The sequence below is a fragment of the Anabrus simplex genome, chromosome 2 (genome assembly GCF_040414725.1).
Source record: "Anabrus simplex isolate iqAnaSimp1 chromosome 2, ASM4041472v1, whole genome shotgun sequence".
In the NCBI taxonomy this organism is placed as follows: Eukaryota; Metazoa; Arthropoda; class Insecta; order Orthoptera; family Tettigoniidae; genus Anabrus; species Anabrus simplex.
The window spans coordinates 439,911,502-440,199,859 of record NC_090266.1 but is presented as its reverse complement, the minus strand read 5'-3'; the positions used below and the strand labels follow the sequence as shown (position 1 = coordinate 440,199,859).

Here is a 288,358-nt window from a genome sequence, read left to right as displayed (position 1 = left end):
AAATATTGGAGAGCAATCTCCTAGAGAGAAATTTATTTGTGAAATAAAGACGCTCCTTTTTGAATGTAATGTATTTTGGAGCTCAGTATCCTTGAGGATTTATAAAAGGGAATAATGGTGTTCTTGTAATGTTTGTAACTAGGGAGCTTCAAGAACATTTTGTTAAATCTTTGTTGTCCAGTTTTTCCAGGCTGCTCTAGAATTGTTTCTCGAGCTCACGAGCTAAATTTTATCCTATTGTTATTTGTTATTGTTTAACAAAGTTAAAATTTGAAAAGACCCAAAAGACCTAGGAAAGAAATTAAATTTCAAATTTTTTAAATTTTTAATTAAAATTTAATCTTTTCTCCAACCACACATTCATGCCCGTAGTTTCTTACACATCTGCGTTCCACATAATCCTCGGAACAACAACAACAACAACAATAATAATAATAATAATAATAATAATAATAATAATAATAATAATAATAATAATAATATAATTATTATATTATTATTATAATAATAATATTGCGCCGTTCCCGCGTCCAGGCAAGGACACAAGAGATCCAGACTAGCTCTAACTTCAATAAATCAGGTGACTGAGTTCTACGGGTGTGAGTTCCGCAACAGAAAAACGTCCAGGTCAGTCAACGGTAGTCTCTAACTAACGCAGAAAGACGTCTCTTACTCGTATTTAGTTAGGTACCATTCTCATTAATTCTTAAGGAAATCGTCGTCGATCGTTACTACTACAGTCTTACAACTAATCCTTATGCTAAGAACACAGAGAAAGAGTTTTTAGGTTTCACCATTCAAAATTTATTTAAATATTAAATCAGATATTCAAGAAATTATTTCAAAATTTTACCAATGAAGTAGCCTTTGTAATGAGTGACTCATTGTCGACCTAGCAATCCATGTCCGTCGATAACTTTGGAAAAATCACGTCTTTCGACTTCACCCTAAATGATTGAATGCCTTCTCGGCTTAAATAACTTCCTTTCTTAGTACTCGTTCATCTCCGAAATCATCAATTAATAGTGTAAATGACATGTAACATGTGGGAAGGTTCTTAAAAAGAAACTGCCCTATCCTTCTCTTTCAATTCACCTAGCGAGTTGGGTGATGAGCAAAATAAATTAAATTGAACACAGCTAATAGTATTTACAAGTGCCTTCTTGGCAAGAAAATAAAACATGAAAATTATTTACATTAAAAATGTAGGATGCATCCACAGTAAAGGAAAGAAAACTCCTATCAACTATTATTTACAGTCTTTCTAGTTGTATTCCTTTGAGAAATAAAGAATCGCATATGGAATTTCTGAGCTACTGTTCAGTCAAGAAATGGAGTTCCATTTGTTTAAGTCAACCATTCTTGGAAATCGCATTAGATTATGGTAATTAACACTTGATATTTATTCTAAAAACTGTCACATTACTTAAATTTTCACTGACTGATTGGCTGTCTGTAGTTTTAAGACTATCAATAAGGCTATTATAAACTCTTCTAGCGTTGTTCTGACAAGTACACACGTATATGTTTTACGTCTTAAATATTGATCTCTGCCTATCTAGTCGCTTCTTAGACACTCATATTTCCTTGTGTTACACATCATGAGCTAAGCTACGTCCATTGTAAGCCGTAATCATCCAATAAGTAACATCTTCGCAAGTTTTAATTCATGAATTCAAGGTAATATGACCTTATCTTATTGACATAGACTACGTGCGTACGAAGTAGCAAGAAACGTCACCACACTGGTTATACAGGGTTATAATAACACATACTACCAATGGAAAATCTACTTAATCGGATGACACTATCTCCAGCTAAAAGAAAATGATTCTCCTTCGAAAACCTAGGTCACCAGTGATCGGCCTATAGATTGAAATTTATACAGAAATGTAATTATATTCAGTGAGAGTTCTCGAGATCTTCCTAAGCGAATCAGTGAAGGCTCAAATCTATCCAGAGTAAGCATATGCTTCTTCAGGTAACTTAATATGGATAAAAGAAACATTGCACTACACGTCCCGAGATCATGTCCTGAGCTAGATAAAATGCGTAGGCTTAGAATCATTGCGTGGAATTGGCGAGAAATCAGTGACCTTCTCCATTATAACATTTGAAGTCACGAGACCTTATTTCATGCAACTATGACTCTCTCTCGAAGAAACAATAACTACAACCATCATACATCATCAACAACTCTATATCATATCCATGACGCGTTAATTATTACTCTTATTTCATATAACCACACTATCACTTCATCACGTAATTCATTACCTTGACTTGCACATCACCGTGCCGCGACATTACTAAAATGCCTACTTTATTTACTACAGTCATAGTGCCAAATTTAACGTAACTTGGAGTAGTCTACTGCCATTCCTTCATAATACAAATCCTATGCATGATCTCGAACAATTTGACGTTGCTTAAGTTTAGGACACGCAGATATAAATGCCTACTTCATTCTTTACACATCACTGATAATAATAATAATAATAATAATAATTTTAGCAATCTCTTCACGCATATCTCTGGAAAACATTACGATCGGGACATCACTTGGTGACCACGCCTACAAATGGAATTGACGTTTCATACGGATGAGTACCTACTTCCAATCAATTTAGCTAGATGTTTATTTACGCACTGTGTTCGCACAAATAAATATTACCAAGCAAATAAAGAAATAATATCTTCTTACTTACGAAAACGACTTGGACATTGGACTTAGCTTTGCTCAAGATGGTCTCGGCGTTTCCTCCTCTCCGGTCATCTGAGACTAGGAACTGGTCATCTGGTTCCTCCACAAGTGGTCGGGTACATCGTGGCTTCTCATCATCGCTCACTGGTCATCCGGGACAGCCAACATCGTCTCGCCTCGTCAGGATCCAAGCAGCATCGCCTTGCTTCCTTACAGACCCATGGTGAAGACTCGTGCGTATGGAACAGAACAATGATAAAATATTTGACTCATTGCTGACATTTTCCAAGTACTATAGCTCTTGCGTTGCTCAGATTGCATAGGTTTTTACTGGGACACAGTTAAATCAATAAATAATCCAGAATTGTCTAAGACATATGTTCGGTATATTCTGATTTGAAAATAAATTTCTTTCCGCCGTCTTTTATCAGCCTAAATGCATTCAATTACTGGTCCGTAAGTGTCTTTCAATGTTAAACGGTGTCGGGCAAATTTCATCAAGGGCTTGCGTCACTGCGTGACGTAGTTCCACAGTAGTATATCTTATCTTTTATTGTTTCTCGTATTAAATCTCCCGCGCGGCGTTTAAATCTTGATCTCCGCAAAATAGTGTGTAGTCGGGAATTAATCTTCGTTTCCAATCTCCAATATATCGCTCCGCTGGATAATTCCTTTAAAATGAGTTTTACGTCTTCTTAATACACCGAAGTCAGATAGGATAATAAAAGATGAGCATCTTTTTTCTTGAATAATGGTTTCAAATAATGTCCATCTGTCATTTTTCTCTGCGCCTTCTAAACGCGGCTATTACCGTAACCGACTGACGAAAAGACTTATAATTTGGCCCGTACTGACGTTAAATGTATTTTATTTGAGATTTTGACCGCAGAGACTCCATCTTTGTTGCTCTAGCTCTTATAAAGAATTGTGAAACGGCACAATATTATATAATATATTATATATTATGGCTGTTCTGAAAAGTATTCGGTCTTGTGCATCTTCTGCTTGTAGGACCAGTTCTTTGAAATCTTTCTTGACATTAACGTACCATGACATATTATATATATAATATATTATTATTATTATTATTATTATTATTATTATTATTATTATTATTATTATTATTATTATTATTATTATTATTATTATTATAGCCAACGTCAGGTCAAAATCTAGTCATCTGGGGTCTTCACGCAGGTCAGGACCTCTCAGCTACAGTTAGCTTTCAGTATATTGGTCAAGTCCTTTCCGTTCCAAAAGCACGCTAATCACACATCCATAATAATAATAATAATAATAATAATAATAATAATAATAATAATAATAATAACAATAATAATAATAATAATAATAATAATAATAATAATAATAATAATAATAATAATAATAATAATAATAGCAGAACAAACATGTTTGCAAATATCCTTTCAAAAGACAGAAGTAATGTTGAATATCAAAGATGATACGGCACAACTAAACACCAAATATGGAACGATAAACCGTGTTAGCAAATTTAAATACCTTGGGGTGTGGATTTAGCAAAATGGTCTTAACAAAGAGGCTATAGCAGCAAGAATCAAGAAAATGGAAGTAACTTTCCAAACAACCCGCGACATATACAACAAAAAGTGCTTTTCCCTGAACACAAAAATTCGTCACTATAAAACTGTCATCAAACCAGTATCGCTGTATGCATCTGAATGAATTATCCTGTCCGAGAAATGTTTGCTTGCGGATTTAAAGACGAAAGAAATAAAGAAAGATCCTACACACCATACTTATCCCAAACTACAAAACTGGCATCTACATTAGAAAATCCAGGCAAGAAGTATACTCTAAGATAGAGATGATCACGGGGACAATGCGTAAAGGCAGAGTTCGCTTCTACGGTCATATACAACGGATGATCGACTCTCGATGGACGAAACGTATCTTCAGTATATTTGACTCAAAACCAAAAACGGCAATGCCATGGTACGTTAATGTCAAGAAAGATTTCAAAGAACTGGTCCTACAAGCAGAAGATGCACAAGACCGAATACTTTTCAGAACAGCCATCAAGACCTTTGGGACTTTCCGGGACGAAAAACGGGCAACTGGTGCTAAATGGACAGAAGAACGTCGTGCTAAACACAGTGAGCTAATGAAGACGATGTGGATTTCGAAAGATAGTGGGTTAGAACCCCACCGTCGGCAGCCCTGTTGATGGTTCTCCGTGGTTTCCCTTTTTACACATCAGGCAAATGCTGCGGCTGTACCTTAATTAAGGCCATGGTCATTTCCTTCCTACTCCCAGCCCTTCCCTATGCCATCGTCGCTATAAAACCTATGTGTGTCGGTTTGATGTAAAGCAAAATTTAAGAAAATTAGTAAGCCAATTCAATGAATGGGGGCATGATTAGATCAGTGTATGTTCGGTCGTCAGCCCTAAGGCTGAAGCTCTGCCATCAGCTGTCATAGATTGCGTAGGCATCACTGAAGAGGCGTACTACGGAAATCAGGAGCGAGGTAGTTTCCTGTTGCTTTCTTCAACGAGCCAGATGTCTGCCTAGCCCAGATTAGATCAGTGGCTTAGCTATATGTTTTCCGGTCGGACTACCGTGGTTCGAATGCGGGTTAATCTTGGGTTGGAATTTTCACCTGAAAGATCATGTGGCGTCTGGAAAGGTATTCGACCTTAAGTCCCCGACCAAGCCTGGATGTCTTCAGTGACCCTAGGAATATCTGGGATAAGGTGAAGGAAATTACAGTCCTTTTAACTAATACCGGTTGTGAGAAACAAAGGAGGGTCTGAATTCCACACTGCTATAACTTGTCAGCAGGCTGTATCTTCAGACATTGAATCATACATTGTATTGCTCATTGACTGCCAAAGGGCTGCTGTCCAGCCAGATCACCTGCATGTGCTAGAATACCACGTGGACAGCTTAACCACAGCCTCGGTCGTACTGCTTGGCTTCTGTCACCGAGTCCACTGCCCCTCATATAAACTGCTCCTCCTTGGCCTTACGACTCTGAACGAACCCTATTCCAACGGTCGGTCCAGAATCAAAATATTTGAACTGGATGGAAGTCAAACTCTGGATCTCTGATGAGGAGGCAATCGTACTACCCGTACCCTACGGCAATTCCTCCGGCATTTAAAGAGCATTAAATGTAAACAAATTGCAGCAAGGTGGGAACCCGACTGAATCTCTTTCTTCTTCTCCTTCTACCATTTCTCCCACGCCTGTGGGGTAGCGAGTGCAAATTGTGACGCATATGTGGACATGGCCTTGATTTACGGCTGGATGCCCTTCTTGACGCCAACCCGATATAAAGAGGTGTAATCGCTATTGCGTGTTTCTGTGGTGGTTGGTAGTGTAGTGTGTTGTTTGTATATGAAGAGGAGAGTGTTGGGACAACACACATACCTGGTCCTAGAACTAGAATAATAAAACACAAGAGATTAAAATCTCCAACCCACCCGGGAGTTAAACGTGGTACCCTCTGAACCGAAGGCTTGAACCTTGACCATTCAGCCAATGAGTCGGACGGGAACCGGACTGAATGAAATCACATAAAGACGTAAACTAGCCAGTCAAAGCAAATAATTTGATTTGGATTTATATGGGGACAAATACTGCTGAGAATATATGCAATTCATAATGAAATAAAGTCAAGCTATTACACTGAGATTAAAAAGTCGTTCCTGAGAAGCTCAGCTACGTTCGAGATAACAGTCCCCATGGTCCTGCGTTAAAGTGAGCTTGTAATACATGGCTCCTAATTATTTCATTTAACGCTTAAGCTAATCAAAGTTATCAGGACACACTTTCCTTCTTTCGTTGAAGTTGTTTTGCACTTTAATCTTTGCAGTATTCGTTTTTTACTTATTTTGTATTCTTTACTTATTTTCTTGCCTCAATCAACTGTTGGTTCACTCATTTAACAAACATTCTTTCGGCAAAGAGGAGATACCGTGGGTGGGGAGGCCCTGGGAAAGGAGACAGGGAGAGAGAGCGGGTTGGAAGATGGTAGAGAGTGCCTGATTAACCCTGCAGTCAACGATCTCACCGTACCTCCCACCCTCATCTCCCATTCTCCATTCACCCCTGTCCACACCCCTCTCTTAAAACTCTCTTCTCTCTTATCGGGAATGATGGATTCTCCGCGAATTTCTCTTAACGATACGCAAAAAGGAAATTAAAGATACAACGATAAGGATTGCAAAAACGTGTGTATTACTCCCTCCTCTTTGCTTGTGCAATACAACCCTCATGGCGTGTGTGAGAAATGAGAAAGATAGGTGAAGAGTAAAAATTAATCTATTTTCTTTCTCTCTGTCCTGTTCGTCGCACTCAACGGAGACTGCAGACACACCTCTTACTGGCTACTGTAATGAATCTCAAATAGTGTATCACCATCATTTGGGCCTCTATACATTTCCAGCTCGTGAACGCCTTAGTAATGTGTTCCCATTCTTCCTGGCAGATTCTTTACAGCCCTCCCCAGTCATGGAGAAGCGAGGCCCTGCAAATGACCTCCGCATCTCTTCCATCTTAAGGGCAAACGCTACAAGCCATCAAGAGACAGTGATAGGAGCTGTACAGGTGTCCGTTTCCCCTGCAACACTCCTTTCCAAACTTGAATTGCAGTGAAGATATTACGATTCACTCCATTGGAGTTGTTTTCTCCTATCAAATATATTGGTGATATCTTGTCAGAATTGTTAGTCATTAAAAGACAAGGGAGTTCATGACTGTAACGATGAGAATCTGTAACATACTTTCATGTTTGAAGGCACACGGAGTAGAACCTTATCTCTCTGTGGACGTTTTCAACACAATCTTCGCTCAGTTTTTTAATTGACACCGAAATGCAATTAACATCAAATGACCTTTCAATCAAGTTCTAAATTTACATCAGGATTTTGTGCGCATTTAAGAGCTTGTCTCTTACAGTGAGGCTGGAGTTAGTTTACCGGTCAAGTCAGGTATTTTTATGCTGATTTGTAGGCTCGTTCGACGTCCAGTCTGCTTGCGCGAAAATAACTGAGGAATTATCTGGCGATAAGATAGCGGCCCTTTTCTAGACAGCCAAAAATAACGTCCGAGCGAATTCGTTGCACTGGTGCCTCGTAATCTGTACTTCTTCGTGCTGAGCAGTGATCTCTTGGCAAGCCAATGCTCGTCAGGGTTGTAGCATCATAAAGGGATTTTTGCATATTAGTTTCGGTCTACAGGATACCTGTAGCACCGGGGGAGTTGGCCTCGCAGCTGTGAGCTTGCATCCGGGAGATATTGGGTTTGAACCCCACTGTCGGCAGCCCTGGAAAGGATTTTTCGTTGTTTGACATTTTGACACCAGGCAATTAAGGCCATGACCGCTTCCTTCCCACTCCTAGCCCTTTCCCTTCCAATCGGCGCCATAAGACCTATCTGTGTCAGTGCGACGTAAAGCAGCTTGCAACAAAAAAATACTACGGATATTATTTTTTTTAAATTCGCCTGGAAGGAGGTGGGTTCGAATCCTCGTCAGGAAGTCGTAAAATTTAGGAAACAAAATTTCCACTTCCGGAGGTGCATATGGCCCTGAGGTTCACTCAGCCTACACCAAAAATGAGTACCAGGTTAATTCCTGGGGGAAAAGGCGGACGGGCGTAGAGCTAACCACTCTACCGCATCACGTGCCGCGGTCAACAATGGTGGAAGCCTTTACCTTCCACTCCTCCAAGGACCTCTATGGCCTGTACGGAGGTGTCTTTGTCTTTTTTGAAATTGGTATAATGCACGTCGTGTCGTGCTTTATCACATATTCTATTAACGCTATTATTGAATTGAAATTGATTCATAATCAATAGCAAACGCCAGTTTTAGAAAAAATGATCCGTTATGAGTTGTTTGTCTCATACTTATGGCCAGCACTTTAAATCCAAAGTAATTTTAACAATGTTGCCATTCGTGCTTTCACGGCCCCTACTTATAGACATGATACTGTATAGGCTTTTGGGCTTATGCCGTATCAAAAAATTGGTGAAAATTCCTTACGTTTCGCAGAGAACTGTGTTCTGTGTCATCAGAAGAAAAAGAAGCCTTGCTCGTGGACAGTCGAGATTTTCTTCTGATGACGCAGAGCACAGTTCTCTGCGAAATGTAAATAGTTTTCTCCTTATTTTCTTTTTTTTTTTTTTTTTTTTTTGCTATGGGCTTTACGTCGCACCGACACAGATAGGTCTTATGGTGACGATGGGATAGGAAAGGCCTAGGAGTTGGAAGGAAGCGGCCGTGGCCTTAATTAAGGTACAGCCCCAGCATTTGCCTGGTGTGAAAATGGGAAACCACGGAAAACCATTTTCAGGGCTGCCGATAGTGGGATTCGAACCTACTATCTCCCGGATGCAAGCTCACAGCCGCGCGCCTCTACGCGCACGGCCAACTCGCCCGGTCCCTTATTTTCTTGACACGGCATAAGCCCAAAAGCCTATACAGTATCATGTCTATAATTTTAACGATGTATTTTTCCCGAGTGACAATCCCATCGAAAAAAATAACTGTGGCGAATCTGCCTTCACGCGATGCTCGTGGTGTGCAAAATTTCTATGTTTCGAATGTTTCTACGATCGGTATCATCCATGAGAATGCACCGCATCTCCCTGAAGCATTAATATAAGAATGAACTTACAAAATACTGTAATCTCCAAAAAATACAATAACAAATGTTATGAAATCCTGTTGTAATTTTACATTCAACATAATGCCCTTGTATTCACTAACTTGATAAGAAAAAATCGTGAAGTAATTATCAATTGACATAAGTAGACAAATGAAACAAATACAAACCATCGAAATTTGAATACGGGGCGCATAATTGTGAAGCCGCTGTTAAAGCCAATGCGCCGCAGCACCGGTTGAAAATGTTACACGCTAATAGGAGTGTACAGCACGTCAGAAAATTCTACCTTCTTATTCTCGGGAAAGGTCGAGTGTCCACAGATAAGCCATAACATGTGTTTGCTGACTTCGGTCCCTCTTTCTCTGACGGAAGTTTATGGGAAATTGGGTTGTTACACTTCGCGGGTTTCCCTCGTCAACCTGCATCACAAGTGCCCGGTTAATTCCAGGATACAAAGGTGGATTCGCGTAGAACCTATCACTCTTGTCCCACTTAACGACCAGGTAACGAATAGCTGAAAACATCAATATTAATAATAATAGAAACATTTAGGTTGATGCTTGCTGGTGAATAGAAAGGATTTTTTTCTGAAGACGTGAAGCAAAGTTCTCTGCGAAACGTGAAGAATTTCACCTTGTTTCCTGACAGGACAAATGTCTAAAAGCTTATTATCTTGTCTAGAGGAAGAAGAAGAAGAAGAATCCATGGTCGCAACAATCGTGAGCACGTACTTTGATCCGACAACACTTAGGTTTCCTGCATGCTAACTTCAACGTCCTTTTCAGACTAGCAAATGATATAGAGGTGACAACAGTCCCGAAGGATCCATTGCTGAGTTTCAGTTAATTATGCATGATAAACACCGAATGTGATCTTTCATATGCCGGCATTTTGTGACATGAAGTGTCAACTACCCCTTCCAGTAACCGGAAGCCTACCATCTTCCACTGACCCACAGAGGGAGTATTTGTTATTGAAGTTTAGTATGGATAAAATCATGGAGAAGCTGGTGAAACGTGACTTGTAATGATATTAAATACTGAGCGTTTAGTTTTAAGGTTGCTTCTTGTAAGAGACGTGGCTTAAAGTGATCAAGAACCCCGTGTATTGAGCACGTTTAAAAGCACTGTTACGAGGGCTGTAATTAAAGTAGTGGCAATATTGATAGAACTAAATATTAATGAACTAACAAGAACTTCTGCACAACATTCTCTCGATGTAGTCACCTACAGCCTCTATTATCTTTTGTCGAATATGAGGAAGCCGCAAGGGACCACTGGAGAGGCATTCTCTGTTGATGACAGTGACGGAGTGCCCTACTGCCTGGAGTAAAGAAGCCTCGTGAGAAAATTGGTGGCCTTGTAGGGGTCCAATCAACTTTGGAAAAACGTTGTTGTCATGAAGACTCATGTATAATGACTACAGAGTGTGTTCCAAGACCTCCCAATGCCTTGACGCCATGATCAATCGTGCGACCGTCCTATACGGTAATGCATTCTCGCTGCAGGCTTCACCTAAACGTAGACAAAACATTGATGCATTTTTTTCCACGGGAAACCTCGATTTTAATCCACGAACGCTGATCACCTTTTTAAAAACGTGCTTTAGAGCGGTGAAATCTACACTCTTCAGTTCAATGCCACACAACTACAACAGTCCCAACTGGATGCCCGTCAAATGCACACAAAACATCGACAACAGCATCACATGACCGCTGCCATATCCTATTTACGCGTACTCCACCTCCTGCGAGTATGGGGGCTACGTAGCCACTACACATTTGCAGTCCTCGTATAACCTAATTTGATATTCAATTAGTACTGGAATCTGCTTCTTCATCCTGAATTTTTCAAAAAAATTCCCAAGTTTTATTCCCCATCCTGAAGGGGTGGGGCGGGCCACCTAGAGGGTTACGCCCTCTCTCTGGACAAGAGATGGGAGCGGGTCGAGGAGATGTGAGGGTGAATGAAGGTGGGTAGACGAAGTGAGAAATGACGGGAGATGTGTGTATGCGATGGGAGAAGATTAGAAGGGAACGCCAGGGGGAAGATGCATGAAAAGCAGGTGTAGAGTAGCGCTCATATTATTAAGAGATGTGGTGAAAAGGCGGATTATATCTAATGTTGGAAGGGGTAGGAGGAAGTTACTAGATTGAGGAGGGGGTGGAAAGTGGGGTTGAGACGGTGGAACAGGAGGAGGGCCAGGCCCGGGGCGACGATGTGTGTTGTTGTGGGGATGGCGAACTGTTGAGGGTGGGGAGCGAGAAGGCTCCACTCGGTAACGATGTCCATGGATTCGGGCGCCGGTGCTAATAAGGTGGTGGAAGTCATCTAGAGGGGGAAGATGGAATCGCACCATATATGTGGGGCCGTTGACGTTGTGAATCCGGAATGCGCGTCGAGCTGGAACGCATTCTGCTTGGAGGCGTGTATGATGTCCCGTTCTGAGTTGTCCGGTGCTATCCCTCGGAGAACACAACTTGACATAGCGTGGAAGGATGGTGGCGGCTGGTGGGGTGAAGATGGTGTGGCGGCGGCGGCGGCGGCTGGTATGTTGTCTTGTGTAAGTGACAGCGGCGGAGCGGTGGCGGTTGAAGTCGAAGTCGAAGTCGAAGTCATTAGGTGGAAGGGGGTTGACCAAGCTTGGTCTGCCACTGCTAAGCAGAGTCCTGGAGGGGCGTGCCAATCCAGCTGATGAGCCCAAATGGCACGTCTGGGCGAAACTCTGCAAAATGCACACGGCCTAACCACCCAAAAGCTGGTTCTATTCCTGTGATTGTAAAATTCGATTTTAGTTCTCAGTTTGCTTCTTTCTTATTTGGCTTCTGCACGTCAGGATAATTCCTTATCAATAAACGTTGCATAATATTATGAATTTTAGAGACAAGCCCCGTGGTGCAGAGGTAGTATGTCAATCAATTAATCACCACTGATCGGCATTTGGCGTGGTCGCCCAGGTAGTAGATTGCTATCAGATGTTTATCTAGTATTTTCTTAAATAATTTCAAATAACATGAAAATGTAGTACATATCCCTCTTGGTAAATTAGAATCCTTATCCCCTCTTTTTACAAAAAAAAAATTGCCCAGTTTGTCCTCTTGCATTTCAACTTTATTTTCGTATCGTGGTCTTTCCTACTTTTAAACACAACACTTAACCTCATTCGTCAACTGAAGTCATTCCATGCTATTTCCATACTGACAGCTCGAAACATATCGCTTATTCGAGCAGCTTGCCTCTCTACTCCCAAATCTTCCAGCCCAAAGTTTGGAACATTTTCTTAACACTACCCTTTTGTCGGAAATCAATCAGAAAAAATAGAGCTGCTTTTCTTTGGATGTTTTCCGTTTCTTGAATCAAGTAATCCTGGTTAGGGTCCCGTACACTGGAACCATACTCTAGTTGGAGTCTTATCAGAGACTTATATGCCCTCTCCTTTACATCCTTACTACAACCCCCAAAATAACCTCATAACCATGTGCAGAGATCTGAACAAAAGAGTAGCGTTACAAAAATGTTGCAAAGTTTGGGCTGGGAAGACTTGGGAGAAAGGAGACGAGCTGCTCGACTAAGTGGTATGTTCCGAGCTTTCAGTGGAGAGATGGCGTGGGAGGATATCAGTAGACGAATAAGTTTGAGCGGTGTCTTTAAAAGTAGGAAAGATCACAATATGAAGATAAAGTTGGAATTCAAGAGGACAAATTGGGGCAAATATAGTCGTTTATAGGAAGAGGAGTTAGGGATTGGAATAACTTACCAAGGGAGATGTTCAATAAATTTCCAATTTCTTTGCAATCATTTAAGAAAAGGCTAGGAAAACAACAGATAGGGAATCTGCCACCTGGACAACTGCCCTAAATGCAGATCAGTAGTGATTGATTGATTGATTGATTGATTGATTGATTGATTGATTGATTGATTGATTGATTGATTGATTGATTGATTGATTGATTGATTGATTGATTGATTGATTGATTGATTGATTGATTGATTGATTGATTGATTGATTGATTGATTGATTGATTGATTGATTGATTAAATTCCGACCCAGCTGGTTGACATTTAAGAGTGTTTAAATTTATTAGTGAGTGAAATACTGTAACCACTTTTCAGGTTGTAATCTCCACACTCCCATCTTTCTTAAAATCTTCAGGAACCAAAAGAAACGTTGGAACCCGTAGCATTCATTATTAATTTTTTTTTTAATACATCGAGTTGAGCCTCTATGGACTGCGTGGTAACAACCAACTTCATTTCAGTGTCTAGGTCTTGTTCTTGTTCCGGCTTTGACTTCCTGCCAGTATCTTCTGAGCCCAGCGACGAGTGCCTGCTTATGCTCATCAGACAAAGGTCCTTTCCGTCTTCTGGAAGTTGATGCCATTATTATTATTATTATTATTATTATTATTATTATTATTATTATTATTATTATTATTATTATTATTATTATTATTATTATTATTATTATTATCCTTCATAACTTGGTTCATACCCTTGACATTCTAGTTAGCCAAACTAGCCTTGAGTCGGATATTTATATTTTACTTTCAGGTGCTTGAAAATGAGTTTATGTGTTTGTGTAGTTCATCACTGCTAAATCTCAGTTATGAACACTTTTTGAGAATCATTGTTTTCATCACAGTATCCTCATAATTATAATTGAACTCCTACCATAGACACCATAGTAGTAAACTGTGCATTAATAAATACGATTAGCATGAGAAATTACAGCACCTACTGTGTTAACCTGTGAAATGGACCCAATTGAAAGTAAATGGATTTAATTTTTTTAACGTTATGCACCCAGCACGATTAGGCCTACACGTAATTGACTAGGTTGTGATTATTTAGTTGCGAAACTGCCGCAATAATTAAGTTACCGAATCCAAACTTTCTTTGAAGCTCTGGACATTAAGGGTTTACGAAGTCTGGTATCTGAGAAGTTGGAAGGTTATTGAGTAGAGTGGATGCTGAATTCTGTAAGTTTTTGAGCCCGGTACCGAGGGAACGTACGCCGGAATGTGGCCGGATTGACGGACAAGCCCACCGGTGTGAACACGATTTCGCTTTCTGCCCTGTCCACGTGCGCCAGTCCTCCCTACATCCATCACAGGAACGGGGTAGCGGTTTTAAAACTGTTTAAATAGTTAATGTGCGGTCTTTGTTGAGGAATAAATTGCAGCTTTAAATAACTGAAGTAATATGAACGCATTTAGCTGCCTAATTGAGGAAGCGAGCAGCCCTCCGATTTACGTTCTCTAATGCTCAGTGCAAGTTGATTAATTAGTTATTGATCAATATCGCTAATTTTCACTTCCTTTGAATTTCTTTTCATAATACTTTGGACCAGTTACGAATAACAGCTCTTATATACCCGTTCCTGACCCGGTCGAATGTCTAGAAACAGGCAGAGTTTTCTCAATATTTGCCTGGTGTGAAAAAGGATCACCGTAGAAGAATGTTAAAGAAAAGACTCCGTTCCACTACCCTCTGAATGCAAGCTTACAGTCACGCGATCCGTATCTGCTCGTACACGTTTGGGTTCTTTAAATGTGCATCGAATATTGTTCCCTGCACGGATGTTATGTTGCATAAACTCGTCGCTTGATATCAATGAAGCTACACCACAAGCTATTTGATTACGTTGTCAGTTATAAGCGTTGTTGAATTGACATCCAACGTGTTTGCATTGAAAAACTGTGCTGCGCGTTATCTCATGACGCTTCCATTTCTAATTTCTAGGAAATGCTTTTCTGCACTCTTTGTAGATACCGGAATACTTATTAATATCCTGCTCAGTGATGGACATTTTCTAATAACAGGTAGAGAGATATACTGCAACACCTTCTTAGTCTCTATTTTTTTCAGCCTTACTTACCATTTTTAAGAGTGCATATCTATTATCACATTCTTCAACAACAGCTTAAAACCTATCCCAGTATTTGTTTACACATGTATTGACCATTTTCTATGAATCATAATTACTTTTTAAACTACATCATGCCTGCCATATCATTCAAATACCGGGCGAGTTGGCCGTGCGCGTAGAGGCGCGCGGCTGTGAGCTTGCATCGGGAGATAGTAGGTTCGAATCCCACTATCGGCAGCCCTGAAAATGGTTTTCCATGGTTTCTCATTTTAACACCAGGCAAATGCTGGGGCTGTACCTTAATTAAGGCCACGGCCGCTTCCTTCCTACTCCTAGGCCTTTCCTATCCCATCGTCGCCATAAGACCTATCTGTGTCGGCGCGACGTAAAGCCCCTAGCAAAAAAAAAATCATTCAAATGGCACTGCCTACTATTCCCCTCCTTTCTATGGCATTTACTTTTTTTAACCATGACAAAAGTTCATCCGTGAATACTGTGCTGTATCGATCATGCACTACAATTCAGACAGTCAGTCAGTCATAATGATAGCTTATTGTATTAAAATTTATTAAAGATGGGCGTGTTATATTTTTAGAATGAATGTATGAGGACTACCGCATTCTTCGAGATTACTCAAAAGCTAAATACTTGTTGTAATGATACCTCGTCACCAAGCGAATACAAGCCTTAATGCATTTTTCCTATTCTAAGGGCTACCCTTCAATCTCTATTTCCCTCTCTCTCTCCCTATATATATTGTAACAGAAACGCAGTTCCAGCATTGGTTTCGAAGTATTTCAAACTTTAAAATACGCCCCACGCATCAAGCGAGCAGTCGGCTACAGCGAACATTTGGCGAGTGTCGTAGGAGCCAGCTACAACTCGCCAAGGCTAAGTAACGTCACGCATAGAATTTTCCATATATTCTACCCTTAAAAACTCGTATACTATTTACGGTGCGAATATGAAAATAACATCGCCGTATACCCCATTTTAATAATTCCAATACTATAAAATTCAATTAAAATCCACCACGGATTAAGAAAGACGTTGAGAGGAAGGGAACAGCTCAAGACTCCGCGACTTCAGTATAAAAGAGACTCGAGAACTGAACACAAAGGAGTCTTGTCCCACAGTCGAACCTGTATGGTTAACTGCTGGTGGCTGTCAGTGCTACGATACGTCGAAGTTATTGAATAGAAGTATTCGATACTCTGCAAAAATACTGGTGAGAACACATGCCGTACTTAATATTTCTCTTCTACGGACTAGCCGTGCAGTTAGCGAGTGCGATACTTTAAAAACTTTCAAGTGACGAAAATCTTGTGTATCGGTTCTTACTATTCATACGTTCACAAACTGTGAATCGATACTTGGAGTTTTCACGAATAAAACTTTGAAATACTAGTAACTTTCCTAACTTGACAGTGCTAGTCTTCGTGAGAAATAGTTTCACATTATTTGTGAACTCAGGACATCGTTGAAGGAAATCGATTTGCACTATTTAGAAATTTAAGTAGTATTATTCCACGTCTATAAACCCAACCTTGCTAGTGAACGGGACTAATTTCGCTCAATAGTTTGCATTCTAACAGTGCCGTATATAAATGTAAATGTGTGTGTGTGAACGGGACTAATTTCATCCGTTAGGCATTTTACTTCTGGCACCCAGCTGAAGTGATTGTTGTTCAACTCAGGATGAATAACATTCCTATGACATCTACCTGTGTCCATTTCAATGAACAAACTCTCCGAAGGCTGTAAATAGAAACAAAATGATCTTGAAATTGTGGAGGATCCGAAGAGAGTTTGCGTCCTCAATTCTCCAAATATTGAGAGCACTAATTATATTTGCTTTTGCGAGCTAAATTTCACTAGTGCAAGTGATATTAGGAAGTGTGCGGATTTTATTCCATAGACATCGGGCTAAACAAATCTTGTATGAGTTCTTAAATTTTTCGTCTCAAGTTAGAGACTAGTGCAGTTCACGTTAAAGGAGTGTCTCATGTCTGATTCCATTGACATTCAACACGAAATATCAGCATTCCTTTAGCCCCTTCATAGGAACATTAAATATCAATTATAAATTACAACTCCTTACTCGTCCAACCTGTAAGTCCAGAGGACTTACACATGTGCTTGCTCCGTTATTCCACGTGAGCGAACCCTCTAAGTTGAACTCCGAGACCTTCCAGAACATTCGGAAATTCAAGACCGTCCAGAACAACCCTCGAGGGATTGGTACGTGGTTCCGTGGTGCCGAGAGCTGTTCCATGGGGAGGACAGGATGAACACCGGTTCGACGCGAGATATCACCAGCTGCAGGACGAAAGCACATCTTGCCTAACTGCTCTCCAACTGCACTAAGGTAATATAATATTGACTTTGTTTAATAAATCAGCAGTTTAAAATAGACATGAAATTCATTCGAAGTAATATCCTCTCACTCCCTGTACCCGCTCAAATTTAATGTACCGTACATGTCGTGCGTTCATCTAGTGCTCTTCAAGCTATAAATTACGGGCATTTCATAGTACAGAGAGGAGAGTATAATAAAGTGACGCACAATGCGTTAGGATACAATTCACCTGGAGCAGTAATAATGAAGTGGCGACCGAGGCCTTACGAGCTCGATTCACTTTGAACAAATAGTATAAAGTGACTCAATCTACTTAGAGCAATGATATGACAATATTCAATAATCAACTGAACGTTCAGTTTAAAAAATATGTATTTTCAAGAAGTTATCAATAAGAAGAAGAACAAGAGGGGCATTATTACAGTACAATTTACCGGGTGAGTTGGCCGTGCAATTAGGATCGCGCAGCTGTGAGTAGGTTCGAACCCCTCAGTCGGCAGCCCTGAAAATGGTTTCCCGTGATTTCCCAATTTTCACACCAGGCAAATGCTGGGGCAGTACCTTAATTAAGGCCACGGCCGCTTCCTTCCCACTCCTAGGCCTTTCCTATCCCTTATTCGCCGTAAGACCTATCTGTGCCAGTGAGACGTAAAGCCAATTGTAAAAAACAGTACAATGTTGAAAGGATATTGATAAAACTCTAACTTTAAAATATTTTGCGAGAGAGGAACATAATGTTGAAACTCAATGGGAATGCTACTAAGACATATCAGTGATTCGATTTGGAATTTAATCAGTGATAGACTTATTTCTATTAGAACAGTGACTTAAGAAGTGAACTTGTAAGTGGAAATTTCAAAGTACTGCGCCCTGGTGGGAGTGTGATAAGCGTCATGCAATTGTAATTATTTATGGGGGAATATACATTGACTGACAGAGCAAATGCAACACCAAGAAGGAGTGGTCGGAACTTTATGCCAATTGCAGGGTAGACTGACGTCACTGAGGTATGCTCATGATGTGAAATGCGTCGCTGTGCTGCGCACGTAGCGAACGATAAATGGGACACGGCGTTGGCGAATGGCCCAATTCGTACCATGATTTCTCAGCCGACAGTCATTGTAGAACGTGTTGTCGTGTGCTAAGAATGCCAGGCCGCCGTCAACGGAGGCATTTCCAGCAGACAGACGACATTACGAGGGGTATGGTGATCGGGCTGAGAAGGGCAGGTTGGTCGCTTCGTCAAATCGCAGCCGATACCCATAGGGATGTGGACACGGTGCAGCGCCTGTGGCGAAGATGGTTGGCGCAGGGACATGTGGCACGTGCGAGGGGTCCAGGCGCAGCCCGAGTGACGTCAGCACGCGAGGATCGGCGCATCAGCCGCCAAGCGGTGGCAGCCCCGCACGCCACGTCAACCGCCATTCTTCAGCATGTGCAAGACACCCTGGCTGTTCCAATATCGACCAGAACAATTTCCCGTCGATTGGTTGAAGGAGGCCTGCACACCCGGCGCCGCTCAGAAGACTACCATTGACTCCACAGCATAGATGTGCACGCCTGGCATGGTGCCGGGCTAGAGCGACGTGGATGAGGGAATGGCGGAACGTCGTGTTCTCCGATGAGTCACGCTTCTGTTCTGTCAGTGATAGTCACCGCAGACGAGTGTGGCGTCGGCGTGGAGAAAGGTCAAATCCGGCAGTAACTGTGGAGCGCCCTACCGCTAGACAACGCGGCATCATGGTTTGGGGCGCTATTGCGTATGATCCCACGTCACCTCTAGTGCGTATTCAAGGCACGTTAAATGCCCACCACATGTGCTGCGGCCGGTGGCACTCCCGTACCTTCAGGGGCTGCCCAATGCTCTGTTTCAGCAGGATAATGCCCGCCCATACACTGCTCGCATCTCCCAAAAGGCTCTACGAGGTGTACAGATGCTTCCGTGGCCAGCGTACTCTCCGGATCTCTCACCAATCGAACACGTGTGGGATCTCATTGGACGCCGTTTGCAAACTCTGCCCCAGCCTCGTACGGACGACCAACTGTGGCAAATGGTTGACAGAGAATGGAGAGCCATCCCTCAGGACACCATCCGCACTCTTATTGACTCTGTACCTCGACGTGTTTCTGCGTGCATCGCCGCTCGCGGTGGTCCTACATGCTACTGAGTCGATGCCGTGCGCATTGTGTAACCTGCATATCGGTTTGAAATAAACATCAATTATTCATCCGTGCCGTCTCTGTTTTTTCGCCAAACTTCATCCCTTTCGAACCACTCCTCGTTGGTGTTGCATTGTCACTGTCAGTCAGTGTTTATTTCATTTTCAGAAGCCAGAAGATCGTACTGTACATACAATAAGAGCAGGCCAGGCCGAGATGGTATGGTGAAACATGCACAGAATATTGTCTCCACTGAGATTAACAAACACAATGAACGGCAGAATTAGAATTCTCAGAAATTGTGACGAAGGGGGAAAGAGAAAGGCACGAGTTGTTGACAAGTTGCGGAAAGTTTTCACAGCCCCGGGCAGAATAGGTAGTGGCCACAGCGCAGAGTGCCGGGTGCAGATTTCTAAGAAATGAGGCAGGGTATCTCCATGTACTAGCGGGAGTTGAACGCGGGGTTGGCACTGGAAGAAAAAATATGAGCCTTCCCGTTCACGTGGTTTAGGTGGACCAATGGAAAAATTCACTTGACCAAAGCAAGGCGACAACTTCGTATTGTAAGAAGCACTAGCGAGGCTAACTCCGCGGATTAAACTGATAGAAGGGAGTGAGTTATCAATTCAGAATAAGGTGGAATTTAGGAGCCTTACTATATTATAAAACTTATAAAAAGTTAATAATTGCGGGAGATTGCATGGTGTAATTCTGAGAATTCATGAATGCTATCCGATGATTGGCTGGAGGCAAAGGACGCCACAATAGAGCTCGAAATCCCAGGCCGGGATACGGCAGCTAAATTCGCAAATATATCCATTACCAGCGAACTATAATAGTTGAGAATTGGTATAGAGCATTTGAGAACATAATTACATCATTGGATATCATATTTAAGCCACTGGCAAAGGCGCAAATAGTCATATGAGGATATCGGGACTGCGCGTCCTAAGATAACCTCCTTTGAACTCAGAAGAGAGGGGATACGAGTATAAATATGAGGTCGTGGACAAGGACTGACAACTACTTTTGACAAAGCGGTCGGAGCTGATACCACGCTACGTTTAAAAATTGTGTGCATACATGATTACGCCAGGGGTGCCTGTGTGTACTTACTCGTGGAGTAGGGTTCGAAGTATTATATTGTTACATAGAACAGTGATTCATGACGTGAGGTAGCTCATATTAGTCTTGAGCAGTATACTAGTATGAAGTGTTTCAAATAGACAGGACTCAGTAAAGCAGAACTTACAGAATGTGAGATTCTACCAACAGATTAGGAAGTGCGTTACGTGAGAACGGTCACGAGTGTTTATGTCACCTAGTAAACAGTCGATTCTAAACTGATACCTGGTCAGCTACACGTACGTGAGACGGGAAATTCAAGTGCGCGCACGGGCCGTTGTAAAGGGGATCCCGAGGTATCCCATGTTCCTACTGTCCGGGAAAGGAATGAAGAATGTATATCTACATTAAGTGGGCTAGATACAAGGCCGAGAGTGTAAAATTTGTGAGTAGAATTTAGGGTGGAAATTATTCCAAAAACAACAGTTATTTCATTTGTTTTTATTCAAAATATGTAAAGTTGAAAAGGTTCAAGGATTAATTCTTCAAGCTGGCATGAATACCAGTAGAATGCAGGGCTAAGAATGGACGGGGCCTGTGCTTCTCGTCCGGCTTAGCAGACTAAAAAAAGAGATGAGTAACCTTTTCAAATATTTGTAGATTGCTATCGTTAGGGGGAGGAAATCATATTATTTTATCATGGTAACTTGATTGTGAAACGAGCCGTTTCTGGCTCGTATAAATTCAAAGATAGATAGACAAAGGGACAAATTAATATGTACATGATTAGATCGAGCACTCATCATAATTTTGATTATTAAATAGAGTATAGTAGGGTTGAGTTGTTCATTCAAGTGCTTGAGTTGTTTGATATGATATGGAGCACGTTTCACGTAAAGATCATGTTAATATTCATTTAGAAGTGCTTCCAAAGTGTTTTTCCGTTATCGGAACTTTTATAGATATTAAGGCATGTTGTTAAGATAATCCAAAGGTAGGGTTGCCAAGTGATTTACATTGTTGTGGGACGGAATGAAGTCCATTGATTTGTTTGTAAATATCGCGAAGTTCGCCAGTGGACAAAATAATAATAATCTGTACAAGTGTCGAAGTAGTTACATTAATATTGGGTAATGTGTAAAGGCGTGTTTAATAATAATCTTTGAGAATAAACGCACGGGCCTACTTGGATAGAATGATTGCAAATTAAAGTAATTTAAATGTGGAGATATTATGTGGCATGAATATATTACTTGGGCAGTGAATCTGATTTAACACTAATTGTTGATTTAACGTTTTTGGACTCCATAATAATCATAAATAAATTTGGTAGAAACGAGATAGGCATTTTGATAATATGGACACGCTATGTTTGAGGACCAGAGTGATTTGAGCCAAAAGTTGAGATTTGGAGTTTGTGGGACAGAAATCCGGCCCGAAATGAAAGTGAATTGTACTAATGTTGATGAAGAAATAGATGGATCTTAAGGCCCACATAGAGGTTGTATTTATATACCGGTGTATTGAGTGGCAGAATATAGTCCACACACCGAGGGTTAATTAGTGAAAATGTTTTGAAGAGTTCCGATGGATAAATGGACTTCAAAATGAAAAAAGGAAGGAATAATTTAACACTTGCAGAGATTGGAGGTATTTGCCCAACTGCGAGGTGTTATGGGATTTGAGAATTGTCTTAGGAGCATATGGTCTCCATGAATTAACGACAGTACGAAAATAAGGTTGCGGGTTCGAACACTATTATGTCCCGACCGATGTGAAATCGGATCTTGGTGATTTTTGTTTGGGAGAGAACGTATGTGACTAATTTATAAAGATGGGGCATAAACATAAAAATTCTCGAAAGAATAATAATATTCCAAGTAAATCATGTCTGGATTGATTAGTGCCAAAATAAATCGGAATTGTGAAAGGGGTTATGCGTTAAACATAATAAGAGTGGACTACCATGTAACAAGCGAAATTAATTGTTTTAAATTAATAATTATAATAATAATAATAATAAATATCTGAATAAGAAGAAGAAGAAGATTTAAAAATATTTATGAACACAATAGTGATGTTGGGAGTTGAAAAGAAAAATTTGAGATTTTTAACTAATAATAATAATAATAATAATGAGAATATTTGAAGTAGGATAAGAAGAATAAAAAATGAAGCTACATTTTTATTTTTAGTTTTTGATGAGAATAATAAGAGCGAGAAGTTGAAGTATTATAGCGAGGATGATTACGGGTTACGGTAATCACGATCTCCACTATTAATAATAATGTTGATAATAATAATAATAATAATAATAATAATTTTTATTTTTTTATTTTATTTTATTATTTCGGATGCTGATGATGAATGATACTAGGGAAGTCAGCTGGCGAATTAACGTAATAATGTCAAGTGTTGTGAATAATAAGTTAAGTTAATAGTTGTAAAATGAAGGCAAATCCCTACATCTGGACCATTAGGTTAGAGTCCCTTTTGTCGTTTCCTTCAACTAACGATTAGCATATCTTGCTTAGGAACCCGGGGAGAGTTTGTAGTCTGCCGGGTTTGTCTCATCTCAATCAAAGTGGAGGCGATAACATAGTTCATGTGATCGCGCCTACTTAGCCAACAGGTAATTGGTCCATGACCAAATATGGTCATGGTGTTAACGAAGGTAAATCTGATACCTTCAGATATCAACGGTTCCACCACCCAAATGGAAGGGTGGTCAAAAGTAATAAATATTATGTAATCATTTTTCAGGAATAATTTGCCAAATTACCGGCAAATCAAGGGTCAACAGATTTTGTTGTGTGTAAAAATTAATTTGTTTACTTAAATAAAATGCTCCTTTAGCATTTACAAGGAAACAGTTCCAGGTTCTTGTTCTTGTAGAATAGTAAACCCTTGGTGACCGTTTAAATATCCGTCCCCATTCCTAAGACGGAGCCTTCATAATTTCCCTTTCATCTGAATATATATATATTATTTGTGTGTTTATGATGGGCCTTGAAGTTAAAGATTAGAGTGTCCCCTTCAACCCTGTAGTACTGATTGGATGGCGCCCTTACCTTTAGTTTGAGATCTTATATCTGAATATAATTTTTTTATTGTTTATGAGTTGCGATAGATTCGGACCGTAACACTCCCTGAGATAAATGCTGGTTGGGACTCCGGCTTTGAGCGGGTACATCATGGCGCCCAACGTGAAAGGGCTGATTTCATCATGCTTGAGCAACGTGTGACTTTAATTTTTTTAAAACGAAACTTTGTTGCATTAGCGACGACATCATGTCACACAACTAAGGGACGGATTGCATGATAGTTAGACCCAATCATGGGACTGAAACATTTAGGCTGATTTCATCATGATTAAACCCAATCGGGGTAATTGATTTAATTATAGACCGCATCACGGTTATGCGTTTTTGGGAAGCATTATTCAGATCTAGGAAGGTAAATCTAAATAATGATGGCATCATCTAGTGTACGAGATGACCCCATTATTATAATACTTTGTTTATTAAATTTGATGTTTACATTTCATTTGTTTTTCATTTATTTTTTCTGTCTTTGTGTTCAGAAATTTATTAACATAGCATAGGCTAGTAGTAATTTCCGAACGGGGCTCATCTGATAGGATAATAGAAGTAGGTTGTTGAGCTCATCAGTTAGTAAATAATTTTTTTTTTGTAAATTTTCTGATGCGATTTGATATCTGAGAATGTGGAGGCTCCACACTTTGGTCACAAAGGGCAGTAGGGAAATATTGTAGGAATAAGGAGAAAATGGTAAAATTTATACTGAGTACCAAACTCCAAGTTAATACAGGAATGAGAACTGGAACTGTGTCGACGAGAATTTATTAATTTCAGATTTAAAGCTACGAGACGGCTGTGTTATGTCAAAATTTCTAGGTGGTGTTTGACATTACAGTTTCAAAATTATTTTCTATATGTGTCTAACACGCATTTATTCTTGATGGAACCAAGCAAGATTTGTTGTCCTTATGATGCTCGTTGTTGATACGAGTGATTGAATATAAATTGTGGTAAGAAAATAGAAATTTAATTCGAGTATTGAACCGTTAGATGATAGGACCTTGACCAACTGTTAAACGTAGTGCTGTAGGGCGAGGAGCCGTTTGGCCCTAATATTTTATTATGTAAATTCATAATGTCTGATGTAGAGGGGGAGATATTCCAGGATGGACAGGTAAGAGAGGATGAATCGCTTACGATGGCGGATATGATGAGGGCTATGGCTCTTCAATTTAAGTCGTTAGAAAATTCTAATGAACAGTCCAGTAATTCTTTAAAACAATGTATCGAACAAACTAATAGGTCGATAGAACAGAGTAGTGATTCCTTAAAACAGTCTATCGAACAAACTAATAGGTCTATGGAGAAGAAATTTGAAGAAATGCGGATTACTTGTGATAATAGTAAGATGGAGTTAGTGGAGCAAATAAGTGAAGTGCGGACCGCGTGTCAAAATTACGAACAGGAATTTACTCGAGGGCTAGACCAGGTACGCGAGGCGTGTCATAAGACGAAAGAGGAAATGAAAGAACATTTCGATTCAAGTCTTATCCGAGTGACCGAGAGGGTAGAGCGAGTTAGGTCCGAAGCATTGGAGGATAGAAACGAAATCAGGGAAAGGCTAGTGGCAGGACTCAATGAAATCACGACCCAGATGTCAGCTGATCGTGATGAGTCAAAGGCAATGAATGACAACATGCGAGATGAATGTCGGCAAAGACGCGAGGAGATTGGGTCTCAGATCCAAGGCCATATCATTCAAGCCGCACGGAAAACTGACGAGATAGTGAAAAACGTGGACACGCTACGTACTGACCACCAACGTACGGAAGCGAAGGTTTCGGTTCTGGAGTCAGAAGTTGAATCCCTGAAAAAATAATCGTGAGATTTCAACCAAATTAGAGGATGCAGGAGTCCGGATCGAAAGTTTAGATCACAGGTTGGAGGCTTGTGAAGATATAAATGATAAGCTGATCAAAGCGACCGACGCACTCGAAATACGGGAGCAGGAAACCGAAGAGTTGGAACGAAAATTAGGTAGTAAACTGGAAGAGTGCGTGGAGAGACAGTTTAAGACTAAGTTCATTGCGGATGTCAACGCGGATAAAATAGATGAACTAAGGAACGAAGTTGAAATTTTAAAGACGCACGAGGACAGGTCCGGTACTCGAGATTTTAACCTAGAGTATAGGGAGTTCGAGACCCCAGAGAACAGAGGGTTGAACGGGATGAAGGAGGAAAACTTGGCAGCTGATACGACAGGCTCGAAACTCCACATGGGAGACGGATCATCGTCGGCCTCTGAGAACCTTGCGACGTCTCCTATAGTTCATTTTATTAGGATGTCAGATGACAAATCTCCCAAATTCGATTCTCGAGGGCAAATCACGCCAAAATGGTTCATCAGGGAGAGTACAAATTACATCCAAGAGCACAGGATACCTGCCGGAAAACAACTGCGGACAGTGGAAAAATTTCTGGACGGAGCGCCAGCGGTTTGGTTCAGGGCGTTTCTTTACACCGTTGCTGACTTCATGGGGTTCCGCCAAGCCTTTTTACAGAAGTATTGGAGTATGGAATCGCAGCAGAATCTCAGGTTAGAATTATACTCGAGACGATACTCTACTTCTGCGCCAGCGAAGTACTCCGAGTACTTCACCGCACAATTTCATAAAATTCGCGAGTTGGACGATCCGGTCTGTGAGACCGAGCTCATAAGTGCTATGGCGATGCAGTTGCCGTTCGAAATTCAGCGAATGCTGATTGCTTCTAATGTACGCACTGCAGTACAGGCGGAAAGTCTGTTAAGGCAACTTGACCAGACGACCCATCACGGAAATGGTAGGCACCAAAGATCGTCAGAGCTGCAAGTCAATAATATTGAAATGGGGACAAGCCCGAAAACAGAGTCCACTAGAGACCAGAGCACGAACACCAGTCGTGAACTAACAACTTCTAACGGGAGAACGTATGAGCAAAATTGGCAACATAGACCATGGAACAACCGAGGGACATTTCAGGAGAAAGGAAGATCGCAGTACCGGGGTAACTTCCAGAGAGATAGGGGATACCGAGGATATGAGGGAAGGAGGAATGACAGCCGGCCTTACCCGTACCAAGGACGGAACCCAGCCCAGCATACAGCTCGTCAAAAGACCAATAACGAATTGGAGGATCGACATCAGGAGACCAGACGATATCTAGATGAACTAAATAAACGGAAATGGAAAGATGCGATCCAGAATAGAAATCCAGATGAACAGGTTTCCGGAGCTGAGGGCATACAGCTACAGCAAGTCAGGTCGGAGCGCCAATTGAATCCGAACGCAAGCCAATTTGACCCTGAACAAAGGTTCGGGGCTACAAAGAAAACGCCAAATTTTAGAGGGGAATGGACGATCGCGAATATCGATTCATGGATCGCGACCCCGGAGGAATTGATCGACGACCCTCAGCCTCTGATCGCCAAGGGCATCAGACAGTTACCCATTATCTTTACTAGGATTGGGAACTTAAAGATTCGCTCACTTATTGATACAGGCGCTAGCATCTCCGTAGTTTCACAAAATTTAATGGATGAATTAAAATCAAAATTTAATATCCCTATTATTCCAGTTTCAAGTATCAAAATTCGAGGGATAGTTCCGGACAAAAATATCGTTTGTAAGCAGCAGGCTTTATTGGAAGTCGAAATTGGACAGTCGACCTTTCCACACGCGTTCGTGGTGATGGCTAAGATTAACTACAACCTTATCATTGGGGCCGATTTCATGACTGAGTATCACGCTTTGATTGACATGGGAGACAATACAATCAAGTTCAAATATGAAGACATTATAGAGGACGCATCAATGGACCCTCAGGAAGCGACAATAAATAACGAAGAAACTGTCTGGAACATGGAGGTTCAAGTTTGGAACAACGAACTAGTAGACGCAGCCGGCGTTGAAACAGAAGAAATTGTTGGGACTATGGGAGAAGATGATGGGAATTGTGAGAAGAACATTGAGGGAAAAATTAATGAAGCAAACATCGATCCACAGGGAAAGGCAAAATTAGCGGACATTTTGAGAAAACATTGGGACACATTTGGCGCGAAACCGGGGAAGATCCAAAATTTTGAATATGAATTAAATGTTAACGACTGGTCCCCGTATAAGAGAAAGGTATACCCAGTCGCGGAGAAATTCTATCCGCAAGTCAGGGAGGCTATTAGGGACATGGAGAAGGAAGGTCTTATATCTAAGTCCCCGACTCCATTCTTGAACCCGTTAGTGGTGGTCAGAAAACCCGCTGGTTCCGTGCGCATCTGCCTGGACGCACGGGCCATAAATGAGAGACTGGTACCAGAATATGAACAAGCGCCAGCCATTAAAGAAATTTTAAAGAAATCTAAGGACATGAGGTTCTTTTCGACGTTTGATCTCACCTCGTCTTTTCATCACATAGTATTAGAAGAGAAATCAAAATTTTTAACTGGATTTTTGTTTGACCAGCAAACATATGTTTTTAACAGGCTTCCATTTGGTATTAAGAACGCTGGATCGGTCCTTATCCGCGCTCTTGATCGAAACCTCAGCCCTAAAGTCAGTCACAACCATTCGGTATGTGGATGATATTTTGATAGCCATAAAACTCTAGAGGAGCAGTTAGGAATCATCGATGAGGTCCTCACAGATTTGGGGAAGAATAACATCAAAGTAAATCTACCCAAGTCCCATCTGTGTCAAGAAGAAGTTCTGTTTTTGGGTCACTTAGTTGACGGAGAAGGAGTACGACCAAATCCTTTGAAAATAGAGGCAATCAGGTTAATCCCAAAACCTACCAAAATTAAATATATCAGGCAGTTTCTCGGTATGTGTCAGTTGTTCGCGGATCATTGTCAGGAGTATACATCGGTCGTGGCACCATTGCAAGACCTCCTCCGAAAGAACAACCGCTGGAAGTGGGATTCGGCATGCGAAGAGGCTTTCAATCAAACCAAGCAAAGGCTAATGCAGAGCGTAAAACTGGGATATCCAGACTAAGAAGCAAAATTTATCATTCAGACGGACGCTTCCACCATAGGGATCGGAGCGGTCGTATTACAAGAAGAACCAGAAAACTCTAGCAAGAAAACAACATTGCGTTCATGAGCCGAAAATTGCGGAAACATGAGACGAAATACACCATCACCGAGTTAGAGATGTTGGGCATCGTCAATGCCTTGCAATATTGGAGGAAGATAATCTATGGTTTCCCGATTATCATTCGCACAGATCACAAGGCATTAACGTTCATAATGAAGACAAATATGTCAAGTGAGAGGGTCAGCCGTTGGGCTTTGTTTGTTCAACAGTTTGATCTTACCGTTGAACACTGCCCAGGGAAATTGAATATCTTGGCGGATACACTAAGCCGTAACCCGAACCCAGATGATTTCGCGATACACCGTTTGGAATTGGTCGATGAGAATCGTGTGGTACTAGAAAAGTTGAGGGAAATCGGAACGCTGCAGAAGAGAGACTATTTTACCAATTTCATGATTGATTTCTTTACACAGAAACTTCAACCTGGCAGTCCAGAATTTGTTAGAGCAGGAAAAATGGCTCCAAATTACCATTACTACAATGGGACCCTGCACAAGTTCGTGGACGAGAACCATACGAAGCTGAGGATAGTCGTGCCTTCGGAGATCCAAATGGCACTTGTAAATCACGTTCACCGAGTCATAGGCCAAGGTGGAATCGGGAAGGTGTTATCCACGATACAAGAAACTTTCGTATGGAATAGAAGGAACAAAATTGTCAGAGATGTGTTGAGAACATATGACATTTGTCAGCGAATTAAGCCGAATCCATTCTTGCTCAAACAATCACCGCGTCCATTGTTACCAACTGAGCCAAAAGAGATGTTCGCAATGGACCTATACGGCCTTTTGCCAAAGGCCCGCAGGGGAAACAAATTTATTTTAGTAAGTTTAGACGTGTTTTCCAAATTCGTGGCTCTATATCCCATGCAGAAAGCAAATTCTAAACTGGTATTGAGGGGGATAAACTCTCACATAATCCCAACCATGGGAAAGCCGAAATTCATCTTGACTGACCATGGAAGTCAATTCACGTCTTTGGCATTTGCAAACGAACTACGCAGGCTAGACATCAAACATGGACTGAGCTCGATACGGCATCCTGAAGCCAACCCGTCAGAACGAATCATGAGGGAGATCGCCAAATTCTGTAGGATTTACTGCTCAGAAGCACACTGGCGATGGATTGATGTGGTATCCATAATCACGGAATGTATCAATAAAACTATGCACGAAGCTACGGGACGGGTACCTGCGGTGGTTCACCATAACCAATTTCCAGTCAGACCATGGTATGAAGTCGTCGATTGCCCGACGGATCCGCGAGAGTCAAAAGAAATGTGCGTGAATGAGACACGTGAACACCTGCAAGCGCAAGCTGATAGAAGGTTGAGGAGGCTGAGGAACAAGCGGTTTCATCGCCCATTTAGGGTAGGCGAGCTTGTATTAGTAAAGAAGCCGACGCCATCGAATCCAGAGCAAAAGGTATACCACAAATTTACTCGAATTTATGTGGGACCATCCAAAATTATTCATATTTACGAGAATAATTCCTACGAAGTCCAGAGCATGGATGGCACAACAGAAAGTTTGTACAACGCAGCAAACCTTAAATTGTACCACACGCCAGCCGAGGGTATGGAAGAAGGCGGAGAAGACGAAGAAGATGAGGCAGAAGAAGAGGGGGAAGGAGATGAAGCAGATGCCATAGGAGAAGAACAAGCCATGGAAGTAGATGTCCAAATGATCCGGCCTACATCAATAACCAGACCATGTTCAGAATGTGGAAACCCAGACAGCGACGTCTTGGAGTTCATAGAAATAATTCGTCAATTAGAGCAAGAGAACGAGGCACTTCAAAAGGAGAATCATCAACGACGAAACGAGATTGTTGAAGCCAAGGAATTGATTGAGCTTAGAAGGATATCAGAAACCAATTGATGACGCTATAGATACCGAAGTTATTATAAATTTCATGTATGCACAAAATTTTTAAACGTAGCGTGGGAAATAATGCCCCTGGTGGGGGTGTGATAAGCGTCATGCAATTGTAATTATTTATGGAGGAATATATATTTCATTTTCAGAAGCGAGAAGATCGTACTGTACATACAGTAAGAGCAGGCCAGGCCGAGATGGTATGGTGAAACATGCACAGAATATTGTCTCCACTGAGATTAACAAACACAATGAACGGCAGAATTAGAATTCTCAGAAATTGTGACGAAGGGGGAAAGAGAAAGGAACGAGTTGTTGACAAGTTGCAGAAAGTTTTCATAGCCCCGGGCAGAATAGGTAGTGGCCACAGCGCAGAGTGCCAGGTGCAGATTTCTAAGAAATGAGGCAGGGTATCTCCATGTACTAGCGGGAGTTGAACGCGGGGTTGGCACTGGAAGAAAAAATATGAGCCTTCCCGGTCACGTGGTTTAGGTGGACCAATGGAAAAATTCACTTGACCAAAGCAAGGCGACAGCTTCGTATTGTAAGAAGCACTAGCGAGGCTAACTCCGCGGATTAAACTGATAGAAGGGAGTGAGTTATCAATTCAGAATAAGGTGGAATTTAGGAGCCTTACTATATTATAAAACTTATAAAAAGTTAATAATTGCGGGAGATTGCATGGTGTAATTCTGAGAATTCATGAATGCTATCCGATGATTGGCTGGAGGCAAAGGACGCCACAATAGAGCTCGAAATCCCAGGCCGGGATACGGCAGCTAAATTCGCAAATATATCCATTACCAGCAAACTATAATAGTTGAGAATTGGTATAGAGCATTTGAGAACATAATTACATCATTGGATATCTTATTTAAGCCACTGGCAAAGGTGCAAATAGTCATATGAGGATACCGGGACTGCGCGTCCTAAGATAACCTCTCTTGAACTCAGAAGAGAGGGGATACGAGTATAAATATGAGGTCGTGGACAAGGACTGACAACTACTTTTGACAAAGCGGTCGGAGCTGATACCACACTACGTTTAAAAATTGTGTGCATACATGATTACGCCAGGGGTGCGTGTGTGTACTTACTCGTGGAGTAGGGTTCGAAGTATTATATTGTTACATAGAACAGTGATTCATGACGTGAGGTAGCTCATATTAGTCTTGAGCAGTATACTAGTATGAAGTGTTTCAAATAGACAGGACTCAGTAAAGCAGAACTTACAGAGTGTGAGATTCTACCAACAGATTAGGAAGTGCGTTACGTGAGAACGGTCACGAGTGTTTATGTCACCTAGTAAACAGTCGATTCTAAACTGATACCTGGTCAGCTACACGAACGTGAGACGGGAAATTCAAGTGCGCGCACGGGCCGTTGTAAAGGGGATCCCGAGGTATCCCATGTTCCTAGTGTCCGGGAAAGGAATGAAGAATGTATATCTACATTAAGTGGGCTAGATACAAGGCCGAGAGTGTAAAATTTGTGAGTAGAATTTAGGGTGGAAATTATTCCAAAGTGCAACAGTTCTATTATTTGTTTTTATTCAAAATATGTAAAGTTGAAAAGGGTCAAGGATTAATTCTTCAAGCTGGCATGAATACCAGTGGAATGCACGGCTAAGACTGGACTTGGCCTGTGCTTCTCGTCCGGCTTAGCAGACTACAAAAAAGAGATGAGTAACCTTTTCAAATATTTGTAGATTGCTATCGTTAGGGGGAGGAACTCATATTATTTTATCATGGTAACTTGATTGTGAAACGAGCCGTTTCCGGCTCGTAAAAATTCAAAGATAGATAGACAAAGGGGCAAATTAATATGTACATGATTAGACCGAGCACTCATCATAATTTTGATTATGAAATAGAGTATAGTAGGGTTGAGTTGTTCATTCAAGTGCTTGAGTTGTTTGATATGATATGGAGCACGTTTCACGTAAAGATCATGTTAATATCCATTTAGAAGTGCTTCCAAAGTGTTTTTCCGTTATCGGAACTTTTATAGATATTAAGGCATGTTGTTAAGATAATCCAGAGGTAGGGTTGCCAAGTGATTTAAATTGTTATGGGACGGAATGAAGTCCATTGATTTGTTTGTAAATATCGCGAAGTTCGCCAGTGGACAAAATAATAATAATCTGTACAAGTGTCGAAGTAGTTACATTAATATTGGGTAATGTGTAAAGGCGTGTTTAATAATAATCTTTGAGAATAAACGCACGGGCCTACTTGGATAGAATGATTGCAAATTAAAGTAATTTAAATGTGGAGATATTATGTGGCATGAATATCTTATTTGGACAGTGAATCCGATTTTAACACTAATTGTTGATTTAACGTTTTTGGACTCCATAATAATCGTAAGTAAATTTGGTAGAAACGAGATAGGCATTTTGATAATATGGACACGCTATGTTTGAGGCCCAGAGTGATTTGAGCCAAAAGTTGAGATTTGGAGTTTGTGGGACAGAAATCCGGCCCGAAATGAAAGTGAATTGTACTAATGTTGATGAAGAAATAGATGGATCTTAAAGCCCACATAGAGGTTGTATTTATATACCGGTGTATTGAGTGGCAGAATAGAGTCCACACACCGAGGGTTAATTAGTGAAAATGTTTTGAAGAGTTCCGATGGATAAATGGACTTCAAAATGTAAAAGGAAGGAATAATTTAACACTTGCAGAGATTGGAGGTATTTGCCCAACTGCGAGGTGTTATGGGATTTGAGAATTGTCTTAGGAGCATATGGTCTCCATGAATTAACGACAGTACGAAAATAAGGTTGCGGGTTCGAACACTATTATGTCCCGACCGATGTGAATTCGGATCTTCGTGATTTCTGTTTGGGAGAGAACGTATGTGACTAAATTATAAATATATGGCATAAACATAAAAATTCTCGAAAGAATAATAATATTCCAAGTAAATCATGTCTGGATTGATTAGTGCCAAAATAAATCGGAATTGTAAAAGGGGTTATGCGTTAAACATAATAAGAGTGGACTACCGTGTAACAAGCGAAATTAATTTTTAAAATAATAATAATAATAATAATAATAATAATAATAATAATAATAAATAGATGAAGGAGAGGAGAAGAAGATTATTTTTTAAAAAAATTATTTATGAACACAATAATGATGTTGGGAGTTGAAAGGAAAAATTTGAGATTTTTAACTAATAATAATGAGAATATTTGAAGTAGAAGAAGAAGAATAAAAAAGGAAGCTACTTTTTTATGAGAATAATAAGAGCGAGAAGTTGAAGTATTATAGCGAGGATGATTACGGGTTACGATAATCACGATCTCCACTATTAATAATAATGTTGATAATACTGATAATAATAATAATATTTTTTTAATTATTATTATTTCGGATGCTGATGATGAATGATACTAGGGAAGTCAGCTGGCGAATTAACGTAATAATGTCAAGTGTTGTGAATAATAAGTTAAGTTAATAGTTGTAAAATGTAGGCAAATCCCTACATCTGGACCATTAGGTTAGAGTCCCTTTTGTCGTTTCCTTCAACTAACGATTAGCATATCTTGCTTAGGAACCCGGGGAGAGTTTGTAGTCTCCCGGGTTTGTCTCATCTCAATCAAAGTGGAGGCGATAACATAGTTCATGTGATCGCTCCTACTTAACAGGTAATTGGTCCATGACCAAATATGGTCATGGTGTTAACGAAGGTAAATCTGATACTTTCAGATATCAACGGTTCCACCACCCAAATGGGAGGGTGGTCAAAAGTAATAAATATTATGTAATCATTTTTCAGGAATAATTTGCCAAATTACCGGCAAATCAAGGGTCAACAGATTTTGTTGTGTGTAAAAATTAATTTGTTTACTTAAATAAAATGCTCCTTTAGCATTTACAAGGAAACAGTTCCAGGTTCTTGTTCTTGTAGAATAGTAAACCCTTGGTGGCCCTTTAAATATCCGTCCCCATTCCTAGGACGGAGCCTTCATAATTTCCCTTTCATCTGAATATATATATAATTTGTGTGTTTTATGATGAGCCTTGAAGTTAAATATCAGAGTGTCCCCTTCAACCCTGTAGTACTGATTGGATGGCACCCTTACATTTAGTTTGAGGTATTATGTCTCAATATAATTTTTTTATTGTTTATGAGTTGCGATAGATTCGGACCGTAGCACTCCCTGTGATAAATGCTGGTTGGGACTCAGGCTTTGAGCGGGTACAGTACAGTATGTGCAAGTAGACATTCATGTGAGGCACAATGCTAGGATAGAAATTCAAAGAAAATATTGAACTTTGATTTTTTCTAGTGTAAACAATTGGTAGGGTAAAGGGTGTATTCATATTTTGAGTGAATATCTCTAGTTGAACATTGAGCCATTGGACATTAATCGTAAAATTGAGATATTTTACAAGTGAATGACAGCATTTTCTGCTCTTAGCCATATTCTGTCATTCAAATATTATACCAGCAGTAATAGAAAATATATTCGTCACTATTGAAGCCTTAAAGGTTAGTTTGAACGAAAGGATCACCGAATCCAACACCAGTTTAGGATGGGGAACAAGTAAATGTATTGCTGGCATGGATAAGCTCAGTGCTAATTTACTGTAGAAAGTCGCATTGCTCAACTTAATGAAACTAATGCTGCAACCAATGCTAATTTGGGGGGTCGCGTTGCTTAGCTTAATGAAACTAATTCTGATTTAGGAAATGGCATCACCCATGTCAGGTAATCGAATGCTGCAACCAATGACAATACAGAAGGTCGCATTACTCAACTCCAAAAGTGGATTTACACTAAGTTAGCAGAAGTTAATGTTAATCTAGAACGTAGGCTTACACAAGCTGGTACCGAAATGGGAAAAAGATTTACCAAGTTCAACTCAGAAATGGATTCTAAGTTCACGAAAATCACTGTATGGCGTACATGTGACTTAGAATTCATGAGTGATAATATTAACATCCAAGTAGTAGAGGATTTGAAAGCTGTCTTTCCGACATCTCAACGGATTATTAACGAAGTAGAAAACTTAAAGGCAGACCTTAAGGAGTCTCATGGAAATTTGTCACTAGCTCAAGCTAAGACAGCGTCAATTCAAGAGAATATCTATGATTCCTTCAAAATCAATTTCAATAAGTAAGGAAGACTACCTGTTGAAAACTCAGTAGAAGAAGATGATAAACACTGAAAGTCCCAGTTTATAGCGTCCACACTGAAATTACGCTTATAGGTCGCGTTGTAACAGAGGTGAAACAGGACAATTAAAAGAAGTGAAAAAAGCAGTTGACAATTCAATACGAGGGGAAGTCACGACTATAACAATTGAACTACAACGAAAAAGAGAAACAATTAACAACAAATTAGCTCAGGTAGAAAACGACATATTATCATTTAATTACCAAGGGGCTTGTGGAGAAACACCTAACATTTCTTCCGTGATGAGGATATCAGAAGATAAACCAGCGCAATTTTCCGGGAAGGAGGAATATACGACAAAATAATTCCTAATTAATGTAGAAGAATACTTCCAGGAAAATCGCATAAGTCCTGATCGTCAGTTACGTATAGCGACCAGATTACTAGAAGGATGGGCGTTAACGTGGTACACTGCCTGTAAATTTAATATAAGTTCTTACGGTGAGTTTAAAGGGGCACTAATCAAACGATTTTGGAATTCGGAACCTCAACATTTAATTAAACTCGAATTATATTCTCGGAAATATAATACAGCTGTAAAATCTTCACGTTATTCCGATTTGTTGATTTCGCAATTGAAGAAGGTGCATTTCTTTGATCCTCCCTTACCGGAGCAAGAATGGATACATTGCAATTTCCATCGAATGTACACGAAATCTTGTTAGCAACCATCGTGCTAAAACTAGAAGAGCTAGATTATGTTCTCAGCAGGCTTGACACTGCCCATACGCAGAATTTACCGAAACCAAGCAAGACAAAGTATGTTACAGCTAAACCTGTAAAAGTTAAGAACCAAGTTAGACTGAAGCTCGAACCTCAAGAAGTGAGGAAATTTCAGAGGGGTATCGTTATAGCAGATTCAGGGGACGTTATCATGAAGGAAACCATACGAAAGATAGCAAACTTGGAGAAAACCTCCAGATACAACAAATAATGATAAATATTCAGAGGGCGGAACTTGATAAAACATAGAGGGAGACACGTGAATACGTTCAGAACCGAAGTAGGGATGAAGGGTCAAAAGGTGCTACTTATCTGGAATATCAGAAAAGCATTAAGAAGCGAAACGATACTTCTGAAGAAAATCCCGAATCAAAGGGTGCAATAGAAAACTCCAGTGACACAATAAAGAGATTGCCAAAAAACCTAAGAGGTGGAGAGGTATTTCGTACAACAGTTATTAACTACTGGTGTCTAGATGATACAGAATTAATGTGTTAAGACTCCATACCAGCACAACCAAAATACAGCGTAGTCTTCCTGTCATCAACATTAAAATAAGCAATATAAATCTTACTTCTTTGATAGATTCTGGAGCTCAGGCTTCCCTAATTTCTGACAAATTAATAGATAACCTTGAAGGGGAAAGATGATGTACATATAATACCTGAGCTCCGGTGATAATAAAGGGAATTTTACCTGATAACGTATCAAATGCAAATTACAGACGTCTGTGGCGTTAGAAATTGAAGGTGTCCAATTTCAACACATATTTTTCGTATTAACTCATATGAAGTTCAACGCCATATTGGGATCTGATTTTCTTGCAAAATGTGGAGGAATAATAGATTACCCTGCCAATATGGTAAGGTTGTTTGACGTCAGCTATGTGGAGTTGCAGTTGGTTAATTATGAAAATGTGAGGTGCCACGGATTTGATACCCCAGTTGAGGAAACCGAAGGCAAGATTAGCAATGCACCGCCTATGAAGATACCCAATATTGTCCCCTTCAAAAGTGGAAATAATTTATTAAGGGAGAATGATTTATTTCATCAGTGAGTTGAAACATTATTTCGATCGCCAGGAGGGTGAGATTCTACACTCCCGTGCTAGCGTGAACAAGCCGCCTGCGAACCGGTTTTCCCAACCTACCAAGAGAACGAGGAAGCAGGGTGAAATTCCTGTTAGGTGTCCTTCAGACACATGTGTGTGTGTGCCACGTGATCGGGCAGGCAGCGTGATTATAATCGATCAATAATTGCAAGGTCGTGTGACGTGAAACTAGGGCAGCCAATAAAAATGACAACCTTCACAGGAATGCAACAGATCCACCAATCAGATATAATCAAGAGGCACACCTCCGTCTTAAGACAGTGAATTTATGGTAATTCCAAAGGAAATTTTATAGAGGGTTTTTACTTTTAAACACTTGCTTTTAGCGTTACTCTGAATGCAGCTACGGTCGAGACTGGACGTCGTTTGCTTTACTGGGAGACTTTGCATTAGAGAAGGCACTGAGGACTGAATAAACTGCAATTCAGGCATTTGAAAAACTTCTCTACGATTTATTTATGACTGTCATAAGATAAGTGTCCATCTCCAAATTGTTAAACATCGCGTGTGTATCCTGGACTATTGCTAAGACTTTTATTAGTTTCAGCTTTTCTACGAGAACTCAGAAGAAGGAAGGTCGTTGGTTCGAGCTCGCTTCAAGATGGCTATCCCTTTCCGAGATGAATCCTACTGTTTCCTGTGCACCTTCATCTCCTCCATGAGTCACTAATTATGTAAGGCGTCGGACATGGGCAAGACTTTGTTCGATGGAAGGTGATGTGACCACGTACTAGGTCATCAGCCAGAATCCAGTTAACACCAGCCACATGAGTATTCTTTAAGAATTCATCTTTCTATCTTTCTGTAAAATGTCTGTAAAACGTAGCCTTACCTTATTCATTTAGATTTTCTATTAGTTTAGCAGTAGTTTGACTTTTCATTCTTCTTTCCTCGGTGGGAGGTAGTTTGTGCTCTGGAATGAATGTGTATTCGGTTCTATTAGTTAGAGATAAGAGTGAATGTCATCGACAGAGACCTCAACTGTCCTAAAAATTTAAGACGGCATGAGAAATAAAAGTAAATGACCTCCGCGTTAATCTTGAATGATTTTGAAATAGTTTGAAATTTAATTGAGACAGATTAGGACAGTGTTCTAGTGTTTTTCTAAGTGTCAAATTTCATTCTACGATTATACGACATTTCTGTGGACTTTAGTTCGTTTAGAGTCATCTGAATAATTTCGTACGATAGCTTTGCAAGTGTGATTAGGCACGGTCAATAAATATAATAATAATAATGAGTAAAATAATTAAACCTAATTACGGGATAAAATTTGAATAAGGTCATGGGTTTAATGTTGGTTTGTTCTTGGAAAGAATTATCGTGTGCTCACTTTATGTAAAGTAGGCCTGGAACATGGCATCCTCCGGACGGAGTAATGATGAATTATACGTATATTTTACTGTGCTATTACTGTAATTTGATTATGACTTGCAGATGGACATTATGTTTTGTGTGATAATTATGCATCCGTTAGAGTCATTTTTGTAAGAAATGTGTCACTGGACATGATTTCTTCGAGCTTGAATGCAGATTAATCGAGAGCCACGATATAGTAGGAGAATAAGAATAAATGCCGCAACTCATGTACCGTAAGCGCGTATTCTAATATTTTGACCTGTGCTGTAGGTATTTTACTTGCTTATTTTGAATGATTTCTGTTTAAAGGATTCCCTTGAACATCGTTGTATAATTAATTTCTGCATAAAAGTGATAATCTCAACTCTATCACGTCCTAGATCGATACCTGGAATATACATGATATTGTCATCTAGAGAATGATTTCCCTAATTTGGAATAAATCCAAAATTTAATAATAATGGGATGGTGTTCTTGTAAATAATATTGTAATATTGTCGTGTACCTATGTGTGAATGTGTGATGTGTGATTTGATTATATTCTGTGTTTTGTGAATTTTCTTGAATGGTTTTATGATGATGTTCTCCACTGCGCGCGTCAAATTTTGACCGATTTACGTTATATTCGCTTGTCCGTGATTTGATGAATTATGAATCTTTAGAAGATTTTGTTATAATTTAAGGTAGACTAGGATCTAATTCACTAAAATAAATTGAATAAGAGAAGGCAACGTCCGTGGATTGGTGTCACGAGGCTGAAATTTTAGTTATTGTACAGTCACTTATTGCATAACAACGAATAACGTTTAGGTTGATATGAGATCAAATAAGAATTAATTATGAGAAGTTCAGTCACTTAATAATTAAAAAAATGAATTGATTGATGAATGGAAAGTCTAGGGAAGACTTATTAACCACAATTTCTTGAATTAAACATTTTTCAATAATTTTAATACGGGAAAGAAAATGATCATTTTCTTGTAGAATTAAGTGAGATCCAGAAGGAATATTTTAATTTAAGCAATTTAATTATCATTATTGGAGAGAGTGATACCAGATAGTATTTTGATTTTCAATCCAGTTTATAGTAAATTAATGATCCCTATTATTATTATTATTATTACAGACAAGAACATTCGTTGAGCTTTAATTTGATCAAGATTCCTTATAGACGATAGCACGATGAGAAGAGAGTTTCAAGAATTAGTCCCAGATTTTGTAAATTTAATTGTTTATTGGAAGAGTGATAGTTTTTAATAAATGTATAAACCTATTTTAGCTTCTTTTCATTTGTCGCTAGTCCTTCATCTATTCCTGCCTTTAAAATTTTCTGCACAGCCGATAAGCGAATGGTCTACCTCTGAGACTCTCGCTCACCGGCGTGCTGAGCCCGGCATGATGGGGGCAATATGAAGGGGGTAGATCCGATGAAGTGGGACCCGTCGACGGCTAGGAATTGCCCATCATTGGTGACGATTTAACGTAGGTGCCTTATTACATGACTTTTCTCGCTAATGCGGCTGAAACGCCAGAGTTCGACTTAGACTTGGCTGATGCAACACGAGAAATCTTCAAGAGTGACCCAGACGTATTTAATTATGAAACAGGTGTTATTAACGACTTCAAATATCATCTGAATATTAATGACAATTCTCCCAATAAAAGGCGACTGTATCCAGTCCCTGAAGAATATCTGAATTAAGCTAGGATATTACTTAAACAAATGGAAAGCGACGGCATAATCTCCAAAAGTGACACTCCATTCACTAATTCCCTTGCAATTTTCAGGATACCAAACGTTAGCCTACACATATGCCTCGATGGTCGGGCATTAAAGACAGACTAGGCTTAGAATAGGACCACCATTCTTTACTTCGGAGTGTATTAAGGAAGTTTTATGGGATGAAACTCTTTTCAACCATGGATATGACTTCATCCTATTTTCATATCTTGCTGGACGAAGGCAGCCGGAAGTTCACTGGAATTATGTTTGAAAATATCACCTTTTTCCAATTTGTCTTTACATAGAACACTTCATGATAGCTGATGAACTCCACAATCGAGCTTACAATGTTAATAAGCTGGATGGTAGCGCCGAAGGAATCCACAATTCGGAGAACTTGAAGAATTACTTCAATAGGGAAAATTGAAGAAAAGGAAAATACCTATCAAATTTTCATTCGAAGTGAAATCCTCTCTCTCTCTCTGCACTCGTTCCAATGTAATGTACAGTATACGCCTTGCGTTCAACTCATGCTCTTCAATCTATAAATTACGGGCATTTCCTCGTACATTATATATATTTATCCCTCATAGAAAGTATAACAGTTACTAAGTGGCCTCTGTGCTGAGCTCTCTCCACGTCTTGCAGGAGCTATCCTGACAGCTGTCACCATTGAAAACACACGCTCTTACTCGAAAACATTTATTCATGCTGCCATCTTTAAATAAAAATACACTATATCAGCTAACTAAGGAAATTTGTCGGGAATCAACAACGAACTTACGCTCTCATTGTTTCGAAACCTAAAGTCATCTTAAAACACATGCTGCCTTCTGGTCACCGGTAGCGAACTCTAGGTGGAGACTGCTAACCACGTGATCACAGCGGAGTTCGATGCTCCGCTTCCCGCCATCTCGTCAAGAAAAACATGCATGGAATAGTCTCACGCGACTTTCGTGTTTATACATCGAATTAAGAAATGTATTCGCGTGCGCTCATTGGTACACACACTCTTGACAGCTGTCAATATTCATTATACGCCCTCCTTCTTCCAAAACATCTTAAGACACCAATCGCAATCTACCAGTTTCCAAATCGCTCCCTGAGAAACATAAATCGATCACCTTCACCAGGCGAGTTTGCCGTGCGTTTAGGGGCGCGCAGCTGTGAGCTTGCATCCTGGAGATAGTGGGTTCGAACCCCACTGTCGGCAGCCCTGATGATCATTTCTCGTGGTTTCCAATTTTTATACCAGGCAAATGCTGGGGCTATACCTTACTGAAGGCTACGGCTGTTTCCTTTCCATTCCTAGGCCTTTTCTATCCCATCGACGCCATAAGATCTATCTGTGTTGGTGCAACATAAAACTAACAGCAAAAAAGGTATATCATCATCGTTGGTGCTGCCCCTGTATTTCTGTAACGTAATATTTCTTACATATTGTCGTACACAAGCCCTCTAGTGATGTACTAATTGAATTTAACCGTATGTGCCCATATGAGCTCTCTACAAGCAGAACTCTTTCCGCCATCTGTCAATAAACAAACGAACTCAATACCGCCATCTTCGATTACTAATGCTATTTATATATCCACTTTACGACACGTGCTGCCACCTGTCAACAAATTGATGAGCTCTATTACTCACAATTTTTCCATACGGCCATCTTGGTTTAGCGGTGCCATCGATTCCCCTCCACCATACCATTTTCCCCACTCTCTACCTCACATTTCCTTACAAAAAAAACATGACTTCACTACAAGCCACTCGCCGAGGAGCAAGTTGACCGTGATAGCAGAAGTACGCACGTACTTTCCGCTTAGTAGCTCTTCTCGTAGGGCTTCCCGTACTTTTGAGTAAATCCCGAACAGGTTTCTAAAGAGCATAGTCTGAAGTAGTGTACTTTTAAGTACACATCAACACAGCACTTCTTACTGCTAATCCTGTTTCAGGCAACAATAGGGGAATATGGCAGACGATGGCAATGTGGCCACCGTGGCCGCCATGCAGAAGCACAGAGTGCACGCGGAGACCTTCATTCAGACAGTCACCACTAAGACTGAGCACGTTGACACGGCACTACCTGCCCTGATGGTGTATCACCGAGAGGGCAGGAACTGCGTTACAGTTATACGCACCTCGGAGACTTCAAGAAGTATGGCGACCAGGAACCGGAGATACTATAGGCAGCGGTTCTGTCCAGGATATTAATTGTACACCCGGAGGACCAGAGATGGTTCAAATTGTACGAGAGGTACTTGTCAACTTTGTCCAGGGACTTCGAAAACATGCGGATTTCTGGCATGGGAACCACGCCGGATTTTATCGGCAGTCAGGAGCCAGCCACCCAGACACTGCAGGATGAGAAGAAGATGATCGCCACCGCCAAGCAGACTGGTAGTAGGCAGAGGCACAAGCAGGTTGGCACGGACTCTTGCCACTCTGCTATCAAGGAGCCTACTGCTGCGAGGACCAGGCGTAACGGCGACGCTCCAGAGTGTCACGATGGCGCGACACAGGTCATGATGCCCTGCTTTTCGAAGTGGACGATGGTACCTAAGGCCACTAGCCAGGAACAACCGCCACCTGTACGGGCCACCCGAGCACTTACCAGGGCAGTGCACTGGATGGCGGATGGCAATATGGCAATGGAGTCGGGTGCCACTGGCTCTCCGAGGTTGCTACTGAGGCCTCCCGGCGTACTTAATCCTCCTCCACGATATAGTCATCCGTGTGTACCCTACTGGTCAGGGAATGCACTAAGATGCCAGCAACGACTGGAGCCGCCGCCATCCAGGAGGAAGAAGAATAAGAAAAAGTAGTCAGCACCGCTGTTCGGATACCCATGTCCTCACGGTCCCGACGCCGGCAGGAAGGTCACAGCCAGGATGAGGTGGTCACCTAAGGGTCACCTATGCCAAGAAGAGATCGCCGCCACCGAGACATCAACGCCGGTAACGTACCAGGAAGAAGAAGACCCTAGCCTTCCAGGAGGGGGCCACTTATCCGCAACCCAGAACTGCTCCCGGGAAGGCAGTCGATAGAGACCCAATCAGGAGAGGACCCCGAAGGGAAGTTGCAGTCAAGGGAGACCCAAACGTCAGCCTCTGCAGCCCTTGTCTTATGAGGTTGAATCACCCGCAGGGTAGCTGTGGGCTCCAGGTACGCTGCAATCGCTGTTCTGGTGATCACCACCACACAGACGGCCTCAGGAGGTGCCGGTGTGCGCCTACTGCGCGGCCAGTCATCCAGTTTCACATAACACCTGCTCGGAATACCGGTCCATGGCCGGGCGGAGACGAAGGAGGCCGAGCGTTATGTGCCACCAACATCCAGCGAGTCCCTGCCTTGGCGGGCATGGCCTCGTTCTTGGAATCGGAGACTACGTACCTGGAACCCACAGGGGATTATGCTGTGCAAGGGGTCCTAGGATTTCTCACGACCTGTTTTGGTAAGAGGCAAGGCACACACTAGTCACAGCAGTGCCTAGAAGGAATGATTCCCCGAACAACTGGACTGGCATTAAACGGCTAATGATTTGTGCATGATACCTGTTCCCAACTAACATTAGCCTACCTGGACTTTTCCAGACCACATCCTTTGCATGTGCTATGTATAACATACCTGATCTTACTCGTTGACATCCTTCTATTTCCGCCTATGTGGTTTTTTCCTGGCCCTTCCTACCTGATTTTACTCGTAGGCGTCCATTTATTTCTGCCTATGGGATTTTTTCCTGGTGCTTCCTACCAAGCTCTAGTACCGCGCAAGGCAATACCACATCTGCCAGGTAGAATGTTTAACATGGGGACAGGCCGATACTTCCATTGTAACCTAATATATTATATTCCCAATCCTCCAGACAGTATCATTCTCTTCTTAGAATTAACAGCTTATCGGAAGTGATGTTCATTGTGCGGATCGCCATGCGGAATAGGGGACGTAGGGGCCCCCCACACGGTAGAGCGAAGTGACCACAACATGGTGATATCGACACCATTTTTGACAGCAGGTAGTTGTCCAGGCCTGAGTTTCCTTGGGATCTATGTGCAAGACAACTTTGAATGGTGTCACATACCAAGTGCCTGAAGTGTCAGTTATAAATACTGTGCACAATTATCGTCAGTTGGCTTTCAAACTCCTCTAAAAAAGCAACATATCTGCACACCAAGAAATTGATGACCCCTTTCGAAGTTCATCCAAAATGTATTTTTCTTTGCAGTTATTTAGGTTTGACACTGTAATGATTTCTTTATTTTATTATGCGCTCTACCTTTATGTGTGTCATACCATTGCAATGGTTGCCCTCAATCTCGAATATGCCTCTTCATTACGTTTTGTAACTATGGAGCATTTGTAATAACCTGTCGACATTCAGTAAATGGACCTTAGAATGCCTGTACTGCACAGAGCACTAAATTTATTGGTTGAAATTCAATGTGTGAAAATCGTCCGGAGATTTTGAGTAGTTTGTTTATGTATTACGCAGGCTTCCTCGAAGAAGTTTCACATTTCACTAGGCGAAGGTTAAGTCATAATCATAATGTAAATTTGTAACAATATCTACATTTAATTTAGGAGCACATATCCTCCTAACCAACGAACGCTTTGTGATGTTAATATCCTTTTCATTCCAATAATAATAGTATTATTAATAATAATAATAATAATAATAATAATAATAATAATAATAATAGCAATAATAATAATGTTACTAACTCTTGTGACTGTCAGCCCTTTCGTAGCCACTCTGATAACTCGTTTCATGGATGAGTGAGTGAGTCAGAAAGATCCCAGCAGCCGACAGCCGACCTGAGGCCATCTGATTCCCTCTCTTCGAAATTGTTCTTGTCGTTTGGTGCCTCCGTGGATTTTCTGGAAGGCAAAACAAAACTTGTCTACTCTGGATGCTCCCCAAAGGTACCAGAAGTTCATCACCAGGCATATGAATAAAGCTCGCCGCGAGCAAGTCGTTGTTGTATTCATTGAGTGTACACTGGAGCATGGTTGTCGAGTTAGTGAGTGTTGGAGAGTAATGTAGGAGTAGTGAATGTCGAGAGGGTGTCTTCGTAATCAGTGCTGAGGTGTGTTATAGCAGTTGTCGTTGTTCATTGGGTGATGTTGTGTTGGTGCTGTGTTATCGTCTTGTCAAGTGATACGTTTTAAGTAGTTCAATATATGCAGCAAAATCAAGCAAACAAACACTTCACACATTGACCTCCGATACATACAATAAGAGATGTAGGGTGTCACGTGAGTTGATTGTGTAAGTTTTAGGCCTTATCTGGAGTCAAGGCAAGTGTACCGTTATCGTGCTGCGTGATAGTCAACAGAGATGTGTTCTAACCTAACTGCAGGGAACTGCTCGGGAAAGTAACCGTGGTGTGTGCAAAGCGAAGTGAAAGGGGAGGCCAGTCAATTGAGATAATATCGATCATTAACATGTCTTATTTTATTATGGCTAGTTTTAATTAATATCATCAGTCATATGTATAAGTTATGAAATATTAGTATTGTTGTAATTAGTAGTATTGAGAGTGATTGACTGTAGCTTGAGGTGTAGTAAGAGGACGGTGAGTGTTGTGGAAGCGTGTGTCAGATTGAATGTAACGTGGCTGGGGTTGTAGAATACATAAACAACAAATGTAGCATAAATTATATGACAAAGATTTATTTACCGATAATTCTTAAATACTACACAGACACACAAGTCCACCAGTTTGCATTCTCCCTACTCTCACTGATTCAGTCACACTGCTTGTTCACTACACCCCTTAAGAAGTAACACAATCACGCTAGTTACATATTTTACAATACAAAATATTCCACTATTGTTACTTATATTCTAAGGCAGTTCTAAAATTGGACTCGCTGTACACCATCAAAGCCCCCTAGTTCACTAGCCTACGCACAAACTAGTTTCGTAATTCTGTACGTCGTACACTGTCCGCTAACTCACAACAGTCTTCAGTCACTCTCCCTTGCCGATCTCTCGTCGAACTCTCTTACGCTGCGCCAGAGACACAACATTCACATCACAGTAAGCTGAACACGAGAGCTCAACTCCCAGACGTCAGACAGAACAGAACAATTAGCTCAATTCCACGGACAGAACACTAACTGAACTGCACTGCTCAACTGACCATCAACTCTGACTAAGAAGACAGTTGAGCTTGTCTGGCTCGCCTTGGATGAGGAGGCCGGCCGGTGGAATATACTTCCCGAAAGATGTCTCTAGAGTCTTTTCTATTCAGAATGATCATTGTTCATTTTTCACGTCTTTCTCCAACCGTAGGGAGGCCAACAGTGAGAAGGCAGATTGTGGCAGTGAAGGCGTGGCTTGTGCACCTGGCTCGTTCCTGATTGGTTGTCTCCGCACCAATCACGTCTATGTGGTAACGTCGTTGGTTCCCTAGGTGGATTCGACCCATTTGGCTCCTCCCCAAGATCTTACAACAAAATGGCTGATACCGCCGCATTTTCTCCTTCTTAAGGCTGTTCGTGCCGAAGTGCTCCACGATACGGAGCAAGATGGTCGATATGGCAATCATCGGCTTCCCATTGGTGTCCACTAGGTCTGGTGGTTGACGTCTTTGGTCAAGGTGATGACAGTTCATTTATCTTTGCACGGCAACCGAAGCTTCGATGACTTCCTTATGGCCCGCACCTCCATCTGCTTCTTTGGCACGCTGGTTCCTTTTGAGCAGCTGGACACGGCAGGCGGCTGCCAACACCCGTCTAGTTCTCCCACAATCGCTTCTTAGGTGTCGTCCGGTCGGAGTCTGTGGAGTACCTCCGCCGCATGTCCATGTAACCCAATGATCAGGTTCAAAGATGTCTCGAACTGTGTCTGGAACGCTATCTAGGGAGTGGTCCCGTCGTAACGTGGGGGTTAAACCTTCTCAACGATTGAGCCACCATCTCTGTTGCTGGACGCTTTTTGGATCTCCACGGCTGTCGTCCTTCAGCGTCAGGCCACCCGCTTCCTCCTGCATGTCTTGAACTCCTGACTCAATAATCTTCGGTATTGTCTCAGACAGCTTCTCGTCCGGTTCCTTATCGTCCGTCACAAGTTAACTCTTCAACTTCGCTTCCTATACTAGCATTAACTGTACCTTTCCTAAATAACTATCAAGCTTTGAGTTCTCTTAATTCCGCTTTTAGTTGGCCCTGGTTAGTTCTGAGTTCCTTCTTAGGGTCGTCTTTGATTTCACTAATGCGTTGGTTCTGACTGGATATAATATCAATTTTAAGTTCGTCCGGACTGGATTTAAGTTTGAATATGAACTTATTGAAAAGACCCTGGAAGATTCTGGGATCCATTTTGCTACTCAGTAGAGGTTTCTACGAACTAGGTCGTTACACTACCAGTCAATCTCGCATTTGGCGCCAGTTGCAATGTGGCGAGTGTTCTAAATAAAAACTACAACTGGTACAGTTTAAAATCCTATGACCGATATGTATTTTCAGATATTTGTCACACACACATATTCACAAGTACATTGGTTTGGCCTCTCTCGGCTGTCGCTATCTCAGTCATACTGGTTGTTCACTCTACCACTTACACACTAACAGAATCACGCTAGCTATACAGTAGATATTACACACTGTACCACTGCTGTCACAAATACTCCAAGGCAGTTCCACAATTATACTCGCTGCACAATATCACAGTCACTTAAATAACAGCTTCCTAAAAACCCAGTCTAACAATTATGTACGTCATAAACTGTCCGTACCCTCACGACAGTCTTCGTTAAATCTCCCCTGCCGATCCCTCGTCGAACCCTTCCATGCTGTGCAAGAGACATAACGTTCACTTCGCAGCAGCTGGATACGATATACTCAACTCTTCGACGTCAGACTGAACAGAACGATAGGCTCAGTTCTATGGACATAACACTAACTGCACTGCACTGCTCAACTGACCATCAACTATAACAGCAAGCCTGACCTCGTCTTGTAAGCCTCAAATAGGGAGACTGACCCCTCGAGATAAGAAATCTCTACAGTCCTCTCGATTGGCAATGATTTTTGTTCATTTTCCAGGTCTTTCTCGCACTTTCGGGAGGCGTTCAATAAGATGACATATTGGTGGCAGAGAGGAGCTGAACATGCACTCCTGTCTCTTTCCTGACTGGTTGGCTCCATAAGTATTAACGTTTATCTGAGTATTAACGTCGGTGTTTCCCCAGGAAGATCAGAACCATCTTGCTCGTCTCCAAGGTCTTACAACAAAATTGCGAACACCCTCACAATAGCTCGATTTCTTGGGGACAGTTGAGGACCTAGCTGTGAATGGCTTGGGATAGTTCTTTGTGAAGTGTCGGTGTGGCTAGGGATGGGAAAGTATGTAAGAATCTTAGTCGCAAGTAGCGTAACCCTCAGACTACTTATATTCTGTTGCTAGCACGCTGTGCTAGTAGGTCGTAATATATCTTGATTCCTAAAGTCAAGAAGACGTCAGGTGACAGCGGCCTTTTGTAAGATATTCTTATCGAGTCTTCGTCCTGTCTAGGATCACTACGTTTTGACTCATTCCAGAACCAGGAAGCTATATAGGCTGTTGAAAAGTGATCCATGTCCATATCTTCCGGATAATCCCGACTAAGTTATTCAACAAGATATTTAAAGAGGAGGAAACCAAGTAGCTTGTGTTTTATGAGGAAGTAATTATAAAACGTGTTGAAGACAAACAAGTTCGCTTCAGAATAACACGCGCACTAGTTGCATTTTGAAATTTCAATTCAAGATCTTCAATAACGTGATCGCCCAAAAGCGGAGCAGTAATCACAGGAACAGTGAGTCAACCTCCACTTTAGTTGTTCTGATAGAAACTCTAGATGAATTCATGTAAAACTTCAAATCTATCTCGTTATTATTATTAGGTGTTAATGGGCTATATGATTTTGTTTCCTTGTGTTTTTATAAATGAATGATTTCACATATCATTGTCTTGGGTTACATGTTTTCCAGTTTACCTATCCTTAAACTCACGTCTCTAGGTGCGAGTGAGGTAACGACTGACATTATAGTTGGATTCTCGAAACATGGGACACACCAGGGATTTTATAAGCTACGTTTCGACTTATTCCAGAACCAGAAAGCTGTACCCGATGTTGAACAGTAATCCTTTTCCTTATCACCTGGATAATCCTGGCAGTTATCCGGGCCAAAACCTGCGATATTAGGCCCCTTAAAACAACAAGCTTAAAACAACAAGCGACAGTTATCCATCAAGATATTTAAAGAGGAGGATACCAGGTAGCTTGTGACGAATTTATATCATTTGTAATAATTAGTTTTATTTGAATATCTACCTTTATGGCACAAAACGTATATTTCATGTTATGATTTGCATGGTCACAACATGAACATCATTTATCTCTCCACTGATTTTTTCAATCGTGAATTCATGTCTGGCATGAGAACTATTCAACTATTAATTCCACTCTTCAAAATTTCCTTTTTTAGGCTCTCCACCACCAGTTTTGTTTCAGCTTTTAGGATAGTCTTGATATGGGTAAGTTGCAAGATCTTGCATAAAAAACCAGTCATATATTATCGCATTTGTGTACTAGTTTCCCCTTTCTCCTAGTTTCCTTTTCGACTCACCCTTCGTGTCTTATTCAGCCGGTCACTTCATATTTTGTTCTGGTTTTTAAGAATTTGATACACATGTGATTCTCCACATTTAACAATCGAATTAATGGTTTAGCACCCACTGTATTTTCCGCATAACAAATAATACGGTCTACTTTCAATTTCAAAGACAAGTGTTGTTTTTCATTTTTATTCATTTTGCTGACAATGGATATGAGTATTATTAAAAATTCCGTACCACACCCAACACCTCTGAATTGGAGTTGTAAATTTAGAATTACAGATAAACTTAGGTACAGAATCATATCACTGGGGAAACCTATGAGCTAACTGTACAGCCTATCCCTCTCTTGTCTTACCTGTATAATTCACTTACAGCGTGAAACGTGCGCATAAATGGAATGTATGCAGGTAGTCAAAGAATGAATGAATTTGCCACTGTAATTGTAAATTTATCAGCAGAAACGTATCATTTATACAGGCAACTAGAATTGTCCGGACGTAAAAATTATTTACGTTTTCGCATTAGACCTCTTGCGTTTAACTCGATTTGTTTTAACGTACTTCCTGTGAGAAATTGAAGGGACTAAGGATTTTCCGACTTAAGCTGAATTCCGACTTTTCCAGGTACCATATTAAGCAGTTTTACTGATTTATTATTATTATTATTATTATTATTATTATTATTATTATTATTATTAACAACAAATTTGGTGGTGTTATTTCCTACTAACTATATTTGTGGTTTGGGGAGATAAGGAGTTGCCGAAATTTTCTCCTTCAGATGTACTTTCAAGTATCTGTTAATCTGCTGACACGAGGCTTGTCTATTTCAGGAAACTTAAATACCGGTACCTACAGACTGATCAAGAAACAAACCAGTAATCTTGCGCTCTACGATCTGAAACATTCAGGCCGATAATGTATTTTCAAATAACACTTCTTCACTCTAGTTCGCCAAATGAATAATCTATAAAAGAAACAAAAAACCTCCCCTAATATCACCTTAAAATTTTGCACCACACTGCAGTTTTTCTTCCTCCGATAATAAAATATACTATCTGCTACATTACACTATCGTACCGTTTCGTGAACTGGAATTTAACAGTTTCTCTATCGTACTGCTATGATGAAGTATATATTCACTTTGTGAATCTTCATTACCGATTCCATATCCTCGATGGTCATATTTTAAGTAGTGGGCCATGAGCACCGTACTATAAATCTGACTTCGTCCTCTGAAACTGCTGCATGACTTCCTCTACATCAACCCGAAATGGAGTACATCCTTCTTGAGTTCTCCCGGGTTGTGGTTCAGGGACGCGGATAATAGTACATATATTTTCATTAAGCGCTATTTACGCAAGGATAAATATGTTATTTTTACAGCCCCAGTGGCTCAGGTGGCAGCGCGCCGGCCTCTCACCACTGCGTTCCGTGGTTCAAATCCCGGACAGTCCATGTGAGAGTTGTGCTGGACAAAGCGGAGGTGGGAGAGGTTTTTCCCCGGGTACTCCAGTTTTCCCTGTCATATTTCATTCCAGAAACACTCCCCAATATCATTGCCCCAGAGGAGTGAGATGGGCTTGGGCAGCCGGCACAATTCCTATCCGTGCCGCTGGATGGGGGCTTCATGTATTCCATTTCTAACGCGGTCGAATGACTGGAAACAGGCTGTGGATTTTAATTTTCATTAAGATGGTATTTATATATCTGAACTCTCCAAACTTTTCAAAAATTTTCTAGCTAAATAAAATTCCAACTGCATTGCTGCCTTTGCAGTACTGGCCAGTGCAGGGCCAGTTTTCCTTCGTAAACAGGACCATAAGAGATTGGAACAAATCACCCACAGCAGTCTTTGATAGATTCCCTTTCGGTATCAAAACGTTTAAGAAGATCATTAGTGCTAGTGTAAAGCGAAAAGTAAAAGTTGTAAATGAAGGACACAGAATTTTTTATTTTCTGCTGGATTTAGAATGTTAATCTTGCTGTATTTCTTGTAATAATTTCTTTCCATGGAATTTCTTGTCGTGCTCTTGTTCTTGTAGTTTCTTTGGGGGTAATTATGTTTCTATCTTTACTTTAGTATCACTTGTAATGTTAAGCCAGTAGTAAGCTGCAGTGTAAAGCACTAGAAAATTTTAAATTGTGTCATAATTTGTATATGATGATGCTGGATTTAGAATGTTAAACTAGTAGTATTTCTTGTACTAAATTATTTCCAAGGAATTGCTTGTTGTACTCTTGTTATTGCAGTTGGTTTTTTTGTTTCTGTTGTTGTTGGATAATTGTGTTTACTTTATTATTTCTTGTAATGTTAAGTTAGCAGTAAGCTCAAACTACAGTAATGTAAGTTCTAGTGTTAAGCATTGGAAGAAGTTAAGTTGTGTGTGAAATTGTACATGATGCTGCTGGGTTTACAATGTTAAACTAGTAGTATTTCTCGTAATATTTTCTTCCCATGGAATTGCTTGTTGCACACTTGCTTAGGTGTTGTTGTTGTTGAGTAATTATGTATAAATTTTATTTTCACTTGTTGTAGTAGTAGTAGTAGTTGTAGTAGTAGTAGTAGTAGTAGTAGTAGTAGTAAGCTAGTAGTAAGCTCAACATACAGTATTGTAAGCCGTAAGATTAAGCACTGGAAATACTTAAGATGTGTGTGAATTTTTATTTGATGATGTTGGATTTAGAATGTTAAACTAGTAGTATTCTTTGCACTATTTTCTTTTCATTGAATTGTTCGTTGTTGTAGTTGTTGTGTTTGTTATTATGTAAGTATGTTTTAACTTTAATTTATTATCACACTACTGTACGTGACCATTGCCACCGGGATATTTTACAATTGCGAAAATAAAAAGAAGTATTTAGGCAAACAATTAAATTGTTCAGGTCTCGTTGTTTATTAAAGTATTGCGTGCACTTCTACAACACAAATAGCTTTGACCATTCCTACACCCAATCAACCACATATTCATACAAACGTAAACTGTCACACAAACATTTACACTCTAGTAGTACATGGATACCATAAATATTTTGGCACATATTCCTAAGCAGAAAAATGTACTTCGTATCATACATTATTTAGTCGGGTAGCCATACGCTTGTATACTGATGCACATCGAGTTGGCATTGAGTTCACCAGTTTCTCAAGTCATGAGACAAGAAATTTGGATCACTGTTCATTTAAAGCTTCAAAATATACCTATTTGAATGTGTAAGTTTTGATTTTAATTCGCCTTTTGAGTTCCTCCCATTGATATTTAATTGGACTTATGTCATGGCTTTTACTTGGACAATTAATAACCCTGACATTTTTCTCACAGAGACATGTTTTGGGAAGCTTTTCGTAACATTTAGGATCATTATAATGGTGATAAAACCACCCAAGAGGCATGGTTTGTTTAGCATTTATGTTGTTCAATGATCCTACCATATACAAATTGATACATAATGCCTTCAAGTTTTACCAGCGGCCCTACTCCAGTTCTAAAAAAGCAGGCTCAAGCCATTATATCGCCACCATGTTTTACTCAGGGTTTTCGGTACAGTACATCATTGCGTGTGATAACTAGATGTCTGACAATGGAATTTCCATCCCAGTGGAATATATTGAATTTACTCTCATTGCTCCGCAGAATTTTAATCCAGTCCTTGTTAGTCCTGGCACCTTATTTCTTAGTAGAGCAAATCAGGCCTTCCGATTCTTTGCTGAAATCAAGGGTTCCTTGCTTATTGTCGACCCGTCACACCTTGGTGTTTGAGGTACCGTTTGACAGTTAAGTCAAGATTGATCTTATAATTGACTTTTAAATGATTCCGTACAGCTACTACCGTCTTACTAGGATCACGAACATATTGCCTTCGAACAGAAGGGGTAACAATTCTAAGGCGACCAGATCTGGGTTTATTTGAAAGTGTTCCGCTGTTGTTGTAGATACTGTTCCAAACCTTATATATTTGTCTAGAAAGGCCGAAGTCTTTTGCAGCTTGTGCTTGAATATTGCCTCCGTTCAAATCCGCAATCACTGATTGCCTAAGATCTAATGAATGCTAATTCCCTTTCCCCATTGCAATACCTGTTTGGGTGAAAGAAAGAACTGGAATTCAGACGTAAGTAAAACATTGTTATAAGTAAAATCTCACATGTTAAAATATTTAAGGTCTCCACATGAACATTTGGTCCCACTTTACTTCTAGGTGCAAAACATAAACAGAACTGAACACTCTACTCAGACATAAGGAGGTACAGTAAGGAACCGAACTCCTGTTTGTTTTGCATCATGGGGAATGTATGGTCGAATGTATAAATGAATCCATATATCAAGTTACTGCGGATGCAAATATGAAGCTTGATCTTATATTAATTCTCATTGTTACATTTAAGGATGAGTGTACAATACACAGAATACACACTTTATGCGGGTAGTTTGTAAATTTACCAAACCAGAGCAAAATCTTTGTTTTTAAACTCGAAACACAGTGTCGTCCGTAGCTTCCTACGCTTGGACAGAGTTTGAAATGTTATCCTTCTTACATTATAATCACTTACTAATTTTAAATGATTGAGTCCCCTAGTCGCCATAGGACTTCGCTTGTTTGTCGCTGTCATAGCATCGGGCGTATGCGGGTAATTTGTGCTGCGATGGAACCTACACTACTCTCACTTGTGAAGGATACTTCACTACGATCGAAGGAGGAAACAATGATATAAAGGAACAGTTTTGCTGCAAGAGCGGGAAGAAAACTGACACATGTGGCACATCAATAACTCAGCAGACCTTTCCGACTCCATAGACATTTGGTACAATAGTATGCCGCTGTAAGACAAGAATGATTTAGGTATTCATCTTAGCGGTTTCTGAAACCACAGTGAATAGTATTGTGCAGTTTGATATGTCCATGCTCGACATAGGATCGTATGGATGTGACAGTGAAAAGATGTTTCATCAATGGATATATGAGTGCACGGCATATGTCAAGGAAGGTTCTATGTCTATAAACGTACACAGTCGAATCGCATTATTATGACTACCTGCTTACTGTAAAATCTTCAGCGCATAGCCCATTATTTATGTGCCGTGACGTGGACTGGTGAAGCAGGTACGGGGTATAAAGTGACCGACGGGATGGCTACACACAATGCACGTCCGGCTGTCGTGGGTAAGAGAAGCTACAGATTTTACCAAGTTGCAAAAAGGGATGATTGTCGGTTTTGGGCCTAGACAGATAGCATTTCGGTAACAGTGATTTTCATGAAATTTTAACGTGTCTCTATGGTAAAAGTGTCTCGTGTATGGATGAATGCCATCATTAGCAATAACCATCGTGGAACCTACGAGTTTCCACGCGTCATTGATATCCGAGGTAAACGTTGACTACGGTTTTTTTCACACCTGATTTATTTACATATAATAGGTAATAAAGCTAAGCAAAGCAAAGTCACCTCCGTACAGACCATGAAGGCCCTTGGAGGAGTGGAAGGTAAAGGCTTCCACCATTGTTAACATCGGCACTTGATGGGGTAGAGTGGTTAGCTCTACGCCCGACCGCCTTTGCCCGCAGGAATTTACCTGGTACTCATTTTTGGTGTAGGCTGAGTGAACTTCAGGGCTATATGCACCTTCGGAAGTGGAAATCACGTTTCTTAAATTTTACGACTTCCTGACGGGGATTCGAACCCACGTCCTTCCGGGCGAACCGAGCACGCCTTTACCGCCTCGGCCAGGCAGTCCCTTATAATACGTAATGCATAAAATTATGTCAAGTGTTTAACAAATGAACACACAATTAGATAAGAGAAAAACACAATAGGAACCGTCTTTACAACTTCTTATTGCCTAATGGTCATTAATTATTTGAAGTCTCAGAATATCACAATAATGCCCATCTGTACTTGACAAGAATTAACAAGTAACAAACGAATGAATCACACAAACGTATATTACATTTTTATACGCCCGCTCTGTGGTGTAGTGGTTAGCGTGATTAGCTGCCACCCCCTGAGGCCCGGGTTCGATTCCCGGCTCTGCCACGAAATTTGAAAAGTGGTACGAAGGCTGGAACGGGGTCCACTCAGCCTCGAGAGGTCAACTGAGTAGAGGTGGGTTCGATTCCCACCTCAGCCATCCTGGAAGTGGTTTTCCGTGGTTTCCCACTTCTCCAGGCGAATGCCGGGATGGTACCTAACTTAAGGCCACGGCCGCTTCCTTCCCTCTTCCTTGCCTATCCCTTCCACTCTTCCCATCCCTCCACAAGGCCCCTGTTCAGCATAGCAGGTGAGGCCGCCTGGGCGAGGTACTGGTCATACTCCCCAGTTGTATCCCCCGACCAAGAGTCTGAAGCTCCAGGACACTGCCCTTGAGGCGGTAGAGGTGGGATCCCTCGCTAAGTCCGAGGGAAAAACCGAACCTGGAGGATAAACAGATGATGATGATGATGATGATGATGACATTTTTATACAGTCCGTCTTGATTTTTTAAATTTAAATTTACCCTTGGCACTTCCAGCACTTCACACTTACAGAACACTACTTGGCTGCTCTACATATTCTCCCAACCATCGCTTCCTTTGCTGACACTGAATGCACATTAAAACATAGTCACTTATAACGGACATTCTTTCGAGTTCACTGTAAGGCTCAGAAGATTTCAGCACGCAGTCGACATAACAACCTAACAGTAACACGACAGCACTGTTCGTTTGCAGTGGTTGTAAATTAATACAGGGCGGATCACCCATTCAGGTACGATATATGTGTTCAGACGACCGATGATACACTTCAGCATCTGTTTAAATTTATTCCATGTCGGTCGAATATGCGCACAAGTTGTAAGTCGGTGTTGGATTGTATCTTTATGTTGACAGAAGATAGCACAAATCCGTCTCCATCATGTGGATGTGATGAAGTCTGCTGTTTGTCGGTATAATGTCACGGATTACTTTATACCAACTTTCTTTTACTGCGTCCGGAAGTATGCGATTTGAGATATTCCTCCATACTCGATTCCTTCCAGTTGATTATCATAGCTGGTTTTGTTATATCAGGGGCTAAATACTGTTGAGACAGTATACAGCTATAAATCTCTTTAGTTGAGGCATCTGGAGATGTGACAACGTCCTTTGGCATATAACATAACTCGACTCTCATATATCTTGCGTGAGGTGCATGTTGATGGATGTCATAATAAGTTGGTGGGTTAAAGCATTGTTGAAGACTGCACCATCTCGTGAGGAAATTCTTCGATTTATGATCCCCTGCTTCGTGAAAGAGCTTTAAGTTTCTTGTTAGAAACAAGGTTTTCGCTTTCTCTTTCATGTCGATTTATCCCAGCCCGCCCTACGATTTAGGTTATTAATGATCCTTGCCAAATGAACCGACCAACAACCGAAATTATACGCATACCAATCATCCTTGGCATGGGAAGAATTTGGCTCAGATACCATACTTTGCTTAAGCAGTACATATTCACATACATTATTCTTTGTTTCAAGAGGAGATATCTTTACCTAATCTCTTGCAATATGCCCCTAACTGAATGCAAAGCATCGATTCAGTTATTTTTGATCAAGTTGTGCACACTGTTAAAGCAGGTTATTTCCAGAATGTTAATTTCTTGACCGAGCTCGATAGCTGCAGTCGCTGAAGTGCGGCCAGTGTCCAGTAATCGGGAGTTAGTGGGTTCGAGCCCCACTGTCGGCAGCCCTGAAGATGGTTTTCCGTGGTTTCCCATTTTCATACCAGGCAAGTGCCGGGGCTGTACCTTAATTAAGGCCACGGCCGCATCCTTCCACATCCTAGGCATTTCCCATCCCATCGTCGCCATAAGACCTTTCTGTGTCGGTGCGACGTAAAGCAAGTAGCAAAAGTTAATTTCTTGTGTTAATGTTACACACATTGGAAGTGCCCATTTGACACGGCCCATTTTCCCAATCCACATCGCCTTTGTCTTCCTTGGGTTCAGCTGATCCCCGGAATATCTCACGTAATCCTCGATTACTTTGAACAAGTACTGGATATCAATGGTTTGATCGAATATTAGTGTAACGTCATCTGCGAATGCGACAATATCTAGATTACTACGGCTAAAAGTTTGCTGTAGATTGATAAGAAGGGGTTCTAGGGAGAGAACGAAGAACAACATAGACAGCGAACACCCTTGCCATACTCCTCTGTGGATGTAGATTGGCCTTGTTAAATAACCATTTATGTTAATCTTTGAAGAGCCTCCATTAAGAATTTTACCCATGAGAGTCGTGAATCGATTGTGAAAGGCAAGAACACTTACTATTTCAGTTATATATTTGTGGTTTACCCTGTCAAATGCGTGGTCAAAATCTAGTGATATTAGCAGTTTGTTTTTTATTTTGACCAATGACTCACTTATAATACCCCGAATGACACATAGATAATTTATTACACATCTTCCTGGCATCGCACCGGACTGGTGTTCGGATGTGGCTTCCTCCATAAACGCAGTTAGTCTCATTTTCGCACATTTAGTTAATAGCTTATAGTCAAAATTTAAGAGCGTTATGGGCCGAAAGTCAGATAACTTGGTTGGATTTGTCAACTTGGGAAGAAGGACCATAAGGCCTTCTTTCATCTTGTCGATGTTCCTTTCTGAATTACAGGCATCATTCATTGCTACAACAAGTTCATCTCTAATGATGGACCAATATGTCATGTAAAAGGCTCTTCCTAGACCATCGGGACCAAGAGATTTGTTCGGTGCGCTTTGTAGTAGTGCCTGCTGGAAATCTACTAAGGTGAGGTCCTGCATCAAACTTCCTTGTTCCCTATGCTGAATTCTTCCTCTTATACCATCAGAGAATGGGTGTTGGTGATTTATGGTGGTGGGCGACTCTTTGTTATACAAGGACTGGAAAAAGGTCTCCGACATTTCTTTTATTATTTCGGGGCTATTCGTTATTTGTCCATTAGTTGTTTCGTTGCTATGGATGTTCCTGCGATTTGTTATAAGGTGTTAACTGGAAGGAGAGTCGTTGCCAAGAGTTTGATGATCTTGCGCTTGAATTTTCAAACCTTCCATTTCTCTTCGCTGTGTCGTTAGTAGCTGCGCTCTTGTTTTCTATGTTCTTCGATAGGTATAAGGGTTTGTAGGATCCTCCTTATATAGCTGTCTTAAGCATTTATAATAGCATTCTGTCGTTTGGTTTAACTGCCTTCTCCTCTCGGCACTGTATGACTTCAATAGCCAGATCGTGCAAGGTTTAGCGTATAACAGCCACCAATCAAGAGTATCTCTATATCGGGGCATGTATGTTTTCCATTTTTGCCATTCAGCGAAAAATCTTTCTCTTAAGTCCATGTTATTCAAAATAGATTCATTTAATTTCCAAATTCCTCGTCCGCGTCTTGGTCCCCACTAAGGTTGTCGGATCTTACAGATAAACGCACAATGGTTTGAAAATTCACTGGGCAGACATCTGTTTCCCTCGCTTGTTCTTTCAGTCCCCCGCTGACATATATTCTATCTATTCGAGAAGCGCCACGTTGGTAATAATACGTATATCCAGCTGACATCTGTTGCTTCACTTCCCAAGTATTTTTAGACGTAGCCCTTTTATCAAATCAGATAGCGCGGGACATCTCTGGAACTATCCTGTTTTGAACTCTGGGGGATAATACTGCGTTAAAATCACCTCCAAGGATCATATTGTCTCTATTTCTGTAAATAAGTAGAAGGATGACTGTGGTATAGAACAGCCGTCGTTGCGTCCTTGCTTGTGAGCCGGACAGGGCAGAGATGTTTACAATTAGTAAGTCCCGAATACGTATGTTGATCCCTCGAGAATTTGGCAGGAGTGCTGTGTCCGAGTATGGTATATTCCCTTTAATGTACATGGCTGTACCGCGTTTGTGCTCGTTAACATTAATAATTCTATCGTATCAAGGAATGGGAGCAAGGTCTTCGGTTGCCACTTCTTGCAACATAACTATATCAGCGTCATGGTTACGAATAAGCTGTTTAAGAAGCAACTGTTCACTTGCAGTTTGAATAAAAAATATATTTAGTGTCATCAGTGTGTATGTTAACAGCATAATCGTGAAACTATGCATGTTTCTTCTCCTAATAAATTCAACGGGGATGGGGGGAGGTACTCTATCGTCTATCTCCTACTCTACTCCCTTGTAGCCCCGGGTCTCTGCTGTTGTATGGCTTCTGTGTTTCCTCCCTCGAGGGTCTGTGCGTGTTTACTTTTATTTTTATTTTCGAAATTGCAAACTTCTTGGGTTCGTGTTTCATTTGTCTTCAAGCTGTCTTGATTCCCTGACCTCGTCTCTTGTATTTCCATAAGATTCGAGGTTTCCGCTTCGATATCATCGGCCCATTTCATGCTGTTAGTCGTAGTGTCTTGAATAACGCCCTACCGGGCGAGTTGGCCGTGCGGTTAAGAGCGCGCAGCTGTGCGCACGCATCCGGGAGATAGTGGGTTCGAACCCCACTGTCGGCAACCCTGAAGATGGTTTTCCGAGCTTTCCCATTTTCACACCAGGCAAATGCCGGGGCTGTACCTTAATTAAGACCACGGCCACTTCCTTCGCATTCCTAGTCCTTTCCTGTCCCATCGTCGCCATAAGACCTATCTGTGTTGCTGCGACGTTAAGCAACTAACAAAAAAAGAATAACGCTCTTGTTTAGTGGTTGAATACTTATGTCCCTCTCTCCTGGTTTCTCTATTGTCCTAGCATTTATTGTATTCTGCGTTTCAGTGTTGACAGGTTTGTTTACAATTTCCTATTCGTGGTTGTGTATTAGAGAAAGTTCTGTTCCGACATGACCTTCATTCTTGTGTTGACTGCTATCGGATGTTTATTGTCGCTCGTGTTCGTCTTGTGGTGATAGCTGTATTTGTTGCTGTGTGGATATGTCGTTCGGTGAGGCTGCCTGGCTGACTTGTGTTGGGGATCAGGCATTGGAGTGAGTAAGTGATTCATCAAGTGCGTGTTGTTCTGCAGCCTGTGTTTGTACTGGGACAGGTTTGTCAGTGTGAGGTATGCTTGTGGGTATAGTATCCATCTCTAATACAGCGGGTGCATCTGTGTGATGTTACCTGTTCGCAACTATACTGAGAGTCAACTCAAGACCTTAGCGGTCCCTTTGATATTAGCCAGACTTCTGGTCGGTGAAAAGGCTTCCGCAGCGCCAAATAGTTCCCTAGGTTTCTTACTTGTTCCTGAAGTCAGGAGCTTCCTTCAGTTTGGTTAGATATTCTGGTGAACCAACTTCACGAATAAAATTTTTTTGCCCTGTATAAATATGGAAAATATATCACAGGTTGTATGTTATTCGGGTTCGTTACCAACTCTTATATTTCATATGTAGATGGCTATGCATAGTTATTCTTCTCAGTGGTGTATGTAGCAAAATAATAATTATTTAATATGATATTGATATCTTATTGCACTATGTACTTAGTAGGCTTTGTTCGAGTTCATTCCATTGCTGATAAGTTCGCATAATATGTGCAACGTTGAAGATGGATCCAAGAAAACTGTTGGCAATACTGGCTACAACAGCATGTTCAGTTTCATAATGGCTGCCAGCTGTGAGCAAGACGTGTGTGATGCTGTGGCGCTCGAGTCCCATGTGAAATACTTTATAGCTAACAAAAGTGGAGAAAAATTAAGTAGGAAATCTAAACCAAATTGTTTTAAACGTTTACAGTAGCCTACGAGATGAGAATCCGCTGTGGGCTGTGGAAGACGTGGTGAAAAACACCGCGCAGCTGACCGGCGTTTCTGTGTACAATGTTTACGCCACTCGCGTGGAAATTAAACTCCACGAAAAACCCAAGTCTCCAGCGAAAGGTCGATGTGTCAGCTCAGCATTCGCCGAAAATAAAATAGAAAGGGCCTTACCACGGCATGGGAATAGGATCCTTGGCATATTCGATAATAATAATAATTTGTACTTTGCTTTATATTCGTAACCACCCTCTACCTGCAGAAATGTTGTCATGAGGGGATCGTGAGTTCCTTTTTACCTTTCGAATGACGAGACTACAATATTTACAACATTCCTGGAAACATTGTATTTTGCAATCCCACTCACAGGTTTTTTTTCAGCTTTTTGAAATGTGAGAAACTGCCACTGACAGTTGTTGTACGAGAGAGGAATCGTATAATTATGTTGTAAGTCCCCATGTGCCTCACACAAATTGCATTATGAAATAAAAATAAACCTTGCTTCTCTAGCCTCGGTATTCGTCAGTAATCTGTAGGTTTTACATGGTCAGTAAAGGAATAAATAGGTATGGTACATAATCAGAGTAGAGCTATGTGAAAGGATGTGATTTCGTTTTATTCTTCACTATTTCAGAATGAAGTACTTGTCAGACAGACGCAAGGCGTTAATAAGAAGCTGGTTGTGGCGGAGATGGAGAACGGAGACGGGAAGGGGGAACAGGAGACGTGCTCACATGCGGAAGGATACTTTTCCTAAGCTCTTGAGTTGAATTTCAGTATATATCACTGAGTAATCTTGGCCCTCTTTTGTTGTCGTTCTCACGTCGCCGTATGGAGCAATCTTGTCTAAAGTGATCCGTAGCATTGCAGTGAAAGCAAGATTTAGGTTGCCCTTCATATATTACCTGCGCTTTATGTCCCTCCATGTCCAGGATGGGTGGTATGGCAGTTTTAAGTTCTATTCGCATCGCTCTGATACCACTGTACATGTTATAGATGTAAGTTGAAGACCAACATTCACATTTCTGATTTCCCTGGCTTTCCCATACGTGTTAAAAAATGACATTATTTTCTCGTTCGGCATTTCTATTGGTAGGTTAATTATTCGGACCAACTTACTATCAACATCTGCACATGTAATAACAACATCAGAGAAGGAAGCATTAAACTTTCGTAGCTGTGATTTTCCGTTTGTAGTTAGTAATATCCTCTCCATCAGTAGTTTACTGGTTAGCTTGATGTAAACAGGGGTTTCCATATTGTCGAGTTGAATGGCTTCCAGTTGATCCACTGTAAGTTTTAAGGTTTGCTGAATCTACTCATTAATTTCTGCTGGCCCCGGTTTATTTGTCTTGTCGGTAAATGCACATTTTATTGTATTTCTCCTAATGCTGTTGGTTGCCATTGTCACCTTACTGAACTTTACTGGAAAATATTAACACACCAACGTCACACGCAATGAATGCAGAGTACAACGAACCGCTCTCTGCCACAGCTCAAACCGGACTGTGGCGATACGTGAAGGCCAACCAACAGGCTATAGACAGCGGGTTCACCGTACAAATAAAACAGGTGGCCTCCAGACACGTTTTTTTACTGCAACAGTTCAGCGAGCCCTTCTGTGAATGGGAGCCAGGACTAGAGGAATACTGATACTACCATGCTGACACAGATGATCAAGGAAACCGACTGGAATTTGCTAGACAGTATGGCGGTAGGACCACTACTGATCGGCGATGGGTAGCCTTCTCCAAATAGTCACGTTTTCAGCTGCACACAATGGAGCCTGTCTGGCGAGGAATGTCGGAGAGCCAACTCACTGCAGCCATTGCTGGACGAGCACAAAGAGATGGGGGCAGTGTGAGGTGTGGGGAATTCTCTCTTGTTATTCTGTAGATCCCATCTTGCGTACGGAAGACACTCTTGATCTATTTTGCAGTGAATCTCTCCTCAGTGATCACGTCCACCCTTACAAGATGATAGTCCTTCCTCGGGAGGATGGGGTATTCCAGCACAATAATGCGCCCTGTCACACCATTAGAAGTGACCGCACATGGCTGGAGGAGCACGATCAAGATTTCAGAATTATTCCCTATCCCTTAAACAGCTCCGACCTCCGTCCACTTTTATGTCTGTGGAAGCATCTCGATCGTCGTGTTTGCTGTGTGTCTCCTCCGCCACACACTTTAACAGTGTGTGGACGAACCTCAGACTCTATGGATCAAGATATCTGAGGCGACCAATCATCATTTGAATGAGTCACTGTCACCATATCTAGCTGCTGTACGTGCTGCAAAGGGCGCTTACCCTGGATACTACCGGGTCGTCAGAATGACGTGATTCGACTCTGTATATTCCCTTCACATTTCCCTCCTGTACTAATTCACACAATATTGTTTGTCTATTAAGAGTATTTGCCTGTAGAATGTTCTGCAGTTGACACAACTGTCGCATCCCATTGCTTATATTTGAATTACATCAAATGTTAGGACTAAAGGTTTGAATAATGGTAGTAGTAATAATGTCGGTAGTTAACCTAACCAGATGATTACAGGTCTCCAACTTACCTAACCTGGATATTTAGGTGTATACTCTAGTGATTAATAAAACAAACATTTGCCTTTGTACCACACAATTATTTAATACGACAACGTAATTTCTGACATATCATTGTTCATTGATCTTACAGTTACTAAGTTAAGCAATATACAGACCAGACTTATATCACATGTTCGCAATATTAATACGCTTTCTGTAGAGTAATTAGTAGAACATTTAAACTACTAGGAAACGCAATAACTCTGACTAGTACATAATAACATACAGAACAATATAATTAATTTGTCACACACATATACATGGGCTTTAAAATTAATATAAGAATTAATACAAATTAAATATTCACCTCATTAGTTTCCTTGCCTTAACAATTTTACATTCTAAAAAATCATATACTGATTTTAGAAGCAGCATTTCATATTGAGAACTCTGTGTCCATGATGTGTTTGAATGACACTAAGGTCTGTATAGTGTAACATCGTGCAGTGACCCTTCCTAAAATCCCCTCTTTTTAACAATCCGAGCCATATTACAGAAGTTTCGTCTCATTCCGTCACTGCCTAAAAAAATATACACCATATGTATTGTTAATCCAGCATAAATACTAAAACATTCAGAGGATATTTCTGTGAACGATTCATTGGACAAAGATTTCACGCTATTTCCACACATATTCTGGACGTTAAAAATTATCACAGACATACAAATTGTAAAACACGCTAATATAGATACACATGTTGCCCTATCATGTGGACTTCATCTGATCTCGTAAAAATTATGTGTTGAGAGAAAATCTGCCATCATATATGATTGTTGATATATATATAAACATCAGATTATTAAATTATATAATAAACTACGGACTTTTGAATCTGTATTCTATTCAAGTTAAATACATTGTAGATAAGAACGTGATTACACACATTTAATTTTCACATGATTATCAGAAAGATTCCATCAAGTGAAAAACCTCCCTTGTTCGGTTAATTTTGAAAAATACATCTAAATTCGTCATGGTTTATTCTATGTATGAACAAACAAATTACTAGGATTTAGAATGATTCGCTACAAATGTAATGAATTTCACGTATACAATCACTCATGTGTTCATTGTCGCCACTCAAATACCATTAAAACAATATTTTACGTAGAAGTGAACTACATACATTCCAAACGAAATCTCTGTTTAATGTCTTGTACTTACTTTGATTATTTAAATAAATTATTGAAAGGAATTTAACTTGACAGTAAGCATAAATGCTGGGAAAAGAGTGTTCTTCAATATCGGTAAAATTAACTGAACGATTGGACCAGAGTTACTATCACTCTTAAAAGCTCAGTGTAAAGGATAAAAGTACCAGAAAGGATGTTAAATTGCCTTAACAATCAATAACGCATTTTTCATGATTCTTAGTTTGTATTCGAGATATTAATATACTTCATTCAATGGAATATAACAGTGCCTAGCTTTTTCAATCCACTACTTCAATGAACTCAAAATCCCGTCTATCTTGAACACTGAGATTTTTAGATCTGTTTAAAATTCCCCTATAAAGTACCATTCATTTCGAATTTTGTTAGGAATTTGGAAATTCGTAATACTCATTCTGATTGTTAAATTAATCTAATAAACAAACCTTTTTGAGAACTCGAAGGATTCATATTCGAATAGGAAAGGATATGATGTAAATGCATCCATTGCCAATTTTACTTACGGGAATATTATTAATACCACCCCAATGTAATCCTCCAAATAACTTGACGTTTCTTGAAGTGAATCCAAACATTTCATTATGTAAGAACTAGATTTTTGAAGGAAATTTCATGATAGTAAGGAGATAACAACATCAAAATAATTTCTGGAAATGGATGTCATTGGATACTTCCAGCTTTATGAAACCGGCACGAGCCTGCCATCTTTTATAATTACTGTCGTTTTAGACTAGCAATTTATGTATGAATTACGTTGAACAATTTGTACATCGTCTAGTATGTCAGTGTTAATCTCCTCTAGATCCCTCTTTCACTGTCCCCTTCCTATATGCAGTGGAAGCTTTACTTGACTATAATCTTCTTGCATGACTGTCGCGAAATACAAAAAGTGCTGTCACGTCTGGTAAAACTCCTCAAATATAACACCAATTTTCCTACAATATCTTAATTAATAATCAAAATATGGCAATATATTTTGCCCTGGAGGACATTTTGTAGCACTGTAATCCAGCATTCAACGTGATTTTTTTCAGAGTACATCCTTTCCAGCTAACAGTGAGTGTTCCCATTATAAGTTTAGATACATTATTTCTTTGCGATGTGTGAGCGTCTTCAGACGTTCTGGCAGTTGGTTCATGTTTATATATACTGTGAAATGGACGCACACGTTAGTTGAGAGAATAACTAGTTACAGCATAACCGAGATAAATTCGATTGTTCCTTAAATGGCAAGCTAAGAAGATTTTCTCTAGACATATATTTAATTCAAAAGACCATCCACTTTAGAAATCAGCAATCGAATATGTTGATAGATGTGAGAGACGGTAAATCATGAAATATTTCCTAAATATTTGGCAGATAAAATTTGGGACTACATTAATATACAATAAATATACGCTTCAGTGGAAATGATCCTAATGCTAATTTATGTGTGCTTGCTTTATTTACTAAATGAACTTTGGGATAAGTGCAAATTAGCATTCATTAGCAATGTGATATTTAAACAGCTTTGGCTTCGGTAGAATCTTGCTTGAAATTACACTCAAGATATTCTCAACACGATTTTATGGAAGCAATGTGTGCATCGAAAGCTTTGCATATGACTCAGTTGAAGGAGTGTGGAGGGAAAGGAAGTTTGTTAGCCATGGTCAATTTGCTGAGATGCTTCTTCTTCGAGTGTCGTACCCGGTCCGTTAGACGTTGGCAATCACCCTGGAAAAGCACCCTTTTGTTTAGGTAACTTAAAGAGTTGGTCGGTGTTGCATGTGCCATTCCAGTCTTCGATGATTTGAAGCCATGACAGGTAGTCTTCGAGCGATACGCTTGCCTTCTGTCTTGCCTTGTATTATCAAGTGTAGGAGCCTGTACTTTCAACCACGTAGCATTTGCCTAGAGATTTATATTTTGATGACAACAGTTGTTGTCAAAGAGTCATTATTTCTTGTTTATTTATGCTTAGATTGAACTCATTAATGGCTAATGGTCACCATTTGAGGATTTTTCTTACATAAGTGTCAAATCAATCCTTAGAATGGCAGTGCCTATTTGTTATTGCCATTTATATACAGAATTTGTTGAAGCCTGTACGTGAAGTGATTGTTGAACTGTTTCAAACATATTTGTTGTGGAGTATTACTTTTAAGACGAACACGGGTATTTGACGATTTCTTTACCTCTGTGATTTAAATAACTGTAAGTTATATTATTATGTACACAATCAGCCATTCCGGGATAATACCCTATATAATACTAATTTGTTTTTGCAGCTGAATTCCTATTGCTATTTAAGATTTAACATCGTTTGGGGCCCATGGTAGATGACAGTTATTCAAAATATTTATTTGGTGTCATCTTTCCGCTGCTGTCTGATGCCTTAACGAATCTAGGAGACATTTCAAATAACATTAAATAAATGTACCAGTTAATGGTTTAACCTATACCGTATTTATACATGCATGAACACATACGTGCATACATACATACATATATCTTCATTATAGGATGTTACACCTTTCAGCGTTCAGTCTGCAAGCCCCCGTGAATTCAATATACGCTGCAACAATCCTCTACTTGCAACTAGCTCTGAGGACACGTCAAGTTCCAAACCACTCATCTCTAATTTTTTAGAAACAGTCTAATCGTCGTTGTCTTGGTCTCCCTCTAATACTCTTATCAATGAATCAATCAATACTGATCTGCATTTAGGGCAGTCGCCCAGGTGGCAGATTCCCTACCTGTTGCTTTCCTAGCCTTTTCCTAAATGATTTCAAAGAAACTGGAATTTTATTGAACATCTGCCTTGGTAAGTTATTCCAAACCCTAACTCCCCTTCCTATAAATGAATATTTACCCCAGTTTGTCCTCTTGAATTCCAACTTTATCTTCATATTGTGATCTTTCCTACTTTTATAAACGCCATTCAAACTTATTCGTCTACTAATGTCATTCCACGGCATCTCTACGCTGACAGCTCGGAACATACCACTTAGTCGAGCAGCTCTTCTTCTTTCTCTCAATTCTTCCCAACCCAAACATTGCAACATTTTTGTAACGCTACTCTTTTGTCGGAAATTACCCAGAACAAATCGAGCTGCTTTTCTTTGGATTTTTTCCAGTTCTTGAATCAGGTAATCCTGGTGAGGGTCCCATACACTGGAACCATACTCTAGTTGGGGTCTTACCAGAGACTTATATGCACTCTCCTTTACATCCTTACTACAACCCCTAAACACCCTCATAACCATGTGCAGAGATATGTACCTTTTATTTACAATCCCATTTATGTGATTACCCTCCTTGACCAAGTCCATTACTCTCCTAGGTAACCTAACCTCCTCCATTCGTCTCACGTGACCCCATTTCCGAAGTCGATTTACGCATACGGTTTCGTCGATTGAGTTCATTGCGAACATAGCCTTTATCTCCTCATTTGTATCAAGAATTCTCTCTACTTTCACGTCCTTTACATCATGCTTATAAATAAGATATCCTGGGATCACCTAGCTTTCACTCCCGTTCAGCACAAAGTCGTTTAGAAAACAGACAGGTGTAAAGATAGTTTCGTCCGTGAGCTGAATTCTTTCTCACAGCATAATGTTGCTCGCAACTGCAAGCTTACTGCTTTAGATTTGCTGCACTTCGATTCAGTTTCATTCACTATACTACCATCCTGGGAGGATAAACAGCCTATATACTTTACATGATCTGCCTGTTTCAATTTTTTTCTTAGGCTTTGTCGCAACTGACATCACTGTAGTATTGGACAGGCTAAATTGAATATAATACTTACTGCACCTACATTCAAGTTAAAAGATAATAGATTGTAGGCTTTATGCACATTCAGACAATTAGACCAAGTTATCGGCATACACAAACTGCTTATCACATTTCAACTTAACTGAATGCCTCCCTCAACATTCTACCTTTCAATAGTTGATCCATGTAAACTATCAACAACAAGTGTGAAATATTACAGCCTTGTCTAAAACCTGTTAGGGCCTTGAACCAAGAAATAGTTTTACTATTAACGTTCACTGTAGCCCTATTGTCAATACAAATTCCTTTGATTGCTTTTACTAATCCACCCTTAACCCCCTAGTAAAACCAAAATCTTTTCTCTCGGCACTTTCTCATACGCACGTTCTAGATCAATGAAACGTAAACATAACTGTATATTCCTCTCGTAGCTGGAGCATACTAAAATTTCGACTCTCTGTGGTATGAAACCACAGTGGTTTTCAGCCAAATTACTCTCAACCACTGACCGCACACACTCTTCCAAAATGTCAGTGAACGCCCTGCCTGATGTACTGATCAATGAAATGCTTTGATGGTTGTTGCAATCCTTCATGTTCCCTTGCTTATAGAAAGATGCAATTTCTGCTTTCGTCCATTCGAAAGGTATTCCCACAATATTTCACCAGTTCAGATTTAATTTTATCTATTCCTGCTCCTATATAGCAATGGAGTATATTGACCATCCTTTCCACTTCCTCAAGCGTAATTTCACTAACGTAATTGTCTTCTTCACCACGAGGTCCATTGTTCGTTACGTCAACAGAAACATTTCCTTTTATTACGAAAACATTTCCAAATTATTCCTGTCACCTGTTCAGTGAATCCCAGGGATATACTATAAGTTCATAAGATTTACAAAAATCACTACGCAGTTCAATTTTCCCACTTTTTCTACGATTTCTTATTACTGTCCAGAGAGGTTTCTTTGCCTCTTGACCAAGCCTTTGAAGCTTACTACCAAAATCTTCAACAATTATTTGTTTCTCTCGTTTTCTTTCATCTACGTACAATTCCGTGTTGCTTCCGTCCATTTTTGTACCCATTTCTGGTAAGCCTCCTTTTTACATTTATAAGATTCCTTCACTTTATCATTCAACCAAGTTGTTCGCTTCTTTCCATCTTTACACCAGCAGTTCCTAGGCATTCCTTTGTTGTTTCCCTGTATGCAGCTCATTTTCTTTCTCTATCCTGAACCTGCGTACCGATTGTTTGAACATTTCACTAATCATATGGATGTAATTCTGTCTAATTTCCTCGTCCTGGAGATTTTCTGCACTTATTCGTCTGCAGGTAGATTTCACTTTCTCTATCCCGGGTGCAGAGGGCTTAGTTTATTAGAGCTCAGACAGTGGTCTGTATCATCAACAATTCCGCGGTATACCCGCTAACTCCAAATAGATTTCCTGAATTAAAATTCGGTTATGATCCAGTCTATTATGGATTTGTTGATCTAACCCTCCCATTTATAGTGGTGAAGAAGTCATTCGTAACCGCTAGACACATACTATCACAGAAGTCTAGTAAAGGCTGCCCATTCCTCTTTGATTCCATATATTTCACACATTCACCCATCACTTTCTGAGATTCCTCAGGTCGATTTCCAACTCTTGCATTGAAATCTTGCTCTTGATCCTGACTACGATGTCACTCAGCGATTCATAAAACTTGTCAACTTCCTCCTTATCTGCAACCTCACGTGGTGAATAGACCAAGACATTGCTCATCCTAATGCATTCAACTGCCGAATCTATCCTCATCATTCGCGTATTTAGATGCCTATCGGAGAGTATTTGTGAGCAAAGGTATTCTTGATGAACAGTCCAACCCCAAAATCTGCCCCCCCCCCCATATAACACCTGTTAAGACTAATTTATAATCTCATATGTCTTCCTCGTTATTTTCCCTTACCGGGATGTCGTTATTGCCTAGCACACTCAGACGCATAATCTTTGCTGGCGCAGCTAATTCTATTTCCCTAATGAGATACCTTCCATAAAAATGAAATTGAAATTCGCATTGTAAGACCGTGACAGTTATAAGTAACACCGTGATGTAGATGTCAGTATGGTCATTTTATGTCCCGTTAACAGTCTCATTCTTATATTATCTCCTATCTTACTCGTATAATTAATGGTTTTAACTAATTTCATCTTTCTTCTCCTGAGGAAATTAAAATGTTATGATTCCTCATATGTCTTACTTGCTTCACTTAGATTTCACGAATCAGGCTCTTATAATTCCTTTGCATTACCACTGTGCCTGATCTTTATCATGAATTACAGTTACGGTCAAGAGAGTCTTAAACAGATACTTTGTATATTACGTTATTGCTTTATATGAACTTCTCAAAGTGTAAAATTATTATATTCACAGTAACAGAAGTGTAATTCCCAACGTATCTTTCCTCTGATTTGAAAATCAAAGTAGTATAATACTATCGTACTTTTCGTCCACGTAATTCTTAGAACTATATGTATTTTAACTAATTTCGGACTGTATTTACATTTGAATATCAACGACAGTTTAGAATGAGATTAAAAATGACCCGGAGTATTTTACTTAATGTGCAGATTAGTAAATATTTTTCTGAAAATTTATGTGAACATGTATCTAATCGCTGAAACTGATTTTGAAGGACAGTGCAGTGTATGTTCCTTCATTCATTGAAATGCAGTTCTCCACTTGGAAGTCATACAAAAATATGCTTAGAAATAAACAGCTACTAATGCATCTTATTTAAGTAATAGTAACTTTCCCACCAAAAACTTTTTACCAAACTAATAATGGTATTGAAGTATTCAATTCATTTGCCACTTTAAATCGTGAAATTATCAGCGATTCACTCCGTTATGGCAGTGGACACGTTAGTTAGATTGCCACACCCTTCCTTGATGTTGGCGACTGTTGCTCCGTCCAGACGTCATAAGTTATATATACAAGTGGAGCTATATACTTCCCTTAGTGCACGCTCATTGCACTGTCCTACAAGGCTTGCAGTAATGTCTGAACGTCGCACCAGTCACCAGCGTCCTAGAAATGTGTGGCAATCCGACTAACGAGCTTGGTGCCACACTGGGGCGAAACGCTGGTACTTTCACTTTTGAAAGTGCCTAAAGAGTTTGATATAATATTCACAATTGTTCAAAGTGAACTATGGTTACCTTTTGGGATTATTTTATCAATGGTGATGTGTTGTAATGTTGCAATGTTATCAAAGTTGTTGTCATATTTAATTGGTTAAAATAGATAAAAGAAGATAATATATACTTGATGGCCTAATATTTTCCAAACGCACAAGTACACGCCATATCTTCAGTTGGGGTAGTAATAACCCTGCTAGTCACGGTTATTTATACACGGTGTCTTTGGATATAAATTTCTTATTAAATAATTTGCACTGAAGTCGCTTCAAGAACCTGGCAAATTTCACATACAATACATTCGTAGCTATGGAGGTAAACAATTTGAAAATACTGCCATTGACGAAAGTTGTGAAGGTTATAATTATTAATTTGGAACCGGAACTTATTTTATGGTACAATGTTTCTTGATATGTGTATACACAACATGGATTGTGGTTTCTTATATCATTTTACCTGTCTGTACCTTAAGTTTGTATCAGGCAATGATTGCAGTGTATTTCCCTGGGATTCATGGACCTCATTGCAAAAAAAAATCATTTCTATCAATGGGAATAACATCAAGAGTGCAAGTTAAAATTTAACTTTTCATTAGTGTTATCTGCTGGAAATTCGGGCCACAGCTGTCTTTCTAAAGGAAAAGTAATGTATTTTTCCACTGAAGTAGCATCATAGATTAAATATGAGGTGTAAAAAATCACATCATAAGAACTAAATTTCAGTAACAGTGATTAAATTATAATATTAATTCTCATTCCGGGTCAATTACTAACCATTCACCTATATTTAAGAAATACATTATGGAAAAGAATATAATGAAAATGTTATTAAACAAAATACAGTACAAGGAAAGTAATTACTATGGAATGAACTCTCAGACATATAGTGAGTGAACTAAATCTTGGAAGTATCGTGAGGTTTAAAAGGAAATTGCTACCAAAACTATTCCTCGTTTAATCCGTCGATGAATTCTGTCAATGTAACTTCAGACTTATTATGTTGGAAGACCTTCTTGCGAATACCAGACTTGGTATTTCCATTATATTGGTGTCTACATGGAAAATCACAGGTTTCTATCATTGCTATTCTCGTCTTTATATTTATGTTACTTTTAATTTATTTCACTTCTTTGTAATTAAACCAATATTTGAAAGCACTGTTTCATATAATTTCAGTTCTTCCTCAAGCTTGAAGTACTTGAGATATCTATTACTTACGGTACGTATGTTTATTAACACTATAATTATTTTAACGCTTCATTTCATGGAATATCTATGGTGTCATAGCTGCGTTTTGAGATATACTGTTAAGTTTCTCGTTTTATCCGGTAATACTTGATGCAACCTCTGCATGTGCAAGATAATAGTATTAATTTCAGTGATTTTGATTATATTGCATTGCTACGTCTCTTATGACATCAGAATTATGAAATAAATATTATCGAATAAAGGTTTTACCATATCAACTACACAATATCTGGAAGTAAGTTGCATTAATCCGACTTTATTTGTTTGACACGTCCTTTATCGATTGCAAAGTAAACTGAGGACAGATCAGCGTGTAAACACATATGTGAAATACAGAACCTGCTGCTCAAGAACTATTTATATATTAAATTTTCTCAGTTCCACTCTGACATCGCAATCGTATAATTTACTTTTGACTTATGATTTGAAAAGTAATTCGTGCTCAGTGGAAGGTATTGTCTATCCACTACTAGTTGTAATCTACCAGTATACGCCGTGGTGATTTTAAGGCTCATTACATATTAAAACACAGTTCAAGCCACATCACTTAACGAGAAATAAGACATCCATCAAACACGTAATAACATCTGAATAATTAAAAATCTCACATTCATATTTTAGCCCGTTACTATCCACTACACTCGCTTATTCGTTTACCATCAATGGGTATATATCATAAACTGTGACAATTCATCATACACGAAATTAATAAACTGCTTAGTAAATTACTCTCTACTTTACAGTTGTTTGCTTCTCAGATCTAAGTACTGTTACTCTTGGAGAAACTGAGGGCGGTTCTGAGCTTCTTGCGAACACGTGGTGATGTCCATTTATTAGCAATTCCCAAGAGTGGACGAAGTTCATTTGGAGAAACACCTTCATCCACGTCGTCTGCTTCTGTCTTGATTTCCATTTTCTACAAATAATAAATTATAATATTTAAATATCATTATTTATACTCTACACAAACATCATATTCATTACTATCATCGTCTTGTCACATCAGAGTAAAACTGTGTTTCATTTTTGAAACATTTTGGAAATTAATGAACAGAAAAGGGGAAACTAAGATATAATTGGACGAAATCTTCATAGGCAACATATTAAATTGCATGGGAAGATTCAGGCTAAGTAATCTTAAAGTGAAAACGAAGTCAGTTGAATTACCTATCAGCCAAATTATACATACATACATACATACATACATACATACATACATACATACATACATACATACATACATACATACATACATACATACATACATACATACATGCTGTACCAGAAACTTTATAAAACTTTATAGCTTAAGGAGCATGTTATGGGTACATAGAGTGAGAGATTTTGCTTTGAATGAAGTGCCGGCACTTGCATAAACTGTTTGTTAAAAGTCAAAAGTCAAATTCATGTCACCTCAGTACAGTAGGAGATGGGTTGAGCGTGACTTTTCTCCGACCTGCGGTTGGCGATGTATCCCTTTGCTCTGCTACTCCCCTCGTCCTCACCATGGATCAGCTCTCGGCACCATGGGACCAGGTACACTCCAACGAGGGAAGCTCTGGAAATTCCTGAAGTTCTAGAAATTCTTGTAAACCTTGAAGATCTTGAAGGTCTAGGAGTTAGGTTTGCCGAGATCACTCACTCGGAAGATAGCGTGAACGCACGCATTTAAGCCCTTGGACATACTGGACGTATTAGTATGAGGTTTAATTTCTGAACTCACTTTAATCATTCCCATGAAAGGATAAGAAAATAAATGCAAAGGTGCCGTGTCGAATGTTAATGAAATCGAAGACAAATGTTTCTTTAAGTCAAATTATCTGGTCATTTGAGAAAATAAGGATATTAACTTTCATTCCAACGAATGTCAATAGAATCGAACCCGCATTCTTCGTAACGTACGTGACAATTGGCACAAATAATGATATTGTTCACACGGAGCAAATAGTTCACTTAAGCTTTTAATTTTCGAAGAGTATAGCGCAAATATTTGTAGAGACCTACTGCTTTACTATTGGTTTGCGTGTCTTTACAAAGTTTATTCTACACTGCTACGACACTATGAATGGCAGTTATTTCACTTTCGTAGAAGAAGTTAAATGCTTTACATGTGAAATTTGTTCCGTTCGCACGCACTGTTATGTAGGCATATGGCAAGAAGTAGCACTGTTAGACTATTAATACAGGAATAAAATTAGTCCCGTTCACTCACTGTCACGTTCATGTTCTAACACGAAGAAAACACTGGTAAGACTTTATCATGATTTGATCGTGAAAATTTGTTCCGTTCACTGAGAGTCCTAGATTCATTTAAAGATACCGTGAAATTACATGTTAATTCACACGTAAAGTTTTAATCTTTCCTAACATTCCAGTTCCACTTGAGAAAATACAAATCATAATGCACTGTTCGAGATTCTAAGTTCGCTATCTACAGAAATATTTCAATCACTTTGAAATATTTAAAGTATCGCACTTCTCTATTTTACGACTAAGTCCGCAATTAATATTAAAATGTTTTAAAGTTCTTCTCACCGTAATTTGGCAGAGTTGAGACTGTAGATATCGGTTCCGTAATATCACGTCGTAGCACCAACTTCCATCAGCCAACCTTTCCGACTGTGTCGTGTCGAATTCTCGCTTCTCTTTTATATCAAAATCGCGGAGATTGAAGCTGTTTCATTTCTCTCAATATCTTCCTTAATCCGAGGTGGATTTTAATGAAACTTAGTGGTATTGGAGATGTTAAAATGGTTTGTACGGTGATATTATTATATTCGTATCCTAATTCATATACAAGTTGTTTGTGGTAGAAGGCTTGGAAGGTTCTGTGGATGACGCATCTTAGCCTTGGCGAGTTGTAGCTGGCTCCTACGCCACTCGCCACATGCCCGCTGTAGCCGGCTGCTCTGTTGGCGAGCGGCGCGTATTTTAAGTTTGGAATACTCCAACACTGATGCTTGACCAGCGTTTCTGGTACAATACATACATACATACATACATACATACATACATACATACATACATTCAAAATCAATTATTACATTCAATTAACAATATTATTCAAGTTATTACCTGTACAATCAATCGCAGCAACAGGTGTTGTGTCTCCAGTGCAGATGATATTTCCTTCAAGCGTCTCTTTTGTTTGCTAAGTTCTTCCGTTACAAAGTCTTCATTATTCTCAAATACCATTTCTAAACCTGCAAAAAGAATGAATTCTAATTTATTGAAGGTGTTGAGACTGATATGTCAAAAATAAAACTATTTTGACAGCATGTAATTTTGTGCTTCGGCATGGTTTCATATTTCACTGTCCATCAAGAAAAAGGAATTTGATTTTTAAAACTCCTAAAAAATTAAATCACGGTTTACATATAAACTACTACATGGATAATCGAGAAAATTCTCCCCGTAAGTACACTTAAACGTCCACAAATTGCTACCGTTATTTCTTCTGAATATGGAATGCACTCAAATACTAGAAAGTAAAGTGTTCTACTATCACTGTGCATGTAATGTATAAGGTTATTATGGGCAATGAAAGCGCTCTTTTATCAGTCAGTTGTGAATTCCTCACACACAGACTAAACACGAACTATCAATATGGGAGAGAAACTAGCATTAATTATTAGAAAATAGATACCTTTGGATTGTGACGGAAGTAATGCGTAGATAACATTCCATATAGTTACTCATGAATTGCCTAAGAATAATTATATGACTGGCACGCATGTAATTTCAAGCCTTAAAATTTTTGCGTCAATAAATACACTGCTCACAAAAAAGACGTATCACAACTTTGGTATGAACTAGCGTACACACATGCTGCTTCACATCCATGGTACTCTGCAGTGTTATTTCTATCCCATGGTGGCATTAATGTGGTGTAATATTGAAGCCAAGTACATAACCCTCCAGTCGTAGCAGTTATCTATGTGACCGCACCCCAAACAGGAGTGATTCGTGACGTGCGGCATGGTCCGTCAGTGCTGTGTGAGCTGTCGTATTGGTAAGCAGCACATGCAGGATAGAGCACAAGTGATTGGAAGGCATTTACCATCACAAAGGTCATGTTTGCAGTAACCTTCTTGCGGGAAGGTCGCACGCAGCGTTACGTGGCAGAGCGTCTCGGAGTGTCCCAATCGGTCATCTGCAGGTTGTGGTAGCGATATCAAGAGCTACAAAATGTCAAACGGTGACCTGATTCAGGGAGAAAACGGAACACAACGCCAGCTGAGGACCTCTTTCTTACTTTACAGGCCCTCAGAAGTCGCCGCAGTACAACCAGCAATCTATGAGGTGAGCTAATTAATTCACATTGGACTGTCACCAGTACACAGTCAGTTCGCAATAGACTAAGGAAAGGTAAGCTCAATTCCCGGAGACTGCTTAAAGTGGCCCGATTGACCCCTCTTCACCGAAGATGCCATCTGCAGTTAGCACAACAAAATGTCAACTGGCAGATCCGACACTGTACTCCAGTACTCTTTGCCGATGAATCCAGATTCCAGCTTTCTGGGTCAGATGGTCGTATTCGTGTCTGGCAATGTCAAGGAAAACGAAATTTGCCTTGCAATATGCAGGAAACAGTCACTTACAGTGGCAGATGGTTTGGGGAGGAAATTCTTTGAACCAGAAAAGTGATCTCGTAGTCATTCAAGGGCGATTGACAGCTGTGCGCTATATCGAAGGGGTTCTGGAGAACCATGCACTATCGATCGCAGACAATGTTGGGCAACATTTCACGTTATTGCATGAGGGAGCCACTGAAAATTCTGCTAGGGCCACCAGAGACTTCCTTTCAGCTGCTGGAATTCAAGTAATAGACTGGCCCACATGTAGCCCCGACCTTAATTGTACTGAGCATCTGTGGGATCAATTTGGTAGGCGTATCCAGAATCGCCCACAGCAACCCCGCACACTCCACGAGCTGACAGCACCATTATTTGAAGGTGGGGAGCCAACCCCAAGAGGCAATCCGGAAGTTTAACAGAAGCATATCACGTCGGTTTGCTGCTGTGCTACGAGCCGGAGCTGGAAACACAGAGCACTGTCAAGTATTAACTGTAAGTTTCAGTCTCTTTTTAGTTGCATTCAAGTGCAGCGACTTTCGGTTTTGTGTCACTGTGTCTGTTTGGGACAATCAATCGTAAACGTGTGTGTATTCTTTGTTCACTTTTGGTTTCTGCACAAATAAATAAACATGTTTTGGTTCTGTATAATCTACGTCTCCGAAATAAAGGAACACAAAATATTGCAGCCGACCAAAAGTTTGATATGTTTTCTTTTGTGAGCAGTATACCGGGTGGTACAGCTGCCCCTATTCACGCAGTTTTATGCAACCCGCAGATTATAGTCGAACCTAAAAGTATTGACCTTGACTACTCACTATAATGTCTGCTCTTACAACGCTTTCCATAATTCGTTTATTCGTGTCAAGCAAATCAGCATTAATGGTAAAATACCGATTGATGGTAAAGAATCGTGAAAATTATGTGTCGCAGAAACATCCTGTACAGAGAATATTATTGATGAATGACTAGAAGTAGCAGCAACACAACAGCGCTAAACAGCAACCCGTGATAGCTGAGCATGCTAAAACTTAGAGGAGAGTACCGGTGTTCGTTAGTAGGCGGTGCGAGTCCTGTGTACGACGAGTATTTTTATTGCGTTGTTGAGAGTCGTGTTGTTGACGACAAATCTAAATCATGATCAGTTCTCATATTGCAGGTACTCAGCTATGTTTGTTTTTTAAGGAGCTCTTAAAAGAGCTATTTGCAATAAGGTGAGATTGTACCGACAGCGGTGCAATGGGCTTATGCATGGCCATTCGATTAATGAAGCAAATGTTCAAAATGACCACCTGCTTCGTTAATGCACATCTGAGCACGGTGGAGGAGAGATATTCTTGCTTGCTGCAACATATGTGGTGGAATCTGCCTGCAGGCTTCCGTGATGAGCCGCCGTAAATGATTCGGGCTCTCAGGCTCCTGCTCATAGACTCTTTCCTTTAAATAACCCCAGAGGAAAAAGTCGAGTGGAGTAAGGTCAGGTGATCTAGCCGGCCATGTGACCGGACCCCCTCGTCCAATCCATCGTCCAGGATATGTCCTATGCAAGTGGTTCCGTACTGCCAACGACCAGTGTGGGGGAGCTCCATCCTGCTGGAACCACATCCGTAACCATGTCATAAAGGGCACATCCTCCAATAAGAGTGGGAGGTACTCACAAAGAAACTCTAGATAGCATCGTCCCGTGAGGTTTCCTTCGAAGAAATACGGTCCAGGTATCTTGTCACCTAGTATCCCGCACCACACGTTGACGCCCCATTGTACCTGAAATCGAGCTCCCCTGATCCAGTGAGTATTTTCAACGCTCCAGTAATGGAAGTTGTGACGATTAACAGTTCCGTTGTTGTGAAATCTGGATTCATCACTAAAGAGAATGTCCATTAATAAATTCGCATCAGCTTCAACTCTTTGTAATATCCATTGCGAAAATTCTATCCGTTTTGGAAAGTCATCTCCGTGAAGTTCCTGGTGCAGCTGTTGATGGAAAGGGTGGAATTTATGGCGGTGCAATATTCGCAGTACAGATACATGACTGATGTTCAGTTCATTTCCTATGGCCCGTGAGCTTGTGTGCGGGTTGTATGCAATTGCATTTTGAACAGCTTCGTCGTTATTTCCAGACGTCACTGGAGCATCCCGAACGGGGGGTAATGAAAGAAATGACCCCGTTGCACGCAACCGTCTTTCAACACGTCGAAATGTATCTGCAGTTGGCAGCCTTCGTCCAGGAAATCGTTCTTGATACAAGCGTCTGGCTTCCCGTGCATTTTGCCTTGCTTCTCCATAAAGTAGTACCATATTCACATAATCATCCCGTGAATACATAATGTTTGCTTTCGTGCTAACCGTACAGTACGTGCTCACACGTTGCTGCTAGGATTACGATATGCTGTTTCATGTGCCCTACGTATGAAGTGTAGACCGCTGTTAGTTGGTCTTCGAGTCGAACGTGCGCAGTTGGTTGGTTGAATGGGTGGGTCAGAATGTTGACAACACGTGCACTGCGCTTCATTCCCTGTAGTCGTTTGCCATATGGAAGTCGCATGTTATTATTCCTTTCGTATGTATGCTTTCAGTCTGCCTCTGTGGTGTAGTGGTTAGCGTGATTAGCTGCCAACCCCGGAGGTCCGGGTTCGATTCCCGGCTCTGCCACGACATTTGGTAAGTGGTACGAGGGCTGGAACGGGGTCCACTCAGCCTCGGGAGGTCAACTGAGTAGAGGTGGGTTCGATTCCCACCTCAGCCATCCTCGAATTGGTTTTCCGTGGTTTCCCACTTCACCTCCAGGCGAATGCCGGGATGGTACCTAACTTAAGGCCACGGCCGCTTCCTTCCCTCATCCTTGCCTATCCCTTCCAATCTTCCCATCCGCCTACAAGGCCCCTGTTCACCAGAGCAGGTGAGGCCGCCTGGGCGAGGTACTGGTCATACCCCCCAGTTGTATCCCCCGACCAAGAGTCTGAAGCTCCAGGACACTGCCCTTGAGGCGGTAGAGGTGGGATCCCTCGCTGAGTCCGAGGGAAAAGCCGAACCTGGAGGGTAAACAGATGATGATGATGATGATGATGTATGCTTTCTTTGTAAAGGTGGCAAATTACTTTTGAGACTTAAGAACGTTAAATATTTATTACGAATGGCCTTACAGGTATAATATAAAAATAAAATTGAAAAGCTCGTAACTAGATTTGAACTCTAAATGCCTGCTAACATATCGTATGCTCGCTGCGACTGGTGCCATGTAGCCACTGCAGGCGACAAAGAATTGGTCTCGTAGCTCTGTACTAATGGAATTACCTAGGCTATCGCTTCGATACTGATCGTTGATGTTAAAAGTTCTGATCTCGAATGTGCAAACACGACAGTGAACTAAAGAATCGCGTCTCTCTTACGCCCAGATAGTTGCAACCATTTCCTACGCGTTACTTGGTTGAATGAGTCCAGCGTTATGTTTCATGTGGTATTCACAATCGGTGCGTATGTGGCGATATTTATGATACCTGTTTATTATAACTTCCGTATAAGAATATCGGAGACTTCAGAAAGGTCTTCGTAAACGATGCCTAGGCGAATACGAAATGACATTAAAAAATGCATGACTCAAGAATGGTTGGAACCCTTCCTGCTTCAAGTAACCTATCGAGGTACGTCTTCAATACGTAATTCCGCGCAGCTATTTGCAACGTACAAGCTTCATCCTTGTAACTCTGTATTCACGAGGAGAGCGGAAGTTCCCGCTTCGACAAGTTACTGATGAGTTACAGCCTTATGGTCCCGTTTTATGCCTTTTTTGATCGCTCTAACGGTAGTAATTACATGGCGTAAGCTATCACATCTGCTGTAGAGAATTTGCGTGCCACAGATTATAAACTACAGTGCAAAACACGTTTCTATCAATTTCGATGTGATGAGACTGTACAAAATGGTGGTGCATTGACATGTCTGTAATTGGTCTTACCCTATCACGTTTTCTATGATACCACGACCGCCCTTTCTATCAAAAGAAAATGGCCTCTTGGACCAATCAGGTGCGCAATTCTCTACCGACAGCTATAGGCGTGTTTATGGTTTGTACAGTATAGTAACATTGCGTAAAAATTAGTAGAGTATTGGACACCGCTCTACATAAAATGGTACAGTGTTTTTGAGATGGACATCACTTACTGCCTCTTGTACCATTTTTCCATTGTTCGGAGAAGTCTACATCGGGTTAACTGCACATAACATTGCTGTAAGGTGTTGCGCAAGATGGGACTAAGAGGCATTTACGTCCTAGCTGGTTGCATATATTCGGGAAAAAATAGGGGTAGCTGTACCACCCGGTATACTGTACATAATAAGAGTTTTGTCTGTGTTAGGCTCAGAATTTAAAATGTGGTATTTCTATGTCGATCGCGTCCAGAGTAAGAGGGAAATGCAATTCTTAATCTTCCGTCTGTCTGTCTGTCTGTCTGTCTGTCTGTCTGTCTGTCTGTCTGTCTGTCTGTCTGCCTGTCTCTAACTACGTTCATCACGAGAGCATGAATGAACAGAATTTAATGAAAATTGGCATGAAAATTTGGGAAAATGGCACTACAGCCTAGGCCAGGGATGGCTAACTTATGCGAACACGATTTTCGTGGCACACCACGTGCACATATTAACGTTTTTATGAACGTCTTGTACTATAGACTATACACATTTCATGCATCGTATAGTTATAGTGTTTCAGGTTTAAGAAATAAATACCGAAAATCTAAATTCTAGTTGCATTTGGACATGCATTATGGCAACACTGCAACACTGATATGTCCGAAAGTCAAGTGAGATAATGTCACATGTTGCCCACGCGCCATTCGCTCACCTACATCAGTCAATTAGCGAAGTTTGGCTTGTGTGTGGTTGCCAGCGTCGCGTAATTCTTACTGTGTAACTGTTTATTGTTTCGAATTTTGTAAGACAAATAGTTGCCAAGAGATTATCCCAATTTCGAAATTTGGAGAATTTGTCGCACTTCATTTCTAAACCTCATATTGCACAAATGAGTGATATTAAGGTCCATTTTTGAGTGGTTGGATACTGACAGTTTAGAAATGGAGTTGACTGAATTTCAAGAAAGCAATACAACGGTGAACTAATTCCTACAAATTGGTGAAGAGTTGCTGAAAATCGAGTGTGCTCTTGATGGTGAATACTGTTTCCAAGAGCCGGAATACTTAATACTTGAACACTGAAACAGCCTCCTACAAAGGTTTCGGCCATGAAGAAACTTGCTACAGCGCTACATACTTTGTTTGGGTCATCGTACGCTTGCGAGCAGCTATTTTATGCAATGAACGTTGTGAAGTTAACAGTTAGAAATCATCTTGGTTCAGACCTAAGTGTTTCTTGTGTGCTATTGAAGACATCAAGATTTGAACCTAACATAAATGATATGGCTACTAAGATTCAGCAACGAATTTCTCACTAAAGTTGAGATCGACACTTCACTTAAGGTCCTTTGGCAATATTGGTATTTTTGATTTCTATATCCAATAATACTCAATGACGAGGTGTGTTACAATGGGCGCTTGTTATATTTAAACAAAAATAATTTAAGGAATTCTTAGAATTGACATGTTGGAAAATGTATTTTTGCGGTATTTACAAAATCCGACTACCGGTACGGAACATGTAATCTTCCTTTTCCCACACCTGTACGGTCGTGGGTGCGAACTGCGTCGCAGATGTGTATTTGGCGGTGTTTTACGGCCGGATGCCCTTCCTGATACCAACCCTACATGGAGGGATGTAATCACTATTGCGTGTTTCTGTAATGATTGATAGTGCAGTGTGTTGTCTGAATTTGAAGAGGAAAGTGTTGGGACAATCACAAACACCCAGTACCCAGGTCGGAAGAATTAATCAGAAGCGACTAAAATCCCCGACCTGACCGGGAATCGAAACCGGGGCCCTCTGAACCGAAGGCCAGTATGCTCTCCATTCAGCTAACGAGTCGGACGGTAAGAAACATGCAATAATATGTATTATTTTACAATATATTTGTAATAACATATTATGAAACATAACTTCGAAAAGGGGTGAAAGTCGCGGCGGGATGGGGGGGGGGGGGGTGTTGGTGGCTGGTCGTAGCCATTCCAAATGAAAATAACAAGTGGCACAGTAGACAGTTGAAAATAATAAACCGGACTTAAAATGCCACACTAGTTGGAAAAGGTTCGCCATCCCTGGCCTAGGCTATTATAATTAAATTCATACGGGGTGAAACGATAGTTTAGGGGAAGTCCTAAAATGTAATTCCCAAATATATGTGGTGTTATTGGTCCTGTCTATAAACACTACATAACAGAAGTTATAGATAATACAATTGACTATCCCTTAACCTCGTACAGTTTTACCGTACCGGCTATGATAAGCCCGGTCTAGAAAGCCAAGAATAAAGGTCGAGAGGATTCGTCGTTCTGACAACACAACAGCTCTTAAACTGCAGGCCTTCGCGCTGAGCATCGGTCGCTTGGTAGGCCAAGGCCCTGTGGAGCTGTTGCGCTATGGGTTTGGTTTAGCTTGGCTATGATACGAGAGGTATTCATATACTTAGATTTTTGTTGTTTAGTCGGTATCAACGCCGAGCCACGTGAAAATGGCTGAACAGAATATAATGAAAATCGGCAGATAAGGACGGGAAATAAGGCAACGTAGTCTAGGATATAAATAATTTTATTTAAGCCTTAAAATGTCAAATATCGATGTTATAATTGGTCCTATAAATACTAAATAAGAAGAAAATTAGAGAATACAGTTTCCCGATCGTTTATGTCTTATACGGTTTTACCTTACAACCAATGAAGCAGAGATAGTGTTAATTTAGACATTTCTTTCTTATTCCACGTCAACAACTAACATTGCTAACATGGAAATGTTGTTCCGTCGTGTTAACTGATTATGGTGATATTTTTGTCATGATTGTCGTAAGGTGAAAAATCGCGGCCCATTAGTGCATGTCGGCAAGGAAAATAGTAAAGATAACTATCGAAATGAGAAAAAGTTGTGAAGGAAAGTCATGAAAGGGGAAGTAAGATTCCTTCACATTGGATGACCTAATATCCCAGTCGGAAGAAAACTAGAAGTGAAGGTCTACAACATCGAAATCCCATAAAACTGATCAACAATAACATACGTTGACTATTGTTTGCAGTAATGTGCTTTATCTCCCCTGATGCCACTGATCTCCGATAGATGGGATGACTGTTGCGTGGCAAGTAGAACAGGGAATCAGGAAGTTTCCTTTTTTAGCATGCCATTCCACTGATTCATGCATGTTCTGTTAACTACTGGTAGATGAAATGACGCATGGCTTTTAGTGCCGAGAGTGTCCGAGGACAAGTTCGGCGCGCCAGATGCAGGTCTTTTGATTTGACACCTGTAGGCGACCTGCGCGTCGTGATGAGGATGAAAAGATAATGAAGACGACACGTACACCCAGCCCCCGTGCCAGCGAATTAAGGTTAAAATTCCCGACCGTGCCGGGAATCGAACCCGGGACCCCTGTGACCAAAGGCCAGCACGCTAACCACTTAGCCATGGAGCCGGACATTGGTAGATGACACAGCTATTCGATCTCTGGTATGAGGCTCTGATAGGAATGGTTAGTGTGCAAACATAACGGAAATGGGAAATCAAGGTTCAATGGTATCTGTGACAGGGTCATTTCTACTCTGGAACATGGTATTGTTTATCGCCAGCGTAGTAAGTACTTTTGGTGAAATGTGAGAAAATTTGCCGTTTTTCATTTGTTCGAGCATTTTATATGATAGCATTGCTTTTAAACGTGACATTCCAGTCCGGTCTGTTGATATTGTATTCTGACTATAATAATGACGTCATTGCAATCACCTATATCGAGTTCACTTTATTATTTGTCTGTGTCTGTCACAGCATCATGGGAAAAACAATGGCTGTATTGTAATGAAACCTGGTATTTCATTTTAGAGTAAGGTCGATTCTGATCTTAGCTATAAATTTTTCATAACTTTTCAGGAGGATGGGGTGCTCCAGAAGGGGCAAAGTATAAAAATCGATGTATCACTGTTACGGTCGGTTAATAAGCTAGTTTTCAGGTTCTATCCCTTTCTCCGTTACAGCAAAATGTAAATGAAATGTCAGTGGCCGTTGTGTGAAAGATTAAGTCCAAGTGCCGGTAACTAACTTTATTGACTGTAAAGAGAGTTGCTATGGAGATATTTCCGGCAACGTTTTAAAGACTTTGTAAATACAACTATCATTATATTTTTTTAATTAACCCGGTACTTGGCTTTCTTCTATTCCGACAGGAAGAGATCAAATAAAGATCATCAATAATACAAAATAGTATGAAACGAAACTGCATAGGGCACAGAGATCAAGGAAGCGAGTATGTTGCGACAAGCCGCTGATAGGAAAAGGCATGCTCACTTATGTGCCTCAGAATCTGGGGGACAACATGAGGCGTTGACAAAAATATAATCATGCATATGCTAAGTAACTGTTACGTCAACGCCGGGTACTTCAGCTAGTCCTTTACGTATTTACAAGTATTTAAAGTTAGATAATGCTAGGCATTTAATATTTATTTGAGAAGTATCAATTTTAAGAGGGACCCGCAAGTCACAAGGACGCCCAAGGAACGAACACACTTACACAGGAGCAAATCGATTGATAACAGTCTGTCGCATTTAAGAGGTCTTAAATTTTATCCAGCTGGTTCAGGATTGATTTCAGCACACTTGGCACATGATTAAATGCGTTAACCATCCAGGCATAATCGCGAAAGCCCAAGCGCACAAATAAGGTAGAATGACAGCCAGTAATCACACGCACACACGATGGAAAGGAAATTCCATAGTTTATTATGGACCCTATCGACTTCCCTGAAAGAAGGCTAGCAAATGAGTTATTTTCCCACAAAATGCTGAGAAGCTGGTCAGCCCTCAAATCCCAGAAGCAGTATTTATGCTCTTGTCATTCACATCTGAATGTATTAGTTTCCTGGGCAATTTCGGTACTCATTCGAAAAAATAAAACGATTGCACACGAAAATCATAATTTGAATAATATACTTCACCCATATGCCGAATATGTGTAGGGTGCAATACATTGTTTTGTTAATTCTTCGGTATAGGTCAACTGCTGTCATTTTTCAAGGGATTGTCAGAGAATATAATCGTCTATTTCATCATGATCATCTGTAATGAATTAAAATCATGAACTATAAACTTTCATATTTCAGAACTAATAGGTGACAGGCAATACGGATTATATTTCTGGGAACTAACTTCTACTATAAAGCGTAATTTGTATTTGTTTTCTTTCTTCGGCTTACGCAATATACTCTCCGTCTCAATCCCCACTTATCCACGAAAATACACAGCCTAGCTTCTTCAAGTTAGTTCGTGTGTTGGCCCTTGATGCCCCTAGCTGGATATGAAATAATCTAGTTCAGTGTCCCTCATCATTTATGTGTTAAAATTATTTAATAACTTGTTCCTACATATCTGTTCCATATCTTACATATGTAACAGATATAGGCCTACATACATGGATCGTCAATATAGACTGTTCTGCGTTTTAAAGTTTAGCCTGCCAGTCTCTGTGAATGTACTAAATGCCGCCACAGTCCTATATTCATAGAAAGCTCTGTGGCCTCGTTTAGTTCTATACCCCTTTTATTTAAAACATTTGAAACTGTGCCACACCATCATCGACTTACCATCCATGGCTGAGTCCATTATTCTCATAGGTAATCTATATTCTTCCATTCGCCTTGCATTAACCCATCACCGGGGCCGGTTAATGAGTTCATTAAACGAGTTCATTCAAGCCTTTATCTTCTCATTCTGAGTACCCTTCTCCAATTTTTTCACATAATTATAACACCGATAATTCTTGCAACTTTAAAATCAGTTACGTCTGACTCATGAACAGGATATTTTGAGTAGCTGACTCCTTTCTTACGGAATACTGTTGATCGCAACTGCAAGCTCACGGCATTAGTTTTACAGCACCATGACACAATCTCACTTACTATACTACCATCCTCGGAGATTAAGTATCGTAAATACTTGTCCCAGTTTTGTATTCCCAACCTGACATTCAATTGTCTTTTCATTTTTTCCTCCTGACATCACTTTACGCTTGAAAAGGCTAGTTAGCATATCATACTCAAGGCACCTACTTCCCAGCTCCAATAATTATATTGCAGGCATTCAGCACAGCCTGCCATTAAGACCAAGTCGTCGGCATAAGGCAAACTACTTACTACATTCGCGCCTAACTGAATCGCTCTCCTCCACTTTATACCTTTCAGTAGACGATCCATGTATGAACAATAAAGGTGAACAATTACAGCATTGTCTAACACCTGTAAGGAACTTCAACCAATAAATCATTCTAACATTAATTTTTATTGCAGCCCTATTTTCAACATAAGTGCCTTCGAATGCTTTCTATTATTTACCCTTAGTCCCATAATCCCCCAGTATGCTCATCAATTATCTACCGCATACTAAAGATCAGATCCTGACAGCCCGTCACTGGCCTGAAACAACACTGCTTTTCATCCAACTTACTCTCAGCCACTGATTGCATCCTCTCTTCCAAAATTCCAGTGAACACATTGCCTGATATACTGATCAATGAAATGTTTTGATGGTTGTTGTAATCCGTCTGTTCCCTTGCTAATACACAGTTGCAATTATTGCTTGCGTCCAATCAAAATTTACCTTACTAACATTCCATGCTAACATTATTACTCCCTTAAGGCATTTCATACCTACCTTCCCACTATATTTCAACAGTTCAGATTTAATTTTATCTATTCCTGCTGTTTTTAACAGTTGAGTCTCTTTACAATCCTTTCCACTTCCTAAAGCGTAATTTCACTAACGTAATTATCTTCTCCCCTACGAGTTCTATTGTTCGTCAAGTCAACAAAAATATTTCCTGTCTGAGAATAAAGTTCTAAGTATTCCTGCCACTTGTTCAGTGAATCCGCGGGATCTATTATCAGTTCAACTGATTTACCAGAAACAATACTCATTTTCATTTTCTCTGCATTTCTATGATTCATTATTACTGTCCAGAAAGGATTCTTTGCCGCTTGACTGGGCCTTTCCAGCGTATTACTGAAATCTTCCCACAACCTCTTGCATTCAGTAATTACATGTTTCGCTCTGTTTCTTTCATCTACGTAAAATTTTCTGCCTGCATCACTCCACTTTTGGATAAATTTCTTGTAAACATTCTTTTTTACATTTACAAACTGTCTTCACTTCATCATTCCACCAAGATGTTCGTTCTTCTTCCCACCTTTACGCGCAGTAGTTCCTGGACATCCCCTTGGTGTTTCTGATACAGCATCACTGTATGCAACCCATTTTATTTCTGTATCCTGAACCTGCTTACTGTCTGTTCTTTGAAACCTTTCACTAATCATATGGATGTACTTCTGCCTAATGTCCTCGTCCTGGAGATTTTGAACAATTATTCGTCCGTAGACAGATTTCACTCATTTCACTTTCTCTATCCTAGGCCTAGAGGTACATAGTTCACTAGAGATCATATAGTGGTATGTATCATCAAACAATCCTCGTAATACCCGCACATTACTAACAGATTTTCTTAATTCAAAATCTGTTATGCCATAGTATAATACAGACTCGGTTCCCATACCCTGCTAAATGTAGCGGCGAATAGCCTCATGATTGAAGAACGAATTCTCATGTGTGAATCCTATACTACCACAGAATTCCAGTAAACGGTCGCCATTATTTTTAGCTTCTACATCATCTCCACATTTATCAATCACCTTCTCGTATCCTTCAGTTCTATTTCCAGCTCTAGAACTGAAATCGCCTATTAGTACTACCTTATCCCTGCTGTTGACCCTGACTACGATGACACTCAGTGCTTCATAAAACTTGTTAAACTCATCCTCATCAGCACCCTTCACAAATTGAGTATACTGAGATAATTCTTGTCCATATTCTTTCAGTTAATCAAATATCAAGCTACCCAAATAATTCGCTCCATTACGCACCTAACATATACTTTGTGTGTGCAATAGTAGTCCTAATAATCAGTCCTACACTACGCTGTGCCATTCCCTTATTAACACGAGTTCAGGTAACTTTATAATCTCGTCATAATCTCACCTTACTCCAATATCATAACATCTTAACTCATCCAGATTCATCACCTTTGCTGAATCTATCAGTTCCACTTTCTTTCCTCCACAAGCCTCGTTAATACTGATAGATCCCATCGAATACTATTCCGTTCGCCAAGCTGTTTCCAAGTAGACCCTAACCTTTCAAATCGAAGTGAGACACCGTTACTCCCATATGTCTGAGGCTTGCTTAAAACGTTCTAAGCTCGGTAGATACTACGGAGCAGGAAGCTATCTTACACACAGTCCCAATGAGAATCTCCCCTCTAACTGGTTAGGGTCCACCGGTGGATTGTGTAGTCGTAACTGCCTGAGCACAATGAGGTCTATGACTCGGAATATGTCCGAGATGCCCACATCTATTGTATAGCAACTGGTATCTCCACGCTCATGACCACTTACTCGGCTACTAAGCCGTTGCCCGTGGTTCACAACCTAGAATTTGAAGATAGTATCTCGCATCACAAACCATTCATCTGCATAAAATTTGAAGAGATATGATTTGCTGAATCAAGAACAGAAAAGTTGTAGCGATGTTGGAGAAAGATCAATTTGGCTTCCGGATAAATGTATTAACACACGAAGCAAAACTGACTACATCTGATCTGAAGCACAATAAGGTATAATATTAGGCAGCCAGCCTCCTAATTTTGTAAGGTGATATGGAAAGGATGTAAAATATTGACGGGAAGTTGTGGGAAGGAGAAGGGGAATCACAGTTCAGGGAAAGGAAATTAAAACTGAGATTTTTCTGATGATATTGTTATTTTGTCTGAGTCTGCAGAGGACTTGAAGATCTTGTTGAATGGTTTGGACAAGGTGAAAAGAAATTTGTTATACCACGGTTATGCTATAGAGCTATGAAGTTGCATGATAGAAGGCAGAAACACGTCCGATCGTACTATTGTAAATGAGACATCTGCACGCAAAAGCTCGCCTGTGCTTTTCTATGAGTGGAAAAGATAAGGTAAGATAAGGAAAGGTCAGCTATGATTAACAGGGACTACCGTAAAGTGTAAATAACTACAGTATCTGAACTCTAGGAAAGCCTGTTAGATCAATTATAACATTGTGACCAAAATGAATCTGGGAAGGTGGAAAATACTAAGAATAAACGATAGAAAGTGGATATCAAAAATAAGAAAAATTGGGAATGACGAATAAAAGTTAGTTTAATGTATAGTGTAAAGCTGTCTGAGAGAACGCAGAAGCACGTCTGATCTTATTGCTGTAAATGAGGCAGCAGCAAGCAGAAGAACATCTCATCGCATTACTGTAAATGATACAACTGACAGTGAGCAAAGCAAATATTTCTGCATGTCTTACGCAAACTGCATCAGCGAAAGAAATAAAATTCAGGAAACTCAATCGCCAAAAGTTACCAGTGCTTCGCCCAGAGTGCGGCATGGGCTCATCAGTTGGATACCGCACCTTTTCCAAGACACTGGCCGGCTAGCACGCCGGTAGCGACACCACTGCAAGCCATACATGTGATAAGCACAATGCAGTGCCGACGTACTAGGGGAGAATTGCATCTCCGCTTGCTGTATTGCCCTCCCGGGCTAGCATGACCAAAATATGGCTTCCGATTGAGATAGCTAGAAATAAAATTCAGGAAACTCAATGCCGCACTCTGCGCGAAACACTGGTAACTTTTGACGATTGAGTTTCCTGAATTTTATTTCTAGCTATCTCAATTGGAAGCCATATTTTGGTCATGCCCAAGCGAAAGTTGTTCGTGAGTCTCTTAACATCTGCTTTCCAGTACATTGACTGTAGAGCGGTGGCAATGTGGTACCAATATCTCGAAAACGGTTTTCTTACGGCCTTAAAACGTGGTTGCCACCTCTCCCCTTGCGGCCGCCCGTGACTGGTTATTCTTGTGTGAATATTTAATTTTTCAGAAAGTGTGGTCGTATGGTTATGGCTTGAGTTAACTTGTCATGTGAAACAATTTACCCATTTGTTATGTTGAGTAATGTAACAGTCATTTCACTTAGGCAATCCATTAAGAAACCACAAGAAACGGCGCAGTTGGAGATTAATACACGAGAAAATTCTTCACTTCAATTTCTTACTCTCTAAATAAATTACCTTCTTCTGAAAATGGATTGCAGAACCATTTGCGTAAAACGGCATCAAAAAATCCGAGCTTTCCTTTGTTATCATTGGGATATTCTATCCACTCCATTTTATCCACCTTTTCTAGGAGAAATCGTGGCAACTTTCTCTCTAGTTCCGTGTGAAGGACAACCTGGAAACAGAAAGCATACAACTATGATTATATAAAATTCTCTCAAATGCAGGAGAAAGAATTTTCCTTTGTTACTTTCGTTAAGATAACAATGACTTAGGTAGGCGAATAAACATGTACTACATTTATACAAATATGGCTACCGCAAAATCAGAATTAAAAGACATTCACCCCAGTAACATGACCTGAAGAGGATACTTCCGAAAACTTTCCCTTGAATTAAAACCTGTTTTCTGGACTTAACCATATTCCTGCGGGCATCAGCGATAAGTACCCGAAGGTCTTGCTTAAATGCATATGGAGAGAATTTAAATGATAGACCTCTCCCTTAATTTCAATTATTGTCAATTTATAATCATCGTAGTTTGGATTACAACTGTTCATCTATAATTTCTGGGAAACATTCTGTCACGTAACCTAATACACTCTTGGTTTGTAACGAACGAGATGTCCTTTAATCGGAATTTAACGTAACTAGGAATTTATTCTTGTATAAATCATACAAACAAACGTACATAAATGCATACATCTTGTTTTAATTTTTAAATAATTATGCCTTTGCTATTCATTCTCCTTATATTGAGATCATTAATAAACAAGCCTAAAACACACATCCCTGATCTATCTCTTCTTCTCTTACCATCTATTGCCATGGTCTTAAAACACATGGGTACCTTACTCTGATATATTTGTCTCACACGACCCAACAAATGAAACCCGATGGTAGGTACAGTGTCGCCTATATTGTTCATACTTCACTTACCATTCACATTTTCATTAAGAACATTTTCGTTTTGTTGACAAGACCAGTTATCATTTTCTACATTTTTATGCCCTCCTAGAGAATATACATAAGAAATTTCGAGGCTACTATTCTTTAAATGCTTTACAGCAAAGTTGACCTGGAAAATAGTAATGCAAGGACACTTTGGCTCGGGAATCCAATTCCCCGTTAGAATGCACGATAGCAATGAAAACAACTGCAAGCTTACTGCGCTATCTCCACTACTTCATAATTCAATACCCTACAGTACTGAACAATACAGGTGGAACGTAGATCCTTAACACTTGCCGTTGTTCTCCTGCTTTAATTACGTACATCCAACCTGGTATTTAATTTTTTGGGCTTTTTCCAAACTGGTACCACATTCTTCAAAACATGGATATGAATACTAATGGACTGCATTTTTCAAAACCAAAATGTAATTGCACTGTCTGTCAATACCACCCAGTCATTCACAAAGTCAAAATGTTTAATGTACGCGGGTGAAGAATTACAAATTAACTGAATTCTACCTCGATCGAAGGACTCATCCTGGTATCGACCCTTTCTGTGCCTTTATTGTCATATGTGCCTTTTGCTGACTATGAGATTTTACTGAGTGGAGGTGACAGAACAATAAAAGCGAACACGTTTTACTTAAACTCACGGCGCGGCGTCAAAGTTCACGGACGAGTACGTTGACCAATCGGTCACCACTCCATTTGCCTGCGGTGTAACTCTCCAAGTGTATATGCGTTGCATTGGAATCGGGGATTCATCAAATATTTGGAAATTATTACGTTCCGGATCCACGAAATATTTAATGGACCAGATTATGCCTCACAATCAACCTAGGAATCGAGTAAAGCAATTCACGATATTCAAGATATTTTTATGATAAGAAGACGTAAGTACTTGAATTAAGAAATGTGAGCTCATTCTGTAGACAAATGAGCATGGAATTATTTAATGATAGTGAAATAAGACATTAATACCTAGTCATGATTTACGAAGAAAAGTATAAATTCGTCATAGTGTATGTCCAGAATATTGGCATGAAATGAACATAATACAGGTTCGAAGTACTAGAAACAACAATGAGGCCATACGTTGCGTCGAACCGATTTCAGCGAGATTCAGTGTATCTGTTGGGGGAAACTCAACGGTAACTAGTGTAAAAGGGTTAAGGTCAATACGGTACGGTTTCGCTTTCGAAACAAATTGAGGTAAAATATAATTCGTATGAGCGGAGTTGAACAATCAAAAATAGTGCTCTTCCTGGATAAATAAGACTGTGACGTGTTCGTGGACTTTCACATACCAATTCTAAATTAGGAGGTTGAAGTAATGTTTGTTTTGACGACAAAGTGCTCTTTCACAATTATAATGATACTTGCCATTACAAAAAGAAGTTAATTCTGAACCCATAACCTTTAATGCTGACTGAGAGAGGGCGCTAATACTGTGAGGCTGGGGAGCTCAACGGAGACACGTTGATGGCCTTGCCTTGTGTCCATTTCTCAGATCCACGCAGAACTTCGGTAGGTATTATCCTTCTCCCAATTAAAACCCATACGAAACATAAGAAGCAGGGGAATTACTAGGATTGAAGAGGATATTTTTCCAAGAGCACCAGTAACATTTCACGCCCCAAACTTGAGAGGAAGGAGGATTTGTGGAAATGCGCGCCAAGTCAATCAGGTGCATGACATCACCGTAGACAGAAAATAGTCAACCAACACCGTGCAGTTTACATGTCAAAATTAGGCATCCAAAATGCTTCAGTTATAGATTCGTGATGGCCAGATTTCTCCACGAAAGTTGCATATAATTATAATGTGAAAATTTCCAAGTGAAGAAACTCCCCTGTTGTCAATGTTACATAGACAGACAATCCTGGAGTGGGTAGTCGAACCCATAAAACTAGGGAGGCTGTGTTGATTTTCATGATAATTCCAATAGATTTCCAACGTGAAGCCATGCATCTTAGGGCAGGTTTAAAAATGGCCGGTTTTTCAGCCAGAGTCCGAGGGAGACTTGTATTTTGAACGAAGTCAACAGTAAAGGACATAGCCCAAAAAAAGTCTTAGACTTTGAAATTAAAATGTAGGACTTAAATTATTCGGAGTTACAAATGATACAAGTGTGCACTTAAGATATTAGCAGTTTCAGTTACGAACTTATCCTAAATCTTTGGTTAGTAGATTTCATTTTCCTACTCTATGAGTAGATGCATGAGACTTTGACTTTGCTACATTTAATTTCAAATTACTCAACGCATCATCTTAGATATATGTATGACTGTTGAAATATTATTCGCTGCTGGTAACAAAATATTTTCTTTCATTTAACGGCCTAACCCTTGCAGTGGGGAGTTGGCGTAAAAAATACTCTCAACAGGTGGCCATTTATGCAAGCAGAGCAGAACATACCATGTATCCTGTACGAATGCATGTAATACGCGTACGGGTCTGATCATATTTCGGTGTAACGAGTGCGTATACAAGATACTGTAGAAGGATATCTCACGCGAATCTTATTCTTTATATGCAATTAATTTCACGCTGTGAAAAGACTGACAAAATAAGAGAATACTAAAACGAAAGCATTCATGGAAGAGCGAGTATTATATGAAAGTCATGTATGTAATTATGGTGTTCTAAAATGAAGAAGATCGGCAGAGAATCATGATGCAGGGAGGAATCTCAACACTAAGTCTGTGACTTGTGATTACCGGTATGTTGTGTGTGCTTAAACTATATCATTGTTCAATTTGTGTGTGTGTGGTATATTAACCATGTTTTTAATAGTGTAAATATGTGTAATTTCTAATGTTTAAGTTGTTCACGATTTGCTTTACGTCGCACCGACATAGATAAGTGTTATGGCAACGATGGGATAGGAAAGGCCTAGGAGTGTGGAGGAAGCGGCCATGGCCTTAATTAAGGTAGAACCCCAGCATTTGCCTGGTGTGGAAATGAGAAACAACGGAAAACCATCTTCAGGGTTGCTGATAGTGAGGTTCGAACCCATTATCTCCCGGATGCAAGCTCACAGCTGCGCGCCCTGAACCGTGGCGTTTAATTTACGTGTGTGTAAACTATCGCAGGGATAGCTACACCCGAGTGTTTACAGTAGATAGTGCCAATGTGTTTGTGGAGAGAAATCGGATTGCTATGTCCATGACAATACGTTGGAGTGTTCCTTTCATTTATTTTCATAACCAAGGCACGAGTGGAAACTCTGACATCATTGTTGTGTTCCAGGGGTCTTAGTTTGATTCCCAAATTAAATTCGTGGCATTTTGATATCTTATACGTCTAGAGTCGTTTCCCATGTCAGTATTTGTAAAATTTTGTGATATTAAATGCCGCAGATAATAGGTTAAGCTGCGTCGCGTCATGTGTGTTATATTTTCGTATGTCAAAGTGTTCTGTAGATATGCGAGGAAGTGTTGATGTTTCTGTCGTCAAACCCAAAGTTAAAGGTCATTGCAATCGCGTATTTAATGGTATAGCATAATAATTTGGATTCCAGTGTCAGAAAGTTTGGTTTAATGTGGATTAGGGGGAAGTCTTGTTAGAAGTGGTGTTAGCGTGATTCGATCGTTGATATAGTCGAGAGTATGACGGATATTCCGGGGAACGTGTGTATCCCACTATAATTTGTTCTATTTCCACAAGTAGGATCTTGTGAAGGAGTCAAGTTCAATATCGTTTGTGTTGTTAGTGTTGGGAGATGTTGCAGGTTTGGTCCAACTAGCTAAGTACTGAGAGCCTCGTGGTAGTATTTTTCATTCCAAGCTGCGAGTCTTGATGTCGTGTTGTAGTGCCAATGTTGGGATCTTGTGTAGAAAGACCCGATGATGTGGTGTTTAATGATACTGGAACATTTTTCAAGTATGATTTACGCGGTTCGGATTATACGTGAAATTCTAGGATCGTTTGTCAAAGCCAAAGTCATAGTCAAGCCCCGTCTAACAGTTCGATATGAAGTGTTCTACATATCTCATTATGAGATGGTCGAAACGCTATGGCAAAAATCGTAGTTGGAATATTTCAGAAATTACAGTGTGCCCACAATGCCAGTGGGAGGAAGTTCTCATTCAGAAGGAAACAGTTTGCTCGCTTTTGTATTAAAGATAACGTTAACTGAGGAGATCAGGTAAGAACAACTGGTAGCTGATAGTGTATTTTTAGCCATTGTAGACTAGAGGTCAACTACACGGATTTTCAGTTTTGACTCTATAATAATATTTCAGGGAGACTGACTTGTAATTAATTCTAAATATTTCATTGGTGGATTGATGGGTATTTTGATAATATATTTCATTGGAGATGCTAACTCCAACTGTCCAGGGTTTGTTCCGTCGGTAGTGTTAGGGGACAAACGCAGTGAGGCTTGTTGAGTGTACGGTGTAGCTGTTGGGGAACACTCAACAGTAACTAGTGTAGAAAGGTTAAGGCCAATACGGTACGGTTGAGGTAAAATATCATTCGTAAATGAGCGGAGTTGAACAATTAAAAGTAGTGCTCTTCCTGGATAAGACTGTGACGTGTTCGATTTATTTATTTTATTAGGTTATAGTTGGAGGTGACTGCCAACTGACTATTGCACTGGACTGGTTGTTAGATAATGGCATGGATGTTGATTCATGTAGTAACCAAGTCGTGGCAGAACAGGCGAGTGATGCAGCTTGTACTCTCACCTTAGATTTGTGGAAAGTTGCCTGGCGTACGTAAAGAGCTTGCACCGAATGAAAGTATGTGGACAGAGGGTGCCTAGACTTCATTTCAAGGGAGTACCAAGACAGTCGTATGTGTGGACTTAGATTTTTCATGTTTTATTTTAGGATTGTCTTATAGCGTGTGCACAAAGTTATTTCATTGGGAGAACTTTATTCAGAGATTACCCACTACGGTACTTTATTTAATCATGTTATTATTGTTGCTCCTTAGAACTAATTCTGGAACATTCACAAGTTTGTTTCATTTTGATGACTAACTTTGCTAGCACAAGGAGTGCGAAGTTTTATTAAGTGGTCTTCAGTCATCATGCTCCAAGTTTAACGGTCATGTTGGCCACCAGCCTTAGTAACTTAGATCTGTAAAGTAATACTTGGTAGTTGTCGGTCCATGACACAGCCGTAAGTCACTCAGGCACAATTAAGAGTCCATACCGCTTAACAGATATCATGCGCTGGTATCACGTTAATATACGTCTTAGTTATAGCAGGGATCCCAAGCTCGGTTCCCAAGAACTGGACTACCAGGATTCAAGATGGTTTAACAATGCGATCTCATACGGAAGCCGAATAAGTGGCACTTCTACGGTTTTATCGTTGATCAACCTAAAGTTAAAGGTATGGTTTTGAATTTAAAACCGCCCTTCAGGTAAAAAATGATGTTACATCATGAAAGCGTATGATCTCATTTCATTCCAATGTGTTAATTTCCGGCTGAGTGGCTCAGACGGTTGAAGCGTTGGCCTTCTGAACCCAACGTGGCAGGTTCGATCATGGCTCAGTCGGGTGGTATTTGAAGGTGCTCAAATACATCAGCCTCGTGTCGGTAGATTTACTGGCACGTAAAAGAACTCCTGCGGGACTTAATTCCAATATCTCGACGTCTACAAAACCCGTACAAGTAGTTACCGGGATTTAAAGAAAATAATATTATTATTAATCTCTCAATTTTTGGAATTCATCAATTTCCTAAGATAATCAAGTTTATCAATACAAAAACGTCAATGATATCTCGTCATCATTTTTGTTTGATAAATAAATAAATAAATAAATAAATAAATAAATAAATAAATAAATAAATCAGTTAGCCGATATCAGCTTTTAATTCCAAGTAATTAGGTTATTCCTTATCACCCGTAAGTTATGCCAGCAATTGATGAAGAGCCCTTAAGGGGCCCTGTAATGAAAAATGTAATAAGAATGCCACCAACCAAGCCGAGGTAAAGTATAATGCGACATAAACTTGCACAAAGGGTTCAATATTATTATATACAGTTGCGGAATTTTCTTTGAATTATACTAAGTCCAAGGCCTGTTGTGACGTTTACTATGGAAGCAGTAAAAGCTAATATACAGAACCAAGAATATGAAGCCTTATTCTTAGCCTGTACGCGTGTGCGGTTGGTGAATTGCATAATATTATATGTACTCATAATCTGACATATATAGGACGTATAAAACTATGAATCTGTAAATATCGCTATGTGCAGTGGTTGGTTAAATTGTGAAGATAGGAAGCACAAAGGTGTAGATATAAAGTGAAAGCGTAGGAAGTAAATCGTAATGCACTTATAACTCTGTCATACGACAGTTTTACAATAGTGGTTGTGAATAAGGTGAGTACAATCAATTATGCAAGTTTGGTGTACTCAACAATGGTAGACGATATAGTTATGCGCGTTTCTAAGTTCCAGGTACTCTGCATGGATATAGAAAGCCCTACTATAAACTTGGAGAACACAACGAGTGAAGTGGTACACCACATTAAATTTTCGTCGCCAGGAGGTCGTGACCGGGCTGACAAAGTCGGTTTCGACTAGGACGAGGGGGGAGTACTAAGCTCAGTAGCACCCTTTACTTTTCGTTTCTTTCTTTTGTTTGCATGATTCCCCTCTTTCATTAATTTTCTTGTAGTAATCGTATTCAAATATAGCCTAGGCAGTGATGTTTGTACTGTATATTAAATATTAAATAACGGGACAAATAATTTGCTAAAGGTGAATTCTCTAGCGGTACGTTCATTGAGAAATATTGAGTCTTTTGAGTGCAGTAAATGTGTTAGAAATTGTATATATTCGACGTTTTCTTTACTGAGTCAGAACGCGGATTCGTACGCATGAGACCTAATATGAGAATATGTTACCTTTTGCTAGGGATCTTCCTAATATCGTCACAAGAGCACAGAAATCTCCATATCAATTATTCTAGAAAAATGTTAGGGTAGGTTGTTAATGTTGGATCGGAATGTATTCTAATAACAATCGTTAATGAAAATATGTCTTGTGTGTGGTTATATTAACGAGTAACCAGTCTTCAGTGTTATTATGATTTTAGATGGAATAGTAATGTATCTTCGTAATGTCACTCAGATAAACATATTGTGTAAAATGGATTACATTTATAAGTTTTCGTGATAAAGAATGAATAACGTATTCTTGATTGATCTGGTATTATATGCTCGGGAACTATGTCCTGATGATAAGTCTTTGTGATATGAATGTTAATTTCAGGTCGACAGAGGGATCTTCAAACACATGATCATACATAAGCGGGTTTGCTTTTTTCCGCGAGTGTGTCTTTCATGAGGTGTTATGGATATTCCAGTTAGTACTACTGGTGAGATTAGAGTCATCGGTATTCACACCCACGTATAGGTCGAGTTATCCTAGTGATTTATGAGATGATACATACTGAAATTTAATGTGATGATTTGATATTCTAGGGTATGTTCACTTAATTAATGACCTGTCATCTGCGGAAGACGAACAGTCACGTAGGTACTGAAATGAGGGAGCATAGTGTCATCTAACAACAAATCAGTCGCCAGGTTTAAACAATTCACCTAAGCTTCATTCCTTGATAACACCCTGATAATTATATTTAAGACTCAAACTACGGAGGAAAGTCATCAGAAATTAATGGTGATATATTGGATATTAACAGAATGCCCCGTGTTATTTATTGAATGTTTCATGGTATTTTAACACTGCCACTTGTGCATATTTCCTTTTGAGGTTGCATGTTTATTTTTTGCATGACATTATTCCTTATTTTTATTCAGCATTATATCTTCGAGCCAGTTTTAGAAGGATGGAACAGCTGGATTCTATTGTGTGTTGCCTTTTGTTGCTCTTTTTTTCCAGGCTATAATGATTATAACATATTGAACTATGAATCTGGAAATGTCGCTTTGTGCAGTGGTTAAAGTGTGAAGACTGGAAACACAAAAGTGTTGCATTAATGGTTTATTTCTTCAAGTTAGGGTTAGACATTGTAGATACATTTTAACATTTTAATTGAGATTTTCTTGCACCAGAGAAATTATATTTAGGGAAAAATAAACCAGTCCCTTAAACGCAATTTTACTCGCGAAGTAAAGATCAACATGCAATATAAATAACCTTATTTCATATTTCTTGTAATGTAATACTAATTTAACAAATTTCATGTGTATCTAACATCATTCAGGCACATTTATTCCTTCCAATCATTTTGTAATTGTATAATTTCACCTGCTTTAGATTTATATCTAAGTTGCGATATGATTCTCCCTTTTTCCCTGATAATAGCTTCGTATGCACGAGGGCTCCAGTCCGCACATGTCGCTTCTGCAAGAAATTCTATATTTTGCTATTCCGAATTACCTTTCTTCAAACTTCTTTCTTTGAATCATAACCACGATACGCTATCTGACTCCTCTCTAAGCATATATCTCTGTCAATCCATGGTTTGCAACCACTGTATCGTAAGTTGATGCCACTAGGCTGTGGAATACCCTCCAAGCCAATATTACATATTTGCGTTCTCGTAGGAAATTTAAGATGGATTGCCGAAATTACTTTCTGAGTGCTGAACAATTGATGACTGAAATGCAAATGAGTGCGTAAAAGGGCATATTTTCCAAAAATTAGAATTGTATTTGCTATTTATGCGTTTGTATTGCAACTTATTATTCTAAATTATTACTGTTGTTATTTTTATAATTGCTGTTATCTTAATGTATATTGTTATGTTGTACATTCTACGGTTATCTGCATTACTAATTTCTTAATGTTTGCTATTACAGTAGTATTTTTTCATGGTTTGTTGTAATTTGCATTATTACCACTACGTAATTACATAATTTTAATGTTATGGTGAAGGGAAAGACAGGGCTTTGAAACTTAAATTCGCGAGGAACAAAGATGAATTAGTTACTATAATAATAATAATAACAATAATAATAAGGGCAGATAGATATCTAGTCTCCTTGAATCAATCATACATTGATTTCGACGCATTATGTGGGGGTTTGAAGTGGTAATATATTGTTGAAATAGAAGCATTCACGATAGCCAGACAGGATCACGAGGTAAACCCAAAGGACTGCCAAAGGTACATGACCACAGACCAAGATGTACCAATGACCTCAGTGGAAAGTGTAGCTTGAGCAGAAAAAATACCGAACAAGCCAAAATGGCTGCCTGCTGGCCCTTGCTGAGTACACCTAGCGACACGATAGTATTGCCAAAGTCATTCATCAATATAAATAAATTAAAATTTTTGTTTTTTACTTTGGTCAGATAATTTTATAGTTTTTTGTCGGAAATGTCCTCAATAAGAAGAACATGCTATTTCTAAATTTTCGTCACCTGTCTTCCTGTCTGTCCGTATATATGTGTATACATATATGTATTTGTACGTACGTATGTGTGTATGCATGGATGTATGCAGTTTGTATTGCAACCTTTCTTATGTGGTGAGGAGAAGATTGGAATGAAGTGGATAAAATTGACATAATAACACCATTTATAAAACACACATACACTATATCGTCTTAATGTGTCCCCTATGTCATTGGATCCAAAATGGTCCCCTGGTGGCCACCTATTTATTTCATGCCATCCTGGGTATACTTTTCCCGCTGATAGGCGTTGCCGACGGTCAGTGAGGTATGAACAAAATAATTTGAGATATGAGAACTGAGATAAAGAAGTTTGTGCAGCAGTAATTCAGGCTAACTGTGTAAAAGGCACTGGTTAGGTATGGTAGTGTCGTTATAGTCACATAACTTTGGCAGCACTATATTGCATGTCTGATACCGTCAGCTCGCAATAATGCTGTTGCGAAATTATGTCCTTTTTTAAAGCCGGATTGAAAAGAGTCAAGGAGGGATTTCTGGGTCAGGTATTCAGTGATTTGTGCATGAATCGGACGTTCGAGTGCTTTTGTGAGGTGTGGCAGAATGGACGCTGGGTGGTAATCTGTTGGAGAATCCAAGATAAAATGTATCGGGATAGGTTTTATTAGTAAATCTTTCCAAACGTCAGGGAATACTCAATTCGTCAGGCACTACTTGAGTATGTGAGCAAGTGTTGATAGTAGAGCCCTGATTATGTTTTCATTAATTCTATAAAGGTACCATACTATCTTACGCATTGAAAGTGATTGAGTACTATACACGTTTAACATAATTTAAGTTGACGGGGCGGAAAGTGAACTGGTTGAGCTCGGGACGGCATGCGGAACTTGGGCTGCCAAAAGTAATTATTTAACGTCTCTAGATAAGTACATGGTGGGGTATGCTCCTCGGCGGCTTTCCCAATGCCCAAAGATCGCAGCTTCTTGTAAATTTATGTTAAATTATTATTTCCCGCTAACTGCTCGAAATAGTAGCATTTACTCTTTCCAATTAGTCGAAAGTTTCCTGTATTGCTCCAAGTCCTCTTTGTCACGTGTGCATATGTACTCTCTGTACCAACTGTCAAGACAGGCCGTAGCAGATCTGAATTCGGTCGTCAGTCACGGCGAACAGGGATGGGTAAATCGACACTAACGTGTTGAATTTGTTTACGTTTCAGTAAATGACATGAAGCCAAGGTATGCGTCATTTTATGTCTCTTGAAATAAGGTAGCGTATTATGTAAACTTCGGTCCTCAAATCGAGAAATATAAGTACAGTAGGCCGTCAGTAGAAATGTCAGTAGCTGGGATCTACATATTCTTAAATATTTTCTGGGGTTAATTTGAAATTACAAGGTCAATTAATATGTGAATCAAATGGTCAGGGCAGTTGAAATGGTTCGTAGCGTTAAATAGTAGGATTTCCATTCTCAAGGTTTTGAAAACTTACACAATTTTTCCGATTCACATTTCTGTTTTAACACGTGCGTAATAAAGTCGCCCATGAGTATGACATCTTCGTAGACCGAGATGAGATCTGTTAAAAGCTGCTTCGAAGTCATCCTTTTGTCTAATATTAAGTGGCTTTATATACAATTCCATTTAATATTTTCGCATTAGAGTTGAGTTCAACGAACATATACTCGGGTCGCAGGGGAATGTGTGAATCTGAAGTGCAATACATTCCCATTACTAGATGCAGAAAGTGCATATCTAAGGACAAGAAAAAGGGTCAACAATTGACTGTAGGCCCATAGGTTGTTTCCATTTCATGATATTCATATTTAACTTAGTTTAGGCGTTCTAAGTACACTTTTAAATAGAAGTGAATGTAAAAAATGTTCAGATAGAATATAATATGGTAATTATGCTCAATTCTGGATTCAGTACATAAGCCCTTTCTGCAAAGTAGGACTTTTCAAACATTCTGTTTGAGTTGAAGTTGTCTAAACTTCCACAAACTGTTTAACAACCTTACATCACAATCTCCAATAAATGTAACTGCAGAAAATATAATACAAATTGACAAAACATAATAACACCACTATGTAGTATTTGAAAGAAGAGTTATTGAAGGAGCTTGAGGAAAGTAAGCAGTCTATGTTCCTACATTCTTCCCCATCGCTTATTTTTGGCCAGTTTAACAGAATGTTGTAGAACCTGCTGTATCCTGCAGGTATAGGTTGTGCAAGTTGCTGTAGATTTCTGATCTTTTTCGTATGTATTGGGACTAGCGTCTGTGGTGTACGGATTCTCAAGGGGTAGACTTGAAGGATCATTTTAGCTTTTAAGGCTGAATGTATATTTGATTAATCCATCAATATACTCAGCAGCAAGTTGTTTTACGCACCGACACAGATAGGTCTTATGGCGACAATGGAGCAGGGAAGGGCTAGGAGTGGGAAAGAAGCATCCGTGGCCTTAATTAAAGTACAGCCCCAGCATTTGCTTGGTGTGAAAATGGGAAACGACGGAAAACCATCTTCAGGGCTGCCGACAGTGGGGTTCGAACTCACTATCGTACCCAGCAGCAGCAACCTTCCCTTTCATATCTGATTTGTATTCAATGTGATTAATTTTGGACAGTTGAAAGTACGCCTTATCTTTCTTAGGAATGCTTCTTGCAGCTGTCTCATTCGACAGATAGACCATTTTATACTTCCCAGGCTACCACTTTTTGAATCTATGAATGCCAAAATGTCTTCTATCTTTACTTCATTGATGGTAAATCGTCCATTTGCACTGCTCTTCCTAATTAACTCGCAGTATTATTCCATTGCAGACTGAATGTCATAAGACATGGCAACAAAATCACAACAAGTAATTATCAATCATATTTTGGAGTTTGGTATACAATCCAAAACAATTACTTCGAAATTCGATGTTTATTTCCTCTCCAGTTGATATATCCTTCTGCTGTAATTCTTGACTCCGTGATTATATTTATTATTTAACTCTCCGGATTGCTTTTTCTTTAACCACAATGTTCCTCTTCTTCACTACCTGAGTTCGTGTTAATAAAGAAAGAGCGGGAAAAAATTGCATACCAATATCTGATGCAAATATTTCGTTCTTCCATAATGAAAAATCTCTAATTCGCAGAAAGGGAACAACTATGAAAGATTTACCCTTTCGTCATCTTTCAAGAACTTTAGCAGGAAAATTACAATATTAGAGTGGCACGCTGTGCGTCCTTTCGCGCAGAACGTAGATCTAGAATTCAGGTAATGATTAAGGCAAAAAAGTCCGTATTTGCCAAAGTTTGTCAGATATGTCCTTTCTGCATCTGGTGATTCGTTTTAAATAACTCGTGTAGTAAAAAGATATTCCACCTCCTCGTCTGTTAGCGCGGTCATATCCTAAGAGCGAGCATCCCTGGAGATTTACGGAGGACGACGGTAAATGTTTGCATAGCCAACTTCCAGATACGTCAATGCAAGGCACCTATTTAATTTCGAAAATAATCGGTGAATTCTGGCAACGGTACAGAACTGTTGGGTGGTCCATCAGCTGTCCCATTATGAATACCGCTGGCGCAGGGAGTGGGAAGGATAAGGTTTGGATTAAGATGGGGGGTGAGGAAAGAGGCTGTTGACGCGAGGGATAGACTCGTCTTCCAGCAATGGAGGAAATCTAATCATAAGATGAATTTACCTGATTATAACACTAAAGACATCCATTGACATTCATATACGCACGCACACACACACACACGCGCGCGCGTAAACTAATGATAACACACACAATAGAAACTGACGGTCCACGCGTTCTCTTACATAGCTAAGGCAGCGTATTATGTAAACTTCGGTCCTCGAATCGAGTAATATAAATACAGGTGGCCGTCAGTAGAAATGTCAGTAGCTAGGATCTACATATTCTTCAATATTTTCTGGGGTTAATTTTGAAATTACACGGTCAATTATTATATGAATCAAATGGTCATATGCATATTGCGATCATGCATATTTGAGTCTTTGCGTGGTCTCTTCGAAACATCCCGTCCACAGTCCAAGACAGTTTCGTGGTCCAGTAGAATTCCAGGGCCTGATTTGGTACAGTTTTCCACACACTTGCAAGCAGGGGCGATTTCTCCGAGCATGCTACGCTTGCTGCGCAAGCGCAATATTTTTCTAAAGCAGGCGAGTTAAAAAAAAAAGCAATATATACCGTATCTATATAAATAAAATTGTAGGGGGTCCGCTGTCTGTAATTTCTTTTGTTTTGCCAATTTTTCAGATATTTATCCGTTTTAGGTCAACTCAAGACCGAATCGGTGGTTTTTACGTTTCGTGTCTGTTTGTTTGTCTGTTTGTCTGTTTGTCTGTCTGTTTGTTTGTTTGTTTGTCTGTTCCAACATCACGTCAACCAAACTTCATATTTAGAGCATACCCATCCCGGGGAAGGTTTCGATATGCATATCATTTTAAAATCTTTGAATAGACGGGGGGTTTATAGGAAAACCAGAATGGTTTTTCCACCATCACGTCGAAACGGCTGGATAGATCTCGACCAAACTTAATATTTAGAGTATACTCATCCCGGGGAAGGTTTTGATATGCATACCATTTTAAAATCTTTGAATATACGGGGGGTTTATAGGAAAACCAGAGTGGTTTTTCCACCATCACGTCGAAACGGCTAGATAGATCTCAACCAAACTTCATATTTAGAGTATACTCATCCCGGGGAAGGTTCGACATGCATATCATTTTAAAATCTTTGAATAGACGGGGGGTTTATAGGAAAATCAGAATGGTTTTTCCACCATCACGTCGAAACGGCTGGATAGATCTCAACCAAACTGCATATTTAGAGTATACTCATCCCGGGGAAGGTTTCGATATGTATATCATTTTAAAATCTTAGAATATACGGGGGGTTTATAGGAAAACCAGAATGGTTTTTCCACCATCACGTCGAAACGGCTAGATAGATCTCAACCAAACTTCATATTTAGAGTATACTCATCCCGGGGAAGGTTTTGATATGCTTATCATTTTAAAATCTTTGAAAAGACGGGGGTTTATAGGAAAACCAGAATGGTTTTCCTCCATTGTCTCTTATACTATTGATTTTCTGTAAACTTCGTTCACCGTACGGGAAACGTCTCTTCATTATAAACAACTTTCGTTATGTTCATAATTTACCTTACTCTTCACATGACGGAGAAATTTACAATTGTCCGCTGGTATCATGCTCTGCATTGAGTGACAGACAGACCGACAACGAACCTACAGGTTACCATGGCAAAGTTTCTGACTGCATGCCAGCAGGGAAGTAACGTATTGCCATTTTTCTCATCATGCTTTTAAATTCGTGGTTGTTCCTTGGGTAGAAGACAAGATAGGCGTCAATCGGCCTACCTGCGGGATATTGGCGGAATATCGTTGGTTGTTATAACCGCCCTCGAATAGATTAAGTAATAACACCATTAGTCATCTTATTATTATTTGTTTACCTAGGAATCACTGGACCTAAATTTCTCCTCCGTCACCGCTTTATTATATCCATAACTCACACTAGCATAATTTATTGAGGGGCATTTGATTTTCCAATACATTCACTTGGCATTTACATATTTGTCGTTATCCGGCTGTCCTCAGTTATAATACATTTTCTATTAGTTTCAACTTTCTTAACTGTATTATTTTCTTCCTTAATTACGCCGTATGTACGCGAGTGCTACAAACTACTGGATGTATTTCCACCAAGACTCATATTTAGAATACGCCTGTCCTTGACAGGTTTTAGGGCAAATATTGTTTCTAAATCCCTGAACTGACTGGGGGTTTATACGAAACAGAAACTGGATTTTGCACTTCCACAAAATATACACAACCAACGTTAATTTAAATCTACCTGCCTTGGTAGAAATTAATTTCTAAACCTTTTTTCTCATGTGCATCATTTCGATACGAGGATTAATAAGGGAGATATCATTAACGGACCGTTTTTTTTGTACAAGTCCCATCGGACTTAACTCACGACCGGGTGCGTGTAAAGCGTATTCCTTACAACTGGAAAACTACTGAAGACATTCGAACCAAAATTTATATTTAGCATCCACCTGTCCAAAGGTAGGTATTAAACGTAAATAACATTTCATGATCCGGAATGGACTGGCGGTTTATAGGGAACACAAATGGTGATTTTACTCTTCCACAATATATACAGAACAAGACCAACCTGACTGGAAATCGACCAAACGTGATGGAATTCCACCTCTAAACCATTTTTTCATGTGCATTTTTTCGTCAGGAGGATTAATAAGGGAGATACCATGAATGGTCAGTTTTGCAGGTTAAGTCCAGCGGACATAGCCACAAAGGTGTTTTACATGGAGCAGATTCCTTATTTATATAAATCAAATCGTAACGACTGTGTGCCACTACACTGACTATTTTGGCGAAATTTTCGTACAGCTTTCCATTAAAGGCGTAATAATGGCCATCTGCACAATTTTTTGTTTAGTTTCCTGAAAGTCCTAATTTTTAACCGCCTTGCCCAAAATCCAGATTGCGGCATAATATGCCAGAAGAAAAAAAGAAGATAATTGAAATTTGACAAAATTATACGTTTTAGCCTGTAACGAACGGAAAACATCCTAGATTATTACATTTTTCACTTTTTATCCCCGAAGAATATCAAAATATGCAGGCAATTTTAATGATGGTGCAGACCTTCGGAAATTCCTATCACATAACAGATTGCACAATCTCCGTTCAATTTGGAATGATCTACAACCTTGGTCTTATGACTTTTTGCCATATCTGTATCCCTTTTACGCTTGATTTTTCTCTATTAATCGATGTTAAGTCAGTTTGGAATTTTCACAAGCATAATTCATACTTTCGATTACTTACATGAAATACAGAATCTTCAAACTCTTCACGAAAATTGGCCCACCCAGTAGCCATATGTGAGCCAAATGCTATGTATGTAGCTGTCACATAATTATCCGAAAAGTAATGTAATGTGAGATAATCTTACAAAAACGTTACCCTGTTCCACGTTTCTAACTCAGTCTGACCCTAGAATAGATGACATATCATAGGACCAGCCATTTAGGGCACTAAATCCGGCGTGTCTTATAGTATAATTCTTTGTCGATATGACGTACGTTTAGTAGCAGTTAATCTGTAAATGAAGGTTTTCAATATTGTAACCACGCATATACTTTCGTATGTCGATCTATATATATTCACTGACGTCGATTTGTAGCGATCGAGAAAGGGTGGGTCTGGTAATGTAATCAGTACCTCCCACACCGACTTTGACTGGCTGTATAAAAGGGCCCTTCTCCAATTCCTGTGTAACTGTCATTAGTAAGGAAGGTCTACAATTGTAATGAATAGTTCGCATCTCGATTTGACTTGCAGAAGGCAAGTGAGCATGCAGTTTTGTGTAAAACTTCCCTACCCGATTGTGTTTGGCAGAAGGCAAGGTTGCCCGCCATTATAAACAAATGTCCTCATCTAAAATGTGACTAGCATTAGGCATAGTGGCCTGCTATTTTGATGGAAACTCACCAACTTGGTGTGACTGGCAGTAAGCTGGCTGGCAGTAGGAAAATCGGCCTGACATTATAATGATAACGGCACAACTCAATTTTGAATGGTGGTAGGGAATTTGCCTGCCATTATAATAAAATCTCCTCGACTGTAATCTGTTTGGGAGTAGGAAATGGGGCCTGCCATTGTAACGAACGCTCCCAACTTGATTGTGACCGCGCAGTAGGCAATGGGGCCTCCAATTATAATGTAAACTTCCCAACTCGATTGTGAATGGCAGTAGGCAAGTGAGCCTGCCGTTATATCACAAATCCGTAACAAACACTTTACATTGGAAACAACGTATGGGGACATCCCCATGCTCTTTCTCGCATAACGCTAAGAGAGATGCAATTTTAAAACAATCTTATTTACTGCATGTACACTGTTTACTTCGATATTCGAATACAATGTTGAACGCCGTAGCGAAGCACGGGTACATTTGCTAGTCTGTAATAGATCTGCATTATACAAATCGAATGTTGCATTTATCTTGGCGAGTCCAGCGAGGCTTGCTCGTACCTTGGGAGCTTCAGCGGAGCTGTCGACACAGCGAGAAATGTATGCGCGCGCAGGTTTCTTCTCTTCAAGGCCGGTTGCAAGCTGTCACGTTTGTAATGTGTAGTTGGAAGCTCTGGTCTGAGAGCTGCAGATCTAGTGTTTTGTGTCAGTGAGTAGTGTACTGTAAGTTCCTGATCATCTATTCTGAATGATTTGACGTGCTGCAATGGGTTCCGAACCGTGCATTATTGACAGCTTGTTATCAAATCTATTTTCTCGGAGGACTATCCAAGAGAAAACAGACATTATTAAGAATGGTAGGTCCTGTCCGGCGCTGCTAGATTTAAAGACACAGCACAGGGAGAAAAACAGTGAATATGTACGTTCGTTCTCTGTATCTCAGCTATGTTGTCGATTGAAAAAGGATTGCTTGCAAAAAATAGATTACAGTCCTCTTTCTATGATGAAGTTATTGATGGTTTTGTAAAGAGAAGCCGCAGAGTAGAGTTTGTTTTCAAGTAGGAAGATCTAATAAATAGTTGCAGTTTTTCAGTGTACATAGTTTGACGTTTACTTCTTTAAATTATATAATCACTGGCTTGTAATAATTTGTTAATAATTATAAAATTTGTCTGATTGTTATTCTTTTGGCCATTCTTGAAGGTATGACGTAACCAGTTTGAATGCATGATTAAAATGTTCATGTGATTTAGCGATTTTTGGGTTTATGAATTTTATTCAATCAGAACTATGCATGTTCCACCCCACTAACTTTCACGAATGGAAGAGCAAGCCTGACTTTCATGACCAGCATTCGCCCCTGCTTGCAAGGGATTAGGTGAGAAAGAGCTCGCTACACTTCAGCGCACGCCTGGCGCGCCCCACATGGCCTGGATCGCGTTACCGCAACAATTATAATTGGGCGATTTCCTGCATTTGCAGACGTCCGGCTTCAGCACCCCAGTCGTTGACAGCGATCAAAATCACTCATTGACAGCTCAACGAAAAACTGACCTTCGATTATGTCAAGAGACTTTTTATAACCGTCTTCGAATGGTTCTACCGAGACACCATGTAGCAGTCAAGAATTACGGTATCTGTGCTGCTCGGCCTCATCTAATTCCTCGTACTGTTTCTGCAGTTTCTACTTAATCGTGCCCAGTTGCTTCTTGAGGCTACTAATTTCTGTAATTACTTGCTAGTAGAACCCCGCTTAACCAAACTTCGCTTAACCGAAACCCGGCTTAACCGAAATGCTCTGGCAAAATTTTTCTTTTAAATTTTGTTTTTACCCTCTCGTTCTTAGCCGTCGATATTAGTAATTCTCTTGCTATATGTGCTGAGAGCTAGTAGGTAAACCCTATCTTTATATTATAACTTATACCAGAATGCACGTGTAGCATAAAACAAAACAGTTTCTGAGCCTCTAGTTCGTTTCATGATACATACTTTCTTGAACAAGCAGGAATTATTATTATTATTATTATTATTATTATTCATGAAGATTATTCAGATGACTCTGAGTTTAATAATAGCAGTTTTGAGAATCGAGTTACAGCAGATGATGTATTTAATGCATTGGAGGTAAGGTTTATTTCGAATTTTTATTAAAATACATTACCAAACGCTTTAATTACACTACTGTAATAAATTTACTGTATACAGTATTCAGTTCAGAAATAACAAAAAATAATGTTTCATTACTTCAGATTGCTTTGCGCTTTGTTGAACAAAGCGATGAGTCTACACCAGCTGATGTGTTGTTGATTAAACGTTGGCGCTACATAGCTGCACGACAGCGTTGCACCTGGAAAATTCAGAAGAAAATCCACGATTTTATACGAGTGACATTATGTAAACATTTTAATGTTAATATACAGTATGAAGCTTGCTTAACAGAGTGCATGCATGTTTATTTCGATATTTAACTTCCGAAAATATTTTCCACGCATCATCCGGAAAGAAAACGTTTCAACCGAAGTGGCTCCGCCCACTTTATTTCGGATAAACAGGGTTCTACTGTACTTGAATACCTGCAAATCGCCGTCTGGCGTTTGAAGCATAGTCGGAGTGTTGGCTACACTTACAGCAGAGTCCAAGCGGACTTCGAAGTCTTTCATCACCTGTTCGAACTCATTTATATTTCTAGTCGCTTCTTTAAGAGCCAAGACGGGAGTGTGTGACTGAAACTAATCAATTTCTGGATCGCAGTTATGCACAGGCCAAGACTTTCTGCAGCTTATGATGCGAACCGAGGAAGATGATTACAGGTCGATCCTTTTCACGCAGCACACTGGTCTCCATTTTTATGTACAATTATTCTTATTATTATTATTATTATTATTATTATTATTATTATTATTATTATTATTATTATTATGAGTCTACTCATTACACACAATCCACGAAAAACGGAAGGCCAAAGATCGGTAAACATAACCGAGAAAGAAATGAAATTTTACCTGCATAGCAAGTCTCTTCAGCTGTGCATTTCTTCTTACTGACTCTATATCACCAACCGCCAAACCAATAAGAAGATTCATCAGTAATATGGGCATGAGGACCATGAATAAACCCAAAATAAGGAATGCAGGAAATGGATACGGTAAACTCTTGCCATCTTCATCCGTATTGTAATATGGGTGTACGTAGGTTCCCAAAAAGTCGACTTCACCAAGCATCATTGAAAATGTCCTCAACAACGACATGGGAACGTTGCTGAATGACAGATGATCACCCTAAAATAGAAATTAGAATTACACTGAAAATGTCACAAACATTAAAATAAGTACATTTTCCCTTGAACTAATTTCTTACAAACAATCTTGTGATTATAGATATTATGCAATAATAACAACAACAACAACACATTTTAAAACTTTTTATGCTGAATACCTGTCACAATATCGAGCGAGCTGACCGGGCGTTTAGGGCTGCATTCCGGTGAGCTTGCATTTGGGAGATGGTGGGTTCGAATCAGATCGTCGGCAGCCCTAAAGGTGGTTTTCTATTGTTTCCCACTTTCACACCAGACCACGGACGCTACCTACCCAATTCTAGCCTTTCCCATCCTTGGGTCACCGGAAACATTCGGCGTATTAATGGAACGTTAAAACAATTACCATGAAATATGTACTTGTCATAATGATGATTTCAATCTTGAAGTAAGGTTAAATATGAGAATTACAAAAATATCATGTTTTTCTTTTTGTATGGTAAATTACGGAAATGGGATATTTGAGACAGATTGAATGATATGAGAGAAAAATCTTAACGTTTACTAAAAGATATGCCGTTCTTGCAGTATGCTTGAAGTTGCAGCTAAATAGTCCAAATCAACGAATAAGAAACGGGAATCAGTGAAAGTCATGTTCCGTATGGTATCGTTCCGAATGTGTTTCATCTAATTGTTTTGTTCAAAATACCAACTTACTGTCAAGTAATCATTGTGTTGACTCGCCCGCTATGTTTTATACTAGTAGTTTTAGTCACATCCGTGAACGGGAGTGCATGTGTGATAATTTGATCGATTGTTTAACTGAAACTTTCTGTTATCAAAAGCTGTGTGACTTAATCAGAATACACAACATTAGAGATATATTGCAGTGTCCAACAAGAATTACACCAACCTCAAAAACAGGAATCAATCGCATTATAACAAACATAGATTCAAATTCTTACGAGGCTGAGATTATAGACTGCCATATTTCTGAACACAGTGGTCAGTCATCGTCATATAGAAGTTCAGTCCAACGTAAGAGCATTTTTTTTTTTTTTTTTTTTTTTTTTGCTAGTTGCTTTACGTCGCACCGACTCAGATAGGTCTTATGGTGACGATGGGACAGGGAGGGGCTAGGAGTGGGAAGGAAGAAGTCGTGGCCTTAATTAAGGTACAGCCCCAGCATTTACCTGGTGTGAAAATGGGAAACCACGGAAAACCACCTTCGGGGCTGCCGACAGTGGGGTTCGAACCTACTATCTCCCGATACTGGATACTGGCCGCACTTAAACGACTGCAGCTATCGAGCTCGGTAACAGCATAAATAAAAACACATATCAGTATTTAAGGGTCCTCAACATTATTTACTTAAAAGGAAGTCTTCTGACAGAACAGTGTAATCCAATCTTCATATTTAATACATATCTGGGATGCATTTTATGAGATTTTCATAATCTATTATGACGAAGCCTGAAAGGTGAAAAATAAAGTAGAGAAAAAAGAACATATGTAGGTAGGTTAGTATCATCATATCTGAACTACATTCAAGAGAAGATGAAAGCAGATTATACGATTTTCAAGTCAACCAATTCAGAATACCATTGCAATGAGTACACATTCCTCGTAGCTCACAATAGAGAGACTCCTACTAAATTAAAGGATGAGAATATTACCAGGAAGCAAAAAAATCCTGTAATATGAATAAATCTGCATGGAAAATTGTAAATGAATAAGAAAGCGAGATGAAATTTGCAACAATATTCTTCAAAAATTATTTATTCTACAATTACCCACCCACAAGAAGTGTGCACTATTTTCAATAAATTATTTGGTAATGTCAGTTATGAAACTAACACAGGAAATTCTCTTCGTGGCACTACATCCCTGAAGGGCCTTGGCCTACTAAGCGACCGTTGCTTAGCCCGAAGGCCTGCTGATTACGAGGTGTCGTGTGATCAGGACGCCGAATCCTCTCGGCCGTTATTCTTGGTTTCTAGACCGGGGACGCTATCTCACTGTCAGATAGCTTCTCAATTCTGATCACGTAGGCTGAGTGGACCTCGAACCAGCCCTCAGATCCAGGTAAAAATCCCTGACCTGGCCAGGAATCGATCCCGCAACCTCCGGGTAAGAGGCAGGCACGCCACCCCACACCACGGAAACGGATAATAACCTACTTAGATTAGGTAAATCAGTTTACTTATTCGCTAAGACTACACACACGAATTAGAATCAGCCATCGATAGCCTAGCAATCTCTCCTTCATTCGGCGGGGACGGAATCCCTTCAAAGTTATTGAAACAGTAAAAGAATGAGCTTATTATTCCATTATTGTACTTTTGAAACCAAGCGCTAATGAATGTAATTTTCCCAGAATGTCTAAAGACTAGTATCATTAAACCTGTTCATAAGAAAGGAGCAGCTGATGATATAAAGAAATAAAGTCCAATAACGATAACTTCTGCTTTAGGTAAAGTCCTTGAGAAACTTATTTTAAATTGCCATCTTGCATTTTCTGGGAAGCATTCTCTTGGTACAAATTTTCAGCATAGATTCAGGGACGGTTTGTCAACTGTTGCTGCCCTAGCAGCTTTTACTCATAATGTTTAGATAATCTCGATCACAATAATTTTGTTAGATCAGTACTCTTAAAATTACCTGAAGCCTGTGATATTGTAATCCCCGATCTATTGGCAAAGAAAGTAGAACACTATGGTGTCCGTGGTGTCACTTTACATGTGTTAAATTCTTTCTTGCAACAGCGTAACCAGTGCGTTGAAATACATTTTGAAATAGATAATGAGGTAAAAGAGATAGATCTCCCTCAGAAATCACAAATAGCAGTATACCCGAGCGTACTATTTTGGGAATTTTTCTCTATGTCCTGTATGTTAATGAAATTACAGAACTTGTAAACTTCGCCAAAGAATCGTATGCAGGTCACACATCCGTTATTACTTGGGGAATAAATAGGGAATCACTGCTATAAAATCTAAATGCAACCGTAAAACATATCAACAGATGATTCACTTCCAATTTCCTTATGGTGAATCCTAACAAAACTAATGTGGTGAACATTAATTTAAGAGGGATTTCAATGATTCACCTAAATGGCTCATACCTTCAAAAAAAACGTTTAACTAAATTCTTAGGCATTGATCTAGATAGATAGTCATATGTCTTGGAATAATCGTGTTAACTACGTCTATAAAAAGTTAACATCTCTAATATTTTTATTACGTAGGATATCAAAATTTGTAGATAGAAATGTATTAATAGAAGTGTACTATGGACTAAAAGTGTACTATGGAGTAAGATATTATCAATTGAGCTATGGGATAGTTGTCTGGGATTGTTTGGTAAATGAATAATTTGAACGACTTTTTATTCTACAAAAGAAAGTTCTAAGGATCATCTTCCGCGTTCCGAATAGGAATACCTTCAAACATTCTTTCATAACTCATAATATTATGACACTTTTTTCCATGTAAAGTATGTCTATAAATCTATTCCGTTTAATAATCACAACAAAACATGGACTGTAATTAACAGTGAGGATCACAATTCTAACACAAAAATTAGGATTGAATACAACACGAGTTTCCAAGGCACTAAAAATATGGGCCATAGCCTATATGTGAAGGTTGTATCACTCTATAACAAATTTCCAGAAGATATTAAAAATCCGAATGGAAAAGATGTTTCAAAAGTCATTAAAACATCTATACTCCATACATTAACTGTAAATAAGAATGTGTGGTTCTCACTTGTATACAAATTAGAATAAATGTTTATAGTTGCATATAGGGTATAGCTTGACGTTGTCTGTCAACTTGTAAAGTTCTATACACAATCAATAGAACCTTAATAGAAATTATTTGTATACAGCTATGATGAAGCACATGACGTATTGTCAACGTCAAAGTCGTCTCCGTACAGGCCATGCAAGCCATTGGAGGAGTAGAATGTAAAGGCTTCCACTTTCCATAACCGCAACACCAAGTGCAAACAAATGGTTTAGCCCCATGTCAGGTCGCCTTTGCCCCATTTGAATTAACTTGATACTCCTTTATGACGTACGCTGAGTGTACCTTACGATCATGTGCCTCTCCGGATGTGGAAGCCTCATTTCTAATTGTTTCATCTTCCTAGCAGGGAATCGGTCCCACTTCCTTCCGGTGAACAGAGCATGTCTTTACCACCTTCACCAGGCTGTCCCAATAAGATTCAATACGCTGCAATAGATTATGTTAGGTTGAATTTTGGTGCTGACTTCGTCAGTAATTATCTCTTAAAAGGGGTTGATTTCTTTGATCCACTGTTTCCAATTTCAATCTTCATCAGCATGATTATTATGTTTTAACTTACTGGGACAGTTTTCTAATTGTGAGTTAGTTATAGAAGAATACAAGTTTCTTATAAGTCCTCATTAAAAATAATTCTGACCAACTGATATTCCTCGTCTTCCATTACTTCTATTTTTCCTCCGAAGTACATTTCAAAAATTTAAATTCGTATCAGAAATATTTAGACATAATTCGTTTCAGGGTTTGGTTGATGCGGTTTGATCCCGGCTCAGTCCGGTGATATTTGAAGTTGCTCAAATGCATCAGTCTCGTGTCGGTAGATTTACAGGCAATTACTCATGCACATAACATTCCGACATACCGGCATTTCTGAAAACCGTAAATGTGGTTAGTGGGACGTTAAACCATTGACATGATTACGTTTTTATTATTTATTTTTTATTACAAGATATTCTCCACATATTTATTGTATGGAGATTTATCATTCCTATGTTAGGATATCCTGGACAGTATTATTTCAGCATTTATTTGGCTTTTGAAATATCAGTATTGGAATATGCTACACTGTCGTAATTGAAAAGCTTATTTTGGTAGTTTTTAATATTCTATATAGTTTGATGGAATACGCTCGAATTGTTACGATCATTGTCGTTTTCCGTTCGCAGGGCTGAGTGGCTCAGACGGTTGAGACGCTGGCCTTCTGACCCCAACTTGGCAGGTTCGATGCTGGCTCAGTCCGGTGGTATTTGAAGGTACTCAAATACGACAGCCGCGTGTCGGTAGATTTACTGGCACGTAAAAGAACTCCTGAGGGACTAAATTCCGGTACCTCGGCGTCTCCGAAAACCGTAAAAGTAGTTAGTGGGACGTAAAGCAAATAACATTAATTAATTAATTATGTTTTCCGTTCGTCCCTTTCTACTCTATCATTACCTTTGCTACTTCGTTTACCAATGTCCATATTATTTTCTTCCATGTTCAGTACTTTTCTGATAACCTTGGTGGTGAATTCACTTAAGGTGCGTTATCAATGAAAGTGCTAAAGATCACTATGACTATCGTGGTGATGAACCTCCAAATATCAATAATAATTGGTGCAACATTGCAGTGCAACAGGGGAGCACGTTGTTGAACCATTCGAAATTAAAATGTATGAAAAACCCGATATGTGCTGTTGCGGTTGATTGCAGGAGGATGGCTGCATTATTTGTGGCGCTTCACGAACGTCCAGTTATTCCTCCATTATGTCACTGTTGCGTAGGGAACGTGTTTACTCGTGCTCAGCTGACATAAGTAGTTTCCTTGAAGAATACTAAAGCTAGGATTTATTTAAACCGTAAATTTTGTGATAATACCGACAGATGTACGACTTTGATCACACGATAACTATACAATTACGAGACTGCGGATTTTCTTCCCGAGATTTTATACCTTGTGTTTGATAGAATACGGTCACAGTGATGCAAGTGTCGAAGCTCTGGTAGAAGAGGGACATATTCACTGACCTGCAGGTCTGCAACGACTTAGTTACATGACAGAACAAGTATACGCATGGCTTTTACGGGCTGTATACTCTGATCCCAAGCATTTGTTGAAAACTTTGGCAACTAGCATCAGCACGCCTGTTTTAAACTTGATTTGATCTTTGTTTCAAATTAGGAAAAATATATTTTTGTATTAGCAGATATGCTTCCTCCTCCCTCTAATCAAGCGCTGTTTCAATGTTACATTTAATGGAGAGTATTTTATGATTTGATATGTAACTTCGCAGACATTTATAATTCAATGTCTTGCAAAAAATGAATAGTTTACTGCACATAATGGACCTAAGCAAACTCGTTCTTAAACCATCGTAAACACATTCAATGTTAGAAATATTTTGTTCTACAAATAAGTCAGTATCAACAAACGTGGTTCAAATGACTCTTTTCCAGTTCTATTAATATTGAGTTTGAGCCATAATTAGAGTACGCTTTGAAGGACTTCGTTCTAAAGTTATTCGTATTCAAGAAAAGCTTCTGAATAAGTGTAATATACATTGGTCTTTTCTAAACGTATATCTTACCTGAGACAAAAGAATATAAAATGCGAGACCAAACGCAATTATCAGGATAGAGAAAACTACCAAAACTTTGATGAGAGTTTGGAGTATTTCCAAAAACATCACAACATAGATTCCAACTTGATCAAACCTGAAAAGAGAAAGCCATTTTAGGAACAAATACAAGAGATGGGCATTAGTCACAGTTTAAAAGTTATCAGAATACTGAGTTTCACACTGTTAGATATTTTGACTACTGTAAGAGCAGTTTCATTAACGTGAAATAAAAATACTCTGTAAAGATACTGACAATATTAGAAATAACTCTACCCAATTTCACTGAGAACTGCATCTAAAACGTACATTTAAGACATAGCGTACTTAACTCACTGCCGGAGAAGCAATGTAAGAATGTAATTAAAGTAAGAGGCCCTTGTTACAATATCTCGCACACAAATGCATAAAGATGCACAAGCTCCTGCATTAAAGGAATATTGGGCGTCACCGTCATATTCACACCAATAACAAGGATCTGTTCAATTTTCAATTTCACAAGATTTCTCTTTAGGAAACCTGTGTTATTTGTTGTTTGACTAATGAACATGGCTAAGAAATATGATATAACAATAGATGAAGTTTAGCCTCCAACACATATTTCAGCACTGAGTAATTCGTTTTCACCCGAATTTTGCATTACCGTCATCCTAAAATATAACGAAGAGCATCATGGAACTTGTTCTAAATTCATTATACTTGCCTCTGAAGATAGAGAAGTAAGTTGAACCAGCTGAGGAAAACCGTCACAGACGCACTCGATAATTGCAGGTCATCGAATTTCCCAGAGAAGATTGGAACCACCATAATAGTAGATGAGACGTTTAGTAGCCATGATACCAGGTTAATTGGGTCCAGTAAATAGCGCCACCTTTGCTGGTATAATTGAACTGTTTCCCGTAAGGAATTCAATCCTATGTACGTCATGATAGCTACTGCACTCATGTACATCATAGGCGTTGCAAGATGTGTCAGTCTGTTGAACTAAAGTAGATATATACTGTATTATCCACAATGATTTGTATTCATAACCTTATCGTCTACAACATTAATTTACCGTGTGACTGAAATGTTTAATTAAAAGTAAATATGTCCTTATCATGTTATCTATAAAATTAGTTCTATTTTCAAAAGTTTCCTCATATAAATACAATGATGATGATGATTATGGTTTTTGTTTTCCAAATGGGCCTAACATCAATGTCAACTGCCTCTATAAATTCAAAGTACGTCACAGCGATACAGAAAAACTTCATTCAGGAAGCATAAAACAAAATAAACAAAGTTGTGAAACATATTTACCTTCAAATGGTTTACTTACCAAGAATAGTTCAATTTATGGAACATAATATTTGTCAATTCAGTACGTTATGTTAAAACCTGTATACACCATTTGGTTATCCAATGTGGGATGCAATGTGATTAGAATTTATATTTAAGTTCCTTATTTGATATTTTGACTGTTTTCGAGGAAAGAAAAAATTAATATAATACGTCTGGTCCAAGGTATCTACTATGTATTAATATTTAAGTATTCCTCTTCGAAATATATCATATAATTATGTGAAAAGAGGTACTGAAATCAGATGAAATGAAATAAATGACCAAATGTTTATTTTTCTATTTGCTACATACCGAACCATTTAGTCGATTTTATATCACTTACTGTTTGTGATACTGTCAACGTTTCCTTTCTGTAATATCAAGATGTTCCTCATAGGTCAGGACTTAATTTTATTCATTCTACTGCTTAAATAGGCTTATCACTTCCTTCTTGATAACACCTTGATGTTTACCGAGCCGTTTATTCGAGTATGCATCACATAGTGTTCATGATTCTGTCAACGTTTCCTTGCTATAATGTAAAAATATTCCTCATAGGTCAGCTAATTTTTAGTGATATTTTGGTTGTTTTTTAATTGAAATAGGTTGTTTCGTCCTCATGTGTTGTCTTATCTGTATGAGACACTTTCGTTACTTTTAATTGACGATCGCAGACATACTTCGTTGTTCTGGTTGAAGAAGTAGCAGAGCAAAGGATTGACTGTCACACTCGTTCTACCTATACCTGCATTATTTGAGACCAGATCATTGAAAGATCCGCGCCATGCCTTTCCCTTTGCCAATGAAAGTGCATTGTAATGTTACCCTTTCAATCGTGTATTTCAGTGCGGCCCTTTAATTACACACCTGAACATTTAGGCAGTCCATGAAACCTTACATTTATCTCCAGTAATAAAATAATGGAGGCATGTGTTTTACAAAATTTTCAATGAGAATTAAGGAGGAGTGTTTAAAGCTAGGACGACTATAAATTGAAAAATCCCTTTCGAGAAATTTGAAAATGAATATACCTTACATTCAGAGTGTTACTTCCATTATGAAATGCTCATGAAATAGTTTTATCCATTAAGTACATAAATAAATAAATAAATAAATAAATAAATAAATAAATAAATAAATAAATAAATAAATAAGTAAATAAATTAATAAATAAATAAATAAATAAATAAATAAATTTTATTTACTATAAATCAAAAACCGTAATGATTCACTGTAGTCAAAATTACGAAGGTAAGAAGTTTCTATTATTTCTCTTCATTTTGCTTTGGTTGTCTTGATTAACTCGCCCAGTTAGGGTAAGTAGGTATATGCATGATATATCAGCAACTCGTAATTTCGGAGGAAATTCTGATGCAGCAGGGAAAATTGAGCTCTAGCCAAGTTGGTAGGAACGCAGTAACGAAACCGCTAATCCCTTACACATATCATAGTTTTTACTGATACTAAGCAATACATCAGATGTGTTGAATTTGTCACTTATTCCAATTAACATATGACCAATTCAAACTGTCACAGAATAAAGGTTCTAGCATTCTCTTTAAATTTACGTGTGCTCTGAGGAGAACACCAGGTGTATGCATAAGTCTTTTCCGGTTTAACTACGAGATGGCACCAGCAAACAGTATTGCAGCGTATGAATTTGACACATACGTCAGTTTGTTCGTCTGACATTAACCTAGAAACACACGAAAGTTGAGTCTACCAAGCACTAGCGTCTGTGTTGCATCGTTCAGTGATCATGTCGACGTTTGTGCCTGGAAAAGAACAATTGCGGCAGGCATTGTCTTTCTTATTTAATAAAAGGGAAAAGACTATGGAAAGTCATCGTTTGCTGGTAGAAACATCTGGTGAACACGCCCCATCGATTAGAACATGCGAGATATGGTTTCAACAATTTAAACTTGGTGATTTCAATGTAAAATACAGTGCGCGCTCTGGACACAAACTCAACAGCAATTAATTGACTCAAGCATTAAATGTGTCACAAGAAACAATCAGCAGACATTTACGAGCAGTGAGGAAGATCAATAAACTCGGTAAATGGGTCCCACACGATTTGAATGAACGGAAAATGGAAAATCGCAAAATCACTTGTGAAATGCTGCTTAACGCCACGAAAGAAAAGCATTTCTGTACTGAATTGTGACGGGTGACGAAAAATAATTTTATTTTGAAAACTCGAAGTGGAGAAAATCGTGGCTGTCACCTGGCAAATCCTGTCCTTCAACAAGAAGACCAAATCGCTTCGGCAAGAGGACAATGCTTTGTGTCTGGTAGGACCAGAGCGGTATTGTGTATTATGAACTCTTGAATCCCGGCGAAACCGTTAATGCACAACGCTATAGTCAACAAAGATTTATTTAAATCACGCATTGATCGAAAGACGACCAGAATGGGCCAGAAGGCATGGCAAAGTGATTTTTTTACACGACAATGCGCCATCTCACGTAGGAAAACCTGTGAAAGACACCTTGAAATCGCTTGGATGAGACATCCATTCGCACCCGCCGTACTGCTCCGACCTGGCGCCATCTGACTAACACCTCTTCACATCAATGGAGCACTCGCTTGCAGAACAGCACTTCAGCAATTTCCAGGAAATTGGAAAACGGCTCAACAAATGTTTTGACACAAAAACAAGCAGTTTTTCTGGCATGTTATTTCTAAACTACCTGAAAGATGGGCGAAGTGTGTGAAAGCCGATGGCCAATATTTTGATTAAACAAGAAATGAATTTCTCTTGAAAATTACGCGTTTATTTTACCAGAAAACGTATGCAAACACCTGGTATCAAACTTAAAAATCAATCCGTTTTATATTTGAAGAGGAATTGTACACGTTGATCACGATTATGTCAAATGAGAAAACAAAATTACTTACTTTGCCATGAGTGATGTTGCTGAAGGAGTTGTTTTTATATAATGAGTCTTGGTAGGCATCTAGTTCCATAAGTTTGGCAGAGAAGAAGGTAACAAAAGCCAAGAATATGCTATAGAAGAGTAGATTGGCTAAATGGAAGTATTTGCCATAAGAATTCCACTTCATTTGGAGGTACTTTTGACTCAAGGGATGAGCTAGAAGTTCGACACGTCCATGGGCTACCATAGCCTGTAATAAGAAAATAATAGTGGTACACTAATTAAAAGAAATAACAAATACATTCTCACGGTAGAAGAACTCAAATACATAAATAAGAGACTACCTAATTAAACACGGAGGACTCAACATATTTTTCTTCTCCTTCTCCCTCTTCGTTCTCTGCTTTTGGAGTATTAGATTCAAGCAATTTTTGCCAGAATATTTTATTTTAAATGCTCTTTCTAAGCTCCTATGAAATGTAGTTTAACACTGCAAATTAAGCGTTCGAATTTCACTCACCCAATTCGTTAAGGGCTGTTGCCTCGAGCTTTGTATATATGCTACTGAAACCTTAACTCATTCCTCCGTAACTATCTCTTGAGGTTTCCTGTAGCACTCCGTTATTGCACTTAATTTAATTCTTTCTACTACTTAAATATATTCATCACCTCTTTGTACATTATGGAGGCTCGTTGCTGTAACGCATGATAGGATGGGCTAATATGTGGTATTAGCATGATTCCCGTCGTTATATTAAATGTCTCACTCAAAAACATGTTATGCATCCTCGTCGATGCCTACATCATTTAAAGAAAGTAACGTATAATGTTGGACTATTTTCTACGTGAACTTCTTTCCTCCTACATCCATCCTCAGGCAATAAATAGGTACGATGTAGTAGTTTATGATATTCCATTGTATTTCATACAATTGAATCAGAGTTTCGGATATCTGCATTCAGCCACTCTTCTTCTTCTACTTCTTCTTTTCTCCTTGACCGTTTTCAGTTATCTTTGTTCAGCACATTGTAAGAATTTAGCCCAGTTTTACGAACGGATGCTTTTCCTGATGTCAACCATATTGGGAAGGACGAATTGGCTATTGCATGTTTCTGTGGTGGTTTGTAGTGTGATGTGAGTGTACGTTCAGCCATTGTTTTCGGGAAGTATTTTCCATCAAATCAGATATCTCTTAGTGCTAAGTTTTATTGTATGCTGAATTAATTTACGGTATATTCTACGTTGACAGGAATAGAGTGATGACACAGTCCATGAATTACATTATATTTATAGTACACATTTGTGTAGTTCATTTCACATTTGTACACATTATCTTAGCCACAGTGCTTGAAACTGTGTACCTTAGCCTGGGGTACTGAGCGATTTTGTCGTTTACCTCATCAGTCATTCATCAATGACAACTTTCTGCGTTTATAGGCTCAGTCCTCTCTTTCAAAGTGAAATACGTGTTTCGATGTAAGCTTAAATGGCTTCCACATTTTACCAGTATTAAATATGTTAGTGTCATTTATACAGGTGTTAAAACGAAATAATAAGCCTCAATTTTTATTGTGGATACGTAAAGAGTATTGGTTGTATGTATGTGTGTAAGTAGTATTCATTCATAATATAATACACTTTCCGATGGGTGTTGTTATGTGTTTCAGCTATCGATTTCCGTCTATTATATTCATTAACGTAATAAACTCAACAATATTGCTGAAAGTCGAAATTATACATTTCATTGCTTCGTTATGCTTTGTCCGCTGTAGCATACTCCAACTGAGGAAAATTGTGTAATAAAATAAAACTCGTAATTTTGTCAAGTATGTGTTAGTTCTAATAGAGATAGAATGGTAGCACACATCTTAAGACACCCAGGATTTCGCAGTTGGTTTTTGAGGGAAGTGTAGGCGGTAAGAACGGTAGGGGTAGACCAAGGTCTCAGTATGAGAAGCAGATTAGAGCAGATGTAGGATTCAGAATTTTCGTGGAAATGAAAAGGTTAGCGCAGGATAAGCTGGCATGGAAATCTGCATCAAAGCAGTCTATGTACTGATGACTCAAACAACGACATTTTCGAACATTTATCCCTCTTATTAAATTTATATTGGTTTTGCTTTACATATTCTGTTCTTTCATGATGAACTGAATTTAAATATATCCCATATAAATTGTGTTAATTATTGTTGAGCTGTATAATTTAAAGTCCATCGTATTTCTTACCCTCTTTCAGTTTTTACCTAATATAAATATTTTCTTTGTTTTATCATTTACTTGAAATGTGAGAATAATTTATATCCATCTTAAATGATCATTCGAGTGAACACCTTCGTGTAAATTAATGTTATAATGTGCTGTAAAAATTATAGGTGTCAGATTCTGCTCTCGAATAGAGGCTTGCTAATATATTGCGAGCATGCTTGGAAAAAGCCTGTGAAGCAAGGTGATATCCGTACACGTAGCTGCTGTGCAGTGTAAGAAATGCTAACAAATAAAGTAGTAATTTCATTGTCCACCAAATGGGTGTCTAGGTGCTTTATTGTGCACCTATATATAGCGTAATTATGCAGAGCGTCTATGAGTGTTAAAATTGATAAGTGAATAGTTTCAGAACCACATACCCAAAGAAAAAACATCCGCCCATGTGAGTAGTGCCTTATAGATTAATTTTTGATGACAACGAGCTTCCTTGTCGCCTTTTAAGCAAAAATTGGACCCGATGGGAGGGCAGCATTGAATACAAGGGAGCTTGTACAAACGATCTTCCTCTTGAGCACCTTACATATTTTTATAATTCTGTGCAGGACTATCCGGGCGTATGAAACCTAATTAACGGCAAATTTCCCCACAGTATGTGGTTGTTGATGGCCGACATTGTAACGAGTTCCATATCTTATCACACCCTCTGCCTACGGTAGGTTCATGTTATTGTGATAGCTGCTTCAAATCTCAAAACAGGATTACTTTTTCCTGGTGAGTTCATTCACTGAAATGAAGAAGAGCGAAAATTGTTATTCACCTGATGTCTAATATCTTTCATATATCATATGTTTCAGGAAGTATTCGTACACTTGTGCGAACATCACAAGGAAGAATGGATTTTGCTCCTCATGTGTTCAGTGTGCTTATAATTTTAAATTGGTTGATGTTTGCAATATTTCAGTTTTGTAAATACAGGATACAATGTTTAACACATAAATGTTATAGAGAATTCTAAACTGTCTCATTTTCGTTTTCGTTTTTCCATCAACCACGTATTTTAGAAAGAAAATGCATATGGAGTATATGCTATAATGTAATATATGGGTTAATTACATTTCAAATTATGTTTACAGCAATTAAAAAGGGAAGTTATTCGTGGATGTTCAACAGCTTTCTAACATTAGCCAGCCACTCAACGGACTCATAATGTTTTCAAAAATTTTGTTTGATCTCTAATGACAAGTTGCAAACAAAATTATCGATGGCCTATATTGAATACCTCGTATCTCACAAAGTTCTTCCTATCCATTATTTCCCTTAAGAATGATTATGCCTCGCAGCCACACGTGGATATGCAGTCCATCAGAACAATGTTCGTTGTGTTCTTTCTTCCTATGCCGATGTGTGAAGGAAAAAGAACCTTACCGTACCGTACTATAGGGAAGTATGTTTTGCGTGACGTATTTACTAACTCCTAGAGTATAATTTTTATAAGGTTCATTTTCCTTTACTCGTAAGCATAGGAACATGAACCCAACGAACATTGTTTTGATGGACTGCATACCCACATGTGGCTGGAAGGCGTGACCAGTCTCAAGGGAAATAATGGATAGGAAGAACTTTGTGAGGTACGAGGTATTCAATCTAGGCCATCGTTATGAAAAGAAAGGGAGCACTGCTCCAAGCGCGCGATGATGTATCTGTTTCTAATCAATATTTAACACTTATCCATTCGAAATTTAAAATATTGTCTATTTGCTTAAGGGAAAGAACATTTACTGAAAAATTATATTCCCGTAGTGCCCTAAGCCTATTTTATGTGTATATGACAATATATTGGGATATTATGAACGTAAGACCTTAAGAGAACTTATCTCAGCTTTTTGTCCCTTGCTTCTCACAAAAATTATGTTTATGGTATTTTATGTTCTTTATTAGAACTTAACAGTATTAAATTTCCTCACTAGTTGCTTTTGTTTAATGAACATTCGAAATGGACATGAAAGTCAACCACTTAGCAGAAAGTTGTGAATGACGTAGAGAAAAATCTGATAAATACTTGTTCGTGAATATGTTTGGTAATACGTTCACCAGTCCCTAATTTTAACTAGAGAATGCTCCTCTGTAACGCGGAGTATTTGTGAAACCAGCTTACGGTTTATTTCTACAAGATAATGCATGCATATTACAAGTATTTGACCATGAATGAAATGTGGTTGCACTTACTGTCATTGACATCTATACTTCATAAGCCAACACATATTCACAGACATTACCCTAATCAAAGCTGAAAAAGAAATTCTGTAGCCCATAAATATATGATTACAGGAGTGCATGCTTTATAACATGCAGATTCATCAATGAACCCGTGTGTTCGTACCTGACACTTTCCGTGAAAGTTATGTCTTGGTTGATCGAAATTAATACCTTTTACACATTCATCAATATTAAGTCTACCTAGCACCATGCACAAACAGCCACACATTTGTAAAGCATTTTACTCACCTGCAATAGTAGGAAGTTATCAGAAGATACTTACATTCACTACAATTAATGGTGGCTGGCGCCATTTGGGGTTGTTCAACAGCTTCCTTACTCTAGCCACCTGCTCAGGTGAGTACTGATAGTTGCAGAAGTTATAACTGATCTGCGACAACATATAAAAGAGTTGTTTCTGCTTCTTACTGAGGAAAAACAACTAAAATGTTTGATGGTATTGCTTCTGCATATGACAAACACATTCTAATTATAATGATTTAGAAAAGAATCGGCATTCAGTAAAATTCCATCAGTTGTATGAAATCATGAGGGAACAAAGAAAATGTATATATGGATAATAACATGTAGTGAGAATTGGGTATGATGCTGCAATCTTCAGAGTAATAAACAAAGCAAAGTTTTCAAAATCAATGTGACAGCATCAGTTTAAAATTAATATTATTCGTAAAATGTACCAAGGCTGTATATAATACTTGCTATGCTGGCAAAAATATAGAATCACAGTTCACTCTAACAACAGTCCTAATGAGGAACAAATACATGTTTACCAGTACACTGACCATATTCTATAGGCAAATTACACGAGTAAAATCTAATGTACTACGTTTATGATGATATATGCTGAATAGTCTACAAACAAATATCCAGGAACCAGCCTTATACACGCATTGAAATAATTATATTGTAATTCGTGTTGATATGCATACAAAGCACGGAATATATACGTTCGTTGGTAATAATCATCTCCTGAAACAACCTCCCGTAGCAGAGAACGTGAAATTTTCGAGCCTTCGTTTTGACTTGAATTTACAATGGTCTACAGAGCGCATTATAACATGCCTTCATACACCGTAACATGCTCATATTAACTCAAATCTTCTTTCTTCAGTTCTGATAAAGTCTTCCACAACTTCTGCTAGTCAGTCTATCTCAGGTGATCGTCAGAATCTGTGACATTACTCAGTCAGATATATTTGTATTTAAGCAGAGCCAAGGTTTTATCCAAATGCCTTAGCAAGTGGCGTTTTTACATATTGCAAAAAGGTAAAAACGTTGCTTGGATTCTAACCCATTCATCACCTAACAATGTACTATGACATTCCAAGTAGGAACATTATTAATTTTTGTTACTAATGCAGTAATAACATGCATAGCAGCAAAGCTAATTTTATACATTTTGTACTTTTTCATCAATTTGAGTGGATTTACATACTTAATGTTATAATACTGGTAACAAGATCTGAACGTGTCCTTTTTCATAACAGATATATAAACGTGTATCCATTCATAAAAGGAATAGGTCCTGTTTAAAATACAGCACAAAATAATGAAGTATGAAAATTCCAAACATGCTTAACAAACACCAATGTCAAAGCAACAGCAAATACGGACAAATAACTGCCTCACTCTTTAAGACGTTGCACAATAATTCTTCATGCAGAGCAAATTGCTGTCAGAAACTTACATTAAGTGCTGGGAGAGGTATCGGCTTTGAAATGAGCAGCAGTTCACCCGTTCTCTGATCCATCTGTGCATACATGGATGGACACTGAAGGCACGTGAAGCTATACTTGATCTGTGGTGACGTTTTGATGATATCACAGCGGCAGAAAGTGAAGTGATTAGAAAGAAGAGAAAATAGCAATAAGGAAAGATAACAAACCCAAGAAAGACAGGTAGGTATAATTAAATAAAAGCAGCAGGTGACTGTTCTCCCTCAATTGCTATAGGTAGCGTAACTTAAAAGTTGGGCTAAATCCCCTGTCATTATCACCTTAAGGTATATTCGTTACTGGAAAACTGAAACAGAATATCCCAAGCCCTTTTTTTTCCTTCACGATGATTCTCCTTCGTCATATCTTTAACAAATGGAAGGCCTCAAAATATCATACTACATTCACATGAGTCACTCAAATATATTATTAGTATGCATTATAAACATTTTCCCATTGAAAATTTTCAACTTGTCAACGCGAAGTGCTGGATAACATGCACCCAATTATTATTCATTTCATGAAAAATAACCATAATTTGAATAAAGTATTTTATAAATTAAGTTCAGCGAACCTAACAAGTAATATATTCCGGTCGCCTAAGTATTCATATACTGTTTATTTTTGAAACAAGTGGAAGTCACATCCAAGCTATAAGCTATCATACTATGTATTCGATTTTTAGTATGGTGTTGGAAAGCTGCATATCATGCTGTGGAATTACTATACAATCGTATAAAATATAAGAAAAAGCACGTAAAGCATTCAAGATGGGACTCACTTAATTTATCTTCTTCCGATCGGTATAAATTTAAGAGTTCTTATAATAAGTTTAAACAAGACGCATTTACTTATCAGTGGCCTTAATATCAATTTTAATGTTTTCCGCAAAGAAGCGGTGAAACCGAATCCCCCCTAGCGTGAATGGCACATCAGAAAATGTACAGTATCACTTCCGTTAATCAATGGTAATACTTATATTCAAACCGAAAGTATGGTACAATATTACATTCAACCTGGTGGCTAACACTATTAAATGGACGTAAGAACTCCACGGCACAACAGCCCCGAAGGGCCATGACCTACCAAGTGACCGTTGCTCAGACCGAGGACCTGCAGATTACGAGGTGTCGTGTGGTCAGCCCGACAAATCCTCTCGGCCATTATTCTTGGCTTTATAGACATACTTCACCGTCAGATAGCTTCTCAATTATAATCACGTAGGCTGAATGGACCACGAACCAGCCCTCCTATTCAGGCAACAATCTCTGGCCTGGTCGGGAATCGAACCCGGGGCCTCCGGGTAAGAGGCAGGCACGCTACCCGCACACTGCAGGGCCGCCTTTGAAGTGCAAAACCACAGAAAATTACTTCTAGAATGGCCGGACGTAGGACTTTAATCCACATTTCATTTAATCCCCAGTTTCAGTGTAATCCTATCAGTTCATTATTAGCCTTAAATTTGTTGTAAAAGCAGGACTCGATGTATTATGCAACTTAGATCATGAAGGTGGCTTACATCATTTCGAATGGTATTTCAATCGGCCACTTCTGCACTTCCGAGCATGCATTACTTGTAATCAGTTATTCAATAAGCCGTAACCTGTCTTGAAGCTGAAAATTTGGAAGTATTTGTTTGCATTCAGTTGTAAAGATTCTGAAATTCCTTCAAACACAAGGTTAATTACTTCATTAAAAACGCACCCTAAAAGGGTGTGAGTGGATCATTCTGAGAAGGGACTATCTTCCGTATAGTTACTGCCAACTATAGACTTCCAGCGTCATGTCTTCGAAAGGCACCGATTTTCAAATCTATGGTGGAGTCCATCACAAGCGTTCATCAAACTATGTTATATTTATTATAATGCTATCAGTTACTTACAGTACGTCTCATTATCCGCTCTTAGAATTCTAAAGAAATGAAGAATATTTTAAGGGTTATTGAAAGTAAAACATACATACGAGTACCATATGTCGGTATACTAATTTGTATATCCTATATCAAGTATGATGGACACCTCTGCCTTGACCTTACTATAGCCTTGTGACCTGGGCATTCTCATGAAGTCAGTAAATAAAAAATGGTTATTAAAGACGGAGTCACTGAAATTCTTACTCGAACTTTTTTCAACATAATCTGCACGAATATTGAGGCACGTATCCCATCGTCCTACTAGAGCACCATATACATGCCTCATGAAATGTTTTGGGTTGCTGGCTCAGGCATGTACGCACAACTTCAATCGAGTTCTTCATCGTCTGCAAAATATTTGCACCCGATGTGAGTTTCTTAGCGTAACACACAAGTCAAGGTCATTTGAGGCTGGTTTTCAGAAAGGTTTCATCTTAAGTCAGGAATGGTCCCCATAGTTTCTCATATCATATCGGACAATAAGGCTATGTCTGCTATCTTCCTTGCTCAAGCCCTTTCCTATTCCAGCGTCGTTGAAAACCTGTTTGTGTTATTTTAACATTGCGAACTAGCAAGGAAAAGTACTTGAGACAAGCGGTAACCAGCTTCCATCTGCCCTCGTTTAAAATATTTAAGAAAGAAAAACACACTTCTATTATTCGTTCCTGACTTGTGAAGAAAGTTTCCGTCTTGTTTAACTTTACTTGCTCTATCAGGATTCTTTCCAAGCCAGGGTAATTTTCTTCAATATTTTGATTTTGAATGAATAATATTCAATAATATTCAATAATATTCAATAATATTCAATATTCAAATGGAGTGGTCTTCTAATGTGATTGTGAGAGTGATTTTTCCTATTTGGTAAGTCGTCTATAAGACAAACGTACCAAGACAGTAAACATCAAAGAACCATCATTCATGTAATTTAAGATTTATTGCCCATTAACTGCATTCGGTGTTCTGGAACTTTAAGTTTTCCACCACTATCATGTATTATGTGTTCACCAATGCAATTTCTAAGCTTCCCCATCACTCATTTGTATATAACGAACTGGTCTGATGTGCGAATTGCTCCAAACTTCCTATTTGTCCGGAACTCTTTAACGCACTCCTCAGGGGACCTTCCATACTATTCTCCTTCAATGCCATACAAATTCTTATAACTGAGTCGCTGAATACAAATTATGATCATCTCCACGAATATGTTCTATCCATTTTCCAACGTAAATTACATCTTTGTACGAAAAATATTATATAATCTTCCTTAATTGCATTCACATCCGCAAGAGATCTGCAACCAACTTCAGTGAAGTGGAGATATTAGAGTATTTGAGTTCTGAGAACCATCTACTGCATAAACGAGATAACTGTTCTAGATTTGAGGATATCAGGGTTGACAAGAACTAGTTCGAACTCATTGTCACTTCGTAAGACAATTGCCCTTTGTTGTTCGTAGTAGATTTTGGATTCGATCTAAATTCACCTAAATATACGGTAAATAAGAAAGAAATGATTCTCCGCCCTGTGTAAGTAATCTAAATGCCTTTGATCACATTAGGGTAAGGGTCTGCTTTACAAGGGCTGTGCCAGGCTAGCAATAGCCACAAGCAATTATTATGTTAGTTGTTGTGTGTGGTACCGCACCTTGGGAAGAAGAATGACACAGGTGCAAAAATTATGCCTCTGAGATAATTGCAATATAAGAATAAAAAGTATATTAAAATAAATAAAATATTTAATATATAAGTATATAACACATAAAATATATTAAAACTGAATTGATTATTAATTCTTCTATCGCAATTATTTCACAAGTATAATTTTGCGCTTGTGACCCACTTCATCCCAAGGTGCGATATGTGGGTTGCAGTGGTGTTGGGAACATTACAAACACCCAGCCCCGATCCAGAGGAATTAAACAGTTTAAGGTTAATATCTCCAACAAGGCCCGGAATCGAACCCCGGGCCCTCTGAAGAGAAAGCGACTACACTGACCAAGGAGCTGGACAACTAGCTGCTTAAATTGATAGGGATTTGACATTATTCAATACAGTTTTTAAACACTGGATACGATTAGTAAAATGGACAGTATGCCCGAGATTAACTCTGATGATGAAGATATTATTGTCAGTGTCTGTATTAAAATTCCTACGTCATGTAGGCTATATTATTTTATACATGTCGCAGTCCGGTCTAGAGAGTCAAGAATAACGGCCGAGAGAATTCGTCGTGCTGACCACACGACACCTCATAATCTGAAGACCTTCGGGCTGAGCAGCGGTCACTTGGTAGGCCCTGGCCCTTCAGGGCTGTTGCGCAATGGGGTTACGTTTTATATATATATATATATACATATGTGTGTTTCGCAGTTCCATAGTATTTACGGTATGTAGCAGCAACGAGAGTAAGTCCTTGTATTTTACATGTAGAGTGAAGCAAATTTTGATCTTCGCAGCATTCTTCCTGTAGCAGTATCACGTCTATTTGGTTGCCATGGATTATTTTCGTTAGGTGGTCAAGGTAGTCACTTTTGACTCTAGTTAATCCATTCTGTACTGAGTTGTAGGATATTCAACAAATAACCAACGATTTTTGTCATTGGTGGCCTCTGAAAACAGTTCATTATCGGAAAACACATTCTTCTGAATGTTCTGATTGCTGGAATATCCCGAAGCAGAATTTAAAGTATAGCAACCAATGTTGTTGCTTACCTAGCACTACCCAAGGGTGACGTGTTGGGTACTTTAACGTTAAACCTATGGACGTAAAGCAGCATCGAACCCGTAGAGGTGGAAACATATAACCACACAAAATACAAACATTCTGCAATAAATATATGACCTGTCAAGACGCTGGACCAAACGCAAAATTGAATAGAAAATTAAGTATTTCTTAATAACACCAGTGAACAAACTAGTATAACATACAAATTTACTGAACAATATATGAGGTTACATGAAAGCAACTCCATGGCAACCATCTATGAAATTATCGTGAGCAAAAACATGTATACCAAATAAAAAGTACTCAAAAATAACTCGATGCTGCTGCACACTTTATGAAAGAGTCACAGAAATTTACCATATATATTGTACTTTATGAAAGAGTCACATAAATTTACCATATATATATATATTGTAAAATAAGTAAACACGTGCCCGACTCTGTGCTGTATGGGTTAGTGTAATTAGCTGCCCCCACCCTGAGGTCCGGGTTCGATTCCCGATTCTGCCACGGAATTTGAAAGAAGGTACGAGGGCTAGAACTTGGTCCACTCGAACTCGGAAGGTCAACTTAGTAGAGGGGGATTCGATTCTCACCTCAGCCATCCTCGAAGTGGTTTTCCGTGGTTTCTCAATTTTCCTCCAGGCAAATGCCGGGATGGTAACTAAAATACCGGCTACGGCCGCTTCCCTACCCCTCCCTTGTCTCTCCCTTCCAACCTTCCTATTCCCCACAAGGGGATGACGGCCTGGGCGAGGTACTGGTCCTCCTCCCCAGTTTTATCCCCAGACCCACAAAGGCTCATGCTACAGGACACTGAAGGCGGTAGAGTTGGGATCCTCCGCTGAGCCCGAGGGAAAAACCGACCCTGGACGAAAAACGAATTAAGAAAGAAAGAAAGAATGAATGAATGAATGAAAGAAAGAAAGAAAGAAAGAAAGAAAGAAAGAAAGAAAGAAAGAAAGAAAAAGTAAACACGTGTGGATAATCTTCATAAATTAACAAAAATACTGTATGCCTTCTTGGAGGTCCAATTCAACAAGTCACTGTATATAAATATTTTGGGATTAGATGTAAATGTATTAGCATTCGAACCTGGGAGACTATTTGAATAACAATATTGTTATTACTTTGTAAGTCTCACTAAATACATTTAAGGTTTATGGAGACAACGAGGTGCCGTAATTTTCTCTCACAGGAGTTTTTTTTACGTACCAGCAATTCTACCGGCACGAGGCTAACGTATTTCAGCATATTCAAATACCACCGGACTGAGCCAGGATTGAACCTGCCAGTTTGGGCGATAGCGTTCAACCGTCTTCGCCACTCACCCCGGCAGACTATTTGACTTACAGGATAATATGTGTACTTCATGGTACAGACACGAACTGACAATAAGCGACAAGTGTCACAGGGAATAAAGACGGTCAGCTGAGTAGAGGGGTATTCAATTCCCACCTCAGCCATTCTCGAAGTGGTATTCCGTGATTTCTCACTTCTCCTCCAGACAAATGCCGGGATGGTACCTAACATACCGGCTACGGCCGCTGCCCTCCCCCATCCCTTGTCTCTCCCTTCACACCTTCCCATCCCATACCCACAAGAGGATGGCCGCCTGGGCAAGGTACTGGTCCCCCTCCCCAGTTGTATCCGCAGACCCACAGATGCTCACAATCCAGGACACTGGAGGCGATAAAGGTGGGATCCTATTCTTTCTATCGTATAGTGCCGTCTGATACAAAATAGATAGAAGAAATGTGAAAGCCAAGGTCTACTTTCTGACTTACTTTATTCTTCAACTGATGTAATAGTTTTGAGTGATGTATATGTCTATGTTATGAACAAATACATATAACGACACATGTCTATTCAAAAACAACTCACAATAATGTAGATATGTAATTGTGCAACATTTTAACTAATTCTATAAAATATTGAATTTCAGATATGGTGATAAGTATCGTAACTGTACTTGAGAGATACAATAGAAACAAGGTTGCTACTTTGAGTTTAGTGCATGATTTAGGAACAATATCGACCGGAAAGCTATATCTTGTGATAAAATATTTACATGCGTCATAAAGTGCCAAATCAAGGAAGGTGAGGAAAGGGTAAAGTATGTACACTTTCTAAAGAACAAATATGTGTTGATAAATACAATGCCTGTAAGTAACTGCAGTGCAGGTTCATGCTTTTCTGATCCAGTTACAGCATATAACATTAATATTTAGGTAACTAGAAAGCATGAGTTTCAACAATGCAAGAGGAAGTAGAAATAATGTAATACATTTTACAAGAATTGCAAGAAAGTGTACAAGAGAGAAATAGAGGTACAACATAATGTATAGAGCATGGATCATAGTCACAAAACTACTCATTTAGGTTGCGATTTAAAAACTATAATAGATTGAGTAGAGTCTATGGTGAAATTCCAATTCTTGAATGAAGTGTATGTGAATAGAAACAGTCATATTCATTCAATCTTGTAGTGCTGTCTGATACATAATAGATAGAAGAAATATGAAAGCCAAGGTCTACTCTCTAAACATTTTACTACGAAAGCAAATTGATCAAGAACCAAGATTTCCTCAGGATCATGTTACCAGTTGGCTTACTTTATTCTTCAACTGATGCAAGAGTTTTGAGTGATTTAGCTGCATAAACTAATCAATCAATCAATCAATCAATCAATCAATCAATCAATCAATCAATCAATCAATCAATCAATCAATCAATCACCACTGATCTGTCTTTAGTGCTGTTACCCAGGCTGAAGATTCCCCTTCAGATTCCTTACATAGCCTTTTATTAAATTATTTCAAAGAAGTTGGAAATTGGTCGAAGATGTCCCTCGGTAAATTATTCTAGCCCCTATTTCCTCTTCTTATAATCCAAAGGCGGGTGCATTACAGTACAATGAGTAGCGCTCCAGCTCAGGCAGGTAAAGGAGCCGAGTATGCGCTCAGATGGAAAGTGCAGCCTAGCAGCTGCTTGCACGGCTCTGTCATAACTAGTGAAGGGGCGCGTATCTAAATAGATTTAAACTTTCAACGATTTTATTTTCCATAATGTCTCGTCATATAGAGTGTAGTAGATTATTGTAAGGAAATTAAATAATGTATTTTACATAAAAATGCCTTGTGCTAAGTAAATAAGGTTAATTACATTAATTTCATTAGGTTATGCGTGGGAATCAAAATTAATTACTTTGACATGTGATAACTTTATACTCCTTTTGACTTCTACCTGTACTCATAGACCGGATGAGTTGTCCATGCGGTTAGGGGTTCGCAGCTGTGAGCTTGCATCCGGGAGATAGTCGGTTCGAACCCCACTGCCGGCAGCCCTGAAGATGATTTTCTGTGGCTTCCCATTTTCACACCAGGGAAATGCTGGGGCTATACCTTAATTAAGGCCACGTCCGCTTCCTTCTCACTCCTAGGCCTTTCTTATCCCATCGTCACCATAATACCTATCTGTGTCGGTGCGACGTTAAGTAAAGTTGTAGAAAATGTACTCATAGACAAACTTCAGGCCGAAATAAAAGCTTATTTAGGAACACGGCATAAACAATGAAAGACAAACGAACTGTACGATTGTGTAGCGTAAATATATTATACTCATCTAGGTCATTGCTGTGGTTTTGCTTACGCCTTAACTCTGCCATCTAGTCCTTACAGCACAAACTATTATAAGTTAGCTGCTCTCCGCTTTTCCGCGTTCATGCCGTTAGCTCAAGGAGCGGACGCCCTCATAGCCCAGGTATGATATAAACGAATATTTTCCTTAATTTGTCCTCTTGGATTCCAAAGTTATCTTCGTATTATGACCTTTCCAACTTTTAAAATCTCCATGCAAACTAGTAAGTCCACTAATCTAATTTCTCACCATCTCTTCACTGACATGTCGGATATAATGAAACGGGGAGATTCTAGGGTGAAATTCCAATTCATGAATTAAATATATGGGAAGGGAAATAGTCCCATTCAATCATATCAGTTACGTCACTATCATAAAATTACCACTCTATGATATTTGTTACGATTGCATAGAGTATTCGGTCAAAATACTGAAAGGGACAAATAGGAACATATTTGAAAGAACGCTTATTTACTATTGCATAAGCGTCAAACAATATTCGCTTTATAAATATGTTCCAAAAAAATTGAAGGCATATGAAGCACTTTTACAATGAAGGCATAGAATATGATATAGTACTTTCAGATAACTGTGGTGCAGTATTCGAAAGTGCTACATATTGGAATGTTTTTAATAAAAGATCGAAAATGTAAATAAATTAATACATAGGAAATGAAGAGAGCACTTAAATAACTTGAGTTCTCACAAGTATTGAAACCGGGTGAGTTGGTCGTGCGGTTAGGGCCGCGCAGCTGTGAGCTTGCATCCGGGAGATAGTGGGTTCGAATCCCACTGTCGGCAGCCCTGAAGATGGTTTTCCGTGGTTTCCCATTTTCACACCAGGCAAATGCTGGGGCTGTACATTAATTAAGGCCACAGCCGCTTGCAACTCCTAGCCCTTTCCTGTCCCATCGTATCTATAAGACCTATCTGTGTCGGTGCGACGTAAGCCACTAGCAAAAACAAAAAAGTGCCGTATTAAAGGAGAACACAACACAAAAACACATATTTCGTTATTCATTGCTAAATATGTAATATGAGAATTTAATAACAATGCCCTTAATCCGATGCCTCTACGTCCAACTGTTCTCAAGTTACGCGCGGAAGTATAACTGCTCGTGACGTCACTGCGCTGTAGAGTCTACGTAGCAGCCTTGACGCTGTGCATAAACTCGGGCGGTCTTTTTCCGCAATCTATCTGTTGCTGCCGTGTTATGTATTAAACACTACATGCCGAGCCGGCATGCGAGTTTCGTGTAAAGGTAATGAGCGTACCGTCATGGATACGAATAAAGAAAGCGAATTCTGTTGTGAATTAGGCAATGTAAAAGCGATGAAATTTGAGGAATTTATGTGTAAAACAAGATAACCCTCCTTTACTAGGCTTATTTTTGATGGTGAAGTGTTGACAATGCCAAGGCATAACATGACGTTAAAAACAATGAACAGGGCAAAGAAACGTTTACCGACAGCTGTAAATCCATCAAACAGAACTTGGCATTTCATTTGCTTTGAACAGTTCACTTCCCGAGAAAATTCAGGGAATGCGATTGTCCACTGTTCAGCGCTGGGCTGTAATTCTAAAATACATTCGCATCTGTCTGGTAAAATATTTTCACTGGTATCATTAGCAACGCCGTGTACATCTTTATCGTTATCACTTTTGTTTAATACTGTGTCAGCAATGTCCCCTTCGTCTTTTAGTCTCATACCTTTCCATCCAATGGGCAAGTGGCTGTACGGTTTGAGTCATGTACCTACCAGCTTGCATTCCGGAGATAGTGTGTTCGATCCACACTGTCGGCAGCCCTGAAGATGGTCTTTCGTCGTTTGCAATTTCCACAGGAGGGAAATGCTGGGAACGTACCTTAAATAAGGCAACAGTCGCTTTGATCCCACTCCTGGCCCTCTCCTATCCCATCGCCGCCATAAGACCCATCCGTGTCGACGCAAATTAAAGCAGATTGTAAAGAAACCTTTCCGCCCTGCTCCTTTTAGTTGCTGACGAGTACCCCCACAATGTGTTTCGTAATTCCTGCATGGGAAGTATATCCATCTCTCGGCGCTTGATATCTAAATTGAAGGAACAGCCCCTGGCTTCAACCTCGGACCTTTTAGCTTTTCCGTAGGCATGAACTTCATTTTAAAATGTTGTGTTTCATAATGGTCTGTACTTTTAAAATATACTGAATACATAATAGATCCCTTACCTACCGAGAAAATAAGTGTTTCCTATTGCAAAATTGTACCCAACCGCTGAACTTAGGATGACTTTTTTCGATTTGGAAATCTATAGAAATGCATTTCTTCCTATTTCTTTCTCTCTACACATACGGTTTATATTCGTTATGTTTTTACAGCCGTACACACTACAGGTATGCATTTCGACAAACAATCATCACTCTTCATTATAGGGCCGATGACCTAGATGTTAAGCCCCTTTAAACAACAAGCATCATCAGCTCTTGGTTATAATACACTATTTTTCTTTTCCTACCGCTTTTTCCCCACACCTGTGGGGTCGCGGGTGCGATCTGCGTCGCACATGTGGATTTGGCCCTGTTTACGGCCGGATGTCCTTCCTGACGCCAACCCTATATGGAGGGATGTAATCAATATTGCATGTTTCTGTGGTAGTTGGTAGTGTGGTATGTTGTCTGGATATGAAGAGGAGAGTGTTGGAACGGACACATACACCCAGTCCCCGAGCCAGAAGAATTAATCAGAAGCGATTAATATCCCCGACCCAGCCGGCGATCGAACCGAAGGCCAGTACGCTGACCATTCAGCCAACGAGTAGGACCTCTTGGTTATAATACACAACACCAAATAAATGGAAGAGCGGCAACGAGCGTGATGTAACAATCAACAGGATGGAGCGGTTAGCTCACTCAGCGCTTACAGTGTAGTAACGTCAGAGCTACTAATGTTTCCTTGGATTATCGGCCTGCTGGACGGCATACAGCCAAATCAAATATATAGCTGAACACTCCTTGATATACTCTTTGATTCTGAGGCAATTTGACTTTCTTGTTTTGGTCTACTTTAAGTATGCATTATTTATAAAAATAAAGAGCTTCGTTAGATAAGATGTAAGTACTCTCCACATTCCCGAACATTTTCTATTTTTTCTTGAAGTCCAATCTTCCTGTGATAGTTCGGCCACTACATTACTTTCTCATAATGTACCACGCTTCTGTAACTGATATTGTCGGAGGTTTTTGCACACAATTTACGTACGTCGTCTCCGTCAGCCCAGTGCATTGTTCCTATTTATCCCCTTTACACCAGACGTATATAAATTAGCTCCTCCCGCCTGGCTAGGTTACGTGATATGTGACTATAAAAACATTTGTGAATTTCAGGGACCATTAAATCCACCCCAGTGGCAGCTGATACCAGAGTAAGATGATGATAGAATGAAAAATGGCGTAATATCATTATGGCGGACCAATACATAATATCTTATGGCAACGCTGGGATAGGAAATGGCCAGGAGTGGAAGCGAAGCGACCATTGACCTTAATGAAGGTACAGCCCAGCATTTACCTGGTGTGAAAATGGGAAACCATGGAAAACAATCTTCACGGCTGTCCACAATTTACTTTCACGTTAATCTAGCTAAAGGGCCTCCTACTGGCATTATGCGTTCTACTTTCGGCAGTAAAATGTTGAATCAATATTACATTTGTCACCTTAATTGGAACCATAGTGTCTTAAATAATCAGGATATATACATCAGATCTCAAAACGTTCATAAATTTTCTAGCTACATGCATGCTGTACAATCGGTGGATATTTATTTCTCCAGGAATGAGAGATATCTTTCAAATTTCTGTTCTGCTTTAGTTAAATGTCTGTAGACTGTACTGCACGCAGGCATCTGGAATCTTTGTTAATAAAAAAATATGAACGCATTTCATCATAATGGCACATATAACATGAACTTATAATGTAAATACATTTCATGTAATCACAAAGGCATTGAGTAGACAACTTGTTGAGTGTGGAATTGCTGAGATCTCCACATGAAATTGTAGATCTGGACGAGGCTGATGATCCAACACACCTATAACTGAAGAAAAACTTTAGTTACATTTTTTTTACAAATATAACCTTGGAATTTTATAAAATATAACTAGAATTCTTCCCCAATATACATCACCATATAATTATAATGAGCATATACGTTTTGGAGATGATGAGATTAACCAGGTCTCATTAACCTAACTTTGCCATCCAGCTTTTGTTATGAAATTTAAATTGTTATGATTTAAGCTGGATACTAACCTAAAGTAATATCCTATGATTCCCAAACTTTTGCAGGTTTATGTCCATTCTGAAATGCTCTGAGTACGTGCACATTTTTCAATTCTACATTTATGCATTCAGAAGTGTTTGGAGGGAAGAAATTGTATTAAAACGAATCTAATTCTGTGCACATGGCTTTCATACCTGCCTTGAGCACCAGAGAGTGATGGCTATTCCTCCTTGCTTCCATCAATGCTTGGCCAGAATTTCAGATATTCCGTTCACTGGTATAGGTTTAACATACTTTCTAAGTAAAGTGTAGCCGGGAATAAGTTATGATCCTATAACATTTTGTAATTTCAACCTGAACAGCAGTGAGGTTTGATGGTTGGTCTTTTACCAGGTTCTCCCATACGTTCTCCATGCATATGCTATGACAGTACCCCGGTTCATGATGTTGGGCAATTTGGCTTACAGTTACACTGACTACAAATGATACTATAATAATTCAGAGAGAAAGGTATGTTCTATACTCACACGATGGCAACCTACAGTCTCAAATTATTCATTAATCGTAAACCCTTGGAATAATATATACTGTATAATTGTTGTCACATGTCTACACATTGAAATGGGACTAGTATAAATTGAAAACATGATCTTCAGGGGAACCAGGGTGGTTCAAATGAATGGAAATCAAAAACTTGCAGTAAATCTAGTCAATTTAACTCCATTGTGTCATAATACGATTTTTTTGCTAGTGGCTTTTAGTCGCACCGACACAGATAGCTATTATGGCGACGATGGGTTAGGAAAGGCCTAAGAGTTGGAACGAAGCGGACGTGGTCTTAATTAAGTTACAGCCCCAGCATTTGTCTGGTATGAAAATGGGAAACCACGCAAAAGGATTTTCAGGGCTGCCGACAATGGGATTCGAACACACTATCTCCCGGATGTAAGCTCACAGCCACGCGCCCCTAACAGCACGGCCAACTCACCCGGTGATACGAAATTTAACATGATTTAAGCCTACACACCTATTTTCTAATTTAGGCAGTACTTACATACTATTTGTGGCTCTATGTAGCAGATCCGATGTAATATTTCATTAAAAATTAGTATTATAATCCCAATGTCATTACTAGAGAAATTCTGGTTACACCAGTGAAAACAGAGGAACTGTGATTCCATTGCGTTTTATATTACATGCAATCAATGACGCTGTCACTAGAGTCGACAAGTAACTGAATAGTTTCCTGCATTTCCCTGGTAAATAAGTTGACAATGATCTGAGAGCTCTATATAACACCCTGACATGTTCAAGGAAGACGAGATTTACAGAAAATTCATTTCTGGATCATATTTACTTGTTGAAGGATTATGGTACTCTTCTCTTGAAATGGAGGCTTACACCACCCTACATGATTTCTACGATATTTATGACATGATAAAGGTGGTTGTTAATTGTAGGGTTCTGGAGCTTGAGTGCAGTGCACAGATGATAATACACTACACTGTTAGAACCGTGGTGTATTAAATAGCGGTGATGACCGCAATTATACAAACTCACGGAACATTTTTCAAAACCATTCCTATAGTTTTCGAAGATATGCTTTCTTTTCATTTCCAAAACTTATACATTTTGTAATCATATAAGTATCTGATTTATGATGACTAGCCTAATAGATTTTCAATAATAAGGGAACATTTCCACATGTATAACTACTTATAATAGAAGAATTAGCACTCCTAATTATCGGTGGATGAACTTAAGTGCTTCAGTAAGCCAAGTAATTAGCACATTACAAGTCTTGAAATTACGCAAAGTCTGGCGATGTAGCCGAACTTTATAACATTGATTGTGAATAGTGCGATTTTTTAATAATTGATATTGAAGTTACTCTCGTGATAAGTTCTCAAATTATGTATATAATTTGGGGACCTACTCCAAATATAAGCCCTGAGGTTCACTCAGCGTACACCAAAAATGAGTACCATGTTAATTCCTGGGGGAAGAGGCGGCCGGGCGTAGAGCTAACCACTCTACCTCATCAAGTGCCGAGGTTACGGATAGTGGAAGCCTTTACCTTCCACCACTCCCAGGGCCTTCATGGCCTGTACGGAGATGACTTTGCTTTGCTTTTACTCCAAATATAATCCGTGAGATTTAGAGTCAAAGGTTAGAATTTTCACCAAGCCCACTCATCACTAGGGAGCACTCACTGAACGTGCTTAATAAACACTATCTTGGAACTGCGGCCGAGAAAACTCATAACCAAGTAGCAATGATTTGTCTATCATAGTGGATAATAAAACCATCACTGTTTACATGTTATCATCAAATCATCAAGTGATATGAGGTTGTTATATGATGCATTACTGCGTACGGGGACATGACGTTCCCTTCTATATAGTTAGCAAACCTGATGTGAAAAATGTTGATATAATTCTTTAAAAATTTTATAGTAGAACTTTGTTACAGCGACACTTCATTTACAACGTCTGGCATTCCGTGGTACCAATATAATCCTCTACATGAAAGTGCTTTTCGGCCTTGCTTAATACGACGAATAACTGTGTGTATAACCCGTATATAACGTCATTTGGAACCTCGAGTTGCATTAAGATTTCCGCCATGAGGAAATGTTATCAGATGAAGAAGAAAATGCCGACCGAAGCTGAACATACTGTCGCTGGCAGTTATGAAAATTTACCGTTCACTTCTAGACAAAAAAAAGGCTGTGATATTCTGAATTAATGTGACTATTAAACGTATGTACAAATAGACAAGGGCACAAACGGTGATGATATTTCAAGTAGAATGCAGAACATGGGCCAGAGTAAACAAAAAGAGAAGAAGAAGAAAAGTCTATTCCAATAGCGAGCGAAGTTGTGAAAATGTCATGAGAAACTAGAGGAACGCGCACTGACATTGTTATGCATTTTATGAACATTGAACGTTACTTAGAAAGTGTGTATTGGGCAAGAAGAAGAGACACAAACATTTCTTTCTTCTTCTTCGTCTTCTGCTACCGCTTTTCCCACAGTTGTTGGGTCACGGATGTGAACTGTATCGCACATGTGGTGTTGGCCCTGTTTTACGGCTGGATGTCCTAGCTGACGCCAACCCTATATGGAGGGATGTAAGCACTATTGCGTGTTTCTGTGGTGGTTGGTAGTGTAATATGTTGTCTGAATATGAAAAGGAGAGTTTTGGGACGAACACAAACATTCATTCTCCGAGCCGAAAGAATTAATAAGACAAGGTTAAAATGCCCGACCGGGCCAGGAATGGAACGCCGGACCGTCTGAAATGGAGGACTCAACGCTGGCTACTCAGCCAAGGAGTCGGACACACAAAATTACAATTTATTAATCTTAAATCAAAAAGCTAAGCGAGTACCGTACATACTGTACTGTAGTTGTAAATTTAAGTGCACGAACTAATATTCGTTTAAGAAATATCTCCTTTTCTTAATCCGTTTACCCTCCAGGGTTGGTTGTTCCCTCGGACTCAGCGAGGGATCCCACCTCTACTTCCTCAATGCTAGTGTCCTGGAGTGTGAGACTTTAGGTCGGGGTATACAACTTGGAAGGGGGTCAGTATCTCGCCCACGCAGCCTCACCTGCTATACTGAACAGGGGCCTCGTGTGGGGGTGGTGGGAAGATCAGAAGGGATAGAAAAGGAATATGGAAGAGGGAAGGAAGCGGCCGTGGCCATAGGTTAGGTACTATCGCGGCATTTGCATGGAGGAGAACTGGAAATCCACGGAAAGCCACTTCGAGGATGGCTGAGGTGGGAATCGAACACCCCCCTACTAAATTAACTTCCCGAGGCTGAGTGGACCCCGTTCCAGCCCTCGTACCACTTTACAAAGTTCGCGGCAAAGCCGAGAATCGAACCCGAGCTTCCAGGGGTAACAGCTAATCACACTAACCACTACAACACAGAGACGGTTCATGAAATTTAATATGCATTTTATGTTGTACGTATTCAATTTTGCACTTTGTCAGGCTTAAAATTATGTAAGTCTAAAATAAGCTTAATTACTTTTCCTTATACATCATTTTCCACCTCGCTCGACGCCTAGCATAAATCTCGGATATAACTATGCACGTTTGTAACGGTGCAATTCATCAGGTCGTTATAACCAAGTTCTATTGCATTAATAAAGTATGACGTTTGATGTTCAAGCAGTGGAGAGCTTCAAGCCATTGAATGAAGAAGCAAAATATTCAGAGAGTATTTACAAGAGCTCCCAGCGCTGAACTACCTAAAAGCTGATGCAATTAGTTCATCCGGTAAAGTAGTTAAACTATATAAATTTCGGCTGAAACTGAACAAGCACATTAATGAATAAATAGATATAAAATTATAAAAAATCGAAACTCACCAATTTGTTGCCTTAAACACATTATTTTATGCAGCGAATTCGAAAAAACTTATAATTTATCATCAGGTTACCAGTGTGTGATACACGTCTTCGGTGAACGTGTAGACTCATATACCCAGAGTGTAGCATTTAGGTAGTTTACTACATCACTTGTACAGGATGTTCATAAGACAGCGCGCTCAATATTTCTGTTTCTTTCTAAAGTAATATCCCACATATGCAGCTAATCTATATATATAAAGTAACTTGTCCTGACTGACTGACTGACTGATTCATCATCGCCGAGCCAAAACTACTGGACATAAATGAATGAAATTTTGAGGATATATTCATATTAAGATGTAGGTGCTCGCTAAGAGAGGATTTTTGGATATTCCGTCGCTAAGGGGGTGAAAAGGGGGTGTGAAATTTTAAAATGAGTGTATTTATATCTCAAAACTTTAAAAGTTTACACATGTGAAAATTGGTATTTAGAATCTTCTTTAAAAATAAGGAAACCCGTATTTTTTTATTTTCAGAAAATCCCAATAGGATGGGTGACAGAGGGTAAAAAATGGGTTGAATGCCATTTAATCAGGATACCGGTACTTATATCACAAAAACCGCAGACATTACAGACCTGAAAATTGAAACTTTTGTTCGCTTTTAAAAATTAAGAAACACGTATTTTTTTGTTTTTGGAAAATCCAATTAATAGGAGGGTGAAAAGGGGGATGAATTTTTTTAATGAGTGCATCTATATCTCAAAACTTTTCAAGTTTACAGATGTAAAAATTGGTATTTAGAATGTTCATTAAAAATAAAGAAACACGAATTTCTTTGTTTTCGGAAAATCCCAATAGGAGGGGTAAAAAGAGGTGAAAAGGGTTGAATGCCCTTAAAGAGAATGCTTATATCTCAGAAACTGAAGATATTACAGACCTGAAAATTGGTGTTTGGGATCTCCTTTAAAAATAAAGAAACACGTATTTTTTGTTTTTGGAAAATACAATTCATGGTGGGGCTGAAAAGGGGGTGAAATTTTAAAATGAGTGTATCTATATCTCAAAACTTTTAAAGTTTATAGATGTAAAAATTGGTATTTAGAATCTCCTTTGAAAATAAAGAAACATATTTTTTTGTTTTCGGAAAATCCCAATAGGAAGGTTGTAAAAGGGTGAAAAACGGGTTGAATGCCTTTAATGTAACTACTTATATTTCAGAACCTGAAGATATTACAGACCTGAAAACTGGTGTTTGGGATCTCCTTTAAAAATAAAGAAACACGTATTTTTAGTTTCGGAAAATCCAATTAATGGGGGGGAGGGGTGAAAAGGGGGCGAATTTTTAAAATGAGTGTATCTATATCTCAAAACTTTTAAAGTTTATAGATGCAAAAATTGGTATTTAGAATCTCCTTTAAAAATAAAGAAACATGTATTTTTTTGTTTTCGGAAAATCCCAATAGGAAGGGTGGAAAAGGGTGAAAAAAAGGTTGAATGCCTTTAATGAGGCTACTTATATTTCAGAACCTGGAGATATTACAGACCTGAAAATTGGTATTTGGGATCTACTTTAAAACTAAAGAAGCAGGTATTTTTTTCGTTTTTGGAAAATCCAAATAATGGGGGGTGAAGAGGGGGGGCGAATTTTTAAAATAAGTGTGTCTACATATTAAAACTTTAAAAGTTTACAGATGTAAAAATTGGTATTTAGAATCTCCCTTAAAAATGAAGGAAAACGTATTTTTTTGTTTTCTGTAAATCCCAATAGGATGGGTTTAAAAGGGTGAATAATAGGTTGAATGCCTTTAATGAGGATACATATATCTCAGAAACTGAAGATATTACAGAACTGAAAATTTGTATATGGGATCTCCTTTAAAAACAAAGAAACACGTATTCTTTTGCTTTTGGAAAATCCAATTAATGGCGGTTGAACAGGAGTGACAATTTGGGGTGAATTTTTTGAAAGACTATATCTACAAAATATCTGAGAAACGTAAATTGTTGCAGACGTAAAAAGTGTGTATTTAGAATCTCCTGTAAATGTAAATAAACATAGGTGATTTGTATTTGGAAACTCCACCTAAGGGGAACTAAAAGTGGTGAAAATTTAAAATGAGAATTTCTACAGTATATATATAAAAAGTTAACATGTTACAGAATTGAAAAATTGAATTTTTTATCTTATTAAAAATAAAGAAACATGTATTTTTAGTTTTCGGAAATACCACTTGGGTGGAAGGGGGGGGGGTAAAATTTGACTGAAGATAGTGTTGATTTCTTTTAATTAGGCTACTGATATCTCAAAAATGAAGATGTTACAGACGTGAAATTTGATGTTTTGAATCTGCTTTAAAAAGTAAAGAAACGCGTAATTTCCGAAAATCCAATGAGGGGGTGGGGTGAAATTATTGAAAAATTAATAGACTTAATTGTATGAGAATACTTACATCTAATAAAAACTATATTTGTTACAGGCGTGAAAATTTGTATTTGGATCTCCTTTAAAATCAAAGAAAAACGCGTTTTGGGGGGGGGGGAATAATCTTGGAGGGGGCGGGAGTGAAAAGGAGTTGAGTTCCTTTCATGAGGACACATAAATCAAAAACTGAAGAAGTTAGAGTCGTGATAATTGGTATTTAGAAAATACTTTACAATTAAAGAAACGAGTTTGATGCAGAAAAATTCACTTAGGGGTGGGGAGAGTGTGAAAGATGTCAAAAAAGTGATTTTTTTTTAATGGGGATACTTATATCTCAAAACTGAAGGTTATAGACGTGAACATTGGAGTTTGGAATCTCTTTTAAACATAAAGAAACACGCCTTCTTTTCTTTTTTGCGGGGGGTGGGGGGGAATGATGCCAACGACGGTGGGGTGTAAAAGGAGGTTAGACCAATTGATTTTACTGTTTATTCATTCCATTCCTGACCCTGTCGAATGACTGGAAACAGGCTGTGGATTTTCGATGTACTTATTCTGAACATAAACCGAACATTTTTAATCTTTCCTGGGTTCGTTTTCAAGAGCCATCTTTTCCTTCGGAGAACGTTCTTTGATTACAGTAGATTTTCCTGGCATATAAATAAAAATTAAAAACATTTGAAATAAACGATAGGAATGAGATTGACTGTCCAATTGTTCACCTCTATAATAAGGTCAATAATGCACGGAAGTATGTCATTCGTATCGCCAGAAATTCCGCGTACTTGCCTACGCCCGACAATGGTGCTGGTCACAATGCCAAAAATGACAATGGCAACAGATGGAATTTACCGCCAATTAGCGGTCTTGCATCTTGCTGTGGGGTCCAGAACATCTATAATAATAATAATAATAATAATAATAATAATAATAATAATAATAATAATAATAATAATAATAGTATTCTGGACCGTCGTTAAATGTGCGGACCGCGCTGGAAACGGGTTTGGACGGGTAATGACTACAAATGCAGTCCGGCCGCGGGTTCAGTATTGCCAAGGCACCCAAGAAGACACCACGCCGAATCTCCTCAAGAATTTGATCCATATTAAAAATGCTTATAGGAAAAGATGGCAAACTTTTAGAGACCGAACTGACCGGGTGGAATACATGGTCCTAGCCGGGGAAGTACGAAATCGATTGCTGGAAAGAAAGATTGAAAAATGGGAGGGAACTTGCCGTAATCTCTCAGAAAACAAGTCAGATCTCGAATTTTGACGGATTATATATAAATCGATATCCATTCAATTATACATTTCAGTATAATACCGTAGCGAAGCACGGGTATCTTGCTAGTGATTACATATAATTGTTACGCATACCTTTAGGTAAAGAAAAACCCATTTTAAACTTCGACGGAAATATTATGGAAGTCTTAAATATATTAAATGCACAAACACAACACTAACTCATTTCCCGCACATTGCATTCTCGCAGTTCGAGATGTTGGGAATAATCTTCATTTCCTTGCAGACACAATTCTATAGGCCTGTACATATTTTGAGACACTTTTCTCAAAGTTGCTGGTGTTATTTATGCCATATACACTGACTGACAGTGACAATGCAACACCAAGGAGGAGTGGTTCGAAAGGGATGAAAGTTGGGGAAAAAACAGAGTCGGCACGGAAGAATAATTGATGCTTATTTCAAACGGATATGCAGGTTACACAATGCACACGGCATCGACTCAGTAGGATGTAGAATCACCGCGAGCGGCAATGCACGCAGAAACACGTCGAGCTACAGAGTCAATAAGAGTGCGGGTGGTGTCCTGAGGGATGGTTCTCCATTCTCTGTCAACCATTGCCACAGTTGGTCGTCCGTACGAGGCTGGGGCAGAGTTTGCAAACGGCGTCCAATGAGATCCCACACGTGTTCGATTGGTGAGAGATCCGGAGAGTACGCTGGCCACGGAAGCATCTGTACACCTCGTAGAGCCTGTTGGGAGATGCGAGCAGTGTGTGGGCGGGCATTATCCTGCTGAAACAGAGCATTGGGCAGCCCCTGAAAGTACGACGCAGCACATGCTGCACGTAGCGGTGGGCATTTAACGTGCCTTGAATACGCACTAGAGGTGACGTGGAATCATACGCAATAGCGCCCCAAACCATGATGCCGCGTTGTCTAGCGGTAGGGCGCTCCACAGTTACTGCCGGATTTGACCTTTCTCCACGCCGACGCCACACTCGTCTGCGGTGACTATCACTGACAGAACAGAAGCGTGACTCATCGGAGAACACGACGTTCCGCCATTCCCTCATCCAAGTCGCTCTAGCCCGGCACCATGCCAGGCGTGCACGCCTATGCTGTGGAGTCAATGGTAGTCTTCTGAGCGGACGCCGGGAGTGCAGGCCTCCTTCAACCAATCGACGGGAAATTGTTCTGGTCGATATTGGAACAGCCAGGGTGTCTTGCACATGCTGAAGAATGGCGGTTGACGTGGCGTGCGGGGCTGCCACCGCTTGGCGCCGGATGCGCCGATCCTCGCGTGCTGACGTCACTCGGGCTGCGCCTGGACCCCTCGCACGTGCCACATGTCCCTGCGCCAACCATCTTCGCCACAGGCGCTGCACCGTGGACACATCCCTATGGGTATCGGCTGCGATTTGACGAAGCGACCAACCTGCCCTTCTCAGCCCGATCACCATACCCTCGTAAAGTCGTCTGTCTGCTGGAAATGCCTCCGTTGACGGCGGCCTGGCATTCTTAGCTATACACGTGTCCTGTGGCACACGACAACACGTTCTACAATGACTGTCGGCTGAGAAATCACGGTACGAATTGGGCCATTCGCCAACGCCGTGTCCCATTTATCGTTCGCTACGTGCGCAGCACAGCGGCGCATTTCACATCATGAGCGTACCTCAGTGACGTCAGTCTACCCTGCAATTGGCATAAAGTTCTGACCACTCCTTCTTGGTGTTGCATTTGCTCTGTCAGTCAGTGTATTTCGAAATTGCTTGTTTGCATCCACCTAATGAATACGTATTATCTTTCTACAATCTTTCTGGAAGAAAAACAGAAGGAAGACTGGAGGGGAAAAATTGGGCGAGCGGGCGATGGGGCAAAAATTTATCGAGATTATTAGATTATCGCGTGTGATAATTGCATGGTCTCGTCAGCAGTATGAAGAGTGGCGCCATGTTGCTAGAACCACCTGTAGCGCTCAATCCCCTGATTCAAACCCCCATCCCGTTGCAGAATAGGCTATCTGTATAGAGGATGCCGTCATCTGTTGTATCAAAATATAGAGGTCCAACGATCGCTCTTCCCGATACGCCTTTTTTTCCTGAAGGAAGCGGTAGTCCATACAATTCTTTGTGTATCATTCACGGGGGCCGTGTCGCAAAATCGGCATACGGCTTTACATGGTGTGGGTTCATCAGGATATTGGCGTCTCCATTTGCACTCAAAATAACCTTCCAAACACGCGACCCGCTCTGCACGCGCACTTGGCTTCGCACAGTGTAGCCAATGCACTGTTAATACAACACTAGAGGTTGTTCTGTTACGTCTGAAAATGTTCAACTGACAAACTTATCAACTTAATTCGTCAGGTACGTGAGCTTCGATTCTTCAAAGTCCGCTGTACTTATGAACGTCCTGTAAAGGTTTGTAAAGGTTTTTGTAACTGTATGGTGCCTACACAAAATAACCAAGCTACCTGATAAAAGAAAAAAATTTCAAAGAGTTTTAGTTCCATCTGGACATCGGTATTGAATGGTAAACTCATTGGACAGTAGAACAAAGCGGATGTGAATAGTTTATAGTATTTTGAATTTTAATTTGTTTCTTAATACGATGTTAAACTTGAGTAACTATGCTGTTATTAACGCTAGCTAATCGAGGAATGAGAAGTGAATGAATGATACATTAGTATGCCAGACATTTAACTCAGGTTTGAATAAAAGTTTTGTAATTCAGGATACTAGCATGACTGGGTAACTTTACATCAATTTTGAAGAAAATGTCTTACTTGTTTGCAGTGGAAATTTATTAAAGTATAGTTTTGATCCTTCACCTTAAGAATGCATAACACAAAAATTACTTGTTCATGCTATTTTTTTTTTCGCTATTTGCTTTACGTCGCACCGACACAGATAGGTCTTATGGCGACGAAGGGATAGGAAAGGCCTAGGAATGGGAAGGAAGCGGCCGTGGCCTTAATTAAGGCACAGCCCCAGCAGTTGCCTGGTGTGAAAATGGGAAACCACGGAAATCCATCTTCAGGGCTGCCGACAGTGGGGTTCGAACCCACTGTCTCTCGATTATTGGATACTGGCCGCACTTAAGCGACTGCAGCTATCGAGCTCGGTGTTCATGCTATTTAGAGAAAGTTTCATCATGTTCCAGTAACGTTTGGTGGGGTAATTTTGTGGCTTTAGTGTTACACAGCATCATCGCCTTAAACTTAAAAGTCACTACAGTGTGTGTAATGATGTTAGCATTTATCTGTATGACTTCGGATATATAGGTTAAAGACAAAGATGTGGGTTCAACTTTGGTCTACTCTCTTTTTTATTCGACATCAGTAAGACAAACGTTACAGCAGTACTGAGAAACGAGGATGAAAATATCCTTGTCATGCATCGTCATATTACGTAGTATATATACAGGGTGGGTCCGATGTAGCTCTCTAGCTTTAAATGTCCATAAGTGTTTTGTTAACTAATATTTTCACACGGAACGAGTTGTGGTCGGTTTTCAGGACTATGTGATGTGTGTACCTCAACAAAATTCCTCATGTGCTCCTGCGTTCTCCGCCAAACGACGTTAACGTAAGGGAGTGTCATCAATGGAATTCTGCAGGAAAATCTGAGGTACATATCCGAGGACAACTCTAATTCTGTCCTGTAATTCCTCCAGCGTGCGTGGCTTTGTTCGGCACACTTCTTCTTTGGCCCAATCCCACAGAAATAAGTCACAAGGGTTGAGGTCGGGACTTCTAGCAGACCTGTCATATGGTCCTCGCCGGCGAACGTCCTGGAAAGTGTTCATCCAGCCAGTCCCGAACGAGTAAGGCAAAATGAGCTGATATCAGTAAAATTGTCCCATATTGATATCACTGGCCACACACATATTCAGTACATTTAGCATCTGACGATACCGGTCGCTGTTCATGGTGCCTCATAATATGAATGAACCAATGATACGATCTGCGGTCATTCCGCACCAGGCTGTCAATTCTGGTCGACTTAGGGATTTTTCAACTGTCATTCCTGGATTTGTTTCTGCCCATTAATGGCAGTTGTATCGACTGACGAACCACCAACGTCAAAAGCCGCCTCATCGCTCCAAATAATGCTTTTGAATGCCTCCGGCCAATCGTTTTGCCATGAGAGAATAATTTCCCCATATTTCCTTCGCCTGTCAAAATCTTCACGCGATAATTCCTGAACATAATGGGGTTTCCAGGGTCTCCAGACTAGGTCCTTCTTTAATACAACGTGCACTGTATACCTGCAGATTCCACTCTCACGAGCTGCCTGGCGTGTTGATTTACCAGGACTGTGAGTGAATATCTCCCTCACTGCCTTTTTTTAGAGATCGCGTTTCCGAAGATCGTCCTCTTTTGGTTTACCCACAACTGACCCAGTTGCCATTATCTTGGTGTGACAATTCCTAATGGTGTGTCATGAAGGCCATGAACATCCCGCCAACATCGATGAATAAGAGCTACAGATCGCCACACTTCAAACCATGAAATATCCTGGGCGCACTCTTTTAAAATCAGCCTTCCTGCCATCTCGTTATTCACCGGAAGAAGACGCTACTTAAGGCCAGGGTAATTTCAGGAATACTTTAACAAAACATACTCAACTTTCATTAATAAATATTAACAATTAAAGAGCTTATGGACATTTAAGACTACGGAGCTACATCGCACCAACCCTCTATATATATATACTGTTTGAATGTAATCTGTTACAAATTATTTAGATTTTTATTATTTCAAATATAAGCAAATTTAAATTACTCTCTGATGATTATTAAAGCTTCAAAAACAGTCTAAATCATTATGTACAGCGAAACTCAGGGATCAGTAACTCATAAATCAATATCCAATAAATCCAATGAGCACCATTAGTGATTTAAATTTAACATGGTATCCATATGCTTTATAGTCTGCAGCTATGCTTTACCCATGTGACTGGATACCTTATAGGCTACATCAAATCATAGTAATATAAATCTATCAGATCGCACATTATAATTCAGAAACTAGCCGGTCTTGCATAAATCATGGCAAAACCCTTCTTTGTTTGCAGGTTTGACTTTCCAATCCTAAAGTAGAAAGTCCTATATTCAGAGCCCATTTCCTGTTTATTCTGCTGAACTGAGTGGCTCAGACGGCTAAGGCACTGGCTTTCTGAGCCCAAGTTGGCAGGTTTGACCCTGGGTTAGTGCTCAAATACGTCAAACCCGTGTCTGTAGGTTTACTGGTTCGTAAAAGGACTCCTGTGTGAAAACATCCGGTATCTCAGCGTCTTCGAAAACCGTAGTAGTAGTTAGTGTGATATAAAACCTATAACATTATTATTGACCATTTATTCTACACCAACTACTGTGTAAAGAGTAATAGTACTGCAGTACATACCTGTATCTTGGGCCTTATTAAGATTTCTATCCAAACTGCCGCTAATCACTATTATTAAGCTCTCATGATCGGCCACTGCACTGCTCGCTGTGAGTGATGCCAACCATACGCAACTGACACCGTCGATCGAGGAATGTTCGCACTACTTCGCCAATGTAATGTTCCATTCATCTTGACTCGTGCCCAGTTCGAAAGCAGATAATTCACTTCGCCTTGGAACGGTCTTTACACTCACTCTGGAGATGTCAGATCATACCTGATACAGGCACTTCCAAGACATCACGATACAGTGGTACCACCCACTATTACCTTTCAAAAACTGCTATCCCACGACATTTGGCATGTGATTGTTTCCAAAGCGAGGGAGGTAATCGGGGAAAATATGGATATCCCAAAATTACACCAAAATCCATATGTTTTAGTTATCGGTGGTAACAGGGAGGTGTGGCCGATGACCCAGATGTTAGGTCCCTTTAAACAACAATCATCATCAATAGGGAGATAGTTGGTATATAAGATTAAGTTTGGAGTCAAGCATGCCATCATGGAAATTGCAGTAGTTCACCAGTGTATGGAACAAAGTTGCCATCGAATGCGTGCAATGTTTACAGTGTTCGAACGTGTTTGAATCGATCAGATCACGTGTTCAGGCATCGATTAAAGTGCATAGTGGACGTTTTGAAGAGTTCAGTATCCTTGCTGGTACACTAGCATGGCTGCAGCTACACGAAATAATAAGGTCATTTAGGGATATCTCGACACGCTAAGCAAAAACCTGTAATTTTGATCATGCTTTATTTGCAAAATAGTTCAATTTTTACCTGGTGAATTTGTACACAGTCAGTGTATGTTTTCTATTATTTATGGCAAAAAACAACACTTCATATCATTGTAAATTAGAAAATAAATAAACGATGCAAAAATGTCCACTTCTCCCGCACTTAGGGAGAACCTGACACTAGGTAGGACCTCGGAAGAGTTACGGAACTATTGTACACAGTGGGCACATATAAACTGTTCGTCGTTTCCATTTTCCACACACATCTCGTGGAACCATTTCCTGCATTCCCCACTACACTGGACCCATGCCTCATTTCGGTTGTCGTCATAGAAATAGCCATCACATACTGCGCAGTAATTCTCCGAGCAATTACGACTGCTTGAGGAACTAATCCTGAGAAGTCACCATGGCGGATTCTTGCACTCTTCTTAGACTTCTTTTTCCAGATAGGAGTCTTAATATCGGAACAGGAGATAACTCCTGCACTGAGCAACTCGGAGGTGTAAATGCAGGTGAGGCTTCATGTTCCTGTGATAATGTAGGACAACTGGCCTTAGCTTCTACAGCAATATCTTCTCCAACATGTACGTGATTTGAACCATTTTCGTCTTGCACAAGGTCGTATTCAAAAATGTCTTCTTGGAGGATATCGTGATTGTACGGATAAATGCCACATTTCCTAAATCCGCCGGTAACATTTCCTGCTGTTGCCGATTTGTCCCAAGCCATCTTTAGAAGGTCTCCAAAATTATCTTTAGTGATCCCTTTTCCCGGGAGTGTCGGGATCTCCCACGCTTGTCATGTCGACATCTCCCCGAGTTACATTGGCAGGCAAGAGGTGGCAGCACTTACCACGCTGAATGATTGGCGATTTGGAAATGACATGGCCTCTTCTCCAAAACGCGCTTTGTGCGCCTAACCTCAAACATTGTCTTAAAAATATCGCATATCTACGTATTTCGTTATACAACCTACTCATTATCTTATAGTACGTTACTTTTCCATCACATATCACTTACATACTCACCTTCAACTATTCAGATGTCTTGTATTTATAGTGATAATCGTCTGCTACCAGGATCAAAATGAGCACAACACCCTACGGCTCCAATACATGTAGTTACTAGTTCGACCTGTAGAGTACTGTGGTCACCAGTGGCGCTAAGCTTAAAAGTGTCGAGTTCTCCCTCATGTCGGGATCTCCCTAAGTTACCTTATATGGCTAGTTAGGTTATTGCAAAATCTAGCAGTACAGAGTTCAAAAGTTTGTAACTCGTAAACGATCGATAGTACGACATACGTTCATGGAGACGTTTTGTAGTCCTTCGGGGTGTACTATCCATTCCAACGAAATTTTATTATATCCCACATGTTTTGGAAGTGTAACTAATGTTATTGGTTTCAAGATTACGTACCACTTATTACTTGTACGGTTTCTGAGATCCTAGGTGTCAGTATGTTGTCCCGCAGGAGTTCAGTTGCATTGCCAGTAAATCTACCGACACGAGGATGCCGTAAATGAGCACCTTCAAATACCACCGGAATGAACCGGAATTGTACCCGCGTATTTGAGCTTAGAAGGCCAGCGCTCTACCATGTGACCTCCGCGGCGTGACTTTGGGAAGTGTAAACCACCCTACTATTGAATATTTAATATCACCTTCATGAACGTATGAAAATTAAATTAAAAACAAATTCGTTTTACTTCAATAGTTCATTCATTCAAAGCAAATTCATTTCAATATTTTAAGCAGTTTATATACTACTCATTAAATGATAAATATTAGCTATTCAAATCGATCAGGTCATCATTTCAATTTTCTTACTTTCTTCTCAAATATTTCCCTGGAAAGGTAATCGAACATATTCAGATGTCTAGATAATGAATTGGTCATATATAAGATACTTTATATCCATTCACTAATAGTTTTAATTAAACTTTAGTTATGGTTGTAATTATCGCTTGCTGGCATGCTATACTTACGTAGTACGACTTAGAGTCCTTTTTGCAGTTCGCCTTCGTTATACACTTATCTTGTACAGCTTCAAACACCTTTGGCATTGAAGCTATGAGGGCTAAGGTGACACAAGGATGTTTGTCAGATTTTAAGGCCATCACTTCCTGAGCCCTGAAACACAGTTAAGAATTAAAATAATTTAAACTACCTCGCAAAATATTGAAGATAGGTTCCCAAATAAGGAAGATCACAATTTGAAGCTAAGACAAATGTTAATTTTTTCCGTAATCATGAGTCATGTTTTGAGAAATCATATGACTCTTAGTATAACCACTGAATGTGTAACTTTAGGAATATTTATGAAGAATACTGTATGCTCAGTGTCCTTCAACATTTCATGTGACGAAATTTTCTTCAAAATAAAACAGAGATTGGCAGCTTCATTTTCTGTTACAAAGGAAAACTGTTTTATTCAGTTAAACTTAGTTAATGTATAACTGTGGGTTTCTCAGTCTGTCGAAACTAATTCAGTATATCATAAATTTAGAAACTACCTGGATAATAAAATATGTTTTAAGAGATTCTTCCCGAGAAAAGATAGCATCATTTAAAAACAGAATGACATGTTTCGCTCTTCAAACACCATATCATCGGGTTCCCTCAAATGACACTTTTAACTTTTAAATATTTTATGAATTGGTAAATGTTATTAAAAAACAACTTGGCGAACGAAATGGAATTCGATGGGGAGAAATCACTATTAATAGGGCTTATGGAAGAAAGAAAGTAGAACTGGCTGAGTCAGCAAAGAGGATACATCCGGTTGTGCTAGGAGTAAGTGATATTCGGGTAAGGGGAGATAACAAGGCAGAGATAGGAGATTATAAAGTGTACTTGACGGGTGTTAGAAAGGGAAGGGCAGATTCCGGGGTAGGGCTCCTTATCAGGAATACCAATGCACGCCACATAGTTTCTGTTCGGCACGAAAATGAGCGAATGATGTGAGTAGATTTGGCAGTTGGAGGAATTAGGACGAGAATTGTCTCAGTGTATTCACCATGTGAGGGTGCAGATGAGGATGAAGTTGACAAGTTTTATGAAGCATTGAGTGACATCGTGGTCAGAGTCAACAACAAGGATAGGATAGTGCTAATGGGCAATTTAAATGCGAGAGTTGGGAATAAAACTGAAGGATACGAAAGGGTGATTGGTAAATGTGGGGAAGATATGGAAATAATAGGAATGGGAAGCGTTTCCTGGACTTCTGTGCTAGTATGGGTTAGCAGATACGAATATATTCTTAAAGCATAAAGCTATTCACCGCTACACATGGGAGGCTAGGGGTACCAGATCCATAATAGACTATATCTTAACCGACTTCGAATTCAGGAAATCTGTTAGGAATGTACGAGTTTTCCAGGGATTTTTCGATGATACTGACCATTAAATCCGCCCTGCGAAGATACCAAGGGCGTAAGACATGTCAAGAGGAATTTAAGACCGACTTTTCAGAGTACACTCCAAATTAGTCAAATCAGGAAATTAGGTCAAATAAATTTCGTCTCGGCGTATTTAATCACGCTCCGCAACCTCTTGTACTGGTGGTCTACCTTGTACAGCTTTATATATCTTTGGCATTGAAGCTAACAGGCCTAACGTGACACAAGGTGGCTTGTCATATTTTAAGGTCATCACCTCCTATCTGGAAACACAGATAAGAATATTGTGTTTGTGTTTTACTGTTGCCACATATATCGACCAAACAATGCGTAATTTCCATACCAGACACAGAGAACTCAAAAAATCAATTAGACACGACAGACACTCAGCCTACTGTGAACACATATACGACAACGCCCACCATTTCAGTGACATCAGCACAGATATTAAAATATTACAAGTCGAAAACAATAGTAAATCACTATATACTATGGAGTCAATAGAAATATACATCGCGAAATAGGCTAACCAGAATAACCTCAATGACCATACACTCCTAAAATATTCCCCACTTTTTATCTAATAAATTAAATCACATATTGTTAAAATTCAACATCCATTAATTAAACAATGTGGTTATCTACTAGCTATAATTAAACAACCCGGAAATCATTACCGAAAGAATTTCAAATACAATAACAATAATCAAAATAATAAAATTATAAGTACAGTTCCTCGAAAGGCGTTAATGTCACCGGAATGTAACGTAACGAAATGTTGTTAACAAACTAGCCAACTGGCTTCACACCAATGACAAAGCGTTTCATTACCTTTCACGTTTTGCTATATTAGTAAAGAAAGTGTTTGCACTGCTGGTGTACTTCATTAAGATAAGTTCTAACTTTAAAATATGGGGCCGATGACCTTCGATGTTAGGCCTCTTTAAACAACAATCATCATAATCATCATCATCATCATAATCATCATCACTTTAAATTATTCAAAGGGTATAAACAGAATTTAAACATGTATACTTTTACATTTAATAATATTCATATTATATTATTTCATAATATATTTTAAATTACTAAAAGTGTGATTTGGTAGAATATGATAATTTTTTGAAATACGAAACATGTCGTTCTGTTTTTCATTAATGGTATATTTTTCAGGCAGGATCTGTTAGTACATGTTTTCTTTCTCATGTATTTTCTAAGTTTATGTTGTACCGAAATAGTTTCGATAGGCTGAAGAAGTTGACAGTTATGAAAAGTTGAGAAACGGGTAAAGCTGTCACCTTATCGATAGTTTTTGAGGGACGTGTAGGGATAAGAACGGTAAAGGTAGACCAAGGTATAAATTCGACAAAGAGATTAGAGTAGACGTGGGGTGTAAGAGTTACGTAGAAATAAGGACACGGTGGCAAAGAGTTCTGAATGACGTCAGTCTATGGACTGATGACACAAACAGCATTCTCGTTGAGTATTGTATGTGCCTGTGGTTGATCTTGTGTTCCGTGAATATTCGCTACTTAAATATAATATTATTAATGTAATTTAACCTCAACGGTGTAGGGATTTCTGGCGTCACATATTCATCTACTAACCACATGTTCTATACTTGAGACACAACTAGAAATATTTCATAAGATACCTATTCCACCACTAAAGCAGACTTCCTCGTAGTTCTAAAATTAATTCTTAGATCACAGGTGGTATACGAATCTTATTTTCTGTAATCTGACAGGATATTTACCTTTCTTCATGAGTGACCATTGCAAGTGCAGCTTCAGGAAATTTATAGTAAATGGCATAATCTATTGCGCTCATATCCATCGAGTTGTAAAGTAACTTGCAGTCCATGGAGAGCAGAAGTGCTATAGCATTTGGCTTGTTCTCCATGGTTGCCAAATGTAATGCGGTGTTCTGAAAGAAAGAAATTACTGTTTAACTACATGGTTTACTCAACTACTAAAACACTATCGTAGGAAAGGCTCATGAAAAAATTGCACAAGACTTGGGATAGTTGCCTTGAACGTACTACTTCTTCCTCTAATGTGTTTCTACATACCTTACGACTAATATGCATGCTATTATTATTATTATTATTATTATTATTATTATTATTATTATTATTATTATTATTATTGTGCTTAGACAGAATGAGGGACTAGATATTCATTTAGAGTCTGGTTGCACACAGTCTACGATATCATTCTGTGAAATATTTGGTTGTAACAAGCATTTCATGCCCGGTCCGGGATGCGAACGACGCTGCACGATCTTGAAGGCAGAAGCTCTAAGTACGCGTAAAGAGAGAGAGAGATCTCAGTAGAGCGTAGCCTTGGTATTGCGCTCTCTGTTGTGGAGGCGAGCGCGAGGTAGGACGCTACGCTCAACTGATGCTTATGTCAGAAGACGGAGTTAAATTTAAAAGGTTCTAACTTGAGAACTGAATATTCTCATCGAATTCCCTGCATATTCTTGGATACCGACTCACACATTCCGCGCGTCAAGTAACAATAATAATAATAAAAAATTCGTCACATCCAAAGAAATTAACAAGTAAGGAATCAATCAAATTAGCATAATTTGTAACATTTTGTAATTTAAGAAAGTCAATTACATATCGGGCGCATTCTTAATGACGCACTTTAGACAGATAGGTGGTGATAAAGGCCAGATGTTATAGCACTTATCTCGACGCAGATAGGGGAGTCACCGCACCCCACCGCTTCGCCCGCTAAAATGTAAGAGGACATTTTAGAGATTACCAGTAAACCTCCAATGCGATTCAAACAAAAATAGATCAGAAAATAGAATACGTCAAGATGTATAAACCCATTCTACTGTGAGAGACAATTATTAGCGGATCGATTTTTTCGATCTGGGAGGAGTTTTCGCTCTCCATAGCCGACGACCCGTGTCTACCATATAAGGCCAGCCAAGACAAACCTCTATACTCAGCATATTTGGCATTGTGCTAGCCATAGGTCTACTCTACGTCAGTCCGATACGCATTCATAGTGCAGTTATATCTTCTGAGTGTGAAGTTATAGTTGGGGTGTGTGGACGTGTGAAATACTAATCCCAGTATTCAATAAGAGAATACACAGGAGTAGTATTATTGCAGCCTCAGTGAATATGTTAAACAGGAACGGGTACATTTACAAAAAAAATCGTCATGACGTAGTGAGATACTGAATATAGAGAACCAGTAGTCATTGTACTGTGATTAACGTGTGCAGTTGTAGGCGACAACCATCTTAACAAATTAACATAGTCAGGTTAGCCAGGAAAGTGCACCATTAATGCACAGTGACGTTCACGTAGGAACAAATGAATCAGGAAATATTTATCTCTGTAATGTACGGGAATCGAGTAGCGGTCTTCAGGGTCAGTGATCGCTAATTGGGTAGCCCATTTCGAGTCTATGAGTATATCTATCAATGTCATGTTACCCGAAGTCATATAGGCAGTGCTTCAAGTGACCGATTCCTATTTGTTCGCATGTATGCGACTGCTCTTCGAACCCATTATTCATCATTCCGAGAACGCGCCTGTATGCCTGCGAAATTCCTGTTTGGAGACAACGCAGAACGTCCAGCAGTTGGAGGTAGCAGTTCAAGACATCACGGGTTCAACATGGAACGAGGTGAACCAAGGACTTTCCGCAAGCGAGACGACAACTATGGTTAACTAAATCCACATAGGTACCTAAAAATGACATTAGATTACACAACAATATAATAAGTACATTCCCATGATATCCGTGGCATGAAAATCAGCCGTGTCGCATTAATATGTAAAACTTTACTTTGTAAATAGAATTCAGCAGCATGCATTTTGATTTTCTCATAACGTGTAGGTGATGAAATACGCGTGTTTCAATGGGGTAAGGTATTTTTATTAGTTTCCTTGTCTTCCGTGATTAGTTGTTAATCACAAAATTATTCCGAGAATTTGCATTACCTAGAGTATAAAGTCCCATAGTTTATGTATTTGAGTGAATCATTTGTAAGAGTGGACTTAGATAATTTAGCGGACTTCATAATCCATTCCAATTTCAATCAGCTGATATGGTTCTCAAGTTTTTTGAATATCGATTTGCTCAGATGCTTCACAACTTGAATGCATGATTACAGTTACTCTCTCTTTTAGTATAAGGATGCTGAAGATTGGAAAAGGGAAAGCCGACTCGAGGTGCGAACCAATGACCATAGATACGCGAGTGAGTGATATACTTACGCTACATCTCTGTCGCAGGAACTCCTCAATGTTTGAATAACGTGGATACCAGGTAAACGTGTGTGAAAATGAACGGTGTAACCGTATATGTGAAAATGTTCAAGGCGATAGATTTGATAATAATAACAATAATGATGAGAAAGAACAATATTGGGTTAGGCTGAGGTTTAGAGATAAAATTATTTTGAAGAGTGTTCATAAATGGTCATATGCCGGGATAATACGAGATAATTGAATTAATAATTATTGTAAGTGTCTACTCAGCTGAGCGGGAAGCCAATGTTGACCTCGTAGTGATAGATTCATGAACTCAGAAGGAATGACAAGAGGGGTGAGTGCCAGACCCTAGCTGCTCATCCCCTTAAATGTCTGACGACCGCCTGCACAAACCGCCTTAAAATGTTTTCCCATTTCACACTGTACTGAATATTCGCGTGTCAATAATTTGTTATCATCAATGCTGTGTGTTTTCATTGATCCGATAAGGGACGCATTCCTACAATTTATAGATTTAAATAATACCGTAGTAGGGATTTTCAGCTAGCACCACGAAGTCAAGATAGCTTGCTTCGATATCCGATTCGTAACCACGTCCTTGGATCGACACCAGGAGACCTGAAATAGGTCACAGGTTTTCAGAGAGCATTAAAGTGCCTGTATTATACATTGTATATTGTGAATTTACAGGGAGTGTGCTTCATCGTAATATGTGCTTATATTGTTGTGCCTTGGGTCAGTGTATGTTGATTTCTGTGGAGTTACAGGTTAACCAACGTCGTGTGTCCGCTTTATAAATATTATAATTAGTTATTGTCCCGGAGAAGTGCGTATATTCGATAGTGTAATGGCAATTAATGTGACAATGTAGACTTTATTAGCGACAAGCAATGACATGGTTTTCATAACTGGATAATTCTGCGAGGCGCACATTTATAAAAATGTCAACGCAACGATGATAATGTAGAAATAATATTGATTCCTCACGAGAATGCCATCTTTGAATATAATTTGTGTTGTTATGTAATTATATAGTGAATACCCACAGGTATCTGACTTAAGGTAAAGGACAGATTTCTATTGATCAATAATGAAAGTGTATATATGCAGTGTTAATGAGTTGAAACGTGTATGCCAGAATGAGATTCAGGAGTGATCAACGAACTAATAAAGGACATTTAACGACATTACACATATGATAAAGTTAACTGCATAAAATTGCCACGCAGGATATCATATGGCATTTCTCGTTTGTGTAAATATTTTCATATGAATTTCTCGGTAGTTAAAATTGTACTTTTGAATTAGGAACAATCCATTCTTATCATTTAGTAGATTAGCGTATACCCCTTACTATAGTGGCCTACTTTCAATATATTTAGATTAAGTGCAAAAGTTATTTAACGAACAGAACCATTAGCCCGTACGCTCTTCAGCGTAGCCGTTGTGTTCGTTGAAAGTAGGGAGGATTGGACTTCAATGCCCGGGTTAGACATTCCGAAGTTTTTATCCATAAGTTTTCCATCCAGTGATATATTTGTCAAATTAAATTTTACACTGACTGACAGAGCAAATGCAACACCAAGAAGGAGTGGTCAGAACTTTATGCCAACTGCAGGGTAGACTGACGTCACTGAGGTATGCTCATGATGTGAAATGCGCCGCTGTGCTGCGCACGTAGCGAACGATAAATGGGACACGGCGTTGGCGAATGGCCCACTTCGTACCGTGATTTCTCAGCCGACAGTCATTGTAGAACGTGTTGTCGTGTGCCACAGGACACGTGTATAGCTAAGAATGCCAGGCCGCCGTCAACGGAGGCATTTCCAGCAGACAAACGACTTTACGAGGGGTATGGTGATCGGGCTGAGAAGGGCAGGTTGGTCGCTTCGTCAAATCGCAGCCGATACCCATAGGGATGTGTCCACGGTGCAGCGCCTGTGTAGAAGATGGTTGGCGCAGGGACATGTGGCACGTGCGAGGGGTCCAGGCGCAGCCCGAGTGACGTCAGCACGCGAGGATCGGCGCATCCGCCGCCAAGCGGTGGCAGCCCCGCACGCCACGTCAACCGCCATTCTTCAGCATGTGCAAGACACCCTGGCTGTTCCAATATCGACCAGAACAATTTCCCGTCGATTGGTTGAAGGAGGCCTGCACTCCCGGCGTCCGCTCGGAAGACTACCATTGACTCCACAGCATAGACGTGCACGCCTGGCATGGTGCCGGGCTAGAGCGACTTGGATGAGGGAATGGCTGAACGTCGTGTTCTCCGATGAGTCACGCTTCTGTTCTGTCAGTGATAGTCACCGCAGACGAGTGTGGCGTCGGCGTGGAGAAAGGTCAAGTCCGGCAGTAACTGTGGAGCGCCCTACCGCTAGACAACGCGGCATCATGGTTTGAGGCGCTATTGCGTATGATTCCACGTCACCTCTAGTGCGTATTCAAGGCACGTTAAATGCCCACCGCTACGTGCAGCATGTGCTGCGGCCGGTGGCACTCCCGTACCTTCAGGGGCTGCCCAATGCTCTGTTTCAGCAGGATAATGCCCGCCCACACACTGCTCACATCTCCCAACAGGCTCTACGAGGTGTACAGATGCTTCCGTGGCCAGCGTACTCTCCGGATCTCTCACCAATCGAACACGTGTGGGATCTCATTGGACGCAGTTTGCAAACTCTGCCCGAGCCTCGTTCGGACGACCAACTGTGGCAAATGGTTGACAGAGAATGGAGAACCATCCCTCAGGACACCATCCGCACTCTTATTGACTCTGTACGTCGACCTGTTTCTGCGTGCATCGCCGCTCGCGGTGGTCCTACATCCTACTGAGTCGAGGCCGTGCGCATTGTGTAACCTGCATATCGGTTTGAAATAAACATCAATTATTCGTCCGTGCCGTCTCTGTTTTTCCCCAACTTTCATCCCTTTCGAACCACTCCTCCTTGGTGTTGCATTTGCTCTGTCAGTCAGTGTATATTCAGCACTCTGTCGAACATGGGGCAGGTGCAGTACCTCAATGCGCTGCAGCTGTACACATAATTTCACTGCGACTTCTGGGCGTATACTGCATGTTTAATATGTAAGAAGCAATTTCGAGTACAACACTGCACTACAGCTGTACACAGCACCACTTCACTAAGATTTCAGGATGTTTGTATGAGTAACGTGCTATAAGTAATTTCTAAGTACATCATTGCATTGCAGCTGTACACGTCACTTCACTGGGGCTTCAAGACGTTTTCTGCCTGCGTAACGTGTAAGAAACCATTCCAAGTACAACACTGTACTGCAGATGTACACATCACTTCACTGCAGCTTCAGGACATATTCAGCATGCGTAACGTGTAAGAAACCATTCCAGGTACATCACTGTACTGCAGCTGTACACATTATTTTACTACGACTTCAGAACTTATGTATGCGTAATATGCAAAAAACGATTCTGACCACATGACTGCACTGCAACATCAGATAGTTTGCATGCGTAAGTTGAATGAAAACGTTCTGCGTACAGGAATCGAATATTTTCACACTGGAGAATATTGTACTGTAAGTGAGCAAACACCTAAGTTGTTCATAATCAAATATTACCTGAGCTACATACATAAAATGTTCACATAATCTTCTTACTTTTAATAGGATATTATTTTGAAATCATACGTAGTCAGGGCCGTACCAACAACAAGCAGTAAAGTACTTGTAGCCTACTTACCTCCCAAACACACTGTATACCTCCTCTAAATTATTCATCACCATTCTCAAGAAATTGTTTTCTTAGGAATATATAGATGTTCAAGTTTCCTGACAAAATAATACGCAGGGAGTACTATATTGTTTTACACTTTATACTTTCTACCCAAATGAAGTTCATTACACATCAGTTGTTACATTCACCTTCTCAACATAACCTCCTTGTAAATTTATGCACTTTTGCTATCGATGTGTCAGACTTTCCAGACATTTCTGCAACCATTCTTTCGGAGTGATGCGTACCCATGCCTTCATAGCTGTGATCAGTTTTGAAAAATCCGCAAAACGGCGACCACGCAGTGGTTTCTTCATGTTCCCGAACAGGTGATAAGCACTTGGTGTCAAGTGGGGAAGTATTCTGGAAGTGGCCGCACCGTGAATCCCATTTGATAAATGGCAGTGGTGATCCCTTGGCTAGCGTGGGGCCGGGAATTGTAATGTTGGAGATGCACACCTTTAGCCCATTTTTTTGGCCGCTTAGTTTGAATGGCACGACGTAAGCGCTCAAGGGTTTCCACATATGTTGCACTGTTAATCGTGGCCACAAATTCCATCCAGTCAATGTGAATGGTGCCCCTTTTGTCCCAGAACACTGTCGCCATTTTCTTGCCAACTTTGGCACTGTCCGACATTTCCCTGGCGGTGGACTGCCCCTTTGCTTTCACTGCATCTATTGTTGTTTCTTTTGTGGCTCATGGTAATGGAGCCATGTCTCACCACCAGTCACAAGCCTAGCCGTGAATTCGATTGGATCTTGATCATGCCGTTGCAAACGTTCTCTGCACACGTCCACACGCCTCTGCTTTTCGTCTGCAAACATGAGTCTAGGCACCCACGTGGATGACACCTTCCCTAAATCTAAGTGGCCTGGCACGATCCGCTGCAGGGTGTTTCGAATAATTCCCGTGGCTACCTCTATTTCAGTAAATGTGATTCATTTGTTTCCTTGGACACTGCCACATTCCTTTCAGAACTGGTTCGCTTGCCCACGGATGTGCGCCCTGCTTTCCAACATACCACCCAGTTGTAAACAGTTTTCCGTGACGGCGTATTTTGTTGTCTCGGTGGCAATATCTTCAGCGTAACATCTTTCTTTGGAAAACTTGCATCTAGAAGGGTACTTTTGCTATTGGCTTTACGTCGCACCGACACAGATAGGTCTTATGGCGACGATGGGAGAGGAAAGCGCTAGGGCTGGGAAGGAAGCGGCCGTGGTCTTAATTAAGGTACAGCCCCAGCATTTGCCTGGTGTGAAAATGGGAAACCACGGAAAACCATCTTCAGGGCTGCCGACAGTGGGGTTCGAACCCACTATCTCCCGAATACTGCTAGAAGGGTACGATCTGTATGACCTGCCCAGGAATCACTCAACAATAGGTTCGTTTCATTTGTTACATTTTCGCCGAGAACTGAAGTTAGAAAACGTTTCATGTGTTTTTAGTCATTTTTTCACTTTTGCTTGCCTCTACATGAATATTTCGTGGACAGGTTGTTTCATGTTTCTTTAAAATTAGACCGAAAGTGACTTGTGTCTCTTGAAAACAGATGTACAACTTGTTTGCTAGTCTGCCTGCCATTGATAAAGCCACATCGATTGTGTAGCTGTGGGTAGGTCTGTGTACAGACTGCAACACACTACCTGTAGTTTTCTCTCCTCTGTAGTTCAGTGTTGATGCTGAAGATATTTCATACTGAAATTGACTCTGGTCACTGTTCCAAACATTGCCTTTCCCCACACCCTCCTCTGTTATAAACATGTTCACTTTTTCCACAAACTGTTGTGCCTTCTGACGTATAATATTATCGCCTTCAATGTCCTTTTGTGTGACAAATGTAGTAACATGCCTGGATGAAATGCAATATTCAGCCTTGAGATGGTCGATAAAGGAAATGGAAACTTTAAAATTGGCCAAGCCAACCATTTTAGTCCCTCTAGTGCCCACATCTGCAGATGCCAATAGTGAACTGCAGATCCGTACTGTTTCCTTTGAAACGAGCAACTGCTCCCCGTTTCCTAGACACATAATTTAGAATTAATGTGCAATTTGATTTTCTTTTGATGCACTTACAGCGCTTCGTTATTTTGCTATATGAATTGAAGCCACGATTGTAATAGTCCTCATAAATGCTTTCTAGTACGGTGTCATTAATATATTTTAATACACTGGACCTCATCATTTGGGTGGAGAGAGTTCGTACTCACTTTGACTTGACTGTTGCTCTGGAGATGAATGTCATGTACTGCTTGATGAGCCACCTTCAGGTTCAGGTGCCTCCCGTACTTCAAAATCCGTATATCTACCCAGCGTAACGTCGTGTATTTCTGTGTCATCGCCATTATGTTTCTGAATTATTACGTTATATAATATATCCGCGAACTCCATATCCTCGGCCCCGATGTCATTTCCATATTCAGCACGTCGCAACTTGGTCCCTAATATTTGGACTGCATGCGCAATTCTCTTCATGATATCAATACACTGTACACATTTTACACAGCAACACGCTTGCAAACACTCCAAGAGACAAATACGTACTGCACGCAACTGGAGCACTGGTTAGTACAGCTACACTATGTCACCGTCTAGTGGCGCTAGCAGACAAATGCGGATTTTTGCGTGGAAATGAAGCACACCACTGTTTTTTATGATTGCTTGGTTTCGTGCGGTTCCGAGTGTTCGAGGTCAAAGGTATCCCTTGGAAGTGGTATTATCAGAAAGTCCTATACGTCACAAAATTGACAGAAATTCACCCCGCTCCTCCAACTGTCTCCAAAACTGATATGCCTATGTTGCTCCTTCTTGTCAACGACATGGCGTACTGTAATTAAACAGCAATCCTCCAGACTGACGTGTATACATATAAGCATTAAAATTGCAGTGTGAGATATTTTAAAATTACTGACAAAATAATACACGGCAATAAAAATATTTTTTGTTAAATTTTCAGCATTTTGATTATTCCTGTATACACTCTACTATAACTAAAGGAAATGATAAATCACTATCATAAAAGTGAATTATTGCAGACAATTGATGTATGTCATATACAAAAGTAGATCATCAGTAACTTACTCCATCTTTATCGACCTGGTCCAAGAGGTGTGAATGAACAGAGTGAAGAAGTTCCATTGTTTGAGTATATCCACTCATTGCAGCAAGATGCAGGGGATTGCGTCCGTTGTGGTCACGGTGAAGTAAGGCTCCTCTATTCAGCAGTAGCTGCACAACTCTTGTATGACCTGCTCAAAATAAAGTAGATTTTTAATATCTTTAATGTGCAAACTACATTCCCCCATTTCGAATCATATTGAAGTATATATTATTCTCTCTAACTTTATAAAAAGTAAATGGTACAACTACTGATATTTATATTATCGGAATAAATTTAAATGTAAAAATAAATAATTAACAATAAGCAGATAACGCCTGAGTAAGTTTGGCACTATTACTTGGACCATATTTAACCCGTGCATTGGGACACTACTCCTCTTAAAGTATCAATTATTTGCTGCGCATTGTTTAATTGATATCACTCTACTGTTTCAACTTATTCAAATATATGATATTTAATAGTTGTGTCCTCGGTTGGATTCGGCGATTTGCCTCTCAGTAAAATCAATACTGGCGCGTATGCGCAGAAAGCGGCGTCTTACTCAAGCGAGTTTGCAGCAGCACACTCGGTATGTGCCCTTCATCCAATCTGGATGTGCGCAGTGGTGTGTCTCTAGGGACACGTGTTGTGCTCGGTGAAATGCAGTTGGCTCGTCCTGATTCTCCAGGGTAGACTAAATTTGCATACATTGCTACATTTCCTTTTTCAAAATGTGAACCTGCAATTTGTGATGTGGCGTTTCTGAAATTTAAAGTCGGCTGTATGCCTTGGTGGTGAGAATGCATTCATAATTATCTTCTTTATCTTCGTTTCGGCTGATGTAAGTAACACCATATTAATATCATTCTACCTGGAACTCGACTACCTGGTTGACTTATTCAAGAACATTTTACCTCAAATTTAACTCATCTTGAAAAATTCCATTATGGCGTCTGCCCAAGCTATGGATGACGCCTTGGAAAAAGGAAATTATTGTTTGTGTGATATCATCTAAATTAATTACGAGAATGATTACGTGGATGATGAACTATTTAACTACTTCATTCTGGACTTTGTATCTGGATATTGTTCACCGACGAAATTTGTATCATTCGAAATTGTAAATTAGTCTCATTTTAACGTAAACGTAGTATATTTGTTTGGGAGTAACTGAGGTGTTTATGGAATCGCGGATATGTGGGCGTATGAGTGTAAAGTTAGCTCATAAATCTTGTTATTTAATTGGGGTTCTTTCTTGAAAATGTTATTTTCTCGTGATTTCCTTTTGGGGTACCTTTCTTGTTAGTTTTTGTTAGTTGTGGGTTTGTTCTTCTTCTTCTTGCTCTTGGGTTGCGTATTTTGTTCTATCTCATTTCTGCCCATGAATGCTAGGTAAACTCTATTGGTATTATTATTTAATTGTGGTCTTTTCCTGCGTTTTGTAATGGGCTCATTCTTCTTTATCTTCCCTCCTGGAGTTGGGTGTTTTTAATTCCATAACGTCGCATCCAAGGGCACCTCATATTAAAATCAGTAACAAATATTTTGTTCTCTGTTATATCAGATGATGATGTATGGAAAAATTTAAATTAAACCTTCTAATACATTTTTATATTTATTATTATTATCACCGTGGTATGTAGAGAGTTGAAATTTTATTCTCCTAATTCTTTATTTTTCCTTATCCTTGCCACTCTCAATTCTGATTCGCATCAGTGTTTTGTTTTTAATTGTCATGATTTTCTTAGGGCAGTTTTTGTCTTTTGGGGGGTATGCTTTGTTGTGCAGGCCTTGGATGGTGTTAGTAGCATTGTATGATCATCTTGATTCATGTTATAATTTATCTTCTGCAATTTTACTGTATGTTGAAATCTACTATTTTCTTTTAATGTTATGTGAATATTGTAGGGGAGTGTGTTACTATGATTATGTATTTAATAATTTTAATTTGAATGGTCAACAAGATTGAAATTAATTTCAACTTTCATTAAGCCCCCTACTTAAACTGAATATTGGGCCGATGACCTTCGATGTTAGGCCCCTTTAAACAACAAGCATCATCATAAACTCCATATTTAATTAGAACTTGTTACAATGATTATGCATTTCATCATTCTAATTGAAATGTTTACTGGATTGAATTGGATTGAAAATAATTTCAACTTTCATTAAGCTCCAAATTTTAACTGAAAATTTAATGAGAACCTGTTACAATGATTATTGCTTAAGCATTTTAATTTGAAAAGTTACTTAGGTTGTAACAATTTTCACCTTTCAGTAAGGTTCCTGCTTAAACTTCATATACCTATTTATTTTGAACTTGGATCCAGTTAACTGAATACTTATTATTAAGAAACCTATATTAATTCGTTTATTTCCTGTTAATTATGTATAATGTTAATGGCAATTATATTCCATTATGGATCAATCATTTACTACCTTTGTAAAACGTTTTGATCTATGAACTTTCGTTCGTAACTCTTATTATTCTAACCATCTCTCTGTTTTAATTGCTTGCAAGTTAATGTATTCCTAATTATTAAACAGTTTATTTCCACCTTGCAAGGTCTTGTTTTCTCATTTGAAATACTAAGTATCACTGGTTACTTGTCAAGTGTTTAGTTTCCTTAAGAATTCTGGCCTTTTATCTCTATGATATTTTTAATGGGTAGCTTCCACAATTTGTTTTCTTGAATTCCTGTGCCCAAGGTAAGTTGAATTTATTGCTTTATCTGGCGTTTTCCTTATTTGTGTCATGTTTTGCTTTCAGATCACCTTTTGATTTCTGAGTTTTCCTTGTGCATGTGTTCCTCACCTAGATTTTTCATCAGATATCTGAACACACATCCACACTTACATGCTTGCATATACCTTCACTGCAGATGGTTATATATATCGAAGGTCTGGAAATCTCTCTCGATTGACTTTACATCGTCCGGCTCCGTGGTCAGCTGATTTACATGGTTGTCTTTGGTTCAAGGGGACTCGAGTTCAATTCTCACAGGGTGGGAGATTTAATCTTCATTGGTTAAATTTTCCGGCTCGGCGCGCTGCATATGTGTGCCGTTCTCAACATTTGAATTCATCCTATATAGGGCCCCTTTCTCACAGACGCGCAGGTTGCCCATGGGTATCAACTGGAAAGATTTGGGAGGCCACATGCCATTATTAGCTATACACTTCCACAATCATCTATTTGTAACACGCTCTGGCGCCTCATTTAGTTCAACATCTATTAATTTCATAACGAATATTATCCCGAAATTTTGTCCATCTGCTTCCATCACTTTAGCTTTTTTCATTTTCTATATCCTCTGATAATGACGAAGGTGAGCGCACCTGGTGCTCAATGCCATGCAGCGAAGTAGGCATGGAACTAGGGAGATGCTAGTATAATAATTTCACCTGCTGACCCACTCCAAGTTCGATTATATCAAATATTAAATAAAAATAATAAACAGCGTATATTCTTTTGAAGACTAAACCATTACGTCATTTCATTTATCTTTTACTATTTGTTTTACATGTTCATAAATATGTGAAAAATTTCATGGTTTTATTTCGTACTTTGTATACTACTTTTACTGCTTTAGGTGGTCATCGATTGTAGGACTGTATTTATTTATGAAACAGTTTATTACTGTAACATTCGTCAAACCTTCATTACATTAGTATACAAATTGTGAAAATTTGTGTAATTAAAATGCAGAGCAATGAAAGGATACAAATATTCGATAAATATATGAACTATTCGGATGGAAGAAAGGATATTTTAACTTACACTAGGATCGCGATTCTAGGATGTGCCAACGCGTTTTTCTGCAGGTTTTCCACTGATATCTGAAAATGAACTCACACCAGAACATGCATTTCTTAAGCAACACTGCGACTTCCACAACGCCGTACTGTGTTATGATATGGAGAACTATGTCGTACCTTGTTGGGAAGCTATATGAAGTGGTGTTAAACCTTCTCCATCACTTTCATTTATGATGAATGTTCCCTTTTCAGAATCCAGGAGTTGTCGAACTGTGTTGTATCTGCCATACCTGTAAATGAAAATAAATCGCATCATTTGCAGTTCAAGCATGGAAATGGAATCTCAGATGTAATGCTCCATCTGTGTTGTTTATACCATAGTCTCTTGAACTACCATCCTCATAGACTGCCTTAAATCAGAAAGTTAAGTACTTGAATCATAACGGTATAGATTAAATGTTATTTTATTAAAATTTGCTCTATTTTCCTAGCCTTATTTCACCAAATGCCAACGTTGAAAACATAAATTCAAAAAATTCAGGGTATAAAGAGCAAGAAATCAACTCCATCCAGTTGAAGTCTTGGGAAAATAGTTCTGTGATGAAGGTGCGCCTGCCGCTCTTCCAGAGTTCTCAAGTTCAGTTCTCGAAGAGTCCACGAATTTCAATTCTATGTTAAGGGCTTGAATTGTGTTCACTCAGCCTCGCGAGACAAGCTGAGAAGCTCTTGATACGAGAGACATCGGACTCATCCAAGTATGCCAAATAATACAGTCGAGAATGTTGAAATGTACAATGGGTTTTCCAAAGTTATATTTGTAAAATAAAATTGTATTTATGAGGTGAATTTTACAGATCTGTGTAAATTTTTATGTGTGAAGAAAATATAACAGAAGTGAAGAAGAAGGATATTACTTGTGCCGTGGAGTGTTATCGAAAGAACACTAGATTCAGCCAGATGTTTCCGTGTATTTGTATCTTGCACTCATAGTTTAACCAATGACCAAGCAACGTTCTGGTACACAGAATTGCCGGGCTGAGCAAATAAGATTGTAGAGCTCTGGCCTTCTGAGCCCAACTCCGCAGGTTCGATCCTGGCTCAGACCGGTGGTCACAGCCTCGGTTTGGTAGGCTTACGGGCACGTAAAAGAAACCCCGAAGAACAAAGTACAGGGAACATCTGCGTCTCCGAAAATTGTAGAAGTAGTTAGTGAGATTTAAATCAAATAACATAAAAAATATTCAAAGAACGAATGAAATGAATGTATGCCAATCTTAATATGTGGCTAGTTTTTAATCCATCGTCAACATATGATTCGTTGCTTAAAATGAGTTGTGTTCACTTCAACGTGAGCCGTCACCACAATCTGCGCTCCAACGGATGAAGGACGTGCTGTACGTAAATAGGAAAACCATTGAAGACGTCATAATATGGCATATTTTTCACTTCGTGTCCTAAGTTTCTAAATTACTTAGAATTTCATTTGTTTAATTAAAATGTTAAACCAAACAAATTATTGACGGACTTGAAATTGGTTACCTAGGAGAATAATGGACTCTGTTATGGAGGGTAAGAGAAGTAGAGGGAGACCAAGACGACGATGGTTAGACTCTGTTTCAAACGATTTAAAGATAAGAGGTATAGAACTAAATGAGGCCACAACACTAGTTGCAATTCGAGGATTGTGGCGACGTTTAGTAAATTCTCAGAGGCTTGCAGACTGAACGCTGAAAGGCATAACAGTCTATAATGATAATGTATGTATGTATGTTGAAATTTGAAGAGTTGAACCACAGCAGGGACAGTCAATTGTTGTATATAACTCATTATAGTTTCGGGGATGAACGTGTAGACCAAAAATATCGGTGACTGTTTATTGGTCAATCAGCTTCTCATTGAAAAAATGTTGTATCCCTTTTAGTGCTGGGATATCCCAGGACGGGTTCGGCTCGCCAGGTGCAGGCCTTTCTATTTGACTCCCGTAGGCGACCTGCGCGTCGTGATGAGGATGAAATGATGATGAAGACAACACATACAGTACACCCAGCCCCCGGGCCATTGGAAGTAACCAATTAAAGTTAAAATCCCCGACCCCGGCCTGGAATGAACCCGGGACCCTCTGAACCGAAGGCCAGTACGCTGACCGTTCAGCCAACGAGTCGGACAGCTTCTCATTGTTTATTATCGAAGAAGCAACCGACGTGTTACCGATTTTCGTCAGACGAATGGTGTATAGTTCAATAATTTCGTCAAAGTAACGAAGAACCTTCTGTGAGTGTGGAGTCACTTCTCTCCTTGGATTCGTTGCAGCCAAGCGTTGGTTATAACGTCTCCTCCCGTACATACAACACGCTCCACCATAATTGCCTTGCCTCACTTGCATCTGACCCATCGATCAGTCACCATCAGCGCACATTTATTTGCCAGTGGAGACAATAACATGAAGAATTATTTTCAAATTCAAAAGCAGACTTCATTCTTTTTTTTCCGAACATATTCTCTAGATCATCGAACATATATTTCCATTTGGGTCATTTTATATTTTATGTTTCACCATTTTGGTTCTAACTTCATATTTTATCATAAGTACAGTAAAGAACAATGTGAGAAACTTCGAACCAGGAAATCCTCGAATGTTAAGGAATATAAAACAATATACTTAATGATAAATACAAGTAAATGTCAGAATAACTATATTATATTGCCTTTTTTGGGTATTTCAATGCAGTTCATTCCCAGAGACACAGATGTTCAGAAGCACAACTGGCTTTGGTGCTAACAACTCAAAAGGTTATATCAAACGTTCGTAATATACTTCCATTTATAATACACTAGTTTTCCTGATACTGAGGTCCATATCAATCGAAATCTTCATGAATTCCTCGTAAGGTTATCTGTACGAAGTGTTGACACAGGTTTCCAAAATAACGCCAGCTCGAGGGATGTAGCCAACAATATGATTTATGTCATAAAAATTCGGACAGTATATATGTTCTGTTGCCTTTGATGCTTTCACGGCCCGTACTTATAGACATGATACAGACTTTTCGGCTTAGGCCGTGTCAAGAAAATAAGGTAAAATTCTTTACGTTTCGCAGAAAAATTTGCTCTGCGTCATCAGAAGAAAATCTCGACTGTCCACGAGAAAGGCTTCTAAAACAAAGAGGTTTGAATTTAGACTCATCGTTGGTGATATGGTCTGCTCACGAAATTTTGAATAATCTGCGATACATCCTCATATCAGGGACCTGAGCCGGTTCACTGACGTAACCACACAAATGAAGAATTCTACATACCAAAAATATGCCCCAAAATGTTATCTCGAAGTTGTCTTACACTATATTATTTATGTTATATCATATTACCATATATAATTATATAATATTTCATTTCTATTGCAGTGTCATATTAAACTAACAAATCATAAAAATTGCCTTTTCACTGACGTCGAGTAACGTAGATTCCATCCCTCTCAATTACAAAGAGATGTTAATTTATAAGAATCTGTTGGAATTGTTATTGAGAATTAATGATACAAAAGTTATGTTAGTTTATCGTTTGGTATTTTTGAACTGAAGTTCATCTAATTATATATGGTAATATGATATAACGTAAATAATATCGTCGCTTCACCGGTAAAAGGTTGTAATACACAAAGCTCTTCCTATCGATTATTCTCCTTAAGACTGGTCACGCCTCCCAGCCACATATGGATATGCAGCCCATCAGAACAATGTCCGTTGTGTTCGTTTTCCTATGCGGCCGAGTAACCGAAAATGAACCTAACATTCAATATACAATAGGAGTGCGTGAATACGTAATGCAAGCATACATTCGTATAGTACGGTACAGTAAGGTTAATTTTCCTTTACACATGGGCATAGGAAAATGAACACAACAAAATTTGTTCTGATGGACTGCATTACCATATGTGGCTGGGAGGCGTGACAAGTCTTAAGGAGAATAATCGATAGGAAGAGCTTTGTGGATTACAACCTTTTACCTGTGAAGCGACGATATAGTGTTATATAACATCGAGATAAAATTTTGGGTCATATTTTTGGTATCTAGAATTCTTCAACATAATCCCTACCGTACTGTTAAGCTGTCCTAATTAAAAGTTAAATGACCATTTCCTACCATAAAATGTCAAGCAAACATAACTCTCAGGCAGGTGCGCTGGCACATGACTTGACATTTTTTTGCTAACGTCCCTCCTTACAAATATCTACACTGGCATTCAGATATTTCATTATGATTTCTTACACTCTGTGTGAAACATTTCATTGTATATTCCGAAATATGAAAACCAGCAACACTCAAATATCCATTCCAATATGATATTGAGCAATGTGGTGTGAGAACACGTGACTAACTTAGTTATTTTATCTGGAAGAAATTGTTTAAACAACAAATGCATATTTATAATGGGATATTACTGTATTTTTTTTACTCTGAGTGCATAGTAATAGTACTGACAATAACAAACATGGAGACAGTCATTTTTACAATGTTGTTGCCAAGTCCCACAACGACTACGAACGCAGTGCGCCTACTAATACAATAAAATGCAGCGCACCTACTCCAGAGTTAAATGTAAGGGAGGAAGTTTGCTAATAAATTCATTTGGAGTTAAATACACTTCCTTAAAATAAGAAATTAGATACATTTCAAAAATATACACGGACATATAAGGAATTGGGTTCAGTAATTTGAGTATCACAATACCTGGCAGCAAAATGCAGAGGACTTTCGTTATTATTGTTCTTTAGATTGATGCAGGCTCCCAACCGAATTAAATTTTCGAGGCTGCGTATGTGTCCTTCGCGACTGGCGTAATGTAGTGGTGAACAACCTGTGTTGTCCTTCTCGTTGAGAAGCTGCAGAAGACTAAGTTTCGACTGGGCCTTTTTGAACAAAAGAACAACATTTAATAATTACAATGTAAGAATATGCAGCTCAATCATACTGTATCTTAATAATGAAATACTATATTCCTGGCAATTTATACTTTTTGCAAAGTACGTGAGTAAGAAACAAAGCAGAATCCCAAAAGCATCACCAATTGGGGCCGATGACGTAGATGTTAGACCCATTCAAACATCAAGCATCAATAAGCATCACCTATTAGAAATTCTTCCATCACAACCATGGCTGCTATACTCTATAACCATGTATGTTTATATTTACATAACGTTATAACATTCTTTCAAAAACAAAAAATGTCCCATAGTTCCGCAAGAAACTTCTAGACTCTATTTGAACCAAAGGCGCGCCATTTAGTCTATATATCGTCGGCTTACTTCTAAAACCTCGTATGTTACAATGTTCTTCCTCCCCATTATATACCTTAACATTGGTCATGCCTCCCAGCCACGTATTTATATGCAATCCATCAGAACATTTTTCGTAGTGTTCATTTTCCTGTGCAGACGTGTAAAGGAAAATGGACCTTGCCGTACAGTATAGTAGGGATGTTGTTTTCGTGGCGAATTTTAGCACTCCTAGAGTTCAACGTATTTAAGTTTCATTTTCCTATACACATAACCATAGGAAAATGAACACAACGAAAATTCTTCTGATGGACTGTACATCCAATTGTGACTGGGAGACGTGACCAGTCTTAAGGAAGAAAATGGATAGGAAGTGCATTGGGAGATACGAGGTTTTAGAAGTAAGCCATCGATATACTATTTGCCGATTATTGTATAATAGTTCTATTGGTAAAAGTTTTATTCCTGTGATAGTAATATGAATCTCTACAAAGCATTTCTTGAAGGGGTAGTATATTGTTTCATATCATTCTCAGCGATAATAGGTACTTCATTCGTTTGAGAGTAGTGAGTAGAACTTTCGACAGCACAGTTAGTTACATTAAAACAGGATAAAAATGGAAACTTGAAATTAGAACTTAGTATTTAACCTTATCTCCAAATGAAGGTGGCCTTAACAAGCACACCCACACGCAATGCAGTTAAATTAATACTATGAAGGGATCCTTTGTATGTAATTAAATTCTGATGGAATGGATATACTCTCCCATTCTTCAATTCGCAGACGAAATTGATGACCAATTTGCTCTTTCAGGTAAGAACATTCCTGCAGAGTAAACCCCCTGATTTTTACAGGATATAATTTGTTTTCTAGGTCCGTATAATGACTGATATTGGAGTTAAGTGTATTTTACTTGAAATTTGACTTATCACTGTATTCCTGACCATATTCTCGTTGCCAATTTATAACGTTATAACTACAGGAAGCAGCAATTTGATGTTCTTCCTCCCGCTTCCCTTATAAATGGTGATTTCTTGTTTTAGTACCAGATAGTTACAGATTGTGTCCTTCGACTAATGGGACTCTTTCAGTTTTCAGTTGAATTTATGATCCTTAATTAACTTTTACGTTTAATGCTGCCTAGCAGCAATGTACACTGGAGAATTTTAAGCTGCAAACTATGGGTTACTACGGCCTTCTTCGATAAATTGCAAGCAATTGTTATCCCGTTAAGTGTATTGATATCCATCTCGTCACTGATAACCATTTTAGTGAACAATAACAATTCTTCTAAGTTATTTTTCCTCCTTCCATTCTCTACTCTGTTACAGAGTGATCTTCAGATTCACTGCTATATCGCACATCAAACGTGAAGGTCCTATATTCTGCTCCTTTTTCCATGAGTTACAGCTGGTATCTCTATATCACACAGTTCTAACCTCAACACAAGCATCAGAACAAACTCTTTTCTAATATATCTGTCGGTATTTGAAGTAGGATATTTTTCCTACTTCAACACGAATTTCCTTTGCTTTAATTTGTCTATATATTTAGCAACTATGTTTGAGCTGCAGTAAATAAGTTTAATGCTCATGTAAAATCATTCACGGTTATTTTGTTTGATATTTCTGAACAGATTCCATCTGCTTTGCCTGTCTTCAGTGTAGTGTATTTTACTACATATCATTTCCATGCACTTATGTTCCGCTTGTACTACGTCCAGAAGTATGATCCAATGCAATTCAATTAGTTCTCCAAATACAAATTTCGGGAATCTTTAGTCCTTTAATCCATTGGTCGTTTTCCATCCATTCTCAAGAGGTTGAGGCTGATACATTGAAGGATTTTAAATGCGATAGCTTTGTACTGTCTTAGGAGTTGTAAGGAATGTTTGCAGGAAAAATTCTGACAACCGTTTCTTAAGATCTAGAATAATTTAAAGAAACTTGAACACATAATATTGTCCCGTGTTGGCTGGATAAGCGTGTTTACGTTTAAGATTTGTTAATTAATTCTAATTAATTATAACTTGCAGTAAATATACTTCTTTACGCTATTTCCCAGTCCACGCACCCGTCACTTTCTACTGTTTTTCTCTATGTTTTCCCAAACACAGAGTCCTACACAAAGTCTAAGAGTAAACGGGCAGGCCAAACGGTGAGGTCAGCAGTCGCTCTCAAAATTGACACGGCGGACGCTATTACAATTACACTGCCCCCTCCTTAAGGCTGCTCGTCTCATGCTGCTCCACAATACGGCGATCCAGGTGAACAACCATCATCTTTCTCGGGGAGACTGCCGGATCCTCTAGACAACGTCGTTGATCCGGGTGACGATTGTATAAGGGGCCTTCCCATTGTGCCTCAAGCTTCGGTGACTTTCCTTTTGTCCGCAACGGCTGGTAGAGCCACACTCGGTCGCCTTTCTGGAAACCCTCAGAGTTCTCCAACAAGTCGTAGCGGGCTTCCATCCGGTCGCTAGCCACTCTTAGATGTTGTCGGGCATAATCGTGGAGGTCGTTGAGCCGATCCACCAACTCCCACGCATAGTCCGTTGCTGGCTACTGCTGCTCCGGTACCGACCCGAACATTAGATCGTACGGTAGGTGGAGCTCCCTTCCAAAGACCATGTTGGCTGGTGTCATACCCGTCATCTCAAGGTGGATGCTCGGTATGCCATCACAAAGAATGGGACCCTCTTGTTCCAGTCCTTCTGGTGGGCCTAAAACAACTTTCTGATATGCTCCTCGACGGGTTTTACAAAACGCTCCACCATGCCATCTGACCGAGGGTGGAGGGGCGTCGTAAGGGTCTTCCGCACTCCTAAGGGCTGAAAAACCTCTCGCATCAGCCCCGACTCAATGTTTATGCCCTGATCGCTCTGCAGTTCCCTAGGGACACCGAATCGGCAGAAGAAGTTCTTAATCAAGACGTCGGCCACTGTCAATGCTTCTTGGCTCAGGATGGCGTTGACCTCCGGCCACTTTGTGAAGTAGTCCATGGCCACGAGTAAGTAACGGTTCCCAGCGTCGGATTCGGGGAATGGTCCAGCTACATCAATGGCGATACTTTCTAAATGTGCTCCGACGTTGTATTGCATCATCTGGCCCCTACTCCTGGTTCTATGCCTCGACTCGCAGCGCAGGTGTCACAATAAAAAATCAAAATATTAAGGTCAAATATAAGCCACATGAATTCATATTTTCATTTCAAGAACCTCATATGCATTACGCGGACTACAAACAGCGCTCGATATTATGAATAGCTGGCAATACGTTCAGAGCTCTCACGACAAGTATTATAATTTAAAGCAGGACATTTGATTTTAGAAATATAACTGCTGTAGAAGAAATAAGAATCATCCATAATATGGAAACTTACTTCCAAGTTAACTATGACTATTTAATTCATCCCTGCTACACACATATATCATTAAAGTTGACGAACATAGTTGGTTAAACAACTTTTTGGTACAAAAACCTCTTACTGTGTCTACTCTTTTACATATCCATACAGAACATTTCTCTTGACTGTTGAATCCAATGGTTACGACATTACTGAAGTACCGTAAGATGACAGATAATAGAGATCAGTGTTTTCTACAATCTCTATTATATGAATGTTGGATAGTAAGTTCTACTTCAGTTCTCAAGATTCGAGATAGAAGTTGGTTTAAATTACCTTTTATTCGGAAAAATCACATTCTTTCTCAATGTTTCATCTTCTATGTATTCAATTTCTTCAAATTCTGAAAGACTTGATGGCTATAGGAAGCAGCTAGAAACTACATCAATGGCGCTATGAATTGTAACGTTCAATATCAGTTGTAAATGATAGTGGTTACTTAGCGTTAATGCGTTAGGGATAAAAGAACTTCAATATTTTATAAATCAAAAAGCAAAAATTCCGAAACAGTTTTACTCGAACAGTTTAAAGAAATCATTATCACCTGCATATGCCCGATTAACTTCTCTGTCCAGACGATAGAAATCGTCTTTGTAGTTACATATTGTCATGATCTATGCTTTCTAGGCTAGGTGATAGTTATAACGGAGAAAACACATTGCTCCTAAGTAGTGTTAAATGACCAGAACACAAATTGTGAAATATTTCAAACATTCTTTCCACAATTAGTTACATATTGTCATGATCTATGCTTTCTAGGCTAGGTGATAGTTATAACGGAGAAAACACATTGCTCCTAAGTTGTGTTAAATGACCAGAACACAAATTGCGAAATATTTCAAACATTCTTTCCACAATTACCAGATTTGTTAGTCTTCATATAAAAATCACCAACACTTACCCGCTTTGGCTCGATAGGGGTTGAATGCTTACTTATCCATTCATTAAGTACCTCTTTTGTTAGTTGTAGTGCGAATATTTACGACCCTCATTTCGTTCACATTCACAAAGATGTGGGTCCATTGGCTAACAACTAGGCACGACTTACGTGTCTGAAGTATCTTCTCACCTTAATAACTTCATCAGCAAACTCTTCCAGCCGCCCCCCATTCATGACAACAAGATGGAGAGCATTTCGGTGATTGACATCCTTTAAATTAATGTTAGCTCCCAGACGTATTAGTGTGTGCACGGTTCGCCAGCCTCCACGTGATGCTGCTAACAAAAGTGGAGACCTTCTTTCCTTATCTAATGGATTAATATCAGCTCCCTGAAATAGAAGAGGACAAGCAATTTTTCGATTCATGTAACATCAGAGATAAGGTACATACAATACGATACAATACAATGGATTTATTTTGTCTGGCAATATTAAGGCTATTCGGCCCTCTCTTCCATCTAAGCAGAAAATACAGTATCTACACGTGCAAAATTAAAAGGAATACCCTTACAATTGAAACATCTTGCAACTATTAAACAATAAAATATTACGATAAAAAATAGGAAAAATAGGAGAATGAAAAATGAAATGAAATGTCGTATGGCTTTTAGTGCCGGGATATCCCAGGACGGGTTCGGCTCGCCAGGTGCAGGTCTTTCTATGTGACTCCCGTAGGCGACCTGCGCGTCGTGATGAGGATGAAATGATGATGAAGACAACACATACACCCAGCCCCCGTGCCATTGGCATTAACCAATTAAGGTTAAAATCCCCGACCCGGCCAGGAATCGAACCCGGGACCCTCTGAACCGAAGGTCAGGACGCTGACCGTTCAGCCAACGAGTCGGACATAGGAGAATGATGATGATGGTGATGAAGATGATTATTTACACAAATATGACATGATTAGCTAATTTATTTTAACATTGGCAATAACAGTGATATATAAAGCCTATAGTTTGAGGAAGGCTAAATCTACAATATTTCCATAACCTGCGAATAACAATTTAGGGCTTCATCTACGTATTATTTAGTAGGTAGCGGTGACAAAGTGAGGTGAGGCGGTGAGGTGGAATAGATAGGAGTGTATCAGATTTTGAACATGTTCCGAAACTGTGATTGAATGAGAGGTGGTGAAATTGACTGTAAGTAGGGAGGTGAGCATGAGGAGAGTATTCGATGAAGAAGGCATAAAGCATGAAGATTACGGCGCTTTTTGAGTTTTAGCCAACCGAGTTCATCGCAGGCAGTTGTAACATGGTCAAAGTAACGTAGATAACATATATAGCGAACACAGGCGTTTTGCGCGTTGTAGTTTGTCGTTAATAGTAGCAGTCAGGTCGTAGTCCACGGCGTCACAGTAGTCGAAATGAGTTAATACCAGAGTGCAAATGAGGCGTTCTTTTAATACTCGAGAAAGTATGTTGAGGAATCTTCTAAGTGAGTTATGTATCGCAAATAATTTCCTGGGGATGCTGGTAACCTGCTGCTTCCAAGAAAGATGTTCGTCTATCATAACACCGAGATCTTTGACAGATTCATTGAAATCAATGAGTGAATTTTGTAGGAAGAGTTTTGGTAAAGTGAAGTTACTTATGGTTTCTGAACAAAGCCAAAGATGTGAAATTATTATAGCTTGAGATTTTACGTTAAATGAGGCCACAACACTAGTTGCAAATTGAGGATTGTGGCGACGTTTAGTAAATTCACAGAGGCTTGCAGACTGAACGCTCAAAGGCATAAAAGTCCATAATGATAATGTATGTATGTATGTATGTATGTATGTATGTATGTATGTATGTATGTATGTATGTATGTATGTATGTATGAGAATTTACGTTATTTAATCTAAGTCCATGCATTTCAGTCCAGTTACAGGTTTCTTGTAAGTCTCCATTGACATTTTTAATTACATCGGTTAGTCTTTCCGGTTCACAGTGCAAGTATAATTGTATATCGTCAGCATGCATGTGGTGTCTGCAGCTGTTTACCAACGACGTAATATCATTGATATAGACATAAAATGGAAGCGGTCCTAGGACAGACCTCTATGGATCGCCAGGTTGAATATTCATTATTGTTATTTCTTACACACTGCAGCCGACCGCGTAGGTATGAATTCATCCAATTAAGACTGCTTGTCGAGAACTGGAGTTTAAATAGTTTGGAAAGTAGTATTTCTATGTCAACTGAGTCAAAAGCTTTAGAGATGTCAAGAAGAGCTAGGATGGTAACTTGTCTTCTGTCCATCGCATTGCGAATGTCGTCTGTAACCTTATGTAGTGCAGTGCTAGTGCAGTGGTTACGTCGAAAACCAGATTGGTGTTCGTCAAGAATATCGTGTGTTTGCAAGTAGTTGGAGACTTTTTTTGCTATTTGCTTTACGTCGCACCGACACAGATAGGTCTTATGGCGACGATGGAATAGGAAGGGTCTAGGAGTGGGAAGGAATCCGCCGTGGCCTTAATTAAGGTACAGCCCCAGCATTTCCTGGTGTGAAAATGGGAAGTTGGAGACTTATTGGAGTACAATGAATTCTAGGGCTTTTGAAAGGACCGATAATATGCTCACAGGTCTATAGTGGGTTACGTCTTCAGGCGGTGACTTTTTAGCAAGCGGGTCGACAACGGCAGCTTTCCATAAGGACGGATACGCGCCAAGTCATTAGTGAATGGTTAAAGATTTAAGTTATAGTAGGTAAAATTATGTCATTTCTTGTCTTAATAAGTTATATTTCTATATTGTCTTTCCCTTTGGACTTGGATTTTATTCTAAATATGGCTTGTTTAACTTGCGAGGGTGTCATATTTGAAAAGTAGAAATTTTCTCTGTCGGGTGCAGGGGAGTTGTAATTGCTGTATAGTGTTCCATGTTTCCTTTCTCTGTCAATGGTATGTCCGGGAGTGGTAAAATATGTAGTGAGGGACTCCAAGGATATGTCAATAGGATGATCGTCTCTTTGTTTACTTATTCCCATGTGTCCTAGTTCTTTCCACGCCGTAGCAAGTCTAGTACTTTGTTTTAGCAGGGTATGTGCACGTCTAATTCTAACGTTGCGTACTGCCTGCGATGTTTTATTCCGTAGCCGTTTAAATGCGTCAAAATTGTCATGTGTCGGTTGTCGCTTAAACTTTCTATATGCGGCACCTCGTCTTGCCATTAACTCATTTAGCTCCAGATTTAGTCACTGTGCTGGGGCTCGTGTTACCCGCACTGTTTTCGGCGGGGCGTGTCGGTAATAGACCGCTTTCAGATATTCGTTAAATATTAATATCAATGTCATCAACTGTCAGTATATGGTGCCATGGAAGATCTAGTGCATCTTCAGTGAACATACTGTAGTCAATTTTAGAGAGATCTCTAAATGTAATAGTCCTTGGTTTTGTCTTTCGGGTCTTTAAGGAGTAGGAAATGTACATTAGGTCATGAGATGAAATTCCTGGTACAGATGTCTGTTCGTGTTGTAGTACTTTGTCTGTATTCTTGACAATCATTAAGTCGATTGTCGTGTGTGACGTGGCAGTGTGGTGAGTAGGGAGTGTTTGCAAAATGCTCATATCGCAAAACGTAGTCACGTTTATAAGCTGCCGACATTTGGCATTGTTGTTTCCGGTGTCTGTGTTAAAGTCGCCCATGATAATTACATGTTCATATTGCGGGAGTACGCGTAACAATGCGTTCTCTACGTCCTCCAAATGTCCAATCGCAGGTGGCTTAAACACCACACAGTCAGCACATTTCTGATGGCCTACGATTATTTCCAAGAGCAGGAACTCGGTTCGTCTATTGTATTCGCAATCTGAACATGTAATTATCCTAAGCTTCAAACTGGTTTTGACTATCTCTGCCACACATCCTCCCCTCTTTCCTGCTCCGTCGTTCCAAAGTAAACAGTAGCCAGGTATGTTGAAAGTTATCGAAGGGATAAGATCATGAAGCCAGGTTTCAGTGAGAAGGCGAACATAAAGTACGTCCGGGAAAAGTTATTTAAGTTCGTGGAAATGGGCGGAAAATGAACGTACATTTAGATGAGGTATATGGAGACCTTTACGGGAAAAGGAAACTTTAGCTATAGGAGCAGGTCTCGAGTTGAGTGAGAAGGAAGGGGGTAAATCCAGAAGGGGTCAGTGGACAGTTGTCACAAGGTCTTGTTCTGTTTTGTGGAGAGTGGAGGGGTGAGTGAGGCCTGCAAATGGATTGTGGCTTGAAAGGAATGTCCGGTACTGTCAGAGGAGAGTGCCCCATTAGTTCTCGTAGCCCCCTTATGAAAATTTAATAATTATGTGAATGAAATAATCTAACTAGAGTGAGCTTATCTAATTAAATTACACGAAGGTAGTATTTAAATAAAATGAAATATAGTTAATAGAGATCAGAACAGTCAAGTGAATTGTCCGTTTAGTTGCTATCTCTATCCTCCGGTAAGTCACACAGCCGGTTAATGCGCACTTTGCCCCCATTGGGTTTCTTAATGACGATATCACCGTCTGCAGTCCGACAGGTGCTTACATGGAAACGGTGAATGGCGGCCTTCAGTATGAAGAGTCTAGCGGACGTGAGATCTTAGCGGATGGTGACATGAGTGCCCTTTAGTCTCCTTTTCTTACGGAATACTTCTTATAGTGTACGATAAGAAGTAAACTTGACAATGATAGGCCGAATTTTCCCTATTGATTTAGGCCTAGCACGGTGACTTATATCAATATCATTGATATTTATATTCACGCCTATATCTCTGAAGACGTTTGCGGCAAGTTCGTCAGTCTTTTCTTGTGAGCTCTCCTGCATTCCAAAGATTCTGAGGTTATTATTTCTCCTACTATATTGTTCCAGAGAGTCGCTTCTAGCTTCGAATTCTGATCTAATTGCCTGGATTTCCTTGTCCCGACACTCAAGTTTGTTCTTTAAATGCGCTACAAGTTCAGCATTGAACTGGAGAGATTTCTCTAGTTCCTTAACGACAAGTGTGGTCACTCGCTCCAATATCGCCTCTATAATTCTGTCCAGAAACTTACCCGAGCTGAAAGTCTCATTCAGGATCCCCGTGACGGTCTCTTCCACGAGGATGGCACTACCGTTCGCTTCCTTGCTGTTGCGCTTGTTACTCCTGGTCATCTTGTTTCACAATGGAATATTTTAATGAACTGATAAAAATATGACCACGACAGGGAGACACTTTCACTTTAAACACTTTCAGGATATGTGTGCACACTTTCACAGAACGTTTGATATATATTTCTACGAAAGAACACCTGCTAATTCACTTTGAGTGAAGAGCTGATCTCACGCACATCCGTCAGCCATGAACGCGAGGAGATAAATATAATAGACTCATACTTTCCATGCACTGTATTAAAGAATTTCTTATTCGAAATTTTTGCTTGGAGCATAGCATTTATTTTCTTCGGTGTGCACAAGGCAGTTTCTTAATTATTACTTGCACTTGTACGGTTTGATAATAAATTATTACATCTTTTGAAAAACCGCCGAGGTGGACATAATGTCGTCCATTGCAGTAATATGCTTGGCATTATATTTCGGTAAATTAAAGTTTGATAGGATGAAATCAATAATAGCAACTGCAAACCGACGAATCATAAAGATAGACAGGTTCGTAATTTGTCGCTATAGGAGGCACTGTTGAAAGAGTTGTCGGTAAAGGATAAGATGTGAAAGGTAACTCAATTTCCGACCTCAAATGGGTTGTTAGGGCAAAACTCAAATAAAAATGGACACAGTTAGTTGAAACGGGAAGTTCAAATCAAATCCGTCAATCGGAAAGACGTGAAAGTGCAAGTTGATCCACAATACATGAGATAATCTGGTCTACACGTGACAACGTTAGAACCAATTTCCTTGAGTTCCGTAACATAGTATCCGATTGTTTCTCATGACGCTAATAAAAACGTTCTTGTTCGATAGACTAATTGCGCTAAAAGTGTATCAGACACACAGCACATCTGCACATATTTGTAAGAACCTTTCGTAAGAGGAAAATGACCAACGCTGCTGTCCGTAATTTAAGTAACAAATACAAATACACATATAAAGTGAATGAACATACATCTGTAGAAGATAGTGAGTATTTATTATATACTACATAAAAATTATAGGATCTAAAATCATTTTTCATTCAAAGAACTTTCGTGTTCTATAAACTCAATCCAGTCGACTCAAGTCGATCGGATTCTTCCTATCTATTGAATATTTAATGATCAACAATGTGTTTAAAATCCTGGGTGCCTGCCCGATTCGAGTCAAGTAGCAGTGAACTTGAAATCGGGAGATTGTGGATTCGAATTCCACTGTCAGCAGCCCTGGCGATGGTTCGCCATAATTTCTTACTGTCACACCAGGGACTTCACATTAATTACGACTGCGGCTACCTTCTCACTCCCTGCCCTCTCTCATCCTTGCGCCACCGAACACTTTCCATTTGTTGGGTGATATAAAGCCACTTGCCAAAATAATCGTAGTGTTTCTATTTAGCACAGTTCCCCTATGCTTCGAGATAATGCGTTAACGAAAACCTTAGCATACCATTACAGTATAGGCCATAAGAATTTTGACATTCATATTTTCGACCATAGATATCGTAAATGATACCCATGATGGATAAAACAGGAGACTGATTCATTACTTCACCTGATTGTGTCTGAGTAGACAGTTCAGTATTGTTTATATTTCCAACCTAGCAGTAAAGTGTGACCAACTGCTTAAGCGGAGACATTAAGTATTTTGACAAATAAGATTTTACTTACAGCAATGGTTTACTTACGTCTGATTTCCATTTTATTCTTTCACCCAAACAAATATTACATTGGGGAAAAGGAGATAACATTCATTAGATATTAGGCGAGCAGTGGTTGTTGCTTGAAGAAAGGCAATAGCCAAGCTCATGTTGTAAAAGAATTAGTCTTTTCTAGACAAATTGTAAACGTTTGGAACAGAGTCTTCAACAACACTGGAATATTTTTAAATAAGCCTAGATCTGTTCGCACTAGAATTGTAACCCCTGCCCTTTGAGGGACTCATTCGAAGGCAATGCGTTACTGATCTTCGTATGGCAGCAGTAGCTGTACGGAATAGTTTCGAAGACTATTGTAATATCAAACTTGACTTAACTACTATCACACGGTACCTCAAACACTAAGGCTTAAAGGGCTGAAGACCGAGTCAGAAGCCCTTGATTTCAGAAAAGAACAGGAAGGCCCGACTTGCCTTTGCTACGAAACATGGTGCCTTGAAGAAACAGGAAATGGAGTAAACTACTGCGGAGCGATGCGAGTAAATTCAATACGGTCAAATCGGATGGAAATGCCTTTGTCAGATGTTCAGTTAACACCCGCGATGATGTACGGTACCAAAAACCTAGAGTAAAACATGGTGGTCATGTAATGGTTTGAGGCTGCATTTCTAGAACTATAGTTCGTTCACTGGTAAAAATAGAAGGCATAATAGATCAATTTGTATATGGCAGGATCATGGAACAAGATATTGCACCGTATGCTAAACAAACACGCCACGTGGGTGGTAGTATCAGCATGACAATTATACTAAACATACCTCCAAGTTTGTCTAAACATGCCTCAACAGGATAAAGAATCTGGTTTATTGACTGGCCAAGTCAAAGCCCCGACCTAAACCCAATTGGACATCTGTGGGAAGAACTCAGAAAGCCTGTTAAACACATAACATACACAATCAAGGAGGCATATTTCGGAGCTTTAAATGAAGAATGGTCCATTATTCCTGTCTCATGCCTTGAGACATCGGTTGGCTCAATGTCAACTCGATATTCAGCAGTTGTACAAGCAAATGACTACCCGACTAAATACTAGATGATACGAAGTACATATGAACTTTTGGAATGTTTTTTCTGCGTATTTATAAGCTGAAAATATTTATGGTCACCATATATTACTGTAGTGTAATTATTTGTGTTATACATTTACGTCTGTATGAATACGATTGTTTGGTTGGGTGTAGATATGGTCAGATTCTTTGTGTTGTACGAGTGCACGCATTATATTAATAAAAAACGAGACCAGAGTAATTTAATAATTCGTCAAATTACTTATGCCGATACTGTATATTTAACAGTTTAATTATCAGCATTTATAACTGAACTTTATGCCTTCCTGAAATGATGAAGGATGTCATTACGTCCGTTATGCCATTGGTTTCGTTTTCTTATTTGTTCAGTTTTCCAAACTGGATTCATAAAAATATGCTTTTAGATAACGTCCGTAAAGTTTGCTTTTGCTCCTAAGTATGATATAGTGTATGTTGATGTAGAAGGAAATGTACAGTGTAATGAAATCGTGGAATTTTCGGAGATGTGGTGGAGATTATTGATGAAATGATTTGTTTACACATGTCCAAACCTGAATGTATTAGAAAGATGATACTTTGGAGCTTGAAATTTATTTCCGTTTGTCGACATAATGCTCCTGCCATTGCCTATTCATTTCATGGAAAAGGCGTACGAGTTTCCGCATGTCAAGTGATATTGCTGTCTTTGGTTCTCCAGCATTCTTGTTATTATTTGTACTTGAACTCTGGCTTGATGGTCTTGTAAGTTTATTTCCGCAGCGAGTTGTTTCGACAAACATGCTGAGCGGTTACATACTATCGATCGACGGTCAGTCCAGAGAACATCAGCCTTACTACTAAGGTTAAGTTATGAGTAGGTTCCCACCTTCCAATACTTATCAATTTCTATATAATAGGTTTATTAATTACATAACATAAACCATATAATCTCTAGTACATGTTTCGTTCCGATTATGGAACATCTTAAGCTAAAATTTGACAAAATGGCAAGACAATTAAAATACATTGATGTTATGATGATACAAAAGCTAAAAGATATGATAAAATGGCGCGAAGATTAAAACATATAATTATGATGATGAAATAAAGTTCATTCATGTTGGTTAAAAATTCAACAAGTCAGTGTTCAAATATGAGATTTATAAGCTGTAACATCAGCCTTGTAACTGCTCTTGAATTTCGTATATGACGCAGCTCAATAACTTGCCAATGTTTTGAAATCAAGTGTTGCCGTGGCGTTTAGAACTTGTTCCATTTTGCGGCGGACTACAATTTTAGTGATGAGTTTGTGTCGTGAACATTATTCAGCAAGCGTTACTCATCCCCACGTCCGCTTTGCGGATTGTTCCTGCCTATAATACAGAATCACTACCAACCCAGATACTGAAGTTTCCAAAAAGGATAACATCGTCTGAAGGAGGTATATTTGTTAAGACTGTATTAATTTGGAAGACGAGGTTACCTTTCTAGCCATCATCCGATGTTGCTGTTGGAACATATGCTCTAATTGATATAACTCGCTATTTGTTTGCGAGATTGAGGTGGAATGTCATAAATATATCACGTATTTCGGATGAGAGTTAATCAAGGTGATCAAGAATTTCCTTCTTTATTTCATACCTGAGAATAGAAGGTTCGCTTCCTCCCTTTCCTTTCTAAATGAAAGTATATCCTGCGGCTTGCTCCTTGACCTGACCCCCTAGTGCTCGCCTAGTTTCACTGAGAGCAGATATAACACTGTCAAATATTTTCAACTCACAGGTCACTTTTTCTGTTCAACGGTGTGGTCCAGAGTCGATTATAATCCCAGTTAGAATTATAACGTTCCATGTAGCAAAGCTAATTCACTTCTGTTGTTTTGCAACCATACTTGGCGTAAATAGATGCGGCTATCCAGTCACATAGTTATCACACTAACTATGTTATGGTATACTTTTATAGCCTCTCCCCAAGTAGGGTGAGCAGAGTAGATCCTAAATAAAACGACTCAGTCAGGAGTGTAGTAATGATCACTCATCAGGCTGTACTCCAGCAAAATGGTGACCACGCACTCCCCAACTACGTATAGGTTTGTTACTATCAGCCCTTAGACTGCAAAATACTGCTTCCGTCAAAAATCTCCTATTGCCGTAAGACTTCGTTGCGCATCAGGATATGTTGATATCGCCGCACGAAGGATGCCCATTTAGGGTGGAAATTTGCCCGTACTACAAGATTCACGCGGTTTCTGACAGAACCAAAAATCTATCCTGTCAAATAAATTCTAAGACGACGAATGGAGAGTTCAATTTGCGGGTCCATTCATCGTACTTAAGTTCTTTTCACCTTTTTGGACATGAGGGACATTGATCATTTTTCCTGGAGCCCGCTCTTACCTCAGCGCTTTATTTCGTTTGTCTTTCTTATGGCTACAGGCTGTACGGTTCGTGCAGTTTGCCGCAGCAGGTCAATGAGCTCTGGTTTTCAACGCTTTGCACCAGTGCTGTGCATTAGAACTGTTAGGACTTTAATCACGTGAAACTTATTTACTGGCCCATATGTTTACATTGGAAAAGTGTTCGATATGAATTCATGCGAATAACTTAGAGCTCATATGGCTATTTAATTTACCTTATTGTTAGATACTTTTTTATATCTTATCACAGGAGGCCAGAAGTGTTGCTTCTCATCAGACTGAAGACCAAACATCAACTTCACAATATCAATTGCCCCATGAGCTCAGGCTAAGTGAATAGTTGGAATTGATTTCAAAAGTATTCTACTCAAGAACACTACGATTAAATGAAGGTACAAAGTAAGATATATCAAATTAAAACACGTTGGCAATGAATAGAATTTATGAGTTCTTAATAATTACCTATTTTAAATAAAATGGAAGTTCTCCCATTTTTCGTTATCACGTAGGTGCTTGGGAACTGGCTTAATCGTGTTACAACTGGATATTGATAATAGGTACACTGTGGGACCATAATGGAATAGACATTATATACTTAGATAAATATTATATTTTGGATTCTTAATCCAATAGCCTACAAAACACTATTAAACTCGTAACAGTACCAATAACGTGAAATTATGTCCATAGGAACACCGTAAATTCAATATAATTACATAAAACTCACCTCGGAGACCAAATATTCTACTATTTCTGGGTGATCAAACATCGCAGCACAGTGTAGTGGAGTCATTCTCTGAACGTCACAGGAGGCCAGACATTGTTGCTTCTCAGCAGGCTGAAGACCAAACATCAGCTTTACAATATCAATTGCCCCCTGCGCGCAGGCTAGGTGAACAGGAGTTGAAAGATCATGCTGCTGAGTAGAAATCTTGGCTCCAGATTTAAGGCACAGCTCGACAGCCTGAATCACAATAGTAAAAATAAAATAACTATTACATATTCAAATACTTGTTCCGGAGAATATTATTAATACTGAACCATAACATACGATGGTGAATATTAAAACTCCTGATTATTTCTACTTTCAGGTGAGTTCAGCTTATATTTTTGATTTTGGGAAGATCAGAATTAAGCTCATGAGGTCGTCAATAATGGTATGTGTATGCGCATGTGTGTGTGTGTGTGTGTGTGTGTGTGTGTGTGTGTGTGTGTGTGTATGTGTGTGTGGTCTTGTAAATTTATAACTGTTTGCTTTACTTTGAATTGGGAATGATGAAGGATTCCCTTTTCTCAATATGTATCATTGCTGTATATTAGAATATTATCATCTTAACAAATTCAAATAGGGTGACTGTTTGCTTATTGTCTAAAGCATACATCAATGAAACACTTCCTGGGATCGCCACTAAATAATGTAAAACATACAACCACACAAATGATCTGTACAAATCAGGAAATTTGAAGTTATCCAGTCTTTTGTAGACCATTCGGATGATTATGACTCTGATAAGGAAGTTATCTTAATATAATCATGCGAATACATCTCTCCAGCACATTTCGTTCAATGAATATATTCATTAGCTGAATAATTCGTTATGTATTGGTACATTTGTAACATTATACAGCATGTTCGAGAACAACGTGAACCGGGTATATGGGCGGTAGATGGTTGGTAATACTGAAAAATGATTTGAAAAAATAATTCAGTATCTGGCCCCGTTGTCATTTTATCAGCTGTTGAATTTAACCAATCAGATCACCTCACGGTTGAATACAAATGGGAATTTCGCGGCACTGGTGGTAAATCTGCATATGACGTAAGACCGGCTTGAGAGCCACGTTGAGAAATCAACATCCAAGTTTGGGTTTCAGCAAGTGTCACCGTAGCGATCCTGTCAGCTCGGAGGTCTGTGTTCTACCCCTACGCTGGCGCAGCTTCATTCTTCGACTGGTGCTCTCATGCCGATCTTAGGCTACGTACAGATTTACCAACACAGCCGCGCAAAGTCTGTATGAATTCCCTCGCAAATTGATCTGATTTGCTAATTTCAGCAGCTAATAAAATGACAACGGTGCGAGATATTGTGTTATTTCTTACAAATTATTTATCTGTATGACCAACCCTCTAACGCTCACGTGGTTTCCGACCAGCCTGTCTACAGTAACAAGGTGGCTCCATTTTACGCTATAATGTGTGTAATTTCTCACAAATGATTCTATTTCCAATAACTACGTCTTCCTTTTGCCTTACAGGTTGAAGGTGATGGCTAGGTCTATTACTTTAAATTGATATTTAACCATCCAGGATACTGTGGAAACATACAGTATTCAGGAATATTGGTACCATTATATTTTCTCGTAGAATAAAATTTTAATAATTCCCTTCACTTCCGATTGTATTACAAATTGATTTATACCAGCTTGAAAGGTTCCATATTTTTATACTACACCAGTTTCAAAGTGGTAATAATTCCTAATGTATAGAACTCAAATATTAGCTATTCAGAACTAATTAACCCATTACCATGAAAATTAGTAGCAGATAGCTTAAATAAAAATGTGTAATCATCACTAGTCACATTTTCCTCATGTACACAAATTCATGTTCATGTCCTTATGCCATTTAGGACCAACGAAGCACGGTGCACTCATCAATTCCCATTGATAACAACTTACGGATATGTCACTCGAACATCGAATCGATTTCAACTTCTAAGAGTCAATATCTCTCACGCCTGCTGTTGTAGAATACTGTACATGTAATAGCAATACAGGAGACTCACACCAAGGATGACACAGATCTTTACACACCGGGTGAGTTGGCCGTGCGGTTAGGAGCGCGCAGCTGTAGGCTCGCATCCGGGAGATAGTGGGTTCCAATCTCACTGTGGGAAGCCCTGAAGATGGTTTTCCGTGGTTTCCTATTTTCACACCAGGCGATTGCTGGGGTTGAACCTTAATTAAGGCCACGGCCGCTTCCTTCCTATTCTTAGTCCTTTCCTGACCCATCGTCGCCATGGCACCTATCTGTGTCGGTGCGACGTAAAGCAAATAGCAAAAAACGATCTTTTTAGAAGAAGGACATATGGTTATGCTCTGGCTGTAACCATAAATGGTTAACAATACTGTATTGATACGTATGTCAGGTCCCATCTCACTGACTACAAATTAACTTGTCAGGACAGAACAGCTGATTTCTTTGTTTTGGCTATAGAGATTGCCGGCATCCCTGTTGTAAATATTTACAAACCTCCAAAAGTCAGTTGGCCAAATCCTCCTGTAAGATCCTTCAGTAACCCAGTAGTGTATGTCGGTGATTTCAATAGCATGGGGATATCAGAAAGAAGACGGCAATGGAGCAATTCTAAATGAATGGATGGATCTGTACAATCTTCAGCTTGTGTACAACAATAAGATCCAGGAACGTTCCGATCTGGTATACGGTTAAAGGATTATTCCCCTGAAATAACGACATGACGCAACGAAGTATCATCAAGTCTTTCCCACACAGCCAACATACGCCAATCATTACTCATTACGGTACAGAAATTCCACTAGTCACCTCCATCCCAGAACCTCGATGTTTTTCACCTTGCGAGCTGGGAACACTTTAAGAAAGGTCTTGATAACACTGTTCAGTGTATTCCCCCAGTTCCATCCAATTTTGAACGATTTGTGCTTGCTAACAAAGTTAATGCGAAGAAATAAGTTCCACATGGGTTTAGGAAGGAATACATCCTCGAATGTTCTCAGGAATGCAATGAGTTATATGCTAAATATCAAGAATCTCACAATGATACAACAGCCGTTGACCTGAGAGCTCTCAATAAGAACAGACATGAAACAGTGGCGGAACTTAATTTTACACATTCTAGTCGCAAAGCCTGGAACCTTATAAGCTATCACCACATCCTGACTTATCAGGTGACTGTGGCAATGAGAAACTTGATATAGCCCTGAATATGCTAAAGGCAAATAAATCTGCTTGCTTTTATGGCGTATATCCAGAGTTTCCTAAAGCCATCGGATCTAAAACAAAATTGTGGCTCAATGAATTCTTCAATGAAATACTAGTGGAAGATTACCAAAGCTTTTCAAGCGGCTAAGACAATTGTCATCCTGAAACCAGGCAAAGATGGAACTGATGCTTCTCATTACCAACCAGTATCGCTACTCCGCATGACCTATAAGCTACTAGAAAGACATTCAAAAGGCCATTGATCAAATCATCTCTGTTGAACAAGGTGACTTTAGGAAATCGGGCCTGCTGCGAATAGGTTTTAACATTGACAACTTTAGTTGAAGCTGGATTTCAACGATGTCTCCGATCATCTGCAGCTTTTGTGGACATTACAGCAGCTTATGACACTGTGTGGAGGGACGGCTTGATGTCGACGTTTAATGAAATCATCCCGTGAAAAGTCTGATGGTTCTAGTGAACAAATGCTCTCTGACAGGCACATTAAGGTGTTTCTGAATGGACAATCGAGCCGGTGGACTCCAAATAATGGCCTACCTCAGGGATCAGTTGTGGCCCCTTTCTATTTAACTTCTATATCCATGATACGCCAGACACGAACTCATTGAAAATCCAGAATGCAGACGACCTGGCGTTAGTTTTGAAGAGTAAATATCTTATGCGCTCTGAGAAAGTACTGACAAGTGATCTGTCGAAATTGAGTGACTACTTCCATAAATGGAGACTTCAACCTAACCCAAATAAAACTGAGGTTACTGCATTCCATCTAAATAATAAGGAAGCCCAAAAATGCTACATTTTGACTTTTGACGGAACAGAAGTACCGCATAACTACAATCCAAAATGTCTAGGAATCACTCTGGATCGTTCCTTGATATTCAAACAGCAGTGCATCAAGTTATCTAAGAAACTTGGCTTCAGAGTGAATCTACTCCGCAAGATTGCAGGAAGTAGCTGGTGTGTAGACACCAATACCCTACGCTCTGCTGCACTAGCTCTTGTGTATTCTGCTGGTGAATACAGTGCTCCTCTATGGCTAAGCATCGTTTACATAACAAGGAATGATGTATAGCTTAATGAAGCCATGAGAGTTATCACGGGTACTGTCAGATCTAGTCCCATTCAATGGTTACCTATCTTAGCTAAAATTCCCCGGTAGATCTAAGGACGAAAGCAGCTAAGGTAAATTTGCTCTAGAAGATCTCTTCTCATAAAAACTCTCCCTTGTACGATGCTCTACAAGTCCCACCAACAACTCGTCTGAAATCACGCAAACCACCCTGGACTGTTTTTAAAAGTAGCAGTTCTTTCGACATGACTTCCGAGTGGCGACAACGTCGACATGAACATCCACCCAACAACGCTCACTTGGTTCAAGGTCCAAAAAAGAAGGTTGATGGATTCCAACTGCCGCGTCAAACCTGGTCGAAGCTGAACCGAATTAGAAAGGGTGAAGGGAGGTGTCGTTACATGTTGAAGAAATGGGGTGTCCGTTCATCTGCTTACTGCGACTGCGAAGCGGAGGAGCAGACAATGGAAGACATTGTAAACGAGTGCCCACTTCGAGCATTTAACCGTGATCTGAGGCTTCTACACCAAGTGACTCCGAGTGCTCGGAACTGGTTGTCAAATTTGGGCATTGCCATTTGATATTAGATATTTGCATACGTATAAAGGCATACAATATGCACACACACACACACATATATATATACGGTACTGCTTGAACAGCCAACTTCATCAAAATCAGTATATTTATCCAACGTAACGTCAGACATTTCTGCGTCATCCCCGTTACATTTTTGGATTGTTATGCTAAAAAATTGGGAGTCCAGGCTCAGGCGGCTGCGCACCGGCCTCTCACCGCTGGGTTCCATGTTTCAAATCCTGGTCACTCCACGTGAGATTTGTGCTGGACAAAGCATAGGCGGGAAAGGATTTTCTCCGGGTACTCAGGTTTTCTCTGACGTCTTTCACTCCAGCAACACTTTCCAATAATACACTGACTGACAGAGCAAATGCAACACCAGGAAGGAGTGGTCAGAACTTTATGCCAATTGCAGGGTAGACTGACGTCACTGAGGTATGCTCATGATGTGAAATGCGCCGCTGTGCTGCGCACGTAGCGAACGATAAATGGGACACGGCGTTGGCGAATGGACCACTTCGTACCGTGATTTCTCAGCCGACAGTCATTGTAGAACGTGTTATCGTGTGCCACAGGACACGTGTATAGCTAAGAATGCCAGGCCGCCGTCAACGGTGGCATTTCCAGCAGACAGACGACTTTACGAGGGGTATGGTGATCGGGCTGAGAAGGGCAGGTTGGTCGCTTCGTCAAATCGCAGCCGATACCCATAGGGATGTGTCCACGGTGCAGCGCCTGTGGCGAAGATGGTAGGCGCAGGGACATGTGGCACGTGCGAGGGGTCCAGGCGCAGCCCGAGTGACGTCAGCACGCGAAGATCGGCGCATCCGCCGCCAAGCGGTGGCAGCCCCGCACGCCACGTCAACCGCCATTCTTCAGCATGTGCAAGACACCCTGGCTGTTCCAATATCGACCAGAACAATTTCCCGTCGATTGGTTGAAGGAGGCCTGCACTCCCGGCGTCCGCTCAAAAGACTACCATTGACTCCACAGCATAGACGTGCACGCCTGGCATGGTGCCGGGCTAGAGCGACTTGGATGAGGGAATGGCGGAACGTCGTGTTCTCCGATGAGTCACGCTTCTGTTCTGTCAGTGATAGTCACCGCAGACGCGTGTGGCGTCGGCGTGGAGAAAGGTCAAATCCGGCAGTAACTGTGGAGCGCCCTACCGCTAGACAACGCGGCATCATGCGTATGATTCTACGTCACCTCTAGTGCGTATTCAAGGCACGTTAAATGCCCACCGCTACGTGCAGCATGTGCTGCGGCCGGTGGCACTCCCGTACCTTCAGGGGCTGCCCAATGCTCTGTTTCAGCAGGATAATGCCCGCCCACACACTGCTCGCATCTCCCAACAGGCTCTACGAGGTGTACAGATGCTTCCGTGGCCAGCGTACTCTCCGGATCTCTCACCAATCGAACACGTGTGGGATCTCATTGGACGCCGTTTGCAAACTCTGCCTCAGCCTCGTACGGACGACCAACTGTGGCAAATGGTTGACAGAGAATGGAGAACCATCCCTCAGGACACCATCCGCACTCTTATTGACTCTGTACCTCGACGTGTTTCTGCGTGCATCGCCGCTCGCGGTGGTCCTACATCCTACTGAGTCGATGCCGTGCGCATTGTGTAACCTGCATATCGGTTTGAAATAAACATCAATTATTCGTCCGTGCCGTCTCTGTTTTTTCCCCAACTTTCATCCCTTTCGAACCACTCCTTCTTGGTGTTGCATTTGCTCTGTCAGTCAGTGTATTTCAGTCGATCTGTCAGCCATTAATCATTGCCCAGCGGAGTGAGACCGGGTTCGGCAGTCAGCGCAGTTCCTATCCTCGCCGCTAGATGGAGCTTCATTCGTTCCATTTCTGACCCGATGGAAACTGGAAACAGGCTGTGGAATTTTCATTTTCATGCTCAATAAGATATTCGCAAACACTATATCCTCGACTCCGATTACGTTTCCATATTAAGCACGTCGCAACACTGTCTCCAGTAAGTTTACAATATTCATTGAATAAAGTCTCCTCATGACGACAATGTACACAGCAGCTTAACATTTATTCTACTTACTGCTGACATTTAATTTAATATATTCAATATTTCTCTCCCTTGTTATTTCGTACGCTTGTAACTCATTTCTCTCTTTCCTCTACATCTTCTCCAGTTTCTTCCTGGCCTGAAATAGTACAGTGGAGTATTTCGTTGAATTATAAATGAAAAATAAAATAATGGCATTCCAAGAGGCGCACTCGAACTGCAGCTACCAGGCAACTGTAGAGTTTTGCATGCAAATATTACAGACCGTTTTTCCTGTGATGAACGATCTGCATTCTATGCATGTTTTCGTGCGGTTCAGAGCGTTTGACGTCAAGGTGCTCTCTTGATAAAATGTTATTTATAATGTATAATTTAGAAACCACTATATGTATTCTACCCACTTCTTTTATTTTCATCCATTAATTGATCAAGTTCGTTCCTTTTTACTAACTATTCGCTTCATAATAATCATGTGACGCCAACTGAAAAAATAAAACCCTATTTTATTTTTTACCCATCAGCTATTTTTCATTTTGTTAATTACTTATTCTTCATTTCATAGCTCAATTCATAAATTAGTCCTCATACAGGTTGATTCGCCTTTGAAAAATAATTATTGCTATATGTGCACGAATATTGCGAACTCCACGGTCGGCATCGCTAAAGATGGTTTCCGGTCGTTTCACTTTTTCCCAGGAAAATGCTGGGGCTGTACATTAATTAAGTCTACGGCCGCTTCCTTCCCACTGCTGGCTCTTTCCTATCCCATCGTCTTCTTAAGACCTATTTGTGTCGGTGCGATATAAAGCCAATTTAAAGAAAACACGTATGAACATGAATAATTGTGTACAAATATTACCACCTTTAACTCTCAATGGGAATAACATTGAGAATATTCAGTCGAAATGAGTGTTACTCGAAAGCCATACAAATTTTTGAGCTGTCAAATAAGATCAAATGAAAGAAGGATCAGCTACAGGATAATATCCTACTTTGACGTGCTTGAACGCTGAAATCAAATTCCTCCTAAGCAATATCAATTTGCGAATGGTACTCTGATAAAAAGTACAAAAGCACACGTAGTAGGTGTTCGTTAAATGCCACTTAGTGTGACAAATCTCAGCAAAAATGTGTTAAATTTTTGTATCCAGAGCACACAGGAACTCATTTAAATTTACAGAGAACACTTTCACTTGTTTCCATTAAATTTAGAGGCGAATATTGGTGATAAATAAGTTGTCCTTACCATGCATTGCAGGCGAATTCAACAGCTTGGCTACTCACCTTTATGTCTCCACCATGTACTGCTGAGTGAAGTGGCACATTGCCTTCCGAATCGTAGAACGAGATCATTTCTTCTCTTTTACAACCTCTGGATTCACCCCATTGAAGAAAGATTTCCATAGTTCGAGATGATGCATTCTTCGCAGCTTCATGGATGGGGTAATAGCCATTGTTACATGGTTTACGAGGACATGCTCCGAATTCTGTAATCTAAAAGAGAGGTGAGGTTATTCAACACCGTGAATATCGTGAAATATATTTTCAAGCACTGGTGATATTCATGTTATTTTACATAAAGAATTAAAAAAGAATATGAACGTAATCATTGCTTTGATACCATAGACGCTTCACTGGAGTAGGAAATTATTAATTTGGTTAATAATATATTTATTTTACTACCTGATGATATCTAATTTCGAAGGTACTCAATACTATGAACTTTTCCTTTCATATATTTCGTATTTAAATCCATTAATGTTAATTAGGCCTTTCCCTGATAACCTTAACTCGCCTACATCCTCTCCTCTTTGTTCCTGGCCTGAAATATTATAGTATTTCTATAACTTTGAATTTTAAAATAATGTTTGTATTAAATTATCCTCACAAGAGTATTCTGTGTGGTTTCATATATGTAATAAAATACTTAAATAGTTCCCTGAATTTATATACATTTAATTAATTTATCTTAATTTAATGATTGTCAAGATTTTGACTGTCGTATTACAGGCTAAATTATCAAATGTGTTTTGGGAGTTCTTGCATTTTAACAGGGAAGTGAATCAGGAAATGTACGAACCGAATCTTCCTCGTTCCTCTATGTATTAAAACGAAACTAGTCAAATATTTTGTTCCATATCCAGACGGTAAGAAGGAAAATAGTCTCTTTCATCATTATTCTTATAATGAATTATTTTTCCGTTAGTAATTGCAAAGTAGGGACTGTAGTGTGTAATTTAAATTTATTGTAACCTATTTCTCAATAAAATGTATGTGTAAGTCATATATGGAGACCAAAAGCTAACTATCTCCAATTGCTGACCAAATGTAGTTGTGAACTGGATGCAGCTGTCTTGCTTTCCCCACACAGGGGGAAAGTAAAACTACCGTTAATTTCGTCATTTGTCAACATTCAGTACACTAGTCTAAATTTCGTGAAAACCAAAGTCCCAACAAATCAATGTAATGAGAGAACTTTTGCTTTTCATGCGTGATTTCCGACTAGTGGAAGCTCTATTGCCCAGTCAACTAGTAGTGAGATTCGTCTCGCTGATCGGCTGAGACGGTTGAGGCGATGGCTTTCTGACACCAACTTGGCAGGTTCGATTCTAGCTTAGTCCAAGGTATTTGAAGGTGATCAAATACGACAGCTTCGTGTCGGTAGATTTACTGGAACATAAAAGGACTCCTGCTGGACTAAATTCCGGCACCTCGGCGTCTCCTAAAACCTTAAAAGTACTTAGTGGGACGTAAAGGCACTACGATTATTATTATTATTATTATTATTATTATTATTATTATTATTATTAATTGTGAGATTCAGAGGTTTTGATTTTGTAGAGCAACATTATAACATGAGAGTGCTCTGCTTCTCACCAAATAACTTTAACTTCGGCCAAAGTGAAAATCAAAAGAAGAATCAAGGAGTTGTGAAAAAGCCAACGGTTTATCGTTGTACGGTTTGCTATACATCAAAATCTCATCAAAATAGTCAAGGGAAACCCAGGCAGTAAATAAAGTAGGAATGGTCTAACAGATACCTCCTAATAAACAGAAATTAAAAGAGACGATATTCAATGTCATATAAAAATAAAATTTACACCAATAAGACAATTACGTTTACAGCATGCAACAAATTTCACACCCGGAAACCAATATAACTACATCATTCTGCAGTGAACTGACGTAAAACTGACACTTTTCACTCTAAAAGAAAGAATAAAAGGCCTATAAAGTTCCAATACCGATTATATCACAGGAACTCAGAATATTTTAGATTTATTAATTCTTTGTATACGTCCTGGAAGTCAAACGACCCCCAACACCACCAAAGTCTAATTAAATTTATAGCGATACATAACGTGAATAAATAGATTTAGTTGTGAATAGTTCATAAATAATGTACATTTGCACAAGTTGAATACATGGAATGATCATATTTCAGATCAGTTAAGGATATAAGCCATTTTTCCCATTCTTGCAATTTTGGTTTACTATAATATGGATATTTTTGATTTATCTGAATCAATTATAAACGGACTAGAATAAAACTGGTGAGTGTATTGCATTTATTAATTTATGACAAATCTCGCTCCTAGTTCCTTAAATGATTATATGACACTACATGTTTATTATACAGACGAACATCAGCTATCTGTTAAGCTCCATAACGAATGTTTCTTCACATTACATCACTAATCTCACATGCAACATTTAGGAGCCATTTATGGACCATGACTTTGTACTACCATATCATAAGCATTGTTCAAGGTAATCACAGTTGCTGAAATTATGATCTTGACATTTACAAACCTATATCCTCACCAACTGATAAACTATGCTCATATGCTCATATGCCTAGACGGCATTTTAACATACTTACGACACTCTAAAATATGAATCCTAAATCGAAATATCTAGAAGTATCATAGGACGAAGATGTTTCTGCGACAATTCACACAAAAAACATTGATTTGGGACATATCATCAAATATTAAAAGCATACTTAAGTGTCACAAATTCTGTTTAGATGTTATATCATTTTCCTTCTGATGTACCCAACATACGTTCTTTTGATAATTTCAAAGAAAAAATCGATACCACTATATATTAAAATGTCTTTAAAATGACGCAATTTACAGTATTTGATATCCATTGACGTACAACACATGATGAATAATTGTGAATAAAAAATGTCAACACTGGTTTTTTACCTGAATGAGAGGAATGTGGTTTATTTCGATGTGTAAAAACAGAAATCTGGTGTTGGTGATAACTATTATCGGCTCCTAGCAGAACTTACCAGAATACGAGCACATTCATCATGATCATAAATAGCAGCGAGATGAAGAGCTGTTCTTCCATGTTCTCCTCCTTGCTGAATATCAATACGGTCCTTATATTTTCCCATCACTTCCAAGACACTGACTTTATTAAGTTCAGTGACCAAATGTATGGGAGCTTGTTTCTTATCATTCAGAATACTGGTATCAACTCCACTGAAAGGGAAAAAGTTTAATTAGACAAAAGGTAGAGTACGTGCCATACCATGGTCTAAAGAAGAGTACAGAGAATATCGTCCCACTTCTGTAATGTATCACATCTGTAACTCACTTCCTTAAACAGAAGAAAGGTGCTTCAAAATTTAAACTCATGTATGCGTCTGCAGGAGTGCCACAAGAGGAATAAACCAACCTAGAATTTCTACAGTGAGACTAAATCCAAAATAGTTGGATGTGTTTCTATTCTCATCATGGAAACACCCAGTAGGTTCTTAATGACTACCATATTAGGCACCCATTATACTAAAAGTCAGTAACAAATTAACACTTAGATGTACGGTGCAACATACTGTACTTGAAATAAGGATTTAACTTGTTAACGAAGATCAGTTTAGTGGAAATGTAGTGCACACGCTTGGTCTATGCCGATGGCATATAGTTGAAAATTTGCAATGAAACACCTTAGAGCATGACAATAAATTCAGCGAATATGACATCAAAATACGCATTTTCAAAACAGGAATAATGTTGAAAAGAAACTAGGCGGGATATTCGAAATTGGGACAGTGAATAATTTCACATTTTTAGTGAAAGTGAAATCGAATTAATGTGTAGCAAAAAATACAGTGAATTGATATCAACGATATTTTATAAGAAGGGCGCGAGGTCGTGGAGAGAAACCCCATACATAAATTCATTATCAGACTAACTTTGCTGAAAGGGAGTGAGGGGCCATACGTTTAAAGCCTAGTCATAAGACGGAGGTAACAGACATGGAGATTTGATGGTAAAAAAGGCTAGGTCAATGACAGTAAAACATTCGTAATGAGAAGATAAAGGCTACTTAGGAATGTACTTGATACATGAATTTGTAGGTTTGAACCGACTATGGTGGTGGAGGCAGGTGAGGTCAATGCAATTGTAAAGGCAACCTACGAGTATAATGGACACGGCCATGGCAGGTAAGATAATCAGAGGGAGACGTAGACGAGGCTGTTAAGGCGCCGTTTTGGCGATTTCAAGATATGAAGAGAAGAAATGGATTTCATTACATTACAACTGTCGTTAAAAATACACTGTTGGGGAGAGTAGAATTGATTTAGTAAATCAATGCCTGTCACAAGATCTATGTAAAATAGACTTCATGTTGGTCATCCAGTAGCTGGATGCACTGGAGTTTTACAACAACATCCGTAGATGAGTGGGATGATGCCACTCAATCTTCGCTGAACGTAAATTTGGAATTTTATTTACATCACACGTATCAAGTAAATGTGAATTCATCATGATTGACAACTGTTTGCTTATGGGCGATATAAAACAAATCTATTTCAGAAATGAACTACTGGCATGTGATGTTTTCCATTACATTACCAAAGCTACACATTTTACAGAACATGTATATTTAGTATTTAATTACCAAAAATACTCTTACGCGTTGAGAGTCATCCCGTCATATTAGTTCGTGAGTACAATACTAATACTTATTGGAAATACAACTTAGCTTACAACTTATTCTTATAGTTGTCCTATTTCCCTTTGTACTGTATACACGTCTAAAATTCTAATTACTGTGAGAATTTTGTTTAGCATCAGTACAAAGAAATCATCGTGTATAACTCATGGGTTTTCATCATCTATGATTCATCCATATGATAGGGGATCAACATTGGTAGGGTGCTGTCGTAGGTGCAGGACAGCGAGGGGAAGCTGATCGCCTACATCAGTAAGATCTTGCCAAATGCTGAGCGAAATTAGTGCGTGACAAGTCGGGAATTGCTGGTCATCTTGAAGACCCTGGAGCAATTCCACAAATATATGCATGAGCAGCCCTTCCGTCTGCGCACCGACCACTGCGCTTTGACCTGGCTCCTAAGCAGCAGATACCTGGAAGAACAGACAGCTTGCTGGATACAACGCCTTCAGGTGAACGATTTCACCACCAGAAAACAGTGCCCTAAAAAGTATGCACACTGCCAGAAAGTGGAGAGACAGGCGGTCACCGTTGACGTCCGGGCATTGAGGGCCGCCACCGCTGAAGGATGGAATCGAACTTCCCTGATGAGGGACCAGCTGAAGGACGAGAATTTAGTTAATCAGTTTTCACCGTTCTAATGAAAATAAAGCTTTAGTACGATTTCCTCGTGATACATTGCAGCTTATGATCAACAACGTATTTAACAACCGATTATTTAAGAAATAATTTCTTTCTTAGAATGTTTCAACAATAAGAACGAAGGCACAATGTAACTCACCAAAAAATCTCGTCATGTATAAAATTCTACGGCTTGTTTCAAAAGATAATCCTCTACATACCTCTGAAGCAAGTATTCCACCGCTTCTAGGGAGTCATGTTCAACAGCCACGTGCAGAGGAGTGTTTCCCACATGGTCTCTTATGTTCAAATCTAAGGAAAGAGGAAATTAGTAATTATTACCAAATGAAAATATAAACCATCCTACTCGTTGAAAGATTCGTATATTGTCTAAACTTGACATCTGAAATTAATTAATTCAATCCCTATTTTGCAAGGAGAGAAAGTTTCTTATTATGATTACCAAAATATGAATTCCATTACTTGTGAAATTCACGTACCTTTCAAGAAACCCGACATCCTCAAAAAACACATGCATGTCATATTTGATAGCTTCAATATGAATAAAAGGAAATACATATCCGTAGACTCTGCTACGCCCAGTGAATAATTACCTGGTACCTTCTTAAATAAATGACCGGCAATACTTTTGTTCCGAGGCTAAATTATTTTGTTCGAATTCTTCATAGTTGCCAGGCTGCGTGGCTCAGACGGTTGAGGTGCTGGCCTTCTGACCCCAACTTGGCAGGTTTGATCCTGGCTCAGTCCAGTGGTATTTGAAGGTGCTCAAATACGACAGCCTTGTGTCGGTAGATTTACTTGCACGTAGAAGTACTTCGGGACTAAATTCCGGCACCTCGGCGTCTCCGCAGACCGTAAAATTAGTTAGTGGGACGTAAAGCAAATAACTTTTTTTTAATTCTTCATAGTCAGCCAGTCGAGATAATAGCACAAATTACATCTAGAAACTGAGTAAATTTTCCGATGATAAATGAAATGAAATAGCTTATGGCTTTTAGTGCCGGGAGTGTCCGAAGACATGTTCGGCTCGTCAGGAGCAGGTCTTTTAATTTAACTGCCGTAGGCGACCTGCGTGTCGTGATGAAGATGAAATGATGAGGAGGACAACACATACACCCAGCCCCAGTGCCAGCGAAATTAACCAATGAAGGTTAAAATTCCCAACCCTGCCAGTAATCGAACTCGGGACTCCTGTGACCAAAGGCCAGCACGCTAACCACTTAGCCATGGAGCCGGACATAAAGCTCATATTATTTTATCAACACCACGTATGGAATATTTTTCCCTCTGGCAGGTTCCATAACTTCCTGATTCTGCTCTCCTTACCATATTAACTTATTCATCACTTGTTGGCCATGCTTTCTGTCGTCCGCATTCCATTCCCAGTTAACATTTGGTAAATTCAGACCACCCGCTACAATAACGTTCCTTTCTGTGTCGTTCCACACATAGCTGACTACCTTACCAAATAATTCCACATCAGCATTAGCGCCAGTCCAGGTCTTTACACCCCATAAACATCAAGGTGCCTATTATCTTTGCAGGTAAGTCTCACACCTAGAATTTCATGTTCATCGTCCTTCACATTTTCGTAGCTTACTAATTATTCTTTCACCAGTACAAATACACCCCCTTATCGTTCATAAGGTGTCTCTACGGTAAACACTCCAATTCCGTGAGGAAATTTCCTCACCTATAATATCACATCTCAGCCATGATTCAATTCACATTACAATATCTGTTAAATAAATATCTATCAAATTACTTTAGGTTAAAATCCCCGACCCGGCCGGAAACGAACCCGGGACTCTCTAAACTAAAGGCCAGTACGCTGACCGTTCAGCCAACAAGTCGGACATTTGAATCAATAAATTACGTAAATGGAGTAAAGTAACCTAGGGGTTAATAAATACATCGTCATTTACCTCCTCCGTGAGCAGCGATGAACTGTAAAATGTTGAGCTTGTTTCTGGCTGCAGCCTGATGAGCAGCTGCCCTTCCTCGTGAGTCCCTCACAGCCAGCCGTGCGGGTTCTGCCAAGTACAAACGTCCAAAGTCCTCCACATTGCCACTCTCAGCCGCCTGCAGCAAACAGGAATTGTGGGTTATGAAACATAACAAAATGCCTTAAAGGAGTGAGGCAGGATTTTAGTTTGTCCTCTCTACTCCATAATGTTAATGTAGGAGAGGATAAGGCGAAATTCGGAAAAAGGAATCGTAGTTTAGCATAGGACATAGAAATTCTAAGATAACATTGTTGTTTAATTGGCGCCTGTATTGGATCTGGATATATTAATGAATATTATAGATTCAGTTTAGGAATAATAATAATAATAATAATAATAATAATAATAATAATAATAATAATAATAATAATAATAATAATAATAATAATAATAATAATAAATGCGACGTAAAGTCCCTAGCAATAATAATAATAATAATAATAATAATAATAATAATAATAATAATAATAATAATAATAATAATAATAATAATAGTCGTATAGCTTCAGCTACTGAGTTGCAGACATTCTGAAGTGATGCCATCAGGGCGACATACCTACCAGGTTCCACATTGTTGTACAGTAATGCTGCTATCCAGTAACGAAAGCGAAATTCTACTGGAAGGTTCGAGTGTCCATGTTTATTTAATTTTGTCGTACAGCACTGAGCACTTCCAGAGACCTTTAACATGCCAACAGCAATGGCATGGAATGCCAGGTTTTTTACAACCTCAGCCGGGATGAGACCCGTGAGTTTGATATGGCGAACCGGAAACTCCACAACTGACCTACCGAGGCTACTTTACAGTCTTGGAGGAGGGATAGAATAAATAAATAAATAAATAAATAAATAAATAAATAAATAAATAAATAAATAAATAAATAAATAAATAAATAAATAAATAAATCTAAAACAAAATTAATTAAACGCAATCATTTTTCTAAACTTATGAAGATTGTCGACAAAAAATAAACGCTGAGAACAGAAAAGTTCCCCCTAGTCTCAGAGGGAATCTCATATTTACTTATTAAAAATGGTATTAGATGAATCCTGGAGTAGTTCATCGATTTCGTTCAAAGGTAGTCAAGTAATTGGTTACAGACGCTCCCACCACAGTTTCCAATAATGAGAGTGTAGAATTATCTCATGGACGGGGAAAATCTTTACAAGATAGTTTGAATGAAAAGACAGGAAATATAGTCTGCATTAAAGTTATTAAGAGTTTGAACATTGCATGAAGGATCAGAAGTAGCCTATATTCATTTAAATTCGTTTGCTTGTATAATGTGAGTCTCTAGTTCTGTAATAGTCAGTCAGTGTGAATGTATGTAATTAATTTATTTTCTAAAATAAATATTGGTATTTTCTTCGGGTTTTCAAAAATAAAGATAATTGACTATTCACTCATCTACACTAAGTTAATATTCAAGGACAGACATTATAACCATACTACTTCGTTACAGACTTCACTTGCCATTCGCTATAATTATTGTTATGAATTTTATTAATTAGAACTTACATTGAGATTTTGATTGTATTATTAATTAGGCATCACGCATCTCATTCCATTTAATCAATAAAATCAGTATTATTTTAATAATTATATATTGTACCAGTAAAAGGTAGCCCTACTAACTTGTTACTGTATTTGAAAAGAGCACGAATTAAAGTTCTCAAGGCCTTCTTAGGCAAAATAGCTGGGGCTTGGTACAGGAGAATAGATTCTATCTACAATAAGGGAAGATTTGTTTTGAATAGTCTGCTTATTTAGCATACTGCCAAGTTGAAATGGATATCACCTTGGTGCAGTGAACCGCCACACAAAAAGGGCTATTAAAATAGTTTATCCGTAAGACACTGCTAATAGCGATGAAACAAATAATAACTTGTCAGTCACCCTTAGCACAGTGAGTCTCGTAAAATAATAAAGTCACTGAAGAATAATTAGAAGCAATTATATACAATTATGTGCAGAATCATTTCGAATCCAGTTAAGATTAACAATAAAATGGATTATCAGTTTAAGTCGCTCACATTTAACAGCACGTTTGGCTAAGTTTGTCGTATTCAATGTTTATCACTATTTAAGGAGCATTTAAGTATTGAATAGCAAGAAATAGGCAAACACTTCTGTTATACCAATGAAATACTTCAAACACGTTTAAATATCACAGTTACCGGAATATAAAATAAATTTTCAACACTTGCACAGCAACGAAATAAATTAAACACTTCACTTGGTTCGAAGAAATATTAAGTTCCGCAGTTCGAGAGTTACACTGAGTTCAATTCTCGGCGTGAGGATTTACAAGTTGCGCTTGATAATCACCGCGTCGTCACTCGACTCTACATTCCGACGGACAGAATAACATAGGGTCTGACCATGCAGAGCCCTTACCGAAGAATGCCTGTCTATCGCTGTGTAGCCCCGTCTTTTATACGGTCAAGGCCTACACGTCATAGGATAACGTGATTATTTTAAAGTGGATTTATTCGAAAATCCTTCGATGGACTTTCTTGAGATTTGACAAAAGAGACGTTCTTGTGATTGGCTACAGAATGGTGTATCTCCCTATACGATACGACCGTTACTAAAAAAGTTTTGTAAATGTCTGAATGAAAAATTCTCGAATGCATGACTTTTGGATTCCAGATGCATTCAGTTCTCGCCATGGGGTAGGTTGACGAGTTGGGCGGGCTAGTCTGCAATGCTCCTGCATCTACGTCACGCACAGCTTTTCGCTCGCTCGCTGCCTCGTCCAAGCAGATGTAAACACAGCGAGCTTGGAATTCTCGGCAAACGTGATAATTATACGACATTGCTCTTAATAAATGCTGCATGTACCGTGCGTTCCTGGTAAAATATATAGATAGATTATTTCAATTTTCGTAGGGATCTGTAATTGTTTTGAAAATAAAATACAGCCCATGTTATTCACTGGAAATATAGCTTTCTATAGGTGAAAGAATTTTTAAAATCGGTTCAGTAGGTTTTGAGTTTGTCCATTACAAACAAATATACAAACATACAGATCTTTTTCCATTTATAATATTAGCATAGATATAACTGGTTAGTTACATGCATTTAGCAGTTGCTATACAACTTCGAATTCATTATTGAATTCGGTTACACAATTCGCGGACTATTTTCGAGAATTGAATAATGCTAGAAAATATCGGACACGTCGATTAGAATGGGTAACTCAATGAACACTAAAAACTCTAATTGGAATTCATTCGGGTCTAACGCAATTGTTTAAAGGGCAAGATTAAATTTTACAAGACAAACTTTATTTACTATTTCACAATTTTTGCAAATTTCAGTGTTAAATATTTAGATATACTGTAAGCAAAGGTTTGCGTCTCAAGTGCTACAAAACTCTAAATAGAATTCACATTACCTAGTGATAGAATATTTAATTTAATCAATTTCTGTTCAATAAAAAGGAACTTATTTTCTTGAAAGACTTTGTCAGAAGAATTCGTTACCTTAAGACAATTTATTTTCATTTAAGAGAAACTCTAAGGGCTTGGAGAAAAGTTCGTTATTTTTGACAAGTCTATTTGCGTGATAAACATTTTTTACTTTCAATCATTTCAACGAAAGCTTGCCATTTACTTTTGTAAATCCATTATCAAGAGTAATGATAGGGAATCAACCGTTCGTGTTCAATGAAAGGAATAAATGGTTTTTTTTAAACATACTCTTATGTCGCATACCACTCTCTGTACCGCTCCAGAAGAACCATACACCCCTTTGACAAACACCCATGCCTTATTTTCCTGTTACAATATAGTACCAGTAAAATATAGCCCGTACTTATTTGAAAAGTTCTCAAGGTGCTTCGTAGTTAAAAATAGCTAGGGATTGGTACAGGAGGGTAGGTTCCCTCTACAATACGTGGAGATTTACTTTGAATAGTCTGCTTATTCAAAATAATGGCAAGTTGAAATTAATATCACCTTGGTGCAGTGAACCGCCATCTCCCGAATCGTACTCCAGAGTGGTTCTCCAGGCAACTCGTATTCCAGGGTCCTCTCGTCACCACGGGGTTGTACTCGAACCCCAGGATCTTCTCGTCACCATAGAATTGGACTCGTGCTCCCAAGTAAACTCGCCACCATGGAATCGAACCCGTATCTCGTACCTGTAGGTCTCAAATTTCTCCGAGGTCTACGGCGATCTTGATGCGTGGTAATCACTCGCGGTTTAGCATTATACGAGTGTCAACAGACATATAGTCTTCCGACACTTTCACAATCGCTTGTCACCAAAATTTGCGAAGTACTGCCTTTAATTTATATATCGGCAGACAACACGTTGTTTGGAATATGCCAATAAACTTCACTTGACACTTGCAGATAAATAGTAGTGAATGTCACTTCAAAATGGTTAAGTTGAAAATGGGGATAGCATTGATATAAGAAACGAAAATGTTACGAAAAAATGAAATAATGATGGAACACGCTTGATGGTTATTTACCACTGAATAACGATGAAACTAAACACTGCTCACTTGCTATATACTGTCTGTGGTTACTTCCCACAACGTAAAAATAACAGTGTCGCAATTGAAACACAAAACATTTATTAAGGTTTTTATCTGTACGACACCGCTAATAGCGATGAAATAAATAATAACTAGTCAGTCACACTTAGCACAGTGAGTCTCATAAAATAACAAAGTCACTGAAGATTATTTAGAAGCAATTGTGTGCAATAATCAGTTCGAATCAAGTTAAGAGTAACACCGTAATGGATTATCACCGTAATTGACTCGTATTTAATAGTACGGTTGGCAAAGTATATCGTACTCAAAGTTTATCACTAGGTAAGGAGCACTTAAAGTGGTCAATGGCAAGAAATGTGCAAACACTTGTGTCATAACGATGAGATATCTCAAACACTTTCAATTATCACAGTTACTGTAATATTAAATAATGTTCTAACACTTGCACACCAACGAAATAAATTAAAAACTTCACTTGGTTCGAAGAAATATTAAGTTCCGCAGTTCGAGAGTTACACTGAGTTCAATTCTCGGCGTGAGGATTTACAAGTTGCGCTTGATAATCACCGCGTCGTCACTCGACTCTACATTCCGACGGACAGAATAACATAGGATCTGACCATGCAGAGCCCTTGCCGAAGAATGCCTGTCTTTTATGTGGTCAAGGCCTACACGTCATAGGATAACGTGATTATTTTAAAGTGGATTTGCTCGAAAATCCGTCGATGGACTTTCTTGAGATTTGAAAAAAGAGACGTTCTTGTCATTGGCTACAGAATGGCGTATCTCCCTATACGATACGACCATTATGAAAAATGTTTTGTAAATTTCCGAATGTAAAATTCTGGAATGCATGACTTATGGATTCCAGATGCATCCAGTTCTCGCCATAGGGTAGGTTGACGAGTTGGGCGGGCTAGTCTACCTTTCGCTCGCTGCCTCGTCCTGGAAGATGTAAACACAGCGAGCTTGGAGTTCTCGACACACGTAATAATTATACGACATTGCTCTTAATAAATACTGCATGTGCTGTGCGTTCCTGTTACAATATATAGAGAGATTATTTAAATTTTCGTAGGGATCTCTAATTCTTTTGAAAATGAAATACAGCCCATGTTATTCACTGGTAATGCAGTTTTCTATACGTGAAAGAATTCTTAAAATCGGTTCAGTAGTTTTTGAGTTTGTCCATTACAAACTAATACACAAACATAGAGATCTTTTTCCCTTTATAATATCAGTATAGATATAACCTGTTAGTTATATGCATTTAGCAGTTGCTATACAACTTCGAATTCATTATTGAATTCAGTTACAAAATTCGCGGACTATTTCCGAGAATTTAATAATGCTAGAAAATATCGGACATGTCTATTAGACCCATTGCATCAGGACGTGTGAAACCAGCTTAGTTAGCATGCCAGAATATCACAGGCTCTTCAATAATGCCTTCCTTCCTGAACAATTAGTGTGGGTGAACTTAGCGATATACGAGTCATTACACTATAAATAGGGAAGTAGTTTAGGACTAGTTGGAGAAGAAGATGACATAACGGGAGCAGCGGCCACAAGCCGGTCCGGGTTTTCCGCAGTAGAACGAATACAGGCTCACTCTAGAAACGGATACAAGGTCATTCCAGCACCAAACAAGTTATTTATATGAAACGATATGAAGATAATATACAGTAGCGATCAATTAGAGTTCCTGACAATGCCAACAGTTTATTGGTATGAAGAATGAAAAACCTACAACCTCTTGTCCAGTCTTTGACCGAGTCAGGGATGTAATGAATGATCCATATATCGGCACTCCCAAAGTGATACATGTTAATGACTGATAAATGCTATGAAATGATAATGGAGAGTGTTGCTGGAATGAAAGACGACAGGGAAAACCGGAGTACCCGGAGAAAAACCTGTCCCGCCCCTTCTTTGTCCAGCACAAATCTCACATGGAGTGACCGGGATTTGAACCACGGTATCCAGCGGTGAGAGGCCGACGCGCTGCCGTCTGAGCCACGGAGGCTCTGGTATGAATAATGTTTTCATTAAATGTAGCAACAAATTTCACAGGATATAATTTTGTTTTAATTAAAGTAATATTGAAGTAATGCAGTTTAATTTGGTTTAAAGTTGGCTACATGGAGCTTTATATCAGTGAACACTATATGTTTAAGGAATTGTAGCCACACATATTCATTTAAATAGCACAAACTTTCTTTCTCCCACTTAGACCTGGTTCAATATTCTTTTATCTGATCTGATGAAATGCAGTCTATAGTACGATTCCCAATTTCGTGAGGAGGCACTGTTCGACTATTCATGCAATGAAAATTGAATATTCCCATGACCTCAGCTACTCACTTACAGACGTTTCAACGTGTGTTATCATGGAGGCCTGCCTGCCAATTTCTACATTCCGATTGTGCTCTTGAGGAGCAACGTAAGCACGAATTCTATGGCAGAGTTACTTTAATTTTGTCGGGTGACACCGATTGTGAGTGGGTCGCCAGAGATCTTCAATGTGTCAACAACAATGACATTGAGTGCAAAGATTTTCGACCGTTTTTCTAAAATCGACTATATCAACCGAGGTCGAACCGGTGAACATGGAATCAAGAGTCAGACATTCTACCGTGGGATTCGGATGCAGGCATAGCCCTACCAGTTCAGAACTAAGCAATTTCAGTAAGGAAAACTTTACGAGTGTAGAAGTTACGTTGCATCACCGTAGCAGACGAATTCTTGCAAACACACACTGACGCTATCTAACGGCTAACATACACACTGCTAACTGAGGTAGTAAAGATTGAAGCGCGGCGCTGTGGCAGATTGTGAAGACAGATGGAGTAGTCGCAGACTAAAGCGTTTCACATAGTACGTATCCATGCCGTTAGAGCGCAGCATTGTACTATAACACATTTCTGATCTTACTTAAAAAGTGTACGAGGGGATATAAAATCTAATAGCACCCAAGTCCTCGTATCTATCTATATAACTTGTCGAGTAATCTGTAACAACCTTGTTTCTGTTTCACGCAAATAACCCGATTAGGTAAGAGTCTTCGGATATCGTGGTAGTGTGCGTGAAGGCTGTCTGGCAACCAATGTGATTATAATTTTTGTACTGTTCTGTGTATTTAATTGGTCGGTAGATGCAGAATGGGTCTCGGCCCATAAGTGGCCACGCTGATCCGTGGTCCGAAAGCTCTGCACTCTGACCGGCCAACCGAGCAGAAGAGAGGTGGCTACGGCTCTACCGTGGCTCTACGCCTCTACTTTCGGGAGCCGGAACAGCGCTGGACCTCACGGCTTCGCCAACCGTCGGCTGCCTTGAGAATGTTTTTCCGTGGTTTTCTATTCTCCTTCACTAACGCGAATCCGGGAGAGTTCCTAGTATAGCCCACGGCCTACAACCCCCTCACCTTCTTCGAGCATGTTCTCCACCGTAACAAATCTCCCGGCTTGAGAGAAGGCGTCACCGCCTAAGGGGCCCGCCTCTCCTTCCGGGAAGCAATGAAAACATTTTACTAGTAGGTTTTAATTTAGAATATGAGGTACGAGGCTTGCGATATACCATCGCAATATTCACATGGAGTTGAAGTGGGAAAGAATGACTGCATGTGCATTTCAACACACTCATATTGTCAGTTGTTTCCGAAATCCTGGCGTCTGCTAACCCGATAATTACCGGTAGTTAGAATGGACATTTATTGTATGTCATTATTACCATTGTTAGCCGCGCCTCCGTAGTGGAACGGTTAGCGCAATTAGCTGTCGTCCTCGGTCGCCCGGGTTTGATTCCCGATACTGCCAGAAATCTACGACAGGCTGGAGAGCTGATATTTGGTTAAAATGGTACACGAAACTCACCTCCATTTGGGGAAAGAACTGCACTGACTCCGGACGAGGGCATACATTATTATTATTATTATTATTATTATTAATATTATTATTATTATTATTATTATTATTATTGGAGCGTCCGTGACTCAGGCGGTAGCGTGCCGGCCTCTCACCGCTGGATACCGTGGTTCAAATCCCGGTCACTCAATGTGAGATTTGTGCTGGACAAAGCGGAGGCGGGACAGGTTTTTCTCCGGGTATTCTACTCCGGTTTTCCCTGTAATCTTTCATTCCAGCAACACTCTCCACTATCATTTCATTTCATCTGTCAGTCACTAATCATTGCCCCAGAGGAGTGCGACAGGCCTCAGCAGCCGCCACAATTCGTATCCTCGCCGCAAGTTGGGAGCTTCCTTCATCCCATCCCTGACCCGGTCATTGACTGGAAAACAGGTTGTAGGTTTTCATTATTATTATTATTATTATTATTATTATTATTATTATTATTATTATTATTATTATTATTATTGTTACGGAGTTACCCGTGGAAGGTAGAGGTGAAAGAAGATGCGGGCTGGAATGGGTCTAACTACAAGGCCGAAAGATAAATTAAAATTTCAATAAAAGTTTATATTTTCACAAGTAGAAAAACTTAACAAATTTCACATAGAATTTAAACAGATAACAACAACTCAACCACTATCCACTAATCAGGTACAAGGTATAATTTTACAAACGAAATCCCAAGTTTCAGTGTCTTTACAAGTTCTGGGCTTCGAGCCCCCAATTACACAACCCTTGAGCTACTAGCCTTACCAAGGTACACACTTGATCAAAGGGCAGAAAACCCCCTCATTCAAAGAGCATTAACTCCAAAATTCATAACGGGCCTCCTAGAGGCACTTTTACCACATCAGAAAGAGCTGACCCACTCTCAATGTTTCAGGCCTACTAAAGGCAATACCATACATCGCAATCACTTGCCATCCAGACACAACTTACAAGAATTAAACAGGGGCATCTCGTACCCAGCCTACAGGGCCTTAGCCGATAAATAATAGGTTAAATAAATGGCCCGACAACAAAATGAAAGGAGGCAAGACTTTGCACTCCTAAATACACATATTAAAACCTAAGAGGCACTAGGCCGATGACACAGGGGCTATTCCCAAACAAGGGAGGTGACCCGTATAAGAAAAAATTGCAACACATTAAGAAGAGAATAAAATCGGTTATGAAAACGTAGTCACCTCAAATTAAAAATGAAGGGGAGCTCGAGAGGGTAAAGCACCCTCTATCCCCGATTTACAGTTAAAGTAATAAGAAAATTTTACATAAGCCGGCACTAAGTTACATTTCTAGACAGGTAGGTTACATTGAAAAGGTGTTGGACCTTTCCCGAGGGTTAAACTGCTGAGCTAGCAAGAAATAAAGATGTTAAACGGCCATTACCTTGTTGAAGAGCTGCTGTCCGAAGGAAGAGGCGCTACCCGCCCCCTGCTACACGTCCATGCACTAAGCTAGAGGTTAAAGAATTGGCGAGGAGCCGTGAAAATCGGCAGTTTTTAAACACTCAGGGAAGATTTGAGACCTTTCATGAATAATTAAGACACACCCACTACATCTTATTGGTCGCTTAAAGTTACACATCAAAATCGAAGAAGAAACCTATGATTGGTTGGAAATTAATTGCAGAAATTACTGATTGGCTAAGTTTAAAACTGGCGGAAAGGAAGATTAATATTGCCAACCCATAAATGAAAGAACAAAATTTAGTAAAGACAAAAACTTCTGAATACAAAATTTCTTCAAGAAAATTCATTCACTTCGCACCAGAGTGCATGATCCCAGTTTTACAGTAGAGACATCTATGAGAGAATGTCCACACTTCTTGATCAATAGAAAACAAAATACGGTACGTTGAAATCCACACAGTACCGACAACTTCGTAATCGCAAAATTTCCGGTAGTGACATCTTCTGAGAAAACTTATAAATTGATACAGTTGTTGAAGTTCAGAGTTTCTCCTGTAGAGGAGTACTTTACGGCGGAAAATTCAAATGTGTGGCGTAGAGGTGTACCAGCCGGTACAATTATTATTATTATTATTATTATTATTATTATTATTATTATTATTATTATTATTATTATTATTATTATTATTATTATTATTATTATTATTATTATTATTATTATTATTATTACCGAGTGTGTTTACTCTATGATACGGGTCATTTGGCTATGGGTTTACATTCAGGAGATGGTGGATTCGTCAGCGGACCTGAAGATCGTTTCCATTGGAATCTCATTTTTGCATGAGACAAATGCTGGACTCGTATCTTTATTACTAAGGTGGCAGCCGCTACTTTTCCAACCTAAGCCGAATCCCGACCTATCATCGCCGAAGAACTATGTGATTTAGTGCAATGTTCAGGACATTGAAAAGTAATTAGTACTTGATTTCTCTCCATGAGCATCATACCCTGGAGGAAGCTGGTGTGGTGGCCGTGATCTTTAAGACTACCTTACATGGTCCCACACCGTGGTTAGTCAGTTCGATCTCCGTTGTAGAATACAAATTCACCATCAAAATATTCGGTGGCAAGGTAGGCGAGGTAGTAGTATATAATTTCTATACACTAGAATGCGTGCCAAAAGGCTGGAATCAATTCCAAAAATATCACAGTCTTAATATGGATTGACGACATATGACGCTGTTGATGGTGTTTCATCTGTCGGATGGAAATGCTAAGCCTTAAGCAGACCTCTTGGTGTTATTCGACATCAGTAGGCTACGTGTCGTCACCGGGTTTCACCCTCTCCACGCATTATCATCATCACCTCAGACCCAGACGCGCAGGACCCCCATATGCGTCAAATAAAAAGACCTTCATCAGGTGAGCAGAGCATGTGCTTGGACACTCCTGGCACCAAAAGCCATACGCTAGATAAATAACCAGGAGGATTATTACTGGCTCCAGCTGACATACAGTAATAATTCTCTAAATAGCTAAACAGTCTTCCGTGGAGATACGTTGATGTAAAATGTGTTTGAAAATAAGTTTATATGATTCACGTCTATGGTAGAACGCTTATGATCGAACATTTGAAATGAGATTGGAGTAATTGTCTTCTTCTTCACGACACTTTTCTCATTTTATTGGGATCGGCACTTGATGTGGATTCAGCCAACCCTACGCGGAGGAAGGTATTCACTACTGTCTGTCTCTGTGCTGGTTCGTAGTGTGGAGTGTTCTATGTAGATAAAGAGAAGTATATCAAGACGAACACAAACACCAGTCCCCGAACCAGAGAGTTTAACCATACGCAGTTAAAATATTTCGCCTTGCCGGTAATCGAACCTGAGGCTCTCTGAACAAAAGGCCAGGATGCTGACCCTTCAGTAATGAAACCAGATTCGAATAGCAATAGTTTAGCAAATAAATTCATGACATAATAGAAATGAAAATTATACCAGAAATCAAGCCCCACACATGAAGTATACTGTAGTTTATAAATCCTAAAGAGGGATCACAATTACAAAAATAAAAGTGAATATTGAGAGTACAGTGTAATTTCTGTAGTTAGCATCTCTATAAAAATCCATACCGTGTTCAATTACAAAAACAGTATGTAGCTTCAATGTCTGGAAAATCACTGCTACATCCACTTCTGTCCTCATTCCTAGATTATTAATTCATATTCCTATCCTACATAACGACTCAGTTCATGGTCACTCGTCTTAGACTAACCAAAGTGCAGTATTTAACTGTTGGTTTTACGTCGCACCGATATTCAGTGGGCAGTTCTTGTGGCGATGAAGGGATAGAATTGTGCTAGGACTAGGAAGGAGGCAGCCGCTGTATTAAAAGAACTAAAGTACAAACCCAGCATTTACCTGGTATGAAAAAGGGAAAAAATGGAAGACCATCTTCAGGGCTGCCAACAGCGGAGTTTGAATCCCCCCCACCTCCCGAATTGAAGCTCAAAGCTACAGCGCATAATTCGCTCAGCCAGCTAACTCAATAAGTCAAAGTGTTCACTACAGTAACGGGTGGTTGTTGTTGTTGTTGTTGTTGTTGCTCCATTTTACAAGCTAGGGCATCTTGCTTTGTATTCTAAGCGTGCTTGATTGCCTGTCGCATTACTGTTTGAGAACTGTAGTATCTGCAGTGAGGTGTTTATTAGTAATTAGCCCGCCACGTTGATCTATAGGTTAGCATAGTAGTTTTACGCCCGACTGGTCTATATACGATTTCCACCTCAACCATGAACTTAGGACTGAGATGAGAGACTGAAAAGAGGTAATGAAACTGTATAGAGGAATTAATTGAAATTACTCTTTACGTGTTTTTTCTGCTATTTCTCCTTTCACCTCGAGGTGAATGTCGGCATATAGCGCATGGCAGCTTTGTTTCGAAACTATGACCCAGTTAATTACGGACACTACATCCACTCGGGTTATCAAACACTTCACGCTTTAAGTACAGGATGCTGATGAAAACGATATCTCAAATAACAACATGTGTTACTAATGGTAACTAAAATAACTAAATCAAACTCCATGGCTCAAGAGCTCTGAAGTATCTTGGCCTACCAAGCGACCGCTGCTCAGCACGAAGGTCTGCAGATTAGCCTACTATGTGTCATGTGGTGAGCACGACGAATCCTGTCGGCCGTTATTCTAAGCTTTCAAGACTGGGGTCGCAATCTCACCGTGAGATAGCTCCTCGATTGTAATTACTTACGCTGAGTGGACCTCGAACCAGCCCCCAGATCCTGGTAAAAATCCTTGACCTGGGCTGGAATCGAATCCGGATCCCCCGGGTAAGAGGCATACACTCTTCTTCTACACCGCAAGGCCGGCCACTAATGACAACTAGGAATGGAATAAACCAGAACAGGTCCTTTATTCAACAGGAACTGAAGTGTAAACTCACAGAAAACTACCTCTATAATAACTGAACATAAGAACTGATCCGCCTCTGTGGTGTGGCTGCCATCCCCAGAGACCAGGGCTCGATTCCGGGCTCAGTCACGAAATTTGAAAAGTGGTACGAGGACTGAAACGGTCTCCACTCAGCCTCGGGAGGTCAACTGAGTAGACGGGGTTCCGATTCTCACCTCAGCCACCCTCGAAGTGGATTTCCGTTGTTTCCCAGTTCTCCTCCAGGCACATGTCGGGATGGTACCTAACTTAAGACCACGGCCGCTTTCGTCCCTCTTCCTTGTCTATCCCGTCCGATCTTCCCATCCCCCACAAGGCCTTTGTTGAGCATAGCAGGTGAGGCTGCTTGGGTGATGTACTGGTCCTTCTTCCCAGTTGTATCCCCACGACCCAAAGTCTCACGCTCCAGGATACTGCCCTTGAGTCGGTAGAGGTGGGATCCCTCCCTGAGTCCAAGGCAAACACCCAACCCTGGAGGGTAAACGCATTAAGAAAGAAAGAAAGAAAGAAAGAAAGAAAGAAAGAAAGAAAGAAAGAACTGATTCAATTTATTTCAACTGTTACCCTTCTGAGTGTACCTCATTCCGTAATTAACCAGGTTTGAATCTCTGATAGCAGAGTCATTTGATGTACAGGTTACGTGCAGAAGCGACCGTGCCGGATGCGACCACGCTGATATCGTGCCGCTAGCGACCGAGCGGATTAAGCATCGTGCCGCATGCGACAAATCTGTCAATCAGTCAGTCACCGCTGATCTGTATTTGACAGATTGCCTATCGGTTATTTACCTAGTCTTTTTTATATTACTTCAGAGAAATTAATCGAACATTTCCCTTGGTAAATTATTCCCATCCCTAACTCAATTTCTTATAAACAAATATTTGACTCAATTCGTCCTCTCAAATTCCAACTTCATCTTCATATTGCGATCTTTCCTACTTTTAAAAGCACCACTCAAACTTATTCGTCTACTAATGTCTCTCCACCGAAAGCTCGGAATATACCGCTTATTGGAGCAGCTCGTCTCCTTTCTCCCAAGTCTTAGCGTAACGGTGCAAGCAAGAGACCTGTAAATTACGGCATTGTGATCCTCTCTCCAAGATCTAGTGTGTTAATTTGGTGCATCAGTTAGCCTACCTTCCATTCTGTATATACTGGAATGTGGTTTGATTTTTTAACATGATCTCACGAAACTTAAAAAATATCTGAATAAATGCTACCACTTCTTATGATTTACCTTGAACGTATTCAAATTTTATTTTTTAGCGCAAGACTTTTAGTGCTGGGAAGAGGACATATTCGGCTCGCCAGAGCTGTAGCTCCTTTTCCCAGTACACCCCATTGGAGTGAGCTACATGTATTACTGCGTGAAAGTGTTGTCTGCGGGTGTAATTGTAATTGTACTAGCTAGGGATGGGAAGGAAGTGGTCGTGGCCATGAGAAAGGTACCATCCCGGCGTTTAGCTGGAAACGAAAATGGGAAATCACGAAAAATAATTTTCGAGGATGGCCGACGCGGGAATAGAACCCTGCCGTCTCCTGAAATAGCCGTAACAGTCAGTGCCGTAACGTACTGAGATAACTTGTTTGGTAACTTCTCCCAGACATGGAAATGGGCATGCTGTAGGATAAAACGTAAACGCAACACCATATTTCATGATGTAAAAAACTACCAGTTTCCCGCAGTAAATTCTTCAAAAGCAACTTAGGAAGAAGCTGCTCGTCTGTCATTTCTGTTTCCGGAAAATCCAGGGAATGAACTTCATGATCCCCAAGAAATTTGTATTTAGATAAGATAACTGTGAAACAAATATAATCACTGGGCTGAGTGGCTCAGGCGTTGACGAGCTGGTCTCCTGACCCCCCACTTGGCTGGTTCGATTCTGGCTCAGTCCGGTGGTATTGAAGGTCCTCAAATACGTCAGTCTCGTGACGGTAGACTTACTGGCATGTAAGAGAACCAAAAGACCAAAATCCAGCATGTAGGCTAATATTAGTTAGTGGGACGTAAAGCCAATAACATTATTATTATTTATTTATTTAGGATCGTTTCAACCTCTAATGGGTTACGATTACACAACTTCCTTGACTGTCGATGTTCTTTCTTGTACGCCAATACTCCTTCATTCTCTGGCTCACCTTTGCTCGTTCCTCATCCGAAAACACCCTTCTTGTTCTTCTGGGTTTCCCTACGAACAGATCCGTTCCCTTCGCAATTTTTCTCCTATTATTATTATTATTTTTTTTTTTTTTTATTAGGGTTGTTTATAGTCGCTTTAACTCCAAGGTCTTATCGCGACTCTTACATATGATTACAGAATAATGGTAATAATAATAATAATATTGTAATTATAAAAATGTAAAGAAAAAAAATAAGTATAATGTAATTACATTTTGGAGTGCAAGCCAGTGTCTTTGAGGAAGTTGATGACTTGATGACTCAGTGCTGGAGAAGACAGTGTCAGTTCCATTCCTTTAGGTATGTTGTGGTGTTGGCGCCAATGGTCATACAGTTGACATTCTGAGATGATATGCTTGACAGTGAGAGAGCAGTTACATTTGCTGCAGGTGGGAGGTTGTTTCTTTTCTAGGAGATAGTTGTGGGTGATCTTCGTATGTCCTATCCTTAGTCGGGAGATTAAGACTTGTTCATGTCTGGTGAGGTTTTGGAGAGGATATGTTCTTGTAGATATCATTTTAATTTTTTGGAGGTTGCTAGTGGAAGTTTTAAGCCAGTTCATTTTCCATTGTTCGTGTAGTTTGATTTTGATATAAGCGATGATATCAGAATGTGGCGTAGCAATTTGACGGTCGTTGATTGGGAGACTAGTAGCTTCTTTTGCTGCTTGATCAACTGATTCATTGCCTGGTATTCCTCTGTGAGATGGGATCCACATAAAAATAACATTTTTTCCTGCGATCTTGATCTTGTGGTACAGCATTTGAATTTCTTTAACAAGTAGGTGTGTTGTTGATGGATTTTGTATTGAAGTTAATGCACTTTTGGAATCAGAGAATATTATGAATGAGTTGTTGTAGCTTGCTTTTGAAATATGAATCATGGCCTGTTTAAGAGCATACAGTTCACTTGTAAACACTGTAAAAAGATCTGGTAATCTGTATAGCTTACTATAGTCTTTATATTTCACTGCACAACCATTTCTCTCATTGAATTTTGATCCATCAGTATAAATTGCACTATATGATGAGTATCTATTACAAATTTCATTAAATAACTGTTGGAATTTTGCTGTGTCAGTTTGAGCTTTAAGATTGTTGTTCAATTCCCAGTTGACTGGAGGCAAATGAGTTTTCCATGGAGGGGTATCTAGTGAGTTGTGTGGAAATAAAATGGGTGGAAGGCTGAGGTTTATTTCTTTGAGAAGATTGGATATTCTGATGTTAAAGGGTTGGGGTTGAGATCCAGTTAGTTTTCCTTTATGTCTCTTTGAAATTAGGTGTTTTTTCAAGTGTTGGTTACTTGTACCAGCTATCTTGAGTGCGTATGTCAAACTCAGCTGTTTACGTCTGATTTCAAGTGGTGGTTCGTTGGCTTCGATCTCTATACTAGCTATGGGGCTGGTGCGGTGGGCTCCTAGGGCAATTCGAAGAGCTGAAGATTGGATGGTATCAAGGATCTTAAGAGTAGATGGTCTGGCAGAACAATATACTATACTGCCATAATCCAGTTTGGCTCTGATTGTGGCTCTGTATGTGTTCATTAGGACATGGTAGTCTGCTCCCCAGTTTTTTGCTGAGAGAATTTTCATGATATTCATTCTTCTTTGACACTCGTCTTTAAGATTTTTAAGGTATGGGGTCCAGGTGAGCTTGTTATCAAATAGAAGTCCTAGAATTTTAATAGTTTTAACTGATTCAATTTTATGGTCTTCCATATATAATTCAGGGTTAGCGATAGTATGTTTATTTTTGGAGAAGAGAATACATTTGGTTTTAGTTTTAGAAAATTTGAATCCTGTGGTTTTAGTCCAGTTTTGAATATTTACAATTGATTCTTGTAATAGGAGTTGAGTCGTCGTAATGTTTTTCCCTGGGCAGAAGATTATCAAATCGTCAGCAAAAAGGCAACACTTAACTGGTGAGTGGATGTTAGAGACTATACCATTAATTGCCACAAGAAACAGTGTTACACTGATAACTGATCCTTGTGGGACTCCATTGTTGATTACTACTTCCTTTGACAGCATTCCATTTACTCTAACTTGAATTCGGCGCATTTGGAGAAAATTATAAATGAAATATAGGATATTTCCAGATATATTATGTGTCATTAGAACTTTGATTACATAGTCTTTCCATACCATGTCATATGCCTTATTAATATCTAAACTGACTGCTATTAGGTGTTGGTTATTGAGAAACGCTTCCTGTATTTCAGATTCCAGACTTATCAAAGTGTCTGTTGTGGAGTGTGCTTTACGGAACCCGTTTTGCACATTACTGAAGAAATTTATGTGCTCGAGATACCAGCGTAATCTTTTGTTGACTATTTTCTCCATGAGTTTACACATCGCATTAGTTAAAGCAATAGGGCGATAATTTTCTGCAATTGAGTTGTCTTTCCCTGGTTTGGGTATTGGAACTACAATGGCATTTCGCCATTGGTCAGGAAATGTCTTAGAGCTCCATATGTGGTTGAAAATGGCCAGAAGATAATTTATTGCACTTAGTGGAAGCTGTTTTAGAAATTCATAAGGGACTGTATCTGGGCCAGGACTAGATTTGCCACATTTGTCAAGTTCAGTAATTATTTCCTGTAGTTGAAAAGTATCATTTAGATTATAGTTAGGGTCAGAGATAGCTTTCCTTAGATCAACGGATTCACTGGATTTCTTTGTATGGAGAAATTCAGGATCATAATTTTTGTCACTAGAGATCTCGGCAAATGTGTCAGCTAATTTATCAGCGATGTTTTGAGGTTTGTTTATGAAGGTTCCATCAACAGAGTTTCTGAGGGAAGTAATGTAGAAGTGATTATATTTGCCATTTATTCTTTGAAGTTTATTCCACATTTCCTTTTGTGGGGTTTGGGAACTTAGCGAGGAGACAAATGATAGCCATGAATTCTTTTTGCTGAGTTTAATTTCTTTTCGAGCGATTGCTCTATATTTCTGAAATTGGGCTTTATTTTCAGGTGTGGGTTTTCTTTTGTAGAGGTAGAAAGCACGATTCTTATTCTTAATAGCCTCCTTACAAGTGTCATTCCACCAAGGTACTTTTTTCTTAAAGGAGTTTGAGGTTACTTTTGGAACACTCATGTCTGCAGATTTAACAAGAACTTCTGTGAAATCTTGAACAATGATATTTATGTGCTTAGAAGGGAAATCATTTGGAGGGGTTAAGTCTTTTAAGTGGTTATTGACTGTCTGCCTAAATTTTGTCCAATCTGCCTTATTTAAGTTCCATTTGGAGTTGTTAATAAATGAGGAGTTGACAGAAGAATTTTCATTATTGATTAGTATCGGGAAGTGGTCACTATTTCCTTGGAGTGTTGAATAAACAGACCAGTTGAAAAGGGTTGCTACGTCCGGTGTGCAGATGGTTAGGTCTATACTACTACAGGTGCCGTGGGCTATGTCAAAGCGAGTTGGAGCAGTAGAGTTCATTAGAATTAAATCAAATTCATCAAGTATCTTTTCTATCTCTTTTCCTCTTGCATCAGAACTATGGCTACCCCATAACGTGTTGTGGCTGTTGAAGTCGCCTACTAGGATGAATGGTTTAGGTAGTTGGTGGATAAGGTTTCGTAGATCGTCACCTTGAAACAAATAACTGTTTGGGATATAAACATTGCAGATACATAGAGAAGGTGGTAGATGGACTGAAATTGCTACAGCTTCCAAATTAGTGTTAACAGTAATTTCCTTTGCATAGATATTGTTTTTGATATAAGTAGCTACTCCTCCACTCGCATGATTCACATTAGTTCTATTTTTGTGGTAGACACTGTAGAGTCTTAGATTGGCAGCAAAGTCGTTCTGAAAGTTTGTTTCTTGGAGACAGATAACAGATGGTTGGTGTTTGTTTATTAGGAGTTGTAGATATTCTAACTGTGATCGATAACTGTTAAGATTCCATTGGAGTAATGTTGCCATAATAATGATCAAAAGCAGAACGAGGTTTATCTCCATTGTTATACTGGGAAGGAATTGTCGTCGCTGGAATAGTCTGGCGTTACATTGATATGCGTTGGGTCTTCACTTTGACTGGCGGATTTCAGTAGTTTTTTTACTATTCGAGTGCTTTTGTTTTTTATGCTTTTATCGGTATAGTAAGGATAGAGTTTTTGAAGGGCTTTAGCAAGACCTTCTAAGTCTTGTGTGTAGTTTGAAGCAATTTCTGATATGTCCTTGGCACCAACTGTATTTTCAAAGAAGGACTGGAGCTGTAGGTAGCTGAGGGGGAATATTGATGGGTCAGCTTCCAAAACTTGTTTTACTGGCAGGAGCATATCACTTATTGATTTTTGCGTGTCTGTCTTGGGTTTCTTGGAAGTGTGATTTGTCTTACGGTTTTCTATTTGTTCAGGAGAGGCCAGTATGGATTTGTTGCCATCAGGAGGATTTGGATTAGTTGTTTCACTGCTAGCTAGTGAAATTGGCCTTTTACATCCAGGAAAATTCACTGTTGTAGGGGTGGCGTGTGTTTCCATAGGTGCTGCAATTTCTCTCTCAATTTGAATTCTGGAGGAGGGAGGATCATTACAGACTTGGCTAAGTGCTAAGTCAGGGTTGGTCATTGAAGTGGCTTCTTGAGTAGGCCTATCTTTTGGGAGTGAGCTAGAAGAGCTAGAAGTACCGATGTCTGTTTTGGGGTTTTCGACCTGTGACTTTTGTGAAATCTCTTGGAGCTGAGGAAAATTATTGGAAGAGGATTTATCTTTTGGAAGTGATACGTTGTTAGGACAATCTTTGGCCAGATGTCCTTCGGTATGGCAAAGAAAACAAGTGGGTGAATCGGATGATAGGTAAATCCAGTAGTTTGTACCATCGTATTCGAGATGAAGGGATTCGGGGAGTTTATCAAAGTCTTCATTCTGAATGTACATTTGTCTTCGAAAGCTTAAAATGTGGGAGAATCCAGGAATTGACAAACCTGCTCTGATTGGGGTAATCCTAGACATGATTTTCACACCGAGTTTTAACAATTCCTCTTCAATAACATAGTTTGGGATCACAGGACAGACGTTGGATAATATAATACGCTTGTTTTTTGTTAGAAGGGGTCGTATTTCCAGTGATACATTGTTTATTAAGATCTTAGGGTTTGTCAATATCAGATCTTCGACATTTTTCTTACTAGAGAGAAAGATGCATATCCTTCCGTTCGATATACGTGAAACAAACCGAATGTTGCTAGGGGTTGTAAGTTTACCTATAGCTAGCACATAATCCTTGATACTGATCCCGTCATGAGATTCGATTACAGTAGCTTGTTCTTTGGAGGGGTACGACTGTATTGCAGCAGAATAGCTTAACCTTGAATTACGTTCGTTACTAGGCCTACTTGTGACGGTTGTCATTTGGTTACCTGATGCACTGTTAGGATGTGGAGGGTTATTTACGGTGTTGTTATTATTATTTGTTGGCTTGCATGGTGTCTGTTGAGGAAAAATATCATTGATTTTTTCATTCATTGAATTCGATAAATGCCGACCTCTATCAAGAGAGGTGGCCATTTTGAGTGGGTCAACAAAGGGTTTTAGGTTATCTCTATAGTTCGTCACTTCACACAAGGACCACGGAAATAATGTCAGGTATCTTACTTACAAGAATATAGTAGGTGATCTAAATATTTACTTCTGATCACTCTTACACTAATGTAACGATTATGAACATCTATTAAATACCAAAACTTGAGCAAGGTATTTACTCGCGAACATCATCAGTCACTGCCTTCTCGATTATTATTATTATTATTATTATTATTATTATTATTATTATTATTATTATTATTATTATTATTATTATTATTATTATTATTTACAAACATAACGTTCGTTAATATAACTGAACTTGTGTTATTGTAGTATTCAGAATAGAATTACCTGACTGTACATTTCCCCCCGCATATTTAGGGTTATGGCCTTAATATATCTCTTGCATTATTTGTGATCCATCTACGTTTTCTTTTGGGGAGGAATATCTCTATTTATGGCGTTCCAAACTATACATTACACTGATTACTTTTCAATGACAAATTCTTGAGTTGGTTTTAGATATTTCCTGTGGAATGTAGTTTTTTTTTCAAGTTGCCTTACGTCGCACCGACACGGATAGGTCTTATATCGACTATGGGACAAGAAGGGGCTAGGAGTGGGAAGGAAGCGGCCGTGACTGTAATTAAGGTACAGATCCAGCATTTTCCTGGTGTGAAACCATCTTCAGGGCTGCCGACAGTGGGGTTTGAACCCACTATCTCCAGAATACCGGATACTGGCCGCACTTAAGCGACTGCAGCTATCGAGCTCGGTATAATGTAGTCTATGCATGTTTTATTTGAACTCTCGTCATAGAAATGTACTCATTAATTATTATTTATAAAAATTTCACGGGGCCGATGACCTTCGATGTTAGGCCCCTTTAAGCAATAAACATCACCATCATCAAGCAAAAAAATTCACGCAGTCGTTGGGATTGTTCTCCGTAAAGATTTATATCGGCTGTATTTACCAACGACTCCGGGTCCATAGTTAAACGTCCAGCGTGCTGGCCTTTAGTAACAGGGGTCCCGGGTTCGATTCCCGGCAGGTTCAGGAATTTAACCATCATTTAATAATTACGCTGACATGGGAGCTGGGTGTAATGGGTCGTCTTCATCATTTTATCCTCATCACGACGCGCAGGTCGCCTACGGCTGTTAAATCAAACGATCTGCATCTGGCGAGCCGAACATGTCCTCGGACACTCGCGGTACTAAAAGCCATACGCCATTTCTTTCTTTTTCTTTTACCCACGACTAATTCAGTGTACATAATTAAATGTTGTGCATGGTTTGTGGTTATAGTACTTCGCTATTTGAAAAGAACAAAGAAAAAATTCATTCCCAACCTGGTAAGTAGTGCTATAAGTATTTGGCCTATTTTCTAACCTTTTCTTTTTCTGATTTAGCTTACTTCGTGTTGGATGATGACATAGCTTGTTAAATTAAAACTGGGTTGTCAACACCGGTCGCATCCGGCACGATTACAGATTATGCGGTCGCTAGTGGCACGGGTCGCATGCGGCACTGTCGCATGTGGCACGACACCGTTGTACACATGTCAACCGGAAGCATGTTATTCTGCTTACGCTTAAGCATACTTTTAACTTGCCTCATGAGCAGCGAATGGAGAACGAGTCACTGTATTGATACAAACGTTCACTCTATTTAAATCAAATGCGAATTTCATTGATGTGTTAAACAGTTCAGAACGAACAATTTTTTACAGAGTTGTGATTCCACGTGAACTTTCCATGAGTGGTTAAATTGATCGTCCTGAATGAGTTCACTTTTGATTTAGATGGGAAGAACCTTTGTGTTGAAGTGTAGGGATCGTTCTTGTTTCGCTCCTCATGGTAGACTGCGGATCCAGAACATATTTAAGATGGGGACTTCATAGAAATTCATATTTTTTCATAAATCTGTCCATTATACAGAGTGCGTTTTCTTTGAGAAATATAATTTTGTGAATAATGTTATATAACACGACGTTCAAATGTTTGTTTTTGATGTTTTTTATGTCGCTCCTTCATATTGCGACGATGGGATAGGGAAAGGTCTAGGAGGGGGAAGGAAGCGATCGTGGAATTAATTAAGTTACATTCCAGGAATTTTCCTGGTGTGAAAACGGAAAACCAACATCAGGGCTGCCGACAGTCGCTAGCTGACAGCTACGTGACTCAAACCGCTCGCTCGGTCAGAAGATATAGTTGGTCTGCCTTTTGCTAGAATTTTTTTCATTATGAACGCGAAAGTAGCAGTTCCTTTTCGACTTCATGGATAGAACCATTTTCATGTAAAGACACTGCTTCCAGAAAACGTCCCATATCAACACATGTCAACCGGAAGCGTGTTATTCTGATTGCACTTAAGCATACTTTTAACTTGCCCCATGAGCAGCGAATGGAGAACGAGTCGCTATATTGACACAAACGTTCACTCTATTTAAATCAAAAGCGAATTCCAATGGTGTGTTCAACAGTTCAGAACGAACAAATTTCTATAGAGTGCTGATTCCACTTGAACTTTAGATTTTATACTATTCATGTAGACCTAAAGTCTACTTTATGGGTACATTTCAATGGATTTTCTCCGTTCACAACCTATGTGACATACGACCACACCTGGTACAGGCTAAAAATCTTTCAACATTTTATTACCTCTGACTATGACCAACACGTGAAATGTAACTCACACCCACCAACGTATCTTTTCATTTAGTGGCAAGCGCAATCACACCATAAAATGATTAAGGTTTCATCGTTCTCCAATTGCGCATGCGCACTGGGTGTTTGTGACCTTTTAAGGATATCAACAACAGTGTGCTTTTGCGAACTTCAAGTGAGTTAGGTTGCTCGTTAAACATTTGTAGAATGCTAAAAATATTACGGATAAAACATACACAAGGTAAATTATTATTGAATGGAGTTGTTTAGAAGGACATTTTTGTAAAATGTGACGGGAACAGAAGGTTGATTGTCTAGGCACTCGTGGAATATACAGGACCCGTTCACATAGTTGTGTAATTTTTAAACTGATTGGAAGAGATCAAGAGATTAATGCGACAAACAGGTTAGCGTATATGTAGAATGCTGAAGTGACGTAGAGATGAAACGTTTAAGTCATGACAGCTTGCTGTGGATAACTTCATAAGTCAGTTCATGAACGAACAACAATAGAGAGTTTGATAACATTGTTGAAATTACAACACCAAATATCTCTTCTCATGATATGTATGTATTATGATTGTGGAGACAGGCTCAACATAACGTAACGTCGCAGAAGAGACCAAGGAATACAAGTGCAAGGAATACACCACCCACGTTGTGTTTACCAAGTCCTATTTGACTATCATCTACTTCCAGAATAACATCATCCCCAGAGTGTCCTCTCGGTCTCCCTACAGGCCAATGGATGTTGACGCAGTCGGAGTAGTCTAAGTCCCGTTATTACCTTATCTCTGTTTTATAACTTAAGTACCAGTGGATATATAGAGGAGAGAAGGCCCTTCAGAGAGCGCCGCTATTCAGTCGATACCGTTCCATTTTCTCCGAACAATGGGGCGCTGAGTGGTCTCTACGTACGCACACCACAATACTGCTCTGTGACTGCTACACATCCTCACAATTGGCATTACTTAGTAAGTGTCCAGCGTTAGTCTTTCGCAACTAAAATTCAGATTTTCTTGTGTAGTCCACGGTTCTACGTAGGTCACCTCCGTGGTCAACCGGTTGATTTCAATCAATCACAAATTTCGGAAGCAATATCATCGCAGACACAGATTTCTAAGTCTAATGTTGAGTGCGGTATTACTTCAGAAAAGTGCTAGTATTCCATTTATTAATAGTTTAGAGTCTCCCAGCCTAATACTAGGACAATATAACTGCAGACATATGCCAGCGAGATATAACTGCATCTTGTTTAAAGGAAGAATACAATTTTTCTTGTTTTTAGAATCCAAATTCAATAGCCTGATGCAAACCTGGACGTTCGTGAACTAGTGAGTTTCCCCAGGTAAGCTAGAGGCTACTGATCAGGCATTTTGAGCCGAAGTTCACTTACAATAGGATGGTCAATTCAGTTTCGCTCCTCCTCTAGCCAACAGCACGTAGGCTGCCCATTCAAGAAGTGGCGACGCTTAATGTTGCTTAACTTCGAAGATTACACGGGATGTTATGTTTCAACATGGGAATTCCGTTGGGGTTTTTGTTACATTATTCCAGCACGAATGTAGTAGCAATGTATTCAGTGCCCGTTGAATTTCGTTGTTAGAAATGTCGATCGTATGCGTAAGGAAGTCATCAGTATGGCTTTTTGGAGAGAGCTGCGACGTTTAATTCTACTCCCCGCTAGTTATAACTCGCCTGGAACAAGCATTATGCTAGTCTTCCTACTTACGTTCCACATTCCCTCCCAGAAAGCACACTGGGAGCTACAAATAGCTGTACCCACAGTCATGTTTTTAATAGCATTTGACTACACACGGATGTAATGAAAATGCATATATTCCAATATTTGAATGATGAAAAACAAATCAAAGGTCCACTGGTATATATTGTGGCGTCCAGGAAGGGCAAACGACATTAAATCACCACACAAAACTCAAAATTACTCAGTGTGGCTCCAATAAGCCTGCAATTAACTGAGATAAAGCAGAAGAGAAGCTAGTGGTTGAACGTCGTACTAACACGTCGAAGGTATTAAAGTGACCCAAGTATGGGAGAGGGCTAGGAATGGGAAGGTAGAGGCAATGGCCTTAATTAAGGTACAGTCCCAGCCTTTGCCTTGTGTGGAAATCGGAAACCACAACAAAACATCTTCATGGCTGGCGACAGTGGGATTCGAACTCACCGTCTTCCGAATAAGAGCTCAAAGCTACCCGATCCTGACCTCCTGGTCATTTCGCTCGGCTCACAATAAACAGCGGAGGTGAGCTGAGAACAGCCAAATGAAAATTGCGAAATGAAAGTCCACAGCTTGCTTCCAGTTTCAACCGGATCAGGAATAGAATGAATGAAGTCCCCATCTAGTGGCGAGGATAGGAACTGCGCCAGCTGCCGAATCCTGTCGCACTCCTGTGGGGCAATGATTAATGACTGACGGATGAAATGATATTGGAGAGTGTTGTTTGAAAGAAAGTTGACATAGAAAAACGGAGTACCCGGAGAACAACCTACCTCACCTCCACTTCGTCAAGCACAAATCTCACAATGAGTGATCGGGATTTGAACCACAGAACCCAGCGGTGAGAAGCCTGTGCACTGACGCTTGAACCACAGAAGCTTCTAAATGAAATTGTGATCAAATATTATTTTGGAAGATAACTGTTTTATAGTATCTTGTTTGGAGCTGTTATTTTTTCGGTTTGTCTCTTTAAAAATCATCTACCGCTACAAGTAATTTACCAGATTTATGTGGGATTAACACCAGTGTTCAAGAATCAACAGACACAGACAACGACTTTCTCATAAACTTACCTTTCATTTTTCGAACTGAGGAAGTTTGCTGTAAGTTCTATAAAGAAAGAATGCTCCAACGGCATTTACAACGGCTGCCTCAAAGTACAGCACAGTGCAATTGAAAGGCCTGAGTAATTTTTAGTCTTATAGAGCAAAAGTCATGGGATAGCAAAGCACTGATACGCAGGTGTGTTGTCTGCACAAAACACGCCCCCTGTGCCAGCGGCAGTTGTATAGGAGAGCTTGTGAGCAGTGGGTGTGCATGTGACAGGTGTAACATGGAACATCGTCGTGAGCTGACACCATTCGAACGGGGTATGGTGGTCGGTGCCCGACGGATGGGAAGTGCGATTTCGGAAGTGGTTCGGGAATTCGGCTTCACACGATCAACCGTGTCCAGCGTGTATCGTGAATGGTTGAATGCGGGTGTCACCGTCCACGACAGACGAACGACCGGCCGTCCAGCCACCCTCGATGACCGTGACCGGCGACATCTGAGACGGATTGTCAATAGTGACAGACGGGCAACCGTGCAACAAATCACGGCTTAATTCAACTCAGGCCGTGATAGACACGTCTCCCAGTGGACAATCCGAAGGAACATGGGTTCTGTGGTGTATGGGAGCCGGCGCCGCACACGGGTACCACTGTTAACCCAACGTCATCGGGCACAACGACGCGCATTTGTCGCCAGTCAGCAGGGATGGACATTGGAACAATGGCGTAACGTGATATGGTCGGACGAATCACGATTTCAACTGCACCATGCCGATGGGAGGCACCGTGTACGGCGCAGACCACATGAAGCGATGAACTCCGCCTGCCTCGAAGGTGTGGTCCAGGGCGCTGGTGTATCTGTTATGGTCTGGGGTGCATTTTCCTGCTAATGAATGGGCCCCCTAGTTGTTCTGGAAGAGACTTTGAATGGTATGCGGTATGTTGAGCTGCTTGGAGACCATCTCCACGCATTTTTGGCCTTCCAGCGCCCAGACGGTTCTGCGGTGTTTCAAGATGATAACGCACCGCCACATCATTCCTACGTCGCCCGGGAATGATTCCAGGAACATACAGCGGAGGTCCAGCGACTGCCATGGCCACTCAGGAGCCCCGATATGAACCCTATCGAGCATATCTGGGATGTCCTGGAACGCAGGCTCCGTGCCATGGATCCTGCATCCACGAAGAGACCAGCATTGGCGGCCGCTCTGCAAACGATTTGGTGTGAGCTGCGTCCGGAGGACTACCAGGGACTTGTTGAATCACTTCCACGGCGTCTCACTGCAGTTCGCAGGGCCAGAGGAGGCCCCACACGCTATTAGGTGACTATCCCATGACATTTGCTAAGTCAGTGTATTAAGGCTTACAATAACTCCATAGCGCCGTGCCGCCATCTTTTTCTGAGTTCAGCTTCCAACTTTACGCCCCCTTTGAATAAAGCGCATGTATTTAGCCTTAAACCATATACCTAGTATCATGTGTAGCCGCCATCTTGTTTCGAGTTCAGCTTCCAGTGAGTAAAGCACATATTTTAAGCCGTACACCATCTTCCTAGTCCTATCAGTACAATATGTAGCCGCCATCTTGCTCAAAGTTCATCCCCAAGTCCGGAGAGGTTAAGTTGGGTTAACGCGTGGTCAACGGAAGGTTAAGCCTGCATTTTAGCCAGGGTGTAGAGAAGGGCAACAGGTTAGGTTATCGCTTGGTCAGCGTAACGTTCAGCGTGCACTTTTAGTCCCGGTATCGAACTTATATTCTGTTAAGTTAAGCTTACACTATTTTGCGGTTTTCCTAGGATGTTAGGTACAGCTTCAAGCCCCAAAGTTGCTTCCAAAATGTTACGCCCCCTAAGAATAAAGTACTTATATTAAGCCTTACACCATCTCCCTAGTCACATGTGCACCCGCCATCTAGTTCCTAGGTCAGGTCTGAGCCCCGAAGTCACCTTCCGACATTACGCCCCTATGAATAAAATATACATATTAAGCATTATAGCCATCATCTTTTTTCAAACTCAGCTCCAAGCTCCCTTAAGCCGCTTTCCAATGTTACGTCCTCGAACGTTACGGCCCCTATAAATAAAACACATGTATTAAGCCTTACACTACCTCTCTAGTTCCATGTGCAGCCATCCTGAACCTAGTTCGGCTCTCAGCCCCGAAAGTCACCTTGCAGCATCGCGCCCCTATAAATTATGCATACGTATTAAACCTTATAGTTGCCATCTTGTTCCAAGTCTAGCTCCAAACTCAGTTATGTTTCTTTAAAATGTTACGTCCCTATGCATGAGCATACGTATTAGGCTTTATAGTCGCCATCTTGTCCCAAGTTCTGCTCCACGTCCGGGCAGGTTAAGTTAGGTTAACGCGTAGTCAGCGGAAGATTAAGCCTACACTTTTATCCAGGGTGTAGGGAAGGGCAGCCGCTTAGTTTAACACCCGTTCTGCTTAAGGGTAAGCCTACACTTTTTGCTACGGCGTGAGTTAGGTTAGGTTGAGCGTGGTCAGCGTAACGTTAGGGCTACACATTTAGCCAGGATGTAGGAAAGGGCAACCGGTTAGGTTAACACCTCCTCAGCGTGAGGCTGAGCCTACACTCTTAGTCATTAACATCATGTAAGTTTAAGCCTACACTGTTACTCTGTTAGCCTCGGCATCGAACGTAGGTCTGTAAGGTTAACACCCTTAGGCCTGCGGTCGAGGCCGGGATCTGCGAGGTTAAGTCTAGACTCGTCATGCCTATTAGGTTAAGCTTACCCTCTTAGCCATAATCGCGTTGGCTGATAAGCTTGCACTTTTTGGCATCGAACATTGGTCTGAAAGGTTAACGCCCTTGAGCCTACGGTCGAACCCGAGGTCTCTAAGGTTAAACCTTGGCGCGTTACCAGCGTAAGGTCATGTGAGGTTAAGAGCGCGCTCTTAGCCAAATAAGGTCAAGGGCACGCTCTTAGCTAGCAGCCCGCAACAGGCTGTGACGTCAACCCCCCCCCCCCCACTTTCTCCCGGATCAGGCCACTCCCAGGGGCCGCAGGCGGAGTTGGCCGCTGAACTGTCCAAAAGTAACTACTATTACTTATTGGATTTTCTGCTGTCTTAATTGTAGATTGATAACGTTAATGAAGGAATACTAGGGAACGTTTCCTGTGAATTGAAACCTATTCATTACATTCACTACTCGCTACCAAATGCGCGTAAGAGCGTAACAGACAGAAATGCAATGAGTGGAAAGTTGAAATTAGTGAGACTGTCAACGTCCATTACAATGTAGTGAGTGTAGAAGCCATGTAATGAACTCTCCTGGTGTATAATGTACCATGCGCTGTTTTAATTACTTGAAGAGCTATAACAAGGAATGTCCAGATAACGGTAATATTTAATTAAACACGTTCCGTGTTACAATTTTACTCGTATATCATTATGAATAATGGAATGATATAATGCATCTGTTCACGTGAGTAGAGTTGAAATCGTTATGTGCATCATACTCTGTACTGGCGTTATGTCTAATCACTTGTACTTCTAATAGGTATTATCAAGAAATCACTAACCTTAATTCTCATGTCACAGTTTCATGAAAGTAATTCAATACTTCCGAATTATTCAAAACCTTATGCATTAGTAGGAAATGGTAAATGAGTAACTGTTCACGTGGACAAGTATCTTGTCTTGGTCATTCACCCCTCGCAAAGAGTACTGTTGAAAACGGACATACTATATTTTATCACCTTGTGCCCTCAAACAATTTTATAAATTCCAAGGATATTGTCAACGATCCTTGATCTCCCCATGCAACGTCCAAATCATCAATAGCCCCTTACAACTTATTATTATTCAGTACCTCATACCCATTTTATTTTATAGCTAAATTCGTAATAAGTTCTCTGACATTTTAGGCATATCACCTAATCTTGCCCAGTTCAGTGTCTAATATCGCATATCAGAAGGTCGGAAAGGGTAATGGATTTTCTTAATCACCTGGGTAACGTTCGGTTTTCAGTCGGACCGTTATAATCTGGCACTCGATAGTCCGGCACGCATCAGAAATCGCTATTTTCCCTTATATTGAGGGATTTAGCACTTGACACGGTTGACAGTACAGTCGGGCGCATTTGGGATATATCGGAACCATTCGGCCTTTCGTCAGTCACTATTGTCTGCATCACTGTGCGAATATGCTGTTACCTGGTTCAGGCAGTCGCTATCTTGGCTCCGTGCTATTACCACTTGGATTATTTGTTCACGTAGACCTACAGTAACAGTACATACATTTGCATCAGTGTGTACTGATTTTCTTTCAAATTATTTAATAAATTCATGGTACGGTATAAATGTGTAGCTATGCGTACGACTGACGGACTACAGCACAGTGAAATGTTTGTACGTACAGTGAATATGTTTCCTGGACCGAATATCTCACGAGCTGGGGATTCGAAAGCCTTAAACACCTTTACGAAATTCGCGAATAGGAGACAAAAATATGACCTTGCTCTAGTTATTAATCTCCATATTATGCAAAAAATATCTTCGAAAAAAGAGGTCAATCCAAGAAACAATGAAACATTCCTACAATGTTTCGGAGGGCTCAGGAGAAAATTCCAATTTTCCCATCGGTAGTAGATACCATTTCGATATATTACTGGTCCTCGACCTTGTCAAGCACATGTGTTAGGCCTATAGACAATGATTCAGATGAAAGTGTATCAAATTCTTGACATTTAACCACTTTTATTTGATTAAAATTAAAATGTTTTTGAATTTGCAGTGCTATAGTGCTTTTTATTTTATAATAAGCCTACAAAAATACTAATTTTGAATTTTGCTAAAAGTTTCAGCTTTAAACTGATTTAACTTTGCAGTGCTACAACCTTTAACTTTTTCTATGCTGTAATATATTCTGTTGTGTTTAATAACTAACAATTATTCGTTTTGGTATGTTGAAACTGTAGTTTTTAATCTCATTTTTAAACAAAGTTTTAAAGTGACCTTAATAATCCGGCACATTTGATAATCCGGCATTGCCAGATCCCCGAGCATGCCGGGATATCGTGGTCCTACTGTATATCAAAACGCCAAAGCTGAATGATGAGTACTTCACCAATAAAGGTCGTGTTTTGGTTTGTTCTGAAAGCGCTTGTTGACACAAAACTAGAGACTTTAGTAATTTGAAATTAAATTACGGTACATTACTGAAACATTTGACAGAAACGTGTCATCATGATATGGAAAAGTGGCCAGTACCAAAATTTGAGAAAAGCATTTGAAGGTAAATATTATTACGTCATTTTAAGAATAAATACGCATGATCATGTCAGTAATTCACTCACCACCGCTTGTTGAGTTTATTTCTGATGATAATTTATTTACAAGTCATTTATATTGTCATAGGCATTCTTCTTCCTTTGAGTATATATCTAGAAAGATATCATAATTTTCGAGCTCAACGAGTCCATTCAAATCTCGACTATGGATCAGCAGTACCTTCTTATATTACGGTATATGCTAATTGTGAGGTTTGAGGGTGAGTGGATGGCGTAGGTTTAAACGCTCAATCCTTCAAAGTAACTATTTCCCAATGCTCATGGGACTTCATGGCCTGTACATTTTCATTTAGAATGGTGTTGTGGTGAAGGCCAAACTTTCCGGAATACTCAACTTTCTTTCGCAGCAAGCAGTTTTTTCTCCTGTTGCTATCTGAACTGAGTTGCATATCCAAGAGTTTGTCCTGTACTATCCCCGTTGAACTTTGCCCAGCAAAAGCATGCCCACTTGAGACATAACAAGACCCCTCGCACTATAGAGCGCGAAAAAAAGAAATCCCTCTTCATCTTCTAAATATGAAGTTGAACTTACTTAAAATTCACCTCAGCAATTCCTCTGATGAGCGTGACGTCAGGAAGGACATCCGTTCATAAAAACGGATGAGATGAATTCTCACTTCCTACCTGACCCCGTAGAGAAACGTAACAAGGGTTGGACAAATGCATTATTGTTAAATTTGGTTTAATGTTCTCTTTTTACTCGGTTGTGGCTATTTGCAATTAGTTCATTACAGGCCTACTGAACTCCGTTACGCATCCTTTCTCTGGTACATACATTTACACCCGCTTTCATTCTCACGCCCTTGTTCTCCTCATAAAACCTTATACTTAATAACTCATCATCTATCAGTTTGCCAGTTTTCATACCGAGCACACCAGCTGTAAAGTTCTGAAAGATATACTATTGTTCTTATCCCCAAAAGTGAAGACCAATTATTATGTTACATTTGACGTGCTCGGCTATATTTGATGCTTATATGGCTCTAAGAAGGGCTGACTTCAATTGAGTAAGCTATTCAACGACTGCTGCTCAGCCCGAAGGCCTTCAGATTACGGCATATCGTGTGGTTGGCATGACGAATCCTTTCTCTGCTTTCTAGACCGGGGCCACTATCTCACCGTCAATAGCTCCTCAACTGTGATCACGTAGTTGAGTAGACCTCGAACTAGCCCTCAGATCCAGGTACAGGTTCGATCCTGGATCAGTCCGATGTTATTTGAAGGAGCTCAAAAAAGTGGTAGATTTTTTTTTTTTTTTTTTTGCTAGTTGCTTTACGTCACACCGACACAGATAGGTCCTATAGCGACGATGGGAGAGGAAACGGCATGGAGTGGGAAGGAAGCATCCGTGGCCTTAATTAAGGTACAGCCCCAGCATTTTCCTGGTGTATATATAATTTCGTGTGGCTATTTCTAGCCGAGTGCAGCCCTTGTAAGGCAGACCCTCCGATGAGGGTGGGCGGCATCTGCCATGTGTAGATAACTGCGTGTTATTGTGGTGGAGGATAGTGTTGTGTGTGGTGTGTGAGTTGCAGGGATGTTGGGGACAGCACAAACACCTAGCCCCCGAGCCAATAGAATTAACCAATTAAGGTTAAAATCCCCGACCCGGCCGGGAATCGAACCCGGGGCCCTCTGAACCGAAGGCCAGTACGCTGACAATTCAGCCAACGAGTCGGACATTTTCCTGGTGTGAAAATGGGAAACCACGGAAAACCATCTTCAGGGCTGTCGACAGCGGGGTTCGAACTCACTATCTCCCGGATGCAAGCTCACAGCTGCGGGCCCCTAATCACACGGCCAACTCGCCCGGTGGTAAATTTACTGGCACGTAAAACAACTCCTGAGGGACGGAATTCCGGCACTTCTGCGTATACGAAAACCGTTAAAGTAGCTAGTGGGACGTAAAGCAAATACCATTAATTACTAGATCCAGGTCAAGACTCCTCATCTGGCCGGGAATCTAATTCGGGGCCTCCGGGAAAGAGGCAAGCATGCTACCCCTACTCCACGGAACTAGCAGTAAACTAAAGTCAGTCTTCGCTGAGCTGAGTTAGTGAGTAGACGTGAGTGAGAACGGTCGGGAAGTGCGGGAAAAGCAGTATGGGTGTAACGGTGCAATAGTATAGGTATAAGAATGCGATAGTGCGATGGCACAGGTGGGTGATGTTGAACAAGATGGAGTGCAAAACAGGAGATAGAAAAAGAATAGTCCTGGCAGAATTGTTGATAGTGGCAGCTATAGTGTCTACTCAGTCACTGGAGGCGTCGAGTTGAATCAAGTCCCATTGCAATGGGAGGACATAAAGACAATTACAGGAAGCTGTGCGCGAAGTTTCTCAGGCTAATAAGACGAAAGAAATGCTGGAAGTACAGTCCCTACAAATTAAGGAAATGAATAATTGTCTAAGCGTAGAACTGACAGCGATAAAGGAGAAAATGAGAGACGACAAAGAAGAAAGAGTTATATAGTAATCTCAAATACTCTATACAAAGTATCCTTTAGAAGACGATACACTTGGGAGACACCCGAAGGAGATAGGAGATTCTAACTTGACTATGTTATAGTCAAAAACAGTTTATAGATCAAATCAAATTTTGTTTAGCCATAGCGATCTATGTCCCGATCTAGCAAGGTATTATATTAAATTTAAGAGGGTAGAAAGAACGATGAACAAAATATTTTTTAAAAAAACGGCTTAAAGGGTGAAGACACGGAGAATCTGTTTAAAGTAGGAGGGGAGAAAATATGGAATGGTAGAAAGTTTAAAAAAAGGAACAATGGTTATAACTAGCGAAATACTAGAAATGTGGACACTTAAACCGGAAATTCATGGATGACAGAAGATATTCAAAACCTAATAGCAACTAGGAACAAAATGAGAGGGAGAGAGAGAGAGAGAGAGAGAGAGAGGAAGGCGATAGAACGATACTAGAAAGTGAAAAACAGACAGAAAGTAACGTGGACAAAAGCATATCCTAAAGAAATGAAAGATTATATGAAGGTGGGAAGACAAGTCCATGGTAATGTGAAGTCGAAACCATGCAATATCAGGGAAAAGCGAAATCCGGGTTATAAAAGACAAAAGTGGATAACTGTTAACATACATGTATAATTGTCAACAGACAATGCTGAACTCTGAGAGAGAAAGTTCACTGCCGGACTTGCTACAGAAGTTGATTACATAAAGGCAGAATATCTAACAAGAAATGGGCCGATGACATAGATATTAGGCCACTTTAAACAACAAGCAAGCATCTAACAGGAAATGATGATGAAATGAAAGATCATATATTCAAATAATAAACGAGTGTTACGAGAAAGAGGTAAGGCTGTCGAATATCGGGACTTCAGCACAATATCGCCTTTTTTACATGCTTCCAAAATATTCCTACATAAAAATATAGGGCAAACAAATAGTAGGAGAATATGTGGAAAATGTTCAGTTAAAATTCAGGGGAGGCAGAGGAACCATAGACACAATTTTGTCCTAAGGATTGAAATTTGAAAGAAGATTATAAATGACAAGTGTAGCTGAATTTTATCAAATGATCTACAAAAGACCATTACTGTGGACTGGAGACGCATGTTCCAAGAGACAAAAATTCCTGGCATAGATTATGAAGGTCCGCCTCGAAATTAAAATGTAAACATGGACTAGTAAGAATATACCAACCCTTGGTGACTAAGAATATCATACTGCTAACTGTCGTAACTCCACGTACGGTAGGTAGGGGCCTACTTGACACTCAAAGCTTTCTTTGTTATAACTCTTAGTTTAATATACGAACTCCGTCCTCAATTCGAACATCGTTTATGAGTATATCACAGTCTTTACGCTAATTTATCGAACTTATAGAAATTAAAAATCTATTACGAGGCCTATTATATGAGCACATTAACTTGCAGTGGACTTGCGGGGGCTCTTTAGACGGGTGAGCTTGAAGACCACTATCGAACATTCCTGAAGTGTTTTTCCCTGGGTTCCTACATTCAAATACTGCTGCCATAACCAGCGTTTCTGGCAGGCTTCGGCTACTTTTCCTCCAATTCATTGTGTAGCCCATACACATTCATATCCATGTAAAAAGCCGCTTTCGCAGCCACCGGTGTGGTGGATACAGTACAGATGAAGCCTGGCACAAGTAATTTGGAAGAGTGCCACATTGAATTTTAGACTCAATGATTTTTCTAATCACAAACCTAGGAATATGTGACAGTAATACTGAAGAGCATTGTCCTGAAACATACAACTCCACTGCTCTTGTAGTGCTACCTGAAATCGGAAATCAGTCGTACATCATGGCGCCATCATGGAAGGAGAAGTGGACGGTGGGGAGATGGTAGACAGTTCTATGTTTGCGGGGACGTTAATCGGCACCTAAAATTGAACTGTTCTACAGTAGAATGCAGTTATATTTTGTTCTTCGGTACATTCTAGACAGAAAAAATCGAGAAGCGAAAGAGAGGACTTTGACCGGCAAATAAAGTTGACTTGTTCTAAAAGGGAATGCGGGCCGGTGACCTACCTGTTAGGTCCATTTAAACAACAAACATCATCATCATTATCAAAATAGAATGCAGTTGTGTTTTACTTTAGTTTAGTCTAAACGAAACAAGTTTAAAATCAAAAGAGGGAAATAATAAAGTAGTCTGAAATATTACATGAGTGTTTATAGAGTGTTTTCTTAACAAGAAACACGGATTTCCAATGGAGAATAAATTGGTTCTTCAACTTATGACAGACAGATTATTTTTCACTAAGTCATTACCAATAGTTGTGAGAATAAGGAACATATTTTGAACAACTTGAACATTTTTGTTTATTCGCAGAACAAATGAGTGGATGAACCAGTTATTTTTGGACTACTTTTATAGATGGCTAAGACCCATCGTCATGGAAACTTACACATCATCTGATCCTAAGATCCCACACGGACAAACACGAACTTTGATTCTTTAAGAAGACCTGGAAATGATCTTTGGGGACACAAAATCAATTTTCGTATTCCGAATCCAAAGTTAACTTTGGAATCCCAGCTTTAAAATGGTTCATACATCACTTTTCTACGAAAAGCAGAAATATTTTTTAAATATTTAAAATAGCTCATGCATGAAAAGTAGTCAGCTGTTAGCCATCATGGCCGACGGAGTTAAAATACTCGTAGCAAATTCTGTAATGAAATCGGTGGTTTGATAACAGGGAAAAAGTACAACAATCCACACTGTCTGCCTCTTGCTGTGATGGAAAATGATAAAGCCAGTTTTCTGAGACTTAGCACACCCTGATCTGCTGAAAAAATATCTGCAAAGACGGACACAAAACCCAAACGAGAGTTTAAACATTGTCATCTGGAGTCGGATTCCCAAGACATTGTTTGTGGGAATCTATACCCTCCACTTTAGAGTATTTGATGTGGTGGCATCATTCAATCAAAGAAATGTAACAAGAAGTAAAGTTTTGAAAAAGCTAGGATTGGGTATCGGGTTTCGAACTGTTGACAGCATGTCGAATGCGACAAGGAATGACTCCGAATTCCTGACCGAAACTTCCAGAGTTTAACCAAGGAGGCCAGGAATCAACAGAGCTACCATAAGTAAACTCCTCGAATGGTTTGATGTGGGGAAAGATGACCCAAGTTAAGGGAGAGGCTTATTTTGACATTCTAACTTTGATGGCTGTTTCCCCGAAGTTTGATTTTTTGTTTCTTAATGTGCCTTTTCTCAGCTTCTACTGTACTACATGCGCCTTTGTTTGTTCAAGTGTTCTACATGTACTAGAGATCTCTAATTGTTTGATTTCAAATGTCTAGTCACCTTAACGCAAATTATGACCTGTAAATTGTATATTTTTTGACATATTACAACAAATATATAAATTTATTAAACGTGAGGCACATTTTTAATTATGTACGCTTCAGTAATTAGTCAAGGTATATCACATAAACACAAACAAATTTCATTCGTCTGTCATCGATAGTTTTTGAGAAAAGGTACAACAAGAATTGATAATTTAGCATTGTAGGGATAGAGCATCCCAGGTCCCCTTAAAGGAAAAGTATGCATCACCTGTTCAATTTCATAATGATGCCGAATTTCTTTTACAGGGACCAAGGTCACATCTTACTTAAATCTCAATTGCGCTCTCTTGCTCGCATAGAGCATGCGGGTTTACACTTCACCATATGGTCGGTGAAGAAACTAAACCTCGTATGTCACGATACATTTCCTATCGATTATATTCCTTAACGCTCGTCACGCCTCCCAGCCACATATGTATATGCAGTCCATGAGAACATTGTTTATTGTGTTCATTTTCCTATGCACAAGTGTGAAGGAAAATTTACCTTAAATACATTATACTGCAGGAATTTGTAAATTCGTCGCGCAAACATGCATTCCTACAGTACGATACGGTGAGGTTCATTTTCCTTTACACATACGCATAGGAAAATGATTACAACGAAAAACGTTCTGATAGACTGCATGTCCATATCTGGCTGGAAGGCGTTACCAGTCTTAAGGAGAATAATGAATAAGAAAAGCATTGTGACATACGATGTTTGGTTTCTTCAACGAAATCTTGTTCTTCCTGCCAACGTACTTCACTTATACCAACTACATCTAACTTTAGCCTATCCATCTCCCTTTCCATATTCTATAACCTACCACAACGATTCAAACTTCTAACATTCCACGCTCCGACTCGCAGAATGTCAGTATCCATCTTGTATCTCGCTTCTATTCTATTTCTTTCTAAACTAGTCATCGTCCATGGCATTGTATGGAAATGAAACATCTTCCTGATGATCGCCCCCTCTCGTGTAGTCCCCACCCGGAGATCCACAGCGGCAAGGTCACATGGTTCGCAGAGCACAAACGGTGGATATATAACGATCACAACACGTCCGAAAACGCCATTTTTCAACCACCGAATACCGGGAAAAACGTACGTTTCAAAATTGAAAACATTACTTGGGAACATAAAAATTCCGAAATGTATAACCGAGGCATTATACATCACAATGTATATGGTGTTGAAATTTGCGTTCGATTAGATAGCGCGTTTCTGAGAAACAGTTTCTTAAATTTGGCGCATGATTGGAACACGTTTAAAAACGGGCATTTTTTGCGTTCAACCTGCGATAAAAATATTAAAATAAAATCTAAAATTGTGAAACCTACATGACTTAACATGAAATGAAACGAGGAGAATGATTGTGTTATTGGAATTTTTTTAGGCCTATTGGTTATTTCATAAACAACCTCCTAAATCCTGTACACATAATATTTTGGTCGACAGTAGTTGAAGTCCTGTTCATTCACATTATGCGTGTTACTATGGTCCCATCAGTGTGACAACTGTACTCTAAGGGAGTAATTCAATTTCAGATAGGACCAATATCCTGTGCACACATCATTGATAATCCAGAGATGGTTCGCCGAACAGGACGAAATCAATTTTATAGACTGACGACTTTCCATCCCAGACCTCAGCCCTATCGAAACCGTCTGGTTTCAGGCAAAGCCCATCATGAGGGAGAACTGACTTGACTCCACTCCAAGATCCCAAGACGCCCTTTTGGATGTAGAGTGTGATGCTTGAGAGGAAGTTGCCGAGAGCGAGCGATATATTGTTCGTCTCATGGCTTCCGTTCCTCAGAGTCTTCAAGCGGTAATCGAAGTCGAAGGCCTTTATACTAATTACTAGGCAAGCTCGCGGGGTGGTTCGAACTCCACGTGAAAGTGTATGTTCTGGCTGCAGTAAAAATATCGTCAGCAGACGTTAAATCCCTACGGTGAGATATTCTTTTAATGTGTTGTTCTTATTCCACTACGCTTCAGTTAACTACCTCCCACACGGAATCGAGCGACGGCTAGTAATGCCAAACATAACAATAACGATTAGCATACAAAGGAAGTAGACACAGGAATTGTTGTTGTTGTTGCTATGGGCTTTACGTCGCATCGACACAGATAGGTCTTATGGTGACGATGGGATAGGAAAGGGTCAGAAGTGGGAAGGAAGCGGCCGTGGCCTTAATTAAGATACAACTCCAGCATTTTCCTGGTGTGAAAATGAGAAACCACTGAAAATCATCTTCAGGGCTGCCGACAGTGGGATTTGAACCCACTATCTCCCGGATGCAAGCTCACAGCCGCGCGCCTCTACCCCCACGGCCAACTCGCCCGGTGAGACTGGAATTAGAACCTCAACTGTCAACTATATTATCAGGCACTATCCAGCGGTTTTACAGTTTGAGTTATTAATTCACAGTTAGCCTGTAGATAAATCAAGATAATTCTACTGAAAGACAACAATCCTCGTTATCTGTCTATGGCCTTCGGTTACAGTAATCAAAGCCGATGCCATTTACAGTATGCTCAATGTAGCGAATAACTAACATTTTTGTGCGATAATCAAAGAAATGTATAATTAAACGCAAGTAAGTAATAACAAAAACCAAAACGAATAACACCATATTTCTTATCTCTACTCTTACCATCTTACCTAATCTATTAATGGACCAAATACTATCGTACGTACTGTTATACAGAGAAATAAAACGAAAGAAGGGAATTACGATGGCTGTTCCTCGTTAATATTGTTAGTGTATTCCGAAATGAGACTGTGCTTAAATGTTAGCTAGCTATGTGAATTCGAGCCACTGCAATTTCTACACTATCGTCCATACACCGCGCCTCTACCAACCGACCTGTAGAATATTAAGTCGCATAGTCTCCACTTAGCGATGGTTTATCCGAAAGATAGCTGCTTCCTTACCTCCAAGAAACAACTTCCTGCTAGATTTGTTACGTTTTATGCATTGATCTAGAAATCGGATCTTAGTGATATCTACAACCCAGATACTACGTGTGCTTCCTTTCATGGCAATTATTGTACAGGTTTACGCTGGTTGGTGGGTCTCTAATGTTGGCGGATTCTTTTATTGTAGCTAGCGATGAAATTTTGTGCGGTTGAGAGTACATTATAAATTTATTGTTACGCACGTTTGGTAACATCAGTCTTTGTGAATTCAGCTAACTAGTGACCCTTATTTATTCATGAGACCTATAATGAAATGAAACCGCTATACCGTAGGGAGACTGTGTCTACAAACGAAAAGAACAATGTGTTACCTGATTATTTTGCAAACATGGCGTGTACGGAGCATTATAAACTTAGTGAATGTAAGTAAGTAAAAAAAAAACAACGTCAAAAAACTAACGAATGTTGAAAGAATAAATTAAGACGGTTTTCAGACTAACACAGCTCATATTATTCTGGCTGGTTTCGTCGGTTCTCGATGAAGGGCAGCCAACTGAGTTCGGAAAGAAGAAATAAACCATGCTGAAGTAATTCGAGGACTAATATTATATATTATGCTTCTCAAAGGAATTCTTACGAGTCCATTTGTAGCGTTTGAAGTTGACGGCAAAACGAGAGAGTCAAGGCAATACAGAGAATTCAAAACTTATGCTCGTTTCAGCGCCATGCACGAGTTTACGTACGTAGAGAAAAATAAGGAGAGACAGAGAGGATAAATACTTTGACTAGTATGTTCCCCTTCGCGGATCATTAACCCATTCAGCCCATACTGCTGTCCTAAGCTACTGATAATCCAATAGACACGTCAGTTTTTATGGCCAAACGTGTTTGCTTCTATCCCATTCTGAAACTGTGAGATTTTGCACTTTTTCATAGTCTCAAGTAATATGGATTTCTAGTTCGTTTACGTCAGTAAATAAAAATGCGTAGATATAACATAGTGAGTCCATCGGTGTGTCCCGGGAACGTCGTCACCAGTTTCTCATGAAGGAGAGCATAGTTCGAATGCAAGTCATTGTATGTCCATTCCTTTTAAAATCAAGCCTCTAGTCCCATTACCTTAAACTGTTCGACTCGTTGGCTGAATGGTCAGCGTACTGGCCTTCGGTTCGGAGGGTTCCGGGTTCGATTCCCAGCCGGGTTGGAGATTTTAACCTTCATTGGTTAATACCAATGGCTCGGGAGCTGGGTGTTAGTGCTATCTCTAACATCCCTCCAATTCAAATACCGCACCTAACACTATCCTCCACCACAATAACACGCACTTACCTATACATGGCAGATGCCGCCCACCCTCATCGGTGGGTCTGCCTCACAAGGGCTGCGGCCGGCTAGAAATAGCCACACGAAATTATTATTATTATTATTATTATTATATAGCTCAAAGTGAACGTAAAGCTGTAGAGCAGTATCAGTCACATAAATTTCCAAACTTGCTCCCTTCATTTCTTATTATATAAAAGTATACAATATGAAACATACTGTGATTCTGAACAAAGAAAGTTTCCAATCACATTCACATCCGTGTCTCATTCGGAATACCACAACAAAAAGGTACTATATTCGCGATCCTCATCTATATGTCATACTTGTCACAAAAGATGTGGTTATTCTACAGCACTTCTCTGGTGGACACAACCAATGAATTATTTTCTTTTTCCACGAATTTTCAGGGATGTTAGGGGAACAAATGATCCCGTTCGACATCACTCAAGAAATATCCTTCAGTCCTTAAGGAATGTACTCTGTTGCCCAAGAAGGAAGTTTAAAATTCCGGTTTCGCTCTGCGAAACAGACGTTCACTCATGAACATAAGGTGTTTCCCGACGGCTACGTGCATGGTGTTTGTTTACATTTCATCCTTACCTAAGAGTATGTACACACGTCGGCAAATGATGGACTAGTACGTATGTTTTAACCACCCGACACTCGACGTTCTCCAGAATAAGTGGCTGAGAGTTAACTCTCCTCTAATGTGTAGCCGTTTCGTGATACATAAGGCACGCAGAGTAGGAATGTTGTACAGTGCTGAAGAACGTTCAGGTGACATACATTGACAGACTGAAAATATGTGAACACTCTAGAAATTAACATGTCCCTATCATACAGGTGTTTTACCCCGACAGGACTATTTACTTTTATGAGTAGTCTCCGGCTTCCAAAACATAGTTAGTTCAAAAATGATTCACAAGGCAAAAGTCCTCAACTGTCCACCGTATGGGCCATAATGAGAACATGTGAGCGGAAACAAAACAGATAATATCCGAGAACTGGCCTGATCCATCAATGGCATCCAAGAACGCTCTGGAGATGGTCATACTGGACGTCCGAGACGAGATAATAAATAGTCAGAGGGAAGGGAATAAGGTCTTCCTCTTAAGGATCCGAAATGGTCTCTATGCAAAGAGGCAAAGAAATAAACAATTATTCAGCATTTAATAAAGAGATGGGAAACAAAATTTAAAGTGCACTTAACTACTGGGCTACTAAATAGCTCTCGAACTCCAGACGCTGCTCGCTCGTCTCAATCTGCACGCCATTATTTACTTGGCGAATTTGTTGGACGACGATGCTGAGGTTTTCGACAACCATTCCGTACGAAGAAACTCGCAAAAATACTTAATTGTGAAACATTCTTCGTTATTCCCATTTATGCTTTCACGGCCCGTACTTATAGTCATGATACTGTATAGGCTTCTGGGCTTATGCCACGTCAAGAAAATAATTGTTTAAGAAAATAGCTGTTTAAGAAGCCTTTCTCGTGGACAGTCGAGATTTTCTTCTGATGACGCAGAGCACAGTTCTCTGCGAAACGTAAAGAATTTCACCTTATTTTCTTGACATGGTCCTGCACATGATGAGCCACCCCGTGTCCAAGGGGGCCAGGATCCTCCCTACGCAGCACGTAGAGAGCTTTCTCACTGGAGGCTTAATCATCAGGGACCACAGGCAGGAGCACCTGGACAATACCGCGAGGGATCTCTCCCAGATATACCAGGAAATCCGGCTACCAGGGAGAGACGACAAACCAGGGATGTCCGACGCCTACCGATGGAGGTTCCTTACCAGCACGGCTGCCACCCAGATGGACAGGTAGGACCGATGGACTAGGAAAAAGGCGGTTAATACCGACTTAGTCCTCCCGTCCACGCCGGACACCAGCGACGTCACCACGGAGGTGGAGCATGCAGCCCCTGGCGCCGCGACTGTGCGACTCAGGCTGAGCGGCTCAGCAATGCGAGATGGACGCAGACCAAGGCCTGCCAGGAAAGGCCTATCACCTGGGCGCTATCCAGGAAGGCGCTCCAGACGGCGGACAGCAGCATGGCAGTAGAGGAGGACGCCCCCTGGCGTTCGTATGCTGCTATCCAGGCCCAGCCTGCCAGCGTATCTGTCGAGCTGCAGACATTGACGTGCGCCCCACAGGACAGGGAACGCAGTCGGGTGTCAGCACCGACTGACGCCACCGCCGCCAGCCAGGACGAGGGAGAAGACGGCGACACAGCGGGACCGCCAGCTACCCGGGGGTTACCAGGCCGGGAGGAGGGCAACCAGGACGAGGACTCTTCCCCTGCCGAGAAGAAACCCGGGAAGAAGACGACGCCGCCCCCGGACCAGGAGGCAGAAGATGACGCCGGCCCACCAGGAGAGGGCCGCCCAGCCGCAACCTAGGACTGCTCCCAGGACAGCAGTCTACCGAGGAGCAAATCAGGAGAGGACCTCAGCGGGTAGTGGCAGTCAGGTGAGATTGAAACGTCCCCCTCAGCAGCTCGCGCAGCGTTTCCGCTGTTTGAGGTGGGGCCACTGGCAAGAGGGGAGTGCGTTCCTAGTGGGGTGCAACCATTGTGGGGGTGATCACCACTACACGGCCTGCGCAGCACTTAAGGAGGCCACCCTGCCTCCCATCGCAGTTACCCTGTTTATCGGACCAGGGCGCGGGCAGAGAGGAAGGAGGCCCGGCGTTATGACCCACCCCCTTCCTTCAACTGGAAAGAGACGAATGAGGAACAGTGATATGGATACGTAGTAGTCAGTGACCAAATGGATTATATGTTCGGAGTGATATTCGTGCATCTGTTCGGTCGAGTCGTCGTGTCAGTTGGGTGACAGCCGAATATTGAGTCATCGTAATGCAGACTAACAGTTATCAGTGAATTACTTGTAAAGTTGATTGTGAAGTGTAAATATAATTTCAAGCCATACTATATCTCGTCTGTGAAACTAAAAGAGTACATCACCAAATTAGGCTTGAAATACGTAGAGATGATACCAACTCAAAGGAATACGTCGTAATAACACTAAAAGTGTTCGAGGTACAGTCAAGTGAACAGTGAGGGATAAATTTCTTGTATAACTTTTAAATGTCCGGTCAAGAGGATTTCAAATTTTATGCCTAGAGTTTCCTTCAGTTATAATATCAGAGTGTTATATTATCTTTTGAATTATCCCAGTAAGTTTCACTCGTTAAAGTCAATTAAAGAATATATTTTGTTTAGTCTCAAATATAATTGATTGTTTCATTTCTATAGTAGATCAGATAACCTCACATTTTAATTGGGAAACCGAACGCCAATCTCCTTTTCCCAGATCCTACATGTTATGCTGCCAAAGTAAGCTTATAACCTCACACCCTAGAGAAATTCAAGACTCTCATTCTATTATCGTTACATCTATTTGTAACTGGCGCCCACCAACAATATTGCATATCTAAGTAATCAGGTAAGAAATATGTGTGAATATATAGTCTGACGATTGAGGACTCTATTTCATGAATATTTTAATATGTAGGCCTATTTCATTTGAATTCAGTTTAATATTTTTGTTAAATAGTGTGTGGAGTAGTCACAGCATACTGTGGCCGTACTGTACTTGCCGCTCGGAAATGTTACCATATGAACAATAGCTATAATAATTATAATAATAGTAATAATAATAATAATAATAATAATAATAATAATAATAATAATAATAATAATAGTTTGGAGCATGGATCATATGAGACAGCAGTGTGCAATATTTCCTGAATAAATACATTTTCACGATTAACTGAAGCTTTGGGTCACGTACATTTACCGAAAATAAATACAATTTATGTGATTTGTACACATTCCTTGCACTCTCATTAACATACACATTTCAATATTTGTATGGCATTGATGACGATGACAACAAATTAAACACACGAACTGAAACATATCACTGGTGTACTCCTCCTTCGTGGGACCATTGGCATCGTTTAGATAGTAGGCCTATTGTATCAATGTATGGTACTATCTTTTGCGTATTGGCAAATCGCAGAAGACATTTCAAGTTTCCATCGGTGATCCCACTTCTGTGTCTAGATTTAGAAAACGTCATTAATGAAAACATCTGTTCACATAAATAAGTTCATCCGAATATTCTTACAATATCAGCATTAAATGTGTACAATCGAGGAAATCACTCCCGTGGAAAACGAGCATAAAATTCATTCAAACTGTTTGTTTTTGCAAACCTATCTTCCATTTGAGTATCGCAATGTAAGTCAATCAGTTCTAGCTGTAGTTCTGGTCTAACCGTTTGCACATCCACTGAGAAGGGCGCAGCGAACACCTGCAGATCCTTTTATAATGCCTGAATATCATGAAACCCACTCTAGATATCGTCATAAGGGACTTTAAAACCTCTTTATATTCTTCTAATGTTCTTTTAATGTGATTCAATATTTTATTACATATTAAACATTTTGCTGTGTTATTTTCTTGAACTATTAAATACTCTTCTGCCGAAGAAGGTTTGAAACTTGTTGGCGTCGATGGCCTACGCTGTGCTGAACTCTCTTCCACAGTAAATGCAGCGTTTACCGACTGGATTTGAACGCCGTGTGGTATGAGGACAAAGGCGGAAACGCGCTACTCTCACCTCACATGAGTTCGTGCGTATCGTGTCGCAAGCTAACCTGTCCAGAAAGATGTGATATACCTTTGCGCCACTGGCCTTCATTCCATACTACGTCATGCATCTCCCCTACTTCTTCCCATACTTCCTCGCTAAGCTGCTCTTGTTCTCGAGAGCGGAGAGCAAACTGGCTCCGAAGGCATTTCGCTCTCGATTGACAATGCCTGGCATAGGGTATAGTGCCAGGTTGGAAGAAAATGAAGAGGTGATTGTCTGTGGCTAGGACACAGGCAACCAGTTCACCTAGGTCGCACATGTTCCAGGCTTCGTAGACGACACGTTGGGCAAAGTGTACCCCACGCCGGGTGCTGTGCAGATCACAGCTCTGCGAGAATTTTTAAGCTTTTCGCCAGAAAGCGGGAACTCTGTCTTTTGCGCATGCGTGCCCAACTTTTCCTATGCGTTGTGCAAACAACAGCCAAGACATCACTTCACAGCGATTCTTCGTTCGACCACAGAGAGGCAGCACTGGTCACAATTGCTTCAGGAGCGAAATGAGAACGTCGCAGGTGGCACTCTCTTGACTCAGCGGTAGTATTTAAGAGGGGATCGCTCAAAGCAAACCGGAAAACAAAATACTGTATAGCTGTTCCCGCCAGGTCTTTCAATACCAAAGAGGATAGAATACTACCAACTTGACTATTCCATAGTGCACCCAATTAATTGAGCCTAATTACATCATATCAACATATTGCTACTGATATTGATAATGTAATTTTTCCACACAGTTGAGAATATGTTCTCACACTCTGGCAGGAAGCAGAAAAATCACAATAGATGTTTAAGCCGGCCAGAGCACTTCGGAGCACGGTTTGTTTTGGTGCAATAAAGCAATTATCTTCACACAAAGAGGGAGAGGACGCGTTGGTACTTTGAAATTGAGGTCAAGGAGTGGTAGTTTTCCATCTGAAGACAAGAAAGAGCTTCCAACCACCCCCACGAAAGTGAACTAGGAACAGTCCAATGTTACCCGCTAGAAACCGGTCAACCAATCAGGGAGCTGAATTTGTATTATTCAAATGTAGCGCTTCCTCATATTTATTTTCGTCATAGAATCGGACAATAATTGTATACTTGTTTATCAGAGTGACACTTTAGGTTGGGGATCATAGTGAGTGTGTATGCTAAATCCTGTTAATATGCAGTTAATATTAAGTTAGCAGAAGTTATGTCTGGGAACGAGAGTACCTGAAGTTCGCGCCGGAACCGTACGACAGCCGGCGGTGCGACAAAAGAAATATTCCCACCCACGCCACCTATACTGTGCATAATTGTATGATTAATTCGGTGATCACAGGGTAGTGATGGAACCACCAGCAGTTTAAGTATAAATTTAGATGATAAGGACGGTCCGCATCGAGCTGCGTGTATTAAAGGACGCTCTTGAAATTCTGAAAATATCAGTCCGCCAGAAATCGAAGCAGGTCTCTGCCGCCAAGAGGAAGGGACACTTGTTCACCAAGGATCGTACAGACCAGACGTGTCAGCGAATTTCTCTCTTTTGAACATTGGGCGACATTTGTGAAATGTAAACTTTAAGGCAACTTAGCCGAGCATTCAAAGACACCGTCTTGTATTAGAACGAGTAATTGCGGTCAGAGTTATAGAGATATTCTAATTGAGTGATAAGCCAATTAGTCACTAATTTTATTTGCCATATATTACTTTGTAACATTTTGAGAGTAATGGGTAAACAAAGGAACTTCTTTCGTACAAGAATAGGCTGTACGGGAAATGTTACTAGCAGGAGCCATTAAGAAATAACAGTAGTGGTAGAGTCAATGGATGGATTATTCCACAGGTCATTGACAACTAGTAGGACAACAAACTTGCTGCAGAGGGATTATCGCCGGCCGCAGTCCAGTGTGTAAATAACTTTCACTGAGGGAGCGAGGGCCACACTCACACAATCGTCTCGCAGGAATGTCCAGAGAAGCGGGCGTGGTGTTAAAAAAAAAAATATAAGTGAATCTTTTATATGTGTTTTCAGTCAGTGTATATAATTATTAGTATTTAAGCCGCTGAAGTTGCAAGAAAAGTGTCGTGTGCCCAAGGAAATTGATACCATGGAGGTATACATCAATTTTGTGAAGATGTGCCTTATGTATTGCAACATGTTCTAACTTCAACCAGATGGATGCCCCTGTGGGGTGAAGCTTAATGGCAGAATGTGAGTAACAAAAATCTCATGTAATCTTTCACTGATTGTACTATTTCCTTAGGCGTTACGCGAGCTGCTAAGTAGATGTTTAGGTATTGTAATTTCATATTTTTGGTGTAGCACAGAGGAGAGGTAAAAATGCTGATTTATGCACGTAGTTTGTGTTTAATTTCAATTATCTTTTTCTTATTATTATTATTAATTTTTTTGTCGATGTTATTGTCGGATTGGACCGAATTAGTTTAAATGCTTAGGCCTACATTTGAACTAGATTTGAGGTCAATATTATGCTTATTGGCAGTGGCAGAGTATGATATTTGATTCGCTAGTCACCAGACGGAAGTTTTCTTTGACATTAAAGTAGACTCATTTTTTTGTTATGGTTATTTTGCAACCATCTTAATTAGTTGATTCTAAATTTCTCCTGAATGCTGATTACATGGACAGGAGGAATATGATTTGCTTAGTTAACTGTTCAGATTTGATTTGGAGAATGTAATTGAATTTTATTGTAGTCTGATAGAGGCATTAATTTGGGAAGTGATCATTGGAAGATTAATCGTGGTGAATCTAGGCCCACGCGTCAAAATATGCTATGTCATTAGGCCCAGACGACAGTATATGTGTGTTAAGATAATTATGTGATGATGGATAAGCCACTACGGGCAATTATCTCAGTATGTGAGAAATGAGGGAATGATAATGAGGCGATGAGCCGGATAAATATAATGGTCAGCCGAGGAGCTGAGAGTTAGTAGTCAAGCCATTGAGCTTAATACACGGAGCGATATGCAAGCTCTGACAGCTTGATATCACAATGTGCATATATGTGCCGGCAATGTGAAGCCGAGGTATGAAAATGAGCGGGAGGACCAGATGCCCCGTGAAGTAAAAATGCATTTGTAATATCTATTATCACGACGAATTAATAAATGTGGCGACATGGCATAGCATATTGTACTAGATAAGTATAGGTAAAGATAGCAGGTTAAGTCGGCAATAGTACTCATGAGGATAGTTAAATCCCATTTTATATGCCAACATCGCATTATAATAAGTGTTTTGAACTTTGGTTTTAAATAGGAGTTTGTGAACCTCATTTTTCGTAATGTTGTTGTGAGTTGATTTTGAGTTGATTTAATTTTAATTACTCCTTGTTTTTTGTTTTTTGTAATGAATAGAGTAGGGGAGCCATGAAACTGATAATTGGACATGGTGAATCAATATTCTTAACCAGAGAGTTGAAATTGCAGGACTCTGGGCAAGATAACATGTTTGTCGGTGACGATGCAATCTACATCATATTATGTTAAATTCATTTACGATTATGAGTGCGTGCATGAATAAGCAGCGGTATAGGAAATGTAAATATCACGTGGACTCGTACGTTGATCATCTCTCAACCCTGACGAGTATATTTTATTGATGTGTAAGTTAGATTATTCTCTGTGACTACAAGGTAATATTATTAGTTTACGTAATTTTATGTCCATTAGTGTGATAGGTGATTTGTTCACTCATTTGTAAATAGTACGGCAGTTCGTGTAACGTAAGTACAGGATGTGTTAGGTTCGTGTTATTACGTCACGGAACACGACACAACAGATTTGTAGGACTTACTGAACGAATGTTTGTCGTAAATTAAATTGTATTTTATTAGGAAGCGATGTAATTGATTTTGATGATTAATTGCCATAAGTTGGTTCTGACAGTAATACTGGCCTTGATGCATAAATTTGCATATTTTTGAGTGTGTTAAAAGATGAGGTTTTATCTTTTTAAAGTTCAGTAAGATCCAGGGTTTAGAAATTAAATTTGCAGAGTTCATAAGTATGATTACGTCACGCTGCACAGCGGTTTATTTGTGTTACATCTATCCTCAGGTTTTCAATGAGTGTATTTAATGTTAAATAATGGACATAGAGTTTGGAGATTGTACTCCTAGGAATGTTGGAATGTTCTAGATTACATGTAAGCTTAACTATAATGCATTACACGTTAGTAGAGTTCTTGTTTATGACACTATGATATCTATCGTAAACACACCATATTATATCGATCTAGTTGAATCAGTAAATGACATTTTATTGGGATATTATTGTTAAACGCACTATTTTGGTGTACTTGAGGTTGCATTTTGGTCAACGACTCACTTCACTTATATTTGTTGACAATTTTATTTGGATCATTTTTAATTAATTATTCTATTATTCAATTAATTTATTGATCACATTCAGATTAGTCATGATTAATTGCAGGTATTCTTATATTGCATCTTCAACGGTGACACTAAACTTGATTGAGCTTTGGTTCAAGCCTTGTGCATACTTACTAAATTCTTGCTTTGTCAATAAAGTTTATTTATTACATAATCAGTCCGTGTCATGGTGGTTATTTTAGACTATTTACTCGTAATCCTTAGTTAGGCAACCCCTATGCACCAACCCACAGGCGACCTGGAACTGAGCACACCCGAGAAAGAATCTCTACGATGCGGTAAGTATATTTTTTCTAGCAGCCGGAGACAGCATATATCAAGAGGAACCGCAGCTCTACCGACAAAAGGGTGCATGGGGATGTATGAGTCTTTTTAAAAATGGCGTCCCAAAGTGGAGCTCGATTATCGCCTTATGATGGTAAGAATGGTTAGGTCGTGACAGACGGACAATTTAGAACATTCCAAGGGTAAATAAGTAGTTATAAACACTGTGCAGTTGTGTGACTGTATAATGGTAGTCATGTGATAAAGTAACGTTGTTTATCCCATTGTAAGGATAAGTAAGGAAATGTTGTGTTGTGTTGTAAATAGCTATTAAGTTTCGCCCTAGTGAAAGGGGGGTCCAGTATTTTATATATTTGTTTACGATGGTGGTAACTGATGAGCAATGGGAACAGCTAATCACGGGCATTAATATGCTAAATGGTAAAGTGGACGCGGTCCAGAGTGAAATGAAGGCGGATCAGAACACACTCACGGAGAACTTAAATAAATCATTGGAAGACACACAGAACACTTTGACTCTGAATTTAAATAAACAATTGGAGGACACACAGAACACTTTAACCCAGAACTTGAGTGAACAGTTAGATGTTATTCAGACAGAGTTTTCACGTAACCAGGAGGAGCTGCGTAAGGAACTGTCAGAAAATCAGGAAAAGCTACTGGAACAGTGTGATAAAAATAGGAAAGAAACCAAGCAGGAGCTTAGTAATTTGGCTCATGCACATAAACAACTTATCAAACAGCTAGGGGATGTAACGTTGTCACTAAGTAGCAAAATAGATGACACTAAGAAACAGGTCGAGGAACAGTGTAAAAAAATGGCCGAACACATTCTTATGGTCCAAGACCAAATGAATGTATTAGAGGCAGACACGCAAAAGAGTCTGACCTCAATAGCTAACGAAGTTCACGAAGGGCTAGAGAAGTTCGACCAAGGATTAAGAGTTATGGAGGAGGCTAGGATCGCGAACAAGGAAGACGTGACTAAACAACTCGTAGGAATGAGAGAGGAAATTACAGCTTGGCAGACTGAAATGGCCAGTACCATTGATAAGGAGCTTAAAATTGGTGACGAGTTAATGCGTGACGAAGTACGAGAGGTTGTCAATGGTGAAATCAATAACCTGCAAACTCAGACGGAAAATCTGGCAACATTGGTTAAGTTTATGTCAGAAGAGCAGGCTATTCTAAAGGCTGGTATGAGGAAGGACGGGACAGCATTTCAACAACCAGCACCTGTTGTTACACCTCAGGTAACAGAAAGGATTAGTGTCGACCCGAGCACTCAGCCAGTTCGTAAAGAGAATGTTCAAACAATTGTAGCGCACTCAAACCTCGTCAATATATTAAAATTGAGCGACGAGCAACCACGGAAGTTTAACGGTACTAATTCCGTGACCCCTAAAATGTTCCTTAGAGATCTGAAGGCTTATTTTCAGGAAATGCAGATTCCGGAGGAAAAGAAATTAAGAATAACTGAGAAATATTTAGAGTCAAGTCCTAAGACATGGTTCATAGGCTTTCGCACTTCATTTAGTACATTTGAAGATTTTGAGAGGGCATTTCTCAATCGTTTTTGGAACTTAGGGACACAGCAGAGTTTACGGTTAGAACTTTACTCCAAAAAGTATACGAGCACTCAGCCTACGCAATTTAGTAGGTACTTCCTAGATCAGTTGGTTAAATTGCAGGAGCTAGACAATCCTCCATCTCAGAGTGAGCTTGTCCAAGTGCTCATTAAGCAACTTCCAGTCGAGGTTCAGAGGATGTTAATTACCTCGAAAGTTCAAACCCCGGAGGACGCAGAAGAGATTTTACGCCAGTTAGACGCCACAACCAGTGTAAATTCACCTAGGCCAACACGGAACCTCGAGCATAAAGTGTTTGTAGTCGAAAACGTGGAAACCAATAGTCACCAGGACAGGAATAGCCCGAATACAGGAGCAATACCACGCAGGAAGCCCGATAATAGGGAACAGCTTAACAATGCAGAATTCCGTAACGAGAGGCCAGTGCGGAATAATTATGAATATAATAGGAGTTACCCTAGACAAGACCTCAGACGTGACAGGAATAGGTACGAATATCGGAACCGTGACCGTCCTTACCAAAGGTATAATCAACGCGGAAGGTGGTACGGTAGAAATCAACAGCAACAATCGTACAGATATCGTAACAGAGAACCGGATCATCGTGACAGGGAGAATAAACGGTATGTCCAAGATTTGAACTCAGAACGTCAAGAAAGGGAACGTTGGAGAGAGGCCATTAATCAAACGGACCTCAATCCGGACATAGTAGGCGCAGAAAGTATCGAGTATCAGAGAACGCGCAACCAAGCTGACCGCAGGCAGCAGTCTTTGAACCCGGAAGCCCAGCCATACTCACAGAATGGCCACGGGCAGCAAAAAAAAAAAAAAAACGCCAATGTAATATCAATGTCTCCATCCGACCGGAACGAGCTTGTGCTAATGGCCGACAACTCGAGTGATTGGGTTGTAGCGCAGGTGGATTCCTGGGTCGTGCAGCCACAAGATCTTTTGGAAGATCCGATAATAAGAGAGGCCAAACAGATACCGAAATTGCCGGTCATAAACGTTAGGTTGTATGGCACAAATATTAGAGCTCTCACAGACACAGGAGCGTCGATAAGTATTATATCCAGAGCACTGTATGAAGATATAAAAGAACGTCACAAACTTCCCGAGATTCCTGTATCTTCTGTCAAAATAAGAGGGATTATTCCGGATAAAACGACAGTATGCAAATCCCAAACATTGTTGGAAATGCAAATCGGAAACTCTATTTTTACGCACCCATTTGTGATTATGTCGAAGGTTAACCACAACCTAATTCTAGGAGCTGACTTTTTGAGGGCCACTAATGCGGTGATTGACCTGGCCAACAACCAAGTCAAATTCCGAAAACCGGAAGGGGATGATCATGTTTGTCTAGACCCCGAAATAAATTGTAAAACGGATGTGAGTGTGAATAACCAGGAAGAACCCATTAACGAGGATATTGCGCAAATTTTAGACAATGAGAGCATATTTGCCAATATTTTCAGTGCTGAAATGGACGAGGAAATTGAGAGTTTAATATCAAGCAAGGTGGCCGAATTTAACGGAACCAAAGAGCAAAAGGATAAGCTACGAGCTCTATTGGTGAAGTATAAGACTGTTTTTGACTCGAAGGTTGGTCTGATCCCTAATTTCAAGTACGCATTAAATGTCACAGATTGGCGTCCATATAAATGTAAGCCATATCCTATTCCAGAAAAGCATTACGCGGAGGTGAAACGCGTCATTAAGGAAAATTTAGAATATGTGGAGAAGTTACTTAAAAATTTGATGGACACAGGCTTTAAGGTTAACTTAAAGAAGTCCTATTTCTGCCAATCAGAGATTCTATTTTTAGGACATGTGATTGATGGCCAGGGAATACGCCCCAACCCTGTAAAGATAGAAGCTATCCAGAACTTTCCGAGGCCAAGAAGAGTTAAGAACATACGACAATTCTTGGGTCTCTGTAATTTCTTTTCGGACCATTGTATGAACTATACTGAGGTAGTGGCACCACTGCAAGATATGCTCCACAAAAATAACAAATGGAAGTGGACGAAGGAGACAGAAATGGCATTTCAGCGGACGAAAGAATTGTTAGCACGGAGTATTAAATTGTCATACCCGGATTTCGAACAACCGTTTGTGCTACAAACTGACGCATCCAACGTTGGAATTGGAGCAATTTTATACCAAGAGGAAGAAGAAGAAGAAGATGAAGATGATGACCAATTCAACCTGAGCTGTGATGAGGAAGAAATATCACCGAATGACGGAGACCTACCAATCACGAAATCCGTAGAGAAGCGAGAAGAAGATGGACGTGATGATTGCCCAGAATGTCTGCAAGAGGCCACGGAGCTGAGAGAAATCATGGAGACAATTATCGCCGAGTTACAGGAGGAACGTAGACAACTAGAAGAAGAAAATTTGCGACTACGAAGAGAATTTACTAACTAAGCGAGGTACAGAGTTGAGGCTCAATTATGGTTGCAGTTTTGTAACCAAGTTGAGATTGAATGACATAAGATCTAGAAATCTTCCTCATATTCTTTCGGAACATTTCTATTTTTAGTAAGGGAGGAGTTGCACCCAATTAATTGAGCCTAATTACATCATATCAACATATTGCTACTGATATTGATAATGTAATTTTTCCACACAGTTGAGAATATGTTCTCACACTCTGGCAGGAAGCAGAAAAATCACAATAGATGTTTAAGCCGGCCAGAGCACTTCGGAGCACGGTTTGTTTTGGTGCAATAAAGCAATTATCTTCACACAAAGAGGGAGAGGACGCGTTGGTACTTTGAAATTGAGGTCAAGGAGTGGTAGTTTTCCATCTGAAGACAAGAAAGAGCTTCCAACCACCCCCACGAAAGTGAACTAGGAACAGTCCAATGTTACCCGCTAGAAACCGGTCAACCAATCAGGGAGCTGAATTTGTATTATTCAAATGTAGCGCTTCCTCATATTTATTTTCGTCATAGAATCGGACAATAATTGTATACTTGTTTATCAGAGTGACACTTTAGGTTGGGGATCATAGTGAGTGTGTATGCTAAATCCTGTTAATATGCAGTTAATATTAAGTTAGCAGAAGTTATGTCTGGGAACGAGAGTACCTGAAGTTCGCGCCGGAACCGTACGACAGCCGGCGGTGCGACAAAAGAAATATTCCCACCCACGCCACCTATACTGTGCATAATTGTATGATTAATTCGGTGATCACAGGGTAGTGATGGAACCACCAGCAGTTTAAGTATAAATTTAGATGATAAGGACGGTCCGCATCGAGCTGCGTGTATTAAAGGACGCTCTTGAAATTCTGAAAATATCAGTCCGCCAGAAATCGAAGCAGGTCTCTGCCGCCAAGAGGAAGGGACACTTGTTCACCAAGGATCGTACAGACCAGACGTGTCAGCGAATTTCTCTCTTTTGAACATTGGGCGACATTTGTGAAATGTAAACTTTAAGGCAACTTAGCCGAGCATTCAAAGACACCGTCTTGTATTAGAACGAGTAATTGCGGTCAGAGTTATAGAGATATTCTAATTGAGTGATAAGCCAATTAGTCACTAATTTTATTTGCCATATATTACTTTGTAACATTTTGAGAGTAATGGGTAAACAAAGGAACTTCTTTCGTACAAGAATAGGCTGTACGGGAAATGTTACTAGCAGGAGCCATTAAGAAATAACAGTAGTGGTAGAGTCAATGGATGGATTATTCCACAGGTCATTGACAACTAGTAGGACAACAAACTTGCTGCAGAGGGATTATCGCCGGCCGCAGTCCAGTGTGTAAATAACTTTCACTGAGGGAGCGAGGGCCACACTCACACAATCGTCTCGCAGGAATGTCCAGAGAAGCGGGCGTGGTGTTAAAAAAAAAAAATATAAGTGAATCTTTTATATGTGTTTTCAGTCAGTGTATATAATTATTAGTATTTAAGCCGCTGAAGTTGCAAGAAAAGTGTCGTGTGCCCAAGGAAATTGATACCATGGAGGTATACATCAATTTTGTGAAGATGTGCCTTATGTATTGCAACATGTTCTAACTTCAACCAGATGGATGCCCCTGTGGGGTGAAGCTTAATGGCAGAATGTGAGTAACAAAAATCTCATGTAATCTTTCACTGATTGTACTATTTCCTTAGGCGTTACGCGAGCTGCTAAGTAGATGTTTAGGTATTGTAATTTCATATTTTTGGTGTAGCACAGAGGAGAGGTAAAAATGCTGATTTATGCACGTAGTTTGTGTTTAATTTCAATTATCTTTTTCTTATTATTATTATTAATTTTTTTGTCGATGTTATTGTCGGATTGGACCGAATTAGTTTAAATGCTTAGGCCTACATTTGAACTAGATTTGAGGTCAATATTATGCTTATTGGCAGTGGCAGAGTATGATATTTGATTCGCTAGTCACCAGACGGAAGTTTTCTTTGACATTAAAGTAGACTCATTTTTTTGTTATGGTTATTTTGCAACCATCTTAATTAGTTGATTCTAAATTTCTCCTGAATGCTGATTACATGGACAGGAGGAATATGATTTGCTTAGTTAACTGTTCAGATTTGATTTGGAGAATGTAATTGAATTTTATTGTAGTCTGATAGAGGCATTAATTTGGGAAGTGATCATTGGAAGATTAATCGTGGTGAATCTAGGCCCACGCGTCAAAATATGCTATGTCATTAGGCCCAGACGACAGTATATGTGTGTTAAGATAATTATGTGATGATGGATAAGCCACTACGGGCAATTATCTCAGTATGTGAGAAATGAGGGAATGATAATGAGGCGATGAGCCGGATAAATATAATGGTCAGCCGAGGAGCTGAGAGTTAGTAGTCAAGCCATTGAGCTTAATACACGGAGCGATATGCAAGCTCTGACAGCTTGATATCACAATGTGCATATATGTGCCGGCAATGTGAAGCCGAGGTATGAAAATGAGCGGGAGGACCAGATGCCCCGTGAAGTAAAAATGCATTTGTAATATCTATTATCACGACGAATTAATAAATGTGGCGACATGGCATAGCATATTGTACTAGATAAGTATAGGTAAAGATAGCAGGTTAAGTCGGCAATAGTACTCATGAGGATAGTTAAATCCCATTTTATATGCCAACATCGCATTATAATAAGTGTTTTGAACTTTGGTTTTAAATAGGAGTTTGTGAACCTCATTTTTCGTAATGTTGTTGTGAGTTGATTTTGAGTTGATTTAATTTTAATTACTCCTTGTTTTTTGTTTTTTGTAATGAATAGAGTAGGGGAGCCATGAAACTGATAATTGGACATGGTGAATCAATATTCTTAACCAGAGAGTTGAAATTGCAGGACTCTGGGCAAGATAACATGTTTGTCGGTGACGATGCAATCTACATCATATTATGTTAAATTCATTTACGATTATGAGTGCGTGCATGAATAAGCAGCGGTATAGGAAATGTAAATATCACGTGGACTCGTACGTTGATCATCTCTCAACCCTGACGAGTATATTTTATTGATGTGTAAGTTAGATTATTCTCTGTGACTACAAGGTAATATTATTAGTTTACGTAATTTTATGTCCATTAGTGTGATAGGTGATTTGTTCACTCATTTGTAAATAGTACGGCAGTTCGTGTAACGTAAGTACAGGATGTGTTAGGTTCGTGTTATTACGTCACGGAACACGACACAACAGATTTGTAGGACTTACTGAACGAATGTTTGTCGTAAATTAAATTGTATTTTATTAGGAAGCGATGTAATTGATTTTGATGATTAATTGCCATAAGTTGGTTCTGACAGTAATACTGGCCTTGATGCATAAATTTGCATATTTTTGAGTGTGTTAAAAGATGAGGTTTTATCTTTTTAAAGTTCAGTAAGATCCAGGGTTTAGAAATTAAATTTGCAGAGTTCATAAGTATGATTACGTCACGCTGCACAGCGGTTTATTTGTGTTACATCTATCCTCAGGTTTTCAATGAGTGTATTTAATGTTAAATAATGGACATAGAGTTTGGAGATTGTACTCCTAGGAATGTTGGAATGTTCTAGATTACATGTAAGCTTAACTATAATGCATTACACGTTAGTAGAGTTCTTGTTTATGACACTATGATATCTATCGTAAACACACCATATTATATCGATCTAGTTGAATCAGTAAATGACATTTTATTGGGATATTATTGTTAAACGCACTATTTTGGTGTACTTGAGGTTGCATTTTGGTCAACGACTCACTTCACTTATATTTGTTGACAATTTTATTTGGATCATTTTTAATTAATTATTCTATTATTCAATTAATTTATTGATCACATTCAGATTAGTCATGATTAATTGCAGGTATTCTTATATTGCATCTTCAACGGTGACACTAAACTTGATTGAGCTTTGGTTCAAGCCTTGTGCATACTTACTAAATTCTTGCTTTGTCAATAAAGTTTATTTATTACATAATCAGTCCGTGTCATGGTGGTTATTTTAGACTATTTACTCGTAATCCTTAGTTAGGCAACCCCTATGCACCAACCCACAGGCGACCTGGAACTGAGCACACCCGAGAAAGAATCTCTACGATGCGGTAAGTATATTTTTTCTAGCAGCCGGAGACAGCATATATCAAGAGGAACCGCAGCTCTACCGACAAAAGGGTGCAATAGAGACATTTGTTAATCGATAAACTATAAAAATTGTACTCTTTATGTTGCCAAAATAAGGACATGATATTGTGATTTTCTTTAATTAAAAATGTCTAGTTTATAAATGTCACTCTAGAAACATAACTTGCAATTTTGCATTACGTCGTTCCTGGTTTTATTTCAATGATTTTGGTAACATTGGGAAGTTCTGTTTTTGCGCTCTCACACCAAGTGTTTGAGTTCGTGAATATTTTGCCATTGCCGGTGTTATTGTGTGTTCAACTATATAGTTTTATATTTTCTTATTAGGAATGCGCATATGTGCTGGGGTTGTTTGCGTGTTTGTTCAGTGTGGAAAACTCAGTGGAGAGCCTCTTGAAAACCGCATACCGGTATGTTTCTAAATATTGTTATTTTTGGATGGTGGATGGGTTACAGCACACAACTGACCTTCTGCACCAGCCGCCACTGTTAATAATATCCAGGCTTCGCATCTGATAATGACCACATGATATTTCTCATTCCATAATAAACTTTTATTTTCAGTATACATTAAATAATCGCACTTTGTAACGTGTACAGTGTACTGTACAACAATAAAAGAAATTCGTAACAATTTACTCATTGATGCACTTACTTACTTACTTACTTACTTACTTACTTACTTACTTAATCTGTTTACCCTCCAGGGTTGGTTTTTCCCTCGGACTCAGCGAGGGAACCCACCTCTACCGCTTCAAGGGCAGTGTCCTGGAGCGTGAGTCATTGGGTCGGGGGATACAACTGGGGAGGATGACCAGTGCCTCGCCCAGGCGGCCTCACCTGCTATGCTGAACAGGGGCCTTGTTGGAGGTGGGAAGGTTGGAAGGGATAGACAAGGAGGAGGGAAGGAAGCAGCCGTGGCATTAAATTAGGTACCATCTCGGCATTTGCCTGGAGGAGAAGTGGGAAACCACGGAAAACCACTTCCAGGATGGCTGAGGTGGGAATCGAACCCACCTCTACTCATTTGACCTCCTGAGGCTGAGTGGACTCCGTTCCAGCCCTCGTACCACTTTTCCAATTTCGTGGCAGAGCCGGGAATCGAACTCGGACCTCCGGGGGTGGCAGCTAATCACACTAACCACTACATCACAGAGGCGACTGATGCCCTTGCATAGCTGTATGGGGTATGTATCTAATTACTGTGGGTCATTCTTTCACGAATTTTACACTCATATTATTCTACTATATCTACGAAGAATATAACCTCAGTTCCACCTTTCACAACATAAGACCCTACCAGACATTTTTAACATACTATCTTCCCACCTAGTAAACGCGCCTGTAACTTCTCTCCTTAGGGATAAATGTCGAATTTATCCCTTGGTAGGAGATTTTTTCTTAGCACCAGAAATCTGCTGACTCGAGTCTCATAATTTTAAAATATCTCAACTCCGTCATGTAATTTGAAGTCACAACCATTGTCCTCATATGAACCAGCCACTAACACATTTCAGGGGATATGTGCCATTCTACGCTTATCTTTCCCATGTGCACTTTACTAGCAAATATTTCCAGTCCATTGTCATCTTTGACGCATTACGTGGATCATTCCCACCGATGTAAAGTCTGCCCCACATGAATAGTCTCTAGCCTTCGATACTCTCTGAAAAACCAGTGATTTTCATTACATTGCATATGATCACGCTGGAGGGTATAGGTGACTTACGTAGCAATTTTGACGTCGTTGAGCGGTTCTGATATCGAAATTCTTCAGTAGATATGGCTTTATTGAAATGAATATAAGATAGAAAATGAAGGAGAGGAAAGTGCATTTGCTTCCCTAAAGGCACAGGGTGTTAGCTTATTTAGAACAAAATTACTTCTCGCTTGTAAAATCTAGTGAACAATGCTGTGACCGTGTGTGGTAGGGTCGAGATTTGTATAAAGGAGGTAAAATATTCCACTTAAAGCTATAGAAATACAGTTCCGAAGCCTCAGGTAATGTTCTTGACGTGAGAAGGAACGCTCTGGAAAGAACGTTTCATCAGCTGATGTTCGACGTGTAAGAGATTCAAGAATATGAAAGTATCTTCCATCTGAAAAAGTTAAATAATAGTTCGTTAAATATGAGATGCTGTATCCTGGTGATATAGACCGAATATGGCTCTTAGGAAAGGTCTAGGAAGTGGAAGGAAGCGGCCGTGGCGTTAATTAAGGTACAGCCCCTGCATTTGCCTGGTGTGAAAATGGGAAACCACGGAAAACCATCTTCAGGGCTGCCGACAGTGGGGCTCGAAGCTACTATCTCCCGATTACTGGATACTGACCGCACTTAAGCGACTGCAGCTATCGAGCTCGGTGCTCTTAGTTATTAAAACAGCAAATGATTGGGACTAAACATAAACATTATGCGATATATGTTAATGTTTATCGCAGTGACATTCCAAACCTACCAGAATATATCCCTAAAACTAAAAAAAATACGAGAGGAGGGTAATATGACTGTAGAATATGTAGATAAGCAAAGAATAAATAGAGCTCACTCACGGTAGAGCCAACAAAAGGTGACAATGAACGGGACCTGAAATATTTGAAAGATAAGAGTACTACACCATAATAACATGCGCGGATGGAGTTCATAGTGCAGACTAAGAGTTGAGTATAACATGCGGTGCAGCTCCAGGATTGCTTTGGGATCAAATGTATACCTATCCTCTACTTCTTATTTTTCTACCACTTTTTCCGACACCTGTGGTGTCGCGGGTGCAAACTTTCACTTGTTGATTTGGCCATGTTTTATGGCCGGATGCCCTTCCTAACGCCAACTCTATATGGAGGGATGTAATCACTATTGCGTATTTCTGTGGTGGTTGGTAGTGTAGTGTCTTGTGTTGGGTGAATATAAAGAGGAAAGCGTTGGGACAAACACAAACTCCCAGCCCCCGGGCCAGAAGAATTAATCAGAGGCGATTGAAATCCCCGAAGCAGCCGGGAATCGAACCCGGGACCCTCTGAACCGAAGGCCTAAACGCTGACCATTCAGCCAATGAGTAGGAAATGAATGCCTATCATTTACCTGAATTATTTATAACGACGCCGTAAGTTTGAGAAAATTGAGGAAACTTCTGAATTAAGATTTCATTTCCAATCGTAAATCAAAGGTTGATTGTTGGAAAAAAAGCATATTATGCAAGCTTATGCACACTTCATGTTACGCTGCCCAACCACACAGTACTTAATATCAGAAGAGGAGCAAGAATATCGCAACATACAGTACCGTACTTACTCTTTCAAGTCATGTTGCTGTTACATTTATATTTAACGTTAAAAATTAAGACTGCCAAAACAATTAATTAGACTATTAATACTGAGATTCAAGATGCAACAAAAGTAGTTCTGTAGTAGAAGCGTTTGTACCAATGAGAACAACTCTGTACTGGGCCTCATGGCCCATTATATTTTATTGTTATGTGATGTCATGGGATAGCTGGATAGATTTCAGCATCCTCTTTCTCTTTCGTGTTGGTCTGCTTTCGAAATTTCATTTTCAGATCTCTTTTCGGAATTTAACTCGCTCGACGGCAAAAATTTAGGAATGGATTCCTCACATAGAGAGAAGAAAAGAAGGTTATGACAACATGGGTCCTGAAACGTATACTTTCGGATTTATTCAAACTTTGTGACACAAATTAATGTTAGTAATAATTTACATGTTTTGTTTTCTGCAAGAAAAGTTCGAGACACCGGTTACAATTGTTACATAAGTAATCATGTTGTGAATGAATCTGATGTGAATCTTAAAATATCTTAGCTCTCACACATCTGGAGACTGCTACCAGAAAACCTGTTGTATCCGTATCATCTGCAGCGTGTACAAGCCTTGTCTCCTGCGAATTATCCTGCAAGAGTAACGTTCTGCTGATGGTTCCTACAACAATCCGGCATGACGCCTTACTTCGCAGCTTCTGTGTTGTTCACAGATGAAGCGACATTCCCAAGAGACGGAATACAGAATTTCCATAATCAACACATGTGGAGTGATACAAATCCTCATGCAATCATCCAATCTTCTCATCAACAGAGGTTCGCCATTAGCATCTGGGCAGGCATTGTTGGTGATTCCTTGTTGGGACAATACGTTCTTCCGAATAGGCTTACTGGACTAAACTACGCGAATTTCTTGCGTACTGCATTGCCTGATTACTTGGAAGACATGCCACTTGCATCCCGTCGACAAATGTATTTCATGCATGTTGGTGCTCCAGCACATTTCAGTCTGCTGCCCGCAGGTACCTGAATACCCATTTTCCTGAGCGCTGGATAGGTAGAGGAGGACCGATTGCTTGCCCACCAACCTCTCCTGACTTGAACCCCCTGGACTTTTACTGGTGGGTACACGTTAACTTGTGTATGCGACTCCTGTTCCTGATGAAGCACTTTACGAGAGCGTATCGTGACATCCTTTCAGGCAGTACGCGCTACACTAGGCATTTTTGATCGCGTGCGTAACTCCATGCGACGACGCTTGTATTCAAGCTGAAGGTCGTCACTTTGAAAATTTCCTCTGATACATGCTCAAAGTGTTTAAGCTGCCGTTACAGACGCACGGTGTAAATGTACAAAAGTTTGAATAAATCTCTAGGTATTCGTCTCCGGACCTATGTTGTCATAAACTTTCTTTTTCTCTCTATGTGAGGAATCCATTCCTAAATTCTTGCCGTCGAGTTTTGGTACACCATGTATTGTAGTATGAGCTTAGCTGCTATTTACTTCGGATTTTATTTCCGTTCATGTTTGCATTTCCGTTTGCTTCCTTTTAAATAAACGGACAGCGCGTGGCCAATAGCGTTTATAGTGGTATGAGAAGGCGCATAGGCCTTGGAAAATGGGAACCTAATTCCCCCCTTGTTATTTATAAAGCTCTGAAAGCGATCGGCTTGTTGTAAAGTTTCAATTATTATTGTTTTTTAGAGTGATCGATCACCACTGTTATCTAATTTTGTTGAATGTTGTCAAAGGAAATAAAACAATAAATAAAAATTGAGGGATGGTAAACATATTCAGTTTTTCCTTTATGTAGTCGTTTTATTCGTTCAGCCTTATGGACTTGCCACCTCGTTCCCCGCTACCTGTGGTTCAACGTAACTATAATAATAATAATAATAATAATAATAATAATAATAATAATAATAATAATAATAATAATAATAATAATAATAATAATAATAATAATGTTATTTGTTTTACGTCCCACTAACTACTCTTTTACGGTTTTCGGAGACGCCGAGGTGCCGGAATTTAGCCCCGCAGGAGTTCTTTTACGTGCCAGCAAATCTACCGACACGAGGCTGACGTATTTGAGCACCTCCAAATACAACCGGACTGAGCCAGGTTCGAACCTGCCAAGTTGGGGTCAGAAGGCCAGCGCCTTAACCGGCTTAACTATTATATCATCACCTTTATTATTATTATTATTATTATTATTATTATTATTATTATTATTATGATTATTATTGTTATTATTATTATTATTATTATTATTATTATTATTATTATTATTATTATTATTATTATTATTATTATTATTATTATTATTATTATTATTATTTAGTGTTTTAATTTAACATATGGCCTAGTTAAGTCATGGGTTGGCGATCAGTTGCTTATTTTAAATGTGGTGTTTTTTTTTCAGTTTACTCGAAAGGACACTTCAACGTTACAACTCGAGTCGCTTTCTTCACCGTCTATTGGAGAATCAGTCTCCAGTTACCTCATTATCAAGCTGAAGCTGGGTGATACGCAATGAGATCGGGTCGGGTCAGGTCGAGCGGAGCGCCATACAGGTACGATTCGACATTGTTAATCTTGTCGAGAAAACGATAGGTACAAATGAGGTCAAACTTCGCAGCCAAACATCAGTTATAATAAAAATGTAACATGTAACATTCCGTTACATTTACTTCTTGCCTACGACGTTCATGTAAAATGTATAATTCACTATGATAACATTTTTCGCGAAGTGTCTGCCTGGGTATGCTGCAATTAGCCTATGATCGCCACATGCATATTGAAATAGTCGTTCTATCACGTCTATAGGTTTTCAAAAACTATTCATTTTCCACATCTCGCTTCCGCAGATTATCCATTGACTAAAACTGGTTAGGTAAAGACCAAAATCTCTTCGAAGATATCTTCTTCTGTTTATCCTCCAGGGTTGGTTTTTCCCTCGGACTCTGCGAGGGATCCCACCTCTAGCGCCTCAAGGGCAGTGTCCTGGAGCGTGAGACATTTGGTCGGATGATACAACTGTGGAGGATGACCAGTACCTCGCCCAGGCGGCCTCACCTGCTATGCTGAACAGGAGCCTTGGTGGGGGGTGGGAAGATTGGAAGGGATACACAAGGAGGAGGGAAGGAAGCAGCCGTGGCCTTAAGTTAGGTACTATCTCGGCATTTGCCTGGAAGAGAAGTGGGAAATCACGGAAAACCACTTCCAGGATGGCTGAGGTTGGAATCGAACCCACCTCTACTCAAATGATCTCCCGAGACTGAGTGGACCCCGTTCCAGCCCTCGTACCACTTTTCAAATTTTCTGGCAGAACCGGGTATTGAACCCGAGCCTGCGGGGATGGCAGCTAATCATCTTTATTATTATCACCTTACAAAATAATACAAGATAAAGAGAATACAATTTTACGTACCGTGTCAAAGGATTCTTCATTACAGCATAAATGCATCGTATGTAGTTCTTGGTTGATGGACCATATCAAAATAAAACATCTGATTTTTTAAGATCAAGTATATATAAAGAACATTTCATTACACTTAATTTTAGATTAGTTTTAGATTAATCGACTTAGACAGGCAGGTGTGTTTAATTGCTTGTTACTTGCGGCACTATGACTTGGAAGGTAGGCAGTATGAATCTCCCCATTGGTCATCTTCGAAATACCTTTCATCAAATTTCGAGAGCAACATTTGCGAAATCTCTTATGATAATGCCTTTTTCACAGCCAAAGTTCCATCCTTCCCAATTTACAGTTACATTTACACTGTAGGTATTGGAGACTGGTCTGCGGCACCGTTTCGTAGCCCACTCGTGTTCAAACAACACAACTGTGAACATTCTGAGTCAAAATCTCCTCTTAGCTGTTCTATAATGTGTTTTCAAAGGTTTCTCTCTTATCTTATTATTTTATTTATTTATTTTATCCGTGGTTGGTTTCTCCCCCGGACTCAGCGAGGGATCCCACATCTACCACCTCAAGGGCAGTGTCCTGCAGCGTGAGAAATTTGTTCGCGGATACAACTGGGGAGGAGGGCTATATGTCAAAGGCAACTTCTTTTACTATGTTGAACGTGGGCCTTGTGAGGGCTGTGAAGATTGGGAGAAATGGGTAAGAAAGAGGGAAATGGGTAGCTGTGGTCTTAAGTTAGGTACCATCCGGGATTTTTCTGGAGAAGAAGTGGGAAACCACGGAAAACCGCTTCTAGGATGCCTGAGGTGGGAATCGAGATCCCTCCAATCAGTTGACTTCCAGAGGCTGAGTGGACCTCGTTCCCGTCTTCGAACCACTTTTCAAATTTCGTGGCATAGCCGGGGAACGAACCCCCGGCCTCCGTGGGTGGCAGTTAATCACATTAACCACCAAACCACAGAGGCTGACGGGTTATCTCTTCAGATACAAAATACTCGTCAAACGAACAACACCATTTTGGGCCTCGGATTGTTAAGACGACTGCTGCCCAGTCAACTGGCCTATAGTTATTAGAATGCTGCGTACTTAGTGTGACGGCATCCTCAGTGATTCATGACTGGTCCACCACCTCGCATATGAAACTACTCCTCAGTTGTTCCCACAGGGACAGAGTCAACCCCTCGGTCCTAAATTAAAATCCATTGGTAGATTAGAATCGGAACCCTGGCACCTGGTTGCGAGACCGGCATGCTATCCTTACACCACGAGGCTGACCCACTGCTCTATCATGGCCAAAATTAATTAATAATATACACTCCTGTAGACAAATGTCGGGGTTGGGGCGTGATTTGCTCAGTGGCTTATCCACTGGCTTCCCTCACGGAAGGCCTAACCTCGAGTCCCGGTCAAGTCTGGGTTGAGATTTTCATCTCAAAAATCACTTAGCGTCCGGAAGGTATCCGGCCTTAAACCCCCCGGCCAAAATCAAAATCAGCCTGGATGGCTCCAGTGACTCCAGAAATAGCTGGAATAAACTACTGTAGTTTTCTATTCTAAATTTCCACTTCCATAGAAATGCTGGGACATTTCCTTCTTATAGGTCTAGGCCAGAGGAGATTCCTTTAACCTCCTTACCAAATTTCATTCACCGTCGTTCATTCCATCTTCATTACCCCTCAAGTGAGGTTGGCGCCAGGGACGGTACCGCCCGTAAAAACATGCCTTACCGAGCTCGATAGCTGCAGTCGCTTCAGTGCGGCCAGTATCCAGTATTGGGAAGATAGTAGGTTCGAACCCCACTGTCGGCAGCCCTGAAGATTGTTTACCGTGGTTTCCCATTTTCACAGCAGGCAAATGCTGTGGCTGTACCTTAATTAAGGCTACGGACGCTTCCTTCCCATTCCTAGCCCTTTCCTCTCCTATCGTCGCCATAAGACCTATCTGTGTCGATGCGACATAATGCAGCTTGCAAAAAAAAAAAAAAAAAAAAACATGCCACATTAATTCATCTCATTTCATCCCCGACCCTGTGTCAAGAAACGTGACTAAGATTTAGAAACTTATTGCGCCCACAGGTCATTAGACAAACTTCACCCACCGAGCGACTTGGTTGCATGGTGCGGGACACGTACAGTAGCTGTGACCGTGGTTTCGGGAAATGGTGGCTCCGAATCTCACTGCCGGCTGACATGAAGATAGTTTTCCGAGAGCAATGATGGTCCATGACATTGCACTCACGGTTTATTTGCCTTGATATTAGTAACCAATTACTGGAAGTCAACAGTATCCCCTGCGGAACATTTCCTCTCATATAATCTGTATGTTCTGGTTGGGTGCAACGAGTTAGAAAAGAACGAAGCTTGTAGGTCATCACTAACATGAAGTTTACATGGCCACTTTCAATATATTTCCAATGGCCGTAGGAAGTGTGGAATGAAACCTGCCAGCCCCATAATGCAGCTATCACATTTTTTATGAAATTATCGCTGGCTATTGCTATATCCGTGAACATTAACATCGTGTTGGCAGTGTCATTGAATGTGTACCTCGTTATGCTATGTATTTACCGTGTAAAGTCAATTACCTTGCTGAGAGTAGTCAGTTGAACCCGTATGACATGAAGGAATAATAATTCAAGCATGTCACTCCTATCGATGTCCTTTGTAAGTGTAAGTTTAATTTCCACATCCCATTATAAACCTCTTTGATTCCATATGCACTCCTTATCACATAAATGTCCGACTAGTTCGGTGAATGGTCAGCGTACTGGCCTTCGATTCAGAGGGTCCTGGGTTCGATTCCCGGTAGGGTCAGGAATGTTAACCATCATTGGTTAATTTCTCTGGCACGGGGGCTGGATGTATGCGCTGTCTTCATCATCATTTCATCCTCATCACGACGCGCAGGTCGCCTACGGGAGTCAAATCGAAAGACCTGCACTTGGCGAGCCGAACATGTCATCGGAGATGTCCGTTAAAATGTTTATTTATGGCCTTACCCTTTCACCTATAATTCAAATACTTGTGTACACGCATGCAAAGAAATGGTGTTCCGCTATATACAAAGCATGGCGTTCCCCCCACCTCCTCGCTTACCGCATTGCTACAGGTAGACACTCTGCTAAAAGACTTTTTTTGTGATTGAAGTAAGCAGAGTAGCGGATGTATTGAAGTACAGTACTAGGAAACTCATTGGATAATAATTACATTATTAAGCGGTGAAGGGGTTTTTTGACCGTAAAGTATAACCGGAGGTCAAATGAAAACTGAACACCCGCCATAACACACATTCTGCGCGAAAGGTGGCAACATTGTTGTTACTGATCGATACTGCCATCGCTGTGGTAGGAGAACTGCATAGCGACAAAACTCGCAGGTACACACTGTTGTTGGGTTACCTCCTTTTTGATGCGCAGACTGGTCTAATGTGTTCGTCCAGCTGTAGAAATAAAGGCAAGCAAAGAAGAGCAGGGAAGTGTGGTTCGTTTCCTGGTGGCTGAGGGTGCTGGGGTACATGAAACTCATCGTTACATGTTTGCTGTACATGGCGAACACTGCTTGTCCGTGACGAATGTGCACGAGTGGCTTAGGAGAATCCGAGAAGGGTGCACATCACTGCAAGGCGATGCGCGCCCAGGACAAGCCCATCGAGCCATTACTCCGGACGTGATAGGGCAGATTGATGGCCTTATCTGTGAAAACCGACGAATCACGGAGGAAGAAACTCGTGTTCAAGTGGGAATTAGCCATGTTTCCGTGCATAACATTATCAAAGAACACCTGCATTTCCGTAAAATTTGGGCGCACTGGGTTCCGCATCAACTGACGGAGGGACAAAAGGTTGACAGAATGAGGTTGGGTGTGAGTCATCTGCGGCGGTACCACGAGAAAGAGTGCGCGTTTCATGGAAGTCGATTTCATTCGGACGAAGAAGTGCAAGTGTGGATGCGACCTATCTCTTTCTACAAAACTGTAATTGATCGTCTGTTCTCCCAGTGGGATAAATGTATGAAAGTTTTTGGTAATTGCTTTTGAATAAAACCATTCCATGGTCACGTTTGCAGCGGATGTTCGGTTTTCATTTGATTGCCCCTTATATCTTATACTTGTTAGGAATATTTTGTAGCTGCGTCATTTCGGGTCATAATTGTAAACATCATTTACTGATGCGTAACTTGGTTCTAGATTTTACTGAAGTTATATTATAATTTAACAAATCGCATATACAATAAATTACCAAGAATCTATACGTAGGAAATTAGTAAGCTAACGTAAGATTTTAATGTATAAAAGATTATAACTGTTTAATTATATCTTCACAAAAACTGAAAATACATTTTACTTCTATCTGCGCCGGTGTGACGTAAATCCAATTGTAAACAAATCACATCCATACGATGCCAATGTCCAGACGAGAAGTCTTCAGAAACGTCCTTCTAATTCCTACATCACTGTTCGACATGAGCCCGCCACCATTAGTTATTCTGCAAACCAAATAACAATATGCATCTACGCCATCATAAGTACACCATTCATTCATACAGAGAGAGGAGAGCTGCATGTCCTGGGGAGTTTGTTATGGCTGTAGTTTCCCGTTGCCTTCAGCCATGTTGCAGTATCAACACAGCTAAAAACATTATTACAAGGCCATATTAGTCAATCATTCAGACTGCCGCCCTTGCAGCTTCCGAAGAGCTGCTACCCCCCTTTCTATGAACCATTCGTTTTTTGGTCTCTCGGCAGACACCCATCGGATAGGGCTGCTCCTACGGCTCATCTACCTGCTCTATTGGGAAGCGCAAAAATTCCCACCGCTACAAGGTCACGTGGTTCACAGTTAATTTTCACTAATCACATATAAGTTACTATTAAATTCAAATTAATATTTATAAGGGGATACATAAAAATAATACCATACCTGGTAGTAGGGAAATAATTTTCGAACGACTCAGCCAGTCTTCATTCTTAAAATATGACTTTTGCCTAACATGATTCAGAAATCAAACATACCATCTACTTGAATCAATAACGTTGATGATGTTAGATTCTTAAAATACTTATATTCTATGGTCATCGTCTTCTCAAAGTTCTTTAACATTTCCGTTCATTCAATAGTTACATTAATTCCTCTCTGTTTGGTTTCATTTTAATAATTAATTAAATTTCTGCTTCGTTTAGAGAACCCCAAGTTTAAGAATGATTGTTGAAAACCAGTGTTAAAAACTGGAATCGATAATTGATGTTTGTGGATTATATGGTAACAGTATGTGGCATACTAAACTGGGTACGTATCACCAACAAACATGGTGACAATATATTATATTTACTTGATCATTCGGACGAAGCGAATGGCTTGATTACTGAATTTTGTTATTGGGTCTCGTGGTGCATAGTAACCAGTTAATATCTTTCGAATTTTTGCCTGGAGATATTATTACTAGTCCGCCTCTGTGGTATAGTGGTTAGTGTGATTAGCTGTCACCCCCGGGGGGGGGCGGGTTCAATTCCCGGCTCTGCCACGAGATTTGAAATGTGGTAAGAGAGCTGGAAAGGGGTCCACTCAACCTCGGGAGGTCAACTGAGTAGAGGTGGGTTAGATTCCCATCCCAGCCATCCTGGAAGTGGTTTTCCGCGGTTTTCCACCACTCCTCCATGCAAATGCCGGGACGACAGCTTCCTTCCCTCTTCCTTGTCTATCCCTTACAATCTTCCCATCCGCCCGCAATGTCCCTGTTCAGCACAGCAGGTGAGGCCGCCTGGGCGAGGTACTGGTCATCCTTTACAGTTGTATCCCCGACCCAGAGTCTGAAGCTCCAGGACACTGCCCTTAAGGCGGTAGAGGTGGGATCCCTCGCTGAGTCGGAGGGAAAATCGGACCCTGGAGGGTAAACAGATAAAGAGAAGAAGAAGAGGATACTTACTGTACATCTAATAAAGACTAAAGTTTCTACACACGTGAAAATTGGTATTTTAAATCTCCTTTAAAAATAAAAAACACGGATTTGGGGGTTGGAATCAACTCGGGGGTGGGAGGAAGTATAAAGGAGCTGAATTCCTGTTATGAGGACACATATATCTCAGAAACTGAAGATGTTACAGTCGTGATAATAGATGTTTGAAAACTCCTTTATAAACAATGAAACACGTATTTTTTGTTTTCGGAAAATACACTTAAGGGGGAAGGTGAAAGGAAGTGAAAGATTGAAGTATTTTTTATGAGTGTAGTTATATCTGATAAACGGAAAGTTAAGGACGTCAAAACTGGTATGTGGATTCTCCTTTAAAATAAAGAAACGTGCATTTTCAAGGGGGATCATTTTAACGGGGATGGGGTGAAAAAGTATTTGAATTATTTTTATGGGGATACTTACATCTCAAAAACCGAAGATGTTTCAGACATGAAAATTTGTATTTGGAAATTTTCTTCCAAAGCAAAGAAACGCGTATTCTTTTGTTTTCTAAAAATCCTAAGAGGTGGGGTGAATGAAATGAACATTTAGTTAAATTCTTTGTATGAGGATATTTATATCTGAAAAAAACTTAAGTTCTTACAGCCGTTAAAATTGGTATTTGGAATCTCCTTTAAAAATAAACAAACACGTCCCCTTTTGTTTTCGAAAAATCCACTTAAGGACAGGAGTGTGATTGAACGGAACATTTAGTTGCATTCCTTGTATGAGGACACTTTTATCTCAAAAACTAAGCATGTTACAGACGTGAAAGTTGGTATTTGGAATCTCCTTTAAAAATAAAAAAACACGTCACCTTTTGTTCTCGAAAAATCCACTTAAGGGCAGGGGTGTGATTGAACTGAACATTTAGTTGTATTCTTTGTATGAGGACACTTTTATCTCAAAAAGCTAAGCATGTTACAGACGTGAAAATTTGTATTTGAAATCTCCTTTAAAAATGAACACGTAAATTTTGTTTTTGGAAAATCGACTTAAGTAAGGAAGGAGTTGAATTCTGTTTCTGCGAATACTTATATCTCAAAACTTGAAGATGTTACAGACGTGAAAGTTGATATTTTTAATCTTTTTTAAAAATAAAGAAACAGGCATTTTTTCGGAAAATTCACTTAAGTGGCTGAAAAGAATGTAAAAAGCAGGTGAATTTAAAAATGAGTACCATTGTATCTATAGTATATGTTAAAATCTTAACATGTTACAGACATGAAACTTGGTATTTGAGAAATCCTTTAAAAATGGAAAACATAATTTTGTTTTCGGAAAAGGCACATATTGGGGGTGAAAATAATTGAAAAGCAGGTTGAATATTTTTTATGAGGATGCTTATATCTCTATAACTGAAGATGTTACAGACGTGAAAATTGGTATTTGGAATCTCCCTTAAAATAAAGAAACATGTACTTTTCTGTTTTTGGAAAATCCATTGTGGTGGGGGTGGGGGTGGGAGAGGGACTGGTAAAAGAGTTGAATTCTTTTTATGGGGATACTTATGTTTAAAAACTGAAAATGTTTCAGACGTGCAAATTGGTACTTGAAATCCCCCTAAAAATAAAGAAACATGCTGACTGCTTCTCACATGTACAGTTCTATGTTGCATGGTCATCTTAGCCCCAAAAAGCAATAGCACAAACGTGGTATGCAAAGAGTTTCTGGGGTAAATGAAACTGAATTTTTCGGTGAGGTTTTATACATTAGGGATTTTCAGGTAATGTCTTAATACAGTACCGAGGAACGATTACTTTTATCTAATTACGAAATCCACGCGGTCGAAGCCGCGGTTAACTGCTAGTATTTATATTAGAAAACATTGGTCTAGTTGTCGAATTAACATATGGTGATCAGCTTATTTCATTTTGTCTGTGATGAAACTAATTCCATTCTTACTCTTTACATCTCAGTTATTGGTCCCAGTATCATCTCCCGTACATGTGTGCTAGAAATTCCTTACACAAAATTACCTTAATAACAGAGGTACTGCGTGCATTGAGTTTGCCCGTAGAATTCCGTCTTCGGTACATGAAGTTATTTTGAGTTAATAACAAACTATTTGCTTCTTCTATTATTTGTTTCACAAAATACACCTAGCTCCCCTTGTCTGCGACAAACAAAGTGCAATTAAGTATGTGACTGCAGGTCGTAAATTTATCCTGCAAGGTAGTTACCAGATGTTCAACAAGGGAATGGTGTTCTGTGAATATTTCACGTTAATCGGCACTACGCAGGAATTCTTCTCTGAAAAGTTTAAACAAGATTTGGAAAAGATTATGATCCAAAAACTTCGGAATCCGCACATGTATGTAATGTTTTTATTATTCTATAATAATCTACAGTAATCAATTATTGTAGAGTACGTTATGTTTCGTTTATAAAATAATTTTAATGCATCGTTAACGCAAATATGCTTACATTTTATCAGTGAAGTATGTTATGTTTCTACGGTATAAAAATACTGAAAAGTGGCTGAAGTTTATTTATTAACTGAGGGACCCCTGTTGATTAGGTTACATGGAAGTGAATACATTTATTTTCTGTCTATACATGGTATGTAAGTAGTTCACGGCATAGCGAAACGGATTTCTCAGCACATTAAAGTTATGCTTACATTTAACTGTTCTCTTAGTATAGGGAAATGGCTTGATAATACAATATACCATTTCAACTCTAGGCCATAGCCACATCCTTCGCAAAAAATTGCAAGTGCAGCAACTTATGCTTGCATACATTGTCGTAAAAATTGCATAACAATTTATCGGAGATATTTAATTCATTCATTCATTCATTCATTAATAACAGGCTACGCATGGCCATAGCATCCAGTGGTTTTTTGAACCAATGTCAACCCTTTCAAAATGAGGCGAAAATTATTTTCCAAAATTTTAATGTAGATCAATATGATACGTTGATGACGCAAGATGTTCCTTGTTAGTGGAATATTAATACGTGTATTCAAAGTTGCTTGATTTACGATGATAGAAGAGATAGAGGATATGTTAGATGGTATTGAGGTGTAAACCACAAAAAATTTGATCCTGCCCTTACAATAGGTTGATGTACTTTATTTAGTATACCGACATTTTTCCGGGTTAGTCTTAATATACCAAAGCGATGCAGATATTACGTCTTTGTTAATGCTAACGTGCGAATTCACACTTTAGTTCTACTTTTACCTCCCATTCCGTATATCCTCCTTCAGTTCAGTATGCATTACACTTCATTGTTTACTGTGTGATAGTTTGACTTATGGAACGTAATATATCGTATTTTAATTTGTCCTAAGTACCTTAAATTCGTTTTTATGCATTTTTATTCACTGAAGGTGCGGAAAGGTAGAACAAAATGTTATTTTGGTGAACTGAGATTATAAGATGAAGGGATATAAAACGTTACACTTTCTTATGCAAACACTAACGTGTAAAGACATGCAAGGAATACAGGACACTGAGAAAAAACGTTACTGCTTTGATACTAGATTCCAATCACCTCACGTTCTGCAATTAAGCATTTCTTGTTTGCTGAATGTATGGGCTACGTGTATGGTTGAGATCTCTGTCAATTCGAATTAGTATATAGTAGATGCAACAAAGAAACCACCAAGGAAACTAGCACCATTTGGAAATAAATCCTGAACATACTGTAAGTTAAGCTATTGAAAAGGAATCCATCATGTTAGCTTATAGACCTTTAAGACTGGCAGTGTCTCAGTATCTGTCAAAAGTATAGATATTTGAAACCATGAAAGTCAACTGCCAGACTGATTGACCATGAGAATAAATCATTACTTTCTTCAAAGAGTAATATTACTTTTTTTTTTCTTTTTTTTTTTTTTGCAAGTTGCTTTACGTCGTACCGACACAGATAGGTCTTGTGGCGACGATGGGACAGGAAGGGGTTAGAGTGGGAAGGAAGCGGCCGTGGCCTTAATTAAGGCACAGTCCCAGCATTGTGAAAATGGGAAACCACGGAAAACTATCTTCAGCGCTGCCGACAGTGGGGTCCGAACCCACTATCTCCCGAATACTAGACACTAGCCGCACTGAAGCGACTGCAGCTATCGAGCGCGGTAAAGTAATATTACGTACACACAGGCATGAGTTCGCTTGGTAAGCGTGATCTGTGTTCTTCAA

The 288,358-nt window shown here is 39.7% G+C and overlaps 1 protein-coding gene across 1 annotated transcript; it reads right to left on the bottom strand.

The window, feature by feature from the left end:
* Positions 1–74,999: 74,999 nt before the first annotated feature.
* On the bottom strand, positions 75,000–214,958 carry TrpA1 (Transient receptor potential cation channel A1). Its single transcript, XM_068225998.1, has 22 exons — positions 214,809–214,958; positions 212,058–212,214; positions 210,333–210,423; positions 207,818–208,013; positions 204,799–205,008; positions 196,574–196,810; positions 185,745–185,945; positions 180,726–180,904; positions 176,175–176,287; positions 172,220–172,386; positions 162,907–163,076; positions 159,738–159,882; positions 130,958–131,068; positions 129,533–129,640; positions 124,807–125,038; positions 124,444–124,462; positions 121,290–121,562; positions 120,557–120,683; positions 113,928–114,203; positions 93,086–93,245; positions 77,315–77,442; positions 75,000–75,155 (listed from the first exon to the last, which is right to left on the bottom strand). The coding sequence occupies exons 1-22, from the start codon at positions 214,956–214,958 to the stop codon at positions 75,000–75,002; spliced, it is 3,606 nt and encodes a 1,201-aa protein (XP_068082099.1).
* Positions 214,959–288,358: the final 73,400 nt, after the last annotated feature.

What these genes read in the sequence shown, in the direction of transcription:
- TrpA1 (XM_068225998.1), bottom strand. Translation starts at nt 214,958, where the DNA reads ATGTCGTATAATTATCACGTTTGCCGAGAATTCCAAGCTCGCTGTGTT. An exon ending in TACATGGTGGAGACATAAAG is followed by an intron (nt 196,811 to 204,798) that starts GTGAGTAGCCAA and finishes ATTGTGATTCAG; the next exon opens with GCTGTCGAGCTGTGCCTTAA. An exon ending in AGGACTCTAAGTCGTACTAC is followed by an intron (nt 131,069 to 159,737) that starts GTAAGTATAGCA and finishes ACGTCACCACAG; the next exon opens with ATCAAGTATAGCTTCACGTG.